Source organism: Manis pentadactyla, chromosome 11, assembly GCF_030020395.1.
Source record: "Manis pentadactyla isolate mManPen7 chromosome 11, mManPen7.hap1, whole genome shotgun sequence".
Lineage (NCBI taxonomy): Eukaryota > Metazoa > Chordata > Mammalia > Pholidota > Manidae > Manis > Manis pentadactyla.
The window spans coordinates 4,400,832-4,687,732 of NC_080029.1; the positions used below are offsets into that span (position 1 = coordinate 4,400,832).

The 286,901-nt window shown below is 46.4% G+C and overlaps 1 protein-coding gene, 4 long non-coding RNA genes, 46 other non-coding genes and 9 pseudogenes across 54 annotated transcripts; 1 reads left to right on the top strand and 59 right to left on the bottom strand.

The window, feature by feature from the left end:
- Window positions 1–43,870: 43,870 nt before the first annotated feature.
- Window positions 43,871–50,040, bottom strand: LOC130679455 (uncharacterized). Its single transcript, XR_008992391.1, has 3 exons — window positions 48,501–50,040; window positions 47,615–48,316; window positions 43,871–45,491 (listed from the first exon to the last, which is right to left on the bottom strand). It is a non-coding gene; the product is annotated as an uncharacterized LOC130679455 (long non-coding RNA).
- A 33,045-nt stretch (window positions 50,041–83,085) lies between these two features.
- Window positions 83,086–102,952, bottom strand: LOC130679640 (uncharacterized). Its single transcript, XR_008992692.1, has 5 exons — window positions 101,828–102,952; window positions 101,573–101,661; window positions 85,212–85,287; window positions 84,393–84,733; window positions 83,086–83,609 (listed from the first exon to the last, which is right to left on the bottom strand). It is a non-coding gene; the product is annotated as an uncharacterized LOC130679640 (long non-coding RNA).
- Window positions 102,953–113,974: 11,022 nt separating this feature from the next.
- On the bottom strand, window positions 113,975–114,048 carry LOC118910978 (small nucleolar RNA SNORD113/SNORD114 family). Its single transcript, XR_005024290.1, has one exon. It is a non-coding gene; the product is annotated as a small nucleolar RNA SNORD113/SNORD114 family (small nucleolar RNA).
- Window positions 114,049–115,852: 1,804 nt separating this feature from the next.
- LOC118910967 (small nucleolar RNA SNORD113/SNORD114 family) lies at window positions 115,853–115,926 on the bottom strand. Its single transcript, XR_005024280.1, has one exon. It is a non-coding gene; the product is annotated as a small nucleolar RNA SNORD113/SNORD114 family (small nucleolar RNA).
- A 917-nt stretch (window positions 115,927–116,843) lies between these two features.
- LOC118910965 (small nucleolar RNA SNORD113/SNORD114 family) lies at window positions 116,844–116,913 on the bottom strand. Its single transcript, XR_005024279.1, has one exon. It is a non-coding gene; the product is annotated as a small nucleolar RNA SNORD113/SNORD114 family (small nucleolar RNA).
- An 897-nt stretch (window positions 116,914–117,810) lies between these two features.
- LOC118910960 (small nucleolar RNA SNORD113/SNORD114 family) lies at window positions 117,811–117,885 on the bottom strand. The gene has a single exon (XR_005024275.2). It is a non-coding gene; the product is annotated as a small nucleolar RNA SNORD113/SNORD114 family (small nucleolar RNA).
- Window positions 117,886–118,732: 847 nt separating this feature from the next.
- On the bottom strand, window positions 118,733–118,808 carry LOC118910980 (small nucleolar RNA SNORD113/SNORD114 family; annotated as a pseudogene).
- Window positions 118,809–119,659: 851 nt separating this feature from the next.
- On the bottom strand, window positions 119,660–119,731 carry LOC118910970 (small nucleolar RNA SNORD113/SNORD114 family). Its single transcript, XR_005024283.1, has one exon. It is a non-coding gene; the product is annotated as a small nucleolar RNA SNORD113/SNORD114 family (small nucleolar RNA).
- An 849-nt stretch (window positions 119,732–120,580) lies between these two features.
- LOC118910972 (small nucleolar RNA SNORD113/SNORD114 family) lies at window positions 120,581–120,655 on the bottom strand. Its single transcript, XR_005024285.1, has one exon. It is a non-coding gene; the product is annotated as a small nucleolar RNA SNORD113/SNORD114 family (small nucleolar RNA).
- Window positions 120,656–121,539: 884 nt separating this feature from the next.
- LOC118910940 (small nucleolar RNA SNORD113/SNORD114 family) lies at window positions 121,540–121,616 on the bottom strand (annotated as a pseudogene).
- A 656-nt stretch (window positions 121,617–122,272) lies between these two features.
- Window positions 122,273–131,348, bottom strand: LOC118910855 (uncharacterized). The gene is made up of 8 exons (XR_005024194.2): window positions 131,313–131,348; window positions 130,023–130,123; window positions 128,069–128,152; window positions 126,558–126,636; window positions 125,609–125,712; window positions 124,329–124,406; window positions 122,777–122,872; window positions 122,273–122,483 (listed from the first exon to the last, which is right to left on the bottom strand). It is a non-coding gene; the product is annotated as an uncharacterized LOC118910855 (long non-coding RNA).
- LOC118910947 (small nucleolar RNA SNORD113/SNORD114 family) lies at window positions 122,387–122,448 on the bottom strand (annotated as a pseudogene).
- On the bottom strand, window positions 123,354–123,427 carry LOC118910995 (small nucleolar RNA SNORD113/SNORD114 family). Its single transcript, XR_005024305.1, has one exon. It is a non-coding gene; the product is annotated as a small nucleolar RNA SNORD113/SNORD114 family (small nucleolar RNA).
- On the bottom strand, window positions 125,212–125,293 carry LOC118910976 (small nucleolar RNA SNORD113/SNORD114 family; annotated as a pseudogene).
- Window positions 126,701–126,774, bottom strand: LOC118910991 (small nucleolar RNA SNORD113/SNORD114 family). Its single transcript, XR_005024301.2, has one exon. It is a non-coding gene; the product is annotated as a small nucleolar RNA SNORD113/SNORD114 family (small nucleolar RNA).
- Window positions 127,669–127,740, bottom strand: LOC118910987 (small nucleolar RNA SNORD113/SNORD114 family). The gene has a single exon (XR_005024297.1). It is a non-coding gene; the product is annotated as a small nucleolar RNA SNORD113/SNORD114 family (small nucleolar RNA).
- Window positions 128,843–128,911, bottom strand: LOC118910992 (small nucleolar RNA SNORD113/SNORD114 family). The gene has a single exon (XR_005024302.1). It is a non-coding gene; the product is annotated as a small nucleolar RNA SNORD113/SNORD114 family (small nucleolar RNA).
- A 106-nt stretch (window positions 131,349–131,454) lies between the features above and the next one.
- LOC118910851 (uncharacterized) lies at window positions 131,455–234,045 on the bottom strand. The gene is made up of 43 exons (XR_008992394.1): window positions 233,922–234,045; window positions 233,710–233,848; window positions 233,195–233,305; window positions 227,979–228,082; window positions 224,132–224,309; window positions 223,726–223,797; window positions 223,483–223,628; window positions 219,901–220,015; window positions 212,556–212,627; window positions 209,583–209,653; window positions 206,737–206,826; window positions 202,777–202,861; window positions 201,481–201,567; window positions 187,309–187,387; window positions 185,266–185,359; window positions 183,853–183,916; window positions 181,862–181,948; window positions 180,518–181,585; window positions 172,122–178,311; window positions 169,654–169,730; window positions 167,773–167,924; window positions 165,905–165,970; window positions 165,182–165,449; window positions 164,906–164,987; window positions 164,093–164,166; window positions 163,112–163,199; window positions 162,168–162,386; window positions 160,394–160,489; window positions 157,784–157,859; window positions 156,791–156,883; window positions 156,042–156,126; window positions 154,887–155,765; window positions 146,559–146,650; window positions 145,610–145,661; window positions 144,590–144,721; window positions 142,720–142,804; window positions 140,786–140,852; window positions 138,731–138,871; window positions 137,841–137,921; window positions 136,921–136,995; window positions 135,967–136,037; window positions 133,962–134,047; window positions 131,455–132,148 (listed from the first exon to the last, which is right to left on the bottom strand). It is a non-coding gene; the product is annotated as an uncharacterized LOC118910851 (long non-coding RNA).
- On the bottom strand, window positions 131,607–131,680 carry LOC118910982 (small nucleolar RNA SNORD113/SNORD114 family). Its single transcript, XR_005024293.2, has one exon. It is a non-coding gene; the product is annotated as a small nucleolar RNA SNORD113/SNORD114 family (small nucleolar RNA).
- Window positions 132,433–132,504, bottom strand: LOC118910955 (small nucleolar RNA SNORD113/SNORD114 family). Its single transcript, XR_005024270.1, has one exon. It is a non-coding gene; the product is annotated as a small nucleolar RNA SNORD113/SNORD114 family (small nucleolar RNA).
- On the bottom strand, window positions 134,498–134,572 carry LOC118910975 (small nucleolar RNA SNORD113/SNORD114 family). The gene has a single exon (XR_005024288.1). It is a non-coding gene; the product is annotated as a small nucleolar RNA SNORD113/SNORD114 family (small nucleolar RNA).
- On the bottom strand, window positions 135,556–135,627 carry LOC118910964 (small nucleolar RNA SNORD113/SNORD114 family). The gene has a single exon (XR_005024278.1). It is a non-coding gene; the product is annotated as a small nucleolar RNA SNORD113/SNORD114 family (small nucleolar RNA).
- LOC118910981 (small nucleolar RNA SNORD113/SNORD114 family) lies at window positions 136,519–136,591 on the bottom strand. The gene has a single exon (XR_005024292.1). It is a non-coding gene; the product is annotated as a small nucleolar RNA SNORD113/SNORD114 family (small nucleolar RNA).
- LOC118910989 (small nucleolar RNA SNORD113/SNORD114 family) lies at window positions 138,326–138,399 on the bottom strand. Its single transcript, XR_005024299.1, has one exon. It is a non-coding gene; the product is annotated as a small nucleolar RNA SNORD113/SNORD114 family (small nucleolar RNA).
- Window positions 139,164–139,235, bottom strand: LOC118910958 (small nucleolar RNA SNORD113/SNORD114 family). Its single transcript, XR_005024273.2, has one exon. It is a non-coding gene; the product is annotated as a small nucleolar RNA SNORD113/SNORD114 family (small nucleolar RNA).
- On the bottom strand, window positions 141,359–141,431 carry LOC118910941 (small nucleolar RNA SNORD113/SNORD114 family). Its single transcript, XR_005024258.1, has one exon. It is a non-coding gene; the product is annotated as a small nucleolar RNA SNORD113/SNORD114 family (small nucleolar RNA).
- LOC118910945 (small nucleolar RNA SNORD113/SNORD114 family) lies at window positions 142,331–142,402 on the bottom strand. Its single transcript, XR_005024262.1, has one exon. It is a non-coding gene; the product is annotated as a small nucleolar RNA SNORD113/SNORD114 family (small nucleolar RNA).
- Window positions 143,273–143,343, bottom strand: LOC118910990 (small nucleolar RNA SNORD113/SNORD114 family). Its single transcript, XR_005024300.2, has one exon. It is a non-coding gene; the product is annotated as a small nucleolar RNA SNORD113/SNORD114 family (small nucleolar RNA).
- LOC118910983 (small nucleolar RNA SNORD113/SNORD114 family) lies at window positions 144,240–144,314 on the bottom strand. The gene has a single exon (XR_005024294.1). It is a non-coding gene; the product is annotated as a small nucleolar RNA SNORD113/SNORD114 family (small nucleolar RNA).
- Window positions 145,147–145,220, bottom strand: LOC118910971 (small nucleolar RNA SNORD113/SNORD114 family). The gene has a single exon (XR_005024284.1). It is a non-coding gene; the product is annotated as a small nucleolar RNA SNORD113/SNORD114 family (small nucleolar RNA).
- On the bottom strand, window positions 146,168–146,239 carry LOC118910954 (small nucleolar RNA SNORD113/SNORD114 family). The gene has a single exon (XR_005024269.1). It is a non-coding gene; the product is annotated as a small nucleolar RNA SNORD113/SNORD114 family (small nucleolar RNA).
- LOC118910957 (small nucleolar RNA SNORD113/SNORD114 family) lies at window positions 147,136–147,207 on the bottom strand. Its single transcript, XR_005024272.1, has one exon. It is a non-coding gene; the product is annotated as a small nucleolar RNA SNORD113/SNORD114 family (small nucleolar RNA).
- LOC118910988 (small nucleolar RNA SNORD113/SNORD114 family) lies at window positions 149,071–149,144 on the bottom strand. The gene has a single exon (XR_005024298.1). It is a non-coding gene; the product is annotated as a small nucleolar RNA SNORD113/SNORD114 family (small nucleolar RNA).
- LOC118910969 (small nucleolar RNA SNORD113/SNORD114 family) lies at window positions 150,013–150,084 on the bottom strand. The gene has a single exon (XR_005024282.2). It is a non-coding gene; the product is annotated as a small nucleolar RNA SNORD113/SNORD114 family (small nucleolar RNA).
- LOC118910977 (small nucleolar RNA SNORD113/SNORD114 family) lies at window positions 152,885–152,959 on the bottom strand. Its single transcript, XR_005024289.1, has one exon. It is a non-coding gene; the product is annotated as a small nucleolar RNA SNORD113/SNORD114 family (small nucleolar RNA).
- On the bottom strand, window positions 153,870–153,941 carry LOC118910956 (small nucleolar RNA SNORD113/SNORD114 family). The gene has a single exon (XR_005024271.1). It is a non-coding gene; the product is annotated as a small nucleolar RNA SNORD113/SNORD114 family (small nucleolar RNA).
- Window positions 155,639–155,713, bottom strand: LOC118910961 (small nucleolar RNA SNORD113/SNORD114 family). Its single transcript, XR_005024276.1, has one exon. It is a non-coding gene; the product is annotated as a small nucleolar RNA SNORD113/SNORD114 family (small nucleolar RNA).
- LOC118910968 (small nucleolar RNA SNORD113/SNORD114 family) lies at window positions 156,588–156,662 on the bottom strand. The gene has a single exon (XR_005024281.1). It is a non-coding gene; the product is annotated as a small nucleolar RNA SNORD113/SNORD114 family (small nucleolar RNA).
- Window positions 157,370–157,448, bottom strand: LOC118910936 (small nucleolar RNA SNORD113/SNORD114 family; annotated as a pseudogene).
- On the bottom strand, window positions 158,313–158,386 carry LOC130679681 (small nucleolar RNA SNORD113/SNORD114 family). Its single transcript, XR_008992704.1, has one exon. It is a non-coding gene; the product is annotated as a small nucleolar RNA SNORD113/SNORD114 family (small nucleolar RNA).
- Window positions 162,726–162,797, bottom strand: LOC118910974 (small nucleolar RNA SNORD113/SNORD114 family). The gene has a single exon (XR_005024287.1). It is a non-coding gene; the product is annotated as a small nucleolar RNA SNORD113/SNORD114 family (small nucleolar RNA).
- On the bottom strand, window positions 163,701–163,805 carry LOC118910938 (small nucleolar RNA SNORD113/SNORD114 family; annotated as a pseudogene).
- On the bottom strand, window positions 165,489–165,563 carry LOC118910979 (small nucleolar RNA SNORD113/SNORD114 family). Its single transcript, XR_005024291.1, has one exon. It is a non-coding gene; the product is annotated as a small nucleolar RNA SNORD113/SNORD114 family (small nucleolar RNA).
- LOC118911001 (small nucleolar RNA SNORD113/SNORD114 family) lies at window positions 166,422–166,500 on the bottom strand (annotated as a pseudogene).
- Window positions 167,355–167,434, bottom strand: LOC118911002 (small nucleolar RNA SNORD113/SNORD114 family; annotated as a pseudogene).
- LOC118910966 (small nucleolar RNA SNORD113/SNORD114 family) lies at window positions 168,340–168,414 on the bottom strand. The gene has a single exon (XR_008992703.1). It is a non-coding gene; the product is annotated as a small nucleolar RNA SNORD113/SNORD114 family (small nucleolar RNA).
- Window positions 169,230–169,304, bottom strand: LOC118910959 (small nucleolar RNA SNORD113/SNORD114 family). The gene has a single exon (XR_005024274.1). It is a non-coding gene; the product is annotated as a small nucleolar RNA SNORD113/SNORD114 family (small nucleolar RNA).
- Window positions 171,728–171,802, bottom strand: LOC118910963 (small nucleolar RNA SNORD113/SNORD114 family). The gene has a single exon (XR_005024277.2). It is a non-coding gene; the product is annotated as a small nucleolar RNA SNORD113/SNORD114 family (small nucleolar RNA).
- LOC118910986 (small nucleolar RNA SNORD113/SNORD114 family) lies at window positions 172,676–172,749 on the bottom strand. The gene has a single exon (XR_005024296.1). It is a non-coding gene; the product is annotated as a small nucleolar RNA SNORD113/SNORD114 family (small nucleolar RNA).
- Window positions 174,565–174,637, bottom strand: LOC118910994 (small nucleolar RNA SNORD113/SNORD114 family). Its single transcript, XR_005024304.1, has one exon. It is a non-coding gene; the product is annotated as a small nucleolar RNA SNORD113/SNORD114 family (small nucleolar RNA).
- On the bottom strand, window positions 176,755–176,827 carry LOC118910998 (small nucleolar RNA SNORD113/SNORD114 family). The gene has a single exon (XR_005024308.1). It is a non-coding gene; the product is annotated as a small nucleolar RNA SNORD113/SNORD114 family (small nucleolar RNA).
- Window positions 181,166–181,240, bottom strand: LOC118910943 (small nucleolar RNA SNORD113/SNORD114 family). The gene has a single exon (XR_005024260.1). It is a non-coding gene; the product is annotated as a small nucleolar RNA SNORD113/SNORD114 family (small nucleolar RNA).
- Window positions 183,203–183,277, bottom strand: LOC118910993 (small nucleolar RNA SNORD113/SNORD114 family). Its single transcript, XR_005024303.1, has one exon. It is a non-coding gene; the product is annotated as a small nucleolar RNA SNORD113/SNORD114 family (small nucleolar RNA).
- LOC118910939 (small nucleolar RNA SNORD113/SNORD114 family) lies at window positions 184,523–184,598 on the bottom strand (annotated as a pseudogene).
- Window positions 186,614–186,688, bottom strand: LOC118910999 (small nucleolar RNA SNORD113/SNORD114 family). Its single transcript, XR_005024309.1, has one exon. It is a non-coding gene; the product is annotated as a small nucleolar RNA SNORD113/SNORD114 family (small nucleolar RNA).
- On the bottom strand, window positions 193,599–193,669 carry LOC118910944 (small nucleolar RNA SNORD113/SNORD114 family). Its single transcript, XR_005024261.1, has one exon. It is a non-coding gene; the product is annotated as a small nucleolar RNA SNORD113/SNORD114 family (small nucleolar RNA).
- Window positions 195,611–195,682, bottom strand: LOC118910946 (small nucleolar RNA SNORD113/SNORD114 family). The gene has a single exon (XR_005024263.1). It is a non-coding gene; the product is annotated as a small nucleolar RNA SNORD113/SNORD114 family (small nucleolar RNA).
- On the bottom strand, window positions 200,716–200,787 carry LOC118910997 (small nucleolar RNA SNORD113/SNORD114 family). Its single transcript, XR_005024307.1, has one exon. It is a non-coding gene; the product is annotated as a small nucleolar RNA SNORD113/SNORD114 family (small nucleolar RNA).
- LOC118910952 (small nucleolar RNA SNORD112) lies at window positions 220,988–221,047 on the bottom strand. Its single transcript, XR_005024267.2, has one exon. It is a non-coding gene; the product is annotated as a small nucleolar RNA SNORD112 (small nucleolar RNA).
- Window positions 227,222–237,786, top strand: RTL1 (retrotransposon Gag like 1). Of its 4 annotated transcripts, XR_008992392.1 has the most exons (3): window positions 227,457–227,497; window positions 228,065–228,243; window positions 228,812–229,020. XR_008992392.1 is itself a non-coding variant. In XM_036882268.2 (2 exons), exons 1-2 carry the CDS (start codon window positions 227,432–227,434, stop codon window positions 236,831–236,833), a joined length of 4,173 nt encoding a protein of 1,390 aa, XP_036738163.2. In that variant the 5' UTR covers window positions 227,222–227,431; the 3' UTR covers window positions 236,834–237,786. The 4 variants fall into 4 exon arrangements, 2 of the variants coding, with proteins under 2 accessions (XP_036738163.2, XP_057344124.1); XR_008992393.1 differs by lacking the exon at window positions 228,065–228,243 and having other exon boundaries at window positions 227,222–227,497; XM_036882268.2 differs by lacking the exons at window positions 228,065–228,243; window positions 228,812–229,020 and adding an exon at window positions 232,727–237,786 and having other exon boundaries at window positions 227,222–227,497.
- Window positions 237,787–286,901: the final 49,115 nt, after the last annotated feature.

The window sequence follows — 286,901 nt, forward strand, 5'->3', positions numbered from 1 at the left end:
AGGAAGAATTAATATCGTCAAAATGGCCATCCTGCCCAAAGCAATGTACAGATTTGATGCAATCCCAATCAAATTACCAACAACATTCTTCAACGAACTAGAACAAATAGTTCAAAAATTCATATGGAAACACCAAAGACCCCGAATAGCCAAAGCAATCCGGAGAAGGAAGAATAAGGTGGGGGGGAATCTCGCTCCCTAACTTCAAGCTCTACTACAAAGCCACAGTAATCAAGACGGTTTGGTATTGCCACAAGAACAGAGCCACAGACCAGTGGAACAGAATAGAGACTTCAGACATTAACCCAAACATATATGGTCAATTAATATTCGATAAAGGAGCCATGGACATACAATGGGGAAATGATAGTCTCTTCAACAGATGGTGCTGGCAAAACTGGACAGCTACATGTAGGAGAATGAAACTGGACCATTGTCTAACCCCATACACAAAAGTAAATTCAAAATGGATCAAAGACCTGAATGTAAGTCATGAAACCATAAAACTCTTAGAAAAAAACATAGGCAAAAATCTCTTGGGTGGGGCGGAAGATGGCGGCGTGAGTAGAGCAGCGGAAATCTCCTCCCAAAACAACATATATCTATGAAAATATAACAAAGACAACCCTTCCTAGAATAAAGACCAGAGGACACAGGACAATATCCAGACCACATCCGGACCTGAGAGAACCCAGCGCCTCGCGAAGGGGGTAAGATACAAGCCCCGGCCCCGCGGGAGCCGAGCGCCCCTCCCCCCAGCTCCCGGCGGGAGAGGAGCAGGCAGAGCGGGAGGGAGACGGAGCCCAGGACTGCCGAACACCCAGCCCCCGCCATCCGGGACAGAGTGCAGGGCCCTCGATACTGGGAAAACAGGGCAGCAAGAACAGTGAGCAGGCACTGGAGGCTGGGCGACAGAGGACATAAGAAAAGCGCGCGACCATTTTTTTTTTTGCTTTTTTGCTGCTTTGTTTTGGCGAGCGCTTTTTGGAAGTCTTAAAGGGACAGGGACCCCAATATTAGGGAAACAGGGCAGAAAGACCGGTGAGCAGAGGCCTGAGGCTGGCACCGGAGAATAAAGAAAAACGAACGACCACCTTTTTTTTTTTAATTAAAAATTTTTTTTTTTTTTTTATTAAAAAAATTTTTTTTTCTTGTTTTTTTTTGTGGTCGTTGTTTTGTTTTGGCGGGTGCTTTTTGGAAGTCTTAAAGGGGCAGGGCGGGCCACTTAATCCAGAGGTAGGGAATCCGGGATCTCTGGGCACCCTAACCCCTGGGCTGCAGGGAGCAGGGAGGCCCCTTACGGAGATAAATAGCCTCCCAGCAGCTCCTGCTCCAACGCGACTCCACCATTTTGGAGTAGCTGCCCGAGCCAGGCCACGCCCACAGCAACAGCGGAGATTAACTCCATAGCAGCCGGGCAGGAAGCAGAAGCCCTGTCTGCGCGTAGCTGCGCAGCACAAGCCACTAGAGGCCGCTGTTCTCCCAGGAGAGGAGGGCCACAAACCAACAAGAAAGGAAGTCCTTCCAGCCGTCACTCGTCCCAGTTCTGCAGACTATTCCTATCACCATGAAAAGGCAAAGCTACAGGCAGACAAAGATCACAGAGACAACACCAGAGAAGGAGACAGACCTAACCAGTCTTCCTGACAAAGAATTCAAAATAAGAATCATAAACATGCTGACAGAGATGCAGAGAAACACGCAAGAAAAATGGGATGAAGTCCGGAAAGAGATCACAGATGCCAGAAAGGAGATCGCAGAAATGAAACAAACTCTGGAAGGGTTTATAAGCAGAATGGATAGAATGCAAGAGGCCATTGATGGAATTGAAATCAGAGAACAGGAACGCATAGAAGCTGACATAGAGAGAGACAAAAGGATCTCCAGGAATGAAACAATATTAAGAGAACTGTGTGACCAATCTAAAAGGAGCAATATCCGTATTATAGGGGTCCCAGAAGAAGAAGAGAGAGGCAAAGAGATGGAAAGTATCTTAGAAGAAATAATTGCTGAAAACTTCCCCACACTGGGGGAGGAAGTAATCAAACAGACCACGGAAATACACAGAACCCCCAACAGAAAGGATCCAAGAAGGGCAACACCAAGACACATAATAATTAAAATGGCAAAGATCAAGGACAAGGAAAGAGTGTTAAAGGCAGCTAGAGAGAAAAAGGTCACCTATAAAGGGAAACCCATCAGGCTAACGTCAGATTTCTCAACAGAAACCCTACAGGCCAGAAGAGAATGGCATGATATATTTAATACAATGAAACAGAAGGGCCTTGAACCAAGGATACTGTATCCAGCACGACTATCATTCAAATATGACGGTGGGATTAAACAATTCCCAGACAAACAAAAGCTGAGGGAATTTGCTTTCCACAAACCACCTCTACAGAACATCTTACAGGGACTGCTCTAGATGGGAGCACTCCTAGAAAGAGCACAGCACAAAACACCCAACATATGAAGAATCGAGGAGGAGGAACAAGAAGGGAGAGAAGAAAAGAATCTCCAGACAGTGTATATAACAGCTCAATAAGCGAGCTAAGTTAGGCAGTAAGATACTAAAGAGGCTAACCTTGAACCTTTGGTAACCACGAATTTAAAGCCTGCAATGGCAATAAGTACATATCTTTCAATAGTCACCCTAAATGTTAATGGGTTGAATGCACCAATCAAAAGACACAGAGTAACAGAATGGATAAAAAAGCAAGACCCATCTATATGCTGCTTACAAGAAACTCACCTCAAACCCAAAGACATGTACAGACTAAAAGTCAAGGGATGGAAAAACATATTTCAAGCAAACAACAGTGAGAAGAAAGCAGGGGTTGCAGTACTAATATCAGACAAAATAGACTTCAAAACAAAGAAAGTAACAAGAGATAAAGAAGGACACTACATAATGATAAAGGGCTCAGTCAAACAAGAGGATATAACCATTCTAAATATATATGCACCCAACACAGGAGCACCAGCATATGTGAAACAAATACTAACAGAACTAAAGGGGGATATAGACTGCAATGCATTCATTCTAGGAGACTTCAACACACCACTCACCCCAAAGGATAGATCCACTGGGCAGAAAATAAGTAAGGACACGGAAGCACTGAACAACACAGTAGAGCAGATGGACCTAATAGACATCTATAGAACTCTACATCCAAAAGCAGCGGGATATACATTCTTCTCAAGTGCACATGGAACATTCTCCAGAATAGACCACATACTAGGCCACAAAAAGAGCCTCAGAAAATTCCAAAAGATTGAAATCCTACCAACCAACTTTTCAGACCACAAAGGCATAAAACTAGAAATAAACTGTACAAAGAAAGCAAAGAGGCTCACGAACACATGGAGGCTTAACAACACGCTCCTAAATAATCAATGGATCAATGACCAAATCAAAATGGAGATCCAGCAATATATGGAAACAAATGACAACAACAACACTAAGCCCCAACTTCTGTGGGACACAGCAAAAGCAGTCTTAAGAGGAAAGTATATAGCAATCCAAGCATATTTAAAAAAGGAAGAGCAATCCCAAATGAATGGTCTAATGTCACAATTATCGAAATTGGAAAAAGAAGAACAGATGAGGCCTAAGGTCAGCAGAAGGAGGGACATAATAAAGATCAGAGAAGAAATAAATAAAATTGAGAAGAATAAAACAATAGCAAAAATCAATGAAACCAAGAGCTGGTTCTTCGAGAAAATAAACAAAATAGATAAGCCTCTAGCCAGACTTATTAAGAAGAAAAGAGAGTCAACACAAATCAACAGTATCAGAAACGAGAAAGGAAAAATCACGACGGACCCCACGGAAATGCAAAGAATTATTGGAGAATACTATGAAAACCTATATGCTAACAAGCTGGGAAACCTAGGAGAAATGGACAACTTCCTAGAAAAATATAACCTTCCAAGATTGACCCAGGAAGAAACAGAAAATCTAAACAGACCAATTACCAGCAACGAAATTGAAGAGGTAATCAAAAAACTACCAAAGAACAAAACCCCCGGGCCAGATGGATTTACCTCGGAATTTTATCAGACATACAGGGAAGACATAATACCCATTCTCCTTAAAGTTTTCCAAAAAATAGAGGAGGAGGGGATACTCCCAAACTCATTCTATGAAGCTAACATCACCCTAATACCAAAACCAGGCAAAGACCCCACCAAAAAAGAAAACTACAGACCAATATCCCTGATGAACGTAGATGCAAAAATACTCAACAAAATATTAGCAAACCGAATTCAAAAATACATCAAAAGGATCATACACCATGACCAAGTGGGATTCATTCCAGGGATGCAAGGATGGTACAACATTCGAAAGTCCATCAACATCATCCACCACATCAACAAAAAGAAAGACAAAAACCACATGATCATCTCCATAGATGCTGAAAAAGCATTTGACAAAGTTCAACATCCATTCATGTTAAAAACTCTCAGCAAAATGGGAATAGAGGGCAAGTACCTCAACATAATAAAGGCCATCTATGATAAACCCACAGCCAACATTATATTGAACAGCGAGAAGCTGAAAGCATTTCCTCTGAGATCGGGAACTAGACAGGGATGCCCACTCTCTCCACTCTTATTTAACATAGTACTGGAGGTCCTAGCCACGGCAATCAGACAAAATAAAGAAATACAAGGAATCCAGATTGGTAAAGAAGAAGTTAAACTGTCACTATTTGCAGATGACATGATACTGTACATAAAAAACCCTAAAGACTCCACCCCAAAACTACTAGAACTGATATCGGAATACAGCAAAGTTGCAGGATACAAAATCAACACACAGAAATCTGTGGCTTTCCTATATACTAACAATGAACCAACAGAGAGAGAAATCAGGAAAACAACTCCATTCACAATTGCATCAAAAAAAATAAAATACCTAGGAATAAACCTAACCAAAGAAGTGAAAGACTTATACTCTGAAAACTACAAGTCACTCTTAAGAGAAATTAAAGGGGACACTAACAGATGGAAACTCATCCCATGCTCGTGGCTAGGAAGAATTAATATCGTTAAAATGGCCATCCTGCCCAAAGCAATATACAGATTTGATGCAATCCCTATGAAACTACCAGCAACATTCTTCAATGAACTGGAACAAATAATTCAAAAATTCATATGGAAACACCAAAGACCCCGAATAGCCAAAGCAATCCTGAGAAAGAAGAATAAAGTAGGGGGGATCTCACTCCCCAATTTCAAGCTCTACTATAAAGCCATAGTAATCAAGACAATTTGGTACTGGCACAAGAACAGAGCCACAGACCAATGGAACAGACTAGAGAATCCAGACATTAACCCAGACATATATGGTCAATTAATATTTGATAAAGGAGCCATGGACATACAATGGCGAAATGACAGTCTCTTCAACAGGTGGTGCTGGCAAAACTGGACAGCTACATGTAGGAGAATGAAACTGGACCATTGTCTAACCCCATATACAAAAGTAAACTCAAAATGGATCAAAGACCTGAATGTAAGCCATGAAACCATTAAACTCTTGGAAGAAAACATAGGCGAAAACCTCTTAGACATAAACATGAGTGACCTCTTCTTGAACATATCTCCCCGGGCAAGGAAAACAACAGCAAAAATGAGTAAGTGGGACTATATTAAGCTGAAAAGCTTCTGTACAGCAAAAGACACCATCAATAGAACAAGAAGGATCCCTACAGTATGGGAGAATATATTTGAAAATGACACATCCGATAAAGGCTTGACGTCCAGAATATATAAGGAGCTCTCACGCCTCAACAAACAAAAAACAAATAACCCAATTAAAAAATGGGCAGAGGAACTGAACAGACAGTTCTCCAAAAAAGAAATACAGATGGCCAACAGACACATGAAAAGATGCTCCACATCGCTAATTATCAGAGAAATGCAAATTAAAACTACAATGAGGTATCACCTCACACCAGTAAGGATGGCTGCCATCCAAAAGACAAACAACAACAAATGTTGGCGAGGCTGTGGAGAAAGGGGAACCCTCCTACACTGCTGGTGGGAATGTAAGTTAGTTCAACCATTGTGGAAAGCAGTATGGAGGTACATCAAAATGCTCAAAACAGACTTACCATTTGACCCAGGAATTCCACTCCTAGGAATTTACCCTAAGAATGCAGCAATCAAGTTTGAGAAAGACAGATGCACCCCTATGTTTATTGCAGCACTATTTACAATAGCCAAGAATTGGAAGCAACCTAAATGTCCATCAATAGATGAATGGATAAAGAAGATGTGGTACATATACACAATGGAATACTACTCAGCTATAAGAAAAGGGCAAATCCAATCATTTGCAGCAACATGGATGGAGCTGGAGGGTATTATGCTCAGTGAAACAAGCCAAGCGGAGAAAGAGAAATACCAAATGATTTCACTTATCTGTGGAATATAAGAACAAAGGAAAAACTGAAGGAACAAAACAGCAGCAGAATCACAGAACTCAAGAATGGACTAACAGGTACCAAAGGGAAAGGGACTGGGGAGGATGGGTGGGTAGGGAGGGATAAGGGGGGGAGAAGTAGGGGGGTATTAAGATTAACATGCATGGGGGGGTAGGAGAAAAGGGAGGGCTGTACAACACAGAGAAGGCAAGTAGTGATTCTACAACATTTAGCTATGCTGATGGACAGTGACTGTAAAGGGGTTTATAGGGGAGACCTGGTATAGGGGAGAGCCTAGTAAACATAATATTCGTCATGTAAGTGTAGATTAGTGATAGCAAAAAAAAAAAAAAAAAAAAAAGGGCAGTTCCTGTGTGGTAACCTCCAACGAGTTCTACACAAGGGTATAAAGGGCATATAAAAGTGTAGGCAAAGGGTCTGTTTGTGTTTATACAGAGGATCAAAGCCTAATTGGGCTACCCCGAAAATGAACTAAGATACGATATGAAAAAGAACTTCCAACATCTGCACCCTCTGGAAGACTCATGCCAGAAGATGATCATCAAAAAACCCCAACAAAGATCCACGCACTGCTACAGCTGTAGATGCATTCATCCCACCAGCTCCTGGACTTGCCATGGGAATGAAGAAGGAGAAATCTAAGCTGGCCTGTGCATACAGTAAAACAACAAAATTGGACTGGATCTATACTGTTGGAACTCAACCAAGAATTTGGAGAAGTGCAAATTGTAGCGCTCCAAAGTCTTACAACTACAAACTATTTATTGTTAAAAGAACATATGGCATGTGAACAGTCCCCAGGAATGGGTTGTTTTAATTTGTCTGATTTCTCTCAGACTGTTCAAGTTCATTTGGACAATATCCACCATATCATAGATAAGTTTTCACAAATGCCTAAGGTGCCTAACTGGTTTTCTTGGTTTCACTGCAGATGGCTGGTAATTACAGATATGCTTTGCTTATGTAACTATACTCCTATTATGTTAATGTGTGTGTGCAATTTAAGTAGTAGCTTAAAACCTATACATGCTGAAGTTACTCTACAAGAAGATATATCAATGAAATAATCAATCTTCCCAAGTTTTCTTCCGCCTGCTACTTCTATAGCTTTTCTTCTTCCTTCCTAATTACAACCCTTAAATAGAATTCGTGCCTCATATCAAATTTACCGAGTATCATAATTCTTCCAAGTGGTAAAGATACCTCAAGACAAATGCTGGGCATAGAAGCCACAGGGCATAAATATGCAAAGAAGTAAAAAGCTAACTTTTTCAAACAATAAGGCTTCTCTCTCACTTACCAATTTCACATTTCCCTGTATGGCCCCAGAAGATGACTGGTTAGCCAGAGACGGGTAAGATTCCTCAAGGGAGGAACAACCTAAGACAGGCACAGTCGCAGGGGGGCCATCAGGTGAGAAATTGGGGATCAACAGAGGTGAGGCTTAGAACCTCACCCCCCCGTTCTGAGAGAAATCTTCTGCATACGTGGATGTTTTATTGCCCTTGTCTAGCTTGGATTAACACATAGTCTACAGGCACACACTTGATCATCTACATGTGCTCTCTTACAACACTAAACTATGTTTTCTACCTTTATCTTGTATCTACCTACCACTTCAGCATTTTATTAAAAATAATAATAATAAAGAGAGAAATGTGGTATCCACATATAAATCAAGTATAAAAACCAAATGAGTATTCATATTTGAACTGACTGTTTAGAGTTCATAATGCATGAGCAAAACCGTAAGTTTCTGTGATGACTGCCCTTGTACTGTTCACTATGTAACTTATTCATTATGTAAGAATTTGTTCTACATGTAAAAACTTGTTTGTTATGCCTCAGAAGATTGGAGACTGACAAAAATTAGGCTTGGGGTGGAATAATGATTGTGCATTGAGCATTGACTCCCCTATACAGAATTTTATTGTCGTTAACAACCATTTGATCAATAAATATGAGAGATGCCCTCACAAAAAAAAAAAAAAAAGGACAGACTTCCAATGGTAAAATAAATTAGTAACCGGGATGTAAGGTATAGCATAAGGAATATAGTCAAGATATTGTAACAGCCTGGTAGGGTGATAGCTGGAACCTAGAATTATGTATATAAATGTTCTACCACTGTGTTGTACACTTGAAACTCATGTAATGTAATACTGTGTGTCAACTACCCTTCAATAAAAAATAATTATTAAAAAAAAAAAAAAAAAATCTCTTGGACATAAACATGAGCGACTTCTTCATGAACATATCTCCCCGGGCAAGGGAAACAAAAGCAAAAATGAACAAGTGCGACTATATCAAGCTGAAAAGCTTCTGTACAGCAAAGGACACCATCAATAGAACAAAAAGGTACCCTACAGTATGGGAGAATATATTCATAAATGACAGATCCGATAAAGGGTTGACATCCAAAACATATGAAGAGTTCATGCACCTCAACAAACAAAAGCAAATAATCCAATTAAAAAATGGGCAGAGGCTCTGAACAGACACTTCTCCAAAGAAGAAATTCAGATGGCCAACAGGCACATGAAAAGATGCTCCATATCGCTAATTATCAGAGAAATGCAAATTAAAACCACAATGAGATATCACCTCACACCAGTAAGGATCGCCACCATCCAAAAGACAAACAACAACAAATGTTGGAGAGGTTGTGGAGAAAGGGGAACCCTCCTACACTGCTGGTGGGAATGTAAATTAGTTCAACCATTGTGGAAAGCAGTATGGAGGTTCCTCAAAAAGCTCAAAATAGAAATACCATTTGACCCAGGAATTCCACTTCTAGGAGTTTGCCCTAAGAATGTAGGAGCCCAGTTTGAAAAAGACATATGCACCCCTATGTTTATCGCAGCACTATTTACAATAGCCAAGAAATGGAAGCAACCTAAGTGTCCACCACTAGATGAATGGATAAAGAAGATGTGGTACATATACACAATGGAATATTATTCAGCCATAAGAAGAAAACAAATCCTACCATTTGCAACAACATGGATGGAGCCAGAGGGTATTATGCTCAGTGAAATAAGCCAGGCGGAGAGAAACAAGTACCAAATGATTTCACTCATCTGTGGAGTATAAGAACAAGGAAAAACTGAAGGAACAAAACAGCAGCAGAATCACAGAACCCAAGAATGGACTAATAGTCACCAAAGGGAAAGGGACTGGGGAGGATGGGTGGGAACGGAGGGAAAAGGGCGGGGAAAAAAAAGGGGGCATTATGATTAGCATGTATAGTGTGGGGGGGGCACAGGGAGGGCTGTGCAACACAGAGAAGACGAGTAGTGATTCTACTGCATCTTACTATGCTGGTGGACAGTGACTGTAATGGGGTTTGTTGGGGGGACTTGGTGAAGGGGGGAGTCTAATAAGCATAATGTTCTTCATGTAATTGTAGATTAATGATAATAAAACAAACAAATAAATAAATAAATGCTAAAAAAAAAAACCCAGAAATGGTCTTCAAAGAAGGATGTCCTGGCCCCAGTCTGAAGCATCCTCACGCCAGGGCCGGGGACCTGCTCCCCAGGGAAACTCGCCCGAGCCCCCTCAGCCCCCCTCCCACTGTCCGCACGGGAAAGCCCCCAGTGGTCTCTGACCCCCACTGGGCAACACTGGTTCAAGAGGTATGTTCTAGAGGAAGAGACTGTTTTGGATTCTCAGGGATACTGAAGAGAAATTTTTGCGTCAGGACCAGTTAAAAATGCCAAGAAAGACTTTACTCAACACTAAGGTAATAGGGGTCAGAGAGCGAATTCTGGAAGCAACACCAGCCACAGGGGAACCAGAGCCCACAGCAGAGCATGAGGGTCAGTGAATGGAGGGCCACCAAGAGGCACTTGGTTGGGCACCGAGGGTGGGGGGTTCTCCCTGCACCAGTGCAACAGGATTCTCTGCAAACCCTGCTCAGCAGGTCCGGGGTGGCTGCTGGCCAAGGGCAGTGCCTGGATGAGAAGAGGGTTCAGAGAAGCCAGGCCAACATTTGGTCAAGAAGGGGTCCTTGTCAGAGGCAGAAAGAGGCCCCTCCCTCAGGTGCAGCCACCGCACCCCACAGAGGGTTCTCAGATCCACTGCCCGTCAGGCTCAGCAGCCCTCCCGGCTCCCCCCGTTTGGTGGACGTGGCCTGCAGACGTCCACAGCTGGTTTAATGGAAGGGGGTGGGAGCAGCGAGCATAGTGAGTGGTCTTGGGCCCCTGGGGGCCACTCTTTCGGAGTCTCCCATCTCTCCCAGGCACCCCTCCACCCCACCAGCCAGGAGACTCTGGCTCTGTTTCCTTGGTCAAGTCTCCTTCTCTGTCTACATTAGTAATCTCTTCCCACATCCAGCCCTCTTGGCTTCCAAGCTGGACAAACACATGTGCTCAAAAAGCCTTGAGCGGGAGTGACATGGGTGACTTCCAGCTGGGGTTTCTGACACAGGGAGGCACCATGCCCCCTGCCATCCTCCCCATCTCCCAGCTGCCCCGGAGGACTCTGACGCCCAGAGGACCGCAGAGCCACAAGATGCCAGGGGCCTAGGTCCCTGGGTCACCCATGGAGGGAGGTTGCCCACTGACTGTGTGTGCCCACATGGAACCATTCAGGAAGCAAAGCATGACAGTAGTACATGAAGCCACTGCCGTTTGGAGGTTCCTTTTGTTACCACCTGTTAGGATCCCCTGATGTGGCATGGAGTGGATAATTAATCTCTATCTGTCCCTCAATGGGTAATTTCTAAACCCAAAGTTGGAGTTATTCCTGCCTCCTGTGAGTCTCTCCAGCACGTGGCTCGCTGCCCAGGACATGCACCTCTCTAGACCCCAGTGCTTGTGCACCGGGGTCCCAGCTACACTGGAGACCCAGGGCCCCACGCAGGCTGACCCATGGTGGCTGTTCTTAAGAGAGGCAACTTATCCCTACCTATGCTTCATTGTCTTCGCTGTGCTTCTCCTGTGTACCCGGGGTGGTGAGCTCCTCCTTGCCCTGGTTTTCCTATTCATACAACTTCCCAGGAAGAAGTTCCACCGACAGCTGTTTGCACAGATTTTCCCAAGACAAGCAGCGCCCTTCTCTCTCTCTCTCATTATCTGGAAGCACTGTGTGTCTTGGCATCACTGGCTTCCCTGTCTTCCATCCTCCAGCTGAACAGCCCAGAGCATTCTGGAGAGGTTTGGCTCTGCAGGCAGAGACAACCCCCTTCAGAAGGTTCTGGAATTCAGAAGGCTGCCTGGTCTTGGGGCTGTGTGGTGTGGAGTGCAGTTGGGAGACATAAGCAGGCTCACAGCTTGTGTCCTGCGCTTCGCCTCTGCACCCTAGTGCTGCCAGCAGGGCAAGACTGAGGAGTGGGGTGGGTCTCAGGTGGGAGGCAAGGCCCTTCAGAGTTGGGCTCTGGGTTTCACCCCCAGCTTGACCACAGATTTGCCAAATCCTCAAACTGGAGATCTCAGAAGCAGGAGGAACAACTATTTGGGGTTTGTACTGCTTTGTGTTGTGGGACCATTCTGTTCGTTTTATAGATGAGAAAACCGAGGCTGAGGGAGGTCACATCTTTGGGAAATAAAGCTTGTGGGGAGGAGCCATCTGGCTCAGGACCCATGCCAGCTGGCACAAAATGGTGCAAGCACCCCAGCTGCTGAATCCTCTGCCTCTTCCCCTGACACATGTGTGCATGGTGGTCTAGGGGAGAGTCCTCGTCTCCACCTCGATGAAGAGTGCATGGCTCCTCCAGACCCCAGGCACACCCACCTCCCTCCAGGCTCCAGGGCCTGTTCTGGGGTGCTCTGTGTGCACTCTGACTTCAGGAACCCTACTCTCCTTCTGATTTGTTCTCCTTTCTTGCTTAAGCTGGTTTGACGTGGCCTCTGTTCCAGGCGATGACCTGAGACCCTGCCTGTCTTAACCCAGGATGGCGTTGCACCCACCTGGAGGAAATCTTTGCCCACCTTGGGGGACTGTACATGCAGAAGAGATCAGCTTGTTTAGGGCCAAGGTCAGAGCAATTTGAAGAAATTTGGAGTGGGCAAGATTGGACACCTCTCCACCATTGCATCTCTCTCTACTATACGTTTTATGGGACACACAAAAACAGAACAGGTATGCCCGTGCAAAGGAGACAAAGGGCATGAGAGCTTCACTCCTTCTCGAAGCTTCTCAGGAAGATGGCATGACACCATGATGCCTTTAGTGGGGCAATGATGCAGAGGAGACCTCACTGCAGGTCTGTGGGGACCCTCCCCCACATTCTCACAGAGACACTCAACTTCATTTCAAAGAACAAAGTTTAAATAGTTTGTAGGCAAGAACTTGCTGAAAATGTGACATTTGATAAGAAACTAATTTTGGTGTGCCTTTTTAATACTTTAAAACACTGAAGTGATAAACAACATCTATAAATGTCAAACTTTTCTATTTTGATTATGTTGCTTTGATTTTTATCAACTTTTTTTTATTAAAAATCCAGTGTAAATGAAATAGAGAGGGGGAGGATCAGTGCAAGAAGATAAAGTTTACAATTTATCGAGATGTAAGCGACAGCATCTCATTTTTTCCAACACTGGGGATTGATAATATTTTTCGTCTCACTGTGGTTATTATGATGTTTTTATCTTTGTCTTCGAGTCTAGGAAACCTGCAGGGCTATGGAAACTGGGACTAAATTGCAGTGGAGGCGGCTGCTGGGAGACAGAGCAGGAAGATGCCGGGGGGTGGGGGCAGGGACGAGGGGTGCTTGGGTGCTCTAGCCCTTTGGGCCGTTGCAGGGACGATATGGTTGTATCTCCTTCAGAAGGGCTCTGATAAGACCGTGCCCCTTCCCTGGCTGGTTCTGAAGCTCCCCTCTGGGCCCCTGGGTCACCCCTCACCCCCACTCATCACGCCATGCCCACTCTCCATTCCGAGATTCCGTGCTGGATCTCAGATGTCCCCCACGTCTTCTGTGTCCTCGTGGGACTGTCCCCCACATCAATCCAGGTGATCCTCCAGGTGGGTGGGTCTGACTCAGCTGGGATCCCTGGGCCCAAGAGGGAGGTAGTATTTGTGGATGATGGAAGGATGGATGGGTGGATGGAAGGATATGTGGATGGACGGAGAAACGGATGGAAGGGTGGGTAGATAGATGGATGGATGGATGGAAGGATGAATAAATGAGGCAATGAAGGTGGGGAGAGATGAATGGATAGACGGATGGAGAAATGGATGGATGGATGGGTGGAAAGAGAGATGGATGAAGGGAGGGAGGGGTGGAGGAAGGGAGGCAGAGAGAAGGAGAGAGAGAATGTCAGAGTTTCAGCCGTGCCCACTGGCTGCCAATTTTAGAACCACAAACTTTCAAGGCTTTAACCTAAGCTTAATAACCTCTCAGGAAACCCCTCGTTCAGAGATTTTTCAGTCTTCCAATGTCTGACCCTGGGCAAGCAATGAGCAAAATGAAAGGGATGGAAAAAATAGCTTCATAGACTTGCAAATGATTTATCTGACAAGGGGTAAAAGCTCATACAACTCAACACCAAGAACACAAATAATCTGATTAAAAAATGGACAGAGGACCTGAGTAAACATTTTTCCAAGGAAGACATTCAGATGGTCACAGGCATATGAAAAGATGCTCCACATCACTAATCATCAGGGCAATGCAGATCAAAACCACAGTGAGATATCACCCCACACCAGTTAGAATGTCCACTACTCAAATGACAAGAAATGACAAGTGTTGGTGAGGAAGTGGAGAGAAGGGAACCTGCCTACGCTGTTGGTGGGAAACTGGTGCAGTCACTGTGGGAAGCAGTATGGAGGTTTCTCAAAACCAAAAATAGAAATACCATACAACCCAGCAATTCTACTTTGGGGCCCTTACCTGAAGAAAACAAAATCACTGATTCAAAAAGCTATGCACCCCTATGTTTATTGCTGTATTTACAATGGCTAAGATAAGATAGGGAAGCAACTTAAGTGTCCATCAGTAGGCGAATGGACAAAGAAGGTGTGGTACATATGCATGATGGAATATTACTCAGCCATAAAAAATGAAATCTTGCCAGTTACAGCAAACATGGATGAACCTGGAGGGTGTATGTTAAGTAAAATAAGCCAGGCAAAGAAAAACAAATATGGTGGTTGTCATGAGTGGGGGTGGGGGGATGAAATAGGTGGAGGTGATAAAGAGGTACAAAATCTCAATCATAATATAAATTAGTCATGGAGATGAAAGAAAAGCATAGAAACTATAGTCAATAATATTGTAATATCTTTGTGTGTTCACAGATGGTAACCACTCTTATTGGGGTGAGCATTTAATAATGTAGATAACTGTTGAATGGCTATATTGTACACCTGATACCAATATGATATTGTATATCAACTATACTTCAATTAAAAAAACAAAAAGAAAAGAAATAGCTTCAAGTGGCCTTCATGACGAGACTCAGTCAGCTCTAAAAAGGAAAGTATAATCACCATTTTCATATTCCTTCCCAACATGCAAAAGACATTCACAGCCTCATTTACAACCAGCAAGTGGTGAGCTCTGTCCCCATTGGACAGACAGGGAATCAGGGAGACAGGCTCAGAGAGGCCGCGGTTTGCCCAGGGTCAGACAGTAAGCTTTGAACCTGGAGGGTGGAGACTGCAGGTGCTTTTCCTCCCAGCAACCTTGTCCTCGCCTTCGGGGGCTGCAGGTCACTGGGGCCTCATGGTGGGAGACGGTGCATTAGCTCTGCTTCAGTGTCTACAGTTTCAAGGGACGAAAGTGGAGCCAGAGGACGCAGAGAGAATCAAAGTCTCTCCTGAGACTGTGAGCTCCAAAGTGCACGGGCCTTGTGCATTCAGCCCCGAGAGTGCAGGGGGCAGTCACTGGGCGCTGGTCATTGCGAGATCGGGGGGGTTCCCCAGGCCAGCCAAGAGCCAGCCGCACCCGTAGTTCGCAAGCCAAGGCATCAGCAGTGCTAATGGGAGGCCCAGACCATCAGTCAGAGCCTGGGCCTCTTGGAAAACACGTTTGAGGCACCTGAGTTCAGGGCGCTCCTGGAGGAAGGGAGAGGGTCACAGCTGCCATGGCGGCAGAGCCAACACAAGTGTGCACGTTGTGCCCCCGCAGTTCACTGTCCCTGTCTCCCTCTTGAGAAAAATCCTTGTGCCTTCAGGGTCCACCTGTGTCGGTGCCTCTGTGCCCTTGAACTTGTAAAGCATTTGTGACCAGAGGAAGCAACTGGAAAATCCCTCTGAGCCCACCGCTACACTGCAATAGACCACACTTCCAGGCGCCCTGGCCCCAGCTGGTCTCACAGGCCGGCCTCCGTGGCAGTGGAAGCAGGGGTGCTGGCCTGCTGGCCTTGAAGGACAGCCGCCCCATCCAGGGCACACCAAACCACCCCAGCCCCCAGCTCTTAGAAGCTCAGCTCCTGCTTCTGCTGATTCAGTGAATTATTTAGTTTGCACCAAGATGCAGGGGGCCTGCAGGCTAAGGCCAGGCTGTGATTTTCCTCAGAAATGTTTTTGGGGGTCTCTAGCCTGGGGGTTCCGTGTCAGCCCCTTGGCCAGCCCTCCCTTGGCCAACTAGAAGTGCCTGCTGCCTGGGCACCGAGGAGACGGGAGGCTGGAGTCTGGGGTCCAGGGAAAGGTGTTCTGAGAGGTGAGTGCCATGCAGCCAGGGGCACGTGCAGGGAGCCAGCACCTGAACCGGCCCGTCAGTGCCCCTGGCCGTGTCTCTCTCCCAGCGCCAACCATCACAGAGCAGGGAAGAAGGGCCATACCACCCCCCAAGTGCCCGGGGACTGCCCAGGACCTGCAGTCCACGGCTACCTGGCCCTCCCCCAGACAGCAGAGCCAGCCCACCAGGCTGAGGCCTCGGCTGCCCCGGCAGACATCTCACCTGCACGAGGAACCCTGGGTCTGGTCACGATCCTTCTGCCCAGCCAGCTCCTGCGGCCCCTGCCTCCCTATTGGCGGCTCTGCCCCGAGCCTCATTTGCAGCCGTGATTGCTCCCCAGGACCTTCCTGGAGGACGCCTTGAATTTCCCTTGGGTCCTACAGTCAGAGGCCAAGAGTCTGGAAGGGAGCAAATGGCCGGGCTCCATGCCTCCCGCAAAGCCTGCTGGCTGGGCTCTGAGCATGGCAGCAAAGCTCCCCCAACTCCGAGGTCCACAGCCCAGCTGAGTGTAGGTACATAGAGCCAAGGGCTCCATGTTGCAGGGCAGGTCTGGCCTCGGGCTTGAATCTGGGGCCGGTGCTCTCTGGGTGGTTGGCGGTTTTGAGCTTGAAAGGGGCCCCAGAAGGCTGCTGGCCCTTCCTGTGGGTAACGGGCGGCATGACAAGGCCTCGGCCCCATGGCACAGAGCCTTGCTGGGGGCTGCCTGGAGCTGCCTGAGGCGCAGTGGCTCTTCCAGACCTTTCCTCTGGGGAAAACGTCCACACTGCCTGGAGGAGGGGGCTGGGGCTGGTAGTGGGAGGCCGCCACCCTGCCACCCTGGTGACTGTGCACCTGTCACACGGGGAGGGGTTCTGAGGGTGACGTGTGCATCTCCTGCAGCTGCAGTAACACATCCTGACACACTTTGTGTCTTAAAACCACACAGACCTGCTATGCTACACGCTGGGGCCCGAGTCCGAGGTGACTCTCACCGGGTCCCGTCAAGGTGTCGGCGGGGCTGGCTCTTTCCAGAGGCTCTGGGGGGTGTCCGCCTCCAGCCTTTTCAGCTTCCAGAGACGCCCCCACTCCTTGGCACAGGCCCCCCTCACCCCAGCCTCCGCTTCCTTTGCCCCTTCTCCCTGCTCGTGCTCTGAGCCCCCTGCCACCCTCCTCCCTGTACGTGAACCCTGATGCCATCAGGCCCACCAGGATAATCCAGGACTGTCTCCTAGTCTCAGCACCCTTCACCTTAATCACTTCTGCAAAGTCCCTTTTCACACGTCAGGGGACACATTCACAGGCTCCAGCGACCAGGACGTGGCCACGGGTGGTGCCAGTGCGTGAGACAGTGACCTGGGAGCTGGGGGCCCTGGGGGCCCCCAGGAGAGGGGCCCCAGGCCCTGGGTTTCTCATCAGCACTACCAATCACCATACTGAGTCTTCCCCTCGGTCCTCCCTCCCTCCCTCTCGAGGCCCACAGGAGGCTGATGCAAGGGCCCCCCAGCCTGCACACGGGGCCGGGACGCCACAGGGCAGGGGCCCAGCACCCATGGCCCGGCTGGAGCACTGTGGGTGGGGCCAGGCCTGCAGGCGGTGCTGCCCCCAGAGGCCACCCGGACACAGCAGCACCGGGACCTTGTGCCAAGCTCCAGAACGGCTCCCGTGGGCCACATGGGCTCCGCATCCTGGAGGGGCGGGGAGCGGGGGCAGCAGGGCTGGAGGGCAGGGCGCAGCCTGGGGAGGGGCCCACCGCAGGGAGAAAGGGGAAGGTGGGGCCAGGAGGGGCTGAGGATGGATTTAAACCAGAGTTAGGGGTTCCAACAGTCCTTTACTGCTCCCGCCCTCCCGGCCTTCTCGGGGTGTCAGCACCGTGTTATTTAGGATGGGCATCTCAAAGATGGCAGCCCTGCCTTCTAGGAGTGCCCAGGCCAGGGGGCACACCACCATGGAGGGCAGTGTGGGGAGGGGCCCACAGGGCGGGGGTGGGTGTGCCAGCTGGGCCTGGGCAGAGAGGGAGCATATGCCTGTGGAGGGGCATTTCAGCCTCGCTTCTGAAAGATAAGCCAGGGCTCCCCAGGCGGAGGAAGAGGGGGGAGGTGTTTCAGGCCCGGGACACAGTGCAGGAAAGGGCACGGGCCACCGCCCACCACACCGGCTGCCACCACCCTCTTTGGCTAAGCCGTCTTTTCCAGAATGTCTCATTGTGGGGTGTTGGGGGGGCGCCTCACCCTGGACAGGGGGTCATGGTGTTCCGAGCCCGGCAGGGAGCTGGGGCCAGATCAGCGTGGACAGGGCATCTATTTTTAAACCCAAATGGGGCCTCTTTCTTCCCGTTTCCAGGAGCAAATGTTCACTCCTTTGTGAGCGGCCTCAGAGGCCCCACGCCCCCGCAGCCCCCTTCGGCCCCTTGACTGCTGCTATTTAAAAGCATCTTGGTCCAGGCCAGCGAAAGGGGTAATTGGGGCCTGGGAGATGAAAGGGACCGGTCCACCCATGTGCCCACCCTTGTTGAGGGGTCAACAAAACCCTCCTTGTGGCCCTGCCAATTATACGCACTGAGGGGGGCCACTGGGCCAGACAGGAGACGTGACTGCCCCCCCTTACCCCTGGGGTGAGCTGGGGTCACTGCTGCCCATCCACAGGGCTCCAGACCATCAGGGTCAGCCCAGGAAGGTGGCCGCCACCACTGGAGAAGGGGCAGAGCTCACCCTGCTTTGCTTGGGGACGTGTCCACTGTGGGTCCTCAGCCTGGCCACAAAGGGACAAGCCCAGTGGGGGGAACTGGCCCCTCCAGGCAGGCCGCTGGGGCTGGTGAGCCCAACTGCCCCTCACGACGGGCAGAGGGAGCTAGCGCCACAAAGGGCCCTTTCTGGGCCGGCCAAGAGCATGTCCCCGGCCACCCAGCAGCTGGCCTGAAGATGGCAGGTGGCACAAAGCGTCGCCGCCTGGTCCCCGCCGGCCCAGCGTGTCCTGCAGCCGTGGCAGCCTGGGCCCCGGGTCCGGAAAATAGGCCCTGGATGTGGTTTCTGGGGTGCCTGCTCTCCCGGCAGTCCCAGGCCCTGACGTGGCTGCCCCCTGGCGTCCCCGGCTCCAGGCTGTCCCCGCTCATGTCCCGCACCCCGAGCTCCAGTTGCGTCCCTGCTAAGCGAGGTTCCCTGCATCTCTCCGTCTCTCTGTTTGCCTCTGTCTCTCTCTCTGTATCTCTGTGTCTCTCTTTGTCCCTGTGGTGTGTCTGTCTGTTTCTGTCTCTGTCTCTGTCTCACTGTGTCTCTGTCTCTTCTGTCAGCGATTCTCACGTGGCCCTCAGCACCAGCACTGTGGGCATCACCTGGAAACCTCTTTTTTCTTTTAGTTTTATTTACTTATTTATTTATTTATTCATTTGTATCATTAATATATAATTACATGAGCAACACTGTGGTGACTAGATTACCCCCACTATCAAGTCCCCACCACATACCCCATTACAGTCACTGCAATAAACATGGGGGTGCATATGTTTCTTTGAAACTGGGATCCTGCATTCTTAGGGTAAACTCCTAGGAGTGGAATCCCACCTGGAAACCTCTTAGCAATGCTGGTTCCCAGGCTGCGTGCACCCCAGCCCCGCTGCGGCAGGAGGGCAAGGTGGCAGAGCTCTGCCATTTCTGGGGATGATCTAGGAAACCTCAGGAGCCTTGGGCACAGATGCCACAGATGATGGGACCGGTGAGTTATAACTTCTCGGGCTCTGCCAGCATCTGAGAAGTGGGTGCTGGGGCCAGAGCCTCCGGCACAGCTCTGTCCCCCAAAGCCACCGCTGGCCCCTCGTCATCCTGCCTACCTCTGGAGGAGGGCCGCGCCTCCATGCCCTCCTTGCCTACCAGGACCCGTCACCCCAGTCCTCTCCAGCACCACTGTCATGGAGGCCCCCAGCGGTGTCCCCCCAGGCCTCCTCCCACTTGTCACCACCACCCTGGAAACACTCGACCACCTCCCTCCTTCCAGTCGCTGCCATTCCTCTTGGCCCAAGCAGGCACCGGCCTCTGTCTGATGCTGTGTCCCTGGTTCTTGGAGAGCTCCAGCACTCCCGCTCTCCGCCGTCCCCACTGGTGGCCAGGAGACCTTCTGAAAACTCCCTGACCCCTCAGGGCTCCACCGTGCTCCTCAGTCCAGCCAGCCCCACCCCCTGCTGGTCCCCCAAAATACGAGGTCATTTCCCATCTCCAAGCCTTTGCTCAGGCTGTTCCCGCACCCGAGGATGCTTCCAGGTGTGAGGTGAGCAGACTGGGGGTGGTGGGCAGCCGAGTTCATCACGGTCTGACGTCTCTCAAGGCCCCCAGCCTCAGCTCCCACCGCAGGGAAACTGCCCGACCCCCAAACACACTGGGGATGCCTGGCTCCCTCTGACACCTGCTGTGTGGCCTGAGCAGTCACCTCCTGTCTGTGGGCTTCAGTTTTCCCGTCTGTAAAATGGGCCCCTCCTAGTTCGCGAGGGCTGAGTGAGATGGGGCAGGAGAGCTGACGTCATGCGCAGGTGCCCGGCACACAGTACTTCCCCTTCCCCCGCTCTGGATCTTCTAGCCCAGGGGACCTCAGCAAGGGAGGGGGAAGGCATCGGGAGGGACGGCTCTTCCAAGGCCTCGTATCCCAACCACAGGAGCCCCCCCCCACACCTGTGAGTCTCTGGTTCCCCAGGATTCTTCTTCTGGAAGAGCAGTGCGCCTCAGCGTTGCTGCCCGCTCCCCCAGCCACCGGGCAAACGCAGTGCTGAGCCCGGCGGGCGGCCGGGCAGCCCCTGAGCACATGGTGCTTCCCTGGGCAAAGCTGCCTGGGCTCCAGGAGAGGAGCTGGGTCGCAGAGGCCTGGGGCCTGGGAGGGGTGGGAGCAGGGCGGGGGCAGCGAGAGGCCACAGGGTGGCCAGCGCAACGATCCCTCTGCTTTCTCAGCAAAAGGGAAGACGCCTGCATAGACACGCGGCCCCAAGCAGGGAATCAGCCGCTGCGCAAGCTCAGGGAGAAGGGAATACTGAAATTCAAACGAAGAGGACAGATGATACCGTGCAGGCCTGGCAACCTGGGCTGTGCGGTGGCAGGGCTGGCCTGGCAGCGAGGCGAGGAGAGGACAGGAGCTGGCTGAGCTGTGTCTGCACACAGCACTCTCGGAAACTGTGAAACCCAGTGTCAGCCCACTTCACAGGTGGGGAAACAGAGGCAGGGAGGGGGATCTGTGAAGAGCAAGGACTCCACCCTAGGGTGCGGCCATCCCACCAGCTTCTGGGCAGGGAGGCAGGGTGTGAAGTCACGGGAGGCTGGACGGACTTTGGGTCCACCAGCAGAGCTGTGCACCGACTGGGCCAGATGGGGGACATGAGGCCAGGCCAGCCTCAGGCAGGGCCTCTCACACCCGCCCCAGCTGTGCCTGAGGCCAGCCCAGCAGACAGAGAGGTGAGGGTGGCTGGGTGTCCTGAGGCCTGAAGGGGCGCTGCCCTAGGCCCGACTGCCTCCAGGCCACAGACTCTGAGCTGGCGGCCGCCTCGGGGACTTGACCCTCACGCCTTGGCGCAGGGTGGCACTCTGGCTGGAGATGGTGAGGGTTTGACCAGAGGGTCACTGGTAGCAGCTCATGCACTGGGGTCCCCCAGATGCAGGCCGCCCACTGTTCCAGGAGACCAGGCTAGTGCCTTCCCCACAACAAGCTAAGCAGCCCGCCCGTGGGGCCACTGATCCCTGGAGTCTCGGGGTACTGTGGCATTTGTGTAGTTAACAGGGCACAGCTCAGGGTGCTAGAGGCAAGGAGGAGTCTGGCCTTTCCACCCCCGGGGGCTCTCAGGACCTCCTGCTCCCCACCTGCCCCGGGGGGACCCCTGCACTGGGTGCTGGCTGCGTCTGCAGGGGAGGCGGCAGTGGCCCAGCTCATCTCAGGATGGGCCCACCCCAGCCCTGGCGAGAGGCTGGCACCCTCGTGGCCTGACTCAGCCGTAGGTCCCTCTCCTGTGAGGTGAGAGGCTGCACAGATTCCAAGGGACTGCCTGTTGCCCCGCTGTGGGGCTGTGACTACCCTGCAGCCCCTCCCACCCTCTGTCCCTCAGAAACCTCCCCCTCGGAGGAGCTCAGTGTCCCAGCACCCTGAGGGCAGTGTCCTGGCCTCCCGGCAGGCCGGCTCTGGGGCACACGGCGAGCTGCCCTGTGCAGGGACGACCCTGTGGTGACCATTTCCACGCAGGCTCCGGGGCCCCCGGGTTAGAGCTCCACACACACCTCGGCCACCAGGTGGGATGCTGAGCTCCAAGGCCCCGCCCCTCGGGCCGCTAGCCTCCACACAGCCCACATTCAGCTCACGGGATGGACAGGGGTCCTGCAGGCCCCGCTGCCCTTTCTACCCACAGGGAGGGGATGAGGCTCCACCCAGGCCAGAGCGCTGGGGCCTGTTCAGGTGCTTCCAGGCAGCCCGTCCCCATGGTGTGTCCCCAAGGTGTGTCCCCACTGGGGCAGGAGACGGTGGCACCGGGGCTCAGTGGCTTGCCAAAGATGGCACAGTGAGGGGAGCCGGGCCACAGACTGGCCACTGGCTCTACTGTCCCTGGGGACATGGAGGGCTGCGGTGACATAGCTTCCAGCTGCTGGGAGTTCTGCTAGGTGTGGGGGTGACAGAGGGCAGACACACCACAGTTCTCAAGCCAAAGTGAGGTGGGAAGGGGTCAGTGATGTCAGCCCAGAACCGGTGGGATGAAAATGATCTCCTTGTGCCCCCCAGCCCCCCACGGGAGCGGGCCGAGTGGGAGAGCCATTCTGCAGGCAAAATTGAGCTGAGCGGGTAGGGAGGAGACCGCAGGACAAAGACCACAGGCGTGGGCCAGCCAGTGAGCCCAGGGCACCCCAGCATGGGGCTCAGAAACAGGGTGGCGTGTGCCAAGCCCTGACAGGAAGGCTGGTCAGTGAAGATGCCAATGTCCCCCACCATGGCTCAGCTTGCCTGGGGGGCACCCAGACCCTCCCCTCTCCCCCACATTCTATAGGCCCCTGTCCAGAGGAAGTGGTGCAAGATGACCCACAGGAGGCCTTCCTGGCAGGAGAGTCACTGGATGGCGGAATGGGATCATCTGGGAGCATCAGGACAGAAGCCCAGGGCACCGTGGGTCGGGGGCGCTGATAGAAGTTCAGTGCTGGTGTGAATAGGCCCAACTGAGGCCATTTATACCACTGGGCCGTGGCCCGTGGCCCCATCACCCACTTTCCAGGGCATCTGGACCACGGGCAGGGACACTGCGCCTACTCGCAACCAGAGGCCCATCTGGGTACCTGCGAGGCACTGGAGCGCATCCCCCGTCTGCGCCTCAGCACTCCTCACACCCAGGCCCCTGACTCCTGCCGCTTCTAGAGGCCCTGCTCGCTCCGCCCCTGCAGCCTCCCTGCTCGCTCCAGGGCGCCCAAACCCCTCATCATGCAGATAAGGGGCTCGGGGCTCAGAGTGAGGGTGAGCAAGATCGGGACCCCAGCTGTGCCTCCTTCCATGCCAGGGCCTTGTCCAGCCTGTGTCCCCGTTTCCCTGTTTCTGAAAAGGACCAAGTCGATTCCAGGGCTGCTGGGAGGGCTGGGGAGGGAATGCAGGCAGCACCCCTGGCAGTCACGGGCCTCACTGGGGTCAGACGCTGAGCTCATGCCCCTCCGCAAAGCCCGTTTCTTTCCACTTGTGCCCAGGGTCCCTGCAGCCGCCTAGGCCAGTGCCCGGATGCCCTTACAACACCCACACTCCCTTGCTGACGTCTCTAAACCATGTGCATTTCATGGGGAGCTGAATCCGTGTGTTCCAGATTCATTTACAGTTAATGTGTGAGCGCTTCTTCTGTGAGGGGCAGTGTGGTCCAAAGAGCCCAAGGCCCCAAACGCTCCAAAGCTCAGTCTCATCTCCTGCAGGGACCCCTCCAGGCCGGCAGGCAGCGCCCCCCGGGGCTCTGGGAGGCAGCATGAAAACCCTAAAGGGTGGGGTTTCTGGTCCACGCTGAGCCTCCTGCCCCAAGCCAGGGACACTGTTCCTCACATCAGCTGCCACTGAAAATAGAGAAGACAGATGACACGTCAGGGGGTGGCCACAGCCTGGGCAAAGGCTGGGAAGTGGGTGTGCCCGCGGGTGTGTGGACGGTAGGGGTGCTGGGGCCCGGCCCATCTCCCCGATCACTTGGCTCTGGCTGCCAAGGCCAAGTGCCACTGCCTGGGTCACTCAAACAGCAGAAGTGAATTGTCTCACAGTTCTGGAGCCCAGAAGCCCAAGATCAAGGTGTCGGCAGGGTGGGCTCCCTCTGAGGGCTGGGAGGCAGAAACTGCCCCGGCCTCTCCCCCAGCTTCTGGAGGAGTGCTGGCGGTCTCAGGTGCTCTTCGGCCTGTAGGTGCATCACCCTGACCTCTGCCCCCTGGTCACATGCTGACCCCCCTGTGGGCACCTATGTGTCCAAATTTCCCCTTCTTTTAAGGCCATCAGTCATACTGGATCAGGGGCCGCGTCATCTTAGCTTGTTTGCCTCTGTAAAGACCCTGTCTCCAAATGCTGTCCTGAGGCACTAAGGGTCAGTCACGTTCTGAGGAGCTAAAGGTTAGGACTTTTGGGTATTTTTTGTGGGGGCACAATTCAGCCCATAATGATCCCCCATGAATGGGGCACCCATGAGCCTGGATGGTGTGGCCCAGGTGGGCGCCCAGGGAAGGCTAGTGACCACAGGAGTGCAGTGGTGGGGGTGGCGGGGGACATGACAGGCTCGTGGAGGCAGCAAGAGCAGGAGGCAGAACCGAGCAAGGCTGTGAGTCAAGGACGCCCCTGAACTGGGGTCCTGGGGGGGAGCCAGGCAGGGCCAGTGAGGAGCTCCCTTCTGTGGATGTGGAGGGGCCTGAGCTGGGCGGAGCAGGTGCTGAGGGGTCATGCAGGGGTGTGGGTCGGAATCACCTTGGGCGGGAGTCCCCGCTCTGCACCTAGAGCCCCTGAGAGCTCAGGAGCCCGCTCCAGCTTCAGGGGAGCCAGGGCAGGTGGGAGCACTCTCCCCATAAAGCCCCAGGACAGCTGAGAGAGGGGACGCCCCGGGCCCGACGGCTGTCAGCCAAGCTCCTCGTGGACCTGGCAGAGCCTGGGCTTGGTGTCCACCCGAAAGGCAACTGCCTGCCGGCCACAGAGGCCGTGAGGTTGCCAGGCCAGGCCAGCTCTGGCTGTAAACACTTCCTCCCGCAGGCGTGGAAGGAGGCTCCCCTGGGTCCCAGTCTGTTTCCAAGGGGCCATTGAGGAATCTGGCTGCAGAGGTGGGAGCTCCCGGCCTGGCAGCACATGCCGTGCGTGAGCCCTGGGCTCCCCGGCACTGTACACAGGTCTTGCTTCCCTGTGGGGTAATGCCGCCACGGGTATTTCCAGTATTTTGCAAGAAACAATGTTTATGTGCTGTTTCACCACTGGCAATTTGCTCGTGGTTTTTGACGGGTGCCAAACAAGTCTCAGAAGGCTGCAGCTCTGAAATCATACACAGGGTGCCAGGGCTGGGCCTCCCACCGTCAGGGCCGGGCCCGCAACAAGGACTTTGTGTCCACAGTGTCTCTGGACATTGCTTGAGGGTCAAAGGCATGTGCGGTGGCACGTGGTGGCTCCCTGCCGTGCCTGGCCAGGCCCTCCATTCTGCTCCCAGCATGGGGTGTCACTAGGGGGCCTCATGGCAAAGAGCTGGGCCAACTCAAAGGAAGGGATCCCCGGCACCACCCTGCTGGACCAGGAGTGGCCCTCTTCCAGCCCGTCCCTCCTCCTGTCCCCCATCTCACCAGAAGCTGCAGAGTACACTTCAGGCCTAAGCCAGGGACGTCAGGCTCCTTCCTGAGGCCCCCGCCCACTTCTCCCTGGTAATTGCCTTTATGTCCTGTGGGTCCATCAGCTTCCCTCTGTCCCCTGAACCGAGTCACCTTCGTCTCCACCTGGGCAGGGTGGGCATCTGGGCTTGGTCTCCCTGCTGCCCCATCGCCCATCTTCGCCCCACCTCCCCACAGCACCCAGGGCGGAGGAAACCAGAGCCTGCACGGCCTCCCACAGCTTCCAGTGCTTCTCTGCTGCTGCATGCTTCTCCAGCCCCACCTGCCAGGAGCAAAACTCCCCTGCCCTGAAGTGCCCAGGGCACTGGACCCAGCCAGCCCAGCTTCTTGTCATAGCCCCTGAGTGGCCAGGTGAATGCCAGCTGCCCTGAAGCCCCCCTCAGCCTCTGCTATGAGTCCACCAGGCCGGGGACTGACCATGCCCATCCCGTGCTGACCCACTGACCCTTGGCCTTCCAGAGCCCAGGACATCCCAGCACGGGAGGCGGGGCTGCTTGAGCCCCTCTGCCTTGGCCAGGGTCTAGTCACTTGCCGGTGAGGCCCTGGGAACTGGAGCACGCACCCCTGCTGCCCTTGTTTGGGACCCAGAGGTCTGAGGGAGGGGAGGTGGTCTGGGAGGGTCACCTGGCAGAAGGACAAGTTGCTTCCCAGTCATCTCTGGCCTCAGTCTCCATGTAATGGGGTTTCTGGAAGAGTCAGGTGGTCTCCTGGGTCTGCAAGGCATCAGTACCAGTCTTTGGGCCCAGCACTGGCCTGCACATGTCTGTGATAACTGGCTCTTGGCTTCCTGTCCAGCCTCACGCACCTCCCTTCCCTGAACCATGAACCCCTGTCCTAGGTGCGTCCCAGTGCGTGTGCAGTGCCTTAGCTCAGCCCCTTCCCCACGTGTTCCTTGGGCCTAGGATGCTGCAGCTCCACCGGGGCATCTGGGGAAGCCTCTATGGCTTGGGCTGCCTCTCCTCCAGCCCTTCCCCAGGGCCGCTCCCGCTCTCGCCCTCCTCTGGCACCCTCACACCATGCCACGATTACCTCCCCCACCTGGATGATGTCTACAGCTTGGTCAGAGCCGGGCACAGAGGGGCAGCAGCAGGGGCACAGGAAGCCTTTGCTGGGCGAGCAGGGAAAGGAGAGGATTCATCAAGTGGATGCTGATAGTAGGACCCTTCCCCAGTCATGAGCAAGAGCCCCACTGGAGGGGGCCAGGCGGAGCTTGGGTTGGGAGGTTAAGAACATGGACTCAGATGGTCAGCCAGGTCTAGGGCTCGGTCCAGCCTCTGCCAGTCTCCAGCTGTGCCACCTTGGGCCTGACCGGGGCCTTGTCCGCAGTTCCTGCCCCGTGGGGCCCAGGTAAGGATTGGAAGGGCTTGAAGACAGCACCTGGCACAAGCTCTGTAACCGTCAGCTGCCATCCGCACCCCTGACGCTGCGTTACTTCGCCTGTGGGCTGGAATCCAAAGATTGTGCTTCCAATCTTCTAATCCTGGGGCCCCTCAGTGGGGTGCCTTTTGCTCAGGACAAAGGAGGCTGAGTGTGACCCCCAGCCCGTGGGTTTGAGCCCCGGTCTACTGCTTCCTATTGCCTTTGCAACAAATTGCCACAAACTTAGCATCGTTGAAAAACACATATTTATCACCTAACAGCTCAGAGGCCAGAGGCTCCAAATCGCTCTCACTGGGTTGAAGTCAAGGTATTGGCAGGGCTGCTTCCTGGAGGCTCTAGGGGGGAACTTGCTGGCCTTCCCACTTTCAAGAGGCTGCCTGGTTCCTGGGCTCACGGCCCCCCTCCGCCTTCAGAGCAGCGTGGCTGCTGCCCACCTCCCTCTCTCACCCCTACCTTCCTTGTTGCATCTCTGCCCCCCTTTTCTGTCTCCAGCCCTCCAGCCTTGCTCTTAGAAGGACACTTGTGATGACGCTGAGCCCATGCAGAGGATCCTGGACTGTGTCCTCGTCTCAAGGTCCTTCAATCAAGCACAGCCTATGCCACATAAAGTAGCATGTTCACAGGTGCTGGGAATTAGGACGTGGACATCTTCCGAGGGCATTGTTTAGCCTCCTGTGCCTGGACTCTCAGATCCTAACCTGTGCTCTGACCACAGCCTCCAGCCCTCCACCCCCAGGAACCCTGGGGCTAGACTGAGCCAGGACCTCGGTGCCCGTTACTCAGCCACAGTCCTCTCATTCCCTCGGTGGGCCAGAGAGCTGCATTGCCAGGGGTGAGCGTAGGCTGAAGCCTGGGGACCTGAGCTCAGTCCCCAGTTGCTGCTTAGCAGGTCTGTGATCTGGGCAAGTCACACAAACTCTCTGGCCTTAGCTTGCTCATTAGTAAGACGGTTTTAATGACACCCATCTATGGGCGCCATATTCACGGGGCCATATTCATGAAATACTTGGACTCTTAAAAGGAGGTCACTCAGGCTCATCCATGTTGTTGCAAAGAGCACGAGCTCCTTCCTTTCTATGGCTCAGGAATATTGTATCATTTCCATACCTTAACTATTGTGAATAATGCTATAGTGAACAGGGGGGTGCAGATATCTCTCTGAGGTAGCAATTGCATTTCCTTTGGATAAATACCCAGACACAGAGTTCCTGCAGCACAAGGTAGTTCTTTTTTCAAGTTTTTGAGGAGCCTCCATACTGCCCTCCACAGCGGCCACACCAGTTTACATCCCCACCAACAGTGCATGAGGGTCCCCTTTTCCTTTTCTCCACATCCTTGCCAGCACTTACTATCTCTTGTCTTTTTGATAATGGCCATCCTAACAGGTAGGAGGTGATAGCTCACTGTGGTTTTGATTTGCATTTCCCTGGCCATTGGGAATGTCGAGCACCTTTGCATGTACCTCCTGGCCATCTGTATGTCTTCTTTGGGAAAACGTCTGCTTGGGTCCTTTGCCCCCTTTTCATTCGGGTCATTTTATTTAGCTATTGAGTTATATGAGTTCCCTATGCATTTTGAGTATTAGGCCCTCACTGGACATAAGGTTTGCCAATATGTTCTCCCATTCTCTAGGCTGCCTTACATTTTATTGATGGTTTCCTTTTCTGTGGAAAAGTTTTTAGTTTGATGTCGTCCCACTTGTTTATTTTTGCTTTTATTGCCTGTGATTTTGGTGTCACATCCAAGAAATCACTGACAAGGCCAATGTCAAGGAGGTTTTTCCATGTTTCCTCCTAGGAGTTTTATGGTTTCCAGTCTCACTTTTAAGTCTTTGATCCATGTCACACTAACTTTTGGGAGTGATGTAAGTTAAGGGTCCAATTTCATTCTCGTGCATGTGGATATCCAGTTTTCCCAATACCATTTATTGGAGTGACTATCTTTTCCCCATTGTGTGCTATTGGTGTCCTTGTCAAAAATTAGTTGACCATATATGTGTGGGTTCATTTCTGGGCTTCTATTCCGTTCCACTGGCCCAATACCACACTGCTTTGATTACCATAGGCTTGTGATACAGTTTGAAATCAGGAAGCTTGATGCTTTCAGCTTTGTCCTTCTTTCTCAAGATTGTTAGAGCTATTCCTGGTCATTTGTAGTTCCATGTAAATATTCAGACATTTTTTTTCTATTTTTGTGAAAAAGCACTTTTAGAATATTGATGAGGTCTGCACTGAATCTGTAGATGGCATTTAGCAATATTAATTCTTCCAATCCAACATCGTGGGAAATCTTTCCATTTATTTGTGTCTTCTTCAATTTCTTTCAATCAATGTCTTATAATTTTCAGTGTACAGACCTTTAGCTCCTTTGTTAAGTTTATTTCTAAGTATTTTGTTGCTTTTGATTGCATTATAAATGGGACTGATTTCTTACTTTTCCTTTCAGACAGTTTATGTTGTGTATAGAAACAGAACTGATTTCTGTATGTTGATTTTGTATTCTTTTACTTTATTGAGTTTGTTTAGTAGTTCTACCAGTTTTTTGTGGATTCTTTAGAGTGTTCTATGTATAAGGTTACATCATCTGCAGAGACAATTTTACTTCTTTCTGGATCTCTTTTATTTTGTTTTCTTGCCTAATTGCTCTGGTTAGTATTTCTAGTACTATGTTGAATAGAAGTGGTGAGATTAGACATAATTGTCTTGTTCCTGATCTTGAAGGAAAAGATTTTAGCTTTTCCCCATTAAGTATGGTGTTAGTTGTGGCCTTATCATGTATGCCTTTATTTGGTTGAGGTACATTCCTTCTATATGTAATTAGTTGAAAAATTTTATTATGAAAGGATGTTGAATTTTATCATATGCCTTTTTCTGCATCTTTTGAGATAATCACATAATTATTATCCTTTATTTCTTAAACGTGGTATGTCATATTTATCGAATTGCGTACGTTGAATCATCCTCACAACTTAAGGACAAATCCCACTTCATCATGGTGTATGATCTTTTCAATGTGCTGTTGAATTCAGTTTGCTAGTATTTTGTTGAGGAATTTTCATCTATATTCATCAAGGATATAGGCCTGCAAGTTTCTTTCCTTGTAGTATCTTTATCTGGCTTTGGTATCAGGGTAATTAGTGCTGGACTCATAAAAAGAGTTTGGGAGTATTCCCTCCTCTTCAATGTTTTGGAAGAGTTTGAGAAAGATTGATATTCATTCTTTTTCAAATGTTTTGTAGAAATCACCAGGGATATCATCTGGTTCTGGGATTTTCTTTATGGGATGTTTTTTGATTACAGATTCAGTCTCCCTACTAGCTATAGGTCTGTTTAGATTTTCTATTTCATCATGATTCAGACTTGGTAGGTTGTATGTTTCCAGAAATTGATCCATTTTCTTTTTCTTCTAGGTTGTACAATTGCTGGTTGTATGGTTGTTCATAACAGTCTCTCCCTCTCTCTTTTAACCAGAGAACACCTTATACTTGTACAAGCTTTTACTAATTTTTGACTCTTCAGGTACCCCTAAAAAAGAATACGTAAGATTTTTTTCATTCATTCATTCATTTATTCAGTTAGTCCACAGCCTATTTTGGGTACCTTTGCCAGGTGTTGTGCTATGTGTTAGGAATAAAGATAGAGAAAACATGTTATTTGCTATTGAGGAACTGAGTCTAAACAATAGATGTACAATTGCTCATCAATAAGGTAAGATTTATAATGGAAGAATGTATGGGTGGTTTGCTTATTTTCCTGCTTTTCCTCTCTAACCATTCCTTTTCTGTCTATTCCTCCTACTCCTTAAAAATAATGATTAAACATGTGGAACTTTTTTTTTTCATGTGCCTGTTGCTCATCTGCATGTCTTCTTTGGAAAAATGTTTAATCAGATCTTCTGCCCATTTTTAAATAGAATTGTTTGGTATTTTTTGCTATTGAATTGTATGAGTCTTTATATATTTTGGATATTAATCCCTTATCAGGTATATGATTTGCAAATAGTTTCTCATATTCAGTAGGTTGCTTTTTCATTTTGTTGATGGTTTCCTTTGCTGTGTAGAAGCTTTTTAGTTTGATGTAGTCCCACTTGTTTATTTTTGCTTTTGTTGTTTTTGATTTTGGTGTCAGATTTAAAACGTCATTAGAAAGACCTTTGTCAAGGAGATTAGTGCTTATGTTTTTCTTCTAGGAGTTTTATGGTTTCAGGTGTTATGTTGAAGTCTTTAATCCATTTTGAGTAAATTTTTGTGTATGGTGTAAGAAAATGGTCCAATTTCATACTTTGCATGTAGCTGTCCAGTTTTCCCAACACCATTTATTGAAGAGACTCTCCATTCCCCATTGTATATTCATACCTCTTTTGTCATAAATTAATTGACCATATATGTGTGGGTGTATTTCTGGACTCTTTATTCTGTTCCATTTATCTATGTGTCTACTTTTATGTTTAAATTACCATAGGTTTGTAATATAATTTGAAATCAGGGAGCATGATGTCTCCATCTTTGTTTTACTTTCTCAAGATTTCTTTGCCTATTTATGGTCTCTTGTGTTCATAAAAATTTTAGGATTGTTCTATTTCCATGAAAGATGCCATTTGAATATTGGTAAGGGTTACATTGAATCTGTAGATCATTTTGAGTGGTATGAACATTTTAACAATATTAATTCTTCCAACCTATAAGCATGGAATATCTTTTTTTTGTATCTTTAATTCTTTCAGTAATATCTTGTAGTTTTCAGCATACAGGTTTTCACCTCTTTGCTTAATTTTATTCCTCAGTATATTCTTTTTGAGCAGTTGTTAATGGGATTGCTTTCTAAATTTCTCTTTCTGATAGTTCATTATTAATGCGTAGAAACATAACAGATTTTTGAATATTGCTTTTGTATCATGCAACGTTACTGGATTTGTTTATTAGTTCTAACATTTTTTGATGGAGTCTTTAGCATTTTCCATAGATAATATGTCATCTGCAAATAGTGACAGTTTCACTTCTTCCATTCTGTATAGACGTTACAGGAGTCTCCTTTGTGTTTGTCAGGTCTATTTTTCCTGATGACTCCATGTATTTTCTGTAGTATCAACTGTAACATCTCTGCTTTCACTTCTGATTATAATTATTTGACTCTTCTTTTTTTCTTAGCTAGTCTAGCTAAAGGTTTGTCACATTTGTTTTTCTTTTCCAAGAAAACCCAGCTCTTGGTTTTGGTGATCTTTTCTGTTGTTTTCTAGTCTCTATTTCACTTATTTCTGCTCTGATCTTTATATTGCCTTTCAGCAGCTAACTTTGGGCTTAGTTTGTTCTTTTTTTTCCCCCTTAGTTACTTGAGGTGTAAAGTTAGGTTGAGATCCATCTTTCTTCTTAATGTAGGTTCATCTCTATAATTTCCCTCTTAGAACTGCTTTTGTTGTTGCTCATAAGTTTTGGTATATTGTGTTACCATTTTTGTTTGTCTCAAGATATTTTTCAGTTTTCCTCTTGGTTTCTTCTAATGCCCACTGATTGTTCAAGAATGTGTTAAATTTCCACACCTTTAAGAATTTTCTAATTTTCCTCCTGTTATTGATTTCCAGTTTCACATCACTGTCAGAAAATTAATCCATTTTGGTATACCAAATATGGTATAATTTTAGCCATCTTAAATTTGTTAAACTTGTTTTCTGGTCTAAAATGTGATCTATCTTGGAGAAGTTCCATGTATGTTTTGAGAAGAATCTCTATTATACTGCTGTTGGATGGAATGTTCTGTATATGACTATTAGATCCATTTGCTATAAAGTGTAGTTAGTCCAATATTTCCTTATTGATTTTCTGTCTGGACTATATATCCATTTTTGAAAGTGGAATATTGAAGTCCCCAGTATATTTGCATTGCTATCTATTTTTACCTTCAGGTCTATTAGAATCTGTTTTATATATTTAGAAGCTATAGTATTAGGTGCATATATGGTTACAGTTGTCATATCATCTTTATGAATTGACCTCTTTATCACTATGAAATCACATTCTTTGACTCATTGCAGTTTTTGACTTAAGGTCTATTTTGTCTGATGTAAGTAGAGCTACCCCTGCTCTCTTTTGCTTTCCATTTGCCTGGAATATCATTTTCCATCCCGCATATATTTGATTTTTTAACCCATTCAGCCGCTCTGTATATTGATTATAAAATTTAATCCTTTACATTTAAAGTAATTATGGGTAAGCAACAACTATTACTATCTTGTTAATTGTTATTTGTTTTGTAGTTCCTTATCTCTTTCTTCCTCTTTTTCTCACTTCCTCTGTGATTTGATGACATTCCACAGTGGTATGTTTTGATTACTTTCTCTTTATCTTATGTGGATCTACCACAGGTTTTTCCTTTCTGATTACTAATTAGGTTTACATAAACATCCTACAGTTATAGCAGTATATTTAAAAATAATAACAACTTAACTCTGCATACAAAACCCTAACCTTTTACTCATCCCTGGCATTTTATGTTTTTTGTCACAGTTTACATCTTTTTATACTGTGTATCCATTAACAAATTATTGAAGCTATAGTTATTTTTAATGCTTCTGTCTTTTAACCCTTAGACTAGAGCTAAGTGATTTACACACCACCATTGCAGTATTAGTATATTCCTGAATTTGACAGCATACTTACCTTTACCAGTGAGTTTTATACCTTCAAATATTTTCATGTTACTAATTAGCATCTTTTCATTTCAGCTTAAAGAACTCCCTTTAGCACTTCTTATAAAGCAAGTCTAGTAGTGATCAACCTCCTCAGCTTTTGTTCAACTGGGAAAGTTGTTATCTCTTCATTTCTGAAGGACAGTTTTGCTGGGTAAAGTATTCTTGGGTAGCAGTTTTTTTCTTTCAGCACTTTGGATATATGATCCCACTCCTTCCTGGGCTGCAAGGTTTCTGTTGAGAAATCTCCTGAGAGTTTTATAGAGGTTCCTTTGTATGAGATGAGTTTCTTTCTCTTGTTCTTTAAAAGTTCTTTGAAACAGAAGATGTAAATATATGGAAAGATTTCCCACAGTGTTGGATTGGAAAAAATTAATATTGTTAAATGATCTCTACAGATTCAGTACAGTTCTCTTCAATATTCTAAAAGTGTTTTTTCACAAAAACAGAAAAACTATCTGAATATTTACCTGGAGCTACAAAAGACCATGAATAGCCCAAACAATCTTGAGAAAGAAGGACAAAGCTGAAAGCATCAAGCTTCCTGATTTCAAACTGTATCACAAGCCTATGGTAATCAAAGCAGTGTGGTATTGGGCCAGTGGAACAGAATAGAAGCCCAGAAATGAACCCACACATATATGGTCAACTAATTTTTGACAAGGACACTAATAGCACACAATGGGGAAAAGATAGTCACTCCAATAAATGGTATTGGGAAAACTGGATATCCACATGCACAAGAATGAAATTAGACCCTTAACTTACATCACTCCCAAAAGTTAGTGTGGCATGGATCAAAGACTTAAAAGTGAGACTGGAAACCATAAAACTCCTAGGAGGAAACATGGAAAAACCTCCTTGACATTGGCCTTGGCAGTGATTTCTTGGATGTGACACCAAAATCACAGGCAATAAAAGCAAAAATAAACAAGTGGGACAACATCAAACTAAAAACTTTTCCACAGAAAAGGAAACCATCAATAAAATGTAAGGCAGCCTAGAGAATGGGAGAACATATTGGCAAACCTTATGTCCAGTGAGGGCCTAATACTCAAAATGCATAGGGAACTCATATAACTCAATAGCTAAATAAAATGACCCGAATGAAAAGGGGGCAAAGGACCCAAGCAGACGTTTTCCCAAAGAAGACATACAGATGGCCAGGAGGTAAATGCAAAGGTGCTCGACATTCCCAATGGCCAGGGAAATGCAAATCAAAACCACAGTGAGCTATCACCTCCTACCTGTTAGGATGGCCATTATCAAAAAGACAAGAGATAATAAGTTCTGGCAAGGATGTGGAGAAAAGGAAAATGGGACCCTCATGCACTGTTGGTGGGGATGTAAACTGGTGCGGCCACTGTGGAGGGCAGTATGGAGGCTCCTCAAAAACTTGAAAATAGAACTACCCCATGCTGCAGGAACTCCGTGCCTGGGTATTTATCCAAAGGAAATGAAATTGCTACCTCAGAGAGATATCTGCACCCCCCTGTTCACTACAGCATTATTCACAATAGCTAAGGTATGGAGAAAATCCAACTATCCATCAATGGATGAATGGATAAAGAAAATGCAGCTTACATATGTAATGGAATATTACTGTCATAAAAAAGACAGGAATCCTGCAATTTGTGACAACATGTTTGAACCTGGAAAACATTAAGCTAAGTGAAATAAGCTGGACAAGGAGAGACAACTACTGTACAGTATTAGTTATATGCAGAATCTGAAAAAAAGATAAAAGAACTGAGAGTAGATTGGTGGTTACTTGGGGCTGGGGGTTGGAGGAAATAGGGAGATGGTTAAATGGTACAAATCTCCCGTTATAAGATGAACAGTTTCCATGGATTTGATGTATAGCATGGTGACTATAGTTAACAATACTGTATTATGTGTATGCAAGTTGTTAAGACAGTAGATATGAAGTGTTGTCACCAGACACATAAAAAAGGGAACCCTGAGGTGATGGGCATGTCTGTTAACTCAAGTGCAGTAATCATTTCATAATGTACAGGTGTAGCAAATCATTGTGTTGTACAATTTATATACAATTTTATTTGTCCATTATACTTTAATAGTGCTGGGGGAAAAGAGAAATCCTAACATAAAAACTCTGTTGGAACCATGCCTGGCATGTAGATGCACTCAACAGTTATCACTACCTGGTTGAGCATGGCCACCCTCTTTACTAGTGAAAAAGAGAAAACGGAGAAGCCCTTGCCCTCCGGGAGCTGGCCCCACCTCCCCGCTGGTTGGTGTTATCCTCCTGTGGACAGAAGCCACCTCACAGACACGAAGCTCAGACAAGGCCCCTCTGAGACATGACAGAATGAGACCAAGCAAGGCCACTCACAACGTTGTCTAAGCACAGACACGAACAAGGCCACCCTGCCACCCATGGAACACCCTCTCTTGGCTAAAGTGAGTGACAGCTGCTCCTTACCAGTTGCAGCTTCACTTTTGCTTCGGCTGCAGATGGGGTTCACGGAGATGCCTTCCAACAGCATCCTCTCTAGAGTGAGCCCCTCTCCCAAGCCCCCCCAGCCCCCTGGGACCAAGCCCGGGTCAGATCACACCCTTGCTGCCTGACACTCTCTGATGGAGACGCCCCGAGGCTCCCTGTGGTGTGGCTCTTCCCTTGATGCCCGTGTGATGAGCCCGACTTGTTCAGCTCCTGGTGGAGTCTTGGCAGCCTTTGGCTGCGGGCGGTGTGGCTCTGGGCACATGGCTCCCCCCTCTGGACTTACTGGAGTTAGAGGACACAAGGGTGAGTGTTAAGTGACTGAGGCTCCTGCCTGGCAGGCAGAAGCTGTCCTGTCTGTCTCTCTGACTTTACTACCAACAGGGACGCCCTTGGCTGTCCCTGGCTGGCCCTCCCAGGCTGCCTTCTGGTGTTCTCACCTGCTCTCAGGAACAGATGGGTGAGTGCCCGGGCAGTGGGCCGCCCACGAAGAAGCCCAAACACAAGCACCTGCCCACCCTGGGCCTTGAATCCTCATTTTGCATATTTGGAAACTGAGGCTCACTCCTTTCCAGGGACCCCCAGAATTCAGTGGTGCTGGGTGGGAGAGGAGGGCACCCCTCAGGGATATTTGGGACCTGAAGACTTGGTGGCTATTGGGGACAGCTGTCCAGCACGAGGTGCCCAATGCCAAGCTGCCGATGTCATTGCACAGTACCTGTTGCAGAAGTTTCAGTCTCAGACCCGTAGACCAGGGCTTTGCAATCACTCTTTCTCCTAGTCTTGGTCGGCTTACAGCTCCCCACGCCTCCCGCAGGCGTCCTGGTGGGGGCTGTGGGAGGGCCTTCGGAGGGAGGGGAGTGTTCGGAGGGGTGACATGGGCATGGAGGGGGGCTGGCAAGGGGGAGGGAGAGGAGCCCCCATAGACACCCTCATGAGTCTCGGTGGGGATGTCCCCTCATCGGCTTGGCCGTGTGGTCTAGAAAGTGTGACAGGAATGCAGCAACTCGGCTGGGTCCGACCCAGGCCCCGTGGAGCAGAATGCATCTGCTGGGCCGGCGGGAGGCCTGTCAGGAATTCCCGCTGCTGGCAGAGCCTCCCCGGTATTCCCGAGGTTCTCAGCTTCCATTGCTCCGCTGGACAGTGAAGCCCGGAGAGCCGGGGGCCCCACCGGAGTCCCGCAGCAGATTCTCACAGGAGGTGGGAGTACGACCTCCGCCCTGCGTCCAGGGGGCTTTCTACGGGGCTGGGAGCTCTGGGCCCCCCCACCCCAGGACTGGAGCCGGCCCCTGCCGAACCGCTAGGCAGTTTCCCACCCTTTAGCCGTACCAGGGGGCCCCAGGGTGAGTTTCGTCTTTCCCGCAGCTGCGCAGGGGTCGCGCTGCCGCAGCCCCGCCCCGGCGCCGCTCCCAGCTGCGGGGGGCTGCCGTCTGGCAGAGGTGCAGCAACTGCACACCCCCAGCACTGCCACTGGGCAGCCCTGCCTCCACACCTCGGGCGGGCGGCTGGGCAGGAGATGCCAAGATTCAGGAGGACTGGTGCTCCCGCCCCCCGCCCGCCGTCCAGCAGTCCTGCTCTGCTCGCTGCCCACGTTTCCAGAAGTCCCCACTCCTGGGTCAGGCCCTTAATTATGAGTGACCATGAGCGATAATGGCACATGGTCTTCCAGCTGCTGCCCCTGCCCGGGGCAAGGTGGAGTCTCCTTCAACCATGGCTCAACCTGAACCCCTACCTCCCAGCCCCTGGCCTTCTCTCGTCCCTCGTCCTGCCCCGTTGTCCCCTATGATGGACATCTCCCCCGCCTCTGAACGTCGCCGCGCCGACAGGCCGAGCTCCGCAGCGCCTGCCCCTCCCACGCACTGGGAAGGGTTGTACTCTGCAGCCCCCACCCCCACAGAGCACGCTGTCCCCCTCAGGTCCCTGCCCTGCCATCCCCCGCTGCCTTCTAGGACACCAGGAGCCAGTGGTGCGTCAGCGACTGTGCGCATGCACTTCATTTATTCAATAGCTCCGGGCCTGAAAAACACCGGCTAAATTGCATCCCATTTTCCCCGAGCCCATTAGCCACCAGACACCTCATTCCCGTGATTCTGCCGAACCACCAGGGCAAGCAGGGAGGGGGCTTTGTGCAGCTGCAGCCCCCACTCGCCCCTAGAAAAGCACCAACTTTTCTCTCTGAAGCCCAGAGAACAATGACCTGTCTTAGTCACCCATCAGGCGGTGGCCCCGGGGGCCCAGACACCTCCCTCTGCCTGTTCTGGCCTTTTCTCTGCCTTAAGTGGCCCTGTCTCTTCACACACTCCCACAGCCCCGCAAAGCCCACCTCCCTGGGTCTGCAAGTCGGGTTTCTCCCCAGGCTCCCCAGCCTGGCAGCCCTGAGCACCCACTGGCCACCCTGGAGACAAGGACGCCCTTTCCAGTGCCAGTCAGTTATAACCAGAGCCAGCACTTCCCTTCCTGAGGTGTGCCCTGCGCCCACCCCCAGGGGATCCTCGACTTGACACAACAGCCGCTCCCCCCGCCAACTTGCTTGCTACAGGATTTCAGGCAGACGGCTTTCAGCCTGAGCTGACTTTTCAGTTGAAAATGGGAAAGGGGATATTAAAAGCTGCCAGGCGGGAGGCAGGGGCTATTCCGTGAGATAAAGGCTAAAAAGGCGCATTGTAATCAGAGTTCCCTCTGGGCTCAGGTGATAACTCAAGGGTTTTCTCTTGGCTCTGAGGGTGGGCACCCAGGTGCCATTAATTGACCCAGGCCCCTCACTCCTGGCCTTGCCTTGGCCAGAGAGAGAGTGGGCAAAGGTGCAGAACACGGTGCTCAGAAACCACGAGTTCATGGAAGCTGAATGCATGAAATGTTAATACACACTAACGATTATTGTCTTGTAGGTTACAAAGTGCCAGGGAGCCGGGAAAGGCCACGGAGCCCTACGCCCTGCCCTCCTTCTGGCAGAGGGAGATGCTGGAGGAAATGGGGTAGTGGCCCTGTTTTTCGTGGGAGAGCTGCCTCAGGACCACTCTGTGCCATGCACACGCGAGTCAGGAAAGCTGGAAACCTATGGCTGTTGGGGCTTTCAGGGGACTGACGAAGTGGCCCCCCATTGGAGAGGGGGTCCGCACCGTCTCTGCCTTAAGCCCAGAGAAGATGCAGCCTCAGTAAAGCCCAGGCACACACACCAGCCCTGCCACCATCGCGTGTACAGTGCAGCCGCCAGCTTCCCTTCTCCTGGACGGGCCTTGGGAAAATGTCAGCGCTGTGAAGGAGACGCCAAATGGAAGATGACAGCAGACAGGAGACAGACAACAGCCCCGCCCACACCAGCCAGGACTCGGCAGGGAAAGGGCCCGTGGCCCCACTTCCAGGGGGCTTAGAGGGCCCCTGCACCCCATGAGTGCCACAGCCCCTCCTGGGGTTCTGCTCACAGCCTCCTCTGGGGGGAGAGGCTGGTATGCAGGAGCCACGCCCCAAGCTCAGGTGGTCTGTTCCACGCCCCAGGCATCCCCTGCAGGTCTGATCCAGGCCGCGGCTGGAGTAGAGCACAGAAGGCTGGCAGAGAGCTTGAAATGTCAGAGCACTAGCTCCCTGCTCCACGCTGTGCCAGGCACGGTATCAGGTCTCTCTCCTGAGAAGCCAGTCACACAGAGGAAATGGAAGCTCAGAGGGTTTGAATGACTTCCCCAAAGTCACACAGCAAGGCCCTGGTAGAGCTGGGTTGGTTGCTCAGGGGTGTTCTAGGCCTGTGGGTCTTACACCAATGATACCTTGGTCGCCAGCCCTATTGTCAAAGTTAGCACTCAGATGAAGCACCAACAGCTTCTATCCATCGGCCACTCAAAACCCCCTTCCTGAGGGTGGAAACGTAATTGCCTTCCAGAAAACAATCTTTCTGTGCAAGAAACTCGATTTCATTCTTGAGCAGTGTGTGACCCCAGCCCCACTCCGTCGATGTGCTGTCTTCCTGGCCACCCACAAAGGGGAGGTGTGGCTGGTTGAACAGTCCTGAGGGCAGGGACACTGCTCCCTGCACCCCAGGAAGCAAATGAGCATTGCCAGTAGGGGGCCTGGGTGTGAGTGGGGAACTGCCCACCTGCCAGAAGAGAGGCCTCATCACCAAGAGGCCAGAGTGGGGTCAGCTTCATTAGTGACAGGAGAGGACGAGAGGCCTGTGGCCTAGGGGCATCCAGTGACTCAGGGACAGCTGCGAGGGGTGTGAGCTGGCTCTCATCTCAAGAAGAACCAGTGAGAAGAGAAGCGGTGCTTCAGGGTGAGTTGGGTCCCGCCTCTGACCCCCAAACCTCTTGTCTAGCCCAGCTCCGGGTACAGCACTCATACCTGCCACTGGCGTCCCAGGCTCCCTGCCATCTCTGCCAGCAGACACTTCTGCTGTCTGACTCTCTAACCACTTTACACCCCATTTGGGGCCCCTGAAAACCTCAACTTGGGTACACAGAATGCCCCCACTTCCCCAGGTACACAACTGCATGTGTGTGCACATCGTGGGGTATGTCATAGTGTGTGCAATTGTTTACACACACACATGTTCCTCCGCCCTCTGGACAGGGGTGTGGGCTGGCAGGACAGAGCCATGAACAGGGGCCAAGTCGGGGGAAAGAATGGAGCTGCTGGGGGATGGATATCATGTCACAAGGCCCCTGGCCAAGCTCTGTGCCTCGGACTCAGAGATGGCCACCCTGCTGGAGCCCCGGTGCACCCAGAGCCAGCCTGAGGCTCGGCACCGGCCACTGGACAGCATTGCCCCACGCTGTCCTGCCGTCTGGCCTTGTGCTCAGAGCCCAGCACCCCTCCATCTGTCACCGATTCTCCACCTCCTCCCAGACGCCAGGCTCCGTGCTGAGCTCTGGTGTTGTCCGCCAGCTATGAACACCCAACTCAATGACCTTGACTTGAATACCTACCTCCTGACCCTCCCAGCCAAGCATTTGGCCGCCCTGCCCCACCTGCAGCCCCCGCAGTCCAGAAACCCGGGCAGGAGGGTCCTCAGGAAGACTCGGGGCCAGGAGCAGCTGAGAAGCTGGCGGCTCCAAGAACCAAAGGTGTCAAAGATCGTGGCAAGGGGGCAAACAGCAGGCTGTAGCACTGTCCTGACCATGAAATAAAGGGGTCCTGAGATGCGTAGTGGGTAATCCCACATCTAATATTCAGCCTCTTGCACAGATTTGCTCATGTGATCCTCACTGCTGCTGCATGTGACTGATGGGCAGCCTGGGGCCCAGAGAGAGAGTCCCACTGGGTGAGAGCTCAGGCAGTTGGGGTACAGAGCTCACTCCCCAGAGTATGCGCTGTACTACCTTTGGGTTGGGACAGGAGGCCATGGCTGCTCTTCAAAGCTCTGTGCTTTGGGTGACCAGCAGAGCACCTCTGAGGCCTCTGCAGCCCAGACTGGACAGGAATCCGGTGTTCAGAGACGAGAGCTGCAGTCAGGGAAGGCCAAGGTTGTCTGCAGCAGGGATGAGGGGAAGCTGGGCCCCGGGCCGCAGGAGCTGGACCCAGGCCACACTCCAGTTCCCCACCCTGCGGCAGGAGAGAGAAGCTTCATGAGCAATTAGGGCTCATGCTCAGATTCCCTTTGTTTCCTCTCGGCAACTACAACCCCCCTGGGTAACTTCTAGAAACTTCTGTGGACAGTGTTGGCTTGATAGTGCATCAAGCCAAGAAGGGCAAGGGGCAGAAGGCAGAGGGTGTGGGTGAGAGCCCCAGAGACAGAGGGGATGCGAGCCCTGCCCCGTCCCACTTCCCGGAGATGCTGGAAGAACTGACGATGGTTAGGGGGTTCCCCTGGTGACAGAAAAGAGCTGAGAATGTGGCAGTGGTGGGGAGGCAGGTCCAGGAGCCTGGAGTGCTGGGTCAGGGGTGGTGGCACAGGAAGGGACTCTTGCATAATCTAAATGAATCATACCCATCTTACAGATGACAAGACTGAGTCCTGGGGCAGGCAAGTGATTTCTCAGGTTCCCTTGGAGCCAGATCCTGACAAGATCTGTGTGCTGTTCACCAGGACTCTGTCCTGTTGGTGTGAACATGGCAGCCAACTTCTGCCAGGCTCATGGTGCACAGCTGGAGAGGGTCATTGTGGTGTTATCACTGGAATGATGGGCCAGCTCCAGAGGACTGTGACGGGAAGGAAGGAGAGGCTGGAGCCCTGGTGGGAAAAGGACCTGCCCCAAGATTCTCTGCAGGAGGCCAGCCCCTCAGCAAGACTGTCTGGGCGCTATGCAGGACCCCTGGGAATGGGAATGCCTGGTGGGCTTACAGGGTGAGTCCAGACAGCTGGCTTGTGGACAGGGAGGGTGGGGGGACCTTGGGCGCTGACCACACTTCTACAACTGCCCAAGAGCTGACCTGCACTAGCCACAGACCCCACCCCCAAGCCCGACAGAGCTGCTCACACCCTGAGGTCCTTGTCTGGAGCCCACACCCACCAGACCCCATTCTTTCAGGCTTTAAATTTTTAAAAAGGCACCCCCCTTCTCCCAGCATCCCCACTAGGTATAGACACCCAGCTTGGGGTGGAATGGCAACCGTATGCCTCTTGCCCAAACTCAAAGTCACTTTTAAGAGCAGCAGTGTTTTCCCGAAGACAGAGTATGCCCGCACCAAGGGACTCGAGAAGAGGTGGCAGATGCCAGGGGAGCCGCGGAAGGTCTGAGGGTCGGCCCGGAGCTGGGCGCACCCCAGGGTCCACACTGGCTGGGGGGCGGCCGGCACCAGCCAGGAGTGCCTTCCAGCCATGGACAGAGGGGGCCAAGGAACCACGCTTCCCTGTGCCTCGGTTTTGCTCCTGGTAGCTCGGGAGAGTCCATGTGGAGGGCTGCTGGGGGCTGCAGAGGAAGGCTGGAGAAGGTGCCCCCCACCAAAGCCCTGGGTCAGCTGGGGGCTGCCTGCCCTTCGTTTGCTGCAGAGCTGGGGAGGGAGGCAAGCTGGTGCCCCCTCCCCCTGCCCAGGCAGCCCAGACCAAGGCGGCAGCAAACGCGGGTGGGCGCAAGGCTCAGGGGAAAACAGTGTGAGTCACCCGCCGGCCGGCAGCAGGTTGCCCAGGTAATTATGTAATTTACGAGGATCCGCTCAGGCCTGAGTCTGAGTCAGCCTGGCTGTGTCGTGACCAGGCAGAGGCTGGCAGAGCTGAGGCGTGGGCACAGGGTCTGCCCCTGGGCCCTGGCCTCTGCTCCTCAGGGGGGGCACGGGCAGCAGGGGCCCGGGAAGCCATCTCAGACCTCAGAGAGGAAAGGAACGCGTGTCTTTTTGTGGCCCTGGCTCCCACCTGGAAATGTGGGCTCACACGCAGGGGGTGCCCCCCCAGGGAAGGTGTTCCCTGTGAAGTGCCCACTGGGCAAAGGCCACTGACTCTTTGAAAATCCCTCCTGAAAGCAGATGGTCTTTGTTTTAAAACCTTCCACTTAATGAACATCATCTCTGAACATACAGACACACATTTAGATTTCATAATGTGTATTTATTACTCAAATGGCTAACAACATTCAAAGTATTTCAACAGGAAGAGCAGGAGTTTCTGGGTCCTTGTAACCAGGCTAAGCCCCGGGCGTCCCAGCGGGAGCGGGACGGCTCATCTGCTCCTGCATTTGAGCTTGTGTGCCCTCATGGCTGCCCCCCCGCCCACGCGGTCCAACTCGGTCCCGCCAAGGGATCCGCCTGGTGCTCCGGGCCCTTCAGACAGGTGGGAGAGGTGCTGAGCTGGCAAGGCGCGGGGCGTCGCCTGCGGGGGCCTGGGCGTCCGCGGCCTTCGCCCAGAGCGGGGACCACTCGGGAGTCCCGGGAGCAGAAGAGGGGACCAGCAGAGCAAAGGAGTGTCAGAGAGTGCGGGGCCCTCGGAACAGCAGGCGGCCACTGGGAGGGAGGTGAGACAGGAGGGTGGGGGGAGCGGGGCCCCAGAGCCCGTTCATGCCAAGTGCTTTCCTGGGGTCCTCGACAGCACCCCACAATTTCAAATCACAGCCAGCTGGCACAGGGGTCTGCGCCCCACCCTCAGAGTGACATGGCGTGCCCCCTCCTTCCCTCTGCCTCAGTTTCCCCGCCATACCCAACAGGAAGGGCACAGAGGCCAGGCGGCGGGCTGTCCGGCCGGTCCTTGCTCTCTGCCTCTTTCCTTTCCACCATTTCCTCACCCAACCAGCCCCCTCCCCACTCAAGCCCCCCTCCTATTTTTCCTGGCTTAAACCTGCCACAGACACCACCACACCCGGAAAGAGATAAATAAATAAAAGAAAAACAACCTCAACTGTGAAAAGCAGTCCAAATCTGAATTTTTTCCGGCCTGAGTTAATTACACTTTAAATTGGCATGTTTACTGATCGGGGATTTCAAGTTAGCAGAGATGCCCCTCCTCCCCGACTGTTTGCACAGTGAGACTCAGCAGGCTGGCGGGCTCCCCCAGGCCTTGGCAGGCCCAGCCGCTCCCCTGCCAAGGAAAGAGCATAACAGAAACATCTATTTTTGAGTGTTAGAGAAAACGAAGATATCACAGATGGAGGGAAGCAGCCTTCTGGACGGTTTCCGCATCCAGGCTCTGAGCACCGTCTCAGCAGCGTCTTGCCCCGGGAAGACCAAGGCCCGCCGTCAAGAGCCCCGCCTGCTCAAGCCTCCTGCCCCTGTGGGGCCGTCTCCCTTCTCCACAGGTGGATGGAGTGGGGCTGGCCTCCCCTTGGAGTGAGACTGTGGTGGTGGAGGGAGTTCTGGGCAGCAGCCAGGGGGCCCTGTCCATTCATTCGCTCAGTGAACACTGTGTGAGCCGCACTGAGTGAGGCGGCATGGATTCTGGCCTGAGACCGACCCTGACAAGGAGCTTGGGTCTCCCCGAGGCCCCATGTGCCCTGGGTAAATCCTACCTCTACTCCAGGCCCGACCACGAAGCTACAAGTAGAACTTCCAGTGGGCACGTGCCAGACCCGAGGGCCTCCAGGGGCAGGGTAGTCACAGCCGGCATCCGTCCAGGCAGCAGGCCGATGTGGCAGCTTGTGGCCAGCCCTGGGCTCATGGTTGGGATCAAACAAGGCTCTGCCAATGGGATCCGTGTACTGGGCACCTGCTGAGTGCCCAGTCCAGGGTGTCTGCAAAGGGAAGAAAAGGCCAGCAAGCATCACAGGGCACCTGTGCTGGGCTATGTCCTGTACCAGGCACAGGGGCTGGATGTGACCCAGTCACAAGAGCCCCTGGCCCCTTGGAGCTTGCAGACTGGGCATCAAAGATCAGAGAACTGATGTCTGACTGCAGACTGAGGCTGTGTGTGGGCGAGGGATTGGGGGTGGGGGGTGGGGGGAGAGAGATCAGGGAAGACTTCCTGTAGGAGGTGGCATTGAAGCAGGTCCTTGATAAGGATAAGGAGCGGCAGGCTTTCTAGGTAGGGGTGTAGCTTGAGACAGGTGTGGCACTGGGACTTGCAGGTATGAAAACAGCATCAAGCACCAAGGACATGAGTTGGGCTTTGAGATGCCTAATCATGCTCCCATTTGGGTCCTGCAGCCATAATGACACCAAAGTCTTACCCAGTGACGGTCATGAGACCTCGAGTGTCTCCTGTTTTCTCTGCTGCCCACGCCAGGAGTTCAGGACTCACCGGGAGCTGCCTGCTCACCCAGCAGGCCAGGCTGGCCCTTCCCGGGTCCCTCTCTCTCCCATCAGGTCCCCACCATTCCCATTGTGAGGCCCCACAATGCCCTTGCTTCCTGGCCCCCAGGCCTGTCCCCCCATGACGGATGGCCCTTCTGCCTTTGCAGGGTCTTTTCAGTGGCCTTGACAGCAGAGCCTTGGCAGTGCTTGGTGGAGATTTATGTCCATCTTCCCCAGATTCTTCATTTCTCGGCTTCTTTATTCCCGCAAAGAGCATGCTTTTATTTCTTCATTCCACAAACATCCTCCCTAGTGCCTCCCGTGGGCTTCTTGGTGGAGACAGAGAACTGATTTCCATATATTCTCCTGTGTTGATTCCCTGCTTTAACTCAGGCATTAGCTGAGCCCCTACGACGGGCCAACACTGCAGAGTCAAGGCCCAGCTTCTAGAAGCTCTGTGGCAGAGTAGCCGTATCACCCTGCCTTGGGTACTGAGGTGCTGGACCCCACTTGGTGTTTCTGCAGCCCTGGGGCACTGCATCACCCCCATTTTTATGAAGGAGACTGCCTATCTGCCAGAGCCGAGTCTTGACAGCCAAGTTTGAGACAATCCTCAGAAAAATAGCCAAGGCAAAGTCTTCCACCCTTGTGAGCCTCAGTTTCCTTACCTGCGTGAGAGTGTGAGCAGGGGAGTGGGACAAGAGGGGAATAAACTCAGGGTCCCACTCAGTCCTGACACTGGGGCTCTTTGCATCCTTGAGGACCCATCAGGACTGTGACCCCCGTGGGGGTCTCAGCGGCACCAGCCACTGACTCTGTCCCGGGTGGTGCCTAAATAAGGCTGTGGGGAGAGCTTGAGGGACAGCAGACATCAGCTGGCTGCTCGGAGCCCTCCACCCCTGCTCACCAGCTGCCAGGACTAGACCTGCACACAGCCCAGGCTCCTGAAATAGCCCTCAGATGCACCTAACTGTGGCTGCAAAAGATGCGGGTCCACCCAGGTCTTTGGCACCTACTGTGGATGCCCTGGGTCTCCTGATGGAGCAAGCAGCCCCCTCCCCATGCCAGACATGAGCCAGGGGCAGTGAGAACTGCACCCTGCTGACAGCACCTGCTTTTGTGGGTGATGGCACCAAACTGGAGATGCCCCATGGGTGCAGAACTCCCTGAGAGGTATGGCGAGCTAAGCATTGGGAAAAGTGAGCCTGACTGGTCACGCAAAGAGAATTCAGATATTCTCAGGGCCTGACTCCTAGAAAAGAAGGGGCTATTCCCAAAGCCCTGCCGCTCAGCTCACAGCAGGCAGAGTAACAGCTGCCTCCCTGCCAGTGATCTTGGATGAGTATCTTGACCTCTTCTCTCATCTGCAACACAGAGCCTGCCCCCCCAACTGGGGCTAATGGGGAGCAGTGAATGAGGCTTACCCAAGGGCAAAAAGCCCATTCCAGGCAGCTATTATTTTTCTTCTTACCACCCTTAAAAACAGTAAGGAAATAGGTAGAAAGGTCCAGTGCTAAAAGTGACTCTTGTGGAGCGTGGGGAAGAGATCCTCACCCACGCAGGCATGGGAAATGGTGTGCACCTCGTGAACTCAGACCTGGATGGTTGGGCCCAAGTCACTGACCCTCCAGATCAAGGGCGCACAGTGACTGCGGCCATCCTGGCTGCTGCAGGGACAGGCACTTCTGTTCGGCTTGTCAGATGAGAAAGACCCTTTGTTTATTTTCTCTTCTCTTCAAACAATAGATCAGTAATTTGGCTTTTAATGAAATTCTGCACTGAGCAATTTGGGGTCACCGCTTTGGATCTAAAATGAGTTGAGAACATGCATGCTGCGGCATCCCTGGTGCCCCAGGTGCGCATTTTGTCTCATGCATAATTCTCAGATGTTGGCTGATGGACCCAACGTTTCTCCCCAGCAGCAGCCTGGAGGCTGGGGGGGCCCACGTTCGTTAATTCTGTGGCCTGGGGATGGTTACACTGGAGCTATTAAGTAAGGCTAATGTCACCTCCCACCCTGCCATACACACATGTTTAATATATTCCAAAGATGTGTGGATGCATTCACAGCAATTTTCATCTTCAAATGTCCCTATTCAGTCAGTTTCATGCATAATATATTAACCTTGATACCAGGCTTCAGCCTGTGCAGTCGCAGTTCCCCAGAGCACCTGGCTCTCAGCACTGTAGAATGGCCCCTTTTGTAGAACTGGTGTCTACGGGGTTATATTGGGACTTACGGCTCCTTTCAGGGCCCCAGGGGCCCACTGGAAAGGGGAGAGAGGGATCCCAAACCTCAGGAAACCTCAGACACTTAAATGACATCCTGTAAGGGGCAGGAAAAAAACAGAAAACCAAACAGCTTTTAACAAATGTGAAGAATTTCTAAAAACCGATTACCATATTCATGTGCTCCAGCACCACAGCTTGAGCACCTGACACTTTCCAGGGATTAACTTGATAAGGTCCCTGCCCTTAAGGAGTCTATTAGTCAATCAACAAACACTCACCTTTCCTCTACTACGGGCCTGGCCTGGGTCCCAGGGCTGGGGACACAGCAGGAAACAGGACAGAAAAAAATTCCTGGGAAATCTTACAGTCTAGCAGGGAGAGAGAAAGTAGACATGAACACCAGGTCATTTTGGATAGCAATGAGCTAGGAAGAAAACTGCAGCAGAGTGACTGAGAGCAGGTGACTGGAAAGAGGTGGGGGTGCTAGGCCGGGAAAAGAGGGACAGACTTGCAGAACAAGGGGCATTTCATCCCCCTAGAATCCTGAACACCTGTTCTTGAAAGGGGGCAGCCCCTTGCAGAGGGGGCAGTGAGCAGGGACGTTGCTGAGTGTTCTAGAAGGGCCGTGCAGGGTGTGGGGTGATGAGGAGGGGTCTGCAGTCCTGGACAGGAGAGGTGAGGTCAGGCTCCACAGAGGCCACCACCCAGGACTCAGCACCCATCAGGAGGGTGGGTGGCCATAAACAGGGATACACTGTAAGGAAGGGAGCACGAAGGGGTGAGGTTGGCCGGTTCCAGGGCCTTGGGACACCAGTGACCCTTTTGGAGCAGAGCATGAGGGAAGGGGCTGCCTGGAGGGGCTCTGAGCAGGGCAGGGAGAGCTGGGCTCTACTCTGAAATGTTCTCCATACAGGAGGTTGGGGGGAATGAAGGGAGACCCAAGTGGAGGCCCGCAAGGTGGTCCAGGACAGAGAGGGTGGCCCTCCCTCCTCCCTCCGCAGGGCTGTGGCAGAGGGGCTGGCGCGGAGGGGCGGGGCCGGCCAGCAGGAGGTGGCGCATCTGCATAACTTAGGGCCAGAGGGAAGGGGTGGTGGCCTGGAGGGAGGGAACTCACAGGGCAGGGTCGCTGCTGGTCCCCCTGGTGCTGGGGCAGCCCCACCCACACACTGGTCCTAAGGAGACCACAGGCCCGAGGAGGAAGCCTGCAGGGGAAAGGCGTGCACAGAGCTGAGCCCTCCAAAGTGGGGATGTTGTCTCATCTGAGCCCGTGAGGATGAGGCCAGCCCAGCTCAGGGGGGGGCTTCCTGCAGTCCGGAAGGCATGTAACAGACACCACACACCGCAGGTCATCCTGGAGAAGCGCCCTCAGAGTTCACCTTTCAGAGGGTCCTGGACCCTTCCCACTGTCCGGGTGATCCTGCCATGGCTGGGCAGGGCCGGGTGCCAATGCCTTAGCCCAGCGCCTGTGGTCACCACCGGGAAGCTTGGAGGCATGGAGGCCACAACGTGGTGCTTTCAGAAGCCTCCAGAATGGACACAGCTGGACAATTTGCAGGCCAGTTGGCACAAGCCCCAGACCAAGTCCACGGGTCACCCAGCGCAGAGGCTTCTGCCGCGTGGAGTCGGCGCCCGAAGCGGAGGTCGTCCGGGGCGGGATTCGATACCGGAAAGAGGTTGACTGTATAATATTCATCGTATAGAAAGTGAACACCTCACAGGCAACCTATTTCAGGTACCACTGAGCAGGGCTGACTCCAGACGGAGGCTCTTCCTCCAGGAGGGCGCCGCCCCAGGTGGCAGCAGCCTCGGTCGGCACGTGCCCGGGCTCGGCCACCCCTCCCCCTCCCCCTCCCCGACCCGCAGGCTGCAGGCGCATGCGCGGCGGGATCGATCTGCTACTGAGGCGAGGCTGACCGCCTACTGTGCGTCATGATAGGAGCGGACGCGTCACGGGCAACCCCCCCTCGGGTACCACGCGGAGCAGCACGCGCAGCGAGCAGGACCCTGGGCGTGTCCCCTGGTTGGTGCCCAGGGCTGGAGGCCTTGGGATGACCGGGAAGCAGCTGGGACACACCTGCAGGTGCCGGCCATGCACCTGTCAGCCTGCGGGGCGGCGCCCTGGGGAGGCGGAGGGCCTGGCGGGGAGCCCTCTGACTCCAAGCGTGGGGCGCGGAAAGCAGACCGCAGCCGTGTCATTCGTCACACACAAAGCGAATGCCTCCCCACTGTGAACCCCGCCCCTTCCCCAAAGTCGGTGTGTTCTCCAAGAAGCTCTCCTAGGGCGGATGAGACGCTGACGGTCAGCAGAGAGGGGGACAAATGCCACACGCGGAGGGCATGCACTCACGTACCCTGGAGGGGGCCAGCCTGGGCCCTGACCCTGCACACGAGTCGTAGGTGGTACCGAAAACAGGCCATCTGTGTTATATTCGTCATTAATAAAGCGAACTCATCACAGACAACCTCTCCTCAAGTACCCAAAGCGACGCTGACCCAAGGGCTATGGACCCTGCAGCCACGGTGGTCGCTGCCCAGACGCCGTCCTGAGGGTGGATCAGACACCGAAGGTGAGCACAGCCTGACCGCCCGCCCAGCCCCAGGGCCAGCCCGCCTCCCAGCAGCCCTGCCCCGGTCCCACCCCGACAAGGGCTTCCTCTCCAACAGGTCCTCCAAGGTGAGATTTGATACTGAGAAAAGATCAACCATGTATTATTCGAAGCCAATAAAGCGAATATAACACGGTCGATCTCCCTTCAAGTACCAGGAGAGGCGCTGAGCCGAGAAGCACGTGACTTTGCCCAGGCCCATGGCCGGCAGGCTGCCGTGGATACGGACGGCTAGTGGACCAGGTGAAGTACATTAGAAACAATTACTTTCCAACTGGTCGACCATCCATCCTGTACCCCAGGGTGGTGCTGACACGATGTTCTTCCCCGAGGTGCCACGGCCTCTGAGACCGCCTCTCTGGTGGAATTTGATACCGAAAAGGGGTTCACCGAGCAACATTCGTCGTCCAGATGCAAAGTTGCTCGGGTAACCTCTCCCCGAGTACCACGGAGAGGCTCAGATGCTCACACTAAGGCAGATGCTTCAAGGTGGCTGTGCTGGCAGAAGGCCCTTCCAAGGGCAGCTTGAACGATGGGCATTCTAGGACTGGAAGGCCACACTCTACAAGGACCCCAACAGCCAAGGCCAACTATGGCGTCACCTCCCCTGAATGGGCCCGATCTAGTCACCCTTCCCAGAAGTGAAGCTAGACCCAAGTGGGACCTCATACTGAGAAGTGGGTGCCCATACGTGCGTCCACTGCCCTGCTAAGCCCTGGCCAGAATTCACAGACATCTGAAGGGCCCTTTTGCCCAACTATCCAATCTCCACACTATCTGAAGATGGGCCAGAGCCTGACGTAGTCCAAGAAGATGAAACCCTACTTGTGCTCTGCATTCTCAGACCCCGGGGAGGTGGTCACAGGGCCCCCGCATAGGCACACAGCCCCCATCGGGAAGATGGTGCCCTGGAGGAAGCTCAGTGGGTCCTGCGCACGTGTGCAATGTGAACTCCCAGAGCAGTCCCTCCCAGGGCACACCGATGCGGCCTTCAGCCCTGTGTAGGCACCGCCACCCAGAGGGCAAGCTAGCACAAAAAACTCATTGACCATTTCATTAGCCTCATAAAGCAGGCAAAACACGGAAAATAAAAGGGGAAAAAAGAGGAGGAAAAAAAGCAAATGAACCACAGATGACTTGCCTTCAAGGAAAAGGCAACGCAGCCCCCATATGAGAACGCCAACCTTCCGCACAGTTGACATCACATCCAGAATATGCCCAACTAGTGAACTGGCCAGTGAGGGTCTGGGAGCCGATGACATATACCACAAGCAGAGTCTGGATTCTGTGCCCACCACCCATTTTGCGAAGTTTGGAGTGGGACCGACAGCAGAATCCTTTCCCTGACGTTGGCATGAGTTTGGAAAGCCCTCTGGTCTTGCTATGATTGGAGCAAGAGGCCAGCCACGCAAGCTCTGTCCTAAAGAAAGAAAACCAATGACGGACAGCTTCCCTTCAGGAGCCACAGACACTCACCCACAGTTCAGAGACTCTCCCCCAGAGCTGGCGCTGCCTCCCAGTGCTCATGAGGGCAGGCCGGACAGCGACGGCTGACGGACCAGGTGACGCACATCATCAGCATGGCCTGGAGAGCGCCCGGCTGCTGGCCACATCCTGAACGTGGTGTGGCTTCTAGAAATCCTCCAGGGTAGGAGTCGACCTGGAAAGGTATTCGCCATGCAGTGTTGGTCATAAATACTGTGCGCCAGCAAAAGACAACCTTTTTTCCCATCCCAGGCAATGGTTTTGATCCCAGAAGCACCAATTCTGGGACCACCTCCCACACCAGGTTCAGCCTCTGTGACCAAATGACTCTCAGCACGAACAAGAAGCACATCCATGGGGCCAGCATGTGGCCCAGAGGTGCCAACACTGGGATCCCAGGAAAGAGGCCCCTGGGAATGCCCGTGTGTTTAGCAACAGCGCTGGAGACCCCTGCCCTGAGTGGCTGGACCCCACTGACCAAGGGACCTCTGCCTCACTCCTGGAGTCAGCACGCCACCCGGAGCCCCCCAAGGGGGCTGAGGGATCACGAGATGGGGCAGGCCAGGTGGTGTGTGTCCCTGAGATGGCACGTGCCCTGGTGACACGCACCCACTTTACCAGTGTGTCTCCCCTGAAGCCAGCACAGCTGTCCAGGAAGCCCTCTGGGAAGACTCAGGACTGAAAGAAAAGGTCAGTCGCATAACTGGCCCTGTACCTTGATTCCATGTTCCTACTGACCCCACTGAGCTTCACGCCAAGCACATGGGAATTTACCCATTTTAATGAGAATTGGACTAACATTGATTTTCATAAAGACGTGTTTTTCAAAGTGAATTCCATTAAACTAATCCAATTCCCGGTTTAGCTCTCCTGACCAAGTTGTTGAGCTGTTTTCATTTCTTTTATTTCCCTTGTTATTTTCCCAAAATTATTTTCATTAGAATCAATTCTTTTCCATTTAAAAATTTGAATGAAGATTTGATTCCTCGGTGCACTTTTATGTACATCAAATATCACTGTTTAGAGCAGCTGCCACCATCCATTTCCTCCTGTGGTCACCACGTCCTCAGCCTTCTATTTCCCCAGGTCAAATGTGGCAGCCAAAATGCTGTCGAGAAAATTGGATTCTTCTGCCAATTTGTAGTCCACTGAACATGCCTTCCACTGTGCCATCTCAGTTGTTTTGTTCTATTTTGTGTTGATTATTTTTATCACTATTATTTAATACAAATACTGATAGCTTCTATTCATTCCATAACCTCTGAAAAAACTGAGAACATTGTTAGGCAGGGGAATGGAAAGACAGAGAGAGACAGGAGAGGCCTAGGGAAAAAATCAGAGAGACAGAGAGAGCACAAGAGGCGTTTTGAGTGAGACAGAGAGGGAGAGACAAAGAGAATACGGAGCTGCAGGCTGTACAGCTGTCGGCTGCGAACACTTAACCTACCCACAGGGTGGAAATGACTTCAGAGAAAAAGTGGAGATGGGCTCCCTCTGGGATCAGTGGTCAGAAGGGTGAAGTAGAGGGTCCAGGCAAGAGCCAGAGTGGACTCAGCCCCAACCCCATCCGTCAGTGCCCAGGTGGCCCGCACTACTAACCAAGCTTGTGTTCTCTCATCAACATCCATTCTTGTCCACTAGAGACGTGTAGACACCCACATCTACACCATCTGTCCTTTTTCCCAGGAGAGGTGTAGACCCCAAGCTTGCCTCTGGGTCCCGGAAGCCATCCCAGGCAGGATTTGATACTCAAACAAAAGTTGCCTTTGTGTGATTCAACATAAATAAAGCGAATTCACCAAGGGCAACCTCTGCTCAAGGATCAAACGTCAGCACGGGTCAGCACACCAACAAGCCGCCTCTTCACCGAAGGCGGCATTGTCTCCAGGGTCTGGCTGCTCACTTCCCCCAGGTTGGTCCTGACACCGATTCCTCTCTCTCTCTGGAGAGGCTAGCGCCACATCCAAGGAGCTCCCCATGTGTGACTGGAACATGGTTTGTCATAAGGGGGGTATTGTGAACCAGCTTGCACAGCACCAGGGATGGTCCCCCGAACTGGCTGTGGCCAGGTGTGTGTGTGTGTGTGTGTGTGTGTGTGTGTGTGTGTGTGTGTGGTGGGGGGAGGCCATGAGTCAGGCCCATGCCTGGGGCAGCAGCTGGTCACTTACCCTTGAGGGACACAGGCACCAAGGGCCTATCCCAGCGCTGGCATCTCCTCTGGGAAGTCTTTGAGCTGGGATTTAACACAGAGAACGGAGCAGCCATTCTCCGTGAGTGGTGTGGCCACAGCAGGGTCCATCCAGCCTTAGGCCTTCGGGGTCCCCAGCCCGGAGACCAGTGGCTCCTCCTCGAGGGTGGGCGGGCAGCGGGGGCGAGCCGACCGCATCATCAGGGAGCCACAGGCTCGCTCCGGTCCTTCCTTCCCTCTTCCTTCCAGGAGGCCTCAAAGAGGCATTTAATAAAGAGGCATTTAATAGGTCAACCTGCCATTTACTCATTCATTCAACATCACATGTACTGGGTACAACCACGGGGCACAGCAGTAGGCCAAACAGACAAAGATTGTGCCCTCAGAAAGCTTATGTTCCGGGAGGAGAGGACCGTAAAGGAAGACCTAGGATATAATAACAACATAATCGCAATGAGGATTCAGCTGCACCGTGTGCCAGAGGCTGTCTGAACACTGTGCATAGGGGGTTTTTATACCTTCCCCATGACTAGGCATTAACCCCATTTCACAGATAATGAACTAAACCATGAAAAGGTGGCAGATAAAGTAATTGCCCAACGTCACACAGCTAGCAAACACAGAGTAATAATAAGACTACTGATGAATCTCATATTGCACCAGGAAGAAACAAATCATGCCATGGAAACCTGTCTTCAAATACCATCGATTCTCCCTGCCATGGAAATCGCCATCCCAACCCCCACCACTGCCCCAGAGTTAGTTTGCTTCCCAGAGGTCACCCTGAGGGTCCAGATACTTAAGGGGAGAGCAAGACACTGCATGAATAAAGCTGCGCCTTCCTCTCAGCCAGGCTGTTGGGATGACTCAGAAATCCATTTCCCTAAAACGTACTTCATATCCAAGACGATTCACCCATAAAAAGAGGTGTACCAAATAAGCTTTATGTGCTAGTGGGTCTTCAAGGAAGGGAACGTAGCCATGGCTAGAAAACCACAATCTCACCAAAAACGTTAACATCATTCCTGGGAATTCTGGGCCAGGTGGCATGCGTCACACCTAAGCAGTTGGCATGGAGTGAATGATCCTTCCTTACCCTGCACGGCACCGGCCGAAGCCTCCCCTTGTGACGTTTTCCCAAGAAGAATTTAGTACCAAAAGGAGATTGGCCATGTAATACTCATCATAAATAAAATGAACACACCATGGACAACCTCCATTCGAGTACCTGGCTAGGGTGCTGGCTTCTGGCACGTCCCACACAGCAGGCCTAAAGGCAGATGGGAGACCAAGAGTGACGATGCTGGCAACACACACCGCTGACGACGCACAGCCCCAGGGTCCCTTACTTGAAATTAGCGCCCCATCTAGGAAGCCATTCAGGGAAGGACACACTGCAACTGGGAGGTACGCAGAGCACCCCGGCTGTACGTGAAGGGAGACTGGCATGCATGGCTCCTGGCAAACATGCAGTGAATCAACAACAAAATTACTGTGTCTTCAGGGAGATGGCACAGGGGACAAGCAGTAGCCCTAGAGGCAGCAACACACTACGGTGAGTGGACACAAGCAACACATAAATGGGGAGATGTGCCCACCCACAGCTTGACCTTCCATTCGGGAGTGTAGATACCAACTCTAGTCCTTGAAGGTGGCATCGCCCCAGAGTGCTTAAAGACCAGAGTGGATACTTTTAAAAAGGTCAGCCATGTATGATTCATCAAAAAATATAGAGAATGCATCATGGAAAACTTCAAGTACTGCCAAGTAGCTCTGGTAAGAAAAGCTCCCCTGCTTCCCCCACGTTGGCACCACCTCCAGGAATCTTCCCACAGGTGGGTCATATGGAGGGTTAGGACCAGGGCACACAGCATCCGGGATGCATGTGCTCTGCCATCAGTTGTGGTCAACAGTCCCTCTGCTTATGCAGGAGAGGAGCTGACATCTAAGGTCTCGCCCTTAGGAGCGCCTTCCCAGGTGGAATTTGGTACTGAAAAATAGGTGAGCCGTTTATGATATGCCACAGACAAAGCGAAGGCAACATGGATAACCTATCTTCAAGTACTGCAGATTAACACCAACCAGGTGCCAATTCTTCTTCTCCAAAGCTGGCCTCCTCCAGGAAGTTCCCCTAAGGACAGAGTGTACACTGAGGGTTAGTGCACTGACAGACAGGATCATGAATGCAGCACGCCCTCTATGTTCAACAGTCCCATCCTAGATGTCAAACCTTTGCCATGCATGGCAGAGTATCTAACAAGTACTTCCAACAGGGGTTGAATGTTGAGAGGTCAAGTGCATGAATTTATTATTTTGGTCACCGCAGGGAAAAATTCCTCATTTCCCATCAGCACCAAAGCTGACAGCAGTGATCATTTCCTCACATAGGCCTGGTGTCCAGGAAGCCCTCCAAAGCTACAGTTCCTTCCAAAAATTTGACTTTGCAATACTATAAAAAAAAATGACAGCATGGAGCACGAACTTTATTATACCATGGTGTGGCACTGACCTCAGAATTGTGGCCTCATCTCCAAAGGTGGACATAACTTCCAAGAAATCTCCCTAAGAATAAATTGTACACTTAGGGTTAATAATCCAGTAGATGTGTAGCTAAAAATATCTTCCATCGTTAAAAGTCAATTCACATACCTTACAAACAGTACTGACTCCATGTCTATCCCAGAAGTTGGCACTGCAAGGAGGCATCCTGCTAAGGTGGGAGATGGTACTGGGAAGGGGACACATAGGCATGATTCACCTTACTAGAAAAATGCAGAGTGCAAATGACAATAGAGGCTTCCAAATAAAGATGGCAGCATGGGGCCAGATCACATTTTCATTCTCCTCCAATGTACAATGAATAATAAGTGATCATTTATCCCCAGAAAAGACCAACACATAAAATAGAAAAATACTCACAGAAATAATAGAACCCAGCCTTACAACAAAGGAATGACTAACTTTACTCAAGAAGGCAAATATAATTCAGAAGAATTGATAAAGTAGTGAGAGTCCCTGAGAAAGACGTAACAGAGAACCCTGTCTTCCACAATTGCAGAGAAAAGATGGATAACTTGTGAACACAGCAAAAAACCAGTAGAAGAAATGCAGAGCTGGAAGAAATGAAAGGAAGGGAAGCCCTCGGCTGCCAACAATGAGAGAATTTAATTCAGAGCAACAAAATTTGCAACCCACAATCAAGAGCCCTGAGGGACTTTGCCCTGGAGTCTCAGAGAGTCTATACACATAATGTCAAAGCAGGAATGGAAGATGTGACCTTGGGCCCAAGAGATGTGCGGACCTAGAACAGGAAAGGGAACCAGAAAATTCTATACTGCTCCAGAGAAATGACAAGAGCTTGTTTCTGTCTAAGCTGTGGGTAGAATAAGTTCCCCTGTAAGAAACAAAGCTCCAAAGCAAAGATGTGAGGATTTATACTAGCCATAAGGTATGGGAACCCTTAAGCCAACAAATGAGTAGGGAAAACTGGTCCCAACTGCTGAAAGCCTTAGATGTCAGACAGATTCAAATGCAGAACCATAATGTTGCAACTCTTTGCATAGAGAACAAAGCAAAACAGAAACACTTTAATCCCCATTGATGATAATTTCACAGTGAAAAGCTATGAAGACCCATTAAGAAAAGCACTAACATGAGTCAGTAGACTGAACAAAGAGGAGTTGTACCCTTAGAGCTGAGAGAAATTAATAATTAGGATATTTAAAGGGATTTAAAAAAACTAGAGATCATAGGGCCATATAGAACAGTATGAAAAAAAAATAGTAGGTGAGTAAAGGTGTGAAAGTAATAGCCAGGCATTCTGAGAGATGAAAGACTTCCCAGAATATAATGCCCCCAAGTCTTTCCAACAAAGTATATGACAGTCCAGCTAAAGTAAGAGCTATATGGAGAAGCTATAAGAGCTAGTGAAATACTAAACACAGACAACAGTGGAGTGGTATCTACAAAGATCTAGGGAAAAAAAGTAGGCTGAGAATTTTATACACAACTAAACTGTCCCTTGTATATAAAAGTGAGAGACAGATATTCTCAAATGTGCCAGGAGATAGTGTCAATGAGCCAGTCTTGAAGAAACAATGATGAAATCCATTCCATTAAGAGATGAATTAAAATTTAAAACTCAGGAACGGAGAAGGCTTACTTTAAGGAAAAACAACACAAAATTGGGGGTGAGTAATGAACCCATTTAAATATAGAACTATGATTAAACACCTGTAAGAATTATAGAATAAAATGCAAATATTTGAAATGGAAAAATTAAATTGTATAACTGAAAAAAAAAAGCAGGAGATGAGTCAAAGTGTAAAAGCACTGATTTCCTTACATTTCAGAACTGGGAGTGAAATTGAAAATTAATTTAAAAAATGATCCCAACCACTTAATGTTTCACACAAGAATTTTTCTTAATATTATAGGGATCTTTTCAGAATTAATACTCCTTGTGGTAGAGCAAAAAACATTTATCAGCTCTTCCAACCTTCTTCAGCTTATTCTTTATGTTGAGTTCAAGTAAAATTGTAGTTAACATTTTATATAAAATATTAGGTACAGTATGATCTCATATTTGTAAAATACATGTCTATCTACCTTTCCTTTTGCATTTATGCTCAGACAGGTACTTAAAATTTCTAAAAGCCTGAGGGTTATTTCTGGGTGCAGAGAGAATTAGGTAATTTTCTCCCTTTCATTTATATTTTTCCCTATTGCCTGAATTTTTATTATAAGCATGTGTCATTTTTATAAATATGGTAGTGAGGTAAAATAATTATTCTTTTTGAAAAGAAAAACAAGAACTTGAAAATAGAACTACCTTCTGTCCTCGAGTTTGGTAGGGCCTCCAGGTCAGCAGATGTGGTGAAGCACCCATTCACTCAGCCCAGAAAATATGCTGATACTGACACCCCCTCCCTGACTTTGCCAACATGTCTAAGAAGTCCTCCCTCCAAGACAAGACTTAGTACTCAAAGAGAAGGGCACTATCTGCCTACTGCTTTTCTTTTACAAAAATGACCCAGAAGCATCACAGACACTCCTGTCTCCCCAGTCACATACGGTCTTAAGCCCAGACCATAGGCTTCTTCCCCAAAACTGGCAATACCCTCCATGAATAAACTGAATGAGGACAGGAATGCTAGTGTCACCTACACATTAGTTCCAAGCCCAACCACCCATTCAAACACACTGGTGTGGAACCAGCATAACTATGGCTTCCCCGGAATCAGCATCCACTCCAAGACGTCTGGTGAGATGTGATACCGAAAAGAGATCGACCGTGTATTGGGCATCATTACGTAATGCGAACTCACCACGGACAACCTCCCTCCAAGTACCGTGAGGTGGCACTGCTTGCAGCATCCCTGCTCGTACACTCTGAGCAGCTGGGGGGTGGCCTCTGAGGGTGGATGGGATGCTGAGGGGGAGGGGACCAACTGGCTCAATCCCCAAACCAAACCCTTGCTCTCTGGCCGACCCCTGCTTCACCAGCCTGGGATTTGTGTGGACGGAAATTCCACTTGCGTACCTGACTGCTCATGCAGGCAACACACTGGATGCAAAGAAGTCCACTGCCTGTGAGTCATTACAAATGAAGCACAGAACTCTTGAAACACTACACGTTTGCAAACACAGGTTAACCACTGCCTCCTTGGAACACCTGGGATCCCCCTGGAGTTCCCTGGAGTATGTGGGGCTGCTGCAGGTTAGTAAACCAGGGGTCACTCGGATCCTGACTCCTGTACCCTCCTTTATCCCAAGCTGACGTAATAAAAGATGCTTCTAGATGCCCCTCCAAGGCTGCATTTGATAGTAAAAAGAAGCGGTGTTTATTTCAATGTTAATTTTTTTTTAAGTTAGGGCATCCCAACAGCCTCTCGTGCTCATGCTAAAGCTGGTGTTGCCCCAGAAAGTCACCCTCGGGTCAGCTGGGACACTGGCGTTAGTGCGTCGATAACAAGCATCCTCAGGAGAGCACCTGTGGCGGGCACTGCCGGCCAGGCACCTACCTTGGAAGCAGCACTGGCTCAGGACGCCCTCTGAGGCAGAATTTGACACTAAAAGAGAGGAGAGCCGTGTATGACTCGCTTTGATGAATCGAATTCATCACGGCCAGCCTCTCTTCAAGTACCATAAGCAAACACCGGTGAGAAATCACAGTCTCTCCTGCAAAGGCGGTTGCCCCTCGCAGGAGCCCTGGAAGAAATGTGCGGAACAATATTGGGTAGTGGGCCGAGTGACATACTATTACATTGATCGCATGCTCACCCGAGACGCACTTACCCTCGGGTGGGGCGGCTCCAGGAGTCCTCCTGGGCGACAGGGGGCACCATTCACCGGCCGTCGTGCAGCACGCCCAGCGTGGCAGCTCCTCCGCCACCAAGAACGAGCAGCCCTAACCGGAGCCAGGCCGCGCCTGTGGAGAGGTGGGATGTGGGGCTCAGAGGTGGGGCCCCCCGTCCTCAGTGTCGCTCACGCTGCCAACAGCCGCACGCCCCCCACGCTGGAGCCGGCCACTCGCTCAGGTCCCTCTTGGGGGGGCTGCGTCACACCCCAGGAACGCTTCAAGGACGCTGTGACAGTGACAGCGAAGCAGGGGCCACCGAGCGCAGCGCATCCCATTTTACGGGGACACACCCTCCCGCACCAAGGTCGCCCCCGTCCTCCGAGCAGCCGCCACCACATGTCCGTTGCCACGTGCCCCAAGCTGGCAGGCCTCCACGAAGTCTTCCGGAAGGGTGCAGTGGGTGCTGAGGGTTGGTGACTAGGTGGCCCACAGGGTGAACAGAGCACTTGCCCCTCTGGGCAACCAGTCACATACCCTGGACGGTGCTGACACCAGCATCTCTTGTGGAAGCCTTGGGCCCAGGAAGCCTCTCTTCACAGCCTTGTGAGGGGACACTGGTGGCGGGACCACAGCCATTTCCCCAGAGCCGGCACGGCCCCGGGGGAGGCGTCCTGCGGCCAGGTGCTTGGGCGGCAGACCGGAGGACTTACAGCTAGGTCGCGCACGGAGTCCCGGGCCAACCATCCATCCCTGTCTTCTCCGTGTGACTGACAACATGAAGTCACCTTCCCTGAGGCTGTGCTGTGTCCGGGGAGTCCTCAGAGGCAGCAGTTGGTACTGAAAAAAGTGTTGTCCGTGAATGATTCGTCATAAGTAAAGCGAATCCACCACGAACAACTTCTCTTCAAGTACCACAGAAAAGCAGAGACAAGACAGACAAGGGGTCCCGATCCACTTCTCCACGGGGGTGTGGCCTCCGACCGTCGCCCTGCAGGCAGAAAGGACAGCGAGTGCTCGTGAGACGGTCGACGCATCCCCCAATGACACAGCAGAGTCGGGGGGGCTGTCCACTCACCTCTTCTGCGGTGGTGCTGGCACAGCCCCTCGCCTGCCCTTGCACCTGCCTCCTGAGTCCCCAGGGCAGAGGTGAGACATGAGAAGCGGGAGGCCGCCTGTGCTTCACAATGTGAGCTTGCCCCAGGTTGGGAGCTCTCCACGCGGGTGGGGACCCAAGGGTTTCTGAACAGGGGCCTTGGACTTCTCCGTCCAAGCACAGAGGCGCTGGCCAAGCTCCTTCGAGACTTGCAGGGTCCACTGAACTCCTCAGTGTGGTGCTCCAGAAGGTACCAGGGCTACGTCGGGGTTCTCCTGGAGCATCTGGCCAGCCCAGGGCCCCAAGGCACCCACAGGAGGCTCTGAGGGAGGCTTCCCAAGCTCTTCACCATCCCAAGAGACCCCCCGCTTGCCCCCTTCCCACTCCAGCCCACAACTAACCCCGAGGGGCGGCCCAAGAAAGCAGTTCCAGGAAGGATGCCACCAAGCCATTCGCTGTCCTCCCCCCGGTCAGCCTTGGACCAGGAAGACCCAGTTCCACTACCTGAGTTCACCACTGGAGAACCCAATTCTCACGCCCACAGGCTCAACGCAAGAACCTGTCTCTTCCGCGGCCCGTCTGGAACCACGGCCCGTCGCCAGCGAAGTCCCCCATGTCCTGTCTCTCCAGCATGCTTCGCTCCCACCCCAGGGGCTTGCAGTAAGGAGGTGACGTCGTTGCTGCACATCTCTACCTCCACACCATTTTTCCTCCCTTTTTCTTTCAAAATTTGAGTTCATTCACAGCACATTGATTAGACCTCTCTGTCCACCCGCCAGATAATGGCCACGCGGGGCCTCCTGGATAGCTTCTGGGTTGCCACCTTCCTCCCTTGAACACCCCCTGACTTCCTTCATGCTGAGGCTGTCCCCAACTCCCCAGCACTAGCCTAGAGACCTCCTCACTCCCAGTCACCTTTGCTTGCATCTCACCTGACCCTCCAGCTCCAGGGTCACTGCCTCAGCTTGGCTTTTTAGGCTACTTGTAATGACACCCTCCCCAAAAGTGCTCTGGCTGCCCACTGACCGCTCGGCTTGCTCTGGAACGCTGATGGACAGACATGGCACCGTTAGAACCTCTGGTCCATCCCCTTCCCTGCCCTCTCACGCCTGACCCCGGCTGGGCTCACTGGATCCATCCATAGACCTGCTGGCCCACCTTTAGGATAATGCACGTTCTCCTTGCCTCCCACCCAAGCGGGGACTCCCATCCTGGTCTGAGCTTCCATCTTCGCACCCCTTGAGCTATACAACAGCCCCCTCTCTCTACTGCCATGCTTGCAGTCAGAGTGATCTCCCCAACACAGACCCTGCACCCTCCCAGCTCAGAACCCCCCCACAGCCCCATCTCCCTCGGGAGAGAAGCCTCTGAGGCAGCTGCTCTGCTGCAGCTCCAGAGACTCAGACGCTCAGCCCAGTCCCACTGGGCTGCTCACTATTTCTGGAAGATGCCGGAGGCCTTTCTTTCCATGTCCCATGCCCTCCTTATAAAATACCCCTGACCTGGATATCCATCTGACCCACTCCCTGCTTTGTGCCCATTCTTGACCCCCAGAGACTTTTCCAGATCCCTTTGGTTAATATAAACATCCACCCCACTTTTTCCTCTTTCTGGCACCCTACCCTGCTTTCCTTTTCTCTATAAAATGTGTCAATGGGCAAAATTATGTTTCATAGTCTGTACTGATTGTCCATCTCTCCCACCAGATTAAAAAGTCCACATGAGCAAGGACTTGACCTTGTTCACTGCTCTCTCTCCAGTTTAGAGGAAACAGTTCCATTCCAGAATCACCTAGAACACAGTGTGCACTCAGTCACTATTTGTGGATGGACTGAATCATTCCTTGCTGGTTCATCCATTCATGGACCCTGTGGTTATGCTTATGAGAAGAGGATCTAATAATGAAAGAGAGAGTCCTGTTGAAAAAGCATCATGCCCAAAGCAGATACCCTCTCCCAAGAGGAAAAACAAAACTCTAAAAAATTAGGAAAATGAGCTGGTTCTTACAGGAGAGCAAACCAACTGAGACCCATAAGAATCAAAGAGTAGACTGTTCAACTGACTTCCTGTGTACACCTGAAAAATGCAACACCCTCTGTCTGCCCTGGGGTTGGCACTGCTTCCAGAAAGCCTTTCTGGGCAAGATTTGGCACTCTGGAAGTCTGGCCTGGAGCAAGTGCAGTAAGGACAACCAACTAGGTATCAGACAATGCCACCACCACACCCTCACAGTGGCACGTCTCCAGAGATTCATCTTACGAAAGGACTGGGGTCACTCGGAACAGGTGGCAGATGTTCTGTGTGAATGGGATTCTCACATTCACTCCCCGATGGCTGGTGCAGACACCAACACTCTTCCAGCAGATCACAGGCAGCCCTCCTAGGCAGCCGCCTTCTGCATAGAGTAGATTCTGGTCACGGGTGCAGACAAGCAACACGCTTCACAAAGGAAGCACGCACAGTCTCTCTCCACTGTCCACATACGTACCTGGGGGTTCAGAAGCCAAGACCTCCTCTCTGAAGGCAGAACGCTGTCCAGGAAGCCCTCCAAAGCAGTATTTGATACTGAAAAACTGGATGTCCCTGTATGATTCGTCATAAATACAGCGAACACAGCAGGGATAACCACTCTTCCAGTACCGAAGGCTAAGCTGATGAACCATGTCTTCACCAGAGTCGGCCTTGCCTCCAGCTAGTCCTCCTACAGAGGAATCGGGGACTGAGGGTTAGGATAATCGGGTGTTAACACGTTGCAAATTAAGCCCATGCTCTCTGGCCAACCATGCATTTCTGCTCCCTGGGAAGGGGCTGAGGACAACAGTTCTTCCCAGGAAGCTTTCCAGGCAAGATCAGTACTTAAACATAAACCTTCCCTCGTATGACTCAGCATAAATAGAGCCAACCCAGCAAAGAGAAGGTCTTTTCAAGGGCCAGGTACTAGCACAGACAAGGAAACCACCACCTCTTCTCCTGAAGTGTGTCCCGAGAAGTCACTGGATAGGTAGGGACTGTGGATCAGTTGACATACATCATTGATAAAATGTATGTTCTCTGATCAACCATCCATTCCCCTATCATGGACAACACCCTGCCCTCAGGTTGGAGTCCTGTCGGGGCACATCTCCAGGTGGAAGTTTGTCCTGGAAAACAGCAACGCCAATGTGATTAGCCACAGACATGAGCTAAGGTCCATCCCAGGTCAATGCCACAGCTTGGGCGACTACATGGCCCAATCCAATCTGAGGCACGGGCCCTGCAAGGGACCTTTCTTTCAAGCATACAGGGAAGTAAAGCCTCGCTGAAGCTGGAATTACACCCAGGAAGGATGTTCAGAATAGAGAAAGCACTGGAGAGTGACCCCACCATGGACCGCACCTATAAGGTGTGGCAGAGGCGCCCCCTTCCTTCTCCTGTAAGTGGGCTGGATGCCAAAGGCCAAAAGTCCCATCAGCCCTCCCTAGACCCTGAATTGGCACTCACATCAATAACCTTCCCCTGGTTGTCCTGGGCAGGAGGGGTAATAAGAACGCAAGGACCATTTCCTGTATGCTCTAAATACAGCCCTCCCCAGACCAAAGTTCTCTCCAAAGGAGATGGGATGGAGCTAAACACTGAAATGGCCTGGTCCCCGGAAGCTGCCTAAAGGCAGGCTGTGGACGGAGGGCTGTGTCCCCTGCCCCATGTCGGCCCTGCCCACCCAGTGTCACAGCCCATGGTGGGGCAGATGCAGACGCCCTCCCTGAAAGTGGGACGCCTCTAAGCATCTGTCCTTGGTACCAGAGTGGAGGGCAACTGTGTGATGTCTGCAAAGAGCGCCCCGACAGTCCCTCGTGAGGCCTCTGGTGTTGATGCCAACAAGAACACTGGCGTCCCAGCTCCAAAGCATGTCGCCCCTGGGGCTCCTCCCGGGGGTGGGGGCGCCGTCTCTGGGTCAGTGGACCGGGGAGTACATTCATCAGTTAAGCGCATGCCCAGGGTCAGCTGTGGGTTCGCATGCCTTAGGTGGAGGCTCTCGGTGTTCTTACTGTGGAGTTGACGCTCCCACAGGTGTCCATCATAAAATGATCCATCAAAGGACTCGGCCACCACGCTGGTCATTGCAAATCGAGTAAAGATGTCAAGACAGGGAACAGCAGCTCCAGGATGTCACCCTCACTACAGATGAGGTTATGAAGGTGGTGGGACACAGGGGACACCCTCACCAAACCCTGGGGGTGAACCTGGCCCCCCGGGCCAACCGCACCGCGCCATAACCAGGGGAGATTCTGATGCCAGCACTCCCCTCACACACCGAGTGCCACGCACAGGAAGCCCTCGGAGGCAGTGCTGGGGAGCCGAGGGGCACCAGCCGGTCTTCACCACGAACGCAGCTCAGGGCCAGTCTCTCTGAGGACCAAGCCCCAGGAGAAGAAGCCTCTCACCTCTGCTCACCATGCCTCGTGGAAATCCACGTGGACAGCAAGTGGACACTGTGGACTGGGCCTTGGGAGGATGGGGGGTGTGGAGCAGAAGTTGTCCTGCCTTTCACATACCTGGTGGCCCTGCATCCAGGGACCTGTCCTGGGTGGGACTTGACCCCTGCAAGCACGTTGCCCTCAGAGGAGAGTGCGTGAAGGAAGTGACCTCTCCTTGAGTGTCCCCATGGAGTGGAAAGCACAGCCTCTCCACTGGGGCCAGCGGAGCCTCCGGGAAGCTTCCCCACCAAGGCCTAGGTCTGACGGACTGGTGCTGGGGAGTCCTGTGGCCCTGGGCGAGGCTGGGGGTGGGCTCAGCATTCAGGCACCCCGTGACTGGCCCTGCAGTAATGTGGGTGCACAGGCCCATGTCTGGGGCTGACCCTGCATCACACCCTCACTCTGAAGCAAGTCAGCACTGAAAGCAGGAGCGACTTTGTACAACGGTAAAGGCACCTCAAGTTCACCGCAAACACACTGCAAAGCCAGGCCGGCCCCTCCCTCCACCGCCTCCCTTCCAGGAAGCACGCCTGCGGAGCTCGGGACAGCCGGGCTCATGGCTCACACGAGGCACACGCGCTCACGTCTCTTGTGCGGGTGGCCCTCCGAGGCAGAGTTTGATATTCAAAAAGAGGTTAACCATGTATTATTCATGATGAATGAAGCGAACATAACACGGATAACCTCTCCTCAAATATCCCTGAATAGTTCTGAAACGAAAACCATGGCCTCTTCCCCACCGTCGTCCATGCTGCCGGAAGATTCTTCGTAGGATGAGCTGAACCCCAGGGTCAGGGAAGCCAGGTGTTCACATCCTGTAAAGAAAGCACATGTTGTCAGCACTCCCAGATCCCTGTCCCAGGGCCTAGACTTGGCGCTGACACCAGAGTTCAAACCCCATGTTGGACCCATGCTCCAAAAACCTTCCCAAGCAGGTTCAAGCCTTAAAATAAAACAGCCCCCTCCAGGGATTCCTGAGAGATGGGATTTGATGACAAGAAGAACCCAGCAGATGAATGCATGTCATACTGAAGCAAAATCATGGATAACACCTCTGCTGATTAAACAGAGCACCACGCAGCCCCAAGACGGTCTCCACCGCCAGATGGCTTCGGGTCCAGGAAGTTCTCCTTTGGGCTGCCTGGAAATGGAGGATTACAGAATTAGACGGTCCAAGTCATCAGTAGGTTAGCTTGGCACCCGGCAAGGCTCGCACTGCCCTGACGGGTGCAGCTTCTCCCCCGAAGCAGGGCTTGTACCTGAGAAACCCTCTGAGGCAAGATTCGATTCTAAGGAGGAGTTTTCTGGTGACATTTATGCACAGTGAGCTCAACATGGACAACCACTGTTCCCACACCAGAGAGTGGCACGCTGATTCCAGGAAGCTCTCTCACGATGCATGGCACATGGAAGGTGGGAGATCAAGGCACACACATTACAAAGGGGATCCCCACCCTGAACTGTTCCAAAGTGTTGTCCACCGACCAGCAGCGTTAGCATCACTTGGAAACTTGCTAAAAATGCAGAATCTTGGTCCCTGAATCAGAATCTGCCTTTTAACAAGATCCCTAGGTGATGAAAATCTTAGAAGCATTTTAAAATTTGAGCAACACTGCTCTAGCCAACAATTCTCACACACACACACACACACACACACACACACACACACACACAGAGGTGCCACCACCCACAACATCTTATTCCTAAAGTTTGTGTTCCATGTGGGAATCTCTAAGATGAGGTGGGTCCAGAAGAGGGCGTGTTACCATGTCCATCGGGAATAAACAGAACATTCAATAAACAGCCACTCAGAAGCACCAAACAGCAGGAGAGGCTGGAATTGTACCATTTTCCCTTAATGCTTGCATCTCCTCTAGGAAGTCTTCCACGCTCAATTCTGCCAAAGATCAGGGGATGTGGATCCCAGATGCTCTGGTTCACATCTAGCTGCCTAGAAAGATGCTTGACAACAGCATCTCTTCAAGGAATTCCTCATGGCTAAAATTATTTAACAAGGAATAAATATCAACATCTTCCAAATGGCCCTGAATGCCCCAATTCTATCTCCACCCCAAAGCTGGTATTAGTTCAAGAAGATCAGACTGAAGGCTGGTATCCTGGGATCACTGCACTAGTTATTATAGGTCTTCAGTAAAGTCATGCTCTGTGTGGGCTGGGGACTGACGAACTCTTGCTGACATAAGTGCTGTGCTTGAGAAAACTTCTGAAGTAAATTTGGATACTAAAACAATGGTTGTCCGATATTAATCACCATGAATATAGAGACCATACTACGGACAGCCATTCTTTAAGCACCAAAGACTTATATCATCCAGAAGAGCTTGACATCTTCTCCAAAGCTGGTGTTCCTTCCAGAAAGGTCTTCTCAGGTGCTTCGGACAATGAGGGTTAGCAGGTCAGCTTCACACACTGAAGGACAGGCACATGCTTGGGGTCAGTCACATCCTCAGGCAGCGGGAAGAGACCTGCCCTTAAAGCCGGCTTCACATCTAAGCAGCACATCCAAGAAGCAGAGGCCGTGAATGCTGTGTCCCTGTAACACATACCTGCGGCCGACGCAGATCTGCAGGCCGAGGAGCACACCGGCCGCTGGCCGAGCTTGGCCCTGCTTCCAGGGTCCTGAAGGTTGGCGCACAGGTGCCCCCACCACAAGTCAAGTGCACACTCTCTCATCCCCAACCCTGGCCCGAGTCCTGGGGAGGGGCTGGCGCAAGCATCTCATTACAGAACTTATGGAGTTCAGGAAGTCCGCCGAGGCAGGATTTGATACTCAAAAAGAAATTGTCCTTGTATGATTCATCACAAATAAAGCGGACACACCAAGGATAATTTCTCCTCAAGTATGAAACAGCAGCAGAAACAGAATACCGGCACCTCCAGGTCTGGGCTCAAGGCTGGATAGTAAGTGGAACTCTGCAAACCCAGGCACACACATCCTCGTGCACACCCCCCCACACGCGCACACAAGGCATGCACCGTGGACAACCTCTCTTTAAGCACCAGGGAGGCAAGCTGCCATAGAACCTGCTCTTGACTCTGCTTGGCATCCATGCCCAAGAGTCGTTCAAAGGCGGGTGGTGGCTGTGGCTGAGCTAAGATTCCAAGAACCATCCCTATTACACAGAGCAAATGTTCTTGGTGGCCCTTCTGTCTTGGGCCTGCTGACCCACTGCGTCTGGCCTTGTTTCCCAAATGCCATTAAAGAGAGGGGCTCAGCTGTTCCATGTCAAGAGCCTTGGTTGTCCCATGAGTACTGTATGAACTCTGGACTCAATAGTCCATTCACGTACCTGAGGGTGGGTTTGACGTCCATGTCTTGACTTTGCTCTAAACTCCAAGGAGAGATTTTAATCACCACCACCACCATCACCATCAGTTACACAGCACATAAGCATCACGACCACTACTAAAAAGTGCCAGCACCGGGCTCTGTTCTAAGCCATGTACAAGTCTTAACTCATCGCCCTCTGCAGCTCTATGATTCCCATTGGACAAGTGAGCCAGCAGGCGCAGCATGATGAGATCCTTGCCCAAGGCCACACGGTTAGTAAGTGTCAGAGGCGGGATCCAGACACAGGACATCGAACTCTACAGTCTGCGCTCTTGATACTGAAAAAGTGGATGACCCTGTACGATTCGACATGAGTAAAACGAACAGGACAGGGATAACCACTCTCCAAGTACCAAAGGTTAGCAGGGAAAAGAAAGTCACTGCCTTGGGAGGACGTGGTATGTCTTCAAGGCGCAGTCCTGGGGATGAATTAGATGCTGAGGGTTAGTGGACCAGGTCACACACACAAGCATGGACATGCAGGCTCGAGTACCATGGACCAGCAATGAGGACGCGACCACCACCCCACCAGCGCTGACCTGTGTCAGGACCTGGAACACACACAGACTGCGCATGCCTTCTGACCCACCCATGCATAACAGGGAGAGGTGACGTTCTCAAGGCTGCGTCCCTCCCTGAAGTCAGCCGTGTGCCCGTGAAGTCATCTCTGCAAGTGGTGACCCATGAGTGATCTGCCACACACCCAATGGACACACAGTCATGCACACACATACCGCATCCCTTGCTGAGTGTGCACTGTGCCCAAGAAGACTCCCAGACAAGGTTTGATACTCACAGAGAGCTTGCCCTTGTATATTCTATGTCAAAAAACCGAATATACAAAGGGCAACCTCGCTTTAAGTACCAAACAATAGCATTGGGCAGGTCCACAGCTATGTTCACAGGGCTGGCCTTGTCTCCCGAGATTCATCCTAGGGAGGAGGTGGGAGGTGCAGGATCAGCAGACCAAGGGGCAGACACCTCTGCCCAGTGTGTGCCCACTGGCGAGCTCTCCATCACACAGAGCCCAGGGAGGGGCAGATGGCAGCTCCCCTTCAATGAAATCGCCATCATTCCAGGAATCCCTCCAAACCAGGACTTGTTCCTGAAAAGGGACTCAGCCCCGTAGCCTTTGAGTACACCCACAGAGCTCAGGTTCTCACCTTCTGCAGAATGACACTGGAGGCGGAACCAGCTGGGACACCTCCTCCAGGAAGTTCTCCTGATGACGCAGTGGGCACTGAGGGCAAGGGGGCTGGGCCCACTGACATCACAGATAAAGCAAAGGCCTGCGTCACTGTCCCATCATACCTCCCACAGAAACATGGACGTCAGTGTCCCTCCCCAGCACCAGGGCCTTCCCACGCCCTCCTAGAGGTTGGCATCGAGCCTAAAAAGCCATGCTAGGAAAGAGTTGGTATCAAAAAGGAGTTAGGCCCCAGCCCACCACAGAGCCGGGGAGAAAGCAGAGGCAGGACCAGTTCCCCAGGGTGGCCTCGCCCACGAGAGGGCCCCAGGGGAGGAGTAGCCACTGAGGGCTGCAGGTGAGCAGGGGCCCAGACCCACCTGCGGCGAGGTGCTCACCTCTCAGATGAGGTCTGCTCCCCTCCCTGGGGGCTGCCGCGGTGTCCCCCCTCCCCCCGATGCCGGCCTCAGGGGCAGATGACCCCGGGGCAGTCAGGGAGTGCACAGCCCACAGCCGCACGGCCCAGGAGATGTCTCCACAGATAGAACCGCACCCTGTTCTCCGCGGGCCATCATCCTGGAGGAGAATGAAATGCTGGAGGTCAGAGGACCAGAGGACAAACTTCCAGACGGAAGCACTTCCCCTCCCCTTCCCCCACGCACATACCTGGCCCATGCGGACAGTCCCCACGGCTCTTCCCAGAGCCACGCAGGGGAGGACACTGTCTCCGGGCGGGACTTGAACCACAAATCACAAATAGCAATCTCTCTCACAGATGCTTCCCGGGACCACAGGCAGGAGAATGGTGAGCTGAACACCGGAGAGCAGCCCCGATGAGCAAATCTTGGCCTTTTCCCCAAGCTGATGCCACCTCCAGGAAGCGCTCCAGGACGGACTAGTGAGATTGTCAATCAGTCTGGAAACCATCCTAAATAAAGCCAGTGCTCTGTGGTCTACTATGATTCATGTGTCACCTTTAAAAGGATTTGACATCAAAGTCACTCTCCTGAGCTTGACATTGTAGCAGGAAACCTCTGGGTATGACTTGGTACTGACAAGGGGCAGCTCACACACAATTCATCTTTAAAAAAGCAAACCCCCATTAAATTCCATGCAGAGAAGAGCTTCATCAGAAGGCCCAGCCCTGCCCCTGCCAGCCTGGCACAGCCTCTGGGGGATCCCCCACAGGAGGACCCTGGGGTCAGCACCGCAGCCGAAGCCCACAGTGGGGCCTGGGAAGCAGGTACCTACCTGAGAGGGGCCGGCATCAGCATCTCTGTCCTGAAGGTGGAGCTGGGTCCCAGCGCCTTCTTGGTCAGTTTGATACGCAAATAAGAGTCTCCCCCTGTATATTCGCCATTAATAAAGTGAACATACAAGGGGTATCCTCTCTTCAAGTACCAAAGAGCAGCTCCAGTGAGGACCACTCCGCGCCTTCCCCAGATGGGGTCTCCTCCTGTGGGGCCTGAGACCAAGGGGGAGGGACCGGTGACAGCCCTGCATGCGTGACCCAGCCCAGAAATGGGCTGCACTTCCCAGCATCTCTCCAAGGCAGGACTGTCTCCCCAGAGACAGGTTCATCCTACATGGCGTGACACAAAGCAGATCAAATGGCTGACATTCCTTCAGGGCCTGCGAAACCCCCCTGGGGAAAGAACTGCTGCCTCTTTCCAAGGCCACTGCCTCCAGAAAGGCCACCTGATGACACACAGGCTGCCGGGGGTTAGAAGGCACAATAGCATGCATCATTAAAGAAAAAGAGCAAAACAGGAAACCAGTGAGCGCCAGGGCGGACCGCCTGTTCACTGAGTGTGTGCCAGTGCTGAGAGAAGTACCCCCTCTCCTGAACTTGGCCTTGTCTCCAAAAGCCACTCGAGCTGCTACTCAAAAGCACTCACCTAGTGCAAGATTCGCCAAAGGCAAATGCAATCCTCCAGGGCCCACCCCACCCAAACAGATGGTGACATCAGCAACCTCAGGTCTTTGCCCTGCAACTAGCCGTTAGGCCAAGAGGGTGCCTGTGGATGGAGACGGCACTGGGGCTTTCCGGCCTGTAAGAACGCTGGCACTCTGGGGCCACCCACCCCTGTCCCCCACTCTGGGCTGGCACCTTGCCTCCGGTGGACACTGAGGCCCAGAAGTCAGCCCAGGGATGGGCTGGGTCTGGGGGGTAGGTGGGCCAAATAACTCAAGTTTAAATTAGGTGCTGACTGTGCTGTTCATTCTGTCACTTCTGTGGGAGATGAACTGACTGTGAGGCCTCTTCCCAGCCCTTGGCTTCATGGAGAAGGCCTGCCCGGGCAGCCGCATGGGTGCCCCCTCATTCCATGAAGCAGCCGCACCAAGGAAGGCACCACTCTGCAAACAGAAGAGCAGCAGCTCTGAGAGGAGAGCCACTGCACCAGCTCCAATGCCGTCATCTCCTTTAGGAAGCTCTTGGGAGGCAGCCGTGGCTGAGGAGGGCGAGAGGACCAGGCTGCCAATGGCAAGAAAGAGGCACATGCCCGGTGTCAGCCACCCGGGGCCGCCCTGGCCCTCTGCTCGGGCCCCAAAGCCACTTTGCTTCCAAGAAGCCTTCCCAGGCAGGATTCCCTCCTTGGAGAAAGCTCGCCCTTGTACACTCATCACAGACAACATGAATGCAGGAGGACAACCCCTCCTGAAGTAGCAAACAATGCCACCGGCTGGAAGGCCATGCTATTGCGGCAGCGCTGGCCCAGCCCCAGGGGGGAGCCCAAGATGAACAGGCTGGTGGGGCCAGGCCAGCAGGCAGCACACAGTGTGTGGAGAAGGCGCCTGTGGGGGAAGCACGCGGCCACTCCCTGAAAGCCCCAGGAGCAGAGCCTGGAACTGACATCCCGCCTGGGTATCCCCTAAGGTGTGGGAGACGCCGATTCCACCAGACGCAGCACAGATACAACAAACACACAGAGAACAAAATTCATTCCGGGTGGGTGAAGGAATACTGGGGGCATAGCCTTATACAACATGTGTCACACCAAGGACACGTCTACGAGGCACAACACTGCAGGGTGGTGACTTCTGTACCCACAAGGGGTACCGATAACCACCTCTTCTTTGATGACGCCGCCACGTCCTCGGAGGTTTCCAAGCAGCATTTGATACTGAAAACGTGGATTTTCCTCTATGATTAATCATAAATAATGTACTCATAGAAGGAGAATCTACCTTTTAAATACCAAAGAAGGATTCTGTCCAGGAGAACGTGAACCTGTGCTTGAATTATCAAAGATGAAAGTTGCATAGGGCAGACAAGCTTCTGTGGACACAACTGGGACAGAAGACCCACCAGAGAGTCTCCACCAAGTTGGCCCATTGGCAAGGAAGGTCTCCCAAAGCTGGATGACCCCCAGGCATGCATCCTTGATTCAGATGTGACGTGCCGGCCACCACCTTTTTGCTGACCCAGGCCGAGGGGCCCAGGAGTGAGGCCAGCCCTACAGGCTCTTGCAGAAGCATTTCCAAGGCAGCATTTGATACTGAAAACATGGATTTTCCTCTATGATTATCTATGAATCACGTAAACATAGAAGGAATATCCACCTTTTAAATACCAAAGAAAGACTGAGTTCTGGAAGGCACAAATCTGTGCACAGTTTATCAAAAAGGGAAGCAAGATGGCAAGTCGTGTTTAGTCCTGTGGCACAGCTGTGACAGCACACCACGGCCTCCTTGCCCACGTGGCTCCCGGGCGAAAGGGGGTTTCTAAAGGTGATGGTCGGCAGACATATGGCACGGATGAAGCACATGTTCTGCGGTCCACCATCTTTTCACTCACCCTGGGGGGCTGAGCCCCACCTGGCTCCCCTGACCGTGGTTCCAGTCCAGCCATGGTCCCAAGCAGCATTTGATACTGAAAATGTGGATTTTCCTCTATGATTAACCATCCAACCCGTAATCATAGAAGGAAAATCTACCTTTTAAATACCAAAGAAGATTAATCGTGGAAAGAGGAGCCTGTGCACGATCCATCAAAAATGGAAGCCGCGTCCCACCGAAAGAAGTGTCTAGCTGCCACGGAGTGATGGTGACAGCAGACGCAGCCTCTGCCGAGGTCCCCCCTGCTGGACACGCGGGGTGCCCTCAGGACGTGTGGGTGCTCCACAGACATCTGGCATGGAGGCGGCCCGTGGGCTGCGGCCCAGCGCCTTTCACTTACCCTGGAGGAGCTGGGCCCCACCTGGCTTCCCTGACGGTGGCTTCCGTCCAAGAATGTTTCCAAGCAGCATTTGATACTGAAAACGTGGAATTTCCTCTATGTTTAACCATAAATAACATAAACATAGAAGGAATATCCACCTTTTAAATACCAAAGAAGGATTTAGTCCTGGAAAGCATGAACCTGAGCCCAGTCTGGCAGCATGGGCCTCGGGGCTGGCGGCAGCGGCGGTGAGGGCTGGGGCGGCACCTGGCCCATCACTACACGAAACACAGACCTGGGTCTGCCCTCGGGGGTGGGGTTGGCAGGCGCACCTTCCTCTCTTCCCCGAGCGGGACTTAGTGTTCAGAAATGCTTTCAAAGCAACTTCAGATACTGAAAATGCAGATTGCCCTCTACGATTAACTATTAAGTCCTGTAAACACGGAAGGAATCTCCACCTTTTGAATACCGAACACTGAATAGCCCTGGGAAGCACACAGCTGACCACAGTTCTTCAGGAATAACAGCATTATGGGGCAGCTGAGCACCTTTCATGTCCCAGGGAGGGACTGGTTGGGGGTATGCCCCGCAGGCATGCACCCTGGGAGAATCACCCTATGGCTCTTCCCCAATAAGGGTTTCATGGCCAGGGGTATTTCTAAAGCAAGGCTAGGAAAGGTGTGGAGGTACTTCAAAAAGTCACCATAAACAAAGCATAAAGGGTGGGATGGCCATCCTTTAGGTTCCAAAAATATCACAGACCAAAAGAGAAAAACCCTACAAAATTCCCAAAGTCCACATCAACTCCATGAAGCCCTCCTTAAAGCCCCCGACGACAAGGGTCATATGAATGTGTGTGGGACGGTTGAGCATCCCTTCACCTACCTTACAGGGATGAGGACGCCAAACAGCTTTCCAGAAAGTGAGACTTGTCCAGAGGTCCCAATAGGCTGGAATCAGTGACAGGCTGTCCGGGGCATATTAGAGAATCAGATCACAAACAATATCTCTTCAAATACAACCAAGTGGCAGCAAAGCCTGGTATCCACCAGCTTCCCCCAACATCCCCTGAAAAGAACTATGCAGCTTCCAGAAAAATCATTTTCAGGTTGACTGGATGCAGAGACTTACCAAGGTGGGTGCTGTCCGTCCTTGGGGAAGTGTGCCTCCAAAAGCAAAATGTAAAGCACCAATAATCCCAGACTCAGTCCCTGTTCTGCAAGGTTGCCATCACCTCCAGAAAGTCCTCCTAAAAACAAATTCACTACCAAAGAAATTCAAGGCTTCACAAAGAAAGCACACATTCTGTAGCCGATCCCCTGTTTGTATTCAACAAAGGGACAACACCACCAATATTGCTTTTCTGAAGTTGAAATCAATTCTAAAAAGTCCTGAACTCGAAAACCACTGCCTGTCACAAAGGTGGAATTAGGCATTTCTCTTAAGGATGGATGGGTACCAAGGGTAAGTGGCCCAGGCAACACCCACCACCTACAAAGAGCCAGAGTCCTTCCCCTTACTTGCAGCCTGTTCAGGAAGCAGAGTTCCCTGAGCACACTTTGACATCAATAAAGCAAACACACACGGCCAAGTGTTCTTCACACACCATCGGGAGCAATGCCAAGCTCCCAGGTGGGTGCAGCCTCCATGAGGCTGAGTCAAGAATAAATGACACATGGCTGGTTAGGATATCTGATGTGCTAAGTCATAAATAACATGTCCTCTGTGGCCAACATCATTCAGGCACCCAGGAGTGGTTTTTGCAATGTGGCCATGGTGAACAGGGTACGCCGTGGAAGAGCAACTTCTCGTCAGGCTACTTTGTTGTTTTTTTTTAATCGAAACACAGGCCATCAGGCAAGATCCAGATAGATGTAGCAACTAGCCAAGGAGTTGCTCTTCAGGTATCCTGGAAGCGACGGCAACCCACTCATGCTCTCTCCCAGGACGTGAGCGTCACCCTGCGAGTGTCCTGCTACGGCGAAAATGCCACCTAGGGTACCAGAGGTCGGCAAGCTGATGATGGTGTCTGCTCAGGGCATGGCTCCCTCTGCTAGCTGGGTCCTCTGGGGAGCACATCTTGAATAAACCACTTGCCCACAAACGCTGAGAGGCTCCCTACAAACTTAAGAAAAAAAGTGTGTTAGTAACAGCAGTGTGGCCTCCAGGAAGGCTACAGAAAGAGGAGTCAGAGGTCATGTCCTGAGTTGCAGGGGTACCTCCAGTGACTGCAGAGATGGGGTGGATGGGAATATTTGAAAAGTATGTAAAGACTTCATAGTCTTTCTGTGAGGCATCTGAAAAATCATAGCTTTCCCAGCAAACTGGCATTTTTGTCTTTTTTTAAAAAAAGCATTATTAAAATACTAAAATAAGTTATGTACTAGAACATCAGTATACCTGCCATGTATTCGTAACCATCCCCATGATCATCTCATGCTCGTCATTTTATTTTTCCAGTGTACGTCTGTGGCTTACCAATTCTTTTAGAGCTAAGGCTTTGGAAACCAAGGGAACAGACAGTATGTATTTTAGGATTTTTCTAACAATCTAGAAAGCATGTTAAATATGTTTTTGTTCACATTTCTTTGACAATCTTTAAGAAGAAATTGTTGTTGTAGAAGCAAATTTCTCCTATCTACAGAGTTACCTTAGGAAACAGGATTGTATGGTGATTCATCCCATAAATTCTCAATCCTCCAAGTAAAAAATAAGTAAAGGAAAACACATGCCATCCGTCAACTGTCTGTTCACACACCCTCAGAGAGGGGGTAACACTCACATCCCGTTGCTGAATCTGATTCCATGTGCAGCAAGTTCTTCAAGAAGGCATTTGATGAGGAAAAGAGATCAACCGTGCAATATCTGCCGTAAACAAAGCAAATACATCACGGACAACCTCCTTTCGAACATCTCAGACCGGCTTCCAGGACCCTGCCCCACCTGCAGCTGCCCGGGCATCCTCCTGCAAAGGACATCGACAGCAGGGTTAATGCACAGAGAGCACGCACCATCAGAGATGCCGTGCTCCTGGGGGCCCTGCTTGGACCTACCTGAGCCAGTGTGGGTACCAGTGGAACCTCCCTAACATGAGCAGAGGATTCAGAAGCCCTCCAGATGGACGACGAGGCTCAAATCCGAGAGAGACGGTACCTCTCGTGTTTCCTCCGGCATAAAGCCAAGGCAGCAGGGCGCACGTGATCCTCGCTGCACAGGGACTCAGCACCAGAATCCCTCCAGGGTGTCCTCTGGGCTGAAGTGATGCTGAGGGTCCGTGGGCCGGGTGGCATGCGTCAGTCACAGGATGCACAGCCCCTCTCTGACCCTGGGAAGGGGCTCCTGCGGCTGTGCCTCCCTGAAGCTGCTCATCTAGCAGTGGGGCCTTGGCCAGGTCACCACGTTAACTATGCGTGCCACGTCTGTGACAGCCCTTCCTGATGGGCTGCAGACAAGCCTAGGTTAAGGAAAGCTGCCACTCCTCCCAAGGTGCTCTCACCTCCAGGAAGCTCTTGGAGGGCCAGCAGGTCCCAGAGATGGGGGAGTGGGTCAACCACCATGCGGGCATCTGCTGAGGCCAGCGTGGCCCAAATGCCACAGACAGGGCTGCCGTCAACATCTCTCCCCAGAAGTTGGTGCTGGGCTTCATTTCGAGATGGAATATGATACTCAAATAGAAGTGCACCCGTATTTTTCGTCATAAATAAAGCGAAGAAACACGGATAACCTCTTTTCTAGTACCAAAATGCAGTGCCAAGGGTAACCCCATGGCCTCCGGTCTTCACTGGCAGCAGTCCAGGACCTCCTCCTAGGAAAAACGGATTCGAGGGTTAGTGGGCCAGGCGCCCACGACTGCTCCACACACACGCTCCGGACGATGGCCCTCACTTACCCCAGAGAACTGCTGGTGCCCAGTTCTGGCTCACACTGCCTTTCCTCCCTGATGGACTGGACACTAAAAAGAAGCTGGCCAACACAATGAATTCACCTGGAAAAACCTCTCTTCAAAACAGAAGCATCCACAGAGCCCCAGGCACCTTCTCCAGGAAGGCTGCCCCAGGATAGCTAGTGAGCTGGACAGCAGTGCCTCTCAGAGGCACACACACGTTCTGTGGTCACACCCACTCACTGGCCCTGATTCGGGGCCCACAGCAATGTCTCTTCTCTGTTGATGGCCTTCGAGGAGCGCACCCCTCCGACGGGAACCTGGGAAGAGGCAGGCTGGGGAGGGTTAGGCCCGGAGAAATGTCTGTCCCGGGAAATCCCCGCCCCCTACGACCACAGGGACCACTGCCTTCCCCCACAGCGGGTGGCCCCGGTCAATCCTACCACGGACGTGTGGGTGGAAGCCCACCAGGTGGCATGTCATAGTTGAAGTGCCTGCACCAGGGAGCCGCACACACGCGCCCCGGGGGGCCTTGGTGGTCACTCTGCACTGGTTCGCGTCCCTGTTGTTCAGTCGCACTGTTTTTTTGGCTGCCCTCATCTGAGCACCTTTCAAACATTGGGGGAACTTTTTACTATAGCACCGGGAGCCCCTTGCGGCTGGCCTCGCCCGCTGTGCCTGTTCTTCGAGGCGGGCATCGCCTGTGGCTGGACTGAGGATGGCTGGCCACCGGGTGTCCCAACACACAGTAGATGAGGGGCGACTCCTTCACGTACATGCCAAAAGAGGTAGTGACACCGAGGTCCCCTCCCCAAGGTTCCACTGGGGTCAGGGAGCTCTTCAAGGTGAGATTTGATACCGAAAAAGAAGTGCACCATGTTTGTTTCGTCACATATCAAGCGAAAATAACACGGGCAACTTCTTTTCAGGTACCAGAGATTAGTACTGCTGGGCGCGCATCCGCACTTGCTCACCTGCAGCGGTCCACCTGGGTGCCAAGGGGTCCTGGGGCTTGGGTGGGCGCGGGCCGGGGCAAACACCATCCACTGACCGCGGGTTCGAAAGCAAAGGGCATCTGCTCACGCTGGAGGCAGAGACTGCCTCTCCTTGCCTGCAGAGCAGCCCAGCCAGGCCATCCTCTCAGGCGAGGAGGACGCTGAGCAGAGGCAGACTCTGCAGCCCTCGCCACGGACACAGCAAACCAGCGCCAGACTCTCTTCTTCAGGACCCCAGGGTCTTCTTGGGAAGAAACCAATTATCAGGGCAGACAGGTTCTGGAATATTTACTACCAACTCCACAAATTCTTGTGGGGAGCATCACGTCAAAGAAAAAGGAAAGAGTCCTGGACCCTGAAACTGAATCTCCTCCATGAGACAGTAGTTCCAGGAAGGCCTCCTCTGGAGGGAGCCAAACCTACAGAACCAGGTGAGGCCAGCCCCCAGCGGAGCACCAGCTGCCACAGACCTGTCCGTTCCTGTGCCTTGCATGGTTCTGACTCCTAAGTCCCTTCTTTAAAGGCACTCCTGGTTTCTTTGAGGCATGGTTTGGTTCTAAAACTCAAGTTCAGTAGGACTTGTGACAAATATAGCAAACCCATCACAGACGGCCAAACAGTGGCAGGGACAAGGAATGATAACATCTTCCCCAAAGTCAGGGTCACTTCCAGGAAGCCCTCCAGGGGGGAGGGACCCTGAGGGTGAATGGGTCAGGGGAGATGCTCTGGAGTCCACCACCCTTCAGGTCTCCTACAGTAGTCATGCATTATTTGTCATTCATAAATGAAACCACTAAACCAACACTTTTTAAGTACAAACACAGCAGGAAGTCCATAAGAAGTTACTTTTCACTGAGAACCTGCCTTAGATGGGATATTGAAGATAACTGAGCCTAGAGACACACATCACTGAAAAAAAAAATGTTGGTTTTCCAGTCACCAAATATAAATCTGTTTATATCCCAAGTAAGATAAAACCCAATTCAAACTGGCTTGAACAATAGAGGGATTTATAGGCTTTATACGACTGGCAGGCTTGTATAACTGGGAAGTGGAGAAGCAAAGAAGCTTCAGGCAGGGCTTGATCCAGGGTCTCAGACAACATCACCCAGGTCCTGATTCTTCTCTAACTCCCCAGTTTGCCTTTTATTATGCATGCTCCCCGTCTGGCACTGCACAGTCCCCCAGGCAAAGTCCCAGGCCCCCTCCCCTTGGTCTCTAAATGGCTATGAGAACTTCAAGGCTCACATTATCTTGTCAAATGGCTGAAAGGAACGTACGGGTCTACTCTAGCAGCTCTCACAAAAGAGGGAGAAATATTTCCCTTCCCAGGAGCCTCAGCAAGCATCTTGCATCCCAGTGGCTCAGTGGAGGTAGAGGCCCATCATTGAATCAATCACATCAAAGGCAGAGCAATAAAGTGACTCACTGAACCCCAGGCTGGTGTATGTGAGGGGTGAGGTGTGGGGGTGCTGTTCAGTCCACCCCCAGCCACAAGGCCGAAGCAGGGGACTTTCATAAGAGAAATCAGGGGAAACTGGGGAAGGGAGAAAGGACGCGGGGTGGCAAAGATCTTGACCAAAGTCCACTACAGTTGCCAACACGCGTTTCCTGAAGCTGGACCTGAACCAAGCAAGAAGCCCTCGAAGCAGAATTGATACTGAAAAAGAAGTGCACCGCGAATGTTTCGTCACAAATAAAGCGAAAAAAACACGGGCAACTTCTCATTAAGTACCGCATGTCAGAACTGCTGAGCAACACTGCTTCTCTGCAGTGGGCATCGCTCCGGCGGACTCCCCAAGCACACAGGCCCTGTTGGTGCACCAGGCACGTGCCTTCGCGCGGTGGTGACCAGAAGGGATGTTTAATGTTTGGCAAAACCACAGCAACTATCCCATGGACGGCTGCCTCAAATGCAAGGGAGTGACCCCGGGCTCCAACAGCGCCACCATACTGACTAGACTCAGCTTGAGTAAATGCCACATAGCAGGCAGGAAACGGGAGGCTAATGAGTTCTGAATGAGCAATGACAAAGCGCAGGTTCTCAGTGGCCCACATGGACGACTGACCCCCTGGCTCTACATCCACACCCTTGCCACCACCTCTGCATGGGTGGAGTGTACCTCCCACCCCTCGTCTTTGGCCGTGGCCACGTGACTTGCTTTGGCCAATGATATAGGGCAGAAACATGCCAGTTCCAAGTCTTAAGCAGCCTCAGGGTTCCCACTTACCTTCTCAAGGCCCTGCCATTACCGTGGGAACAGCACGCCAGCTGGCCCCAGAGGAGGGTGGGAGACTGCGAGCTCCAGCTCGCCCACCAGAGTAGGCCTCGTCTGCAGAAGCGGTCCTAGGCATGCAAGGGACACAGGATTGGAGGACCGGGACACACACATGCTAAACGAAACATGTGAGCTGGGGCAGAACCACCACACCCACACCCTCAGCCATATGATGGCAACGTCCCTTCCCTGGAGCTGGTGTCACACGCACGTTGGGCAGGATCTGACACTGAGAGAGAGAGAGATTGCTCACTAACAGCTGCTTGTATTTCTCTTTAACGGTGGGAGGGAGAGTCCCCAAAAGGGCAACCCCTCCTGAAATACTGCAGATTCACGCTGGCCCCAAGACATCATCCCACAGATGGACCAGGTGCTGATGGATAGTCAGACAGGTGGCCTACATCTCAAATGAAGTGCACGTCACCCGTCTGCCATCCCCTCAGCTCCCCTGGAGAGCGGTGGTGCTAGAGGCCCTTCACGCTGCTGCTGGTGTGTCCAGAAAGCCACTTGGACAAGACCCCACACACTGAAGGGCCACCACCCACCACGAGGCACCACACGGAGAAAGCCCCAGCGGACAGCCTCCCCCTCCCACAGGAACACCGGCCCCTCTGCAAACACGGCTTCCCTTCCAAGGAGCTGTCCCCGGCAGGGCTGGGTACCGAGGGCCACACCCGCCTGCCCCAGCCCCGGGCCATGTCACACAGCCCCCCTTCCGTGCACCTCCTCAGAGTGCAGCCGGCAATGTCCCTTCCCTGAAGGCCGCATCAGGGACGGGAAGTGCCTCCAGGGTGGGAATTGATACTAAAGAAGAAGTTTCCCGTGTATGTTTCATCATAAATAGAGAGAAGACAACACGGACAACCTTTCCTTCGAGTATTGAATATTAGCACTGATCAAAAGAACCAAAAACAAAAAACAGAACAGAAAACAAAACTGAAATCTTCCCTGACATTGGTGTCACCTCCGGGGAGTTTTCCAGAGGCTACACTGCCCGGGGTAGACCGGATGTCTGTGTCATGTGGACGTCTGTGTCATTTGATTCAAGGGTCCTCAAGGGGTCTCTGGAGGTTGGTCAAGAAACCCTTAAAGACTTGCTACTTGAAAGAGGTCACCTGTGAAATAATTTCCACCAATACAGAGAACGTAGTGTCCAGCCTGTCTGCAGGTGCTGGGCTCTCCTGACCAAGGGGCCATGGCCTCCTTCTGGAATTGTATTAAGCTTCAGGAATTGTCTCCAGCACTGGTTTGCACCCTGAGGTCAGTGCATCTGAAGAGAGTTCATGAAGAAATACCGCATTTTGTGGTCAGGAGGCAGGTGATGTGTCTGCAGCAAGCTGATACCCAGGCTCCTGCGAGGAACTGGCTGTGGGTCCGAGGAGTCTTTCAGGCGACGTGTGATCCTGAAAGAAGAGGTACAGGACTGGGTTAGTCACAAGTACAGTTCGTGCTTACTGCTGAGGCAGGCAGAGAGCAGAGGCAGCCAGGGCCCCATCCTCCAGATGAAACATGACTTGGTGGCCCCCTCCGCCCTCCACTTTGTTCTGCAGAATTAAGGAACCAAAAAACAAATTTCATTTCCTGAAGTCAGTGCACCAAGTGTTTGCACCAGCTCTGGATGTTTTGTTTTGTTTTTTTCTGTTTGGCTACACAACTCCTTCCACCACAATCTTTTCATCGTAGGGGCCATATTGATATCCCTGGACAACCTTCCATCTCAGCAGGGCAGCAGGCCGACATGGATAGGGCTGGAGAGATAGGAGTCAGAAGTGAAGGGAAAGCAGAATTCCTCTCACAAAGTCGTGCAGCTGTGCCCTGCCCTCTCTCCTAAGCCGAGCAGAGGACCGAGAGCTGCTGGGCCACCTGCCTGCCTGCTCCCTCACGGTCTGCCTTTGGACCCCTCCTGAAGCAGCAGAGGGTCTGCTCCGCATGACTGCAGATATGTCAGAAGCCATGGCACCTCACTACTGCTACGTTTCCCTGCCTGTCTTTCCAGCAGAAGGAATGATGTTTGAGCATCAGCTAATAGTAAAGGAGGAAAGGTGCATTGTGCCGTCACCAATGCCACCATGTGTGTTCTGGCTCCCAGAATGACCTGGCCCTTCTCAAGAACCCAGTGCCCCTTCCCCAGATGCTGCAAAGAGTCACAGCCTCCTGCAACCAAAACAAATGCTCCACCAACCCACCTTCATGCCTCAGCCTTGGAGCTGCCAAGAACCACTTCCCTCCTCAAAGGCTGGCATTGCCTCGGCAAAGTCTTCCTGGGAAAGGCTGGCAAGGACGTGAGTGTCAGAAGTGACGTGCAGAGAAAGGGACGCATGCGCTGGGCTCACTCATGCTGGAATGGGGTTGACAGCTTCTGTCTTGTCCAGGAAGTCTTCCAAATTGGTATTTGATATTGAAGAGCAGTCAGCAGGAATGACGTGTGATAGAAGAAACAAATACAGCAAAAGAAACTTCTCTTCCAGTACCACTGAGAGAAGCCATCGAAAGAAAGCAGCCTCTTCCCCAGCATCAGCATCGCCTCCTAAGGATGGATTGGATACAAAGGTCAGTGGACCAGGTGTGTCCCTGGTAAAGCCCCATGGCCTGGATGCAGCTATCTGCGCATTTCCCCTGGATCAGGGTTGATGACAAAGGCCTTCCCCTGAAACTGGTATAACATCAAGCATTCTTCCAGCTTTAAAATAAATCAACTTCAGAATTCTTCCTAGAAATAAACAGATCCCACCCAGACCAATTCCACAGACCTCTAAGGTCTCATGTTCATCTCAGAACTGGCTTTTCTTCCCAAATAGGCCATCATGTCCAGAACATCCTTTAAGAATAAACCGGAGGGCTAGGAGTAGTGGTCCAGGCCACCTACAATGTCTCTGTGCAGCATGCACCCCCCTACCCTGGGGTAGGCTAACTCCACGCCACCCCTCCAGGTCAGTCCGGGTACTGACCGAGGCTGGGTGCATGTGACTGTCTGAGGCAAGAAAATGCAACCACAGATAACCCACCTGCCTATTCCCGGCCATGGAGCCACCGTGGGGACCACTGTCTTCCTGTCAACAGGCACCACCTTGGAAAGTCCTCCTAAGAATGGGTAAAATATTGGGGTTAGTGCATTAGGTGATAAAGGTCAGAAACACAGGGTAAGCTTTTTGGCCAACCACTTGTTCATGCCTGCAGTGCCCCTTCCCTGAAGCTGAGCGCTGGAGCAGAAGGCCTCCAAGGCGGGAGTGATACTGGAAAAGAGGTCAGCCAGGTGTGTTTCATCCTCATTAAAGAAACAGAAACCTAGAAAACCTCTCTTCAGGTACCACTGATTAACACTGGTAAGAACACCACTGATCCTTCCCCAGACTTGACATTCCACCCCGAGAGACCTGTTGATATGGATGGGACACTGAAGGTTGGTAGAACAGGTGACACTGGTCATGACTATAAGGCACAGGCTTTGTGGTCAAACACTTATTTGTGTCCCCTGGATGGGAACTGACAGAAACACCCTTCCCTGATGCTGAGGTCTGGGCAGAAGGCCTCCAAGATGGGGTTTGATACCGGAAAAGAGGTTAACCAGGTGTGTTTCATCCTCATTAAAGAAACAGAACCCCAGAAAACCTCTCTTCAGGTACCACTGATTTACACTGACAAGAACACCACCGGTCCTTCCCCAGACTTGACATTCCGCCCTGAGAGTCCTGCTAAGATGGAGTTGGACGCTGTGCATTAGTCCACAGGCTGGTGTAAGCCGTTAGCTGCACGCATGCTGTTTGCCCACCATCCTCCAAGTACTCCAGTGGAGTAGACCCCAGTGGCATCCTGAACTTCCCGAAGTGGGCGTCATGGCTAGAGGGTGGTGGCACCATAGAGAGGCTGGTCGTAAGAACTGTCACATTTATGGTTAACCCCTCAGGGCAAGCTTTTCCCAGTTATCACAGAAGACGCAGATGCCCAGAGGCAAGCTGCACCCCCAGAGGTCCTCCCAAGGACCCCCTGGCTACTGAGGTGTGGTGGGCCAAGTGACCTGTCTTTAGTATAGATAAAGTGCACACGCTCAGGGCAGCTGATCCCTCGAGTTCTCTGGGGTGGGACGGACAGCATGCTCCTTCCCCTGCATTCGGATGGCCTCCCATCTAGGAAGCCCTCCGAGGAAAGGGATCCTACTGAAAACAAGCCCAAGTTTGCCGTGTTGGGCACAGATACGGCGAATGCTTTGCCAACGCTCCCTCTGCCAAGTCTAGCGGGGCCCGGCTGGCCCTGGTTTACTGTCCCTTTCCCCAAAGTGGCACTTCTTCGAAGACTTCTCCAAGGGGGGATTAGATACTGAGGGTTAGTGGACCAGGTCACAAACGGCACAAATAAAGCGTGTGCTCTCTGGTCGACCATCTCATGTACCCAGGCACGTGCTGATGCCACGCTCCTTGTCCGCCAGTTACCCCTGCCCGTGAAGCTGCCAAGCCAGAGCGGTGTGCTGAGGAGAAGGCTGCCACACGTGAGTCACCATCACACACGGGACAAACGCATCGCAAACCCTGCCGAGCTGCGCTGAGCGCAGACCTGGCGTCCCCGCCCGACAATTTTGATGTTAGCTCCAGGAAAGCTTGCAAGGCGGGATTAGATACTGCAAAGAGGTCGACCGTGTAATGTGCGCCATAAATAAAGCGAACGCGCCACGGACCACCTCTCTCCAAGTACCAGGCAGCTGCAGTACTGACACCAGGGCAGTGGCTCTTCCTCAAAGCTGATATCACCTCCTAGAAGTCTTCCAAGGCGAGATGTGATATTGAGAAGAAGTAGACCATGTGTCCTACGTCACAAATAAAGCGTACACACCATGGTCAACCGCATCTTCAAATACCATGAAGTGACATTGACCCAACCTCTCTTCCCTTAATTTGGTATCACCTCTGGGAAGCCCTTGCAGTGAGTGTCATGAATTATCAGCCATCTATATATGTGGCCATGACCACAAACCCACGCCCAATGCCACGACCACCTCCCGGATGCCCTGTAAGGCTGGAACCGGGTGGAAGTATTGGCTGGGGACCAAATGGCCAATGTCATGAATAAAGCATGTGGTCTGCAGCCAATCACCTGGTGATCTGTGCTGGGTGGCGCCCACCACATAGGCCTGCTCTCACATTGCCACGAGTCCCTGAAGGCTGACTAACACTGAGAATCAGCAGACCATGCTACATATGTCAGAAACAACACGTGTGCTTATGGTCTACCGTGTCTCCACACACTGTGGAATGGTGCTGAAGCCAGACCAATGCATCTCCCACGAAGTTAGCTTTGCCTCTGGGAAGCCCTCCGTGACTGCATTTGATAATGAGAAGACGTGGACCATATTACATACGACACAGAGACAGCGCATGTTCTATGGTCAACCGTCTTTTCAGGTACCGTGGAAAGGGCTGACGTCAGAACCGGCGTCTCTTTCCTCTGGGTAGCATCACCTTCAGGAAGCCCTCTGAGGCTAGATGCAGTACTGAGAAGAGGCCACCATGCAATGCCTGCTATAGATGCAGGGGACGCAGCACAGAGAAACCCGTCAATGGCTCAGAGTGGAGACGACACCAGAATGAGCGCCACGCCTGATACCTAGTATCACCTGCAAGAAGCCCCCCAGGGTGCATCTGCTGTTATGAAGAGGTGGACCAAGTGACATGCGTTGTAAGTAAAACATATGAAGCATGGTCAACTTCTACTAAGTACCCCAAACAGTACTGGTGCCAGAACTGGTACCGCAACCCCAGAGGCTGGTACAACCTCCCTGGAGACCATCAAGGCTGACTTTGACACTGAAAAGAAGTAGACCATGTTACATACGCTGTTAATAAGATACAAAACACATGCAGTGCGGTCGAACCCTTTCCAGGTACCGTGAGGTCAGTGCCAACGCCAGAATCAGTGCTCCGACTCGACTTTTGAGGCTGGCAGCATCTTCAGCAAGTTCTCCAAGGCCAGATTGGAAGTAGGGAAGAAGCAGGCCAGAGAACGTGCATCGTCCATAAGCACACACAGAAGGACCGATCACATCTTTGGGGAGAATCAGTGCTGAGTGCAGAGCTAGGGCATCTTCCCCGAGATGACTAGACTTGATATGGAAAAAACACAGACTGTACACGCATCGTCTATGAACAAAACGAGTCAGTGTCTCTTCAAGTACCTGGAGCGGCATCATCTCATGCACAGCACATCTGCCTCTGCATGTGCACTTGGTCCTGAAGCCATCTGAGCACAGCTTTGAGGATGATGAGGGGCAGAACGTGTACCATCTCCTTCATGAACATCCAAAGCACTGACCACTGTGTCTTCAAGTACTGTGGGGGGATGTGCCAACGTGGAAGCAGGACACCTGCCTGAGGTTATGGTCGCTGTCCTAGGGAAGCCCTTGGAGACGTCATGTGACACTGAGGAGAAGACTGCCGTAAGCATTAACAGATTAAGTATACATCTAACAGTCTACCGTCCCGCCAAGTACCGTGGAGCAGAGAGGGTGCGGAGACCAGTGGCACTTCTCTAACTTGAGGCTCTCTCCGAGGTGGTTTGGATGGCTGGGCTAGATACCAAGAAGCGGTTTACCGTCCCACATACATACTTAAAATGTATGTGGGACGGTAAACCATTTCTTCAAGTACCGCACAATGGCAGTGATGACTGGAAGAAAGCACGCATCCACAAAGCCGTCTCTGGGCACCTCTTCAAGGCTGCATTTGACGCTGAGAAGAAGCAGGTCATGATGCGTCCTAAACAAGAGTTGCGTAGCCAACCATGTCACTGAATAGAGCAGCACTGATCCCAGAAAGAATCAAGATCTCCTCCCCAGAGATGGTGAGATTTCCCGAGGCAGAACTTGATACAGGAAGAGCGAGAGTATGTCATTTCGCATCATGCAGAAAAGAACATGCCATACAGAAAACCATCTCTTCGCGTGTCACGGAGGGGCCTGACGTTGAGTCCAGTGGTGCCTCCCTGAAGACGGCGTCGTTTCCAGGAGCCTCGAGGATGGATTTGATACTGAGGGTTAGTGGACCGTGTTACATACGTCACAGATAAAGCGTACGCTATACGGTCTACTATCTCTCCAAGTACCACAAAGGGACGCCGAGGACAGAGGCTGAGGACACGTCCAGAGAGCCTTCCAGAGCTGAAGGGAATCAGAGGGCAGGTCGAGCACAACACATGCACCATGCGACAAGCACACACAGGCTAGGAGTCTTGTCTCCTCTGTCAGGAGTTGATGCTGATGCTGGAACTGATGGCTCATCTCCAAAGCTGGCAACTCCTCCAGGAAGCCCTCCAAGGCTGCAAGTTCCACTGAGCAGAAGTGGATGAGGTTATGGATTTCATCACTCCAGAAATATTGGTTAAGTGCCTACTATGTGCCAGGCACCATTCTGGAATCTGAGGGAATGGGTAGGTGGGCATAGGGGGAAAGTGGGCATGGCATGTGGCTAATACAACTGTCGGGGGGGGATGGTGAGCAAAACAGAAGTATAACATGGTCTGTGTGCAATAAAAAAGAGCACCTGTCTGGTTATACTGAGCAGGCCAAGCGAGCAGTCTCAGGGCACATGAAGCCCAGGTCGTGAGCCCTAGTACAGGGCATAAACTAATTATGCCACAAGAAAGACTGATGGCCGTCGCTGCCTCAAAGTCAGGGGCATTTGCAGGAGGTCCTCTTAGCCCAGGTTGGATCTGAGCAGTAATCACCATGCCATCTTCGTAAAAACAAAGCAATGTTGTTTTGGTCAATTGGCCCCCAAAGGTCAGAACCTCCATCTCATCCTCAGTCTCAGCACTGCCTCCAGGAAACCCTCTGAGACTGAATTTAGTATCGATCTAAGGCAGACACCAATACAAACACGGCAACTTCAACATAGGGAAGGATCTCTTCAATACCACAGGGTGTGACGGAGGCTGGCCTGGTGGTCCCCCTGGAAGGCAGTTATCGGTTCCATAAAGCCCTCCAAAGCTGGCTGGGCTACTGGGAAGTGGTGGACCATGCCACACAAATCTTGCCTCGTGCATAAGGCCGCACGGCAACCATCTCTTCAAGCAGCACGGCTGAGGTTGCAGCTGGCGTCTCTGCCCCCAGGTCACACCACCTCCACAGAGCCCCATTAAGTGAGGGTGCATTTAACAGGCCTCGTTGCATGATTCAGACATCAAACACGGGCGACAGGAACCGGCGCGGACTGTGCTGGAGCTAACCCCGTGATCTCTTCCCTCACGCTGGCAGCACCTCCGGGTGCCCGCCGAGGATGGACTGGATACTGAGAGTTAGTGGACCATGTTACATAGGTCAAAAATCACAAAGCCTACGTTCCATAGTCTACCATCTCTTCAGGAACCATGGAGTGCTGCTGACCCCAGAGCCAGGGCTCGCCCCCGGAGTTGGTGTCACTGCCAGGAGGTTTTCTGAGGCCTGATTTGGCCCTGGGAAGCAGACACGTGATGAACATAAGCATCCCCCTCATCAAGTGTTTGGGGAGCGATGCTGACGGGGAAGAGGCCCCTCTACTCTGAAGCGGCATCTCCCCAGCAAAGGCCATACCGACTCAGAAGGACTGAGAAGAGGCAAACCACGCCAAGGCCGGCCATGCCGTGGCCACTGCGTGGGCAGCTACCTCTTAATCAAAGTGAAGAGCCGTAGTTTGCTCCACAGGGCAGAATGGGAAGCTCTACGGGCAGAACTCGTACGTGAAGGGAGCCTGTCACCTTCTGGGTGACAGCCTGCCCCCGGGCCCCCGGCTACGACCGCCCCGGCCACATGGCACCCCACCCTGGTATACTCAAGCCACAGAGCTGCGTGGGCAGTGGGCTCTTCCAGCTCTTGCTCAACATCTGTGCCTCCTTCCAGAAGCCTTCCCGGGGTCTCTCCATCCCCTTTTACAGCCCAGTCATCCACTATGAATGGAACGCATTCTGTGAGATGGGTCAGGCTCCCATGAAGGGGCAAGGGCAGGCCCCCGGGCAGCGTGTGGGAGGGCGTGGCTCTGTCCCCCATTCGTGAGGCCTAGTGCAGTGTCTGCCACCCCCAGCTCACAATCCAGTTGCTGAAGACCACACTCCTTAGGGTAGCATTCAAGGACTCAGCCTTCCTCCCCACCCTCCCCCCACTCCCGGAGCTCAGGCCTTTGCACCCCCTGGCCCTCCTCAGCACCCCACCTGTGCCCCTCCTCCAGCCCAATCACATTCCCCATGTTGTCAGTCATAGAAACGAGCTCCCGTTCACTGAACACCGGTGGGGTGCCGGAGCTAGAGCTGAGGGCAAAACACAGCCCGGCCCTCCCCTAGCTTCTAGCTGAGCAAGGGACGCCCATGCTGGAATCATCACTACAGAGAATGCAATTTTTAAATTAAAAGAGGCCAAAGCGTTGGGAAGGAGCAAGGCTCATTTAATCAGACCAATCTGGGGGAGCTTCTCAGAAGTTTAGAGTAAAGGATGAAGAGTGGGGAGACTAAGCCAAGAGAGGGGTCAGGAGTGAACAATGCAAACAGAAGCAGAGGACTGGACGGCGCACGGACTGATGGAGCGAGGAACAGAGGGAGCGCGGGCTGGATGGAGTGTGAAACGAATGGAGCACCGACCAGACAGGGCGCGGGATGGAGGGAGCGCGGGATGGAGGGAGCGCGGCCCAGACGGACGGCTCACGGGCCAGAGAAGTGGAGCATGGCGACCAAAAGATCATCCCCATGAACAGAGCACGGGGAGCCGGAAACGTGCCAGGCCTGCGGCCGAGGAGCTGCGTGGGACAGATCATTCCGAGCCTCGTAACAAAGGCGAAAGATGATGTGTTTTATCCTCCAGCCAAGGGAAGCCCTTCTTAGCTGATAAAGGACATGAGCTTCATGTCTGAATAAGACCTACTTTGCTGACGTGAGAATAGAGCACTGCTGGGGCAGGAGTGGGGGCAGGGAGGAGGAGGGTAGGGGTCCAAAAGGGAGCGAGAGGACCCCTGGACAGGGTGGGAGTCCCGGACATGGAGAGAACTGGGCCTGTTTGAGGAGAGTTGGGAAGAAGAGCATGAGAGACTTGGTAAAGGCACAGATGTGGGTGGGCTGGTGAGTGCCAAGAAGTGCCCAGAATCCTTGCAGGTGCCTGGCACGGGAGCCAGGACAGGGCGGCACGACTCTCTGAGCCAAGGAACCAGATGGGAGCCAGTGAGGCTGGCGAGCAGCGGGGTAGTTTTGAGAGGCCCAAGTTGGAAGTGCCAGCAAGAAATACCATGGAAAGCCTGAGCTGGCAACTAGCTGGAGGCCACCGGTGATCCTAACGAAGCTCTTTCAGGGGAGCCGTGGGGCCAGAAGGCAAATACAAGGGAGATGCAGGGAAACCACCCAGGAGAGGCAGCCAGAGGGAGGAGGTGGATTCCTGCACATTTTCCAGATTAAAGGGACCGCAACACGCAAGAGCCGACAGGAAGGCTCCTGGAGAAGGAGAGAGGCTGACAATGGAGGCCTGAGAGCCCCGAGAAGCGGGAGGGGGGCACCTGGGCCCAGGCAGCGCCTTCCTCCCCTGGTCAGCAGGGAGAGCAGCCACGTGGCAAGGCTCGTGGCAGGGAGCTGGGGCCTGCTCTGATGGCGCCTGTCCCCTCCACGTGACTGCAGTGAAGTCACTGTCGTCTCCCCCTGGTATGGGGCCTCCTCTGGGCAGGAATGGGTCACACTGGCCTCAGTTTTGAATTCCCAGTGACCAGAATGAGGCAGTCTACAGAATAAGGAGGCTTGAAAGAATGGACAACTCCAAACAGCAAAGATGGAGCCTGAAAACATCCTTGTCCTCCTGGACTTCTAGAGGGGCCAGCAAGCCCACCTTCTTCACTCAACCTCCCCACCCACAGACCCCCAGGCTGGGCTCAGCATCCCAGCCTCAGACGGCTGGTAGCTTGGTGCCCTTCTCAGTGCCCGAGGCCCCAGTCGTTGCCCCACTCCCCATGCGTCCGTCGGCTCGACCGTTCTCAGTGACATCTAATCCCCTGCTCACCCACGTACCCCTCTCCCCCCAGGTTCACTCTACAAACTGCCTTACTCCTCGGCTATTCATCCCTGCATCGACCTGCCTGTGGACATTCTCAGATGCTCAGGTGCGAGCACACACGCTGGCATTCACCCTGTGCAGAGGCCACGGCTGCTCAGTCAGTGTCCCTTTCTCCCTGGGGCTCACCGTCTACATGGGAGAAAGAGGAACACTCAACCCGCCTGCAGACGGGAGATCATGGAAGTATACACAGTGGTAGGATTCAGGCTGACACAATCTACAGTCCAGAAACAGTCAGCAGTAAGGAGTTCCAGCTACTGCAGAGGAGGCCAGGCTAGAGAAAGCAGAGAGGCAATCTTCTCCTCGCAAAGACAGGTAAGTAGAGGAGATGGCAGTAAAACCCACTCACACCTTCACGTTCAGACAAGTATAAACAGGAGGAATGGGAAGAAACAGGTACACACCAAACATAGTAATTACACATAGGGCAAAGTCAGGAGAGTACAATTTCATTTTTTTTACTGAAGAGAAATGTAGCTATAAGCATGGTTTTTAGAAAAACCTGAAATATAAACACTAACAGACTTAGAAACTGGTTGTGTACTTCCTGTATCACTGGGGAAAATTTTAAGAGAAAAATGTAGCCTATATAATAAAAAAAAAAAAGAATGGAAAAAATAATAAAACAAGCAATTTTTAAAGTCCGAACAAGACAATTAAGAAATTAAAACATAAATGGGCTATATACCCTAAAAGGGGGGAATTTTCACTTGAGGCAAGAGCCGCAAATCCAAACTACATTTGTCTATTGGAGACATACTTCAAATAAATTAACTCAAAAAAATTCAAGTCTAAGGAATGGGCACAGAAAATAAATTGGAAGGCCTCAACTTTCATGCATTTGACATTCAGGCAACCCACACTATCACGCATGGCATCTCAGAAAGCCACGGAACTTACACTGCAGCCGACCGCCAGCAATCAGTTCCCTATCAACGGCATCCCCAGTTTTTCATATGCAGCAATTTGTTCAATTTGTGCAACTGCATAAGTATCTCACTGCATATTCTGAGGGGCACTTGGGGTCCCCGTGTCACTGTCAGGATGATGCCCACAGCCCCAAGTCACCACCCAGCTACAAATAGGGCAGCTTTGATTTTATCTATTTTACTTACTAGGTTTCTGGGTAATATTTAGTCTGAAAAAAAGGGTTGGGCTGCATCTGAAAACCAGCGTTTAATTACATTTTGCTCTTGTTGTTTTATAAAAATAAGTGGAAAATGGAAAAATTAAATTGCTGATATCTGTGGTAAGAACATATATCTCATATATACTTAAGAAATTAAGACAAAGATGGATATCATTAAGTAGACCCAACGTGGCTAATCCTTAGCCTCAATAATTGAATTTAAGGCAGTCAACTATGTGTTTGAGAAGAATGAAATTAAAGAACATCCGCAGAATGCTAGAAATTCCCTGGAAATGTGCAGAATATTGAACTCTCCAGGAGCAGAGTTCTTTGGACCATGGAAGTCTCCAGTTAAACTTTCCAATGACATTTTGCCTTGAACACAGGCTTCCAGAAACAAGTATGTGCGTAAGTACAGTTACCTAACTCAGGAGCACACATGAAAGCAAAGCAGAGGTGCTTCTATAATTTCAAGTACCCCAAAGCAAAATCATTAAGCAGGTCACTGAAAACCACTTCTCAGAGACAGAAGGCAGGATCCACAACAATGGTATTCACAGACATTTACATTAGGAATAAAACAGCATCCAAAAATGGGGGAGACAGAAGGAAACAGTTTCCAGAGCCCTCTTAGTCATAAAGACATCAAATTAGCAAAAAATAAGTGATAAACATACCTCAAATCTAGAGATAAGCAACATACTTATCAGAAAATGAGAAATAAAGATTCTTATTTCTCCAAAATTAGGCTATACTGTCCAAAAAACTCTAACCAGTATAATAAAACAAAATAGATAAATGCTATAAACTATCAGAATGAGATTAAAATTAAAGACTCAACTGAAAAGCTACTAAAACTAAATGTTTTTACATCAAAATCTGTACCCTATAAACAAGATGTACACCTTATTTTAAAGGCCTATGAGACATTTACAAAATTGATTATAAAAGGCACAAAGAAGATATCCACTCCCCAAAGTAGAATTTGAATGTCCACATTCTATAGCCACAATGAAATACAACTACAATTGAATTTTAAGAGTATAAACAACAACATACATCCCAAGTTAGAAATTAATTTAAAAATAGCTCTGCTTTTGCACATTTAATTCAGATATTCATTTCTTGAAAGAACAAGAAGAAAAGCATTACAAATACTTAAAAATATTTTAAAGACTATATATTAAAACTTAAAACATGCAGTCAAAATTGCAACCAGAGGCATATTCATACCATGAAATGTTTTCATTATTAAAGAAGAGTAGATACAATGGATACATGGACAGATCCACAAAACAAGCTTAAGAAGAGCAGAAGGAAACAATCAATAAAGATAAAGGCAGACATTGTTGAATTTGAGCACACACACACACAAACAGTTGAACAGATAAATTATTCCAAGAATTGGTTCTTTGAAAACCTCTAAAATAAACACTCCTCTAGCTCATCTAATGAAAAAGAGAAAAAGTACACATACACAAATTAAAAATGACAAAGGTGATAAAATCATAGAAATAGACAAAAATTTTATTATCAAAATAGTATTTATAACTGTATGCTAAGAAATTTCTAAATGTCAGAAAAGTAGATTTCTTAGGATTAATAATAGGTTTAAAATACTCATTGGGCACTCACTATGTGCCAGACACAGTGCAAGGTACTTGATCTCTTTTATCCTCACAGCGGCACTCCTAGCTATAGTCTCTAATGTCAACCATTTAACAAATAAGGAAACTTAAGAATCAGGGAGGAGACAAAGCTTTCCCAAGGTCACATAGGAAATGACAGAGCAAGAATCTGAACCTAAGTTGTGTGATTCCAGAAACTGCACATTGAAACACTGAACTGTATTAGAAAAGGAAACGAAAATTCTCAAGATGTAGAAAATATAAAGAATCCAACAAATACAGAAGAAATAGGAAAAGCTGTCAAGAAATTTTCCCAATAGAGTTGTATGGGTGAATTCTTTCAAGCTTTCATGGAATAGATGATTCAAATGATGTATACATGGTACAGAATATAGAAAAAGATGGAATGTTCCCTAATTCATTTTACAAAGCCAGCATAACTTTGACACCAAAATGAACAAAAAGTAGATTTGAAAAGGTCCTAAATGAAATACCAGTAAAGCAAATCATAATATATTAAAAGAACAATACACCATAACCAGGTAGAATTTGATCCAAAAATTTCCCAGAGATATGAAACATTATTGTAACTCATTGCATCAACAGGTCAACAGAGAAAAACAACACAATTATTTCTACAGGTACCAAAAAAGCATTTCATAAAATTCTAAATCCATTCCTGATTTTAAAGCCATATATGAACTAGAAATAAATATTTGATTAGCATTATAAGAAACATATAGCCTTAAAAATTCTTTACCATACTTAACAATGAACCAGAATGAGACAAAGATTTCTGTTATCAATAATTTAATGTTTTGGAAGATCTAGCCAATGGTATATGACAAGAAAGAGAAATGGAAGAGAAAAAATATTGAAAAAAAAAGACAAAAATATATACATATTTGAATGACCCTTTACCTAGAAATTCCAAAACATTCAACTAAAAACTTTAAGAAAAAAATGAGAGAATTCAGTGAGATAGCTAATAACAGTACATAACCTTTTCCCTATATACCCATTATAACCAGTTAGAAAATATAAGAAAAGGGAACAAATTCACAATAGAAGCAATACTTAATTCCTTGAAATAAATGGAATGATATATTGTGAATTTGTCAGACTTTATACATTGTGAATATATATATATCCGTCCATATATATATATATATATATACACACACATATATATAAAAGCCACACAAAGCCCATGTATCAAAAAATATCAATTCTCTTTAATTTACAATGTTACAAAATTCCACATAAAATCTATAAAGAATGTTTTTAATTTCACAATATCACTAAATTTCATCTGAAAGAATATACAAATGAGACTAATCAAGAAAACCTTGAAAAATAAGAATGAAAGACGACTACTACTACCAAATAACAACATGTTAGAACAATACATTACATTAAAACAAAACAATACTAGCGTAAGAATAGACAGATTAATGGCATAACAGAAAGCCACCACAAGAAACAAAAACTATAGAACTATCTAGCATGTGGTAAATGTGGAAATGGGACATATATTGTTATTTCTCACAATAATCAAATTAAAGGACTAAAGATTCAAATATAAAAGATGAAATCATGAAAGAATTAGAAAAAAAACTGAGTGACTAAATGAGCTCCAGGTGGGAAAGGCCTTTTTAGGCAAGAAGAAATCATAAGGAAAAATGAGTTATAGATTTTTAGAACACAAAAATGTTTTAAATAAAAAAATTCAAAGCTCCATGAGCAAAATGGAGTGGCAAAAGAAAAACAACACTGGTATTACATATTTACAATTCTTATTGAAGAGGTTTTATAAATTAAGAACAAAAGATGAACACATCAATTAAGGAAAATGGGTACATGACCTCCAGCTCAATATAGTGAATTAAACACAGATGTCCACCTGCCCTTTCCCTTAAAACTGTGCTGAACAAGAGTAAAGGGCATAAGTACACAGGGATGAAGGTAAGAAGAAAGGAGTGGTAACTAATTCAGAGCTGAGAAAACTGAATCTTAAACTGGCAATGAGAAAACCTGAAATAAGACCCAGTATATCCCATGAAACCCACAAAATTCTCAAGAACTGACAGTACCAGGTGTCTCAATATGGCAGGAAAATCTGGGCCTAAATAAGATGACTTGGCTGAGTTTAAGAAGGCAGATCCCCAAATCCTCACCCACTCTGCAGATCCTTCTCTAACCCTGAAAGAAGACTGAACATGTATCACATGGAGAAAGTAAAGCAGAGGTAACTGGAGGGAAACCGCAGGTACAGTTGAAGACAAGAGTTCTAAAATAAAAAGAAGGCAAAATTTTACAAGCTGGATGTTGAGACACCCCGATATTCCTCCTCAAACCTCTTAGACTACTGGCAGCCAGAAATACTCTAGGCAGAAACTGAAAAACCTTTGGAGCACCTAAGCAGTTCAAAAGGAAAAGACTTAAAACTGCTAAAATATGGGGTTACCCAGCAGAAAGACTAATTAGCTCACTCTACACTAAAGCCCATGGCTCACAGGCCAATCAGTGTATCATTTTGAATGCTGAGAGCTTCCAAACAGCTCATTAATGTATTCATATGTGTGAGTGTATCGTATCTACATCATGTATCTGTATCCCAAAGAGTTGAGGAAAGCATCTAATGTGGAAGTAGGGGCACACACACTTGAAACAAAACAAAAAAAAGTTTGGAGACTCTGTAGGGAGAAGAAAACTTCAGAAAATTTATCATTAATGTTATTAAGGACATCAAAGTCAAAGAAGCAATTACACCCATGAAACAAAATGCTATAAAATAATAGAGTATAATAAAGAACAGTCTTGAAAATTAGAGATTGCAGAAATGAAAACAGGTTAAAAGATAAAGATGGAGAAATCTCTCAGGAACAGAACAAAGAAATTAAGGGTTGAAAATCAGAGGAAGAATATGGAAATATTAGAAAACCAGTCAAAGAAATCCAACATATAAACAATTTAAATTCTAGAAAGAGAACACAGACGAGAGGAAATTATTCAAGGAATTGTTCAAGAAAAATTTCTATAACTGAGGTACACAAGATGTCAGAGCAAAAGGGCCTGGCAAAATGGATGAACACAGATCCACATCAAGACACATGCACAGGAAATTTAAAACACCAGAAGACAATGAGAAAATCCTACAAGTTCCAGAAAGGGAGAGAAAAGAAAAATCACATACATGGGATGAGGAATCACAGAGTTTTCAGACTTTTCACCGGCAACACTAGAAGTTAGAATAAAATTATTTATGCTCTGAGAATCTGAGGGGAAAAGGGATTCCTAACTAGAATTCTATACCCGGCCAAACTATCGATGTCAGTGTGAACCATTTGCCTTTTCATATGTGAAAGGTCTCCAAAAATGTACCTCCTGTGAACCCTTTTTCTGAAAACTGCTATAGGATGCACTCTAGCAAAACAGGAAAGTAAGCCGAAGAAGAGGATTAACGCAAGATTTAAAAAATCCAGGATCCAACTGAGGAAAGAGGATCAAGAGAAACCTGAGGAGGAGAAGACCCCAAAACAAGGGTAGGAAGTCTAAAGAGCAGCCAGAGCAGAAGAGGCAAGAAGTCTCCTGGAAGAAATCTCTTCAAAAAGATAAAGCACATTAAAAAAAACTACACACACACTAATTGTTTGAATATGTTTGAATGTATTGAGAGGCTTAGTATAAATCTGTGATAAATTCATTAAAAATTAACCAACCAAAGAAAGAAGGTAAAAAAGGAAAGTAACAAACAAGATCAGTAACTATTAACTCCAGAGAACACAAAAAGTCCTGAAGGAGAGGTAAATAATCATAGTGGGGCTGTCCAGCTGTGAAGAATGTTTACACTGTTACGACAATGTAAACACTGACTGTCAGTCAAAAGGAAACCAAGAATCAAATGGGGGCACAGGGCACAGAGGTAGGCTTGTGTGCCGTAAAGCCAAGGGCATGTGTGAAAGAGTTAAATCCTCAGATCTTCTAGGGTTGAAAAATCAAGATAATGCCTCAGCTAAAAAAAAAAAAAAACAAGAGAAGTAGAAAAATAATAATGTTACTTAGAAAAATGGAAGTAAATGTCAAGAGAATCAGTTAAAAGAATTAAAAGCTCCTGTTTCTGTGGAGGGGGATGTGAATGGAGTGGGAAGAGCTAGAGGTCTGATGATTCTACAACAATCTTGTAGAATTATCTGACTCTTAAAATGATGCATATGCATGACTTCGACAAAAATAAAACTAAATGAAAAATGCAGGGAACCTGAACTGGCAATTCAGATACAAAGAATCAGTAACGATGTGGGGGAAATGCTCTTACCACAGGTAATAACTGCAAATGGAAAGAATGAAATACCATGTTTTGACAAAGTGGCAAATGTTAAAAACCCTGATATTTCCCAGAGAAACAGGCACTTAAACCAATTTTGAGAATGTAAGTTAGTACAGAGTTTAAGGAAGGCAATTTGGCCATAAAATGCTTGCACCTTTTAACATGGCCATTCCACTTTGAGAATGAACGGCAGGAAATGAATCAGTGATATAAGTGAAGATGAGTAACAAAGATGTCCACCCCAATTTACGCAATCCAACTTTTAAAATTGGCTATCTGGTCGGAGTTGAAGGATTAAACCAATTTTGGTGTAGTCATTTGCTAGGATACCATGTAACCACTGAAAAAATCACAAGATTGGAAATTACTCAGTGCATGGGAAAATGTTCAGGATATATAGGCAGGTGAAAAATTTACAGTGACAATCTTGAGTCCAGTTAAAATGATATATACACATATCGTGTGTATACACACACACACACATTTATGCAATTCATAGGCAAAAACAAAAGACCAGAGACTGGTCAGCCAAATGTTGCCAGTTTTCACCTGAGTGGTGGGACTAGGGTGAAGCCTGTTCTAACTTCTGTTCTTGTTAGCATTTTACAAGCTTTTACAGTAAATAAGTATTTCTTTTTTAATGAGAAAAAAATTTTTTAGAATTATGATGTGCACTAAATTTTAGTTATTAGCTTAGTGTCTTTTACAGGAAAGCTCACATGGCCCCTGCCTACTGCATTCTTCATTACAGTAATGAGTCATCAACATACAATCTTCAGCATGATTTTTAAGACTCACTTTGGGCAGGAGTATGAAGGTGTAACCCCAAGTCCCAACTCAAGCTGCCCAAAAGGACTCTCGTGTCGGGTCAGCTACCAAGTGAACGTGGCCCCCACCACTTTGGCGAAACCAGGAACAAGGGATAGCTTTCGGGGGTCAAGCCCCTGCTGACCTCACCTCATCCAGCACCCCCTCCCCAGGGGTGCTTTGGGCAACTTCCAAGCACCTTCCCTGGCTAGCCGTGCCCTCCACTCAGAGAAGCAGCTGGCAGGAATGGCCCAGCCTCGGCCTGCCAAGGCTCCAGGTGGGCAGTGAGGCCTCTGGACCCCCTTCAAGGCCTTCACACACGCCCCCTGCCATCCTTGGTCCCCAGCAGCCTTTATAGTATCTGGCCCACGTTTGGCCCTACTCGCAGTCATGTGTGCTTTTAGAGTGTGACCAGCAAAGGCAGGACTCACCCTGACGAGTGTCCACCCTGCGAGGCATCCTCGGGGGGGAAGACTCCTGCTCGAGCAGCCACACCTCCACGGGCTCCACGCAGACCGACCTTCCAAGACAAGAGAGCTGGGTCACAGGTCAGACCCAGCCACGGGACCCACAGGGCGTGGGTAACCAAAACATTCCCCGAGGGGTCCGCTGGGAACAGGGAAGCCCCCTCCCCGCACCCGACGTGGAGCTGGGTCGGAGCTGGCTGCTGCCCTCCAGGCACTCACAGTTCCGGGTGAAATGACACTACAGAACTCAGCCCAGAGCTGCATGTGAGGCAGATCTTGAGCGGCGCCAGGGTGGGGGTGGGAGGCCGGGGGAACCTTCCCAGAGCAGCAGAGCCGACAGGGGGTGTGGACGGGGATCACAACGAACTCAGGCTGGAGGTTGGCGGGGGTGACCTCGGTTTTAGGTCTAGTGGAGACATTAGTCAAGAGTGCTGGCCTAGAGGATCAGCACGCTCCGATTCCAGCCCATCGGGTTATTGCTGTTGTTGGGTTTACTAGTGCTGTCTGCGACCAGCTGTTCCTAGAATCGGACTGATCATGTCTCTATTCCATGACACCCGTCGTCATCGGTCCATGAGCGGCTCCTTAGGTTATCTTCCTTCAGCGTTTAAGGATTTAACGCCCATCCACAAACCCACCAGAGCTCCAGCCCAGAGCCCGAACACTAAAAGTAACTTGCACCGCCCTGTGCTGGGTGGATGTTCCCACCACCGCGGTCTCGGGATCCCCGCCAGCCCTGACCCGGAGGCTGAGACCCGCCACTGGCTCTGCCCTCAGCCGGGATCAGGGGCTGCACGTGAGCCATTCGCTCTCTTCTCCGCATCAGCACAGCTGTAGCCACACCACTCCCAGTGGGAAGCCGAGCTCATCCACCTATCCCACTGTGAAAGACATGGGGCTGCTCTCCATGATGATGAATGCCCTCCCAACTGAGGCTCTTCCTGTCACAGAAGCAGGACTCTGGGAGTAAGTGGGCACCAAGTGGGCTCTGGGGCATAGGGCAAGCAGAGGCAGCCCGAGGCGGCCTCGCACCCAGTCCCCTGAAGAGCTGGGCCAGGAGCAGCACTGAGGTCTGCAGCCCGTGTGTTCTGTGCATTTTGAGACGTGCTGTTTGGGGTGACTGTCAGGAGCACGAACTTCTCCAGATGCTTCCCTGCAGGGCTTTTATGAAAGGTCACCAAATTGGTAGCCTTGGCCAGGGATGTGTGCCAAGTCCTTCGGTCCTGATGAACAAACCATAAACATGAGCTGCAATGCTCTCGAGTCAGACCTCGCCTGACGTCAGCCCCAGGCTCACAGAGAGAACAGCAGACACCCAGCTCCATGCACGGGGCAGCCCCTGCTTCACGCTCTGCACCGCCGCCTCCCGCGGGGGAGTCCTCAGGCGCTGGGGGCCGTCCCCAGGCACAGCCACACTCCCTGCACTCATCTGAGCCTCACTTTCCTTCTCCATAAGCGGCGTCAGCAGTGCGACCCCACAGCCCCAGGGGCTCCAGAGAGGCTGCAGGAGCAGCTGGGGGTGGGGGGCAGAGGTCAGCCGGGGGTCTCCCCCACTCGCTTCTCCAGCATCTGCCCTCACTCTTGAGCTCACAAAACCCCTCTCTTTTAGGCCCCAATGCTCCAGAGAACAGCCCCCAAGCGGGGAGGCCTCTCTCCCACCCCACTCTCTGCCTCCTCTTCCTCCCAGGACACGTGCAAACCAGGCCTACGGCCAAGGGACAGAGGGGAGGGAGCCCTGTGGGGAGAAGCTGGGAGCCCCACAGAGGGAAGGTCTTGTGCCAGAGGGTCCCGGACAGCCGTCTTTCTCACCGTCTTCCTGAGACTCAAAGGGAATACTACCACCTCTGGTGGTCCCTACATCCAACCATGGTGACCCCAAGACCAACAGGCACCCCACCTGCTGGATAAACAGCCAAACCAAACACTGTGGGCCCATGGCGCCCCAGGATACTAAGCATTTAGATATGTGGCCTGCACAGCAGTGGGCTCTGGGGCGGTGGCAGGTGAGGGGACCATGCAAAGGATGGGCATGGAGGGGGGGTGGGGCAGGGGCCCAGAATTGCAGGGAAGCAGCAGGGGAACCCCAGGGGCAGAGAGATAGGGACAAATGACCCTGTATGAAGTCTGAACTCTGGCCTGGGGTTCCCCAGAGAACCCACAGGAGGGTCCATCAGTAAATGAGGCCAGGTGCCCAGAGGTGCCCAGGGCAGCAGAGGTGAGAGGACAGCTGGGGAAAGGGGTCTGTGGCACAGACATGTGCCTAGGCCTGCCTTTGTCCCCTCTGGGCAGCCGCTAGCAGACTCGGCTGGCAGCTGGCAAGAGTCACCAGCGCCTGCTGGTGCCAGGAGCATCTGCCCGGGACAGGGTCCAGCCCCCACCAAGCTGGCAGGACTGCCTTTTATCTCATTGAAAAAATACGTGCTGGTAGGACAAGTCTCAGATTCCAGGGAAAAGAAAATATAACACACTTGACCCAAAACTATGAGCAAGGGTCAAGGTCCTGGAAGGACAGAGCAGAGGCAGGTCAGGACCAGAGTCAAGTGGAGAGAAACCTTTCCTCTCTCCACAGCAGGCAAAATGGTGATGGCGAGATTCCTATCATCATCCTTTTTCTATTTTTACAAATGGGGAAACAGAGGCTGAGCCTGGGACTCAGATGGAGGTAAGGAGGAGACATCACCCTTTGCCAAGTTTCCCCGGCTGGACACCGCAGTCCCCCGGGACCCAGGGAGGCCAGTGGAGGGAAGATGTGGGGACGAGGCCAGCGGAGGGGCTTCTTGCCTAAGTGGGAGGTGCAGCAGCTGTAAGGTGCAGGAAAGGCAGGGACCGAAGACAAACACGTGCCTTAAGAATCAAGCTCAACTCGACAGGGTGCAAACTCCTGACTCCTCCCCCCAGCCCAGCGTAGGCTTGGCAGACCACACACACACCATGGGGCAGAGCTGCACCCTCATCCTCAGTGTGAGGCTCAGAGCCCACACCCAGATTTTTGCAGAATGAATGAATGAAATGTACTTCCCTTTTACAGACGAGGGGTGTGAAATTTGGAGTGTTCCAGTGACTTCTCCACGGGCACAAACTGCTCTTCCCTGGCAGAGAAAAACAAAAATCAAAAGAGAACAAGAGTCAGTGGCATCTCCCTGTCCTAGGGGCCAGTCCAGGGCCAGTGTCCTCTCCCTGAGGACAGCAGGGACAGTGGAACAGCCAATTATAAGGCCTCAGACACTGAGAACTGGGCTCCAGGGCTGTCTAGCCCTGTGTCACCCCCTCCTGCCACCTTCTCTGTGATCCTGGAGTGCCAGCCTCAGCCACTATTCCACTTGGCAGGTGCCCATTGAGCAGGAGTGCCAAAGAGCACGGGACCTGGAGTCAGTGTCGCCTGGGCTGGATGGTGGCCCTGATGGCCGCAGGGTGCAGCACTGCCCTCCCCAGGCCTGTGTCCTTATCTCCACAGTGAGGAATGTAAGTCACCTGTCTCAGGATGCAGTGAGGAAACTTCTGGCTGTGCCTGGTGACAACAGGCATAATATATGTTATTATTCTGTTTCCTCAAAGCCAGGACCTACCAGGCTCCAGTCCTCAGCCCCACTGGGTGCCTGCTCTCCAAGAGAAGGGTGAGCCCCTGGCCGCTGCGGTCCCAGGCCAGGCTGGACGGTCCCCTGGGTCTGCCCCTGAGCAGCCCCCTCCCCTCAGTCTGTCCGAAGCACCCAAGCCATTTGGTGCTCTCACACTGTCCCACCCACTTCAGGACCAGCTCGAACACCCTCTGGCTTTGTGAGAGTCTGAGGCCTCCACTGAAAGCTTGAAAGAAGAGCTTAATGAGGGTGACCGAGCTCACTGCAGTTTCATCAGAGAAGCAAAACCAAACCGCAGAACTCCATCTTGCAAGCCCTCAGCCTACCCGGTGATGGCTGACGGTTTGTTTCCTATCTCTGCTTCCCTTTTGTGGGTGAAGTCCCCAGCGACCCCCAGAAACCAGACTCAGCTTTGGCCAGTGGCCACGGTCTCAAATTTTGAAATGGGCCTTTTGCAAAATGTTCAGTTTCAAGCCCCAGTCCGATTGCCCACATCCTGTCCAAACTTCTTGGGAGAGTGAGATTTATTTAAGGAAGGAATAAAATCCCCATGTTCATTCCCTTGAGTGAAAATATGCTCCATCCCAGGCAAATTTCAAGGATTAAGGTTACATCTCTTAATGAGTCACAGGCAGAAGGCATAGTGGAGCTGATGCAGAGGGAGGCCAGGCCTCGGCGATGAGGAGGAGCTGTTCCTCAGCGCCAAGGACCCCAGTCCTCTGCCAGGGATGGAATCTGGCCCCCAGCACAGCCTTACAATCATACCTCTGTGCACTCATTCATCCCTTCCTCCAACCAGCGTCCTCACTCGGTGATCAGCTACCCTGCACAGGTTCAGTACTGGGCAGGGGGTCCAGGGCACCCAAGCCCAAGCTCCCAGGGTCAGGGAGCTCGAGGGCTGGGTGGGAAGGCAGACACCTAAACAGATCATAACCATGCAAAAGGAGAGGTTTCTGAATGAGGTCAAGTTCATGGCTGTGTAACAGGTCCAAGGGTGGGGTGCCTCGTCCGACCGGGGGAAGGCAGGACAAGCCCTCCAGCTACTGAGCAGCATGAGGACAGGGCTAGTCGGTGAACTAATGTGCGGCAGAGAAAGACACACGCAAACTCGCAGAGGGTGTTCTGCGCAAGCGATGCCAAGGAGCATGTGGAGGGAGGTGTGGCTAGAGGCCAAGCCGTGAAGATCTTTGAGCATGAAGCCAAGCAGCTTGGACTTTACCCGGGGGCTCCTAGCACTCACAGGAGGGCTCTGCAGAGCATGGGGCGCTTCCTCGTGCCTTCTAGAAAGAGAGTACTGACAGTTTCGGGATCAAATCGGAGGAAGGAGCAAGAAGACAATTCGCGGGCTAATGCCAGACCCCAGTGGGCGAAGCTCGGACTGAGCTGGTGGTGGTGGAGATGAGCAGGGCGGGCTCAGGAGTTCACGGGAGGGATGCTGAGGGCTAAGGCTGACGTTGGAGGCAGAGGGAGGCAGTGACGGAAATAATGCATTTCTCACCAGTTTTTTTGCTATAGGATCTCACAGTAATGTCAGCGACAGAATGGTCTCTTGGGCAGCCATTCTAAGAAGCTCAGAATGAAATGTGGTAAAGAGGAGATAAAGTCAACACACATTCCATTCTTCTCTTAGTTCATCATTTGGCAACACCTGTAAAAGAGATACTTAAAAGTTGACGGGGCAGATCAAACCCAGACACTCAACAGAGCCTTTCTTAACAAGCACGGTGCTTGAGTGAAACTCAGTGTGTGGCTGGTCACAAGTGCCCACAAGCAGCTGCAAAAGGTGAGCAGATTCCACTCACCTCCCTTTCCTCCAAGTACGTCCAAGGCCCCACTGACCCAACCCCAGGCAGCCAGGGCCGTCGGCCAGCTCTGACCATGGCTCTAGCCTGGCCCTTTTATTCAGGTCACCCAAAACATGGGAGAGAAGCAGAGGGAGGCTTATCTTGAGGGTCAAGAGCAGCCCAGTTGGCAGGTTAACAAAGCCCCCGGCACCTTGGCTTCCTAGCACTCATCAGTGTTATTAAGTAATTTTTCTATTAATATCTGTTTAAAATCTATCTCCTGTCCTAAGCTTGGAGCTCCATAAGGGCCTTATTTCTTGCTGTTTATCATCCAGCCTCTGGTACCATAGGACACCCCAATATTTTTTGATAAATGAGAGTGAATGATTAATTTATTAAACATTTCCTGGGCCTAGATCTTCTGGTAACTATAATGACACAAAAAGAAGACCTTGTCCTCAAGAAGTTCATAGTCCTTTGGGAGAAATTGGGAGCCCCTAATGAAAACATAATATGGGCTCTGTGAGGGATACAGATGAGGGATGAATGAGAAAGAAAGAGCTACATAAGGAACTGTGGGTGGGAGAGGCAGGGGACAACTGTGCTAGTTTAGCACAAAGCTGAGGGATCCGTGCAAAGTACCAGACAGAAAGTAATTGGAAGCTGTCGAATGCTGCAAGGTTAGTATACTTCATTTACCCAGGAATTCTGGGGAATGGGAGGACACCCAACTCCTCCCTCCTGCATTATCTGCACACGCTTGCAATTCAATCTTAGATTCCAGCCAAAAGCCATCAGCGCTGATCCTATAACCACCCTCAGCAGCCAGAGGGTCCACCTTCTCCCAACATGGTCCGAACTCTTCTCAGGAGGGGCTGGGGCCCGCCCAGCTGGGAGACTGCCAACCTGGAAGACTCACAATTAGGGTCCCAGATGTCCATGATTAAGAAGGGCGTATCTACATGGTTCAGTCTGAAGAAGAAAGGCCAGCGGTTTGCGTTTAAGTCACATCCTCATGGAGAGGCCCCTATACTGAGCCAGATAACCGAGGACCACCACCGAGTCCAGAGGAGGGGTGCAAGACCAGGAGGGGGAGATGCAGTCCAGGCCATGAGGCCAGCCAAGACCAGGGAGGGAGAGGAGCTGTGCATCTGAGGCATAAAGTATGTGCTGAACGTATTAACTGTGGGAGGGAGGGAGGGACGGAGGGACTTGGGCAAATGCCCCACATCGAGCAAAGGCGTTGCCAACTCACTTTCCTGTTGTCTGTCCCTGGGAGAAGGACATGTTATGCTACCTTACAGGTGCCTGGTCTGGGCTGGCCAGTCCTACCCATTCTTCCAGAACTTAGTTGAATTCTGCATTCTTCTAGAACAGGGGAACTTCAGTATCACATCCATTTGGGAGCCAATAAAATGTCTTAAATAAAAACAGTCGAAACTATCGATTACAGCTGCTACTTGGGTCACTCCTGAGGCATCTACTCCCTCTCAGGTACCACATTATGTACGTGATATGTACACGTGCTGTGTCATCTAAGGCCCTTACAATAAGCTCTCATTAGACACGTTTGGTTCTCAGAACAGTCCAGCCAGGTAGGGATCCTTATCCTCATCTAACAGACGAAGCAGAGGCTGGAGGTCCAGAGGCGCTTCACATTTAACCAAAGTCCTGCAACTAGAACCAGTAGAAACGCGGTTTGCTTGGAAAGGCCAGGAGCAGGCCCATTCCCAGAGGCATAAAAACAAGACTGGGTTATTTTCGATCTCCTGTCTTGGCAGCGGCAAGGGCAGCTTTCGGGAAGACCCGGGGCTTCCATTCCACCATGCCAAGCCAATGTTACCCAAGCATGGGCCAACGTCCAGGGCAGTCAGAACTGCCAGTATCCTGTCTCACGGTCTGGCACTGCACACAGGAAGCTGGACTCCGTGGAGAATCCAGACTTGTGCAGGAAGACGCCACAGACCATCTGATACACAACACACTTTCCTACAGAACAGCGTCCAGAACATTCTGAGAAGAGCCATCCTGGTTCCACAAAAGCAGATGTATTTTTAGTTATTTGTTAATTCATTCAGCAATAATTCACTGGGCACCTCCTAGGCTCAGGACTGGGCGGGCACTGGGGAAACAGAATTTGATCCAGTTCCTGGGGCTCAGGGCACATCAGTTTAGTGATGACATGTTAACAAACGTCTGTGACAGAGGAGGATGGGTGCTCTGGCTGAGGCATTTATAATGTGCTGAGGCTGGGGTGCAGCCAACTCTCTTCGGAGTGGCCAGGGAAGGAGTCCCAGTGTGAGTTCCTCAACTCACTGGCTCACACGTGGATCACTGACTCATTCATTCAGAGAGCGGTTACCTTAGTCTGGGATTACATACTCACCCACTGACTCATTTACTCATTCAGTAATTCACGCTTGACTCATTTGCCCTGACACATTCATCCCTCCATTCACCTACCTATTCGTTCCCTCATTAATTTGGCTCAATCACTGACTTATTCATTTACTCATTAGTTAAATTATTCAGTGTTTTCCTCTTTCCTTGATGTGCTCATTTATTCACTCACTTATTTTTTCAGCTTGTTAATCAAATTAATCCACTTGGTTACCCATGGGCTCTTGGATGGATTGATACATTGACTCACTGGTTCATTCATTCCCTCATTCCTAATTAACTTTCCTATATCCATTAATGCATTAACTCATGCAGGGATTCATGTATTTGTTGTCTCATCCACGTGTGCTCTCAGCTTTCACCCACTGACTCCCTGGCCTGCTCGGCTGTCGCCCATTCACTCAAAGGCTTATTCATTCACTCACGCATTCACGTTTTGACATTCTTATTTATACATAGACTCATCCACTCAGTAACTTATAGAGTAGCTTTTGACTCACTGATGTAGTTACTCGACTCATTACCTACTTGCTCACTTGTTTGTGTACCCCTTTCACATGGCCATTCAGCTTTTTTTCATTCCTTTACTGACTCAAAGATTCATTCATTCACTACCTCATTGCTTCTTTCATTCTTTCTTTCTTTCACTCATCATGTATTCAAGTGTAGAACTTGTTTCAAAACACGTGTTTATCATTGGCCAGTGAGCTGGCCTTTCATATTTTCTATAGATTGATTTACTGAACAACAATAATAGTAACATCTATGAACCTACCAAAACACAAGAACAAAAACAATATTTTAACATCTGTGTCTGTCCTCTTTATACACAGAAGTTAATAGATTTAATCTTTTCAGCTAAATAGATCTCACAGAAGGAAAACTGGGTTAATCATAATTATTACATTATAAAATTGAATCATTAAATAAACCCAGTCTTTTTCATTTCCTTTAGATAAGGACTTTTTCTTCATTTATAAATTCAGTCAGATGCTCATTTTCAAAAATAAAGTCAACAGCAAAGATTTTACTTCCAAACAAAAGGAAAGATGTTGACCATTGCATCTTTCTATGATTTTATGATTGCATGAAAGCATTTACTCTTTTAAATAATATCATCATCACCTACAAACAAAACGACCAGAACAAGAATAAAAACTTAATCTGTTACTTACCCTGATCTGTACTGTCCTTGGCCACATAGGTAACAGTCAAGATCTTCATCATTTGGTAACGACTGATGGCCGGGGTGCAACCATTCAGAGGCACAAAGCAGATGTAAAAAGGAATAAAATACACCCATCGTTGGTTCACACTTTGCACTCGTTCATTTAGTTAATCATTTGTTTAATTTTGTTTCTTCTTTCATGAGTCAAATACATAGGAACCCACTGCAAACTAAGAGCAGAACACTGATTTTAAATACCTCTATCAGGCTGCTTCTTACACAAAGTGTTAACAATTTTAATCTATGTATTTTTTTTTTCTTAGTGGACGAAGGCATTTCAGGAGAGAATTAATAGTATTACCTGCTTTATAACAATCCTCAAAACAGGTCCATGTCTTGACCTCATTTTCTATACCTTGGGTATATTTGTTTATTGATCCTTTCACTTATTCACTAATAATATAAAATCAATATACATGAACCCTCTCAACTAGATTCTAGAACTGTGCAGAGAACATTCCCCAAAAGGCACACACTAGTTCTCTTTTCACTATAGACCTCAGCGGTTCAAAAAATAATTGATCGTAATTTTCCTTCAGATGCATTCCGTTCACATCATTGATCCAGGTGTGGTCCCTGTGCATTTAATTGGAACAATTTTTAGGAGTTAAGATGAACAACCATGAACCTGCCACCATCCTACTAAACAACTAGAACCCTGACTCCCTAAATGAGTAACAGCCTAGGTCTCTTACCAAGAAGGGGGGTTGTTTAAATAATCAATGGGACAAACATAAAACTGGACATTTGTTCTGAAATGAATGGGAAGAGCTATGTCTTTTCCCTGTACTTCATTTGTGCTACTTTGGATTAACCATAAACTTTCGTTCATAACACATTCTCATCATATAGGTCTATGCATGGCATGCTAAAATTTAATTTCTTATTCTTTTTTAATGATACAATGGAAACCCATGAGTTAACCACTCAAACCAAGAGCATTACCACTTCCATAGCATGTATACTCCTTCCCCAGAGGCGCAAGGCAAAGGTCCTCAGGACTGTGGGGCAATATAATTAACTATGGCGCATCTACCCTGTGGGATGCAAAGAGGATGTTCACAAATGCAAAGGCCTATATTTGGGTGTCAGTCTAGTGAACAGGAGGTAACTGTAACAGAAATTAATCATAAGCAATGATGGATGCCACATTCTTATCTCTGGCCCATGAATAGATCTCCATTTTATTAATTAACATGTTCAGTTATCCATTCAATAATATAATGAACACCCTTAGATGAACCACCTAAAATAAGAATAACTGTGAGCATTGCAGACAACTGACTGGGTCCCTGGTCCACAGAGCTAAGAGGTTAGAGTTTCTTTTTCAAAAGGATGTCTGTTGGGCTGAATCCAATTCAACACGAACTTTGGTTTATGGCAAATCTCATCACTGGTGCTTTTGTGGCCTTGTCTGATTACATTCCATACTTATTCATCACACACTGAATACCCTAAAGAGACTACAAAGACAAGAACGGGGACTATTACTCACAGTGAACCATAAAGGTCTTGATCACTGCAGAATGATTATCAGCTTGACTGCACTCATTCAGTGGAGTAGAAAGCAGATGGAGAAAAATAAAAAGAAAATGCCCATGCATTCTTTTATAACTTTTTTTAAAGTTTAAATTAAAAAAGTGAGAGTATCTCTTGCAGAAATGGAGAAAATATACAAAATTCTTTCTATTGACCCAGGTTTTCCTTCCTTGATTGCCTTGCTATTTAGATATTGACTTATTGATGAAATTATTTGTTCCTCCAAATAGACAAACTGGAACTCGCTAACAACCCAGGGCAGAACACTGACTACGACTATCCTCTGTGTAAATGACCTTCACCCAACATGGTAGCATCCCTGATTTGTGTATGTATTAATGAACCTCAGTGTTCTGAGATATCATAAATAATACATTCAACAGTGATACTAACTAGACACATCCTAATCATTGGTGTGTACCACACTCTCATACCTGATCTTTTTAAGTTTATAGGTGTAGCCAGTTACCCATTTTTTATAATATGATGAACATCCATGAGTGAACCACCCACCCAAGGACAAGAACTTTGTGTACCATTTATATAGTACTGTACTATTTATAAACTATTTATATAGTCTATAGGCTTCTTACCCAGAGACTTATCAGCCAAGACCTTCATCAATAAGGACCCATTCTGGGGCTTAAAAAGCAAATGTTAGAAAGAATGAAACATCCTAGATTTCAGCTTTGCTCTAATACTCTAATGGATGCAAGGTAAGCAGGTTTAAATTAATCTTAAACTTTGGGCCATGTTACCTGCTATGACTGGCCAAAAAATAACTCCTCTTTTTACCAAATTGATTCAATGATTAATTTTACATTAAAAAATAGATATCTTTAGACCCACCACCTGAATCAAGAGTAAGAGCTGTCTATATGACACAACAGTCTCAACGCCTTCCCCATCCACATGACCACCTAAATCTTTAGACCACATTTGTGCAGACTTAGATTCATCTAAATGCTTGTCTCAAAACAATTTAATATCAATAAACAATGTTTGATTCTACTTGATTCATTCATTCATAAATTATTTTGGACAACTATTCATTCTTTTTAAAGAAATAGAATAATGTTAAAACGCTCAGAAACCCAGAACAGAAATGGTATTATGTGTATCTATGTTCTCCTTCCCCAAACTTGCAAGAGCCAGAATTTTTGTCTTCAGAGGGATTTCATCTGAACAGAACTTGTTTTTATGATATATGCTCATTAGTGGCTCATGCTTTTCCCCTTTGAGCTACTGACTATTATTCGCTTATTCATGATAATGATAAAATCAGTACCTTCACACACACTCAGTAAAACAGCACTCAAGAACACGCAGTTAGGTGCCCGCTACCAAAGTGATAACTCATCACTGAAGTGGGAACCGAGTATGTGGCTTCATAATGGAATTTAGTGAGCACAATAGCTCTTATTATATAACAAAATTTATCATTGGCCCTCTTTAAATAGTACTTTAATCTTTAATAAAGTTATCCTATTTAGTAATAAAAAAAAGGACTGGTAGACCAAAGACATCCCAGAATATGAACATTAACTATTCAAAGACCTGTCTATATGTACTGCATTCTGAGAGATAAAAAAATACATGAAACCCAACTTCTCCAAAATAGATTGGTACTAATACTTGTTTCAATACATATGCGATAGTTGGTCCAGGCATGGCCATGTTTTTTATTTACTTACTACTATTTGTTAAACCCTTCATGCATTAATTCAATTACAATAATATAAACATTTGTGAACCATGGAAGTGAAAAAATAGGATAATTAAATATTCCTAACAACTGTACAGGATCATTTCTAACAGGGCAATAGACTAGATTTTTGTGCTGGACCTCAGACATCCAGACACATATTATTCACCATCCTTGACTCATCACCACCAGTCATCATCAAGGGTCTATGAATCTTTTCCTTCATTTATACTTTGTTCATTGATTTTTTCATTAAATTACTACTTACCAATAAGCAAATAATCACAAATCATAAAAGCAAGAGTAAGAGCCTTAGATATCCCAAATATCTACCTACAAATCATCTCCGACATACGCTAGATCTGTTTCTCGAATCGACCCCACTGGCTCCCACATGGATGCCTCCACATGACGGTGCTTATCAATCCCATGGGCATCACTGGACTGTGTTCAGCCTCCTTTGATTCTATTTCCAACTTCTTAAAATGCACTGACCACTCTTAAACTGCCCAAACTAAGACAAGAACTTCAACAATTACTCATATTGTTCTCCGTGCTCCTAAGATGACCACCGAGTTCAAGGTCATGCAGAATGTTAAAATCAGCAAAGTGCCCATCCTGAGGAGTACAAGAAAGAGCCGAAAATAAAATTTGCAACAGTCTATCCATTAGTCCTTTGTATTCCACTTTGCATTTACTCTATCTTATCTATGGTAATATTTACCTATTTTTCTCTTAATAAAAAAAGAAGAACCTACAGTTGCCCCAATATGTTGATTATTACTTATCAAAGGCTATGCGCTCCTCAACCAAAGGGGTAACAACCCCCTTCCTCCAATTATTATAATTTCAAAGTATATTAATAGTATTTCTTTCCTTGCCACATATTTTAATACTTTGAAATTTACCTCACTCTGTTCATCTTTAATCAAGCCATAAAATTAGAAGCTCAAGATTTTTAAACATCTCTAACATCTATAAAATTTTTTCCAACAGAAGCATAGGCGATTTCTATCACATTGGACCTCAGAGCTCAGACACGTAAGAGTCATTTTTCCATGACTCAATGCCCCAGCGGTCACTGTTGATCCAGACTTGGCCCTCCTTTTCTTAATTCATGTCTACATGGATTTTATTAATTCATCAAGTCACTAATCATAATGAAATAAATACCTCAAGTCACAAAACTTGAGTAAGTTCCTTTAAATGTCCTTAACCTCTGTCTAGAGAATTATCACTCATGGCAATACGTCCTGTTCATTATATGACTTCAATATTCAATAGGGATGATTCAAAACAATGCTTCATATTTAACCTGCATTTATGGTTGGGCCATGGTTCAATAATTATATTTCAAACCTTTTAAAGAATACAAGTGAATACCTTAAAAAAAAACCCACAAAACCAAGACAAAAACTTTGACTATTACTCACGTCAGTCCGCATGCTCATAATGCTTAGATGTAACTATAGAGACCACGATCGTGGAAGATGCTTAAATGAGCCCAAATGTGTCCACTCTAAGGAGTACAGAACAGAGGAGGTGACAAAAATATTTCTGACATTATCTTCACTGGTCTCTGCTTTCCACCTTTCATTTAGTCAGTCACTGCAGGGTAGTTAGCTATTTGATATAACATTTCATCTTCTCTTAGGTAAACAAACAATTTTGATCTTGCCACTGACAACAGAACATGAACACTGGCTATTATTTAACACTGTCTATATCATCCCTAGCCAAAGACTTACACCCTTAGACTATTTATTTCCTACTGAGTATCAGCATTTTCCATATATATCAATTGTATTTCCTACCTAACCACATAGTTTATAAATGGACAATGCTTTTTATTAATCATCATTATCTATACATTTTTAATGTTCTTTCATTGATCCAAATTATAATAGTTTGAAAATGCATGAACACAAAGACCAAAAACAAAATTCTTGTATGCTCCTGACATCTCTCTGTAAGATCACTTAAAATAGAGAGAATGGACTTGATTTCTTTGGTTTAGACCTCAGAGTTCCAGACACATGGTATCACTGTATATGACTCATTCGCCACCAGCTGTCATCATTGATCCAAGACTAGCCCATTTTCTCTGGGTTCATTTCTACGATATTCACTGATTGATTCACTAATAATAACTTTTAAACACTATAACTCACAAAAGCCCAAAAAGGGCCTTGATATCCCTAACTTGTATATAAATAGAATCATTCATATCAATATATCTCTTTCATTAATATCCTCACTTTTTCATATGTGTACTCATCAATATAATGCTTCTTATCCATCCTATATTTATCACTAGGCTACAGCTGGCCTTGTTTGATTTCAAGCTTGTTGTTAATGCAGTGAATACCCTTAAACAAAGAACCTAACCCAAGACAGTAACTTTGATTTCAACTCACATTGGTCCTCACACTCATAACAAAAAGATGCAGCCATACACTCAAGACCGTGGAGGATGCTTCAATCAGCTCAGTGCATCCACTCTGAGGACAGAGCAGAAGGGATGATAAAAAAATTATGCCTTCTCTCTGCTGATCCTTGCCCTTCACCTTTAGACAGTCATCCATGCAATCACTAATTTCAAGCACACTTATTTCATTTCCTCTTAAGAAAACAGTTCCAAACATGCCACTGACCCAAAGATAAACACTGTCTATGCCATCTTTAACCTAAGATGTAACAGTCATCTGCCATTTATTTCTCACTGGACTTCAGTGTTTTCAATATGTAGTATATAGTAATAGCATTTCTTGCCTAATCACATATTTTTATAGTTGAATAATGCTTCAATCCATTCATTTTTATTTATGTATTCATAGATTCTTTCATTTATCCATTACAATAAAATGAAAATGCATAAACACAAAGACCAAAAAAACCCACAAATATCTTTCTGTATTCCTGTTATTTGTCTGTATTACCCTATATTCCAGTTATCTGTCTGTATTATCCCTTTAAACAAAGGCTATGGACTAGATGTCTCATGTTGGACCTCAGAGCTTCACATGTATTCATTGTTCATGACTCATATGCCACCAGTCATCATCATTGATCCAGTATGGTGCCTCTTTTTCTTCACTCATTTCTATTTGGTTACTGATCAAATCATTTATTCCCTAATAATAATAATAATAATATTTAATCACTATGATTCACAAAACTCAAGAAGAGTTTTTATGCCCCTTATCCATGCATAAATTCTCACATCAATCTTTCATTAATTATCCACAGGTTCACAACTATGCAATAATCAATATAATGCACATCAATCTCCTATTTATCACTAGTATATAGATGGCCTTCTTTGTTTATACTTTTAAATAATACTTTGAATATTCTTAAAACAAACCACCCAAACCAAGATAAGAACCATGACTATTACTCACATTGGTTTCTGTGCTCCTAACACATGATACAACCATCAAGTTCCTGACCATGGAAGCTGGTAAGTCCGTTCAAATATGTCCATTCTGAAGAGTACAAAGTAGAGCCGGTGGTTTTTTAAAAAATCAGACCTCATCTCCATTGATCCTTGATTTCTACATTTTAATTACTCAGGGAGGAATTTATTAATTTCCCATAACTATATATACTTTTTCTCTTAACAAAAGGAATAGCCTCAAACTTGAAAATGATTCAGAACAACATAACTAACCCTTACTAAGTAGTTACTGTATGATCTCAAATCAAAGGGTAACACTCTTGATCCATTTATTCCTTCATGTGTATCAGTGTTTTCAATTTTTATTCATATTTTTTCCCCTCACTATATATATTCATAGCTAAAAAATGCTTCACCCTTTTCTTCTTTATTTATTCATATTTGTTTAATGATTCTATCATTGGTTCATAATAATGGTTAAGTCTAAATCTATGAATCTAAAAGAGGAACCCATTTGTTTATAGTTGGCATCTATTTCATTTCAAGCAGAAGGAACAGACCAGGTATTGTAATGGACCTCAGAGTTCTGGATACGTAGTAGTCATCATCCATGACTCATACGCCACCAGGCATCATTACTGGTCCATGTGAGACCTTCATTCTCTTCATTGCTTTACATTTGTATCAATCATATCATTAATTCACAGATATTAATTTAAAAAACACATTATTCAAGAAAACACAAGAACAAGATCCTTAAATATACCTAAGATCTGTCTATAGAATCATTTCCCATATATAGTACATTTTTTTTTGTTAAGGGACTTTAATTTTGCACATTATTGATTAATCAAAAGAATGTTTCTTACTGTAACTATTAATGGACCAGGGGTGACTTTATTATATTAAATACTTTTAAACAATGCCAGGAATATTCTTTAACAAATGACTGAAACCAAGATAAGAGCTTTGACTATTATTCACCTTCTTCTCTTCCTAACCCAGAGGCAGCATAATCTTGATCATGGCAGAAGCTAAAATTTTCTTGGTGCATCCACTCTGAAGAATACCGAGCAGACTGATAGTCATCTGGCATTTACTAATTTATGGTAATCATTAATGATGGCTTATTAATTTATGACAATATTTATTTTTCTTTGTATACAATAAACATCAAACTTGCAACTGACTCAGGTAACTGACTACCAACTACCACCAACTACATCATCTGTAGTCAAAGGCATGATACACTTGGCCCATTTATCACCATTCTAAATCTATTAATACTCATTTTCCTGACTATGTACTTTACTAGTGAACAATGCTTCACCCTCTTCATCTTTATTCATTTATACATTTGCTAGTTTATTCTGCCATTGATTCTTTTATAATCATATTTTTAAAATTCATGGACACAAAGTACAAGAAAAAAAAATCACTATACAATCCTGAAATCTACACTTAAAATAAGGAGAACAGACTAATCCTTTGTGTTGGACTTCAGAGTTCCAGACCCATAGCATTCATCGCATATGGCTCATACACCACCCACTGTCATCACCGAGTCTTTATTTTCATCTATATTTGATTACTGATTAATAAGAAAATGCATGTATATCACCAAAAAAAAACAAGAATAAGATCCTTGAAAACCCCATAACATCCCTCTATAGAATCATTTTCAGTGACTAAATCTGTTTCGTTTAACTGAACTCAGTGTTTCACTTATGAATTCATTAATGTAATGTAATTTGATACTAAGCATCAGTACGGTTGGTCACATTTGATCATATTCAAAACATTTTAATAATACAGTGAATAACTTAAAAAAAAAAACCACTCAAGCCAAATCAAGAACTTTGACTATTGCTCACTTACTCTCTGTAGTCCTAACACAAAGATGCAACCTTACAGCCTGCGGAAGAACCTTGATTCAGGTTGGCTGTGTCCATTCTGAGAGCACAGAGCATCACAGCAAATGATAACAAAATTAAAGAATTCCCTCCACTGATCCTTGCTTTTCACTTTTCATCTGGTTAGTCATTTTGCAATCATTATTTGAGTATATTCGTCTCCTTTTCTTTGAAGAAAATGACCAACTTTGAACTTGCAGCTGACCTAGAACATAAACATTTTCTGTAACTTATATTATCTGTATCATCATTAGTCAAAGAGGAAACAATAATGTACAATTCATTTCTCTTTGAATTTCAGTATTTTCAATTTAAAGTGTTTTTGCCTTACCACATATTTTTATAATTGGACAATGCAGAACCCTATTCATCTTTATTGATTGATTCTTGCATTGATCTAATCGTAATTATGGGATGAAAACACATACACACAAATTAATTCTGTATTTCTGAAATCTTTCTATAAGAGGATTTCAAACAAAGCAAACAGGCTAGATTTCTTCTGTGTTGGACCTCAGAGTTCCAGACACATAGTATTCATTGAATATGACTCATATGCCACCCGTCATCATTTGTCCAGATTGACCCTGTTTTTCCTCATTTATTTCTTATCGATTAATTCATTAATAGCCATTTTAAATACTATGATTCACAAAAACCCAAGAGGAGGTTTGATATCCCTTATCTGTATGTAGAATCATCCAAGCATCAATATATCTGTTTCATTACTCATTCTCAGATTTTCATATATCCATTATAAATAATACTTCATATCAATCCCATTTTTACCACAGTTGGCCATCTTTGATTATATTTTATCATTTTAATAATATACTGAATACTCTTAAACAAACCACACATAAACAAACCACCCAAACCAAGGTAAGAGCTATGACTACTAGCTGCATGGTCTCCATCCCCCTAAGAAGCACTCCTGACCGTGGGAGACCCTTACACTGCCCCCTGACTGTGTCCATTCTAAGGAGCACAAAACAGAGCAAATGATTTTTTGAAAAAATTGAGACTATGTCCTCTATGTTTCTTGTTTTCCACATTTCATTTACTTAGTCTTTTTGGTGTTCATTAATTTTTATAATGTATGTATTTTTTCTTAAGAAAAGGACAACCTCAACTAGGAACTAAACTGGTACAGTAAAACTGACTTTTACTTATCTATGCAGGAGTCTAAACCAAAGAGGTAGAGCTCTTGATCAATTTATATCTTAACGGGTGCTGGTGTTTTCAATTTTTATTAATAATACTTTTTGCCTCACTACATATATTTATAGTTGCACAATGCTTAATCATTTTCTTTTCGATCTACTTATTCTTATTTGTTTAAATCTAAAATGACATGATATTTTTACATTTCTGATATTGTCTATAGGGTCATTTCCAATCAAGGAAATAGATTAATTATGTTTTGTGTTGGACCTCAGACTCCTAGACAACTATTATACATCGTCCATGACACATATGCTACCAGTCATCATCATTGGTCCATGTGAAGCCCTTTTTTTAATTCATTTCTAAATGTGTATCAATTTAATCATTACTTCACTGATAATACAATATACATGATTCACAAAAGTGCAAGAGCAAGATCCTTGAATATCGCAAACATCTACCAATAGAAATCTTCCCCAATACACTTTACCTTTTTCATTAAGTGACTTCAACATTGCACATTATTAATCAATGTTTCATGTAATATTTCATATCAGATTAATCAATGGGTCATAGATAAATTAAATGATACTTACTACTTTTCTAATAATACTGTAAATACCTTAGACAATGACTGAAACCCAGATAAGAACTTTCCTATTCACCTTGGTGCCTCTCTAAATACAGAGAAAACAATTTAGATCACAGAAGGCTTAAGTCAGCCTGGTGGATTGTTTCTGAAGAGTATCAAGCATAAAAGATGATGAAAAGATTGAGACGTTCTTCTCCATTGATGTATAATTTCCATACTTCACATATATCATTATTTGAGTGTTCCATTAATTTAGGGTCACATTTATTTATTTTTCTCTTTATAAAATAAACTTCAAACTTGCAACTGATTCAGGGCAGTAAGTGACTATTACCTATCACTGACTCTATCATCCTTACACAAAATACACTTGGTCCATTTATTATCACTGCAATATATAGTAATATTCATTTTCCTGAATACATATATTACTAATAAACAATGTTTCACCCTCTTCACCTTTATGCATTTACATGTTTGCTAATTTATTCTGCCACTGATTCTTTCAGAATAATATTTTTTAAATTCATGGACACAAAGACTGAGAAAAAGATCACTGGCATAACTCTGAAATCTGTCTCTAATATGACTTAAAATATGGGGGGGTCTGAACTAGATTCCTTTTGTGTCGGCCTCAGAGTTCCACACTCTTACTGTACTTCACCATCCATGACCCGTGATTTACCAGTCACCATCACTGATCCAGGATTGGCTGTCTTTCTGTCCATTCTCATTCACATTTCTTCTTTGATCAATTCATTAATGAAGAAATTCAGATGAATCACAGAAAAGACAAGATTCTTCAAAATATCTAATATTCATCAATAATATCATTTAGTCTGGAGACTAAACCCTTTAAATTAACTGAATTCATTGTTTGTTTCCCCACAGATTAACCAATGTAATGCTTCCTATCAATCTAACATTAAACATTGGCATGGTTGGTTTTCTTTACCACCCAAACCAAACTAAGAACTTGACTATTGTTCACATTGGTCTCCATGCTCCTGACATGTAAATATAAGCAAAAAGAACATGACTATGGAAAAATCTCTAAATAAAGTCGAATGGGTCCATTCTGAGGAGTAAAGGTCAGAGCAGATGATTAAAAAAAAAAATAGAGACCTTCTATCCATTGGTTCATAGATTACACTATTCATTTATGTAACTATTCAGGTATTGATTATGTTAATATTTGTTTCTTAATAAATCAAATATCAAACTTGAAAATGATTCACAGAAATAACTGTTACCTATAATGAACTTAATGATGTAAATTCATTAGTTATTAATGATAATAGAACTTAATAATGTTCTATTGCCATCCTTTGTCAAAGTCAAAACACGCTTGACAAAATAGACCTGGTACATTTTTTTGTCCATTCCAAATTATAATATCAATTCTCTTTGTACATTCCTGACATCAGTTTACAGGGTGAATTCAAAGAGAGGTTGTGACCTAGAACTCTTTCATCTTGGACCTCAGAGTCATGCGTCATGTCCGATTCACATGCCGCCAGCGGTCATCACTGAGCCAGCAGTTCCCTCTTGGTCTTCATTCATGTCTACGGGCTTTTTGATTAAATAATTATTTAACTTCTAACAACTTTTAAATACAACAACTCGCAAACACCTAAGAAGAGTTTTTATGTCCCTAATCTATGAATCTATAGAATTATTCTCACCATTATCTCTCAATAATTATCCTCAATTTTTCTCATGTACATTAACCAGTATGATAACTATATCCCATATTTATCACTGTGACACACGTGACTTCTTTAAATGTGTTTTGCATTTTTAACAATTAACCTATAAAAACAAGCAGCACTAAAACCAAGAGAATAACTACAGATGTCACTCACATTAATCTCTGTCCTCCTATTATATAGTCACAACCACAGGGCTCGTGACCATGGGAGATGCGTCCACCAACTCGAGTGCATCCATTCTGACAAGGACTGAGCACCATACATGATAAAAAATTGAGACCTCATCACCATTGATCCTTGATTTTCAATTCTCATAACTCAGTATTTAGGTGTTTATTACTTTTTCTTAATACATATTTTTTTATCTTAACAAAAGGAAAAATTCAATCTTGAGATTGACCCAGAAAAATAAAATCCACTGTTCCTTATCATAGTCAATATGAACCTTAACCAATAACTGCTCTCTGGATCCACTAATTTTTTAATAAGCATCAATGTTTTAAATTTTACTAATAAAGTATTTTGCCACATCACATTTGTTCATAATTAGACAATGCTTCACCCTATTCTTAATATGTTTATTTATATTTGCTTGATACTTCTATCATTTTTCTACTAATAATAACAAATCTATGTCTATGAAATCAATACAAGAATATGATCTTGTATGTTCACTACATTTCTTTATAGAAAAATTTCAACAGAGGGGATATGCTAATTATGTCCTGCACTGGACCTCAGAGCTCCAGACACATATTTTCACTGCCTGTGACTCCTGTGACACCAGTCACCATCACTGGTCCATGATTCAGTTTATTTTTCCTTGCTCATTTCTACATTTGTATTGATTAAATCATGAATTCATTGATAATAATAAAAACAATGCATGGTTCAAAAAATTCGAGCACAGATTATGGAACATACTAACATCAGAGTACAGAATTATTTTCCACATTAACTATTCTCTCTTTCAATAATAGCCCTCAATCTGACACAGTATGGATTTATCAACACAATGTTTCATGTCAATAATTGAGCCATGGCAAACTTTCTAATTAATTGTTTTGATATTACCGTAAATACCCTTAAACAAATGCCCCAACCCAAGACAACTTTAACCATTGTGCACCTTGCTTTCTTTCCATACCCAGATGCTACATGACAGTCTTAAGGACAGCAGCTGAAATCAGCTCCAGGGTCTGCTTGGAGAGCAACAAGCAGAGATGATGATATAAATGTTGAGACTTTCTATTAATTCGCAGTTTCCAACACTTCTTTGCATAGTCATTTAGACATTTATTACCTTATGTGAATAATTATTTTTTTCTTAATAAATCAAATGTCAAAGTTTAACTGATGCAACCAATAATTATTATCACTATCATTGTTGACATTAACAAACAACTGAATGAACAAATAGGTCTACTATTCTCACTCAAAGGCATATACACCTGATCATTTTATTTTCCAGTCCAATTTATATTATCGTATTTCCTTATTATGTGTTCTCTAAAGTGTTTCACCCTTTTCATATTTTTTAATTTATATATTTGTTTACTTATCCTGTCATTGATTTTTTAATGATAATACTTTTAAATGATCAGGTATACAATGATTATTGATCATGTTTCATTTTGTTTAATAATGCAGTGAAAATCTTCTTTTTAAAACCCACAAAACCAAGAAATAACTGAGTATTACTCACATGGCTCTCCATGTTCATAATGCATAGATGTAACCACAGAGCTCCTGGTCATGCTTGAATTAACCAAATGCCATGATTCTGAGGAGTACAAGACATAGCAGATGACAAAAAGATCAAGACATTCTGTTCATTTATTCTTGAATTCCACTTTTCATTCAGTCAATCATGGAGGTAGGTTGTGAATTGAGATGACCTGTATTTTATTTTCTCAAGCAAATGAATATTGATCTTGCCACTGACAAAGAACATGAATATTGGCTATTACTTATCAATAACTCTATCATCCTTAGTCAAAGAATAACTTCCTAATACATATATTTTCTAAAAGATATTTGTCTTCAGTATATAGAAAGAGTATTTCTTGCCTAACCACATATTTTTATAATTGAACAAAGTTCTTACCACCTTCCTCTTTATATGTACAGTTGACATTTGAACAACATGGGATATAACAACATGGGTCCAGTGAGGGTCTATGTGCAGAATTTTTAAAATAAATATACTAGAAAATGTTTTGGAGATTTGCAACAATTGAAAATTTTTATTCCTTTCCCTCACTTAATTTATTGTAAGAATACAGTATATAATACATATATAAAATGTATATGAATCAACTATTTATGCTATAGGTAAGGCTTCCAGTCAATAGAGGATTATTAGTAGTTTTAGCTTTTGGGGGAGTCAAAAGCTACATGCAGAGGGTTGATGTCCCTAATCCCCACATTATTCAAAGTTCAACTGTATTTATTGATCATTTCATTGAACTTTATGATAATAACAATAATAATAGAAATGCATGAACATGAAGGCCAAAACAAGACCCTTGATATTAACATGTGCATAAGATGCCTGAACCAAGGGCAGTGGACCACATCCATCTGTGTTGGACCTCATATACGACTGAAGTTCCAGACACGTATTCATCGTATATGACTTATACACCACCAGTAGTCATCACTGATCCAATATGGTGCCTATTTTCTTCATTCATTTCTACAATCTATTGACTAATTCAATAATTCACTAATAATAATCTTTAAAGCCAATTATTCACAAAAAGCCAAGAACAGCCCTGAAATCCCTATTCTGTATATAGAATTATTTTCACATCAATATATCTATTTCTTTAAATATCCTATGTGTTTAGGTTTCCTATAAATTCTATATTTATCATTGGGCTACAGTTGACTCTCTTTATTATATATGGTGCTTTTTAATAAATCAGTGAAAATCCTGAAAATAATCACTGAAACCCGACAAGAACTTTGCCTGTTACTCACATTGGCCTCTGCTCCCGACACAGAGATACAATCCCAGAGCTCACCCCCATGGAACAATGCTCAGTCAGCTTGAGCACGTCCGTCCTGAGAACTATGGAGCACAGCTGATGATAAAAAACATTAGTTCTTATCCCCACTGAGCCTTGTCTTCCGCATTCATTTACTCATTTAGATATTTCTAAATCATTCATACTATAGATATTTGTATCTTAACAAAATGAACAACAAGAAACTTGAGACAAACCCACACAATACAATTGACTATTAATTATCCGTACTTACACGATCCTAAGTCAAAGAGGTAACACTCTTAATCCATTTAATGTTTAATGAGTTTCACTGTTTTCAATTTTATTAACAGTATTTCTTGTCTTACCGTGTATGTTCAAAGTTGAACAATGCTTTACCCTTTTTTCTTAACCTATTATTTACATTTCTTTAATAGTTTAATGTAGTTAATCCACTCACAATTATAAATCTAAATCTATGAACCCAATACCTATATTGGGCATATTCCTCACACCTGTCTATTGGATCAAATGAACAGAGAATACGCTAGATGTTCCATTGGGCCCCAGTATCTGGGCATGCATTACTCATCACCCATGATTTATCCACAGTCATCACCACTGACCTATGATTGGTCATCTTTCTTTCCATTCTCACAAACATTTGTTTATTAATTCACTAATAAATACACAAAAATAAAAATAAATGAGTGTAAAATGCTTCAATATCCTTAATATGAATCTCTACAGTCTTTTCCACAGAGACCATTTCAAAAACTGACCTCAAGGTTGTATTTATGGATTAATCAATGTAATTTCTCATATCAATCTGATATTTAACGTTGGCATAATTTGCCTTCTTTTATTATACTTAATATTTTGAGTAATACAGCAAATACCCTTGAACAATCCACCCAAGCAAAAACATTGGGATTACTCACATTGCTCTTTACCCTCTCAAGGCAGATGCAACTAGGCCGTGACCATGGAAAATACTTGGTCAGCTCAGGAGCTTCTATTCTGAGGAGGACAGAGCAGAGAGAGATACTCTTTGAATGAATAGAAAGACCGCATTTCTTCTGTGTTGGACGTCAGAGTCCCAGACACGAATCATTCACTGTCCAAGCCTCATATGCCACAGTCACCATCATTGATCCAGAAAGACCACTTTTTCTTCATTTCTACATTGCTTACTGATTAATTTGCTAATTCACTAATTACAATTTTAGGGCTTCCTCAAACAGCCCCAACAAGGCCTAGTATGTAACTAGAATCATTCTCCCAACAGAATATATCTCTCATTAATCACCTTCAGTTTTTCATATATGTATTTATCAAAATAATATTTTGTGTGAGTACTATGATACAGTTCAACCACTTTGATTATATTTCACACTTTTTATTAATACAACAAATGCCCTTAAACCAAGGGTATTCAGAATGAGAACTAAGGCAAGAGCTTTGATTGTGACTCACGTTGGTCTCCTGGCTCCTTAAACACAGATGCAAGCCGCGGGCTTTTGATCAAGGGAGAATCTAAAAGCAGGTGCGGTGTGACCTTTCTGAGGAGAACAGGGCTTTGCAAATGATGGAAAAGTAAGAATGCTCTCCATTGATCCTTGCTTTTCACCTTTCATTTAATAAGGTAAAGTTTAGGCAATCACTAATCGGATATACATACTTCTTTGTCCTAAGAAAATAAAACAGCTTTGATTTTGCCACTGCCCCAGAATCTAATGTTGTCTATGCCTTATCCTATCCATGTCATCCTTAGTCATCCAGTAATAGCCATGGACCATTTACTTCTAAGTGAACTTCAGGGTTTCCTGAATATATTAAGAGTATTTCTTGCACAATCCCTATTTTCATAATTGGACAATGCTTCATACCATTCATATCTATATATTTATTCATAGATTCTCGTGTTGATCCAATTATAGTAATACATGAAAATACATGAACACTAAGACCAAAAACAAGTCCCTCATTTATTCCTGATATGTGTCCATAGAAGTCCTTCAAACAATGGGAACAGACTAGATTTCTCTTCTGTTGGACCTAAGAGTTCCAGACACATATTCATCGTAAATGGCCCAGACGCAAACAGGAGTCGTCATCAATCCAATACTGTCCCTCTTTCTTCTCATTCATTTGTTTGTTCAATGATTAAATCATTGATTCACTAATAGTGATTTCTAAATAATGCTTTCTAAATGCACCAAAACCCAAGAAGTTTGTATGTCCCTAATCTGTACACAGATTATCCTCACATCAGTGTATCTGTTTCATTAATTATGCTGTTTCCTATACATGGATTAATCAATATAGTGTTTCATATATCCCATCTTTTCACTGAGCTACACTGCCTTCCTCAACTACATTTTGTACTTTTAATACAATTACTTTTAAAAAACAACACTTAACCAAAAGAATAACTTGAAGTGTTACTCACATTAATCTGTCCTCCTATTATACAGAGGCAACCATGGAGCTCGTGACCATGGAAGATGCCAAATCAGCTCAAGGGAGTCTTGTTCTGAGGAGTACAGAGCAGAACAAGGGATCAAAAAACTGAGAATAATCCCCATTGGCCCTTGCTGTCCAGCATTTAGACATTTATTCTTCTATCTTACTATGTATTTATGTATCCCAACAGAATGGAAATCTCAAATCTTGAGGCTGACCCAGAACAACACAGCTGATTCTTAGTAATCAATGACTACATGCTTCTTAACCCAAGAGCTGATACCTGACACATTTGTTGCTTAATAAGCATCAGTGTTCTCAATTTTATTAATACTTATCATTTTCCTTACCATGCATGTTCTCAGTTAGGCAATGTTTCACCCTATGCTTCTTTAATTTTAATTTATTTAATTCTTCTATCATTATTCCATTAATAATAACACATCTACATCTATGAATCTATACAAAAATATGATCTTTGTATTGTTTGGTATTGATCCTGACATCTCACTATAGAAAAAATTTGGCTATAAAATCAGTGGCATTTCCTGTCTACCCTGATATTTTCTAAGTTGCACAGAATTTCACCCCCTTATCTACTTATTTGTATATTTGTTTACTGATTACTTAACTGATTCAGTCAGAAGGACGGGAAAAAAATGCATGAACACAAAAGCTAAAACCAAGGCCCTTTGTATGTTCCTTACATCTGTTTATAAGATCACTTCAAACAGGGAAAATGGACCAGATTCTTTATCTGCTGGACATAGTTGCAGACATGTATTCATCATATATGATTCATACACCACCAGTAGTCACCCCTGATCCAATATTGTCCCTCTTCTTCACTTATTTCTACATTGTTTATTGACCAATTCATTAATTTACTAATTTTAATTTTAAAACTCACAATACCCTAAAAAGGCAATGATAGCTCTAATTTGTACCTGAATCATGCTCATATCAATATATGTTTCATTATTAACCCCAAATTTCACGTTTGCATTAATTGGTATAATGCTTCAAATTAATTCGGTATTTCTCAATGGGCTACAAATGGCCTTCTTCAATTCCCTGTGGGGCTTTTTAAAATTTTTTCTAGAAAATTGGCCTTCTTTTTATTTTTAATTTTTGTAACTAGTATATTATATTGGAGCATAATTGATACACAGTAGGTCCAGTGTACGACACAGTGCCTAGTGCTTTCAGTCAACTACATTATTAACGCTCAACTCAACCAGTGTAGTTACTATCTGGCAACACAGAAGGATGTTGCAGAACTATTGGGTATATTCTCTCTGCTACACTTTCATCCTGTGACTAATTTATACTATGAGACTTTTATATATGGCACTTTTTAAAACTACACCAAATCCCCTGTGGGGGGGAAGAAACAGAACGCTGAAATCCAGGCAAGAACTTTGACTTCACTGCCAGGGGTCTCTGGGAGTTCACAGAAATATGCTTTTATGTTCTCCTAACAGGGAGATGGTACCCGAGAGCAAGTCACCACTGACTAATGCTTCTTCAGCTCGGAAAAGCGTCCATGCTGAGAAACCCAGAGCACGACTCAAGACAGAAATGTAAGGTTTTATATGGACCGGACCTTCATTTCCGCAGTTCATTACTGAGCCACCTCACTTAGGTACTTGAGGTTTTTTTGTAATGTACGTAGTATTTTCTAGCTAGATAACATCCTTGATCAGTTTATCTCTTAATGAACTTCAGGTTTTCAATTTTTATTAAAGCACCACATATGTTCATAGTTACTCCATGTTCACCTTTTTTACCTATTATTCAATTTCCTTTATGTTCCTATAAGCCTATTAATAATAAGCATAAATATATGAACCCAATATAAGAATATGACTTTGATATGCCCAACATCTGTCTATAGTACCAAATATAGCAGGAAGAATGTTCTAGGCATTTTATCTGACCTTTAGGTTCCAGACACATCTTATGCCCCCAGTCATCATCATTGGTCCATTAGAAGCCCACATTTTCTTTGTTCATTTCTACACATATTAACTCATGAAGTCTGTAATAATAACAAAATTAATTCATGATTCACAAAAACTAAAGAATAAAATTCTTCATATATTACTTCTACCTATAGAACCACTGCCAACATAGCTTATGTCTTTTGTTAATCAATATTACCTATTATCAATTAATTAACATAATGTTTTATATCGTATTTATCACTGGACAATAATGAACATTTTTAGCATATGTATTATTTTTTAATAATACCATGAATACCCTCAAACAAACAATCCAAACCAAGACAAGACCTTTGATTACTACTCACTTTGGTCTCTTTCCTAACATGAAGTCAATATTTTCAATAACAAAAACATGGCAATAGAGAAATCAACTTCATTATCTGTTCTGAGAGTACCAAGCAAAGAAGCTGATAAACACACTTGGGAATTTCTCTCCATTGATTCATTGTTTCCACCATCTACTTGCAGAGCCTTTTAGGCATTTATTAATTTATGATAATATTTTTTTCTTAATAAGATAAACTTCAAACCTACAACCAATTCAGGCAATAATTGACTATTATATTTCATTGTCTACATCAACCTTAGTCAAAGATGTAATACATTTGGTCCATTTATTACCCATTCTAATGTTTACTGTTTTACTTTACTACATATTTAGCAAAGAGCAGTGGTTCACCCTCTTCATCGTTATTCACTTAAATATTTCTTATTTTTTTCCACCATTGATAATAAATATTCTTAAATTCATGAACACAAAGACCAAGAAAAAAGCATGTGTATTCCTGACACCTGTCTATAGGATCCCTTGACACATGGGGAACAGACTAGATGATTTTTGTAACTGTAGTGTGCACTGTATACGGCTGATACACCATCAGCAATTGTTGATCCACGACTGGCCCTCTGTAATTTTGTTCTCATAAACATTTGTTTATAAATTAATTCATTATAAAAAACAAACATTAATTTAAAAAAAACAAAGATGAGACCATTCAATATCTCTATCACCCATCTGTAGAATAATTTCCAGAGACTAATCTTTTTCATTAGCTGATTTCAGTGTCATATTTATGGATCAGTCAACATAATTTTTCATATCATTTCAATGTTTAGCATTGGCATATTTCAACTTCTTTGATCATATTTAATACTTTTGAACAATATAGTGAATAACCTTAAACAAACAACTCAAACTAAGGCAAGAGCTCTGACAATTACTCACAGTGTTCCTACCACAGCTGGTGATCTTGGAAGAAGAACGCAGTCAGCACAAGTGCATCCAGTCTGGAGAGCAGGTGATAAAAAAAAGAGACATCTTCATTTATACTTGCTTTACTTCAGTGTTTTCAAATTCTATTAATTGAATTTCTTGCCTTACCACTTATTTTTTAAATTGGACAAGACTTCTACAATTCGTCTTTCGTTAATATGCATTTCTTCATTGATATTTCACTGATTCAATTATAATAACAAGTGAAAATGCATGAAGAGAAAGACCACATTTCTTCTGTGTTGGACGTCAGAGTTCCAGACACACATTATTCGTCATCATGACCCATATGCTGGCAGTCGTCATCATCGATCCAGAAAAGACTGCTTTCGCTTCATTCATTTCTACATTGTTCATTGATTAATGCATTCATTCACTAATTATAATTTTAAAACCCTATTAGTCACAAAGCTCTACAATACTTTGATACTCTAATATGTATGTACAATCATTCCCCCATCAACGCATCTCTGTCATTACCTCCAGTTTTCACATATGCTTTAATCAATACGATGCTTCCTGTTAATTCAGGATTTATCAGTGGGACACAGTTGGCCCTCTTTGACTGTATTTCATATTTTTTATTAATACAATGAATACTCTTATACTACCCAAGACAAGAGCTTTGATTATACTCACATTGGTCTCCAGGCTCCTAAAACACAGATGCACCCAAGGGCTCTTGACCAAGGAAGAATCCTTAAGTGAGGTCCGGGGTGTCCATTCTGAGGAGTGCAGGGCAGAGCAGAAGACAGAAATAGTTGAGACATTCTCTCCATTGATCCTTATTCAAAAGGGAACAATCACGTACCATTTATTTCTGACCAAACTTCACGTTCTCATAACATAGTAATGGTATTTCTTGCCTCATCACATACTTTTAGGGCTTGACAGTGCTTCACTCCATCTTTATTTATATATTTATAGATTCTCACAATACATAACCTATCAAATTATAACAGAATGAAAATGCATGAATGGAAAAAAAATAATAAACCCCTAGTTTATTCCTGACATGCATCCATAGGATGGCTTCAAACAATGAGAATGGACTAAATTTCTCTTTTGTCGGACCTCAGAGTTCTAGACACGTATTCATCGTAAATGACTCATACGCCACCAGTACTCATCATCGATCCAGTATTGTTCCTCTTTCATCCATTTCTGTTTATTACTTTTATCATTAATAATTTTTAAATGCTATGTAAACAGAAGTCCTTGAACAGCGTTTATATCTCTAATTCAACATAGATTATTCTCACATCATTGTATCTTTTATTAATTGTCCTCAGTTTTCTACACATGGATTAACTGATACATTTCACATATCCCATGTTTATCACTGAGATACAGTTGTCTTCTTTAATTTTATTTCATACTTTCTAGTACTATAGTTAATTACCTCAAAAATAAACTTGGAGCAAAAATGAACAAGTGGGACTATATCAAGCTGAAAAGCTTCTGTACAGCAAAGGACACCATCAATAGAACAAAAAGGCATCCTACAGTATGGGAGAATATATTCATAAATGACAGATCCGATAAGGGTTGACATCCAAAATATATAAAGAGCTCACACACCTCAACAAACAAAAAGCAAATAATCCAATTAAAAAATGGGCAGAGGAGCTGAACAGACAGTTCTCCAAAGAAGAAATTCAGATGGCCAACAGACACATGAAAAGATGCTCCACATCGCTAGTCATCAGAGAAATGCAAATTAAACCACAATGAGCTATCACCTCACACCAGTAAGGATGGCTACCATCCAAAAGACAAACAACAACAAATGTTGGCGAGGATGTGGAGAAAGGGGAACCCTCCTACACTGCTGGTGGGAATGTAAAGTATTTCAACCATTGTGGAAAGCAGTATAGATTCCTCAAAAAACTCAAAATAGAAATACCATTTGACCCAGGAATTCCACTCCTAGGAATTTACCCTAAGAATGCAGCAGCCCAGTTTGAAAAAGACAGATGCACCCCTATGTTTATTGCACCACTATTTACAATAGCCAAGAAATGGAAGCAACCTAAGTGTCCATCAGTAGATGAATGGATAAAGAAGAGGTGGTACATATACACAATGGAATATTATTCAGCCATAAGAAGAAAACAAGTCCTACCATTTGCAACAACATGGGTGGAGCTGGAGGGTATTATGCTCGGTGAAATAAGCCAGGCAGAGAAAGACAAGTACCAAATGATTTCACTCATATATGGAGTATAAGAACAAAGAAAAACTGAAGGAACAAAACAGCAGCAGAATCACGGAACCCAAGAATGGACTAACAGTTCCCAAAGGGAAAGGGACTGGGGAGGGTGGGTGGGGAGGGAGGGACAAGGGGAAGAAGAGGCATTACGATTAGCAGACATAATGTAGGAGGGTCATGGGGAAGGCAGTATATACAAAGACAAGTAGTGATTCTATAGCATCTTACGACGCTGATGGACAGTGACTGTAATGGGGTTTGTGGGGGGAGTTTGCTGAAGGGGGGAGCCACCAAACATAATGTTCTTCATGTAATTGCAGATTAATGATAACAAAATAAAAAATAAAATAAACTTGGAAAGCAAGGAAAGTATTTTAACTATTACCTTAACCTCCATCTGCTTCTTCTATAAAGGGCCCCATCCAGCTCATGACTGTGGAAGATACTTTAATCAACTCAAATGCATCCATTCTGAGGAGTACAGAGCAGAGCAAGTGATTTAAAAAAATTGAGACCTAATTGCCACTGATCCTTGCTTTCCACATTTCATATATTTTTATCTTAAAAAGGAGAAACTCAATCTGTACTACCAAAAAGAATAAAATTGACTCTTCCTTATCAAAATACTTATGACCTCAGTCAAAGAGGGGAGACTTTTATCCATTTATTTCTTAGTGGGCATCATTGTTTTCAGTGATTATTACTGTCTTTTGCCTCACAATATATTTTAATATTTGGGCAATGTTCTACCCTCTTACTCTTTACATATTTATTTGTCTTTGTTTAATGGGTCCATCACTATTCCATTAATAACAACAAATCTAGATCTGTGAAATCAATACAAGAATACCATCTTTGTACATTGCTGACATCTCTATAGAAACAATTCCAACAGAGGAAATAGATGAATTATTCTCCACGTTGGACCTCAGAGTTTCAGACCAATAGTATTCATCATCCAGGACTCATACATGACCAATAATCATCATCAGTTCAGGTCTGGTACTCCTTATGTTCCCAAATGTGTACAACTTTTCATTGATTAATTCATCAGTTAGCTTATAACAATACAATAAATGTCAAGAGATCAGAAAAACTTGAAACAAGGTCCTTAAATATCTCCAAAATTTGTCTATAGAATCCTTTCTCCTGATATGTATCTCTCATTAATTAACCTCAATGTTTCCTGTGCAGATTAATACAATGCTCCATATCACCCCCTAAATTTATTACTTAGCTGTGGTTGTGATCATTCATTTTACATCAAATTTTTATTCATTCAGTGAAAACCTTTTAAAAAACCACAAAACAAGAAAAGAACTTTGACTATTATTCACATTGCTCTCCAGATAAGAGCTCATGACCGTGGTGGAACCCTTAAATGAACTGAGTCTGACCATTCTAAGGAGTACAAGACAGAACAGGATAAAACAGGTTGAGGTATAATGTTTATTTTCCCTTGCATTCTACCTTTCACTTAGTCATTCATAGAAGCAATGAATTGAGATCATGTATAATTTTTATTTTATGAGATCATGTATATTTTATTTTTCTTAAGGAAACAAGCCATATCAATATTGTAACTATTAAGACAATATGAACTGTTATTTATCAATATCTATATCACCCTCATTCATTGGATATCTTTATAGCATATATTTCCTAACAGATATTTGCTTTCAAATGTGTTAATAGTATTTCTTGCCTAACCACGTATTTTTACAATTGGACAATATTTCACAGCCTTCATATTTACTTATTATTTCATTGATCCAATTATAAAAATACAAAGAGAATATATATGAACATAAAGACCAAAACAAGATTACATAGATGTATTTATAGATCCCCTCATTTTTCCAAATATAATAATAGAATAAAAATGTATGAACACAACTAAAAACAAGATCCTCAAATATTCCCAGCATATGTATATAGGGTCCCACCAAACAATGGGAATTGACTACATTTCTTTTATGCTGGACCTCAGAGTTCCAGACACGTATTCGTCATACATGACTCACATGACACCAGCAGTCATCACTGATCCAATATTGGCCGTCTTTTACTTCATTCATTTCTATGTTGCTTATTGACCAGGTCACTAATAATACTTTAAAATCCTGCTATTTGCAAAAACCCAAGAGTCATGATATCCCTAATCTCTACAGAGAATCACTGTTGTTACATCAGTATATCTGTTTCATTACTTATCTTACATTTCATGCATGTAGTAATCAATACAATGTTTCATATTAATTAATTCAATAATTATCACTGGCTACAGTGGTGACCTTTGACCCTATATGACACTTTTAAAAAATACACTGACTCTTTTATAAAAAAAAAAATTCACTAAAACCAAGATGAGACATTTGACTATTACTCACATTGGTCTTTGTGCCCCTAGTACACAGATGCAGTCATGGACATCGACACCAGGGACAAGGCTTGGTCCACTCTAAGAACAAGCAGTCATTGATGAAAAAAGTTAAGACCTTCCCTCCACTAGTCTTTGCTTTCCACATTTCATTTACTCACTCATTTCAGTACTTATACATTTTTCATGATGTAAATATATTTTTCTTTTAATCAAAGGAATGACCTGAAACTTGAAAATGAGCCAGAAAAAATACAGTGATTCTTAGTTACCTAGTCCTATGACCCTTAGCCAAGGAGGTAACACCTTTGTTTCATTTATTTATTAATGTACATTAGCACTTTCAATTTTATTAGTATTTCTTGCTTCACAATATATGTTCATAGTTGAATTATGCTTCACCCTTTTTTATCTATTGTTTGTATTTCTTTAATGGTTCTATTATTGATCTATTAAGAATAACAAATCTAAATCTATAAACTCAAAATAAAAATGTGACCTTTGTATCCTAACATCTGTCTATAGGATCAGATACAACAGAAGGAATGGATTATTTACTATAATGGACCTCAGATATCCAGACAAGTATTATTCATCGTCCATGACATCCATTACAAGTTGTCATCATTGGTCCATTAGAGGCCCGTTTTTCTTCATTTGTTTCTACACTTGCGTGGATTAAACCATTAATTCATTGAAAATAGTAAAATAAGTATGTGATTTACAAAAACTTAAGAGCAAGATACTTGAATATCCCTAGTTTCTACTATAGAATCATTTAAAACATAGGTTGTATTTCTTTCATTAATTAATCTGTTACATGTTAACTTAATCAATGTGTTTAACATCTTATTTATCATTGAGCCATAGTTAAGTTTTTCAATTATATTTATTGTTTTCTTACTAATACCACAGATACACTTAAACAAATGACCCAAAGACAAAATTTTTCATAATTACTCACCTTGGTCTCTTTTCTAACACAAAGGGAACATGACGATCTTGATCAGAATAGATGAGATCAGCTGAAACATCTGTTCTGAAGAATAGCAGACAGAGAAAGTGATAAAAAGGTTGAATCTTTCTCTGCACTGAGTCATATAATCCAAATACAATCATTTAGGCATGTATTAACTTAGGGAAATATTTATTTTCATCTTAAAAATAAACTTCAAACTTGCAACTGATTCAGACAGTAATGGACAAGCACATGTCATTGTCTGTATCCACCTTAGCCACAGATGTTATACACTTGGTCCTTTTACATCCATTCTCATTTATTGATACTTTTACCTTACTACAAATTTACCAAAGAACAGTATTTCAACCTCTTCACCTTTATTCATTTATACATTTATTCTACCATTAATACATTTATAAATTATTAAAATTCATGAACACAAAGACCAAGAACAAAATCCTTACTTATTACTGGCATCTGTACTTAGCGTCTCTATACACATGAGAAATGGACTAATTATTTTTGTGTCAGACCCAAGTTCCAGACATGTATTATTAAATTGTATATAACTACATACCACCACTCATCATTGTTGGTCTGTGACTGGCCCCCATTTATTTCATTCTCATAAACACTTACTTACTTGATTAATTCATTATTGGAGAAATACACATGTAAATTAATAAGAATATGATCCCTCAACATTCCTAACATTTCTCTTTACAATATGACAGAGACTAATCCCTCTCATCAACAGACATCAGTGGTGCATCTATGGATCAGTCAACATAATCTCCTATCAATCTGATTTTCAACATTGTCATATTTTGCTTCTTTGATTATATTTAATGATTTTGAATAATATAGTGAATGGCCTTACACAAGCCACTCAAACTAACATAAGAAGTGTGACTATTACTCACATTGGTCTCTGCTCCTACAACAGAAATGCAACCAGAGTGGGTGACCTTGAGAGACTGTGTGATCAGCGTGAGTGTGTCCACCTGCAGAGGACAAGCAGAGCAAATGACAATAAAATAAGACATCCCTCCATTAATCTTTGCTTTGCATCTTTCATTAAGCAGGCACTTAGGCACCCATGATTGGAGCACATTGTCTTTTATGAAAATGAACCACTTCACACTTGTGCCCACCCAGAACATAAACATCATACAAAACTTACCCCGACTGTATCACATTCTTAGCCAAAGAGGCTACAGTCATGTACCATTTATTTCTCTTTGGACTTTAGTATGTCAAATTATATTAATATATTTCTTGCCTCCCCACATAGTTTTTAAATTAGACAATACTTCTACAATTCAGCCTTATTTTTTATGTATTTCCTCACCGATCTAATTATAGAAAGAATCAAAATGTGTGAAGAGAAAGACCCATTTCCTCTGGGCTGGCCCTCAGAGTCCCAGACACATATTATTCACCGTCCAAGCCTCATATGCCACAGTCACCATCATCGATCCAGAAAGACCACTTTCTCTTCACTCATTTCTACATTGTTTATTGATTAATTCATTAACTAGTTTTAAAACTGTATGATTCACAAAAAGAACGACCTCCAAGAAGGAATTGTTATCCCTAATATGTATCTAGAATCGTTCACATCAATACATCTGACATTAATTATCCCACTTTCCATAAGTGCTTTAAGCAACACAATGCTTCCTATCAATCCCTTATTTGTCACTGGGACACAGTTGGCCTTTTCTGATTATATTTCATACTTTTTATTCATGCAGTCAATACTCTAACACAAACCACCCAAACTAAGACAAGAGCTTTGATCATGACTCACACTGGTCTCCTGGCTCCTAAAACTCAGATGCACCCGAGGGCTCTTGACCAAGGAAGGAACCGTGAGGTCCGGGGTGCCCATTCTGAGGACTACAGGGCAGAGCAGGTGATAGAAATAGTGGAGACATTCTCCCCCTTGATCCTAATCCAAAAGGGAACAATCATGTGCCATTGATTTCTAACTGAACCTCACATTCTCATAACATATTAATAGTATTTCTTGCCTCATCACATACTTTTATAATTCGACGATGCTTCACTCCATCTATCTTTATTCTTTTATATACTGAATTTTAGATTCTCTCATCAATTCAATTATAATAATAGAATGAAAATGCATGAACATTAAGGCCAATAACAAAATCCTCATCTAATCCTGACATATGTACACAGGATGCCTACAAACAATGGGAACAGACTAGATTTCTCCTCTGTCGGACCTCAGAGTTCCAGACACGCTTTCATCGTAAATGACTCATATGCCACCAGTAGTCATCATCGATCCAATATTGTCCCTCTTTTTCTTCATTCACTTCTAGTTTTTTATTGATGAAATCATTAATTCACTAATAAGAATTTTTAAACATGATGACAGACAAAAAGGCACGAAAAGCCTTTACAGCCTTAATCTGTACATAGGTTCTTACATCAACATGTGGATTTCATTAGTTAACCTTTTCCAAATACACATTGATCAACGTACTGTTTCATGTACCCAATTTCTATCACTGAGATACGATTGCTTTCTTTAAATGTATTTCTTTCTAGTAATACAGTTAATTACCTTATAAAAATAAGAAACCATAGGACATAAACATGAGCAACTTCTTCATGAACTTATCTCCCTGGGCAAGGGAAACAAAAGCAAAAATGGACAAGTGGGACTATATCAAGCTGAAAAGCTTCTGTACAACAAAGGACACCATCAATAGAACAAAAAGGCATCCCACAGTATGGGAGAATATATTCATAAATGACAGATCTGAAAAGGGTTGACATCTAAAATATATAAAGAGTTCACGCACCTCAACAAACACAAAGCAAATAATCCAATTAAAAAATGGTCAGAGGAGCTAAACAGACACTTCTCCAAAGAAGAAATTCAGATGGCCAACAGACACATGAAAAGATGTTCCACATCGCTAGTCATCAGAGAAATGCAAATTAAAACCACAATGAGGTATCACCTCACACCAGTAAGGATGGCTACCATCCAAAAGACAAACAACAACAAATGTTGGCGAGGATGTGGAGAAAGGGGAACCCTCCTACACTGCTGGTGGGAATGTAAAGTAGTTCAACCATTGTGGAAAGCAGTATGGAGGTTCCTCAAAAAAGCTCAAAATAGAAATACCACTTGACCCAGGAATCCCACTTTCAGGAATTTACCCTAAGAATGCAGCAGCCCAATTTGAAAAAGACAGATGCACCCCTATGTTTATTACAACACTATTTACAATAGCCAAGAAATGGAAGCAACCTAAGTGTCCATCAGTAGATGAATGGATAAAGAAGAGGGGGTACATACACACAATGGAATATTATTCAGCCATAAGAGGAAAACAAGTCCTACCATTTGCAACAACATGGATGGAGCCAGAGGGTATTATGCTCAGTGAAATAAGCCAGGCAGAGAAAGACAAGTACCAAATGATGTCACTCATCTGTGGAGTATAAGAACAAAGAAAAACTGAAGGAGCCAAACAGCAGCAGAATCACAGAACCCAAGAATGGACTAACAGTTACCAAAGGAAAAGGGACTGGGGAGGATGGGTGGGAAGGGAGGGAGAAGGGGGAAAAAAAGGGCATTACTATTAACAGACATAAGGTGAGGGGGGTCACAGGAAGGGCTGTACAACACAGAGAAGACAAGTGGTGATTCTATAGCATCTTACTACGCTGATGGACAGTGACTGTAATGGGGTGTGTGGTGGGACTTGATAATGGGGGGAGTATAGTAACCATAATGTTGCTCATGTAATTGTAGATTAATGAAACCAAAATTTAAAAAAAAAGAAAGAAAGAAACCATGGAAGTAATTTCAATTACTACTCACATTAATTCATCCTCCTGGTATACAGAGGCAACCACAGAGTTTGGAACCATGAGGACACTGGTCAGCCCTAGCGTGTCCATTCCGAGGAGTTGAGAGCAGACAGAGCACATGATAAAACCTGTTGAAACCTAACCTCTATGATCCCTGCTCTCCACATTGCATGTATTCAGTATTTAGTTATTTTAACTTTTCTTAACATTTATTTTTTTTATCATAACAGTAAGAAAAACTCAGTCTTGAGATTGACCCAGAAGAATAAAATTGACTCTTCCTTACAAATGTCTGTATGTCAGTAGCCCAAGTGTGAAGACCTTTATCCCCTCATTTCTTAAAGGGTCTGAGCATTTCAAATGTTTATCAATGTCTTTAGCCTACCTACATACGTTTGGAGTTGGACAAGGCTTCACCCTGTTCTTTTGGGATTTGTGTATGTTTAACGGTTCTATCATTGATCTATAAATAACAACAAATTTATGTCTATGAAACCAATGTAAAAATATATGATATTTGCATATTGCTGATATATCTCCACAAAAAAAATTACAACAGAGAGAACAGGCTAATCATGTGCATACGAGACTCAGAGTTTCAAACACATGTTTTCATCAGTCATGACTTTCCACCACCAGTCATCATCCCTGGCCCATGACTGACTGGGTCTCTGTCTTTGTCATTTCCCTGTTGGTATTTTTATTTTAGTTTATTTTAATGTTGGTGTCATTTCCCTGTTAAATCATTATTCTTAGAAAATTATAAAAGTGTATGTGATTCACAAAAACCCACAAATAACAATCTTTCAAATATCTATAACATTAGTTTACAGAATATTTCCAATACAGACTGGATCTTTTCCAATAATCAACCTGAATCCTGCACTTCATCAGTTAACAAAACGTTTCATATGTGTTTATCATTGAGCCATGGTTACCTTTCTGATTAATTTAGTACTCTTTAACAATACAGTAAATACCCTTAAATAACCCAATCCAAGATAACTTTAATTACTCATCTTGGTCTCTTTCCTAACACAGAGGGAACATGACAATTTGATGACAAATGAAGTTGAAATACCTGAGAGCATCTGCTCTCGTGAGTAACAAGCAGACAACATGATAAAAATATCGACCTACTTTCTCCGCTCATCCATGTATACCACCATTCATTTGCAGTCATTTAGGTGTTTATAATTTATACTAATATTTCTTTTTCTCTTAATGAACCAAATGTCAAAGTTGTAACTAAATAACTATTACTTATCATTGGCTCTATCATTCTTACTCAAAGACATGTGCACTTCAATCTTTCATTTTCCATTCCAATATATGTTAACTTTATTTTTATTTACTGTGTATTTTAACACTGAACAATGCTTCCCCCTGTTTGTTATTATTCATTTATACATCTGTCTCTTTATCTTACCATTGATTACCTTCAATAATACTTTCAAATATTCCTGTGCACAAACCAAGAACATGATACTGATGTATTTCTGGCATCTCACTATAGAACCACATCAAATCAGGAGAAACAACTGGATTTCTTTTGTTGGACCTTGGAGTTCTAGACCTTTAGTGTTATTCACCCCAGACTAATATGTCACCAGTCATCACTGGTCCTCCTTATGACCACTCATGTCCACACATTTTTACTAATTCATCAATTCACTATTAATAATAAAATACCTAGAAATCACAAAAACTCAAAACAATATCCTTGAAAAATCTCCAATATTTGTCTTCTTCCCACCGACAATACATCTTTCATCAACTGACCTCAGAATTTCCCATACAGAGTTACTGACATAATGCTTCATATTAAACACATTCTTTTATTTGGCATGCCTGGCAAGCACTGATCATACTTCACATTTTTTAATAATGCACTGAAAATCTTTTTAAAAAACACAAAACCCAGAAAAGAACTTTAGTACTCACACAGCTCTCCATGCTCACAACGCACAGATGCAACCACAGAGCTCCTGCCCATGGGGATGCTTAAATCAGCTCAAATGCGATGACTCTGAGGAGTACAAGACACAGCAGACGATAAAAAGATTGAGACGTGTTCGTTCATTCTTGAATTACACCTTTCGTTTAGTCGATCAATTATGTAATGTGTATTTTTATTTTCTACGTAAATGAAAAATATTGGTCTAGTCACTGATAGAGAACAGAAACATAGACTATGACTTACCAGTAACTATTTATCATCCTTAGACAAAGAAAAACACTTTGTACCATTTATTTCTTAACGGATATCTGTTTTCAATATATCTAAGTAATATTTCTTGAGAAACCGCATATTTTTATAATTGGACAATACACACCCCCTTCACTTTTATGTTTTTATATTTGTTTATTATTTCACTGCTGTTATAAAAACAGAAAGAAAATGAATGGACATAAAGGCCAAGAACACCTTTATATAATTCCAGAAATCTGTCTATAGGATCACTTCAAATAGGGCCATGGACCAGATCCTTTTGTGCTGGACCTCAGAGTTCCAGACACATATTCATCTTGTATCACTCATATGCCACCAATAGTCTCCTTCATCCAATAATGTTCTTTTTCTTTATTCAATTATAATTGCTTATTTACTAATCCATGAATTCACTAGTAATAGTTTTTTAACCGTACTATTCACAAAAACCCGTGATCACTGTGAAATCCCTAACCTGTATATGGAATCACTCTCACAGAAATGTATTTTTCATTAATTGTCCTACATATCACATATATTAATCCATACAATGTTCTATATCAATTCAATATTATCACTGGGCTCCAGCTGATCAACATTATTATATATGGTATTTTTTAAAATAATATACTGAGTATTTCAAAGAAGAATCAGTGAAACCCAGACAAGATTTTGACTATTACTCACACTGGCCTCTGTGCTCCTGACGCACAGACGCAATCACAGAGCCCACCCCCCAGGGAGCAACGCCTACGTCAGTTACAGTGTGTCCTTGCTGAGAAGTGCAAAGCACTGTCATTGAATAAAACAAGTTCAGACCTCTCTCCATTGATCCTTTACTCCATTTAATTTACTCAATCGTTTGGGTATTTATAAATTATTCACAGTGTGGATATTTTTTCTCTTGACAAAAGGAATGCTCAATCTACAGACCACTCTGAAATACAAAATAGACTCTTACTTACCCATATCTCTGTGATTCTTTGACAAAAATGTAATAGCACTGGTCCATTTATTTTTTAATGGACCTCAGCATTTTAACTCATATTAGTAGTTCTTGCCTCGCTAGGTATGTTCATATAGGACAGTGCTTCACCCTTTTTTCTTTATCTGCTCTATATTTCATTCATGGTTTCATGATTGATCATTAATAATAATAAATCTAAACCTATGAAACCAGGTAAGAACATAATCTTTGTATATTCCTGTCATTTGGCTATAGATCAGCTATGGAGAATACACGAGGCATTACTTGAAGCTCAGAGTTCCAAACATGCAATAGTCATCATCCATAGCTCATACACCACCAGTCATCACCACTGGGTCACTAAAGGCCCACTTTCTTCACTCTGTTCTACATTTGCATCAATTAATTCATTAATTCAGTGATAATAAAATATGTGATTCACAAAAAACAAAGGACAAGATCTTGAGTAACCCTAACTTCTAGGTATAGAATCATTGCTAATATAGATTATGAGTCCTTCTCTAATCAATCTCAGTGTAACATTATCAATTAACCAGCATAATGATTCATATTTGTCATTGGTCCATAATTAATTCTTGATTACATTTATTAATTTTTAATAAGACTGTGAATACCCTTAAGTAAATGGCCCAACCAAGAGGAGAACTTTGGCTACTGTTCACACTGGTGTCTGCTCTTACAGCGGAGACGCCACCAGGCAGGGGGTGACTTTGAAAGACAGTGTGATCAGCTCGAGTGTGTCCATTCTGTGGAGGGCAAGCAGGGCAGATAATAAAATGAGACGTTCCTCCATTAATCCTTGCCTTACATCTTTCATTTAGGCAGGTGCTTATTAGGCAACCATGATTGAAGCACACTTATTTCATCGTCCTTTATGAAAATGAACTACTTCATACCTGCCCCCACCCAGAACATAACATCATCTATAACTTATCCCGACTGTATCATCCTTGGCCAAAGAAGTTACCGTCCTGTGCCATTTATTTCTCTTTGGACTTCAGTGTTTTCAAATTATATTCATAGTTTGTCTTGCCTTCCCACATAGTTTTTAAATGGTATGATGCTTCTACAATTCAGCCTTATTTTTTATATATTCCCTCATTGATATTTCACTGATGTGATTATAAAAAGAATCAAAATGCATGAAGAGAAAGACCACATTTCCTCTGTGTTGGACCTCAGAGTCCCAGACACGTATTATTCACCATCCATGCCTCATACGCCACAGTCACCATCATTGATCCAGAAAGACCACTTTCTCTTCACTCATTTCTACATGTTTATTGAATTCATTAATTCACTAACCATAGTTTTAAAACTGTACAATTCACAAAACCCCAAGAAGGAACTGTTATCCCTAATATGTATCTAGAATCATGTGCACATCAGTATATCTGTCATTAATTATCCCACTTCATAAATGCTCTAATCAACATAATGCTTCCTATTAATCCTGTATTTATCACTAGGAAACAGTTGGCCCTCTTTGATTATACTTTATACTTTTTATATAAAAAGTATATAGTATACTTACACAAGTATCCTAAGTATCCTTAACAAAACACCAAAACCAGGACAACTTTGATTACTACTCACGTTGGTCTCCTAGTTCCTAAAACAGAAATACAACCAACCCTCGGGCTCTTGATCAGGAAGGATCCATGCAGCAGGTGGAATTTGTCCATTCTGAGAAGTACAAAGCAAAGCAGATTATAAAAATATTTAAAGCACTCTCTCCATTGATCTTTGCTTTTAACTTTTAACCTTTCATTTAATCAGTCTTGGCAATCATTAATTTGGTATGAATATATTTCAGTTAAGAAAACAAAGAACTTTGATTTTACTACTGACCCAGAATCTGAAGTCATTGTCTATGACGTATAATACTATCTGTGTCATCCTCAGCCATTGAGCTAACAGTCATGTACCATTTACTTGTAATTGAACATCAGGGTTTTCATAATACATGAGAAGTATTTCTTGTCTAACCGCATATTTTTATAATTGGACAATGCTTCACTCTGTCTTTATTTATATATACATAGTTATAGATTCTCACATTTATCAAACTGTAATAATAGAATGAAAATACATGAATGCATAGACCAAAAAAAAAAAATCCCCTTGCTTATTCCTGACATGCATTCATAGAACACCTTCAAACAATGAAAACAGACTAGATTTCTCCTCTGTTGGACCTCAGAGTTCCAGACACGTATTCATCGTAAATGACTCATACGCCACCAGCAGTCATCATTGATCCAATATTGTCTCCCTTTTCCTTCATTTATTTATAATTGCCTATTGATTAAATCATTAATTCACTAATAATTTTAAGTGTCATAATTCACCAAAACTCAAGAGCTTTTATGTCCCAAATCTCTACATAAATTATTCTCACATTACTGCATCTCTTTCATTATCCTCAGTTTTCCACACGTGGATTAGTCAATGTTTCACATGCCCATATTTATCACGGAGATACAGTGCCCCCTTTTATTATGTACAGTACATTTTAATAAAACAATGAATTACTTTATAAAAAACACTTAAATCAAGGAAACAACTTCAACTGCTACTCACATGAATCTCTATCCTCCTGATACACATATAGAGGGGCAACCACAGAGCTTGTGACCATGGGAAATATTTAAATCTGCTCAAGTGCATCCATTCTGAGGAGTACAGGGCAGAACAAGTGATAAAAAAGATTGAGACATTATGCTAACTGATCCTTACATTCCACCTTTCATATAGTCGGTCAATTATTAAATAGTAAATTGGAGTAATGTATGTTTTTCATAACTAAGTGAAAAATATCAATCTAGCCACTGATAGAGAATATGACCACTGAATTTTATCAATAATTATAACACGTTTTTACCATATATTCCACTATAGGAATGATCACATATTCCCTTACAGATGTCAACATCTTAAATACACATTAATATTATTCCTTGCATAATCATATATTTTTGTAATTAAACAATATTTCACCACCTTCATCATCATTTGTTTATTGATTATTTCATTGATCCAATTACAAAAATAGAAAGAAAATGCATGAGCATAAAGCCCCAAAACAAGATCCTGTGTAGTCCTGACATCTGTCTAGACAATCACCTCAAACAGGACCATGGACCAGATTCCATTTTTGTTGGACCTCAGAGTTCCAGACACGCAGTCATCGCAAATGACTCATACGCCACCAGTAGTCATCATCGATCCAATATTGTCCATCTTTTCTTTTACTAATTTCTATTTTATTTATTAATTCATTAACTCACTAATAGTAATTTAAAAACTCTATTATTCACAAAACCCCAAGAAGAGCCATGATATCCCTCACCTATATATATATATATACATAGATAGATAGATAGATAGATAGATAGATAGATAGATAGATAGATAGATAGATAGATATAAAATCATTCTCACAGCAATATGTGTATTTGGGAAATTATGGTGTTCTTCATTTATGCATTAATCAACACAATGTTTCATAAAATGCACTGTCACTGAGCTACACTTGGCCTTCTGTGATTATATATGCAAATTTTGAATAACACACTGAATACACTGAAAAATGTAATCACCGAAGACAAGACAAGAAACTGACTATTACTCACGTGGGTCTCTGCTTCCGGCACACAGACGCCATCACAGAGCTTGGCCCATGGAACAATGCTTCATCAGCTCGAGCGTGTTCGTTTTGAGAAGTACAAAGCACAGTTGATGATGCAAAAAAATTGGTAAATAAATACCAGTTTTATCCCCACTGAGTCTTGCTTTCCACATTTTATTTATTCATTTAGAAATTTATAAAATTTTCACAATGTATGTTTTCCTCTTCACAAAAAATCTCAAACTTGAGATTAACCCAGAATAAAATATACTCTTAATTATTCATGTCTATATGACCCTTGGCCAAAGAAGTGACACCCTGATCTGTTTATTTCCTAGTGGGCATCAGGGTTTGCAATTTTTATTAGTATTTCTTCCCTCTTACCATCTGTGTCCATAGTTGAACAATGTTTCACCCTTTTATCTTTATCTGGTTCTCATATACCTTTAATGGTTCTATCATTGAACCATTTACAATAATAAATCTAAATCCATGAACCCAAAGTAAAAACAACATCTTTGTACATTCCTAACATCCATCCATAGGCTCAAGTAAACAGAGAAAATGGAATGTGTAACATGTTGGACCTCAGGGTTCGGGAGACATATCATTCCTTACCCATGACTCCCCCACCACCAGTCACTTGCACTGGTCCATTAGAGACCCACTTCATTCATTTCTACATTTGTAGCAGTTAAATCATTACTTCATTGATAATAATAAAACAAATACATGACTAACAAAAACTGAGAAACAACTTGAATATCCCTAACTTCTACTTATAGAATGACTGCCAACACAGATTATATCTCCCATTAATCAATGTCACACAGCATCAATTAATCAATTAATAATGTTTCATATAATGTTTATCAATGGGCTAAAATTTACTTTTTGAGTATATTTATCTTAAACAACTGACCCAAACCAAGACAAGATCTCTGATTATTACTCACCTTGGTCTCTCTCCTAACACAGAGGAGCATCACAGTCTTGACCAGGGCACAGCCAAAATTAGCCAGAGCATCTGTTCTGAAGAATACCAAGAGGAGAAGGTGAAAAAACTGAGACATTTTCCCCACCGATCCTTGGTTTACAGCTGTCATGTAGTCAAGCACTTAGGCGATCGCTCCTGGAGGACGTTCGTTTCATTTTATTTAATGAAAACGAACTACTTAGTTCTCTCCCCCACCCAGAACATAAACATCGTCTGCACCATATCCTATCTGTATCATCCTTCGCCGAAGATGCTACAGTCATGTGCATTTACTTCTCTTTGGACTTCAGTGTTTTCTATATTAATATTATCTCTTGCCCACCCACCCCCACACACACATATTTTTTAAACTGGACAATGCTTCTACAATTCAGCCTTATTTTTTGTGTATTTCCTCATGGATGTTTCATTGATCCAATTATAAAAAGGATCAAAATGCATGAAGAGAAAAGACCGCATTTCCTGTGTTGGACCTCAGAGTTCCAGACACATATTATTTGCTGTCCATGCCTCATATGCCACAGTCACCATCATCGATCCAGAAAGACCACTTTCTCTTCACTCATTTCTACATTGCTTATTGATTAATCCATTCACTAATCATAGTTTTAAAATTCTATGATTTGCAAAAAGTCAAAAGGGCCTTGATATCCCTAATTTCTCTACAACCATTATTCTACCATTATATCCCTGTCATATTTATTAAGTTTATCATATACGTATGAATCAATATAATGCTTCTTATTAATCCCATGTTTGTCAGAAGGACATAGTTGGCCTTCTTTGAGTACATTTCAATATTTTTATGAATACAATGAATACTCTTAGACAAATCACCCAAACAAAGACAGTAACTTTGATTAGGACTCACACTGGGCTCCAGGTTCCTAAAACACAGAGGCACCCCGGGGACTTGTGATGGAGGGAGGATCCTTGCGCAGGTGTAGGGCGCCTGTCCTGAGGCTGTGCAGAGCGGATGAGCGAACAGGGTGACACATTTCTCCACTGATCCTTGCTTCTCACCAAATCATTGCTTTGGTATTTATTTTTTTCCCTAAAGAAAATGAATGTCAATTTTACAACTGACCCAGAGTATGAGCATTTTCTATCAGTTACCCTGCCGACGTTGTCCTTAGCCTTAAGGGAACAGTCACGTGCCACTTGTTTCTAACTGAACTTCAAGTTTTCATAATATATTAATAGTATTTTTGTCTCATCACATATGTTTATAATTGGACAATGCTTCACTCTACCCTTTTTATTTTTATGTTTTTAGATTTTTCACTTATCCAGTTATAATAATACAGGAAAATGCATGAACACTAGGATCAAAAACAAGATCTTTGTGTATTTCTGACATGTGTACTGGGTGCCTTCAAACAACAGGAACGGAGTAGATTTTTCTTCTGTTTGACCTCAGAGTTCCAGACACGTATGCATCATAAGTGACTCATATGCCACCAGTAGTCATCATCAATCCAATATTGTGTATCTTTTCCTCATTATATTCTATTTGTGTTGATTAAATCATTAATTTACTAATAATCTTAAAACCTTATTATTCACAAAACTTGAGATGAGTCTTATGTCCTTCAACTGAATATAGCTTAGTTCTCCCACCAGGTCTCTTTTATTAGCTATCCTGTTTTCCATGTATGCATTAATCAATATACTTTTTCATAGATCTGATATTTAATGCTGAGATACTGTTTCCTCCTTTACTTATATTTCATACTTTCCAACAATGTAATAAATAATGTTGAACGCACAACACTGAAACCAAGAAAAGAACTTTGACTGTTACTCAGATTAGTCTCTGAGCTCCTATTAATAAGTGGCAGACATAGAGTTTGTGACCGTGGAAGGCATTTAAGTCACCTCAGTGGTTTTGTTCTGAAGAGTATGGAGAAGAGCAGGTGGTAAAAAAGAATTAAGGTAAAATCTCCACTGATCCTTGCTTTCTGCATTTTTATTTACTCAGTACTTACATATTTGCTATTTTTTCTTAATATATAATTTTTATCTTAACAAAAGAAAAATCCAATCTTGAGATTGACCCTGATTAATCAAACTAACCCTTGTTTACATGATTATATGAAACTTGGTCAAAGAGTTGATTTCTTGACTTATTTATTTATTAATGAGCATCAGTGTTTTCAATTTTTATTACTAATATCTTTTGCCTCACTACATACATTTACAGATGGACAATGCTTTACTCTCAGCTTTATATACACTTATTTATATTTGTATAATGGTTCTACCATTATTCTATAAATAACAAATCTGTATCTGTGAAATCAATACAAGAATATGATCTTGCTTATATTCCTAACATCTCTCTAAAGAAACAATTCCAATAGAAGAAACAGACCGGCTACGTCCTGCCACGCCTGAGCCATGACCTCAGTCGCAGATGTGTGTTTTCACTGTCCATCAGTCATCATCATAGTCTATATATGAGTCTCCTTGTCTTCATTCATTTCTACAGTTGTATCAATCAAATAATTTACTTATTGATAATAATAAAAATAATACATGATTCACAAAAACCCCAAAACAGAAGACAAGCCAAAAATATGTGAAAAGATGCTCAGCCTCCCTAAGCATCAGGGAAATGCGAATCCGAACAACAGTGAGAGATCCCCTCACACCTGCTGGAACGTCTACGACCAAACAGACAAGAAATCACAAGTACTGGCGAGACTGTGAAGAAAAGGGAACCCTTATGTACTGTTGGTAGGGATGTAAACTGGTGAAACCACTATGGAAAACAGTATGGAAGTGCCTCAAAAATTACAAATAAAACTACCATGATACAGCAAGCAATTCCACTACTGGGTATTTACCTGAAGAAAACGAAAACACTAACATGAAGAGGTATATGAACCCCCACATTCACTGCAGCATTATTTACAATCACCAAGACACAGAAACAACCAAAGTGTTCACTGATGGGTGAATGGATAAAGAAAATGTGTATTTATACAATGGAGTATTACTCAGCCATGAAAAAGAAAAACCACTTCCCATTTGCAGCAACAAGGATGGATCTTAAGGGCATTATGTTAAGTCAGTCAGGCAGAGAAAGACAAATACCATATGATCTGAAGAATATGTGAAATCTCAAAAAAGAAAAAACAAGAAAAAAAGAGCTTGTACATACAGAACAGATTGGTAGATGCCGCAGTTGGGGGTTGGAATATTGGTGAAATGGGTGAAGGGGATCAAAAGTACAAACTTCCAGTTATAAAATAAATAAATCAAGACAATGTAATATACAGTGTGACACTATAGTTAATACTGTATTGCACATTTGAAAGAAGTTGGGAAGGAAGGAAGTCTTAAAAAGTTCTCATCACAAAAAAAAAGAATTTTTTGTAACTATGTATGGTGACAGCTGGTCTGCCTATGTGGTAATCATTAGGCAATGTATACATATCAAATCAGTATGTTGTACAAGCGAAACCAATATAACAGTATATGTCAATTACATCTCTAAATAAATAAATAAAATTAAAACAAAAACAAGATTCCTGACTACCCCAAACATCAGTTTACAGAATCACTTCCCAATGAGACTGTATCTCCTGCATTAGCAGTTCTCAATCCTGCATATCATCAGTTAATCAGTATAATATTCCTTATCATTTTTATCACTGGGCCATGGTTAACATTTCTATTATTTAATATTTAAAATAATAATAATAAATATCCTTGAACAAAGGACCCATTCCAAGACAACCACTTTGACAATTACTTACCCAGTCTCTTTCCAAAAACAGAGGCAACATGATAATCTTGACATGGCGGAAGCTGCAATCAACTCAAGAGCACATTCTCGCCAGCACCGAACAGAGAGACGATGTATTAAGATATTCTCTCCGCTGATTCACATAGTAAGCCACTCATTTTCAGAGTCATTCAGGCACTCATTAATTTATGGTAATATTTACTTCTTTCTCTCAATAAATCAAACATCAGAGTTATAACTGAGCCAGTAACTATTCTTATTGTCTATCATTCTTACTCAAAGACATATACATTGAGCCTTTTAGTTCCAAATCCATTTTCTTTTTTGTTTTTTACTATATATTTTCACAACGAACAATGCTTCATTCACCCTCTTCAGTTTTTTTCAATAAATTAATCCTGCCACTGATTGTTTATAATGTTTTTTAATGACCAGGTACACAAAGACCCAGAACATAATCTTCAGATACACTTGACATCTCTCCAAGGATCACTTCAGATAGGGGGAAGTACTAGATTTCTTTTGGGATGAACCTCAGAATTCCATAACTTTCGTATTCACCACCCAAGACTCATACATCACCAATTGCCATCACTGATCCACATGTGGCCTTCATTATGTTCATTCATGCCCACATGTTTTTATTGGCTAATCCATCGATGCACTAGTAATAATAAAATAAATGCCTAGAAACCACAAAAACTCAAAACAAGATCCTTGAGTATCTCCAACATTTGTGTATAGAATTACTTCCCATCAACAATACGTATCTTTCACTAACTGACCTCAATATTTCCCACATAGAGTCATTGACATAATTTTTTATATTAAACACATTTTGACTATTCAGTCATGGTTGGTAATCACTGATTATATTTCACACAGTTTAAGTAATGAAAACCTTTTAAAAAACCAAGAAAAGAACTTTATTACTCACACAGCTCTCCATGCTCATAATGCACAGATGCAACCACAGAACTCCTGCCCATGGGGATGCTTAAATCAGCTCAAATGCAATGAAGTACAAGACACAGCAGAGGATAAAAAGACTGAGATGTGTTCATTCATTCTTGAATTACACCTTTCATTTAGTCACTCAATTATGTAATCAGTGTGCTGCGGTTATATATATTTTATTTTTCTCTAAGCAAATGAAAAACATTGGTCTAGCCACTGATAGAGCACATAAATATAGACTATTACTTGCTAATAGCTACATATCATCCTTAGACAAAGAAAAATACCCTGAACCATTTATTTCTTAATGGATATCTGTTTTCAATATATCTAAGTAATAGTCATTGACAAACCATATATTTGGATAATCGGACAATATTTCACCACCTTCATCATTATTTATTTATGTTAGTTTACAGATTATTTCATCGATCCAATTACAAAAATAGAAAGAAAATACATGAACATAAAGCCCAAAAAACAAGATCCTGTGTAGTCCTGACATCTGTCTAGACAATCACCTCAAACAGGACCATGGACCAGATTCCATTTTTGTTGGACCTCAGAGTTCCAGACACGCAGTCATCGCAAATGACTCATACGCCACCAGTAGTCATCATCGATCCAATATTGCCCATCTTTTCCTTCGCTAATTTCTATGTTATTTATTAATTCATTAACTCATTAATAGTAATTTTAAAGCCCTGTTATTCAGACAGTTCTCCAAAGAAGAAATTCAGATGGCCAACGGACACATGAAAAGATGCTCCCCATCGCTAGTCATCAGAGAAATGCAAATTAAAACCACAATGAGATATCACCTCACACCAGTAAGGATGGCCACCATCCAAAAGACAAACAACAACAAATGTTGGAGAGGTTGTGGAGAAACAGGAACCCTCCTACACTGCTGGTGGGAATGTAAATTAGTTCAATTACATGGTGGAGAAAGGATTTCACTCATCTGTGGAATATAAGAACAAAGAAAAAACTGAAGGAACAAAACAGCAGCAGAATCACAAAACCCAAGAATGGACTAACAGTCACCAAAGGGAAAGGGACTGGGGAGGATGGGTGGGAAGGGAGGGATGGGGGGGGTAAAGAAAGGAGGTATTACGATTAGCATGTATAATGTTGGGGGGGAGCACAGGGAGGGCTGTACAACACAGAGAAGACAAGTAGTGATTCTGTAGCATCTTACTACACTGATGGACAGTGACTATAATGGGGTTTGTGGGGGGGAATTGGTGAAGGGGGGAGCCTAGTAAACATAATGTTCCTCATGTAATTGTAGATTAATGATACCAAAAAAAAAAAAACCCTGTTATTCACAAAACCTCAAGGAGAGCCATGATATCCCTCACCTATATATACAGAATCATTCTCATAGTAATGTGTCTTTGGGAAATTGGCATTTTTCATTATGCGTTAATCAACACAATGTTTCATAAAATGCACTGTCACTGTGCTACACTTGGCCTTCTGTGATTATATATGCAAATTTCAAATAACACTGAATACACTAAAAAACGTAATCATCGAAGCCAAGACAAGAAACTGACTATTACTCACGTGGGTCTCTGCTTCCGGCACACAGACGCCATCACAGAGCTCGACCCGTGGAACAATGCTTCATCAGCTCGAGCGTGTTCATTTTGAGAAGTACAAAGCACAGTTGATGATGCAAAAAAGTTAGTAAATAAATACCAGTTTTATCCCCACTGAGTCTTGCTTTCCACATTTTATTTATTCAGTCATTTAGAAATTTATAAAATTTTCATGATGTAAAATATTTTGCTCTTCACAAAAAGCCTCAAACTTGAGATTAACCCAGAATAAAACTTACTGTTAGTTATTTATGTCTATATGATCCTTGGCCAAAGAAGTGACACCCTGATCTGTTTATTTCTCAGTGGGCATCAGGGTTTGCAATTTTTATTAATATTTCTTCCCTTTCACCACATATGTCTAAAGTTGGACAATGCTTCACTCTTTTATCTGTTACTCATATACCTTTAATAGTTCTATCATTGAGCCATTTATAATAATAAATCTAAACCCATGAACCCAAAGTAAAAGCATCCTTGTATCATTTACTTTCATTCATTGCAATATATAGTAATAGTATTTAACTCACCACCTTTTCTTATAATTAGACAATGCTTTACCTTATATTTTTTTCTAATATATTCATTGATCTATTAACTGATTTGATTATATTTGTAGAATAAAAATGAACGGAAACAAAGAACAAAACAAGACCCTTGCATACACTGGTATCTGCACAGGATCACTGCAACCACAGGGGGCAGATCTGTCTTACGTTGGACCTCAGAGTTCCAGGCACGTAGTATTCGTTGTATTTGACTCATATGCCATCAGTCATCATCACTGGTCCAGGACTGGCTCTTTTTCTCTACTGTCATCTATATTTGTTTGCTGATTAATTCACTAATATCAAAATAAACATAAATTACAAGAGAATCACAGTTAAGATCCTTGAATATCCCCAACACCCATAGATATATATCATCATTTCCGCTGAGACTATACTCTTTCATTAACTGAACTCAGTGTTTCATCTATAAATTAACCATCATGTTGTTTCATACCCATAATATTTGACGTGGGCCTGGATGGGCCTCTTGAATTATCTTTAATACTTTTAATATTACAGTATTTTTTTAAAAACACTCAATCCAAGACAAGAACATTGATACTACTCACACTGGTATCCAAGTTCCTAACACACAGATGCAACCATAGAGCTCGTGCCCACGGAATACGTTTAAGCAGCTCAAGTGTGTCCATTCTGAGGAGTATAGAAGACAGCAGAGGATAAAAAACTGAAACCTAATCCCCACTGACCCTTGCTTCTGCATTTCATTGTTCAGTGAGTAGGCAGTTATTAATTAGGATATATTTATTTCATTTTCTCTTAAGGAAATGAACAACTTAGAACTTGTCCCTGACCCAGAACACTGGTATTATCTAGTATTGTCTACATCATCCTTAGCCAAAGATTTAACAGTCATGTACCATTTATTTCTCTTTGGACTTAACTGTAATCAAATATATTCATACTATTTCTTACCTCACCACATATTTTAATAATTGGAGAGTATTTCATCCCATTCATATTTATTTATTTATTATTTCATTGCACCAATTAAACAAAATGTATGAATGAACACAAAGCAAAAACAAGACCCTTGTATACTCCTGACTGTAGGATCCTTTCAAATAAAGAGAAGGCACTAAGATTTCTTTGTGTGGGACCTCAGAGTTTCAGACACATAGAATTTATCATCCATGAGTCAAACGCCACCAGTCATCATCATCGGTCCAGGACTGGCACTCTTTCTCTTCGTTCATTTATAAATTGTTTATTAATTCATTAATTCACCCTAATCACATGGTAAATACTCTCAAGCAAACCACCCAAAACCAACACAAGACCTCTGAGTATCACTCACATTAGTCTTCCTGCTCCTAATGCACAGACGTAACCATAAAGCTCGTGATCGTGGAAGATGCTTTAATCACCTCAAGTGCATCCATTCTCAAGACTAGAAGTAGAGAAATTAATTTTTAAAAATTAAGATTTTATCTACATTGATCCCTCTTTCCATATTACATTTACTCAGCTTTTAGGCATTTATTAATTTTTCAATATGTATGTATTGTTTTCCTATTAACAAAGGGAACAACCTCAAACTTGGAACTGATTCAGAATAATGAAACTGATGCTTAATTACCCGTGTCTGCATGATCTTTAGCCAAGGAAGTAACACTGTTCATCTATGTATTTATTAATGGGAATCAACATTTTCAATTTTTATTGACAATGTGTCTTGCCTCACCATGTATGGTCACAGCTGGACAATGTTTCACTTTCTCCTTCTTTATTTATTTATTTTTCTTTAATGGTTGATCCATTAGTAATAATAAATCTAAATCTATGAGACCAAAATAAGAACACCATCTTTGTATATTGTTGACATCTGTCTATAAGATCATTTCGAAAAGAGAGATTGGGCCGATTATATTTTGTGTTGGACTCAGAATTTCAGACACTTGTTTTGATGAATAATTTCCATGACTCATACACCAGCGGTCACCATCACTGATCCATATTTGGGTTTATTTTTCTTCATTTGTGTCTATATTTGTTGCCAATTAATTCATTAATTCTTTGATAATAATAAGTAGATGAGTCAAAAAAAGAAAACCGAGAGCAAGATCTTTGAATATCCTTTCCATCTGTCTATACAATCATTTCCTACAGAGTATATCTCTGCTGTTAATCAATCTCTATGTTACACATTATCAATCAAATTGACACATTTTATATCATTTTTGTTATAGGACAATAGGCAACTTTTTAATTAATTTAACCATTTTACAATACTGGTCATACCCTTAAAAACATGACCCAAACCAAGACAAGATCTTTGACCATTACTTACAACCGTCTCCTTCCTGGCAGAGGCGACACGACAACCTCGATCGTGACAGAAGCTGAAATCAGCTCCAGCATCTATTCTGAAGAGCGACAAGCAGAGGCGATAAAGGCCGAGACATCCCCCCACTGATCCATACTTCCCTTCATCCATATGCACAGTCATTCAGGCATTGATTGATTTAGAGTAATATTTACTTACTTTTCTTTTAATAAATCAAACAGCAAACTTGTAACTCACTCATTACTACTACTAAAACTGCATATTTACTCAAAAATGTACTCTTGGTGCATTTATTATTCATTCCGATTTATATTGTTACTTTTATTTATTACATATTTTAACAATAAACAATGCTTCACCCTCCTCATCTTTATCCATTTAAACATTCGTTCCTTTATTCTGCCATTGACTGTTTTATAATAATATTTTTGAAAATCGATGGCCACATGTCCAAGAAAAAGAACCATATATATTCCTGACATGTCTACAGGAATACTTCAAACAAGATAAAGGCACTAGACTCCTTTCTGTGTGGGACCTCAGAGTTCCAGACACATCATCTTCATCGTGTATGACTCATATGCACCTGTCATCAACTTTGGTCCAGATTTTGCCCTCTTATTCTTCTTTGTAATTATGAATCAATTCATAATTCACATATAATAACAAAATACATTCACAGGGATCACAAAAACCCAAGAAGTTTCTAGAAAACACCTAATATCTATCTACAGAATTATTACCTATAGAGACTGCATCTCTATCTCTATTTGACCTCAGTGTTTAGTAGGTCAGTTAATCAACACCACGCTTCTAATCAGCACCAGCCTCATTATCAGGCTCTGGTCGGCCTTCTGCAATTTCACCTCCTGAGCCTTTATACAGTGAATCCACTCAAGAGAGCCACCAAAACCTCAATGAGAAACCTGACTGCTGCTGACACTGGTCCCGCCATTGAGCCTCTGATCACAGGGGTCACGGCAGAACCTTGCACAGCAGCAAGCAGCGCCCTGAGGAGTCCAAAGCAGAGCTGAGACGTTTTCTCCACTGGTCCTTGCTTTCCACCTTTCATTTTCTTGAGTCATTTAAATATTTATTGATTGAGGTTAATAATTATTTGTCTCATCTCTTAAAACAAAAAAAAAGAACAGCATGGAACTCACCACTGACCCAGAGCAGTAACACTGCCTATGACTTGCCTCTGTCTAGATGATGGTTACCCAAAGAGGTGCACCCTTATCTATGTATTTCTTAATGGACATTAGTGTCTCCAAGTTATATCAGTGGCATTTGTCTCATCTCATATTTTTATGATTGGACAATGCTTCATGCCCCTCATCTCTATGCATTTGCGTAATTGTATAGATTTAAGTATTGACTTTTTTCACAATAATGCCCTGACTTCTTGAACCACAAAAGCCCGAGAACAAGATCTCTGTTGTGTATTCCTAATCTGTCTGGAGGATCATTTCCAACAGGGCCAGTAGACTAGATCTCTTTCTGTGTAGTGCCTCAGAGCCCAGCTGCATCATTCATCACTCTTGACTCACACACTACCAGGTGTCCATCACTGGTCCAGGATTTTCCCTCTTTTTCCTCATTTACTTCTACATATGTTGACCTATTAATTTTTCAATTGATTAATAATAATACAATTAATTTACATGAAAAAAAACACAACAAGATTCTTAAATGTCCCTAACATCTATCTATATAATTTCCCTCATCTACTGTATCTTTCATTAATCCATCTCAGTGTTGCATAGAACCATTAAGGAACAGGGGTTCCATATGAATCCCATACCAAGCCATGGTTACCTTCTTTGATTATACCTAATACATTTTTTTAGCCATGCAGTGAGTATTCTTAAACAAGCTATCCAAACAAGAGCTCTGACCATTATTCATGTAGCTCTCTGGTTCTTGGCCATTGTAGAAGGGTTAAATCAGCTTGGTGCATTCATTCTGAGTATAAGCAATGCAAATAATAAAATAATGAGATAATCTTCCCATTAATATCTGCATTTCTCATTTCATTTTCATAGTCACTTAGGTACTTACTATTTTACAGTATGATTTATTTCCTTTTCTCTTAGAAAACAACCCACTTAAACTCACCACTGACTCAAAGCAAGAACACAGCCTATTACATTTACTGTCCTTCCCCAAAAATGTAACCCCCTTGATCCACTTAGTACTTAGTGAACTTCACTAGCTCCAAGTTATATTAATAATAATTCTTGCCTCACCACATATTCTCATAGTTGGATATACTTGGCTTTTTCATCTTTATACACTGACATACCTGCTTATTCTTTTCATTTATCCACTTATGATAATAAAATCAAAATCCTTGAAGCACCAGAGGCTGGGAACATTATCCCTGAATTTTACTTTAATATATTCATAGGCTCATTCCCAGAGATATAACATTTAAGTCTCTTTTTGTGATGGACCTCAGTAGGTCACAGATGTTTTGATCATAAAATACACCTCAGAATGCATTCCATTTACATCATCAGTCCATGATTAGCCTTTTCTCATATAATTTGTATATTCTTTCTATATATAACATGAGCCCATCATCGGAACTAAACAGTGACTAGTACTTACATCTCCCACTTTCCTCTTAATGAAATGAGGAAATTCTCTTTCCTCATAATGAAGAACACTTACATCTTCATCAGTTAAGAAACATTTGAGGAAAACCTAAAATAGAAATGTAAAATCCTCAACCTTTTGTAAAACTGATCCCGAAATTAATTATTTCATAAACCTTGCTACGTAACAGAGCTTCATCATAGATCCATACATGGTATTTGATTTTGTTTATATATGTTGTTGTTCATTAATTAATTAATTAATTAATTAACTTGATAAATTCATGAAATATTTTAATATGTAATTCATGAAATATTTTGACACAGTATTCATTTTTTAAACAAAATGAAAAGTATTTAATGTTCCAGAAACCCAGAAGAAAAATGCTAATATGCATGTCAGTCTTAATTCCCCTTCCTCAAACTGGTGACAGCCAAGATTTTTTTCTTAAGAGGGATGAAACATGAAGAGGGTTGACAGATCATGTTTCACCACATACTCATCACTAACCAGGTGCTCTATCTCTTTTCATCTTATCAAGTTATTAACTTACTTATTAATTTGTAATGATAAAATCAACATCTCAGGACAACTACACTGATTAAGAGTAATTGTGTCCAGTTGCTCACTATTTTAAGTGTCAAGAGACTATATTGTTTTCAGCAACTTCATGGAGGAATAATTAACAAATATAGGTGTATATATTTAAAGTGTACGACATGATGATTTGGTTTACATAGGCACTGGGGAATGATTATCAGTGGGAACACAGGGAAGCCAATTAGACTGATCATAACTTGTCACATGACGCATTTTCATCACTGGCTCATGCTGAACCCTCTTTAATGTAGTCGGTTGATTAACTTACATGAACTTTTGTTCCTGTTTCTTAATTTAAAAAAAATAAAAAACAAAAGCAACTGCAATCCAAAGACCACACAGAACATGAACATTGACAATTACGTACATCTCACCCTCTGTCTCTTACACTAAAATATAAAACCCTCTATACATCCCTCTATCCATTTCCAATGGGCTTTTAGTTCTTAGAAATGGATTGTTATTGATGTTTCATGACACATTATAGTTATTACATTTGGCTCAATTTTTCCTTTTTTATTCATACTTTAGTTATTATTACATTGATTCTTAATAAGCAACCAATATCTATGGAATTCAACAGCCCAAAAATAAAATCCTTGGAGATCCCTAACAACTGTTCATAGGATCACTTGTATTAGAAGCAATAGACTAGAATTCTTTCTGCATTGGACATCGTTTCTACGTAAGCATTATTCATCCTTGATTCATAGGCCACCTGTCCTCCCAGACTTCACCCTCTTTTTCTTCACTCAACTATAATTTTGTTTAGAGATTAATTCATTAATTCACTAATAATACATACCCATGAATTTTTTTAAGTAGCTTTAAAATCCCTCATCTGTATATAGAATCATTTTCTACAGAGGCAATCACCCTAGATCTCCTTTGCTAATGGACCTCAGTATTGAATGCATGGACTAGTCAAACTACTTGCTTCATTTGAACCTCTTACTTTGGCATGGACTAACTTCTAACATCTGTCTATGGAATTACGTCCCTCAATAAACTCCCTCGTTCATTAACTGACCTCAATGTATGGATTTATAAACAATATGCATCATAGTAATTGAATTTTGGGGTCATGGTTGGAATCCACTGATTCTGTTTCAGACTTTTTAATAATACAGTGAATACCCTTAAAGAAACACCCAAACCAAGACAAAGAACACTGACTATTACTCACATTGATCTCCATGCTCTCACACATGTATAATTGGTCTCCATCCTCTAACACAAATATGCAACCGTAGAGTTTGTGATCACGGAGAAATCAGCTCAAGGAAGTCCATTACGACAGGGCAAAAGAGGTTGAGGACTTATCTCCATTGGTTCTTTCATTCCATTTCATTTCATGGGTCATTTAAGGAATTAGCAATTTGGGAAAATATTTATTTAACTTCTCCTAAGTAAACAAACAATAACGATATTGCCACTGACACAGAAAACGAACATTGCCTATTACTATATAACACTGCCTATAAAATCCTTAGTCAAAAAGGTAACATCCTTGTGCCATTTATTTTCTAATGGACAGGAGTGTTTTCAATAGATTCTAATAGTATTTCTGGTCCTCCTATGTATTTTTATAATTGGACAATGCTTCATAATCGTCATCTTTATTTATGTATTTATTATTTCATTGATCCAATTATACAAATAGAGAATGCATAAACATAAACTAAAATCAAGATTTTTTTGTATATTCGTGAGATCTGTCTATAAGATCACTTCACACTGGACAGTGGACCTCAGAGTTCCAGACACATATTGATTAACCGTGACTCAGACGGCACCAACAGTCATCATTGATCCAATATTATCCCTCCTTTTCTCCATTTGTTGCTATATTATCTATTGAATAATTTGTTAATTCACTAATAATAATTTTTAGACCCTATTACTCACAAAAACCCAAAAAGAGCCTTGATATCCATAATCCGTATACAAGATCATTCTCACATCAAGTATCTCTCTTCATTAATTATTATGCTTTTCCTATATGCATTCATCATTATCATCAATCCTGTATTTGTCACTGGACTACAGCTGGCCTTATTTGACTATGTATCACACTTTTTACGGTGCGGTTTGGGTCATACAGTGAGTAGAACGCTGATGCTCACTCACGCTGGTCTCTGTGCTCCTGACACGTGGATTGGCAATCACAGACCTGGTGACCCCGGGACATGTTTAAATCAGCTCAAGTGCGTCCATTCTGAGGAAGACAGAGCACAGCACATGATAAAGAGAACTGAGGCTTTGTCCCAGTGATTCTCACTTTCTATGTTTCATTTACTCAGTCATTTAGATGTTTACAAATTTTTCATAATGTAGATTTTTCTCTCTTAACAAAGAAAATGACCTCAACCTTAAATCTGATGCCAGCCCAGTCAATAAAACTGACTCTTATTTATTAGGGTCTATATGTTCCTTAGCTAAAGAGATAACACCCTTGAGTCATTTATTTCTGAGGAGGCATCAGTACCTTCTTCAATATTTATTAGAAATATTTACCTCACCACTTATGTTCATAGTTGGACAGTGCTTGACATTCTTTATTTTTGTTTTTATTTTTATTTGTTCAATGATTCTACCATGATCCACTAGTAAAAATAAATTCTATAAACCCAAAATAAGAACATGATTTTTGGTATATTTCTGACATCTGTCTATAGTGTCATTTCCAACAGAAAGATTCAACTAATTATGTCTTGTGTTGGATCTCAGAGTTTTAGAAATGTAGTATTCATCATTCATAACTCTTTTGCCACCAGTTGTAGTGTTTGTACTATGTCTGAGTCTCTTTTTCTTCATTTCTGCATTTATACTAAATGAATCATTAATTTATTGATAATAATATAATGCATACATGATTCACAACATCCGAGAACAAGATTGCAGCATCCTCAACATAGTCTATAGAATCATTTCCCATGTAGACTTTATCTCTTTGATTAATCAACTTTAATGCCTATTAATCAACATATTTCATATCATATTTATATTTAGACAGTTACTTCTTGGTTATATCTATTAATTTTTCATAATACTCTGAATACCTTAAACAGATGACCTAAACCAGAAACTAGAACTTTGATCACCACTCACCTTGGTCTCTTTCCTGATTCGGAGGCAACGGGACAACCTCGGTCACGGCAGGAGCTGAAGCCTGCTTGGAGCATCTGTTTTCAATAGAACCCACAGAGAAGAATGTAAAAAGATTGAGACTTCTCTCCATTAATTCATTGTTTCCACCATTCATATACATAGTCATTCAGGCATTTATTAATGGTAATATTTATTTATTTTCCTCTTAAAAAATTAAACACCAACGTTGTAACTGACTCAGAGCAGAAAGTATTACTATTCATACTCTTCATCTTTACTTGTACACTGATTCTTTGAGCTATGACAGTAGAATCAAATTTCATGAAAACAAATCAAGAAAATGGTCCCTTTTTTCCCCTAACATCTATCAAGCGAATCACTTCAAAGAGAGGCACACACTGTATTTCTTTTCTGTGGGACCTCAGAGTTTCAGATGTGATACCCATTGCCCGGGACTCACGCTCCCCCAACCACCGTCATTGGGCCGCATCTGGGCCTCTTTTTCTCATTCTCACGTGCGTTACTTTATTAATTAATCCCTTAACTCACTAGTGATAATTTTTAAGACCCTATGAATCACAGAGACCTGAGAATAAGTGCAATGAGTATTTCACGTGTCTATAGGTCCGTTGGCCACATTGTTAAAGCTCTCACTAATTATGTTCAATAATCCACGTATGTATTTAGTCAATGTCATATGCTGCATTTACCATGTTTTGCTGTTTAGGATTATATCCCACACTTTTAATAATAGAATGAGTATCCCTTTTAAAAACGCTTTAAATAAATACAAGAACCGTAACATTTACTCACATTTGTCTCTACGCTCTTCACACACAGGGACCATAAGCTCCCGACCGTGGAAAATGGCTTCATCAGCTTGAGTGTGTCGATTCTGAGGAGGGGAAGGCAGAGCAGACAACTAAAAATTGGTTACCTTTTCTCCAACAGTCCTTATTTTAATCATTTCATATTTCCAGTTATTTGGGTATTTATTAATTTTTCAGAACACATAAAATTTTGTATATTAAAAAATTAACATCCTCGACTTGAATGTAACCCAGGCTTATAAAACTGAGTATGACTTACCCGTTTCAGTGTCTAGATGATCCTTAGAAAAAGAGGTAACACCCCTGGTCCATTTATTTCTTAATATACATGAGTTTCTTCAGTTTACATTAATAGTACTTCTTGCCTCACCACCTGTATTCAGAGCTGATTCTTCCCTCATTTATTTATGTATTTGTTTATTGGTTCTGTCATTGATCCACTTATATTAATAACATAGAGATCCATGAATCCAGAATTATAAGAACAACATCCTTGTATATTCCTGATAACACCGATCCACAGGATCCTTTGCAAGGGGAGAAATGGACAAGATTTTGTGTTGCTCTCAGACCTCAGACTTCCAGACACACGGCATTCATCAAATGGGGCTCATTCTCCATCAGTCATCATCACTGGTCCAGGTCTGGGCCTCTTTTTCTTCATTCTCAGCTACATTTGTTCATGCATTAATTCATCAATCTACTAATAATTAAATAAATCTATGAATCACAAAAATGCAGGAACAAAAGTCTTCAGTTATCCCTACCATCTTTCTTTAGAATCATTGCCTAATTGAATATACCTTTCATCACTCATCCTCATTATTGTAAAGATGGATTAATCAATATGTTTCATACATTTCCAATTTAATCATTAAACCATGGCTGGTCTTTTTTCTTATATTGAATACTTTTTAAATAATCGTAGTAATACTCTAAACAACCCAGCCTAACCACGGCGAGCATGGTGATCATGAGTCACCTGCACTCAACGCTCCTACGGAGGCAGCCGGGAGCTCCCGAGCACGGCAGATGCTTCAGACGCTTTCTGAGAAATACAAGCAAAGCAGATGGTAACAAGATTGGAACATTTATCTCCATTGCTCTTATGTTTAATCAATCATTTAGTAATATATTAATTGGGGATAATGCCTATTAATTTTCTCTCTAAAAAATAAATAATCAGATTTGTTATTGACCCAGAATAAGAACGTCTCTATTGTGGTTCACGAGAGAGGTAAGGCACTTGAACCATTCACTTTTCTTAATGGAATTCAGTATTTTCAATATATTTTAGTAGCTTTTATTCCCTATCTAATGAGCACATATGCTTCACACTCTCCATCTTTTTTATATTTGTATATTGATTCTTAAATAGATCATTTAATAATACAAGAACAAAATCCATGAAAACAATCCAAGAAAACGGCCTCTTTATATCCCTAAAATTGGCCTATAGGGTAACTTCAAACAGAAGCAACAGACTACTTATTTTTGTGCTGGACCTCAGAGTTCCAGACACACACGATTTACCACCCAACCCAGACTCCTGTGCCACCAGTTGTCACCAACGGCTCAGGTTTGGGTCTCCTGTTCTTTGTTCATTTCTACAATTGTATCAAATAAATCATTAATTCATTAACAATAAAACGATTACCCCTACATCTGTCTATAAGATCACTTCCCGCATGGACTGATTCTCTTTCACTAATCAACCTCTATGTTGCACATTATTGATTGATCCACATAACATTTCATATATTTATCATTGGAGCATAGTGAACTTTTTTATTATGTTTAGCACCTTTTCATAATTCAGTTAATACCTTTAAACAAATGACACAATCTAAGATGACAACTTCGATCACTAATCACCTTGGTCTCTTTCCAGCACAAAAGCAAACATCTAGATCACGGTAGGAGCTGAAATCAGCCCGGACATCCTTTCTGAATAGTGCCAAGTAGATGAAGTGATATAAAGATTGAGGCATGCTCCCTGTTGGTCTATACTTTCCACCATTCATATATGGAGTCATTTAATATGGAGTCATTATTTGTTAATTCATTTTTCTATATTTTCCTTAGTAAAACAAACATCAAACTTCTTGAAAGTAATGCAGCTCAATAATTGACTATTATTTACCACTGTCTATACTCTTAGCCAAAAATGTAAAATACACTTGATCCAGTTATTTTATTATCTATTCTAACTTGTAGTATTTCTCCTTGCTATATATTTTAGCAATGAACAATACTTGTCCTTCTTCATCTTTATTCATTTATACATTTGTTTATTCTTATTCTGCCACTGATACTCTTACACATTTTAAAAAATTCATGAACACATAGAATAAGAACAAAATCCCTACATATTCCTGACATCTGCTTATAGAAACACTGCCAGCAGAGGGAATGGACTGGATCTCTCTGTGGTGGGCCTCAGAGTTTCAGGCACGTACGTGGCATTACTTTGCATGTGACTCACACGCCATCATTCATCATCATTGGTCCAGACTCAAGACTTCTACTTCATTCACATCTACATTTGTTTACTGATCAATTTATTAAGTCACTAATAATAATGAAGTAAGCATCTGTGAATCAAAAAACTCAAGGACAAGATCTGTAAATATCCTTAACATCTGGCTTTAGAATCTTTTGCTTCACTGAATATATTTATTTCATTAATCATCCTCATTGTGGCAATATTCACCAAATGACACAATGCTTCATGTCAATAGCATACTTTACCATTGAGCCAGGTTTGGCCTTCTTCAGTATATTTAATAATTTTTAATATTACAGTGACTGGCCTATACAAACCACCTGAACCAAGAATCTATTACTCACACTGGTCTCCAAGCTCTTACACAGGGGTATCCACGGAGCTTCTGATCACAGCCAGTGCTTAAATAAGTCCAGGTGTGTCCATTCTGAGGCTATACAGAGCAGAGCGGGTGATAACAAGCCTGAGATGCTCCCTGCGGATCCGTGCTTTCCACCTTCATTCCGCCAGCCATTGAGGAATACAGTAAAATGGGGTCACATTTATTATTTTTCTTTTAAAAAACGAACAATATCAAACCTAACAATAACACAGAATAAGAACGTTGACTGTTATTATCTGTATTACTCTTAGCCAAACAGGTAAGACATTTGAACCATTTATATTTCTTAATGAACTTCAGTATTTTTGAAAAGTGTTCATAATTGTTATTGCCTCACCACATCTATTAAGACTGGACATTCTTCACCCTATCAATCTTAAGTTATTTATACTTGTACATTGATTGTTTCAAGCCATTGTTTTTACAATAAAATCAAAATTCACAAACACAAAATAAAATTATTATTTTATTTTCCTAACATTTGTCTATAAGACCAGGTCAAACAGAGGCAATCAATCATATTTCTTCATTGGACCTCAGAGTTTCAGACACATGACATTCATCAGCCATGACTCATACGCCACCAGTCATCATCATCGGTCCTTATCTGGGCCTCTTTCTTCATTCTCATCTGCATAAGTTCATTAATTCATTAATTCACTAATACTAATTTTTAAAACCATATGATTCACAAAAATCCAAGAATAAGATTAATGAATATTCTACATCTGCCTATAGGGTCATTTCCCACATAGATAGATCTCTTTAATTATCACCAATGTATCATATATAGATGAATAAATGTAATCTTCAGACCAACCACACTGATCACTAATAATGGTTGGCATTTGGGATTATATTTCAGTTTCAACAATACAGTGAATACTTGGGGGGAAAAAAAACCTCTCAAACAAAGACATGAACTTTATTAGTCACATTGGCCTCCAAGCTCAGGAGACAGAGGCAACCGAGAAGCACGTGGCCGTGGGAGATGCTTAAATCCACTCAACCGCATCCATTCTGAGGAGTACAGAGCAGAGCAGGTGGCTTTTAAAGATAAGACCTTCTCTAAATTGGTCTCTTTTTCCCTCACTTCATTATTTCTTATAATTTATACACATATGTAAGAATAAGTATAAATATCATGACACAATTCTTAGAAAAAGAGGTAACCCCCCTGGTCCATGTATTTCTTAACATGATCAGTTTCTTCAGTTGACATTAATGGTACTGATCACATATATTCAGAGCTGATAGGGCTTCCTTCTCTTATTTATTTATCAGTTCTACCATTGATCCATTTATATTAATAATACAGAAATCCATGAATACAAAATTATAAGAACAGTATCATTGTATTTCCTAACATTGATCCACAGGATCCTTTGCAAGAGGGAAAACAGATGAGATTTTGATGTCGTGGACCTCAGACTTCCAGACACACAGCATTCACCGTAAGTGACTCATATGCCATCAGTTGTCATCACTGGTCCAGGGTTAGGCCTCTTTCTCTTCATTTTCATCTACATTTACCTAATGATTAACTCGTCGATTCACTGTAGGAATTAAATAAATACCTATGAATCACAAAAGCTTAAGGACAAGAGCCTTCATGATCCCTATCATCTTTAGAATCATTGCCTAGTTGAATACACCTCTTTCATTAATCATCCTCATGACTGTAAAGGTAGATTAATCAACATAATGTTTCATTCACTTCCAATTTAATCATTAGACCATGATTGGTCTTTTTTCCTCCTACTGAATAGTTTTTGAAAAATATCACAGAGAATACCCTAAACAAACCACCCAAAGAAAGACAAGAACACTGACTATTACTCACATTGGTTTCCGAACCCGGATGGGCACAGAGATCTCTGACCAAGGCATGATGCTTGAATCAACCTGGATGTATCCACCCTAAAAAGAAACAAGCAGAACAGATGATAACATGGATGGCATATTTCTATACTGAACCTTGCATCTCATTTTATTATTCAGTGATTAAGTTATATATTAATTTGGATTAATATACTTTTTTTTCTTAAGAAAAGGAAACACATTGAAATTTCCACTAACCCAGAACTAGAATATTGGCCACTATTTATGTTATCTATAGCGTCCCCACCTAGAAGTAACACCCTTGAATCAATTATTATTTTTTTATTAAATCAAGGTATCATTGATATACAATCATATGAAGGTTTCACATGAGCAACACTGGTTTCAACATTCACCCATATTATCAAGTCCCCACACACCCCATTGCAGTCACTGCCCATCAGCATAGTAGATGCTATAGGGTCATTAGTTCTCTTCTCCATGCTGTACTGCCTTCCCCATGACCCCCCTACATTATGTGTGCCAATCATAATGCCCCTCAGTCCCCTTCTCCCTCCCTCCCCACCCACCCTCCCATACCCCTCCTGTCCCCTTTGGTAACCACTAGTACCTTCTTCGAGTCTGTGAGTCTGCTGGTATTTTATTCCTTCAGTTTTGCTTTGTTGTTATACTCCACAAATGAGGGAAATCATTTGGTATTTGTCTTTCTCCATCTGGCTTATTTCACTGAGCATAATACCCTCTAGCTCCGTCCATGTTGTTGCAAATGGTATGATTTGTTTTCTTCTTATGGCTGAATAATGTTCCATTGTGTATATGTACCACCTCTTCTTTATCCATTCATTTACTGATGGACACTTAGAACCAATTATTCCTTAACTGACTTAGTGTTTCAGTGTTTATTAATATCATGTCCTGCCTTACTACATTTTGTCATAATTGGATGCTTCTTCACCTTTTTCATTTTTTATTTATATTTGTACATTGATTCTTTTATTGATTCATTTATTATATAATAGAATCAAACTCTATGAACACAGAGGGATATGTTCATCAGGATTTTTTTGTGGTGTCCTTGCCTGGGTTTGGTATTAGAGTGATGTTGGGCTCATAGAATGAGTTTGGGAGTATTCCCTCCTCTTCTACTTTTTGGAATACTTTAAGGAGGGTGAGTATTAGGTCTTCACTAAATGTTTGATAAAATTCAGCAGTGACACCATCTGGTCCAGGTGTTTTGTTCTTAGGTAGATTTTTGATTACCAATTCAATTTATTTGCTGGTAATTGGTCTATTCAGATTTTCTGTTCCTTCCTGGGTCAGCCTTGAAAGGTTGTATTTTTCTAGAAAATTGTCCATTTCTCCTATGTTATCCAGTTTGTTACCATATAATTTTTCTCTCATAAATCTTTGTATTTCTGTGATGTCCGTAGTGATTTTTCCTTTCTCATTTCTGATTCTGTTTATGTGTGTACACTCTCTTTTTTTCTTGATAAGTCTGGCTAGGGGTTTATCTATTTATTTTCTCGAAGAACCATCTCCTGCTTACATTGATTCTCTCTATTGTTTTATTCTTCTCGATTTTATTTATTTATGCTCTAATCCTTATTATGTCCCTCCTTCTATTGACTTTGCGCCTCATTTGCTCTGCCTTTTCTAGTTTCATTATCATTTGGTTATTTATTAATTCTTCATATTTATATATTTTTTCTTAACAAAATGAACCACCTGACCCATGAGACTGAACTGTAGCAATAAAGGTGACTGACACTAATCAGAGTCTATATAAGCTTTGCATAAAGAGGACACTTGGTCCATTTATTTCTTAATGAACTTCATGATTTCAATTAATATTAATAATATTTCTTGCCTCACCATATATATTTAGAGTTGAACAAGGCTTGACCCCCTTCACATTTACTGACTTATGTATTCATTTAGAGTTCTATCACAGATCCATTCACAAACATGACATTGAAACCATGTATACCCAGTGAAAGAACAAAATCCCCATAAATCCCAAACAGCTGCCCGAAGGGTGGTTTCCAACAGAGGGAACAGACTAGATTTCTTATCTGTTGGACCTCAGAGTTCCAGATACATATTAATCATCATCCATGACTCATGCACCACCAGGCATCACCAATGGTCCAGAACTGGCCTTCTTCCATTAATTTCTACATTTATTTATTAGTAATTCATCAGTTCACTAATAATTAAATAGATAATTATGAATCACAAAAACATAAGAAGGAGATCTTTACGTATCCTTCATACGATCTGTAGGGACATGTGCCATGGTGATCGAGGCTGCTTCATCGATCATGCTTAATTTTGCAAATATTTATCCACCAACATGATGGTCATGACGATGTCCTATTTATCAATGGTCAGGCTTCGTGGGTTCCTTTAACAGCACAGTCATGACCTTTTAAAACTACTCAAACCAAGACAAACACTGGCTGTACTCACCTGGTCTCTATGCTCCAGGCACACAGAGGCAACCACAGAGCTCGCGACCACAAGCTGCTCAGCGGGCTGGGAGCACACATTGAGGGTACAAAGCAGAACAGGTGATAAAAAGATGGACACATCTTCTCCAGGTATCCTTGCATTTCTACTTGCATTTTATTAGTCATTTAAGGATTACTATAGTAAAAGACCTCAATGCTGAACAAGGCCCTGACCAAATAAGAACATGATCTGCTCTTTATACTGTACATACCATCCTTGGCCCAAGATGTAATACCTCTAAGATATTTATTTCTTAATGGGGTTCACTGTTTTTATATATTAATATTAACTAATATATTTATATCGAATCTGGCCTCGCCAGGCATTGTCCATTGGACAATGCTGCATCCTCTTTATTTATTTATATGTTTGTTATTTGATTCTTTCATTGATCCATTTATAATAATAGAATCTAATCCCATGGACACAAAAACTAAAAACAAAATCCATAATTCCTAGTATCTGTCCATACAATCATTCCAACAAAATGTATAGACTGTATTTCTTATGTGCTGGACCTCAGAGTTCCAAACACATGGTATCATCATTCGTGACTGATACTCCACTAGGCATCATCATTGGTCTGGGATTGGCCCTCATTATCGATCATGTCTACATGTTATTATTGATTAATTCATCAATTTGCTAATAAAATAAATGCCAAGAGATCATAAAAACTTCAAACAAGATCCTTGACTATCTCTAACATTTCTCTACGAATTACTTCCCACTGATTATATATATAGATATTCATTAATTGGCCACAATGATGTTCCCTATATAGATTAATGCAATACGTCATATTAACCCCATTTTACTATTTGAATGTGACTAAACTATGTCTTTATAAATAGAGGGAGGTTTAAATCAATTGTGACTCAAAACTAAAATTGAATAGTACATTTTACATTAATTAATCAAATAATTAACTGAAAATGAATAAAATGGTCTTCCTTTTTCTCCTTAATTGAACACAGATGTAGTGAATTGGCCACACACAACCTCATTCATTTTATTTGTATACATAGCCATTTATTCCCTTTCAATAACAGAGTCAACACCAACACCCGTGACAAGCCACCAAACCAGAAGCAATTACTTTGACCATTACTTACGTAAGTTGCTACAATCCTTAACTGAATCACTGTGCATCTGTTCTGTTGAGTACAAAGGAAATATAAAAACAGATAGACCGTTTTAAATTAGATAGATAGAGCAGCCTAGATTCAGATGGCTCTAATTGAGTTCAGTCAAAATGGATTGATTAGGAGTAAACCTTGTATATTAAAACTCTGAATGGCATACTTATTGATTCAAATATTAAATTTAACTGATGAAGTGAACACCTCTGAAACTAACACCAGACAAAAGAATAAGGCCTATCACTATGACACATATCCATTTATACCCAGCCAGATAAGAGCTTTATCTTCTTTCTGAATGAATTTTGCTTAGAAAGAACTTGGTTACTTAGAATTCTAGATTCAAGCACATTCACAGCAACTGTCCAAGCTTGATCCTCCTGTACATATATGTGTGTATATGTAATCACACATGGACTCACTTGTCTTCCACTTTTGAAAGAAATTGCAACAATAAGCCAGGAAGAAAAGTCCTATCTAAATGTATTCACTATTCCAGAAATGTGAGATTTTGGAAAATTTAAGACATTCCAAAAATGAACAATGGTCTATAACACTGGATTAATCATTCTCCTTTGTCTCCTAACACATGCTCCTCTTTGGCCCATGCTTTGTCTTCTTTCAAACAACTCATTAGAATACTAACATTGTTTTACACATTTATAATAATATCATTAACATTTACGACTAACAGAAACAGGACAATATCATGCCTGTCCACATGCTCCAGAGGCTCAGAAAAAAGCAGGTGAGTCTTTTTTTTTTCATTAAAAAAAGAGTGACAATCATTGGATTAATTATAGCTGGTCATGTGACACATTCTCAATATTAAATCTCTGTGTAAGCCCTCTCTCAATTATGTAGTTATTTAATAAATAATTAATTAAGGTAAATGTTTTGCCCTTCTCTGAATAAAACAAAAAACAACAACCCAACACACTGAAAAACAACATGGGCTCTTACACCTATTTACCTAAATGCTTTTTACCCAAAAGGATCAGCTTTAATCAGTTTATTTTACTGGGACTCAGTGCTTCAAAAATATATTAATAATGATTTTTATATTACATTATATACTCTCATATTCGGACTAGGAACAGCCTATGTTGTCTTTATTCATTTAGACATTTCTTGATTTATTCACACATTGATTTACTGAAAATACAATACTCAGAAGCCCAGGAACAAACTCCTGAATATTTTCAACTTCTGGAATGGGCTCATTTCCCATAGAGATAACAAAGAGGAATTTTCTTGTAGTGGACCTCAGAGTCACAGGGTTTAATCAAAATCCTTGATTTCAGACACCCCAGGGTACTCATCATTGATCCAGGCTAAGCAATCTTTTTCTTCATTTATACCTTTGTTTATTGATCCAATCATTGATCCACTATGGGTAATAAACTCAATAGCCATGAATTTTAAAAAGATCCCTGAATATGACCAAGATCTGTTTACAGACTCTTTTGCCACTAACTGGATCTTTTCTCAGTAGACTAGATCTCTTCCGCCGTGGCCCTCAGGGAGGTCTGTATGGATCAGTCAACACCCTTGCTTCTTATGCATCCTACTGCAACTGTCTTCCATCTTTCCATGTACACCCCTCGTCGGGGAGCTGTCCACAGACCTCCGCATGAAGAGGTGAATGGGCTATCACTGCACTTGCCAACAGGTCACCATTAGCCACATGTAGCTACTACGGACCTGAAATGTGGCTAGGGCACTTGAGAAACTGAACTTAAAATTCACTTCACTTTAATTATTTTGAATTTAAATAAATATGTGCAGTTAGGGGAAGCCACCCTGAATAATGTGCAGCACTAAATTTTATTACTAGATAAATGTATACATCTTCAGTGCAAAAATAATATGGATTATTTGTCAGCTCTGAAAATAAAAAAATGTCTTCTGTCTTATTTTTAACCACAACTCTGTTGAACTGGATTAGCCATAATCTTCAATTCACAACACATTCATGTCATCGGTCTCCATATGGTTTAACTTCAATAACTCAGTGAACACTAATGAAAAATTTACCCCAATTGACAAGATCTGTTGACTATGATTTACTTTCATCAGGTAGGTTCCGTACCCACAGAGGTACAGGCCAAGACTTCCATCAGCAGTCTGGCTAAAGCAGCCCTGGTCTTCATTCTATAAAGTTAAATGCCAATATTCAAAAGAATGAACAGTCCAGATTTAGAGTGATAAAAAGGACATTAGTTGCGTGGTACTAGGTTAATCATGAAGTTGATTCAAATCTCATTTTCATCATTGACCCAAAATCATTACTCCTTATTTCTTGATTTAACTATTGATTTTAAATAATACAATGAACACTGTTGAATTCATCACTCAAAAATATGAACTCTGACTATATGACTATTGTACATAATCTGTCTATAGACCCTTACCCACATAGGCAGGAGCCTAGACAATACTTTTTTAAATGGACTCAGTATGTGTAGAATTGGATGAATTCAAATTTGTGATTCATGGCATATTCTCATCAAGATCTATGCTTGACCTTACTCATATATTAATTAAATTGCTCATTGTTTTATTCATTTATGGATTGAATCAGGGAATATTAGATCATATATTCAAATATACTAAGACACACACACACAATGGCAAAGCCAACATCCTAAAGTAGAAAGACTCTTCGTGTGCAAATGGCTCTCTGCCCACATTCAAGCTAGGAAGAAAGGATCAATAGTATAAACAAAGACTAATCATTATTCTTGCTGCTTAATGGACCATGTTTTGCCTCCTTTTAAACTATGAACTGTGATTTTGACTTAATCTATTCATATGTAACAATTCATCAGGATCTGGGAATTAGCTAAGATCAGACAGGAAACTTGAATAATATTGTGTTGTTACCCAGAGATTTAAAAACTAGATGCTTTTCTTTGTTTTTAATAAAATTCAGTGAACAGAGGTCGATTAAAAATAACTCCTTTCATAAAGTACCTTCTCAAGATGAACTATGTTCATTCTTTTTCCAATTAAACAGCTATTTAACAAATTAGTCACTTATGTAATTTTCCCTTCTCTAAATAAAAACAACCAGCCAGCAGCCAACCATCTACCTCGAATAATACTACTGAATCTTACATGCATCTCTCTACATACTCCTTCTAAAACGGGGCAACAGCCTTTATGAGTATTATGAATTCATTACAGGAATTATGAACTAGAATTCAGCATGACAGAATGTGCAATTACAAACCCTGTTTCCTTACATACTCTAATAGTTGGTCTGTGCCCAGCTTTCTTTGTATTAGCCCATTTTTACATTTCTTCATTCATTCATGCATTTTTTACTTATAAAAATTCCATCTATAGCCACGAAATGTGTATGGCCATGATCAAGACACCTGGAAGTTCTGAACTTCTGCATTAAGTTCATTTCCATAGAGGAAAAAAGGAGCCACTTTTTAATAATGGACCTCAGAGTACAGATGGCTTTAATCAAAATTTTTGATTCAGACACCCTCCAATCTCATCATTGGTCCGGGCTTGGCACTCGTTTCCTTCATTCATTTCTACCTTCATTTCCCCGTTTAGTATGAACTCCAAATCCTTGATGTAGTTATGACCTGCCTCAAGACTGATTTCTCACAGATCTTTCAGACTAGATTTCAGTATAAACAATGGTCCATGATTGGGCCTTGTTTATTTACTTGGTCCAGTTTTAAACATGAGGTAATGAGAAACCAAAAACCACAGTAGTATCCCACATCCAGAGCACAGACAAGACGTTTCACCTTCTAAAAGCTTCCTCTGAACAGCTAATAGCCCGAAGCTATACAGATATGGAAATGCTTAAATTAACTCTGCTGCAAGAATGATATGGAATAGCAAACAGCTCTGAAAATTAGTTCAGTGCCTTCCATCTTTTTGATTCTACTCCTTGGCCCATAACACATTCCCACTACTGGCCCATACTTAGCGTTCTTGGATTTTATTTTTGTGTATATAGTCTTTTATTCTATTGAACTACTTCAATGACCACACATGAACTAGTATATAAACCGGGAACAGAAACTTTGAGTATTACACTGCTTTTTACCCACAGAAATAACAGTCAAGATCTTCATCACTGGACAATGCATGCAATGTGGACTGCTCATTCAGGAAGAAGGGGTAGAATTTCAAAAGAATGAAAAGTATAAATTTAGATTTTTAAGCAGAAGTCAGTATTACATTACTAGATTAATCAGAAACAAGTTTGTTACATTTTCACCATTCATCCAATAGTGATATCCTTTTCATCTACCCACTTACTTAATTTTCAGTGTGAAATAATAAAGACCTTTTATAATTTACCACCCAACACAGGAACTATAACTATTATTAATATGTCTATTTACCCATACCAAATAACAAAAATGTCAGATAATTTATAATAAGGAAAACTTTAGCAAAATGGGATGAATTTAAATTCTTGTTTTGCAGAACAATCTGACCAATGAGCCGTGTTGTACTTTAATTCATGTATTTCTCAATTTATTTATTTTCTTATTTAACAACTCTAAGGGTAACTTAATTATCTACCTTTTTTTTCCACAGAAAACACAAAACGGTAGAGCCATCTGCTACCCAAAACTAAATACTATCCATGCAACCTTGTATCTCGGCGTCATCGGCACTGACGGAACTTCCTGCAGTGACGGAAAAGCTCTCTGTTAGCTCTGCCCAATATGGTAGCCACTGGCCACATGCAGCTTGAAATGTGGCCAGTGTTACTGAGGAACTGAATTTTTGTTTTTAATTACTCAATGTAAGTATTAATAGCAAGATGTGTTTCCAGAGTGAGGTTTATCTGATCCTTTCCCAAAGAGGAAGGCACCTTTTATTTAAGTGACTTCAAGAGGGTAGGACAGGACTATTTACGCTCCATGTATTATGTGTGCTCCTCAGTGGCCCAAGGTTTACACTCTCTTAAATAATGGGTTGAGATATGACATTATTCTTTTACTCACCTATAAAAATAGCACCTTTATACCAAAGGGAAAGGGACTGGGGAGGATGGGTGGGTAGGGAGGGATAAGGGGGGAGAAGTAGGGGGGTATTAAGATTAGCATCCATAGCGGGGTGGGAGAAAGGGGAGGGCTGTACAACACAGAGAAGACAAGTAGTGATTCTACAACAGGTTGCTACGCTGATGGACAGTGACTGTAAAGGAGTATATAGGGGGGACCTGGTATAGGGGAGAGCCTAGTAAACAAAGTATTCGTCATGTAAGTGTAGATTAATGATTAAAAAAAAAAATGCAGTTCCTATGTGGTGACCTCTAATGAGTTCTACACAATGATATAAAGGACATATAAAAGTGTAGGCAAAGGGTCTGTTTGTGTTTATACAGAGGATCAAAGCCTAATTTGGCTACCCCGAAAATGAACTAAGAAACGATATGAAAGAGAACTTCCAACATCAGCACTCTCGGGAAGACTCATGCCAGAAGATGATCATCAAAAAACCCCAACAAAGATCCACGCACTGCTACAGCTGTAGATGCACTCATCCCACTAGCTCCTGGACTTGCCATGGGAATGAAGGAGATATCTAAGCTGGCCTGTGCATACAGTAAAACAACAAATTTGACTGGATCTATACTGTTGGAACTCAACCAAGAATTAGGAGAAGTGCAAATTGTAGCGCTCCAAAATCTTACAACTACAGACTATTTACTGTTAAAAGAACATATGGGATGTGAACAGTGCCCAGGAATGGGTTGTTTTAATTTGTCTGATTTTTCTCAAACTACTCAAATTCAGTTAGATAATAACCATCATATCATTGATAAGTTTTCACAAATGCCTAGGGTGCCTAACTGGTTTTCTTGGTTTCACTGGAGATGGCTGGTAATTACAGGTATGCTTTGGTTATGTAACTATACTCCTATTATGTTAATGTGTGTGCACAATTTAAGTAGTAGCTTAAAATCTATACATGCTGAAGTTACTCTACAAGAAGATATGTCAAAGAAATAATCAATCTTCCCATGTTTTCTCCCGCCTGCTACTTCTATAGCTTTTCTTCTTTCTTCCTAATTACAACGAATTCTTAAATAGAATTCGTGCCTCATATCAAATTTACCGAGTATCATAACTCCTCCAAGTGGTAAAGATACCTCAAGACAAATGCTGGGCATAGAAGCCACAGGGCATAAATATGCAAAGAAATAAAAAGCTAACCATTTCAAACAATAAGGCTTCTCTCTCACTTACCAACTTAACATTTCCCTGTATGGCCCCGGAAGATGACTGGTTAGCCAGAGACGGGTAAGATTCCTCAAGGGAGGAACAACCTAAGACAGGCACAGTCGCAGGGGGGTCATCAGGTGAGAAATTGGGGATCAACAGAGGTGAGGCTTAGAACCTCACCCCCCCTGTTCTGAGAGAAATCTTCTGCATATGTGGATGTTTTATTGCCCTTGTCTAGCTTGGATTAACACATAGTCTACAGGCACACACCTGATCATCTACATTTGCTCTCTTACAACACTAAACTATGTTTTCTACCTTTATGTTGTATCTACCTACCACTTCAGCATCTTATTAAAAATAATAAAGAGAGAAATGTAGTATCCACATATAAATCAAGTATAAAAATCAAATGTGTATTCATATTTGAACTGACTGTTTATAGTTCATAATGCATGAGCAAAACCAAAAGTTTCTGTGATGACTGCCCTTGTACTGTTCACCATGTAACTTATTCACTATGTAAGAATTTGTTCTCCATGTAAGAACTTGTTCGTTATGCTTCAGAAGATTGGAGACTGACGAAAATTAGGCTTGGGGTGGATTAATGATTGTGCATTGAGCATTGACTCCCCTATACAGAATTTTATTGTTGTTAACAACCATTTGATCAATAAATATGAGAGATGCCCTAACAACAACAACCAAGAAAAAGTACACACTTCCAATTGTAAAATAAATAAGCAACCGGGATGTAATGTATAGCATAAGGAATATAGTCAAAATATTGTAACAACTTGGTATGGTGATAGCTGGTACTTAGAATTATCATGTATATAAATGTTGAATCACTGTGTTGTACACCTGAAACTAATGTAATGTAATACTGTGTGTCAACTACCCTTCAATAAAAAATAATTATCTAAAAAAAAAAAATAAATAAAAAAAAAATAAAAAAATAAAACATGATAAAAAAAAAAAAAAAAAAAAATAGCACCTTTATTGGTGAACCCTAAGGACATTGAGTAACACTAAATCTACAATCTATCCTTTTGCTTATTATTCACAGATATCAACAAAATACAATTCACATTTTTCTCTTTAAATAAAAATCGGTGAACACAAGGATGTGCAATTACTATATTTATGATTTTGATGTTCATGCTTATTCTCCATGCTTCCATAAAGATCTAATCATGTCTTCTTTTTGTTTCATTATATTATTGTTTATTAAAGTAATTTTATACTAATATGTTTATCATTTCTTGTATTATTAATTTAACTAATAATTATTATTATGCAATTACGTAACATTTTTGTCCCTTTTTAAAAATAAGACATGCCATCAACTCACTACCAACCCAGAACAACAACACTGCCATTCACGTTCCCTATCTAGGTGCTCTCATAGGGGGAGCAGTCTTAGTCCATTTTACTTGAACTCAAAATTTCAGAAACATATTAACAGTAATCCCTGGTACATTAGCTCCTTTTATTACTGGATAAGGTATAGCACTCCTCTTTATTTATACTTTACTTATGATTTACTTGTAACAGTACAGTCCATATTCATGAGCAAGAAAACAAAAGCTTGAGGTCACAATCCTTGGATACGGGTAATGTGAGCACATTTCCCAGAGATACAGTGGAAATCAGAGTTACCAACTGGGTTTAATCAAGTATTTTATTCAGATGCCCCACACTGCTCATCATTGGTTCAGACTTGGTATTCTGTGCCTTTATTTAATATATTGTTCTTGACTTACTCATTGATTCATTAATAATAATACAATCAATGTCCACGAACTAGGAAAATAAAACCAGGATCCTTGAAGATATGAGTACGTCCAAGAGAATTCACTTCCCACAGAGCTAGAGAACTAGCTCTCTGTGCAATGCACCTTAAAACTGCAAATATGAATTAGTCCATTTCCTTGCATCATATCCATTTCATAAGCCAACGGTCCATGTTTGGGCCTCTTCCATTTAACATACTACATTCAATCACACACTAGGAAAAAGCCAAATTCTCCATTTCTTATGTTCTCCCCTCAGTAGTTCCAGTCTGTAAGAGTATCACCAGAGAAGTGTTTAAATCCACGGTGGTACAGAAATAAAATGTTCTGAAAATGTCAAAAATGCCTTTCATCTTTTTGTCTAATGAGTTCAGTCATGCTGAAATGAATTAATCATAATTCTGAATTCATAACACATTTAAGTTGTTTGTCAGTGCATGACCACCTTTGAACTGTTTATGTAGCTATTTATTCCTTCAAAACATCTCCATGAATACCCATGACCACACCCCCTAGCAAGAATATGAACTTTGATTATTACTTACACTGGCATCTTCTGTCTTTACCCAAAGAGGTAAAAGGCAAGATCATCACCATGAGATAATAGTCAAATATGACAGAGTATTTTCATTCTGAGGGGTAAAAAGCAAATTTTAAAAGGAATCAGCCTACATTTAGCTATTTTAAATGATCAATAATCAAGTAACCATAAATGTTGATTTGCATCCCATTTTCAACATTTGAAAAGACAGAGCTCTACTTTATATTTATCAACTTGTGTATTTTTCGTTTTAAATAATATAATTAACACCATTGAATCCAGCAGTGAAAAGAAAAATAGCTATAATTATCAGCAATATCTGTCTGTACTTGCTGCCCACGGAGGGAAGATCATCTTTTCTGTTGAACTTCATGGCTGCGGAATTGGATATATGGGAGATTCGATTCATGTCACAATCTCACCAATGGTCCCAGCTTGACCCTACTTAATATACTTTTTAATTCACTCACTAATTGCTTTAATTACTCATGGTATAATAAGACCTGCTCTTCATTTTTTTAAAAGAATTCCAAGAAGTCTAAACAACTATCAAAACAGAACTGTAAAACTATTATTTATAAATGTCTATATGGGCCATTGGAAAGGCCTGGAGTTCTTTGTCTTCCTATGGATAACAGTTGTGTAAAATAGGATGTATCATGGTCTTTACATCCAATTGTATACTTTCCTTTGATGGATTGCTAGCTGCTAGCTTTTCAAAAAAATTGAAATATAAATGTACTCATTTGTTCACTTGCAATTATACTTCAATACATGTCAGCCCACCCACACTGGATAAGTACCTTGAATAATATTTACATCTGCCCTTATGTCATTACCCAAAAGAATGGCAAACTGGTTCCTTTAAAGCTTGTCTGGTTACATAAAATTGCATTAAAAGATTGCACTAATCATAAATGTGATTATATAAAAGTCTCATCATTGCTCCATGCTCTCAATTATACAGTTTCCTCAATCAACTATTTATGTCAATGTATTTCCCACTCCTTAATAAAATGATCCATTGGCAATCTGGCTCAACACAGAACAAATACATTGACTGTTATGTGCAGATGACCATATGCTCCTTACCAAAGTGATAAGAGCCTTGACTATTAATTTATTGGGACTAAGAATCTCAAAATTGTTGTAATAATTAACTGCTTCATTACATGCCTTAAAAAGTTTACATATCTCCTAGTCTTCATTCATTGATATGTTTCTTTATTAACAGGCTAATTTTATTACAGTAATGCAATATTCATACCCCAGAACACAGAAGTCCAAGAACAAAGTGTTGTAGGCTCATTTCCCCACAAAGAGAATCATGAGATATTTCTTTGTAACGGACCTCAGAGTTGCAGATGGGTTTAATCAAAATTCTTGTTTCAGAAACCCCATGACATTCATCATTGGTCCATGCTAAGAATACTTTCTTCGTTTATTGATTAATTTTCTGACTCACAAATAATAATGCAATCAAAAATTCCTTGAATTTCAGGCACTTGTTCCATAGAGGTAATAAATCATGTTCTTTTGTGATGGTACTCAAAGCTACACGTGTGGATGAGTCAACAGCCCTGCTTTCTTTCAAACTCACATTCAGCATTGCTTCCTGTGTAGCCCTTATTTAATTCATCCATGTGTGAAAGATGTTCCAATGAAAAATAACGAAACCACCATCTTCCATCACCTCTGGGCTGCTCCCAAGAGTTATCGGCCGGCTACGTCCACACGGGAATGCGTAAGTTCACCACGGTGGAATACAAAGAATAATATTAAACTGCTCTAAGGATAAATTAAATAACTTCTTGTTTTACAAGAGGTTCTGATTTAGACTATACATAATGTTTGGTTTATCACACATTCTGATCACTGGTCTACACTTGGAGATTTTTATTTCATTTTTGTTGCACATGATTATTGCTTTGAAATTGTTCAGGTAATACCCATAAACAAACTACTCAAACAGAGCATGTGAACAAAGGGACTTACTTATATGAGTGTTCCTTGCTCATGGTAACAATTCTTTATTAAATGATTGAATCCTATGGTCACTCTGGGAAGGAAAAAACAGATTTAGACTAGATTTAGATTTTTCTAATGGTCCTTAGTCAGGCAGAACTAGGTAGCATTTGCCTCAAAAACACAATTTTTTTATCAATCTAGTATTGAATTCTTAGTTATAAATAATAAACTCTATTAATAAAGTCCACCACCTAGCCCAAGATTAAGATCTGTAATCTATATAAGGATAAACATAAACATCTACATAAACATCTATAAAGTAGATGGTTATTTAATGGATTATTGACTGATGCAAACACTTTCTCTTTTCTTAATTTAAAAAAAAAACAAGCAAAAATTCAAAATACTGCCTCAACTACAGATACTCGTGTTCCATGTGAAATAGGATTACAGACTAAATGTATTCATATTACTTTAGAACATTAATACATATTTTATTGCACTCTACTAAATTGTTACATCAGTAGGCCTCTTAATCTTTTGTGTATACATGTATTTATTTATTCAGGCATTGATTCACTTGAAATAACACAATCCATATTCATGAACCACAAAAGCCCAGGAACAAGTTTATTGAATTCTCCTAACTTCTTCTTGCTAATTTCTACAGAGAATATTGACTGATTCTCTTTCCACAATGGACCTGAGTTACACAGAGGGCTTAATCAAAGGTATTGATTCAGATACCTTCACCAATATTCATCATTGATCCAGGCATGGCTTTCTACTTCTTTATTCATATATGCCTCCTTGAAGTGATTTATTCATTTATAGAGTTACAAATAATAATTACATAATCAATAACTTTTAATGCTACAAACTGAGAACAAAAGCCTTAAATACAACCAAGATATATTCTTGCCCCTGTCCACTCACTGACTCTTCACAATGAACATCTGCTTTATACATAGGGATTAATCAGTACCATGGCTTCATATCAGTCAATACCTTACTTATGACTGGACCCCTTTCCCCTGATTTGACCACATATACAAGCTGGTATAATCAACAACCATAGAACAATCTCAGTCCACAACTGACAACTGACAGGTGCCTCAAGGAGGTACTCCAACCTCAAGGAGTTCACAACTGAGATCTTTACCAGTGAAGGAAGTATAAACAAATGGGACAAGAATATTGAATGGGAAGCTAAACTGCTCTGAAAATATGTGAAATGTCCTCCATCACTTTCGTAACAGTCTTTAGTTGGGCTGAGTGGAATCATATACTTGAGTTCATGACACATTCCAGTCAGGGGCTCATGCGTGGCTCTCTTCAACTGCATGTGTTACTGGACTATTTATTTATTGAAATACTTTAGCGGGCTCCCATGAGTAACCCCCACTGAAGCCTACAACACCAGTGCTGATGTTTACTTACATCAGGCTTTATGCTCCTTAGTCTCAGAAGTCTTCACAATAAGAGAATGATTCATCAGCTGTATGGTGCTCATTTTGCAAAGGATAAAGAAAGCCTATTTTTAAAAACAATGAAGATACAGGTAGCTTTCTTAACAGTGAAATTTGTCAGGAGGGTAAGATAATCATAAACCCTACTGCATAATACAATCTCATTATTTTTGCAAGAATGACCCTCTTTTATTCATTTACTTAAATTTGATTATTAAATAATATGAATACCATTGAATTCATTCCTCAACACAAAATAAAAACTGTAACAATTTGAGACATCTGACTTTACTTGCTACCCATGTAGAGAGAGCCAAGATCATCTTCGTATTGGACTTATTTGTGCAGAACTGGTCACATTAAATTTGTTTCCTGGTATCATCTCACCAATCCACCACTATATGGATTTATGGATTTATGAATTCACTCGTTCACTTATTTTTTTATTATTCAAGGAATAATAACTTTTTTTTTCTAAAGAAAACTCAAAATGGTTAAACACCAAGTCAGAGCCAAATTAGTACAACTTGGAAAAGTCCAGGTATATCTTTCAAAAAATGGGAGCACCTAGAATTTTTTCTAGAATATCTGTCATTGGAAAACAAAACAAAATAAATCATCATCCTCATATTAGAATGTACTCTTTACTGGTCTGTGGTTTGCTGGCTTTTTAAAAATAGATTGAGATGTAAAATTACACAAAGGACAGTGTAATTTTCTCTTACACAAAGACAGTGTCTGTGATCTCATCTACACCGAACAAGAACACTGAACAAAATGTATGTCTGTCCAGTCACTCTCACCCAGAAGAACAGACTTGCTTCTTTATAATTGTCTCAAAAAAATCAGTAAAAAAGAAAGATAGTATTAATTATGAGTGTTGTCACATAAAACATTCTAATCATTGGTCGCTGCGTGGCTCTCAATTATGTGGTTATTTAACCAACTATTTATAGAGTAAATGTATATCCATTTCCTTAATAAAACAATCAGTCAGGAATCCAGCACCAAAACAGACATAAAAACTCTGTTATGTACAAATGACAATATATTCCTTTCCAGAGCAGTAAGAGCCTTCATTATTCTTTTATGGGGAGTCAGAGTATCAGTCAGATTTTAATAATTATCCTCATTTCATTACATCCTTAATAGAAAAGAAAATGAGGGACATGACTTGTCCTTTTTTCCATTCACTGATACACTGTATTTGTTTGTGGGTCAGTTTTATCACAAAAATACAATCCATCTTCACAAACCACAGAAGCCCAAGCACAAGATATCATGGGCTCACAGAGGGAATAATTACGTGTCTCTTTGTAACAGACCTCAGAGTCACATATGGGTTTAATCAAAACTCCTGTTTCAGATACCCCATGGTACTCATCATTGGTCCAGGCATGCTTTTCTTCCTTTTTATCTTCACTTATTTGCTTATTTATTGATCCATGAAAAACAATATCATAAAACTTCAGGACAAGATCTTCCCATTAGTGGCTCTGTCCCCATAACCAAAGAGACTAGATCTCCTTTTACAATGGACCTCAGAGAACATGTGTCAGCAGTTAACACCCATGCTTCATACCAAATCCACACTCACCAATGGTCCTTCTGTGGCTTTCTTTTATTTAATTGTCTTATTTTTAAAGATGGTTCAGTGAAAAGTGATGAAACCACCACCTCAATCACTTCTCAAACATGTCTTCCGTTTGCCCGCAGGCTGCCACAGACAACAGTTACTACCCAGCACTATCCAATATGGAAATGCTTAAGTCATTTGTGGAGGAAACATAATATTAAATAGTTCTAAAAAATGAATAAAATGACTACTTTTTAAAAAATCACTTCAGTTGTGTGAAATTAGGTTAAATGTAATTTTGATTCATAACATATTCCCATCACTGGTCCATACTTGAGGATTTTTATTTCTTTTACTGACATTGATTCTTTTAAAATACCACAAACACTCTTGAGCAAAGCATTCCAACCAAAGATGGGAACTTCGAGTCTTACTTACATTTGCCCTTATGTCCTTTACACACAGAGCTAACCACCAAGATTTTGTTTGTTAGAAAATGAATAGTCCTATGGTCATTCTGTGAAGGAAAAGTAGAATTAACCTAGATTTTTAGTATTTGTTAATTATGAGGAACTACATAGCAATAAGCTTTGTTATTTTTTAATTTTTACTTTTACTTTTCAATAATGGAATACCACTGTTGAATCCACCATGTAAGGAAAGAACAATATCAAAAATATCTTTATATTTTAACAGTTTTAACAGAATAAAAGATAATTTTAATGGATATTATTTTTGCAGGACTGGGTATATTTAAATCCTTATTTCATATTCTCAGTGACGGCTGATGCTAGATTCTATTTCATATGTTCATTTGTTCACTCACTTATTCATTTATTTAATTACTCTTGGAACAATTTAACCATATGCTCAATAAGTCAAAATGGCAAACCAGTCAGGAATTCAGAACAGAAATACTATTAAATGCAATGATCTACATGTCCCTTATCAAAAATGGGAGCTGGTTACTAATTTTCTCTTTCTATAAACATCAGTAGTAAAAACCCAAAATAATAATTGTTTCATAAAACACTGTCCTCAATGATCTGTGCTTTCTCTCTTATTTTTAAATAATTAAGCTAAGATTTTATTCATTCATTCAATTATACCAATACATCAATATCTGAGTGCAAAGACACTAGAAATAAATTCTGAATGATGTTAACATCTGTCTCTCTACATGCAGAAAAATGTGATTAGATCATTTTTGGATTGTTAATAAAATTTAGCAAATACAGTCTATCAGTCCTAATACTTTACATATGACTTGTCAACATGTGTCCACAATGTTGCTCATTAAATGAGATATATACTCAATCAATTATCTACTTATGATAATGTTTCCTGTTTTCTAAAAACAAACAAACAAACAAACAAAAAAAGCAGCAAAAGCAGTGCTTAGAGGAAAAATCTATACCATTGCATGCATTAGAAAAGAAGATCTAAGTGTCTGGATGGATGAGTGAATAAAGAAAGTGTGATATACATCTATTTATACAGTGGAATATTATTCAACTTTAAAATAGGAGATCCTGTCACTTGCAACAAGATGGATGAACCTAGAGGACATTATGTTAAGTGAAATAAGTCAGACACAGACAGAAAATGCTACGTGGTCACTTACATGTGGAATCTAAAAAATGTTGAAGTCATAGAAGCAGAGAGTAGAATAGTGGTTACTAGGAATGATGAGATGAAGGAAACAGGGAGAGTTGGTCAAAGGTTCAAAGTTACTGTTATGTCAGATTAATAAGTTATAGAGATCTAATGTATAGACCAATGACTATAGTTAATAATATTGTATCACACAGGGAAAATTTGCTAATAGAGTAAATATCAGGCCTTCCTATCACAAAAACAAAAAAGAAAAAAAATGTTAACTATGTGAGAAGATGGGTATGTCATAATTATTTCACTATTATGTATATATTAAAACATCATGTTGTCCACATTAAATATACACAATTTTATTTAAAATCTGTGATCTAAGTTTTTTCTTTAGAAAGCTAAAGAAAGAACAAATTATAACCAAAGTAAACATTAGAAAAGAAAAAATAAAAATTAAGGCAGAAATCAATGAAGTTGAAAGCAGGAAATCAATCGACAGAATTAATGAAACCAAAAGCTGGTTCTTTGAAAAGATCAGTAAAATCAATAAGCCTCAAGCCAGGCTAACTAAGAAAAAAAGCAAGAAGACACAAATTAACAACATCAAAAATGAAAGAGGAGAAATCACTACAGAACCCACGGACATTCAAGACAGTCCAGGTGCTACAAGCAACCCTGTGACCACAGATCTGATGACCTAGATGAAAGGCATCAATCTCTGAAAAGACAGTTTGCCAAAATTCAATACAAGAAGAAATAGACAATATGAATACACCTATTATCTATTAAGGAAATTGAATCAATAATTAATAACCTTCCAAAACGGAAAACACAAAGCTCAGGAGGGGCCACTGGTGAATTCTACCAAATATACAAGGAAGAAACTACATCAGTTCTCTACAATCTCCTTCAGAAAACAGAAGCAGGGGAAATACTTCCAAATGCATTCCGTGAAGCCAGCATTACCCTAATACCAAAAACAGATGGCAACTTTATAAGAACACTACAGTACCTCTCATGAACACAGATGCAAAAATTCCCAACAAAACATAAGCAAATTGAATACAACAATGTATAAAAAGAAATACACCATGACCAACTGGAATTTATCACAAGTATTAAGGCTGGTTTGACTTTCAAAAATCAAATAATGTAATCCATTATATCAACAGGTTAAGAAGGAAAAATCACATGATAATTTGTGTTCAGAAGCCACGGCTAGTATATTGAATTAAGAATATATAGACTATGACCTGCTGAATGAGGGAGCACAAGCCACCCACCTGGGGTCAGCTCCTTCAGGATCTGAAAGCTCCCACTTGGAAGGTGCCATGTCAGTACATCCACACAAAGGAATCAGAGTCACAAGATTATTACTTGAAGCAAGGGGCATAACTGAACAGGGGGAAGAGCAGTCCTCTGTCCCAGGTCATGAGTGAGCAGGAGACAGAGAACAGGGCAGCGTGCACCTAGTGCTCATAAGGTGGTTGGGGTAGAAGTCATTGACTTTTCATGGGCTTAACTCTAAGTGGTTATGTTAAAAAGTATCTGGGCAAAGTAAAGTAGGAACTTACAGCAGGCTTCCTAAACTCAAGTCATTATCTAAATGCCCAGACTCTTGGTTAAGAGCTAGGTTATTATACTATAAAATGTCTAGGCAGCAAATCAGAGAAACAAAGTTGGTTTTCTCTAAAGTTGTTTTTCTTATCACATCATAGCAATAGATGCTGAAAACTAATTTGACAAAATACAACACCCATTCATGATTAAAAAAAGAACTCTCAGTAAACTCGGAATAGAGAAGAATTTCCTCAACTTGATAAAATATGTACAAATTTCCTACAGCTAGCATCATACTTAATGATGAGAAACCAGAAGTGTTCCATTAAGTTCAGGAACAATGCAATGATGTCCCCTCTCAACACTCCTTTTCAACAATGTGCTGAAAGTTATAGCTAATGCAATAAGGCAAGAAAAGGAAATAAAAGGTACACTATTAATGAAGGAAGAAATAAAACTATTTTTGCTAATAGTTACATGATCATCTACATAGAAAATATATATAAAAGTCAACTGCTTTCCTATATACCAGCAATACATAAGCGGAATTAGAAATTTAAAACACAATACAATTTACATTAGCACTCAGAAAATGAAATACTTAGGCATAAATCTAACGAATATGTACAAGATCTAGATGAGGAAAACTACAAAACTCTGATGAAAGTAATCAAAGAACTAAATAAATGGAAATATATCCCACGTTCCTGGGTAGGAAGATTCCATATTGTCAAGATGTCAGTTTTTCCAATATAATCTATAGATAGATTCAAGGTTATATCAATCAAAACCCCAGCAAGTTATTTTGTGGATGTACACAAAATGTTTCTACAGTTTATATGAATAAACAAAAGACCCAGAACAGCCAACACAATATTGAAGAACAACAAAGTTGGAAGACTGGCATTACCTGACTTCAAGACTTACTATAAAGCTAAGTAATCAAGACAGTGTGGTATTGGCAAAAGAATAGACAAACAGATTCGTGGAACAGAATAGAGAGCCCAGCAAAAGGGCTGCATAAAGACAGTCAAAGGACCTTTGACAAAGCAGCAAAGACAGCACAATGAAGCAAGACAACCTTTACAACAAATGGTGTTGGGACAACTGGACATCCACATGCAGGAAAAGGAACCTAAACACAGACCTTACACCCTTCACGAAAACTAACTCAAAACAGATCAGAGACTGAAATGGAAAATGTAAAACAAAATTCCTACGAATTAACCTAGAAGAAAATCTAGATGACCTTGGGTGTGGTGATGACTTTTTAAATAGTACACTGAAGACAAAATGCACGAAAGAAATCATTGACAAGCTGGACTTCATTAAAATTTTAAGTTTCTACCCTGCAAAGAAACTGTCAACAAAACAAAATACAAGCCACAGACTGGGAGATGGTACTTGCAACAGACGCATCTGATAAATGACTGTTACCTAACACTTACAAAGAATGCTTAAAAATCAACATGAAGACAATGAGCCAAAGACCCAAACAGACACCTCTCCAAAGGAGAGATACAGATGACAAATAAGCATAAGAAGAGATGCTCCACATTGTATGTCACCACGGAAACACAAAATAAAATAACTGTGGGATATCACTAACCCATTAGGTGTCTGACAGTTTCTTACAAAACTAAACACATTCTTACCCTATGACCCAGCAATTGTGCTCCTTGGTATTTACCCAAAGGAGTTGAAAACTTATGTTCACACAAAAACCCAGATGTTTGTAGCAGCTTCATCATAACTGCCAATTATGGATAAATAAATGGTGGTACATCCAGACAATGGATGTTAAATGCATATTACTAAGTGAAAGAAGACAGTATGGAAAGACCGTAGGTATGATGCCAAACGTATGCCGTCCTAGAAAAGGCAAAACGATAGTGGCAGTAAAAGGATCAGAGGTTAGGCTGGAGAAAGAGATGAACAGACAAAGCAGAGGACTTTTAGGGCATCAAAATATTCTGTGTTTTTAGGGCAATGGAATATTGGTGGCTATATGTCATTCTACATTTTTCCAAAGCCATTGAATTTATAACCAAGAGTGAACCCTAATGTAAACAATGGACTTTGAGTGGTAATGCTGTGTCAATATAGGTTCATCAACTATAATAAATGTGCTACTCTGGTGGGGGATGCTGATAATGCAAAAGGCTATACATGTGTAGCAGGGTGATAATGTGAAATCTCTGTACGTTCCACTGAAACTGCTCTAAAACAAAGTTTTTTAAAAAGGAGGCAACATCAAAAATAAAACAAAACCCAAAAAATCTGCTACCCATCAACCACAACATTGCTCTTACATAGAGTTGTCTTTTTGTGTTCCTTACCCAGAAGTGTAACAAACAGCCCTGATCTATTGTACTTCAGGGCGGCACTTCCAAATCGTACGAGTCCTGTTCCACATCTCCTTACAGACCCTCAGAATTGGTCTGATGAAAGCCCTTCTTGTCTTCATTCATTTACATATTTTATTTATGCATTGATTTACTTATAAAAATATGTATACTCAAGAATCTTAACAGACCAAGAATAAGACCTGCCACTTCCTAACTTCTGCTATATGTTCATTTCCCAGAGATAATGGGGTGAATTTCTTTTTCTGATGGATCTCATCGAAATTCTCGATTGAGAAACCCCAGGATATGTATCATTGGTCTAGTTGTGGCACTTTTTCTTCAGTTTTTTGTACCTTTCTCTATTGACTCATTCACTAGTTCACTAATAACAAAAAATCAACACACAAAAATTCTAAAATGCTAACAATAAGAACCTTGAAATTGCTAAGATCAGCAGATGAATCTCAATGTCCCACACATGGACACATGGGTTAACTTCCTTGCTTTTCAGAAATCTGTACTCTTTGCTATCCATGCTTGCCAATTATCATTTAATTTGTCCGTATTTTAAGTGACATGAACCCACCATCTTCCCAACAGCAAGAATACTGACAATAACCATTTTCTTACAAGCTCCCCTTAAAGAGCCAATAGCCTAGCTCAGCTGATGAAATTTAAACTAGCTGTGGTTCAAAAATAAAAAGGAATAGTAATCAATTCTGAAAGTGACGGAGATGTCCTCTATCTTATTTTAACAGTTTTACTTGTGTTGAAATGAATTACCTAATTTTGTATATCCGTGAAGGCACAAACTGGCTTAGAAATTTGAATGGTATTAACGGCTGTTCATGACTCCCAGACATAACCAATTAGCTCATCTTAGTTGCTATTCAGTAAGCAACTAGCACCTCCCAGTAAGAACAGCAGCTGACTTCTAGGCACTTATTTCTATATTGCTCCTTACCAAAATAGTTATCAGATTTAATCAGTTTATATTGGACTGAGCACTGCAGAAAGGTATTAATAAATATATTACACAGTCTCAAATCAAGTCACATATAGCTCTCCTTGTCTTCACTTACGCTTTTATTTATTCATTTGTTAGTTCACTTATAGTAATACAACCCAGACCTACTAACCTTAATAGCCCAAGAACGAAATCCTGAATATTACTAACTTCTGCTTATTTACCATATAGGCATTAACTAGATCGCTGACCTCAGGTCATAGGGTTTAATCAAAATCATTGATTCAGAAACCCCAGGATATTCATCATCGGTCCAAACTTGTTCTTCTTCATTCATTCATATTTGTTTCTGATTCCCTCATTAAGTCACTAATAATAATAAAGTCAATATACGTGAATCAAAAATCCTAAAAACAAGATCCTAGAATATTACTAGGTTGTATCAATAGGCTTGTTTTCCATAAAACTAAGAGAACGTCTTTTTTTGCAGTGGCTCTCATTAAATACATAGATTATCAACTTCCTTGTTTCACATTAACCCTATATTTATACTTTACCCATTCTTGCCCTTTTTAAATTTAATGATTCCATGCTTTAAAGATGGCTCCCAACAATCCCTGGCCCTCAGAGCCTCTTGCTGTCTCCTCCCACATGAACATCATGCCCGGCTTCTACAACGAATAGACACTGTGAAAGTGACGGTATAGGACTTCTGAGTCTAGGTTATAAATGCACTGGGGCTTCCACCTTCCTGTCTCTTGGACTGACTGCACTAGGGGAAGTCAGATGCCATTACGTAAGGATGCTTGGGCAGTCCTGAGGACAGGTCCATGTGGGAAGGAACTGCGGCCTCCTACCAACAACCAGCACCAACTTTCCAGCCGTGGGAGGGATACATGGAAGCAGATCCTCCAACCCCGGGCAAGCTTTTAGATGCCTGCAAGTCTGTGTAACGTCTTGACTGCAACCTTCCAAGAGACTCTAAGCCAGAACTGCCCACCGAGCCTCTCCTAGATTCCTGCCCCATAGAAACTGTGACAGATAACAAATGTTTGCTGTTATTTTAAACCACTTAAGTGGTAGGGTAATTTCTTAACCAACCAACCACTGTTCTATTCTCACAAAGACAACACAGACTATATTGCCTCCTCCCATCTGCTCCCCACTCAAGGAGTTAACGGCCTAGATCTCTATCACCAAAAAAATATTTAACTTAACGATGGTCAAACCACCCAAACCAAGGACATGAATTTTGACTATTATCTACCACAGTTTCTAGACTTCTTACCCACAGAGGTGAAAACTAAAACCTTCGTACTAGTCGGTAACTAAATCAGCTTCATTCTGAAGTCAAATGCACAGTTTAAAAAGAATATAAATGTAATATTACTAATGGTCTTGGGTCATGGGGTTCTAGATTAATTGTAAAATTGGTTCCTATCACATCCTCATTATTGACTCAAAAATGACTCTTTTTATGCATTGAATTATTTACTGCTTAAAAGGGTAAAACCCTCCAGTAATCCAAAACTGAAATACCATTTAATGCATTTGTTAATATGCACATTGTCCAAAGTGGGGTAAATCTAGGTTTCTTATTTCTGATCTAAAATGGTTTAATATTTATCTTTGTTTCATGACACCTGCTCTGCCTTCTGTTAAATAATCAGCTATAATATGAATTCATTCATTCTTTCCCTCTTAACAATATATTCAGAATGAATGCCACAAAAACCCTGGACAACAACACTGAATACTACTAGTATCTGTCCATATGCTCACTGTCCACCGATACAATATGCTAGGTCCTTTTTTGTTTTTTAGATAATAGTGAGCAGAATTGGTTTGCTCACACCTACTCTCATATTCTCATGCTTAGCCTACTTATCAACAATTTGAAACAATTGTTTTTAATATAAATTATTTGTTCTCTTTCTAAATAAAACCTATGACCATACCAACCACCAATCCAAACATCACTATGGACTCTCTGAGAAAACAATGGGAAATGATGAGAGAAATGTGATCTACTTAGGTTATGAAACTCAGTGCCTTGGGAAATAATTATCTTTGTTTCACTGCAAATTCACATAAATGGTCATTGTTATTTACATATCTTGATTAATTCTTGTATTGCTTCCCTTAAAAAACATTTCACAGACCTTAAGGAATGCTCAGGAACCAGACCTTTGACCACTCCTAACTTTTGCTGTAAGCCCCTCTCCAACAGAGGAAATACCTAGATTTGTTTTTGCTAATAGGCCTCAAAGTTGCAGAGTTGAATCAAAATCCTGGATTCATACATCTCAGAATATTTATCACTGGTCTATATAACGGGTATCCTTTTCTTCTCATTTTTGCATTGTTTATTCCTTACCCATTGACTTGCTAATACAATCAATTCTCATGAATCAAAAAGCCCAAGAACAATATCCTTAAATATCACTCTCTATATGCCTAATTCCCACAGCGCTAACAGACAAGGATACTTTTTGCAACATACGCACTTTCTGAGTATATAAATGAATCTATATCCTTGCCCACGTGGGGCCCTTTTTCATTTAAAGATGATGTAATGAATAACCAAGGGAATTGGAATCCTACTGCACAACCAGAACACCAACAATGTTATCCATCTTCCTGTGCCCTACTCCCTTCAGGAATTAATAGCCTAAATCTTTGTTGGTGAGGTACCTAAATGAATTGCAATGCAAAAGTAAAACCCAATGTGAAGCAGCCCTGAAAATAAATGACACAGCCTACCTCTTTTTTTATGGTCTTAATAGCACTGAATCAGATTAACCAAAAATCCCAATTCAGGTCCATGCTGGTTTATTTGGGTTTGCTTATTAATATAGCCATTTTTTACTTTGAAAAATTCAAGCAACATCCATAAACCAACCTCCCAACCCAGGAACATAAACTCTGTTGCTTACATCCATCTCTTCTCTCCTGACCCAGTTTTTAAAAGCCAAGTTCTGTAACATTAAAGAATGATTACATCATCTGTGGCATGTCCCCTTGGTGAAAAGGCAGACTTTCAAAAGACAGAAAAGAGCATATAGTCAAATTTTTTTAATGGAAGTTAGTCTTGCAGTGTTAGATTAATCATAAACTTGGGTCAGTTCATAAAGTCATCACTGCCCACGAACGGCACTCCTCATTTATTGACTTATTTAATTTTCATTTTAAATAATAAAATGAACACCAACATGAGAATGAGAACCATTACTTATCATAAATATCTGTCTACATACTCCCCATCCACAAATTTAACAGCTTGTTGATTGTTTTTAATGGACCTCACTTGTGTGAAATTGGATAAATGTAAATCTGTTTTATGGCATATTGTCATCAATGATGCACAGATTTTTCTGATTTATACACCTAGTAATTCATTTATTTTTATTCATGTATATAATTAGGCATGAAATTAATTAATTTTCTGCTCATTTTTCTAAAGAATTTCTCTGTGCAAATTTCTATGTGTACTTTACCAAAAGCAGGAAGAACCTAGAGTTCTGTTTCTTTATCTGGAAAAGATTTGAATATAACAGGAGTAATCATCATCTTTAGCCTGTCGCACATGTTCCTCATTAGCCCTTGCTCAGACTTCTTTTGAATAATTAATCTATATATAAACACATTACTTCATTCCCTTAATAACAACATATGAACAACAAGGCACTGGAGAAGAATATAGAATATTTACTCAATTCTTTAATTTTATTTTTAAACAATAAAATGGATACCACTGAATCTACCATTCAACCCCCAGGTAAGAACCATGACTATATTATAAACATGTCTAGTACTTAACATAGGACAAATCTAGCTTGTCCTTTTCAATGGATCATTCTTAGGCTGATTGGATGAAATTTAAATCCTTGTTTCAGGCCATATTCTTAACAGTGATTCACACTTAATGTCTTCATTCATTCATTCACTTACTCATGGAATAGTTTCACCTGTTGCTCATTATATAAAGGGAGGGCAAAATGCTAAAATAGGCAACCCAGAATTGAAATACTATTATGTGCATCTGTCTATGTGCACATTATGAAAAATGGAAAAAGCCTAGTTTTTTTTTAAAGTATCACTGATACAATCTTATGAAGGTTTCACATGAACATCATAGTTTCAACATTCACCCATATTATCAAGTCCTCACCTCCCCCACACCCATTGCAGTCACTGATTATCAGCGTAGTAAAATGCTATAGAGTCATTACTTGTCTTCTCTGTGGAAAAGCCTAGATTTTTTAAAGTATGGCTATCAGTTGTGTAAAACAGGATAATCATTATCCTTATTCCATAATAGGCCACCTCAATGGTATATGATTATTTATATCTTAAGTAAAATATTTATCTTTTAAATATATAAATCTTTTCAGTCACTTATAAACATAAATAATGATGTCATTGTTATAATTACAACACACTAGACAAAAATGTTGAATATTTACATGTGATCATAATGCTCACAAAAAGCCATCTTAAATTAATCATAACTCTTGTCATAGGACTTATTTCTTATCCTTGCTCAATTATTGTTTCAATTGGACATTTATTTTTATGCAAACATTTTCCCATGTTCCTAAGAAAATAAACAATCAGCAACTCACCATCAATCCAGATAACAACATTCAATCTTGAGCACACCTGGCTATTTGTTCCCTGCTGGCAAGGGTGAATCCTTGACCTATTTATTTTCTGAGACCTCAGATTTTCAGAAATGTTTCCAAAACTGCTCTCAGATTGAACAATGTGTGGCTTTCCTTGTGTTCATTCATTCCTCAGTTTCTTTCCTTAATCACGCACTATTTCATTTGTCATAAAAATAAACCCACACCCAAGAAACCCAAAGCCCAGGAACAGAATCTTGAATATTCCTGTCTCCTGCCACAAGCACCTTTACCACAGAGGGAGTAACTAGATCTCCTCTTCTAAAGCCCTCCGAGCTCTCGAGCTTAATCAAAATCCTCGATTCAGACACTCCACAATGCTCATCATTGACCCCTACTTGGCATCTTTTGTCTTCTTCATTCAAATCTCCCTTCCTGGATCATTTCTACATGCATAAATTATGATACAATCAATATCCATGAATCACAAATGCCAGGAACAAGATGAATGATTGTTAAGATAAATCTATCTGCACTTGTCCTCTGAGCTAATACCCTTAGTGTCCTCATTCAATGTACCTCTGAGTTACACATGTGAACTGATAAACAGTTGTGCTTCCTACCAATGCCATATTGATAACAGGCTTTGCTTGTCTCTTTACTTAATGTGTCCATATTGTAAAGATGGTAGAATGAACGACTATGAATCCCCATCTTCCCTGACAACTGGAGTGACGTCATTTCCTCCCATCTTCCTGGGTTCACCAGCCTTGGCAAGCACACAACCTCGATCTTTATTAAGAAAAGGACTAAATATACTATGGGGCTAAAATAGAGGAGCCTGAAAACATGGCCCTGAAAATGATTAATCACGAACCGTGGCTCAGAACATGTCCCCATCCTCGGACAATGCCGGGTGCTTTTTTTATTTATATATAAAACCAGCTTTTAAAAATAATTTCTTGGAAATACATGAACAAACTCCCCAAACCAAGAACATGAACTTTGTCAGCTATTTATATTGGTCTCTGTGCTTTTCATCCACAGGGGAAACAACTAAGAGCTTCACCATTAGACAGTTATTGAGTTGGCTGTGGTATGTTCATGCTGTAAAGGAAAAAGCCAATTCTAAATAGCCTCTATTAGATATTTTAAATGGATGCATGTTTTACACTGTCAGCTTAATAATAAAGCTGGATCATATCATATTCTCATCGATGCAAAAACTGCACTTTTTATTTACCAGCTTATTTTATTTTTAATTTTAACCAATGTAGTAAACATCACTGAATGCAAGACCCAACTCAAGAATAAAGTTTACATAAATACTGGCAACAGACTGTTGGTTACCATAGGGAGGGGTGTCTGGGGATGCGTGAAATAGGGGAAGGGGATAAAGAGGTACAAACTGCACATTGTAAAATAAGTTAGTCGTAGGAATGGAAGTACAACGGAGAGAGTATAACCAATAATACTGTAACATCCTGGTATGGTAACAGGAGTTAATTACACTTACTGTGGCCAACAAAGAAGAACAGAGCTTATAACTCTGATAGGTGCACGGCTATATACTCTCTACTCTTAGTTAATAGTCTGATAATCATTTCCATGAACTTTATTTGTGCAGAATTAGATTTCAACCTGATATCATGACACATTCTCACCAATAATTTTAGCTTTATCACTTATTTGTTAAATTACCAAATGGAATAAATGATCATATATTTGTTTTTCTAAAATATGTATATTATATATAATAAATATATAAGATCTATTCATATAAATAATATGCAGTAAGAATGTGGCATAAATATAAAATTATATTTATCATAGTTATATTTATAATGTTGCATGTATATAAAAGAGCAAACTCTCCCAACTGAAACTCAGAACTGAAATCCTGTGATTGCCTGTACCTATCTCCATGCATTTAACCCAAGTAAGAAGAAACTAGATCCCATTTTTTTCGTATGGTCATCAGCAGGGTACCACAGATCAGTCACTAACCTTATTTCAGGTTACATGCTCCACCCTGTCCATAGTTCGCCCTCTTTTATGTAATTATTTGAGATACGATCATATTCATTCAAAAACGTGTAATGCACTTGTAACAACATGTAATTATCTGAGACTCTACAAACCCCACACCTGAACACCTAAAAACTGCCCACGTCATTACCCAAAGAAATAACTGGTTATAGCCTTTTTCATTTCATTTTTTCTTCAATACAATTCAGTGAACACAGTTAGATTAACCATAACTGGTGTCATATAACATTCTCAACATCAGTCCCTGCTTGCTTCTTTCCCATTAGTTACATAATCATTTGTTTCTGTAAACACTTTTTTCCTTCTTAATAAAGCCAACCACCAGCAACCTCCCACCAACCCAGAATGCCGGTATGGACACTCAAGTGCACCTGCCTATGTGCCCCTATCTGTCTAGACTGCCTATATGCTCCAAAGGGGTAACAGCTTTTACCTACGTATTATATTGAAACTCAGGGTTGCACAAATAAATCACTAATAATACTTGTTTCATAACACATTCTCATAAAAATCCACATGACCCTCTTTTACCTTCATTCGCTTACACATTTATTTATTTATGCATTCACTGATTCACTTATATCAGTACAATCCGTACCCAGGAACCACTTAGACCCAGAAACCCAGTGGGCTTCAACTTCTATTCTGAACTCTATTCCTTTACAGGAAATAACTAGGTCTCTTTTTAATGGACCTCAGAGTTTAGGGTTTAATCAGAAGTCTTGATTCATATACCCCAGAACTACTCATCATTGATCCAAGTTCAACATTCCTTTTCTTCGATTATTTATTTATACATTGTTCATTGATTATTGATTACTTCATTCAAGGCTTCACTGATGTAAAAAAATTAATCCTCATGAATCACAAACCCCAGGAACTAGACCTTTGAATAATGCAAAGAGCTCTTTACAGACACATTTCCCACAGAGCTAGCAAATGAGATCTCTTTTTAATTGGACCTCACTGTTGCACATATGGATTAATCAATAGTCTTGCTTCATACCCATCCGTGTGTTTCACTGCTCTCTGCTTGCTCACCTTTAATTTCTTCATATTTTAAAAATAGTACAATGAACCCCCTCTGACCCCAGAACTAGAACACTGACAGTACTTTCTATTTTCCTGTACTTATCTATCTTCAGAGGTGCTCCCCCTTCAATGATTTAGCAACCTAGTTATCAATAGAGTAACTTTCTCTATTAAATGTGGTGCAAAAATAAAATAGAATCTTAAGCAACTGTAAAAAAGAGTGCAAAAGCCTCCACCTTTTTTTTCAAGAACCTCAGTTGTACTAAAATGCATTGATCTCAATCTGAGGTTCACCACGCATTCCATGCATGTGGCATTCTCTGACTTCACTTGTTTGTAGTAGCCACTCACTCCTTTGAAACAATTCCATGGACCACATGCAGGAATTACCTCCAAACCAAGAACACAAACTGCTACTTACATGAGTCCCTTTGTTCCTTATCCACGGAAATGACAACCAAGATCTTCATCACCAGATAATGCATACACTGGATTGAGTGTATTGAATCTGCAGAGCAAAAATCAGACTTTAGAAAATTGAAACTGTATAGATTTTATTTTTAAGGAGATCTTAATCCTGCTATGCCAGATTTATCATAAGCCATTTTCACCACATCCCCATTATTAGCCAGAAAAGGGCCCTCTTTACTGATTTCTTTAACGGGTTTTGATGCTTCATAAAAATATTTAAAATAATCCTGTTTCAATATCCATTTTAATTTAGTGTGGTTTTTTTCCTATTTTTCTCATTCATTTGTTTTTCACTGATTGATCCATTAACTGACTAATAATAAAATGATCAATACCATGGGTCAGAAAAACAAAGGAAAAGATCCTTGAATATTACTACCGTTGGTCATAACAATGCTCAACAAAACGATAATGCATGCCACCTACATACTTCTAAGTTTCCCAGTATTTATATTTTTAAGAAGTAAAAAGAAACAGGTAAATTCAATTATGTTTTCTTAACCCAATATATCTAGAATACTATCATTTCCAACACGTAACTAATGTAAGTAAATTCTTAATGAAATATTTCACATTTTTTTATACTGGCTCTTTTAAAATCAGTGTGCATTTTCCCACATGAATCACATCTCCCTTCAGACTAGCCCTATTCCAGATACCCAGCAGCCGCCTGTGGCAAGAAGCCACCCTTATTGGGCAGCACATGTCCATGGACTAATTTCCCTAAGAAATAACACACTAGACGCCTCTCTGTAATGATCGGCAACAGGTGAGTCAATCGCCCCTTGATGCATAGCCATCCCACACTCATTACTGGCCTGTTCGCAGCCCTCTTTCCTTTAACGTGTCTGTATTTCAGAGATGACACAATAAACTATTATGGGCACCATCTTCTTCCACAACAGAACACTCACAGTGCCTGCCCATCTTACACTGTGCCACCCTTTCAATCAGCTGACAAGAGAGATCTTTACCAGTGGGGAAATACGTAAATCCATAGTGGTATAAAATCAATATGGGATATTAAAATGCCAGTGACATAAATAAATGGCCTTAGTGTATTTTTAATGGAATTAAGTTGTGTTGAATTGGATTTATCATGATCCTTGATTCATATCACACTGTCATTCCTGGTTCATGCATGGCTGCCTATGATATTATCAATGTATGAAGCTATTTGTTTCTTTAAGGTAAGACAGTCAACATTGACACACAAACCATCCAAACCAAGAACTCTGCCACTTACATGAGCCTCCAGCTCCTTACCCACAGAGGTTACCTGCGAGAGGTCATCTTTCCGCATCGGTAACCAGCTCCAGGGAATCGATTCCCTGGAATAGAAACCAGGTGTGAAGAAGAGTGAAAGACGTTAGATTTAAATATTTTTAATGAACGTTAGTTGTGGAATACTGGATTAACCATGATCCTCGGCTTGTGCCGCATCTTCAACATTGGTCCGTGCTTGGCTCTCCTCGCCATTGACCAAAAAACATTCGATTTTTTATTGACTTAATTAATGAATAACTCTCGATTATTATTTCTGTGGACACCATTAAATTGATCACTTAAAATAAGAGTAAGAATGATTACCAACATCTGTATTCTCACCTAATACAGGTGACAGCCACAGGGATGGAGACTGCACATCCCTTGCCCAACCAGAGGTGCAGTGGATAGACTGCTCTGTGTCTCCTAGTCTCTCCCTTTGCTGCTGAGAGTGGTTCCAACACTCGATTTACCATGTAGGGAGATAACCTGTCCCTAGTTTGCAAGTCTGTGCATATAAGAGTCGCATACAATCCGTAAGTGAATGGTGATGCTCTGGAGTTTGAACTGAAACACTGGTTTTATGATTTCTGGGTTGTTTTGAAGAGAGAAGGACTATTTCATGTGTGGACATGAAGTAAATATTTCTTACCAATTCTAAGTTATGTCATTTTCCAACAAGTATTCTCATTCCCTCCCTATCCTCCCTGGTAAGAGTGTCCTTCCCTACACCATCCATGTCACGTTAGGCCATACGACTGGCACTGCCCAATCCGTGTGAGTCAGTGTAACTTAAACCATGCCCAGTCAGAGCCTTTAAATGCCTTGGGTGGCCCTATACTAGTTGGGGTGAAGACTTAATTATGTATATGACTGTTCAATCACTATGTTGTATACTTGAAACCAATATAATATGGTGTATCAACTATACTTTAAAATAAATGAATGAATGAATGAATGAATAAATGTGTTTGGGTGGTTTTGCCTGGTCTCTAGAGGTTCAGGATTTCACTATAAGAATAGCATGTCCCAGACATGACAACTCCTCTGTCTGGGGACCTTGAGTAAGAAGGCAAATGGGACAGAGTAAGAAGGCAAATGGGACAGAGCACAGACTGGGGCACAATGGCTGCAAGAGACCCACAGATTGGTATGTGAGAGATAAAATCTCTGTTTTTTTATAAGCCATTGAAACTGTGAGTTACTTGTTATGCAGCATTGTCACAGCAATGACTAACTCATATAATTCCTTCCTTTTATCTTTAGAAATGTATTCATTTATTGATTTTTAAGAATATAATCGATGACATCATTATGAATGCACCATCAAACCCAAGACAAACTGTGTTAATTATAATATATAAAATTATATTTAAAAGTTACAATGTAATAATGGATATAAATTATTAGATAATCTTTATAATTCTTATCCATAAGTGGGAAAATAAAGACATTTATAGAACATACTTCAGTTGTGCAGAAATGTATGAATTGTGTAGAAGTGTCTGGTTCATGATACGCTTCCATCACTGGTCCATGCTCTGTCCTCTTCATGTATTTTGACAATTGGTTACATCTGCCTACATGTTCCTCACCAACATATGTAAAAGAGACCTTTTACTTATGGACCACAGTTGTGGTGACTTGTATTAATCACAAACTTTGGTCCATGTCACATTTCAATCCTTGCACTATACATGGACTCTCTATTATTTATTATCCATTTTTTGAAGTAAATAATATAATAATATAATGAATAGCCACAAAACTAGTATTCAATCCACCAACTACAACTTGGACAATAAATTTTTGATTCTATCTCCACCAAAATACACAAATCTTCAACGTCAGAGAAAAGTTCACATATAAACTATGGAGAACACACTCAATGTAATACTGAAGAGTTGGCAAAATAAATGAATAAACTTACGTCTTTTTTTCATGAACCAAAGACCCTTTGTCAGTCAATCTGTTATGCGGAACTGGATTAAAATCACAATCTTGATTTCATGGGACATTTTCATCTCTGGCCCATAATTAGCCCTCCTTTATTAATTTCTGTATTTATTTATTCATATCTAATACTGAAGGAGCTCCCACTAACCAACAACTCAATGCAGCTAACAGAGTGACCAGTAGCCACAAATAACTGTTTAAATTTAAATTAATAAAAATTAAATAAAATTCAAATTCATTCCTCATGTACACTAGCCATGCTCAAATGCTCAAAAGTCACATGTAGCTAGTGGCTACCATCCTGACAAATTATACAGCATGTCCACCATCACAGCAAGTTCTACTGGACAGTGCCAGTATATGCCCTTCACCCTTAGGTAATAGTCTAGAATTTTTTCTAATTAAGCTAAACATAGTAATCGTAATTCTCGATCATTTGTCTGATCCTCTTGTCTGAGCTGAGCATTTCTAAAGAAGTTATAATGAGCAACCATACATGCGACTCCTTATTCCACAGGTGGAGCGAACACCTTTCATCTCCTTTTGTGTTCCTTGCTCAAGGAGTTAATAGCCTAGATCTTTATCAATGGGGGAATGTTTAAATAAACCATGTGTATGTAAATATATGTACAGCAGAATACAAAACAGCTGGCAGAAGGAATGAAAAAAACCTAGATATTGTTATGGACATCAAGAGCACAAAACTAAACAAACTGTAATCTTTGGGCCATTTTTGTCACCATTCTATGTTTGACCTTTCTTGTTATCTTATATATTTATATATTTTTAGTCCCAAAATCAATATCCAACACACCACCATGCAAAAACCAAGAATATTGGCTATATACTCCTTAACCAACAGATTTTTTAAGTGGACCTTGGAACCATCAGACTCCCTTAGAATTAGAATACTCTTAATTCTAGGATAATGAGATATTATCATTGGCCTAGTTTGCCCTCTCTTATTTTATTCCTTCATTTGTTCATTCATTCATTTATGAGCACCCTTGAAGAACTTTCTAAATGAAGATTTATGGACATCAATTATTACCTACATTTTCTTTACACATCTTATCCATCCCATTCATCCAAATATGAGTCAAAATTCTCATAAATAGTACAGGATTAAGTCAACTATGCTGCGTCCTTTGTGAGCAACAGAAAGCAACTGTTTAAAACATGAACACCCTGGATTGTTTTTAATAAGTCTCACTTGTGTAGAATTGAACTGATCAGCCATTGTTTATGAAATATTAACCTCACTCGTCTGCACTTGGCTGTCTTTAATTTCCTTTATCCCTTTAAAACATCATAAAAGAATCTTACCAACAAATAGAAAATCACCAAGACCTCATGTCTCTATACGTACCTTTCTCACTGGATTAACAGTCTAAACTTCATCAATAGCAAAGTGTTTATATAAACCACAGTGTATAAATTAATAGTAAAATGCTATTAAAATGAATAAAATAGCATAGATACTTTTGTTTCATATATATGTCTGCCAAATAGTCAGAACTGTGTAATCATAAATCTGAGGTCACCATACGGTGTCTTCAGCAGTCCATGCTCGAGCTTCTTTGATTTTATTTATGTATGTGTCCATTTGCTTTTAATAAATCAATAAATATGCACAAACCCAACACTCAAGCAAAGAATAAGTAAAAATTATATTTCTAAACATATATGTTATATATATATGTATAATTATGCCTATATATGTATATACAATTATAGAATTATACATACCTAAATATAATTGTTCTTTTTATTTGCTCATTTCACAGAGAACAGTCCACTTATGTTTAATTTGGTTTCAGTTATGCCAAATGAGATTCATCAGCCTTGGTTCATGACGCAGTCTCACCATTGGTCTGTGCTTGACCAACTTTGATTTTATTTGTGCCATTCATGTTTAAGAACGCATACACACCCATCATCCAAACACCCAACTTTAAAACAGTCAGTGCGAACCATCACTCACATTGGTTGGTTCGTGGCTCATTCCCCACACAGGTCACAGCTAAGATCTTCATTAACAGAGTCTCAGTAGACCCCCTATGGGGCCTCCATTCTGTGGAACACAAGGCAGATATTTAAAAGGATGAAACCACCTAGGTATTTTTAATGGCTGCTGGGTGAGCAGCACAGGATAATCACAATTTGATTCATGACACATTTGGTTCATGACCACTGGTCCACATACAGCTCTCATTGTACATATTTTGTCATCTAATAATTTTGTTATTACAGCAAGCATGCACCAATTCACCACCCTGACCAAAACAAAAGCAGTAACTGTTACAAGCGGCTGTCTCTATGCTTCTTTCCCACAAAAGGAGCAGCCCAGATCTTCTTCCTCAGGGACTCAGATATGCAGAGCTGAAGTCATAACCATCTTTGATTCTAGGTATAATCTCACCACCAAGATAAAATTTTATCCCACTGTTTTCACTTATTTAAAAATACAATAAACACACTTGAGCTTAGCACTAACCCAGAGCAAAAAATAAATCAGTACTTATTTTAGTACTTACAGACCAACGTTTCTTATCCACAGAGGTAAGAGCTTTGTTTGTTTACAGTTGCACCTAAGTGGCTTAATCTTAATTCATGATGCATAAAACATCATCTTTGGTGGTCCATTGTTGGCCCTCTATCATTTTGTCACTTATGTTACTTATTCATGTAATTCATTTTTAACTATACAGCAAATACACTTGAGTCCACCTTTTAGCCAAGACCAATGACTGTTCTATATGCCTGTTAATAGGCTGCCCGCCTACAGTTCCAACAGCCTAGAGCTCCTTAGGTTTGGTTTGGTTTGGTTTTTAATAACTACAGTTGGGTAGAACTAGATTGCTCATAAGCCCTCTTTAAACACACATTCTCACCACTGCTGTATGCTTAGCCCTCTCTAGTTTTATTTGCGCATTCATTCACTTTGAACTGTTCAGGGAATGCCCACCCACTAAACCCTGCCTATACCCATCTACAGTTTCCCTCCGCACAGCCAAGATCTCTAGCAGAGAAGGTCCAGTGTGCCTGTTTCATGGAACACAAAGTCCAATTAAAGGGAAGAAAATAGCCAGGGCCTTTTTTTGTTGGTTAATGTCAGGTTAGCAGACCCAGATTAATCATAATCTTTTGTCCAGCACACATTTCCACAATTGCTTTATTCAAAGCCTTTATTACATTATTTCTTTATTCTTTTATAGCTTCTAATAATAAAATTAACAACCACAAACTACTCTGATCTCTTTTTTATGTCCCTCAGTCGTACAGAATTAATCACAACCCTCGGTTCATGACCCACTCTCATCACTATCCCCAGTGTGCAGCGCTCTCTTATTTTACTGATTGTGAAAGACAGTACAATAACCACACACGACCCCCACCTCCACTTCTTATCCCCCTGCTGCCCTCTACTCTAAATAACCACTCCAAAATCTCCTAGGTACCCTCTCCTTTCCGTTTTAGATATATACGATTTTATCTCATATATATATTCTTTAAAAATATTTTCCATGGGCCAGTGGCTTGCTGCAGGGCCTCTGTCAAAGCAGAGAATTAAATACATATGATTGACTCAAGCTCACATCCACCAGGGCTCAGACCCAGGTCCTCGGACTTGCCACTGACACTTGCGCTCACAGGCAGAAGGCACTGTTTGCCAATGGTTAGAGCACAGCTCACACCGCACCGCCTGCTTCCACACCCAGACTCACTCCCTGCTATTCTGGGGAACAGGGGAAAGTCAACTAACTTCTCTGTGCCTGTTCCTCTACATGAAAGACAGTCGCAGCACTAATCCCCAAGCAGAATTAGCTATTATTTTCATGCCAAGGCAGCCAGGTAAACCCCTCCGCATCCGTTCTCTGAGCCCCTCACACAATCTTTGTTCCCTCTGCAGCAGCGCCCAAGCTGTGGTGCTAGACAGACAGACAGACCAGGTTCCACCCCAGCAGGCACTCACGAGCGGTGTAACTGCAGAGACGTGACCTGGCCTCTCTATCTTGTGCCCCGGCTTGTGCGCTTTGTAGACTGAGGACAACAACACCCTCGTGGTCCAACGGGAGGGTGACCTGGACTACGGACAGGTCCTCAAGCAGCCCCCGGCCCTTCCCCACCCCCGCCGCCCACCTGCAGCCCCCACAGCACCCAAGCGGATTAGAGAAATGAATTATCTCGACGCTCAAGCCAAGCAGAGGGTTTCGGGAAGGATGGATCTCAGGCAGGAAATTGTTGGGATGTGCTCCTTTTTGGACACGGCCTCAAAGCTTAAACAAGGTGCCCTGGAAAACAGAAACCCAGCTAAGGGAGGTGCTTTGCAAAACTGAAGCTCATTTCATGAAATGGGGCTGCCCTCGGGGGGGCCCATGCAGTAAAATTCCTGATGGTGTTCACGTCGTTCCCCAGAAACCAGAAAGGCCTCTGCTCTGACCCTTATGGACAATGCACAGCCAGTTTCCTTCCTACCCTTCCAGACCAGGATAATTATGAGACATAAAAATAAAAAATAAATTAAATTTTAAAACGTACATATTTTATGTGTATGTGTGTATAATGTAATAATATACATAGGTACATCCACTTGGGGACTTGCATAGGGGACTCATGGAAAGACCGTGACTGGGAATCAAGACCCAGGCTCCTGCCTCATTATACTGTGGGGTCCTAGGCAAGGCCCTGCCCCTTCCCCACCCTTCTCTGGGCCTCAGGTGGCAGTAATCCGCCAGTATTCCCTCCCTCCCAGGCAGTATGAAAATGAAAAGCATAAAGTTTAAGTACAAGTTCCCCCTCAGCAGCAATGGATCGTTAATGTTGTACCTCCTGTGCCTGGCACGTAGTGTTCACACATGCCACAGCATACATTATCTTGTTTGATCCTCACAACAGACCTGCGAATTGGAAATAATAATCATAATTAGCCAATATTTATTGAATGCATACTCGGCACCAGGCACCATGCTGACTGCTTGCATGTACTGACAGTCCTCTGGGATGGGTACAATTTAACAGCGTATCTTCTTTTTTTCCAAAAAAGTTTTAAGCACACAGGCACTGGTCTAGGTGCCAGGGATACAGCAATGAACAAAAGGGACAAAATCTGAGCGCTAACATCCCTGTGGGTAGAGACAGGAACGGGTAATATTCACAATAAGTAAGTACTGTATATGGGATATGGCGTGCTGAAAAGAACTATGGGGAAAAATGAAGCAGAAAAGGGGATGTTAGGAAACAAAAAGGAGAATGCCTCAGTAGGAAAGTAACATCAAAAATATTAGTCCCATTTTACACAGGAGGAAACTGAGCCTCAGAGCAGCTGAGTGACTTACAAGTGGTCCTACAGCTCAGAGATGCTGAGCTAGGAGGTAACTGTGGGAAGTCTGGCTCGAGTCTGTCTTAACCACTTGGTCCCACTGCCTGATTTCTGTAGCAGTTCTTGCTGACACCCCACTATCACCCACGAAGTGAGTGCATGAACGCATGTGCGGGCACGTAAGAGGACTTGTCTGACCTCCCACACAGGCAGCCCCCGGGGAGCACAGGGCACCCCCAGGCTGCACCAATAGTCTGGGTAAGTAAACAAATCGTCTTTCTAGAGGAGATGCAGAGGCAGCAGTTACCATACACCTTGCACAGATTCTGGGGTCAGGTCATGCTGAGCTCATAGCTTCTGCCCCAGATTAGCCCATCAAGTCAGTACAAATGCTAAACTTGGCTGTCAGGGCACCCAAACGGATTCACATCCCTGCACACCCACCCCCACAGGCAGCCACAAACCACCCAGGCTTCAGCTGCACATGCTCGGCCCAGGAACGAGAGGAGGTCACCCAGTCCTCATGCCCCATGTGGCATGGAACTCGGCTGGAACAACCTTTTTATTCCAACTGGCCACCCTCAAAAGAGCAAACAAACATTTTAAAGTGGCTATTTTCTACACACACACACACACACACACACACACACACACACACACACAACAAAAACACACAAGGAAAGAAGTTTGGTGGAAGCATATGAGAATTTGGGGACCTTGCCCACTGCTTCTAGAAGCCAGGAATTTGACCCAAGACAGTGTAAGTGTACATCTTGCCTTCATCTGTTCAGCTTCTCTGTGACTCTCAATGCCCCAAGAGAAATCCTCCAGGGAGTGTCATCCACTCCAGAGCTTAATCTTTCATTACAATGATCATGTCCATTTGGTGCGTATGACTCTTTTTTCCATAACTAGAACTAAAATCTTCTAGTCTTGAGCTTTTGTGTTTCTATTTCACTGATTCCTCTCCCAAAGCAAATTCATACACCTCGATGAGCCCCTCTCAGCTAACTGCAAAATGTGGATAACTCTTCTTTCCAGAGATATTAAATACCATCCCAATGAGAATAGTTGTAACAATTATAATTTTAATTTTTAAAATACTTATTAATGAAATTTTAAAATATTTATTGAGTGCTAACCATATGAGAGACATTGTTTTAAGCACTTAAAATGTTCAACTCATTTAGTCTTTAAGTACCCATTAGTAAGGCACTATTGGTATCCTTATATTACAACAGAGGAAACTGAGGCACAGAGGTTAAATATTTTGTCCTAACTCATGAAAGTAGCAAATGGCAGAGCTGGGATTGAAGCCTGAGCATCCGAGATGTGTAACAGTGTATAATCCATAAGCAAGTTATTGAAACATATCTGCTGAATGTAAGCAAGGTCTTCCAGGAGTCTTGCTCATTTGCCCTTCACCTTTCTTCTGATTCCTTTTCTCCTTGCCTTGCACCCCTTCAGCCCCTAAAGTCACTTTTACACATGCTTCCCTTAGCATTCAGTCATAATATGAGCTACCAGAAATTTAATGTGACTTGGCTAGTTGTACTGCAGGATGTCAGCGATGTGTTTGACCCTTGTATGTGTGATAGTTAAAAATAGGATAAACTAGAGAAGGGGTCACTTGAGAAATCAACTGCGAGTCTGGGGTACAAGAAGTCTAGCTCCCTGACAGACCAGGAGGGTGAGTCTGACATGGGTGAACCCCCAGAGTGCAGATTCTTTGGGGCACAGTCATGGGAAGAAAGAAACAGTGAAAGGGTTTGAGTTTGGAAGAAAAGCAGACTAGGGTTCAAATCCTGATTCTGTATTCACTTCCAAAAAAAAAAGCTTTGGGTAAGTCATTCACCATTCCTAAACCTCAATTTCCTTTTGTCTTCATTGAGGATGGTGATTGCTCTCATGAAGGGTGGTTGTGATGACTTAGAGCACATAAAATTATGCCAGGTGACCAGAGAAGGACTGAGCATGTGAATGGGTTCAGGGCTTAGTCATCCGGCAGAGCCAGTGGGAAGGAGGTTGCCTGCTGGTTCTCAGGGCAGCGTGAAAGCAGCTGGGACAGCAGGCTGCTGAGCAGCTCCAGGACCACAGCTGGGGCTTCGGTGCCTGTGAGCTGGCAGCCCACCTGTTGTCCCGGAGCCACCTGAGCCTGTCAGTACACTCAGAGGCAGAACAGAAGACAGGAGCTTCACCAAAAGGCTCCACTCAGAGGAAACTTCTTTTCACAGATCAAGTAAGCCTTTGATCTTGGTGAGAAACTATTCTCTCTCATCCATCCATCCATCCATCCATCCATCCATCCATCCATCCATCCACTCTCTGCATGTTCCCTCACCCATCTCACCAGCATTCATTAGCCACCCCACCATCTACCTACCTACCAACGCATCTTGATGCGTGCAGCCAGCCAGCCAGCCAGCAGACCTAACATCCATCCTTCCTACCTCTCCATTACACAGAGGAATCAGACAAACCTGGGTTGGAATCCTGGATCCTGCTTCCCGGCTGATTTGGACAAATCACTTAACCTCTCAAAGTCCTCTCATCTATAAAATAAAGGGAAATCAGACATAGCTAGGGTGAGGTTTTAAAGAGAGTGGACATACCAGTGCCTGGCTGAGCAAACTATCATTAAGTGTTCATTTCCTCTGCTTCTGCCATTGGGCTGATCTACGTGGGGAGAAAACTGCTGCATCTTGCATGATAGCTGAGAAACGTCTTTTAGAAATTATCAGCAGAGTTTTAGTGGTATGCATCCCCCTGCAGCACCCCAGGTTGGATGGTGGCCAGAGCAGTTTGGGGTAGTGGTACCTCAGCAGAGAGTGCCACCTAGTGGACTGGCAACCAGTGGGGTCCCCAGTTGGTCCCTGGTTGCTATCTGCTACTGGGCAGCTGAGTTTTGAGCCAATGGGGAGGTCCCAGCCCATGGACTGTAGGCTCCCCTTGTTTGGGATGTGGTGCACGTACTGTGTTCATCACTCAGGGGGCCTCAACTGCCAGGAACCTTTTGTAGGCAGCTCTGTCTTGCCTACCCAGGCCCAAATGCCCGTTAGATCCTTCCAGGAAGAAGACTAATTGTAGCAGCACATGTTTGCTGGGTGTCCATTATGTACTAGACAGAGGGCTGGGGACTCATGTGCATCATCTTTCATCTTTAATGACCCCAGGAAAGACCCAGGATTTGGCCCATTTTCAGTGAGAAAACTGGGGTTTGCTGAGATTGGGTTACTCACTTAAGGCAAGGGTGAATTTACAAACCCCTGTATTTGTAGCGGCCCCTACCTTCCATAATCCCAGTGCCCCTTCAAAGTGCAGGGAAGAATTTGGATGAGCCAACTGTAAAAGAAACTTATGAATCAACTGCCCATATTTGAACACTGAATAGAATTTGGATGACATTAAGGAATTGCTATTAATTTTTTAATTGTGAAAGTGCATTGTGGTTATGTTTTTAAAACAGAAAAGATTCCTCTTTTTAGAGGTACATACTGAAAAAGGCTCAGAAGAAATGATATGCTGTCTGGGACTTGCTTCAAAATATTCTGGGGGGTGGAAGGACAATTCGAGGTTAAGATAGAACAGGAGGAGCTGAGAGTTGCTGGTGACCATATCTGGGTAACTGCCATCTGAAAACTGTATAAATCATGATGGAAAAAGTGTCCTATTTTCTCTGCTTTTGTGTTCTTTGGAATTTCTCATAATTAAAGGTTTCTAAAAGCAACAAGTAAAAACGAAGTGCAGGAGATAAGGGGGGTGAGAGGAGCACCTTTGAAAGAGCAATGGGCCTAAGCCCCACCTTGGGGGTATCAGGAAGTGGGTTCTTAGGGAACAAGTGCCTCACATGAGAGGGGACTAGGAAGGGCCGGGGCCGTGGGAGCAAGCCACGCGGGTCGGGTGGACTGCGGAGGAAGGGCAGAGGTCCAGGGCCCTGCGGAGCAGGACCACCAGCAGCCGCCCCAGGGCCCCCCTGCCCCTTCACCAGGCCCTCCTACAGCCCCCAGGCTCTCCTGCCTCCTAAACCCTCCAGTCTGCTCCCTGGCCCTTCCACCCCCCTCCCCCACCCAGGCCCCCTGTCCCCCCAGGCCCCCTGGACCACCGCACGGCGCCCTTCCACCCTCCCTGCCCGGCCCTTGGGCCGCTGCCACACTGCGCGGTCGGCTTCCTGGGGCCGCCCGGACTCTCCCGCAGCCTCCATCTCCCACCCCGGGAAGCTGCCCGCGGGACAGCTCCCCGGGCCCTCCCGGCAGCCTGCGGCGGCCCAGCCCCGCGAGGGAGGGGTGTCGTCTGCCGCCTGCCCCCCCCCCCGCCGCCCAGGCCCCCCTCCTGCATCTGCCACGCTGCTGCTGAGAAAGCTGAAGCCAAAGCACCGGCCGCGGCCAACTGTCTCCCCCTCCTCACTTTTCGGGCTTAAAAATGTGGCCCAGGCGGCCCCCTTGTGGCACTTGGGGGCGCCACAGACTCTTGGCTGGTGTCTGAAGGAGTCAGACTGTCTGATTCCGCTGCACCGTGAGTTGGCACAAATCTCAAGTGGCCCAACTCCTGCCCGATGCGGACTGCAGCTCGGCGGCCTCTCTGGGCCGGGCCCCTCCCCTCCTCCACCCCTCCCCTCCCCTCCCCTCCCCCTCGGGGCCCCTCCTCCTCCCCCTGCGCGTCTCTCCCTCCTCGCTTCCTCCCTCCCCGCGCTGCAGCTCTCCTGTTGAGTCCTGCTCTGACAAGCAGACAGGTGCCTGGTGACAGTGGTAGGGGGCCGGCGGGAAGGTGTGGGGACAGGCTTTTCTTGCGATGACGTTTGTTTCAAATCTTGCAGATGGGGAAACTGAGAGGCAGGGAGGCTCAGGGCCCCTGCCTGTGTCAGAGAAGGGGCTGGACGCCTCCCTCCAGGAGTGGGTGCCAGCTGGGAGCATTTCCCTGTGGTGAGGGGCTGCCCCTCTCAGCCGTCAAGCCCTCACCCCCTCCAAAGGCAGCCCTGCCCCCGAGGAAGCCCCAGCGGGCCCCCGGATGTGCCCCCTCCTCTCCAGCTCACTGTCCACACCAACAAGCCCCAGCCCCCTCCGTCTCTATCAGCCATCTGCTCGGAGGTGGGCAGGGCCCTCCCCACATCAGGTTAATAATGCCATTTTCATAAGCCTCTGCCCATAGGTGCTAGCACCTAATTTTGAATCTGCCCTTCAAACGGATTGGGCCACAGAGGAGCCGGGATCTCAAGCGCCGCTGGGAGGTGCTCAGAACTAATCAATCCATCCCCTGCCCCCCACGCCCCCCCAGCGCGCAGCGCTGCCTCGCCGAGCAGTTCAGCAGCAGGGTGTGGGGGGAGCCTCGGCCAGCCTGGGGTTCCACCCCGGCCCAGCCTCACACCAGCTGAGAAAGGGTGAGTATGGGCTTCACCTTTCCCTGCCTCAGTTTCTTCATCGATCAAATGGGGATCATGAGGCTAGTGCCCAGAGTCCTTGCCAGGCTAAGTCCTATGCAGACAGCCCATCTCAGGGCTCAGCCCCAAGACAGGGCTCTGCACATCTCAACTGCTGTCGTCCTCACTTGGTGCCTTGACTTAGAGTGACTTACTCCCTGTCTCTTTTGCCCACCAGACTGAGCTTCGAGGACAGGAAGTCGACCAGCTCCGCTTGGTATCCAGCCTCCCGCTTGGGTCTGAGCCCGGGAAGGTAGGTGCACTGCGGTGGTCCGGAGAATGAGTGCAGGGATGGACGCCTGTGCCCCAGTCTATGGGATGCCTGGACCCCACTGGCCTTCTGCTTCCCTAGGAACCCCCCGTCTCAGCTGGAGCTTCTAAGGAAGCAGCAGGGGAGCATGTTCCTTTATGCCTTACACCCAAGTCCCCTTGCGCTGTCATATACAATGCACCCTGCTCTATTAAATGAAGACGTGGGTTTGCATGGCATTTTTGCCGCCTGCTGCATCTACTGTGAGCTCACAGGCCAGGGGCTGCCTCTGGCTGATGGGAGGCCTTTGATGAGGCCGGCAGAGGGGTCTCTGCGAGGCAAGGTTCCTGATTCCTGCTTGGGTTTGGAATAGGGTCTCAAAAGGCCAGACCATTTTCTCTTGCAATCCTTGTTACCTGTGTGCCTCCCTCCCCGGGTCCCAGCGTCTACAACACAAGCAGTTAGGGAGTGTCTGATGTGTGCTAGGTCACTCTTAGCTCATTTAGTCTCAATTCAAGCCCAATGGGGAGCCTGTCATCTCTGTTCCACGGAGGAAAACCCAAGGCTCTGACAAGTAGAGGAGTCGCTGCGCCTCACAGCTGCAGAGTGGGGAGCCCAGCCCCGCCTGTCTGGCTCGGGGGCCCCCAGCCCCACCACAGCCATCTGCTGCCGCCCGTCCCTGGAGCTGCTGCAGGCTGACCAGGGCCGCCTGGCCACCAGCGGCTCCTGTGGAAAGGCAGGGGAGTTGCGTAGAGAGCGTTCTCCCTGGCAACTGGCAGAGGGGCCATAAAAAACCGAGAGGGCTCTGAAACCGCTTAACAGACAGATACAGAGCGGCTGGACTCGGGAGGGGAGACCCGCGCCCTCCCCTGGGCTCCCTGCAGAACAGCAGGGCAAAGGGCTCCATCCCACATCCGAACGTGCAGGGACGTGCAGGGGCAGAGGCAGAGGCATCCGCGGGACAGGCGCAGATGCCCACCGCGATCGCGACGGTGGCAGTGCCCCCAAACCTGATCCCACGGTTGACGAGGGAGCTTGCTGCTCAGCACAGAAAACAGAGGGCTGAGAGTGAGCTTGCTGCCTGCAAAGAGCTGAGGGCAGAGGGGGCGAGGGGCTGCAGCAGAGCCGCGGAGGCAGACGCGGAAAGCAGAGGGCTCCACAAAGCAGCTTGGTGTGCGAGCCCCGAGCGGGCTGCTTGGGGAGAGAGGGAGCTCCCTGTTACGGGAGGCATCCGAGCAGAGAGAGGCAGGCCGGTCCTTGGCCAGGAGGCTGCAGCAAGGCTCCCTGCCCGGGCTGGCAACCCACACGTCTAGGCCTCTGAGAAGCTCATACAGAGCTGAGCCCTGCGTGGGGCTGGCTGCGGACGAGCAGGCTGGGGTCAGAGCAAGGATACGCAGACTTTCGCGTGTAGCTGGCCCTGAGCTGAATGGCACCGGGAAGGCTGGTGGAGCGTCTGTCACAATGAGGCAGTGAGGGAGAGGAGCAGAGAATGGGGGTGAGTGCTGGGCCGGCGGGGGGAGGTGAGGGGCTGTCCTGCAGCCAACTCCCCATCTCAATGGCCGGGACACCTGGAGAGGCCCCGGCTCACAGGCACAACAACGCTGGCCTGGGTCTCTCTGGGGCGACAGGCTGGTGCAGGGGTGGGGAAAAGTGGAAGGAGGGGGGTCTGGTGAGCTGAGGAACTGGCCTGGTCATGGGAAAACCAGAGCCCTTCTCTGGAGGCTGGGCCACAGCTACAGATCCAGCCGGCTACTGGCCCATGACGTGGATATCTGGGGACACGTGAAGCCCCCTTGGCCGTCAGTGGAGCCGAGGGGCCCACGTATTGGTGAATGTGGCCCACACTGCAGCAGGGTGCTGGCTCTCCAGGCCCATTCATGGGGGCTCAGTTACCAGGAACTCTGGGTGGATGAGGCCTTTATCAGGGGCCCCCCACTAGACAAGGCTCTGTTCTGCTTCTAAAGTTTTCTTGTCTTTGTTCCCAGGGCAGGCACTCAGCATGTGCATGTGTGTGCACGCGGGTGTGTGTGTTTGTGTGTGTGTGTGTGTAACAGACTGACTTAGGGGCCAGCCCCGGTTCCTCATCCAGGAAATGACCAAGGTGGCCTAGCTCACCCTTGGGGCAGGGACGCACTCCACGGGGAGGAAGCCTCAGGGAGGGCAGAGGCGCCCAGGGCCAGGGATAGAGCTCCTCATCACTGGGGCCCACCTGCCCTGCTCCTGACAAGCCCATCTGCCCGCCTCAGGCTCAGGGTCCCGCTGGCTGCTCTGACCCGCCGTGGGGGGGCAGCATCGTGTTGCAGGTGGGGAGTGCAGGCTGGCTCCCCGCAGACAGACAGACTGACCTGGCCCCCTTAGAAGCGGCGAGCAAGCCCTTGGGGAAACTGCTCTCTCAGAGCCTGGGTTTTTGTTGTTTCTTTGCCACTGCTGTTGTTTTAATCTATTAAAGGATTGCTTTGAAACTGCCGATGTGAAAATGTTTGGTAAAGTGGAGTTTACATCTGCATTACTGCCTCTGCACCACCACATGGGGGGAGGTGGCAGTGCGGGGGTGGGGGGGGAGCGGAGGACAGGAAGTCACACAATTTGCAAATAAAGGTTTCTGGTTGGGGGTAGCTGGTGGTACGGAAAAACGTTTTGGCATGGATTTGAAAAATCACCTACCCAAATCCCAACCTGGAAGCAAACCCGTTAGCCCCTGATGGGCAAACTGGCTGGGGAGGAGGCACTAATCCCCCTCCCATTCATCCTTCCCTGACTCGAAACATGAGCCTAGCCAGCTCCCTCGCCCCGTCAGGAGGAAGTTAGGAATGGGGTTTGGGCATGAAACACAAGCTGCCTGGTAGAGGTACAGGCAGCCCCACGAAGCCCGAGAGAAGCACCCAGGTGTGGGGCGTGGGTCTGACCAGGCACATGCTCGAGTAAATAAACAGAAAACCCAGGAAGAGAGGCATCATTGTGCCCAGTGGCCGTGGTAGTTCACTTTTGTGTAAAAGGCAACATGTAAGTCTTAACTTCTCTTAGGTAAGGCTGTCAGCACACAAAAACCTCACTGAGGCTGGGCCCGGCCCAGGGAGTGTTTTCTGTGAAACTCAGGAGAAGTCAGGTTTAGCCACAAGTTTTTCCAGGAATCATTAACCTCTGGAGACTGGGGCCACCGTTCCTTCCGGGCTGCCCTTGCCAAAACCCATAAAATACAATCCTAAAATATCTGCCTGAAGAGCAGTCTGACATTTTATATAGATTTACAACAAATAAAATACACTGTTGTCAAACTTTCCGGGAGAACCCCATTAAAACCCCCTTTGCTGGTTCCCAGGTGGCCCAGACGAGGCCTGCGTTTCCCTGGGGGGGCTCTGTGCAGCTCAGGGGGGGGGGCCTCTGTTGCCCTCACACTCTGGCTCTGCTGTTTTTTCTCTGTGGGTCTGCTCTGAAAAGCAGCTGCCTGTGTCTCAGGGAGGAAGGGCTGGGCGTTTGGGGATGGGATGAGATGGGAAAGGCTACTGATTTTTGCTGGTTCCTGTGCACTGTCATCACCTCGCGCAGCCTCAGTGCTCTGCGTGGCAGGTGATTTCTTTTTCTAACATCAGGAAACTGAGGCAGCAGAATTCTTGGGGATTCACCAAGGACACACGGCTCTGCTGTGTAGCTGGAATGACCGGGCCCTCAGGGTGCCTCCCACCCCTCTCCCCGAGAAGAGCTTCCAGCACCTCTGGTGACTCACCCTCCTGACAAGCCAACGAAGTCCCTGCCTCCCACCACAGCCCCTCTATCCCATGCCTGTGCTCCTTCTAGAACACAACTGCCCTCCCCGCCCCCAGAACTGTCACCACCACCCCAGCCGGTAGCCCTGCTGCCACACATGCTGGACTCCCCTCCACATGCTCCAAGCCCAGGCCCATTTCCCTCTGGAATGGAGCAAACCGTGAAAAGACATAGGCCATAATTATGTCCCACAAACTGACACTCTCAGCTCTGAGATGCTGCCACTCCCAACCTACGGACTCCATGGCCCTGGGTTCTGTGGCCCTGCACACGGCAGACACTGGGGTGACCTGATGTGTGCACCCAAGAGGTCGGGGCAGAGCAGCCTGGGGCAGTGAGGGATGCTGTCCTGGGCCCCCAGGTGTGTGTGCAGTTTGACAGCATTCTGAGGACTCACCCAGTGTGCAGAGCTGACAGCTAAGTCCTCTGACACTGCCCCTCGGCCCAGGGAAGAGTGTGAGGTGGTTTTCAGTTACAGAAAGTCAGATCCAGCAACACAGGAGCCATGGGCACTGGAAAGGGACAAAGGAAAGGGGTGATTAACATGTGGCCAGTTTCATGAATTCTAGAAAAATGCAAAACATTCTCCTAGACTAGGAAAATGTGTCAGTGAAACATCACCATCCTGGGGCCTGTGCTTTGCTGGACTTTTGATCAAAGTGTTGTGGGTGGTTGGGGAGGGGGGGTCTCCCTCTAACTTTGGATTCACCAAAAGGGACATCTCAAAGCCTGGTCTGAAGGCTCAAGAGAAGGTGGCTGGAAAGGCGCAGCCAAAACCCCTAAGTGTGAAAAGGCAGGGTACACACAGAGACGAGCAGGTAGCTCCCCAGGGCTACAGGGTGCCCAGCAGGGAAATGTGTGGGAGTTGGGCAGGGGACACGAAGCCGGGAAGCTTCCAGACAGACCCTGAAGGGTTTTACATGCCAGGCAAATGCTCTTGGACCAACCCAAAAGCTCCAGAAAGTCCGCTGGATATTTAATAAGACAGTGACAAGGTCAAAATGGCATTTTAGAAATGATAATAAACTTTGCAAACCATTAACCCAGCTATCCCACTTCTAAGAAGTTGGATGTTTATAGATTGGCTGTTAAGAATGCTTATTGTGGGGCCCTTAGCAATAACAAAAAATTGGAAACAGTTTTTATCTTTTTTAGCAGATGTCAGTTGAACAGAATTGTATCAATGAAAACCTCGGTTCATGACATGCCCTCCTCATTAATTTGTGCAAGGACTACTTTTATTTTATGTATTCATTTTTATTTACTCTCGTCAATAATACAACAAGCTCCCATGGTCCCCTGACCCCCAACCCCGACAATTGGGACTTTGACCACAGCTTCTATCTGCACATTCACCCCCACCCAGCACACTTACAGCTGAGATTTTCAACAATACATGAAGGTCTAACAACAATGATGCCTATATACCCCAGAATATCAAACAGCTCTTAAAAAGAACGAAACAGCGAGACCTATTGTCTTTTAATGGACCTCAGGATTAAACATGATCCTTTATTCATAAACACATTCTCATCATTGGGCCAGGCATTTCCTTCTTTCATGTTGCTAATTTATGCATTCATACACTCGTTGTTTGTAATAATGTTATAAACATTCATGAGCCCACTCCTCGAAACCAGATCTTAACAGTTACTTACACCTGCTTTCACAATGTGTGCCCACGGGGTGAGGACCCAGGGCTTTTGTAACAGAGGCAAGGGGTTAAATAAACTCCAGTGGGTACTGATTACAGGTTGCTAAGGTGTTGATCTTTATTATCATCTCCAAGCAGATTCTTGGGGGGAAGAAACACAAGCTGCACAAAAGGAAATGTACACGATGATACACTTTCTATAAAAAATAAACAAAATCATGTATTTTAGAGGTCTATTTACATACATATGTAAATGCACAGAAATATATCTGGAAGCACACATCTGAAACTGGTATGCTGGGATGGGGGAGCTGGGGAGAGAGGGGCTGAACATGGCTTTAGCTTTTATCTACAGTATTTGATTTTAGCAACATATGTCTTATTTATCAATTCATTTCTTGCATAATTGAAATACACATTTAGGGGGAAGCCTGGGTTTGTTTGTTTGTTTGTTTGTTTGTGGGGTTTTGAGGATTTGGTTTTTCACAAATACAAAACACGCCTGGCTGATGGATCAGGCGAGGGCACATAGCCCCAAAACAAGTTCTGTAGACACAGGTGGTTTATTTTATCCCAAAGATCATTCCTTTTTTATTTTATATGGAGTCCAGGGCCTCCAAATGGCATGTCAGTGACATGAGGCCAGCAGGTGCGTGCCGGCCAGCTGTGATTTCACCACCCGTGGGCCCCAAATCCCTCCAGAGCCGCCTGGCGGGTGTCTGCAATGCACACATGGGGGACGAATTTCCTTTTCAGTCTCTAAAAGGCTCCAAAAGCTAATGCCCTGACCCATGCTCTCAGGGATTAGCTAACTGGAATGAGAATCTGGAAAAACATGACATGAGATGGTGAAGGGGACACACGGGCCTCTGGGGACCAGCATCCCCACAGCTCACACACGTTAACGGTCACACGGCTTGCTGGCAAAGAGCTGGGCGGAGCTGCATCCTCGGGCAGGCTGATTCCCATGCGGAACCCACAACCCACAGCTGCCATGTCTCCTCCCACCTCTTAGCAGAGGGCATGCAGCTGAAAAGCACGGCTACTTCTAACCCATCAGCTCCGCGAGAATAGGGGGCAATCTTGCTGGTCTTCGCCTACCCCCTTGGTGTCCAGGGGGGCACACTGCACCCTATGTCCCGTCAGACCCCCTCTCTCACCCTGAGACACCTCAGTTTCTGCTTGCACACCAAGCCTCAAACTCAACTCCCCAGGCCCCTTCAGCTGTTGAGGGCTGTCAGAATCCCTGAACAGACATGGGGCTGTGTGCAACAAAGATGATCCTACTGTCGTCTACAGATTAAAAACGTCGAGGCTCATAGACCCCAAGTCTGTCTTGCACCCGTGTCTGGTTTTGTCTTGGCCCCCATCCACAGAAGTCAACTAATTGGTTACTTGGTTAGAATCTCTCCTCTCACAGACAGGGACCTTCTAGAACTTTCCTCTCCTCTGCTGGGCAAAGACCTAATTTTCATGCCTTTTTGCAGAAGAAACATGAGTCCAGGCTAACTATCCCTGCCAGCGCAGCCCAGGTCTTCGTCACCTTTCCCGCAGCACTGGTGTTCATTCCACAGCATTTATTTTGGACTGGCTCTGGGCCTGGTAAATTCTTTGAGGTGTCTGTCGTGGTTTTTCAGATGCAAAATATTTTTAAGGTAAATAAAAATAAGATGCAGTACCCAAGTTGCAGTTACCCACCTCCACCTCTGGGCCAGGATGATTCAACACAACTTCCTCCTCGGGAGGCTGCGTGAACCCAAGTGAGGCCAGTAAAGTGATGCAGGTGACCAATGCAAGGGCCCCCTGGACCCAGCACTGACCCTCCCTGTCCCTGGTCACCTGGTCTTCCCTCTGGATTCTACAAAAATGACACAGGCTTTCAAAGCGACAGTAAAGGGACAGATCCACCTCAAGAAAGAACTATTTTTAAGCATGTTGAATACCTACTGGGCCAGGTATGTTATGTTTAATTTCATTTAGAGTATCAAGGCAGTACTTAAAGGAGGCTGTCCCCATCCTACAAGAGAGGGAGGGGGATTTAGAGTCACTGGACCAAGGTCACCCACCTCCTCCGGGGATGCCTCTCCACACCCCCTGCCAGCAGGCTTTCTGAACCCTCCATGTCCCAGTAGTGGGCACCCCTTTGTGTCACGGTTAGACTTTAATACCTCCCAGGAGTATGTATAACAGACAAATAAGAGTTTTAAACAGTGTTATTCTGGGTCTTTAGTGATATTCCTATGTTAAGGTTGTGTAATGCCCCACTCTTTGAGGCCTCCACCTCCCCAAAGAGGTCATCAGTGTAACAGAGCAGGGTGTACGTACCTGGTCTGCCATGAGGTCAGCCTACGTGGGCCCTGCACCTCTCTGGGCAGGTGTGCCATCCATGCAGGCCAGGGCCGGGCCTCGCCTTGGCAAGTGGAGCCCACCAACTCACTGCCCAAGTGGGGGGCAGTGAGCCTCAGCCTGGGCTGCAAGATGAAGGGCTCAAGTTAGTTCCACTCAGGAGTCGGCACACATACAAACCGTCCAAATCTACAACTCAGAAAAAAAGATCAGTTTTCAGACCTTTTTTATTCGATCCTGGGCCAGGCATCTGCTCCCACCCAGGAGAAAGCCACTGTCTCGCCTGCACACCACCTGGGACGAGAGAAGAGAAATCGATCATGGGGTTCCTTGGCCAAGGTGCAGCCTACCTCTCGGAGCTGCTGCCTCAGGCCTTACCTGCTGCCCGCAGCCCTACTATGTGCCAAGGCAAGGGAGGGGAAATACAGGTGTACCAAGTGCAGAATGGCACCAGGGGCAGGACAGAACACCACAGGGGACCCTGTGGACAGGAGCCCCAGTGAGGGAGGGACCACCAGCCTGGGAAAATGCCTCTTATAATTGCCTGTGAAGTCAAAGGTCAGGGAGCCCAGAGATTTACTGGGGGTCAGGTAAGGAGCCTGGACCTGAGCCTCTCAGCAATTCTTACTTGCATTTGCTTGGGAGTCACAGAAAGGTGGAACCTGAGTCCAGTGTGGACCCCAGCTGGGGTGACCTGCTGGCACTGAGGCCGCCGGGGAGGTGCAATCTTAGTCAGTCCTGCTTAGAGAAGAGAGGTCAGGCCCCATAGTGGTTTGAGGTCTGTCTCGGTGCTTCTCAGCCCTCCTCTGAAAAATGGAGATAGTAAAAGTAACACTTTCATAGACTGTCATAAAGAGTAAAGAACTGAAATAGTGCCCGGCACATAGTAAGTGCTCAGGAAATCTGGTGGAGGTAGCCAAGTGCAACAGGGAGGGAAAGCAGCTCATAGCCACAGTCTCTTGAGGAAGCTGGCGGGGAAGGCTACAAGTGGGCTGTGGCCACTGCCGTGGGAAGTGCATGCCTGTCCCAAGGCTGGGCTCTCGTCATTAAGCAGTACATTTATCCAATGACTTTCTAGAAAGAAGCCAAGCTCCAGTCAACGGCGCATCGGCCAATCCACTGAGTGCTTGCATCAAAGGTAAGATGTGGGGTGGGGTCCCGTGCCCACCACCCCCAGGGGGCCTGGTGGGTGGGAGCAAGGGCCAGGCTCAGGAACAGAGGTTAAAGGGTGACTGTCTACAAGAAACCATGATATGGGGGCCTCAACACCTCTGCTGAGCTCCTTGAGTGGCTATAATTAGCAGGTCCTGGGCCAGCTGTCCTGTGCCTCTGCTGACGACCAAATCAGCCAAAATGAGGGGCAGGTGACCATGTGAGCTTCCCAGGGAGGCAGGAGCAGGCGCCCCCACCAGGCCAGAGGGCTGACCACATGGACACCATGGAATGAAAGGGCCCCTTGGGGTCCCCAAGTGGCCACTTCCCACCATACTCGGGGCATGTGCCCTCCCCACCTTCCAGGGGAGGAGGAGAGCTGGGCATGGAGTGCTGCCTCTGCCTCCGCCTTCCCAAACAAGGTCCCCTAAACCTCAACTCAACCTGAGAAACAGGGAGTCCCCCCTCACTGGTAAGGAGCCAAGTCAGTATCAGGGGCCGAGCGGCTCCATCCAGCCAGACACAGAGCAGACACACGGGGAACACCGTCCAGACGACGGGCCCGTTGTGCACCTGCCCACCCATAACCTTGCTGCCTTGGGCTGCAGTCTTATTGCTGGGGGTGCGTGAGGGCCCGGGTCCAGGTGTCATTGCCGATGCTAATTACAGCCCCTGGGCAAGTCACTTCACCTCTCTGGACCCAGGTCACTCACTTCCAAGGCAGGGCATAATCATCTCATGGGATTAATGGGAAATTGAAGTTGACACTGTGTGTGAAAATGCTGTCTGAGCCCTGACCGCTACATGAGCCAGCGGCTTTGAAAGTAATGATCCTAACAGCCCTTAGTAACAGGCCCCCACCTGCCGTGGCATTTCCAGGTTACAAGGGACTTGACACGCCCCTCTCCTAGGAAGGAGGTGATCCTCCACTTTGTAAAGAGGGATACTGAGGCCAGCCTCTGCCTCCCACTCTGACCCTAGTTTCCCCCCTGCCCAAGGCCAGGCCCTCCTCTTTCACCTTTAAATCCCCGGCCTCTTCCCCCAAGAAACCCCCATGCTCCAAGCCTACAGCTCTGGGCTCGTCCACGTCATCACAACACAAGAGGGGCCCCACCAGGGACATGAAGACATCCCACTCAGACCCCCCCCAGGCCAGCTGTCAAGTGACAGGAACCCTAGAAGAAACCACCCTGCCAGTGCTCCCCGCCTAGGCTTATGCGTGGGGACCTCTGTTTAAACGAAACTGCCTGAGGACCCCCAATTTCTAAGAGCAGCTGGTGTTGGAGTCCCTGAGCTCCACCTGCTCAGCCAACCCCTCCACGTCACCATGGCTCCCCAGGATCATGCTATGGTCACTGGCCAGGGCTCCAGAACCACAGGAGCCAAGTGAGAACGCTGCCCAAGACCTCCTGGCAGATCTGGGGAAACTGAGGCCCCAGGAGGAGAAGAGCACAGAGAGTCAGCAAGGGCCCCGCTGGCCGGGGAGCGGCATCTGCCCCCTGCCGACCTGCCTTGAAAGGCAAGAGCAGCCTCAGGGGCAGCGGATTGGCCCCGCAATTCCAGACACTCCCCCGCGAGCCCCCTCCGGCCCCTCCCTCGGGCCCCGCCCACCGTCCTTCTGGGCAGAGCGGCCCAGCCGCCCCTGGAGCTGCCAGGCTGAGGCAGGGAAGGGACTCGGCAGCAGGAACATTAGGGGGTTGGGGGCACTGCCCTCCTCCTGTGATGGCTTGGGGAGGTGAAGGGCTGGAGGGACTCTCTCCAGGAGGCCCCCCACCCGGCACGTTTAGGGGTTGGAGGGGGAACCCTGAGCAGAGCCCCAGCGTCCTGAACTGCGGTGACCCCCTTCCAGAGCTCAGTTTCCCCAGTGATGTCCGAGACCCAGTGGGGCCTGACACTCGGGGACCTCTGTACAGGTGCCGGGGCAGAGAGGGGGGCAGCTCAGACTGGCTGCTCTGGGTCAAGATGCAAAGGGTCTTCCAGCTGGGAGGCCACAAGGCGGGGGTCCGCTGGGACCCGGGACTCAACCCAGTATCCTCATGGGGCCTTCAGGGGGTCCCCTCCCAAGTCCACCACCCTCCTCACCCACTTCTGCGCAGGCTGAGTGAGCAGAGAGACCACTGGCCCCAGTGAGAGAAAGAAACCCGAGGAGCCCCAGCCTCAGCCTGCCAAGAGCGACACCGACCTTAGCATTCCTTTAACAAGGTAACTAGCCACCACCTGAGGCCGTCCCGGTACCCGAGTGCCCACCCTGTCTCCATCTCAACTCCCATCCGGCCACTGGCAGGTCCAGGTGATGGGAGTAAACGGGACGTTCATTTCTGGTCATCTAGCCCCTAAGAGCTGGTGTCTGTGTCCCTCAAACCCAATGGCCTAGAGGCAGGCCAGGACAGACAGACAGCTCTACTCACGTTAGCCCTGATGCCCATCCGGGCAGCTGGGGTCTGAGAGCCAGAAAGGGGGACCCTGGAAGAGAGAACCCCCATTTCCCTCCTCTTTCCACCCTCATGCCTCCTTTTTCTCAGTCCCCACCTTCCTCCTCTGCAATTTGGGCCTGCCCCCTCCCGTCCTCACCTCTCCCCTAATTCTCCACCCCCTGCCCCAGGCTCAACTCTGCTCCTAAATATCCTCCCATCTCCTCTTCCAAGCTCTATTTTTAAAATCAGATTTCCTTTACTGTACAAGTGAGCTGACAGGGAGAGGTATTCGCCGAGGGATTGGCCCCCCCGATTCCCCCAACACCAACCCTTCATAGACACACGTAGGCAGCCCTGACCCAATGGGCCACTTGCTCAGAGGCAAGCAAGGAGCTGACCTGCCCGAGAAGCTCCAGGCACCGAAGGTGGTGAGGCTGGGTGTCTGTCTGTAAGTGTTGGGAGGGAAGAGGGTCCAACTCAAGACCTCCAGGGACGTTCTGACCCCAAACTAGATGCACTAAATCCTGATTTTTACTTTTTTTATTTTTGGTAAGGTGGGAATTTCCTAATCAGTAGATATTTCTTAAAGAAATTGTTGTGAGACTTAACATCTCAATGTTTACCAAGCTGCATTTGCAAAACTGAGAATATTCCAGTGAGCTCAGAGAAGCTGCAGGGCAGCCCTTGGGCTGGGCAGTGGGCACACAGGGCCGGAGTCAGAGGAAGCCTGCGGCCCCCCTGTGAAGCCATGCATGGCAGGCCAGGGGCACCCATGCGGTGAAATCATGGCCCCAGCCATGCCCAAAGTCCTTGCAAAGGGGCAGGTGGCAGAGCCCAGTGGAGCCTCGAAGGAGATGCTCACCAGTAGAGGGAGACCCCCTGGCCTGGCCCCCAAGACCTTGCGCTCACCTCCAGCAGGGCATCTAACACAAGGGCGTGGTCCTCATCTTGCTGGTGGTGGTGTGCAAGGGAAGGCCACCTCCATTCCTTCACAGGGGGGATTCAGACAGCGCCTGGCCCGGAAAAAAGAAGCAGGACGTGTTGCTGGATGGATTAATGAGTTCTAAGCAGGGGGACTGGCTGAAAAACTAAGATCCAGGACAATCAAATCGACATGTGTTTGTGTACAGAAGTCAAATGTGAGAACAAGCACCTGAAGCTAGAGTTGGAAAAGGTGAAAAATTGGGGTTTCATGCCAAGCAAGTTAGGCTTTCTTTCCCACCAAAGAGCAATGTGAAGATTTTTCACTATAACAAATACTTGGTCCAATATACATTTCATGCTCAGGCATTTAGATTTTATGTTGTGGACATGAAATGTGAAAGGCTTTTAAACTGAGAATACCATACCATGATTAAATCTGGGTGTCATGCTAAGACACTGAGCCACTTTGTTAGTGATGAAAATACATGAAAAGATTTTAAGCAGAGATTTCATGAAGAGGTTTGGGGTTTGGGGGAGAAGATCTGGACTTTATTTTGAGTGACAGGATCAAGCTTTTCTGTCATGCTGAGGAGTTTGGATTCTTGCCAAAGGCTTTATAAGAAATGCAATGGTGAGATTTTTGCTTATGAGAGATCAGTCTGCAGAGAAACATGATAAAATGTATTTTAAGGTTAGCAGCTTTGGACTTTCTATTACAGGCAACGAGCAAACACTGGAAGATTGTAAATAGAAATAGGAAAGTAACAGCCTCAAATTTAAATATCGTGCTAAAACATTTGGACTGTATACATTGACAGGGCACCAAAGTCAGACTCTGAGAGCATACCAAGGACCAAGGGGATCTGATTGACGTTAACACCGAAGCTGAAAGACTTTAATCAAAGGAGTTGCATGACCAACATTGGAAATATGGGAAAAAATTTGGGATTTATTTTGAAGTTCTGACATGATTAGATTTGTGCACATGCCTATGAATTTGATTTAAGCCAATAAAAAGTTTGTAAGACAGTAAGCCAGTGACATATTTTTGTATTTGATCAACAGTATGCATATCATAAATGTCTATAGTAATTAGTAAAATCACAAAATAAATTAAGAATTTGGACTTTTATTCCATAATTCCACAAGTAAGAGACACTGATAAGATTTTTAAGGTGGTGTTATAAGATCAAATTTTATATGCCATGCTAGGAAATGTGAATTTTATTTTAAGGGATGACAAGATAGAATTTTTATTATCATGCCAATATGTTTGGATTGAAGCCAATGAAGTATTTAAAAGAATGACAGGGTGAGATGTGGGGTTTTTCACAGACCAGTCTGAAGATAAATTACATGGTAAAATGTTGCATTTTATGTAAAGTAGTTGGGACTTCATTATTACAGGCAATGAAGAAACCTTGAAAAGCTTTAAACTGGGGAGTTACATCATCAAACTTACACATTTTGGCAGTGCTACAAGAGTGGATTTTATGGTAAAGATAATATGATTGGATTTTTATAACACCAAGGAGATGTGATTTTATGTGAGAGGTGAAGATATTCGAGCAGTTCATTTTGGGGAGGGACATGATCTCATTTCTGAACCCTCCCTCATGCAGAGGCATTCGGATTGCAGCCAGTAATAGGTTTTAAGTGACTGATCAGTTTTGCATGCAGGGCAATTAGCTGGTAAACATATTTTATGCTAAGGAGTCTGTATTTGATGAACCAGATAATGAGCAAGCACGGACCGCTCAGAGGAGGCACCCCTCGGCACAGGGCACCTGTCTATGCTTTATGCTGAGGAACTGGATCACTTACAGCAAGTAATACAGAGGAGGGGCAGGTTGTATGATTGAAATCACAGAGAATGCTAACAAGTCTGGAAACTATTTTGAGGAATTGAGGAATAACAGGATCACATTTTTGTGCCATGCTTAGGAAGCTGGATTTCAGCCATTAAGAGATTTTAAGAGAGTGACACGACAGAGTTTGTGTGTGTGTGATAAGAGCAGCCTGCAGAGAAATTATGTAGTAAAATATGTATTTATGCTAAGGAGTTTACATCTTATTGCATAGGTAATTAAGTGATGTTACAAGGCTTAAAGTAAAGGTTAGAAGACCAAATTCATGTATCATGTATTATTTTGAGGAATGATGTCAAATTTTTATATCATGCTTATATTGGTTATTAAGCCAATGGAGTATTTAAGGATTGGCCTGGCTTATATCAGTTTGCAGATGGTAACAATTTTCATTTGATGCTAAGTGATTAAAACTTCGTATTATAGTTAATGAAAAGAAACTTAAGTTTTAAACAGAGAAATTATAGGATAAGTTCTACGTATATAAATAAAAGTTTGAAATTTGATGTTAAGGAGTATCAAGATCAAGTTTTTATAGCACTCCAAGAATATTAGATTTTAGGTTGAAGACAGGAAAAGTTGAAGGGCTTAATCAGTTACAATCATTAGATTTGTAACTATGGTAAGAATATAGACTCCTATTAAGAAAGGGTATAATATAATCATTAAATAATCTTGCTAAAGAGTTTAAATTTTAGTCAATAAAGAGTTTTAAGGGTTCTCAGAGACATACTGAGATTTTAAATTTAAATTTTAGCCAATTAAAAATCTTATATTTTTAAGTTTTAACCAATAAAAGGTTTTAAGCATTTTCAGAGACATACTGAGATTTAACATTTTTAATTTTAGCCTACTTAAATTCTTAAATTTTAAAGTTTTAGCCAATAAGGGGTTTTAAGGACTTTCTGAGACATACTGAGATTTGAAATTTCACATTTTAGCTAGTGTCAATGCTTTAATTTTAAATTTTAGCCAATTTAAATCCTAACTTTAAATTATAGCCAAAAAAGAGACATACAGATTTTTGTTTCTAACAGATGACTCTGCAGATTAATAACTTAAGTCAAATTTTGTTTCAATTCACACTTTAGAGAGCTAGAATTTCCCAGTAATAATACATCCCTTACAGGACTTTTATGGAGAGGAAAGGAATTAATTTACGCAATGTGCTGTGCACTGTTGTTATTATGATGGTGGTGATTTTACCTGATTGGCCCATCCTGTCATGGTAATCTCTTCCTTGAGGAATCACATGATATCAGAATTTTCTATTACTCTAAGGCCTTTAAATTTAAGCCATAAAGTGATTTTGGTGAGGTATGTGTCAGGAATTTTTATGCCAAAAGGTTTGGGTTTAACATTGTAGACAGTAATAAAACAGTTAGTGATTTTAATGAGAGAGCCTGCAGGATCACATTTAACTGTCATGCTAACAAGAATGTACTTAATTTTCAGAAAGAGCAAATCAGAATTTTGTTTTTTATTGGGAAGTTTGGATTTTAGCCAATGAGGAGTTTTACGTAAGGGAATTCACAGGCTGTTTTTGTTTTGTTTTGTTTAAATAGATTGGCCCAGTGGCTCAGAAGAAAACTGAGAACTAACAAAAGATGTTAGATGTGTAAAGAGCAGTAATCCTAGAGCTAATCTACTAAATAACCAGAACCCACATTTGCTCTGTCCGAGCAAAGAAGAAAGGTGCAGATAACTCCAACCAGAACCACTTTACATTCAGTCTCAGCCCACTAAAACCACCCATGACTAGATTTTCAAAAATCCATTCCAAAACAATCAGAGATCAAAGTAGCCTCATGCCCTCCCACACCCCTACCTCTTAGCTCAATATCCCAACTCTACCAGACATACCCCTATGTTGGGGGAGCACCGCCCAGCAACCAAGGAGAGGATGTCTTTGTGAATACAAAGGACCAGCCCCCCATAAGATCAGAGGGTGTGTGGAAATACGTTTGCACATGTGGAATTAGGGCCAAATATTTGAAGTTGCTGAACCCCAAACACAAAGAGGGCAATCTTGGGAAGGTAGAGATTTTAGGAGAGGTGTGCACATCCCCTCAACAGCTTGGCACCAGGGAGACCCAGCATTGAAAGCTGATGAAAGAGAGGAAGAGATATCAGCAAAAATTCTGAGTTAGAATCAGTTGGTATATGTACAAGGCTCTGGCACCTAGTAGGTGTTTTATAAGCATTTATGGAAAACACAAAAGCCAGCGCTCTTTATCTGCCCTCCTCTCCAATTTCTGCTTTGAATCTGGGGGAGGAAATAAGAGCTATTTGGGGCTCCTGAGCCAGCTTGCGGGAGAGTGCCACGCACCCATTTCCTCCTCGTCCCCAAGCTTGTTAAGCAGTAAACATCTCTGTAGGGATCCCCACCCAACAACTGAGGCGGCCAAGCTCCCTGCAGGCCACCCAGCCTGCCAGGCATGGCTTTGGACAGCACTGAGACGTGACCCGTGACTTCCGGGTGAGCAAAGAGGGAAGGAGGGCTGACCAGGCCTGTGTGCCAGGGCGAAATGAAGCAGCCAGGGCATCCTGCCAGGTGCCTGCCTTCCTGCCACGGCAGCCGCTCAGGGCTCATTGCTCCACAGAATTTATGGGCTGTGAATTTCCCACAGCCACAGGGGAAGCAGGCAAGCCAGGAAGGCAGAGCAAGTCTGGGAAAGTAGGCAAGAAGGTCAGGGAATGACATAATTTCTTTCCCTGGGGGTCCCAACGTGGACACAGAGAGGTTTAACCCAGTTTCTCCCTGTTCAAATGAGTTGGGTGTCTGATTTTTCCTCGAGAACCTGACCCTGACCTCGTGAGACCCTGAACTACTGCCTTTACTCCTCACCCCTTCCCCACCTCTAGGTTCTGATCTCCGTCCAGTCACTGACCGGACGCGTCACACCCTTACCAGTCTTCAGAGAACACTCCTTTCCATCCGACGAAATGATAGAACCCTCTGAAGACTCATTTGAGACGATGATGGAGCATAAGAATCCATCATCAAAACAAATGGAGTCCTCCGAGGGCTCATCCAGCACCACCACGGAGACGTCAGGCCGCGGAGCGCAGGAGGCGGCGGGGCCGGCCAGGGGCCCTGCCCGGGAAATGGAAGAGCTGCCCACTGACCTCCTCCAAGACATGGAGGAGCCATCCAGTGGCCCACATAGGGAAATAAAGGATCCACCCAATGACCTACTCCAAGACCTGGAGGAGTCACACGATGGCTCACGTCAGGAAGTGGGGGATCCATTTGGCGAGGCGCCTGACAGAATGGAGGAAGCATCAGTCAACCCGCGTGGAGCCCAGGAAGAGCAACCCCAGGGCACTGACCTGGCTGAGCTGGCAGAGCAGGGGCGTCCTGAAGAGCCGTCCGAGGCCTCGACTGCAGAAATCATGGCCATGGTGAGGTCCATCATCTCGCTGTACTTCCGAATGCAAGACCTCAGAGAGCAACAGAGAGTAGCGGAAGAGATCCTGATGAGAGCGATCCATGCTGGCCGGCTGCCGCTGCCGGCCCACTTCTCCGGCGATCGCAGGCAGTACCACGAGTTCATCGTGCTCTGCCAACTGACGCTACAAAGCTACCCAAGGATGTTCTACAACGACCGCCTGCGAGTGGGGTACATCATCTGCCACCTCTCGGGAATGGCCTTAGAATGGGCCAAAGCTCTGGTGCAGGAAGAGAGCCCCCTGATTGGAGACTTTCCGGCCTTCCTGGAGGCCATGTCGGATGTGTTCGAGTACCGGCAGGCACTGCGTGTGGCGGAAGAGGCCATGTTCAACATCAGGCAGGGGGACCGCACTGCCATCGACTACATCACTGAATTCCAGGGCCTGGTACCCACCTTGGGCTGGCCAGACGAAGTCTTGCAGGCCCACCTGTGCCAGGGGCTCAACGAGGAGATCGGGCACTATCTGTTCCGGGTCCCTCAGCCGGATTCGCTGGACAGTCTGATCGTGCTCATCCTTCAAATAGAAGAAAAGCTGGCAGAGAGAAGGGCGATGTTCAGGCTGCCCCCCGAGGCCCGCCCACGGAACCTGACCTGGACCGGCTCACCTGCTCCGGAGAGGTGGATGGTCAGCAGCTGGCTGCCCTGTAAAGTCCACCCCACCATTGACCGCGACCATCTCTTCCTGCTGCTCCTGGTGAGAGTGAACCCCTACCAAAGCGTGGCGGTTCAGGCCCTGGTCGACCCAGGCACAGGCGCCAACTTCATGGATGAGAGGTTTGCCCAAGAGCACTACGTTGAGCTCTACGAGAAGCCCTACCCACAGCCAGTCCAAACCACGGATGGCTCGCTGATTGGCAACGAACCTGTCTGGCTCTACACTGAACCCCTGGTGTGCATTCACCAGAACCACCAGGAGTCCATCGAATTTGACATAGTTCCTTCACCCAACTTCTCTGTGATATTAGGCGTCAACTGGCTCCGAGTCCACAGCCCCGAGGTCGACTGGATCCAAGGCCGCTGCACCTTCCACTCTCCCTACTGCCTGAAGAACTGCTTCCACCCGCCCCCACCATGCATCGCGCTGGAAAGACATGCCATAAGCCTGCTGCCCGGACTGCCGCCCCTGTATTCCGACCTGGCCGACGTGTTTAACCCGAAGGAAGCTGATGATGAGACTTCCGACCAGCCAAGCTCAGACGGATCCGATGATCTTTCTGAATCAGAGCCCTCTGAGCTTCAGCAGGCTGGAGACAGTGATCACAGCGAGACCTTTTACGAATGTCCCTCCACCGCGCCGTGGGAACCTGTGGGTGCCAGGATGCAAGGGCAAGCCAGGCTGCGGGATGCATACTGGGACCTGCAGGACATGCTGACCAACAGACAGGACTACATACAGATGATTCCAGAACTGTTTGACCAGTTACACGGAGCTACATGGTTCACAAACCTGGAGCTGCGTGGGACCGTTGTGGAGAAAAGCATGAACATACACCAAGCAGAAGACGTATGGAGGGCAGCGTTTGGTCTGGAGCTTCAAGAGATGGAGAGCTACCAGCCCTTCCTGAGATCCTCAGACCCTGTCATCCCTCAGAGCGTGATTCACTTCATCCTAAAGGACATGCTGGGCTACTTCGTGCTCTCCTACGGGCAGGATGTCCTGGTCTACTCAATGAGCCAGGAGGAACACCTGCAGCATGTCCGCCAAGTCCTCGTCCGCTTCCGGCATCACAATGTCTACTGCTCACTGGACAGAAGCCAGTTCCACCGACACACTGCCGAGTTCCTAGGATTCGTCGTGACCCCCAGAGGGGTGAAGCTGCATAGGAGCATCGTGACCACTGTCACGGGCTGCCCCACCCCTGGCTCTAAGAAGTCCCTGCGACACCTCCTGGAGTTCATCTTCCCCTACCGGCACTTCGTGGAGCGCTTCACCATCATCACAGAGCCCCTGGTGAGGCAGGTGCTGACCAGCCGACCGTTCTTCTGGGGAGACGAGGAGCAGGAGGCCTTCGAATGCCTAAAGCGGGCTTTCCGCAAGGCGCCCCTTCTCCACCACCCCAAGCCCCAGAACCCATTCTACCTGGAAACAGGCGTCACCAAGACGGCTCTGCACGCCTCCCTGATCCAAACAGATGACCAAACTGGCAGGAAAGTGTCCTGCGCTTTCTACTCGCGAAACATCTCCCCTATTGAAGTCAACTACTCTCAGCTGGAGATGAAGATTCTTCCTGTAAGGGCTGCCTTCACGGTGTGGTGCCGCTACCTGGAGAACACCGAGGAGCCCATCATGATCCTTCTCAACACAGAGGATCTAGCCTCTCTGAATAATGACAGGCTCACCGTACTTCTCCCTGGGCATTGGGTCTTCTTCTTCTCCCACTTCAACTTTGACGTCATGGAGCAGCCAGAAACACACGGTGGCCACCCCCTGCCACCAGTGAGGAACCTGGCCCGAAGAGCTTTCCGGCAAAGCCCCGCGGTCCGGCCACTGATACTTCTTGCCACGGGAGGGGCCCCCAGGGACCAGCTCCTGCTGGAATCCGGGGAAGAAGAGGAGAATGAAGATGCACGTCGCCAGGACGAGCCAAACGGGCAGAATCTCCAGCAGGAGTTTCTGGCTCTGATTCCGGCCGACCAAATACTCAACAGCTTCCTGGCCCATTTCAGCATAGCCCAGATCAGGGCAGTCATTCTGCATTTCTTCCGAGGCCTCCTGTTCTGGAAGAACACCCTGGCGGTGGCGGCACTCCTGGTGCTGCTGAAGCCGAGGCAGTGCCTGGCGCTGCTGCCCACGCCCACCCCGGGGGTGGCTGAGCCCCCATCACGGCACTTGCTCCGCCTCATCCTGGACTCGTCCCTCATCACGGGCAGCGATGTCACCACCACCATTGCCCAGATGCTCACCCAGATGTCCCCTCTCAGGGGCGCCCACGCCGTCCCAGCCCAGGAGCTGGCCGAGCTCTTCCTGGGCCCTGGCCGCTGGCACGGCACCCTGCTCCCCACCGCCCACCACGGCCAGCACTTCACGTCCAGGTTCTGGGCCGTGCTGGGTGAGTTCTTTGGCATCAGAGCTGCCCTGCAAGAAGGTACCCTCCCGCCCCTCCCACGTGGGACCCGCTACCTGGAGCTGCACGTCGTTGGTGAACGTGTCGTCTTGCGAGAAGCCCTGCAAGACGACCTGCAACGTTACCGTCAGTGTGGCCTGCATGACGGCCTGCAAGACACCTCGCAGGACGCGCAGCAGCACGACGCGCAGCAGGCCCCGGGCACCGGCCCCGCCCCGGCACTGCGGCCCCGCCGACGCCCCACCACGGACACCGAGGTCCTCACCTTCCTGAGCAACCGCCTGCTCTACATCCGCGGCGCCGACGGGCAGCGCAGCCTCATCAGCCGGGAGCTGGCGGCCAGGGCCCTGACCCGCCTTCTGACCATGATCTACGAGCACGTTGCCCCTGCCGAGGAGGGAGCAACGGTGGAAGAACTGCCGAGCAGCGACGAGGACGTGGGCCTTGACTGAAGCCACCTGCTCCCCAGCGACGGCCCCTCCTCCCTCGGCCCGACGCCCCACCACTTCTCCCTCCAGCCTCCCCGGGCCTCAGCCAGCTTCACGCACACCGTGCCCACTTCCTGCCACTACTGACCCAAGGGAAACCCACTTGTGAAGGGCAAAAAATTTCTTCAACTCATCAACCAGCAACATCATCTGTGCCAGCGGGACTAGCCAGCCGTCAGAGACCCAGAGTTAGCTCAGGGCCACACAGTCACAATCCTGTCTCAATTCTCCAGGTCCCAGGCCTGCAGCCGGGAGGGAGATCGATGAGGAGAGCGCCCTGATGAGAGAAATGAGCCCATGACCCAAGGCCAGGTGAAGAGTCAGGCACAGCAGATGCAGCCAAGCAAGCAGATGCCAGGGGCCCACCCCCCGGAGCGACGAGCGGCCCCCTGTGCCATCCTGGGACACTGACCTCGGCTGCTCCACTGCCTTCTTCTACCTCCACTCCGGTGCTCCTGCTCCCCTGGCCCCCGCCCTCCCACCCCACCCCACCCCACCACCTTGTGCTGTGCTGTGATGCCTCCCGGACCCCCAACGCAAAGCCAGCCCACCCGCACCCCCCAGTCTCGCCCGGCACCCTCCACACTGAATCTGCCTGACCCTGAGCTGACTCTTACCTGGACCGTGCCACTCCACAGAACATCCCGACGTACCAGAACTTACCGGACTTGCATCCAGGGAGGCCTCAGGGCTCCCAGGACACAGATGACGTCACCCAGCAGGGGTCCCTTCCCCCTGCTCAGCACTGACAGCACAGGGGCCCAGAGGCCCGCCACAAGGGGAAGGGCCCCCAGCAGACTGCTGGGCAGCGGAGAGAGCTCCTACCAGACCACCTCTTTCTGCCACAGGAAGGAGACCACCCACCTTCCACCCCTTTCATTTTTTTGTACTCCCAAAATAAACCAGAATAAAGATTATCTGACTCTGTGGTTTATTCTCAAGGTGGATGGTGGGGGGCAGGCAGGGCAGGGTGGAGGGGGCAAGTGAGTGGGGGATGGGAGGTAAAGGTGGGGGGAGACTGGGGGCTTCCATACAACAGACCCCCCAGGGTGCCCAGTACAGAAGCATGGGTGTAGGGGGGGCGCACACTCAGGGATGCCTCTTCCTGAGGGGCGGGAGCAGGGACCCCAGAAATCCGAGCCCCACCTCTGGCCTGGGCCTTCTCCCCACACAGGAACTGAGGAGTGGGCAGGCCACTTTCTGCCCCTGACTGGAGGTGCTGTGAGCCGAAGGTCCCGGCTTGGAGCGACCCTACCACCTCCCACAGCAGGGAAGGCCAGGGCCACGCTGCCCTGAATGAGGCAGAATGGCCATTCTGAGGGTGCACAGGCCCAGGCTCCCGAGGGAGAGGGCCAGGGAGGGCGGTGTCCCTCGGTCAATGCCCACACGGCCCACGCGCCAGCACACTCGGACCGGACCCTTGCCCTGGCTGCGGGGCCCACCATCAGGCGGCCTCTCACCCCACCCATCCCCACTGGGGACCTGGGGCATGGTGGGAAGTCACAGACCCCTCCCGGTGTGACCTGAACCTCATCTGGGAGGGGGTTCCAACACGGAGTTCCTGCGCACAGGCCCTCATGCATCACGCCATGGACCCAGGTCAGCACCAGAATCTGCCCCTGACGACAGAACCATGAGATCACTGGGCAGATCTCAGGTTCACAGGTCAGTGGCTCTGCAGGGGCCTAACCCCTATTCTCCTCACAGGGCCCCCACCCCGTCCTAAGGAAAGCCATGTCCCTCAGCTTTTGCACCCTCCCACGCTGGGCTCATGCCCTGCACCTTCACTAGTCCCCGGGGTGACTGACTGTCATTCACCCAGCCACTTGTCCACCATCCACCCGTCTGAGGCATCTGCCCTCACCAGCAGCACCAAGAGCTCATGGGCAGGATCTCCAGATTCAAAGCCAGGGACTCGGCTGCACCTCTGGGCTTCCCCCGACGCCCCCAGCCTGCTGCTGACTGGCTGCACACCCCTTCCCAGGCTCACTTTCCTCATCCATCACCTGGACCCACCAGGGCTGCTATGAGGATTCAAGGGATGACAAAGAAAACACTCAGCACAGCCAGCGTGCGGAGCTCCTGGCCCCACCACCGCCTCTTCACGGACTACCCAGGCCTCTTATTCATGGTAACCTCAGGGAAACCAAGGCCCAAAAACGTTGGGTGACCTGCTGGCGGCCGCAGAGGCAGGAGCAGAGCCAGGACGGGGCCTCCCCGGTGGCCTCTGCCCTCCCACCCAGGGCCACTCCACCCCTGCCTCACCTGCCCTGCACCCCCAGAGTCACAGGACCCAGGCCAAGCCCCCCGACAGTGGCCCCACGAGCCCGGGGCACCACATCTGTCTGCTGTCCACCCAGCATCTGCCCCTGACAGCAACCCTAAAGACACCACAGTGATTCCCACAGGTCAGGAGCTCGGGTGGAAGGGCCCTTAGTGGGCCCACCCGCGACTTGCTGGGTGACCTGGCTGGTAGTTGTCCGCCTCAGACCTGTTCCCACCATCAATGGGGGACACGGTGAGAGGAGAGGTGAACTTCAGGGGGAATGAGACACAATCCTCAAGGCCCTCGGTTTCCTAAAATCCCCTCTGTTGCCAGATGACACTCTGCTGGGGGCTTCTACACCCGCTTGGTGTGAACCCCCTTGGGGCAGTGCCCGGGGTCAAAGTGGGGCAGCCACTCCCCGCACTGGCCCCTCGCTCAGACCACCCCTGGGAGGCCCAGAGGCTGGAGCCCCCAGAGCAAACCTGTGCACCTGCTTGGTAGGGGCTGCCCAGGGTGACTGGGGGATGGATGGGCGACCCCTTATGTCGTGCAGCCCAGGACCTGCCACGAGCCCTACGCACTCCCGCCAGGCCAGTGCAGATGGAGGGGCAAACAGGATGACCTCTCCACTGAGGCTAAATGGAGAATCTGTCACCATACCATCAGCACTGCCCTTCCGCAGGGTGTCCAAACATCCCGAGCTGTGCACGCTCATCCGTGTGGACACGCACACGCAGACGAGGGAGGCTGCCAGGGCCATGGGGGCCACTGCCTGCTACACCAGCAGACAGCCATGTTCTGGCTTCCCTGTGTCCCCCACCCCAATACAACCCAAAGGGACCTTACCCCCATTGATAGAGAAGAGAGGCAGACCCCAGGCCAAGGAGACCTACTGCTAAGACAAAACCATCGAGTGAAGATATTCCCACCTTCTATAAAATGTTACAAGAACACAATACAAACCTTTGTCCCCCTGAAAGAAAAAAAAGAAAGTTGGTATTAAATGACATACTTTGACATCACTGCAGACACAAAAATGTCAAGACAAACTCCTGGCTGCTCTGGACGAGGGGCCCCAGCACAGAGGACCACGCCCAGCCACACCCATGGAACCATGGCCCACTACCCATGACCACAGGCACCCAGGGAGCTCCGACAGAGTTCAGGGACCAGGGACAGCCCCAAGCTCCACCCAAGAGGCTGTCAACCTCTCCTGCCACCTCCTTTCCCCTCCCTGGGGTCCAGCGTGCTCCAGCCCCCCAGCCTGCTTCTGTAACATTCAATGCACACTCCCCAGCAGCTGACGGCTACTCACCTCTGGCCCAGCTGTGCTGTCCCTCCTGCAGGAGGCCACAGGTCAGGCTGGAAACCTGGAGCCTAGGGCCTGGAGAGGCACTGTCCACCGTGTGCCACACACTGCCCCCTCCTCAGAGCATCCCTAAATGGGATCAAGGCCTCTCCTTTGCCAACACCAAGGCCTACATTGACGGGACCTCAATCTTCCTCGTGTCAAGTCTTGCTCCAACACGCGCAGACCAACACAGACACGCACAGCACACTCCCACCACTCCTGAAGTTGCCCTGCCTTTGTTCAAGGGATCCCATCTGCAGGAGGCCTTCCTGAGCTCCCAGGGACCTCCGAGGCCCTGAGGGACATAAGGTTAAAGGCGGGCAGAGGGAGGGGAGGCGATGGGGAGGCAGGATGGGGGAGTGTGGTGGTGGGGGGGGCAGTGTTGGAAGAGAAGCAAGGTGGAGAGGTGGGCAAGAGGGGAGGGAGCCACGGCTCCGCCCACCCAGTTCACTGGCTTCCGCTGCCGGCAGGGCCCGCCCCGCCACTGCTGCCCTGTGCATGCCTGGATGCCTGGGCGGGCTGCCGCGGCTGGTTAATGGCTGAATGGTAACAGCAACACAGGGCCTGGAGCAGGTCAATCTCCTCTCGCCATGCATGAGACCTGAGTTAGTTTGGGGTGCAAAAGGCCAGAGCCGTGGCCCAGGGGACACAAGACCAAGGGAACAAGAGGGTGCCTACGGCAGTGTCCAGCTGAGGGAGGTGGAACCCCGAGGTAGGCATTCCTGGAAAGCTGGGGACGTCTCCAATGGGGGTCAGGAGAGAGCAAGCAGCCGCCTGTGAGGGGCCTCAGCCTCCTGGTCATGAAGGAGTCCTGGGCAGAGGCTCAGGCCCCTCAAGGAGGCCCTCCTCCCACGGCAGCGGGAAGGGCCAGCCCTGCTGTCGAAGCGCCGCCCCCATCCTAGGAACAAAGGGCAGGTCTCTCCCAAGTCAGCCTGTCTGTCCTGGAAGCGGGGTCCCCTCAGAGGGCCCCCACAGGAGCGCAGCCACCCCTAATCAGGGAGATGCCCCAGGACCGGCCCTACTCCACCTCCGGGCTGTCTGCTCTGGGCGAGTCAGGGGGTGGCTCTGGGCACAGCCCGGGGCTGTCCCACGGGAGGCCTAGCCTTCCCTTCCAAGGAGGGGGCCTCAGAGATGGCCCAGCTCCACCCCTCACCCCCTCCAGGAACTTGGGAGCAGATGAGAGAGAGAAAGCAGAGCATGCCAGGGAGGGACCGGCAGGGCCGCCACAAGCTTGAGCACACGCCCCGTGCAGCGGGTTGCAGAGGAGGGTCCGGGGGCTGCGCGTGGTTGAAGGGGATGAGGAAAGGCACCATATAGGAGCTGGATAACTGTGCATCAACTCCTGTATGAAGCCGTTCTCACCCCCCACCTACTGACTAGGCCGCGACCCTCCTCCCGGAAGCGCAGTGCAAGCGCCCCCGGAGGGCGGGTGGGACGCCTGCTGCTAGTGGTTAGATGGGACAGCAAAAGACAGCCAGCCCAGGCAGCCCCCCACACCGTGGACCTGCCGCCTTGGGCCCGGCCCGGGGCTCCCTTAGCTGGCGCAGCCCACAGAGGCTGGGAACCCCAGGGACATGCCTGATGCTGGTGCAGGAGCCCTGAGGACATGGCGGTCGGACCCACCCCTCTGCGGCCGTCTGCTCCGGTCACTGGCCTGCTGGCTCCTGTGTCTGTGCAGTAGGAGCGGTGGGTGTATCTGGGGACCTCCTGAGGAGTCACTGAGCAGGGCAGAGGCGGCTCAGGGTCGGGGGCGAGGGGAAGGAGGATGGGGTGACAGCTACAGGCTCTGGGGCTTCCCTCTGGGAGCATGGGAACATCCCAGAGGTGAATGTGCCGGCGGCCACACACGTCTGTGAGTGTGCTGGAGACCGGGGCAGTGCAGGCCGGAGGCGGACTGTGGGGCGCAGCCGTCCCAGTGAGGCTGCTTGAAAAAAGAGCTTCCCGTGTCCCTGCACACGCTCCCGAGCACCAGCCCAGCGCGAGGTGGGCGGCCACAGAGCACCACTGTTGAACGAACAACTGAGCCACCAAACTGCCTGACGTGGGGGACAAGCTCCAGGCCGCGGGGCTGAGGCCCTGGCGAGGCGGGACTGGAGGGGCAAGGGCGGGCGGCGGCACGTGAGCGGGGAAGGATCTAGCAGGGCCCCCGAGAAGGGGGCCGCGGCGAGCGTGGTGGGGCACGTGGGCGGGGCGGGCCAGGCTGCAGCTGGCAAGGGACTTAGCGTGGCTCCAGGGGTGGGGGGGGCTCTCTGTGACACACGAGTGGAGGTGATTCAATGACACAGCGGCAGGACAGGGTGAGACACGTGACGGGGGAGGGCTCTGTACATGCGGGGCTCAGTGTCAAATGGGAAGGAGGGTCGCAGTCACATGGGCGACACGGCTGCTCCATGTGACACAGGAGTGTAAGAGGGACTCTGCGGCACGTGGTAGGAGGGGGCTCCATGATACAACTGTGGGGGAGGCATCATGTGACAAGGAGTGGGGGGCTCAGAGCCACACATGAGCGGGAAGGGTCCAGTGGGACAGGAGATTGTAATAAGGTGAGTGTGACATACAGATGCAGGAGACGCTCAGTGTGACACATGAGTGGGGAGGGGCTTCAACTGACACGAGGGGAGGGGCTCCTGTGACACATGGGGGGGGTGGCTTTACGTGACAGATGGGTGAGGAGGGGCTGGATGAGACATAAGTTGCGAGGGCTCAAGGAACAAGAGTGGGGAGGGTCTCAAGTGACGCATGAGTGGGTAGGGGTACAACGTGACACATCGGGGAGGGGACCGATGTGACCCATGATTCTGGGAAGGGCCCGATGTGACACGAGTAGGAGAGGCTCAGGTTACCTGTTTGGGGAGGGCTACACGTAACATGTGATCATGGGGACCTCAGTGTGACACATGAGCAAGGAAGGGCTCCGCTGACACACGAACACAGGAGGGGTCCTCACCCCAAAGCACAGCCCGCAAGACGAAGCCCTCCTCTGGAGCCTGACGGGCATCCCGGGTGTAGGGGGAGCCGCAGGGCGCCCCCGCAGGCCATCTGCACCAAGCACACTGATTCTGCGTCAGCATCAAACCAACATGGCCACTGCGCTGAACAACCCTCAGCGGAGGTCACCCACCCAAGGCAGGCAGTCAAACCAGCCAACCTGAAACGCCTCCTCAAGACCACAAATCCCCCACAGCTAAGTTCCCTCCAATCCTGGAAGGGGTCCTCTAAGACATCTGAGCCACCATCACACCCACTACCACCACCCCCAGAACATCCAGTCTTCATGGACACTAAGGAGTCCAGGACTCAGGCTCTCCAAAACCTCAGAACTTCCAAAAGGTGCATCTGACAGGCACCGCTCGACCAAGCAAAGACAGGCAAGTCAATAAACATAAGCATTCCCACCCTTGACCAACCACCTTAGCGAACACGCTGTACGTAGCAAGGGCAGGGCTTCTGTTTCACAATGGATACAGTTTGCCTTACGCCTTGTTCACCACTTTCTGATTCTGCCCCAGACGCAGGAACCCTCCACTCCCCATTGGGCCCAACCCCCTCTGCCCACCAGGTGGACCCGCCATGTGGTCTAACTCGGCCTTGAACCACTCCAGGGCTGGGCAAGCAGCAGTGGCCGTCCTCCCACCTACACCCAGCTTCCCCCGTCTCAGGTCATTCATGGGAAGAGCACAAAATTTGGCCCATCGCCCACCCATCTGAGTTCTGACATATGACACTCAGGACACCCACCTGAGCATCAAATTCACCATCTGTAAAGGGAGTGATGTGACCAGAGGCTCCGGGTGGGGCCAGATGCTCTCCTCCCAAGGGGCAGCAAGGAGGTCGACCCAGAGATTGGGGTGCATGGCACAAGGAGCCAAGGCTCCCTGGGGAGCAGCAACAGCGCCGGGTGCCCAGGAGAAAGGGCCCCATGGGCAGGCCGGGAAGGCCTGGGCTCCTGCCTCCACTTCTGAGATGTCAGCCGCCAGCAGCAAAGAAGGAGCAGGAGCTCTCCGCCCAGACCCCACTCAGCAGTACCCTGCTGAGCCCCCCACCCCCCACCCCATGCGGTCAGAGCGGCCCGTCTCCGCACCACACCCCCAAGACACCCTTGCCCAGGCTCTCTGCCATCCGCTGGCTCCTGTGCGTCTCCCCGAGGCGTGCACTCCCAAGGGCAAAGTCCATTTACTTGATGCCTGGCACAGGGCCTGGCACACAGTAGACCTTCACCAAATGTGCAAACGAATGAATGAAAGCCTACCATGTACAAGGCCCTGGAGGCCAGAGTGAGCCCCGAGGCGAAGGATGGTGGTGGTGAGGCAGATGACGGATGGGTGACGGCCAGGTCCACACTGACAGAGGTGAGATGCTGTGCCCAGGATGACAGAGGCCAGGTGAGGTGATGGGAGCCCAAGATGACCAGCCCATGGGCAAGGATGGGCCAGGCCCTGGGGCCCGAGAGCTGCAGATGAGAGTAAAGCAGTGCTAGGTGATGGGAGGCACAGTGACAGCCCACGGTGTCAGACAGGTGTGAGATGGAGCCCAGAAGACCCGACGAGGAGGAAGCCAGACCCACGAGCTGTGCCTGGGACCCTCTGAGGGTCAAGGTGGCCGTGAATCAAGAACCTTTGCAGCTGCAGCTCAGCCCATCGTCCAGCACCAAGCCCAGGCCCTACCGGCTTGGTTTAATAGGGTATCATCACGTGGGAAGCTTGGAGAACCGCCACCAAGCCCGAGAACCTTGCCAGTGAGGAACAGTGGATGTCCTAGAATGAGGGTCAGCAAATGTTTTTGCTTACATACCCCATAAAGGGCTTCAGAAAAACCACCTATTCCCCCTTCCCTAAGCCCATTTTTTTAAATTGGCAACAAAGTTTTCTTGATTAAACATTTGTAACAATGTAACCTCCTGCGTGCCTCAATATCTATGTGACATGCATGCATACATTTGTTAAAAGCTCAGAGCTGCGAATGAAACTCATTCCATTTGTCCACTCTCAACTGCGCTAGCAAACCCCTCGGACAGAACTTCCATCAGAGAAGGTCTGATGTCATGTTCGGGCATTTCTCAATCAAGTCAATGTGCTCTTCTGCGTTGCAAAGGCAAACACTGTCCCTCCGGACTCTGCATCGCAGGTGTCATGTCACCTGGATGTGTGGGGGAACTGACCTGGCTCATGCAGCGTCTGGGCCAAGCACCATGAGGTCACAGGCATCCTCCAGGTCCAAGTCTCTGTCTAGAACATGGCACAGTGACTGATGTCTGAGAGAGCACATCTGGTCCTGAGATCCCTGGCCAGTGCCATTGGGTGGCAAGGGCCCCTGGACAGTGGCCAGGGAGGCCAGGCACACAGGATCCAGCCATGCCTTGCTGAACCCACTCTTGTCCCTCCATCCATGAGGTGGCTGAACATCTACTGTTGGCTGCCCCAGAAGCAGGGGTTAGGGGCTAGCATGGGGGTTGGCCAGAGCCCCAGGTAAGAGGGCAGGAGTGGGGGGCTGTGGGAGAAGGCCCCACTCAGGGCACAGGTGCTGTGTACACCGGAGGGAGTGGGTGGGGGTGGTGACTGCCCAGGGGGCAAGCTTCCCCCACCTGTGGTAACACAGCCAAGGAGGCCGTGGAGAGCAGGGGGAGGGCAGAGGACAGAGGGCAGAGGCTGTGGCAGAGCCACACAGACAGGCTGCAGACAAAGCGCAGGGGCATTTGGCAGGGGTGGCTGTGGTGACTGGGGCTGGGGGAGGAGGGAATGTGGAATCGCACTCGGCGACGGGGTCGGGGGACACCCACTTTCTCGCATTTCCAGCCACTCTCCACTGTCTGTCTCACGCACACCCATGCACAGACAGCACACACCATGCACGTGCACACACACGCATGCTCACACAGGCAGGGTAGGCACGCACCCACCCCCAGCCCAGGCCAAGGACCACACCGGAGCCTAACCTGGGGCCAGCTCCAACACCAGTTGGGCTTCTGCCTCTGGGGTGAGAAGGGTACAGACTAATCCCTGGACCAGGGGTCCTGGGGAACTGAAACCCCCCAGGAAGCAGCACACTCACAGCTGGCGGGTGCGTGTGCTGCACGGGGCCAGCTAAGCCTGGCCCTTCTGTGTCAGTCATTTCTAAGTGAAGGAATACAAATTCTGGCCTGGGTATTAATCCCAGGCCAGGTCTGAGGTGCACCGGGTGGGGGGGTTCCTCCTAGCAGGATGGCTCTGACCCTGGGCACTGAGGCCCCCTGCCATGGCATGGCAGAAAAAGAAGCCCATCATGACCACAGGAGAGGGAGTTCCAGTCCCCCTGTGGACATGAGAGTATCCCCAGGGCAGCCTCTGCTCCTCCATGAGCCCGGGGTCTCCACCTTGACACGGCAAGCCCCGTGGGACACCCAGCCCACAGACAGCACACTGCCATTCACTCCACCACCAGCCAACACAAGCAAGCCGATAAAGTGCTTTGTAAAGTGCAGGTATATAGGTAACGTTCCACACACCCCGCCACCCACCCACCCCATCCCAAGGCAATCCAGGGCCCGGAGGCAGGTGGGGGGCTCGGCCCACAGAGGCCCCTCAGCTGCAGGAAGGCAGCTACAGGCTGTCTGGGAAATCTACAGTTATTAAATTAGCCTACATGCCTCCTGGGGTGGAGGGCTCCCTCTCCTTTGCTGACTATGCAGGTAACACCTGGCCTGAATTTGGCCTGACCCTCTGGGCTAGCTGGCTGCCATCCTGACCCCCACTGCGCTGCCCATTGGTCCTCCCCATCCACCTCCACCCACCCATGGGTGAGCCTGGCCTCCCAGAGGGCTTCTGCCGCCATGGGATTGGCTCCCCAGGAGGCCCTACAGGATTGCCAGGGACAGGGGCAGGGGCAGGGTCCGAACTGCCTCTGGAGAAGGCATGTGAGACAGGACCGTGAAAGCTCTCCATGGGTCCACCTGCCCACGCCACCCTCCGGCCACCAGCTCTGAAATGGTGCCTACTGGTGAGGATAAGAGGGGAAAATTATTGTCACCCGGGAGAAAATTGCAGCCTGAGGCATCTCCATTCCCTGCTTCCTCTAAGAGCTGAGCTGGAAGCAGCGATGAAATTGGGGGCCCTGCTCAGCACCTCCTGGGAAGGAAGAGGGCCGTGACTTTCCCCTCCCTCAGCAACTGCCTGCCCCCTGCCACTGATCCATTCTGCCAGGTGGCTGCTACTCAAAGCGTGAGTGGTGACTCCCACCTGAGAACAGCCTCCAGCAAGCAGGAGGAAGACAAAGTAAGGAATGGGGGAACTGAGGCCCTGAGGGGCCAGTTGGAGACAGCTGCTGGGCCTGCGGCTAGACCTGACCCATCACCCCATCCCCCTCAGACCTCCTGCTCCCTCTGGTCTGGTCCCCAGCATGGCACTGGAGCTGGGCTCCCAGAGAGTCACAGCCAGTCTGCCCAGGTGGCAGGAACTCTGGCTCCAAACCTTCCTACTTGTGCCTTCTTGATGGATGACTGCAGACTATCTTCCTGAATCTCAGGGAACTCGGAGGCAGTCTGGACTAGGAAATGTTGGCCTCCAGGGAAGGTCTGGTCTATGCACCTCAAGTAACCAAACTTTCCCAGCTCTGTGTCCTCACCTGTTCAGTGGGGGTGCTAACTGAGAGGCCACTATGGACCACATAGCCCTGACCAAAGGGAAGCCCTCCACACTGAGACCACAGCAGCAGCCGGCATTTGCCCTTCACACTTGGAGGGCAGGAGCCAAACTAAATTTCCCCCAGTCTCCACATAATGCCTAGCACATTCCAGAACAACTCAGAGATTGACAACCTTCATGAGAGGGGCTGTATAATAACCCCTGATCTATCTTCAGTCAGGGGGCTGCGCCTGATGATCTAGAAGCTCCATCCATCCTTATTTCCACCACCGTGCTTCTACTTTGAGCCTAGCTCCCTAAAGCTGACAAATTTATGGAGCAGATTTCACATTTTTTTTCCACAAACATTATAAGCCCGCCGGCTCAGCTGGTTTGCATCTGGCTCCAGAATTTGTTGTGGGACTTCTAGGAAATCAGCAGTGAGTGGTTCTAATAATTGCTTGTTCTTGGAAATCTCCTAAAATAACTTGGCCAAATGAGGGCGGGGGTGGGGCGGGGCAGTCCTCTACGATGACATTTCTCCTCCATTCCGTCCCAGGTCTCCAGTTCCACTTACTCGTAAAACAAGTTTTGTGTGCATAGTTCCAAATTCTGATATATTTCCAGGAAACATCACCAAAATGTTGTTGGCATCATTCGACTGTGTTTTTCAAGAACTCTTACTAGCTGCTCCCTTTTCCTGCAGACTCCAACTGCATAAAATAAGTCAGTTTCTGGGATATATTATTGTAGCTGTGGCTGGATGGCATAACCGATGGCATCAGAGTCTCAGAATGTCCTAGTTTGGAGACCTCAGAGTCAACACATCCAGAATAATCTCAGCATTCTCCCCTCCCAAAGTCGACACTTCTCATCGCTACAACATTTTCTACCCATGACATGCTTATGGTTGCTGAGCAAGTCAACTAATTTTGGCCTTATTTAATTGTCATCTCTCTGCAGCTTAGTGGACAGGCTGATGTCAATCAAGTTCCCAAGGACCACGGCTACCGTCAAGGTTCTCAGGTCAGGGTTCCTGCCCAGAGTGCAGCTTGCACTTGGGAAGCTGCCTCCGTGTCCCCACATATCCAGGAGCCTTGGTGGCTGCCGCCCTGCCATCTCCACACCCACTGCGATGGCCTGGCCCTGCCTCGGTCCCAACCTAGATGAACTTCCGTTGCTAGAAAGAAGCAACCAGATCTGACCAGCCTGAGGTCGCAGCTTCCTGCCGGCCTGGCGAGTGGGCGTTTAGCACCTTCCCCTGGGAGGGGAGCTAAGCCGCAGAAATGGGCTTGGGTTACATTCCAGGGTCCAGCCAAGTTGGCAGCCCCGTGGGCCAAGGCTGGTGTGCAGCCAGCCGTGAGTCCAGCACAACTAAACGGCATAAAGCAGTGCTTTGCTGTGGAGACACACACGCGGGGGAGGCTGCAGAAGCTGCGCCCCACCCACACTCCACATTCCCGCTGCCATGCACTTACGCACTTTCTCCTCCTGCCAGGAGTGCCCGGCCCCACATCTCTCCTCATGCACCTGGAGCCCACCTTCTGGCGGGGTCCGAACGCTGCCTCCCGTGTCGCCAGGGAGGAGTGCTCCAGGCTGTGGGTGGGCAGCAGGGGCTCCCCTGCCATCTCCAGACCCACATACCCAGTCCCAAAGGGGTGAGCCCTCAGCTCTGGGGCTTCATCAGAGGCTGGGGCTGGGGGCTCAGGTGTGGAGCATCAGGGGGATCCCTCCTCGCGGACATCCGAGCTCACCAGAAGCTGGGGCTGGGGCCTTCACGCTGCAACATCAAGGGCACCGTCACTCTTGGTGCCTGAGCTTCACCAGAGGCTGGCGGGAGCTCTGCCCTCCACGTGCAGGACTGTAGTGGACTTTGACCCCCTGGTGGCCGGGCGTGGACTCATCTGCGCCAGGCACGCTCTAGAGGTGGTCTTCCCTTTACCTCTGCCACCTGGGCCCTCCCAGCCCCACCCGTCTCCGTCAGGGCCGGGGGTCGAGTGTGCCTGGTGAGACGTGGCCATGGTCCTCGAGGTGATTCTCTCTCAGCCCCAAGCACTCACGGTGGGGTTCACCTGGAGTCCCTGAGGCACCTCTGTGCTGGTGGTGGAGGGGAGAAGGAGGGAGGAGGAGGAGGGGGGCAGGCAGGGAGGAGGTGCAGGTGGCTGTGGCTTTGGCAGTGACGGTGGCAGCAGTGGCAGTTAGCCCCCCTTTCCCACTGGGTGGGCATGGTGTCCAGCTCATCTGCGCCAGCACAGCCAGGACTCCTTGGGCACTTGGGTCCAAAGCTCCCTCGCCCTTGCTCTGCTCTGTCCCGATTTGGCCCCAGCCACATGCCCGTGGCTGACAGCCTGGCCTTCCTGAGCTGCATGTCCAGGTGCAGGGCTTGATGCCCCAGCCCCTGGGCAGGGCTGCATCTGAGGCCCTAGCTCTCTGGCCCCTCCGGACCCTGCTCAGTAACCATCTTGCGGAATGAGCAGTGGCCCTGGGTCACAGACAGGCTGGTCCCTCAACCATCTGCTTGCCGGCAGTTCAGGCATGGTGCCCACTCTGCCAGGACCCTCCACGGTGCTGGGAATGTGTGGGAGGGGTGGGAAGAGTCGCAGCCCTGGGGGCCGCCCCTCCGGGGCCCCAGGACCGGGCCCACGAGCTCAGCTCAGACTCCCCCACCTCCTTGCTACACTCCCCTTGGTAAAGAACCCTGGCGTCTTACAACCACAGGAGGAGGAGGACCAGCCCAGGTAACTGGTTCAAACGTTCATCTTCATCTGTCTCAGGACCTGCCGGCCTCCCATCACCAGGGCAGCCTCGAGGCCCTGAACCTGACCCCACCCCACCGCCCCAGGCGAGGCAGGCCCCAATGGTCACCCCTCCTCACATTTAGTAGCACATTCATCACCGATTTTGTTAAGGCAAGAAATACATTTATTGAGGGCACAGCAGAGTATGCCCAGCCCCAGCTGGGGGCTTCCAACCTGCGTCACGTGCTCCCCAAAACAACCCTGTGGGGTAGCTGTCCAAACCCATTCCACAGATGTGGACACTGAGGCTCAGTGGCTCCCTTGAATCTTGGGGTTCACGATGGGTGGGTAGGACCACGCCCGTGTGTCCAACCCTCAGGTCAGTGCAGTCCACCAGTCAGAGGGCGGGCAGTTACTCAAGAGGAGGCCGGGGCAGGCAAGCTCCTCCTCGCAGGGGTCGGCCCGGGTCCAGTCTTTGGGTCCAGCCTGTCCCGTGGGAACATGTGCAGGGCATCCCTGTGGCTGTGGAGGCTGAGAGACCCGGCTGGAGATGAAGGCCGCCTGCTCCTGGTCTCACTGCTGACAAGGCTCTCAGGCTGACGGCTGGGGGTGCAGGGGAGGCCCGGGCCCCTTCATGCAGGGTGAAGGGAGCACCCAGCCACCAGCTGCTGCCCATCTCCCTAGCACCCCTCAACCTGGTGACCCCCACATCTCCCCCATACCTCCAGGCCTGACACCTCCTGCTCCAGAAACCTGACGGGTCCACCTCCAGCGTCTGGGACTCTTGGCCTTTCTTCACCCCACCTATGCCATCCAACCTGTTATCAATTAAACTTGGGTGCTTTCTAAGTTAAATAGCAGCCTCTTCGTCCTCTGGGGGTTAATTCTCCCTGACAACCCCGCCCCCCAGTCAGCCTCACTGCCCTGCCCTCCCCTCTGAGCCTGTCAACTCTCTGCACTGAAGAGCAGACCCTTCCCTTCCTGTCTCCCCAGGGCTGGCCAGGTGTTTTCCCCCCGACACCTCCATTCAGCCGCCACCATTCCACAGAGCACATGCTCCTCTAGCCAGTGCCCATAGGCCACAGGGCACCACGCATCAGGGCCACCAGGAGGGTGCAGCGTGGGGACACGTGTGTGCCACGTAATAAAGCATTTCCTTTAACATAAACAATTTCACTGAATCCCACAACCACCATGGCAGGTAGATGTGACTATTTCCGGGTGACGGGTGAGCAAACGCTCCCAGGCCGCACATGCGTGAAGACACAGGTGGCCTCAGACCTGGACCCTGACCCTCGGAGCCAGCATGGGGGGCAGCAGAGTAGGCAGCCACGGCTCCGCTTGCCACCATCCCTTGAATGGACCCTGCCATTTAGTGCCCGTGCCACGGGTGGGAAAACCGAGACTCAGGGTGGTTCAAGTAACCTGCCCCCAGGGACGCAGGCAAACGGGGACCCCAGAATCCAGACTCAAATGGGCAAGACCTCCGGAGCCCCAGCCTCCACTTGTTCCCACGCACCCGTCTGTAGAAGACGCCACTGGATGAAAGGAATCCAAGTCTGGGGTCCAATAACCCGTCATCCGCTGGGCGCCCACAGCTGCACCCCAGACTCGGCACACGCAGGTCAGCCTTCAGGTCAATGCAGATCGTCACTAACGGCCGGGACAAAGGTTTTCCAGGTGAAGGCCTCCCCTCCCCCACGGCCAGCCTCAGAAAGGGCGTGTGTGCGGCCAGAGCATCCCAGACGGCGGGATTGCCATGCCACTTCATCAAAACCACTTGGGCCACCAACACCAACGAGGACTTTTTAGCCCAAATGAAGTTTATTCTAGATACAAATATTCCAAAAATGTGCAGAAGACAGATGTTTCCAACAGCAGGGCCCTCCCACGGCAGGCCTCTGGGGCTCGGGTGAGCCCCCATCACAGACAGGCACCCACGGGATTTGCCCCGAAGAGTCTGCCAAGAAAGCACAGCCTTTCGTCTTAAAGAACCGCAGGTATAGCAGCCAACAGTCAGTTCAGCGCTTCACACCCATTAGAAATCCCGCCTCATCAGTCAGTGAGCATGTTAGGCGCCTACTAGGGCAGGAAGCAGGGCGGTAAAGGGTCAGAAAAGCACAAGTCTCAGGAGGCAGGCTGGGGCGCAGAATGGATGCCCAACTCATCTGCAACCTGGACGGCGCTTGAGGATGTTAGAGCCGAATGCTGCCCCCCCACAGACCTGAGACAAGGGCCAGGAAAGGAACTCAGCAGTGTCATGAAGAGACCCCCAATCCAAAATGCCCCTGCAGGGGTGTCTACCAAGAATTCCGCCAGAGCAGGGGCAATATCTTACGTAATGCGGCCAAGTTCCCTGTCCAGCTTGGCCCCTGCTGCTGCACTGCCAGGGCCTCGGTGGGGACAGGGCCACACTCACCCCCACCTGGTGGGCAGAGGCCAGCCATGGTAACGGGAGGGCTCATGGGGTGGCGTCGGAAGAGCACCAGCTCCTCACGCAGGACTATGCAGTCCTGGCTCTGAGCACCAGCTGTGCCTGACGCTCGGTTTGCTCATCTGTAAGATGGGTGGACTCCCAGCAAGCAGGGAGCTTAGGGGCGCAGTGTTTAACAGCCCCAAGCTTGGGGCCAGACCCACGGCCAGGGAAAGACTAAGAGGGGCATGAGGAAATCAGGAGTTGTAGGTCTTTCCCCTCCAGGGCAGCAGTTTTAGTCCCCAAAGATGTTACCCAGAAGCCCCTCTTCACACTTTCTCTAAACCGGCTCTGGCCCTTCCTCCCTAACAAGCTGAAGCTGGGGCACACACAGGTATCCTCAGAAATGCCTCTAAGCAGACACACCAGGGCCAGGTATGGCAAACCCCAAAAGGGGTCCCCAGGCAGCCGCCACTGCATGTGAAGCAGCAGCCCTGGACGGAAACGGAGGGGATGCAGGGGAGGGAAGGGAAAAAGCGATCAGTCACAAATCGAACCCAAATCACCCTGGGCCCAGAGCGCTGAACACTTGCGGCCTCTCAGCCTGTGTCTTATACATTCCATGGACCTTCAGAAATACAGTCTTAGCATAAGGCCGGTGCTGACATTTCACTCACCAGTGGAGGCCTCACTGGTCCTTTCAAGACAACCCCCAGCACACAGCCACTCTCTGTGGAGCCAGAATGTGATTAGCACTGTTGCATTTCACCCAGCCCTTGGCCCTCGAAGAGGTAAGCTTTCTGGTGCTCCGCAGCTCAGAGAAAAGGAGACTGAGGGTCAGAGAGGAGTGGCCACTGCAACACAGTGCACAAGTTAAACTGCCCTGGGGTCTGCCAGATTTCTAACATGAAATATTGACCCTCTGACTGGACAGAAAATGTTCCACCACATGACTCCGAAACAAGAATCCTGGTTTTCAAACAACACACATCATACAAAAGTCTGTAAAACAGGATTGTCAACAGGCGCAAAATATAGTCTCTTAGTAAAGTTACAAACTTCCACTGCTTGCATTCGGTTACCATTTCATTATCTGATCATCTGCCCATCCCTACATTCAACAAAATGGAAGGCCACCCCTACCACTGGCCTGGTACTGTGTTAGTCACCCAGGCTGATGGCATTTGAGCCCAAATGTTAGTTGGGAGTGGAGCCTGGGGGAGGGGAGGGGCAGCGTCTTGGACGGCTGGTGCTAACCCCTTGTGGGGAGGACACTGCTAGGAGGCACAAGGGATCTCTGGGGGAGGGTCGTGCAGAAGTGCACCCTCAGGCCAGACACAGCAGTGGGCAGGACACAGCCAGGCACTTCCAGCTGCTTACAGATGAGGGTGCACACGTGCCCCAGGGGGTCCCCATCCCTCATCACCAAGCGGCCTGCCAACGTCACTCTTGTCAGACCAAACAATGTCATAGGAACTTAGCCTTCTATACCACCAGTTGTCCAGCATGTTTGGCAAAATCATGGCCAACTAAACTGCCCAGTCATTCATCCTGCCCCCTAGAATAGCCCCGGGGGCACACAGACCACCCTTTCACAACTACAGTTCAAATTTGTGGTTACATCAATCCTCAAACAGCCCTGAGAGGTGGTGCCATGGTCCCCCTGGAACACAGGGTCAAGCCATCGCTGTAACTTTAAATCACACACATTTGTCCAGCTCCAGGGTCCTGGCTTTGCCCAATATACCCATTTTCCTATGCAATGAATAAAACTCAGAATTCTAAGCAGAGCCCCCAGGCCTGTGTCTTGTCCCATGCAGGCAGCAGTGAGCTAAAGTGAGGGGCTCCTGCCCATTCTGGGGCCCACACGGATGCTCGGGGCTGTGTCCAGGGTTTGCGAGGTGCCCCGTACCTCAGATGCCCAGATCTGCCAAGGCACAGTTCTCCACAGACCTTGCTGTCCACCCAAGCAATCATCTCCCCCAATTTTCTCCAAATAGAGTCCAGCATTACCTAACCTCAAACGGGCGGGAACGGCTCTTAGATCACCTCCAGGCATGACCGGGGTATTCTAATGACTCGAAAGCCTGCTTGCAGCCAGAATCAGCCGTTTATCTCAGACCCCCCAGCTCTCTCTCTGGCCTCTTGAGGACATGGCTGTGATTTTTGAGCACCCAGGGAACAGCGTTTGCTGATTACTAATCAACCGAGTTGTGTAAGGAACCGTTGGAGAGGGCAATCAAACTTTCAACAGAACTCGCATCGGGAAGCTGGAGCCGCATCAAGGTCTCCCCCCCTTGTCACTGCCATACAGACACAGACTTGGCAAACATGGTCACCTCTTCTTTCAGGAGGAGATGAGAGGAGTCCTCACAAGCCAGCTCCGAGATGGCACTAGCTGATTTTTAAACTGTTTGTTGAAAGGATGATGGGATGAAGGGATGAGTTACAACCACTGCCGTCCAGCGGAGGAAGCTGAAGGCTGGCGGCAAAGCTCATGGCAGGGACCGCGCACCAGGTAGGGTGGCCTGGGGAGGACATCTCCGCTCGCGGGTTGGGGGGCCACTCTCAGACCTTGAACCTAGACCCACCGCGGGGCGGGATGCTTGGGAAAGCACCATGGGGAAGGAAGCTGTGTGGTGACGGTGGCAGATGAGATCCAGCCAGGACGGGCTCGGAGCAGTGACCCCGGAGGAGAACGCTGCAATCAGGGCGCACATGTCACGACTGCAGCCCATGGCGCCCCACGGCCTGCCCCAAAATGGAAAGCTTTGCTTTCAGGAAAGGGAGAGGCCAAAAGCACCAGGTCAAGAAATGTAGGCCAAATGCACGGACGGAGGGATGGGTTCGATTAATGCTGGAAATTATCGCTGGCCTACCAAGCTTTGATGCTGGGATAAACATAGGGTGGGTAATTCTGACGCAGGTAAACAGCGCTCAGCGCTACAGTAGAGGAGCTGGGAGAAGCAGCAGCCCTTCGCTCAGAGCAGAGGTGTTGGGAAAACAGGGGTGGGCCCTTGCAGGGTGGAGCTAAGGCCTCCTTGGATAATGTGTGCTTCCCAAATGGCCACGATCACATTTGAACCCTGGCAACTTAGGGGTGGGGCATGAGGGGAAACCCAAGAGGAGCCTGAGGTCCATTCTGCCCCTCGGGTGTTTAATTACCAGTTAGAGAGAAACTGAAGGTTTCTGAAGGCTGACCCCATCAGTGTGCAACCAACATGTTCCAGGAACTGATGAAACCCCAAAGACCAGCACCAAGGCCTAAGGGACACCTGCTCCCACATCACAGGACGCGGGGCACACAGAGGGCAGCAAAGAGCCCCACCCTCCCACCCACCCCCCGTTTACCCTAAGCGATGGAAGTGGTGAGCCAGGAGCCTGGCTTCTTCAAGGTGAAACAGGGGTGGGTCCCAGGGCTGGCGGGAGGCCCATTAGCTGACCCTACAAGAAGCTGGACATGGCTATCTGGACCTCGGAGGATCAAGGAGATACTCCTGTCCCACAAGTGTTACAAAGGGTATAGAGTTTATAAATCCCAAGTCCACGAACCTGCCCAGGAGATGCAACCTTAAATGTCACCAGGCTGCCACATGGAAGATGCTGTCCCCATCACCCATTTCCTGGCGGGGGGAAGCAAAGTCAAAACAGACCTAAAGGACCACAGAGCCAGCCCCACACCCCTATTTCAATCTCCTTAAGACTACTCCCGCTGTATCTGCCTGGCCTGCCCCTTGAATGTCTCCAGTGACAGAGGGCTCCCTACACCACCCAGGATGCCCACTCCATCCTTGACTAGTCCCATCAGAAAGCCATGACCCAGTGGACTTGGACAAACAGTTCACAGAAGATAAAATACAATCAGTCAAAAAAAAAAAATACAATCAGTCAACAACATGTGAAAATGTTCAACCTTCATTAGTATCAAAGCAATCCAAGTTAAAATGACAGGAAAACACTCTTCTAACAGAGATAAATTAGCAATATCTTAAAGACTAATGCATGGCTGGATATTGTAAAACACTGTAAGCCTTCTGAAAGAGTCAATATCCATACAAAATCCCTGGCCTTTCATTCAAGAAGCTCAACACTCATTCATTCATTCACCAATCCATCTACTCATCCATCCTTCCATCCCCTCACCCATCAGCCAACCATGGACCCACTCACTCACATCTTCACCCACCCTTTCATCCACTCCTCCAATCAGCATCTTTTGACATCTACAATGTGCTGGGCATTGTATCAATTCAGTAAGATAAACATCAATTCAAATAACTCCTTACCCTTAAGGGGCTCACAGTAGCGGGAGAAACAGACATGCAATGAAGGAATAACCATTTCTGGGTGTAGGAAAGTAACTCGTAAGAATGGAAAAAAGGTGGGTATGCTAAGCCATTAGCTGTGGCATAATTATATAACATTTAAAAATAAAAAAGATGATTTATACTTTACAAGAGCAGACTGGTGTTGTGAATGATGGCATAGCCACTCAATGGGACACAGAGCACCAGCAAGGTCATGAAGATGGTGGAGGAAAGGAAAGTGCTGATAACAGAACATTAAAAAGGCAGGATGTAAATGCAAGCATATGTGGTGAATTACGCTCAGAGTTAAAGATGTATGCTCGTTAAAAAAAAAATTGGATATCCATTAACAAAAGAAGTGTGCCCACAGGTGAGAGTTTGGCAAGAGAAAGAAAGATGGGTGGTGTGTCAGGCTGGTGGTGACCTCCTGCTCTAGGTCCGTGCCACCCACACCCTTCACATTAGGAACACAAGGGGGCCCTTGGCCCATCTGCCCAAGGCCAAGCTCCCCGAGGAGGGAGTTGGGAGTCACAGGAGAATCCGGGGAGCTGTAGCTCCTGGTGTTACCAGAGGACTTGTGCACAGGGTGCACGCAAACGTCAAGGTCAAGAGACAAAGCGTGTCCTTGTTTTACAGTTAAAAGAAAGAAACACACACTTAAGATAGGCCCTGATCAGAGGGGAGCACTGAGACCCCGACGTGGACCTCGCGGGTGGGTCACAGACAGAACCAGATGGGGGCCCACGCCCCATCCCATGGAGTGCTGGATCCGAAACAGAGCCAAAGACTCTCAGAGCCCTGACCCATGACCCTCACGCCCTCCCAATTCCCAAGACAGAGAATTCATCCGATTCCACCCACTGGGGTACTTCTCCCACCTGTCCACTTCCACCCATTGTGACATTGTCACCTAGAGGTTAGCTCCCGTCCCTCCATGTCTCCTCTGGGCCCACGGCTGAGACTCCTCCTGTTCCCGGTTATACCCCCAGGGCATTAAGTTTTCCTGAGCCTCAGCTGACTTTTAAAACAAGCTTCTTCAAAGCACAGACTTCTCTGGAAAGACTGTTCCGGTCTCCCGCTGCCCCGGGCCCCTCCCACCCCATCTTGGTCCACATGGGCTGGTGGCAGAGGCTCCTCAGAGACTCTGTCATAGCGGGTGTCCCCAAGAGGTAGCATGTGCAGCCCGAGGCCTCAGGCCAGCGGAGGCAAAGCCCAGAGCCCCAGACTGGGCACCATGGGGTGCTGAAGGCATGGGAGGGTGGCTCCTGAAACATGAATTCGGTGTCCCCCATCTCCTCAATGCCATTTCATCCACTCGGGGCCCAAGCTAGACGCCCTCGACCCCCTCACTTCCTCCACGCTTGCACCCTGTCTGCAGCCCTACAGCTGAACCCCAGCCCCACGTCACCCTGTGATCACAGCCTCAGCATCACCGGCCTGAACCAAGCAGCAGCCCCACATGGAGCCTGCGCCAGCCACTCCCTGTCCCCACCCAGGGTCCAGAGTTACACCAGGCGCAATCCCGCTGCCATGAATGGTCCCACACTGTCCCCTACTCACCAGAGCAAGTGCTACCATGCCCTGACCCCAACGCCCCTGGGCTCCACGTGCCCCCAACCACGGGTCCCAGGCAGACAAGCTGGCCCCTCGTGCTCAGGGTACTTGTTAGGGATCCAAACTGTTCAAACGTCCCAAATGGAGGTGAAATGGTGTGAGGGAATTTGGTCCTAGCATTTCATTCAAACAGGCCCACAACACACGCACAAATCCTGTCCACTACAGAGAGGAGGCCACAGAGTCAGAGGGGGGAACACCAGTACAGAGCCCACCAAACCTGCCCCCAACCCCAGGCCGCCCAGGAGGGCACAGGACAAGCTGCACACAGGGGCGGACACACTTTCCGCTAAAACATGAGCACTTCAGAAAACAGTCGAGAGAACATGAGGCCTTGAAACTGGCTCTGGGGATGCCATGTCAATGGGGCCGGGACCCCAGGACCACTTCTGCAAACCCCGGGCTAACATGCACCTGCCTGGGACCCACAAGCAGGAAAGGCCAGGCAGCCCACCCCATAGACCACCAGGCTGGAGGGCGGCCAGGCACGTTTCACAAAGTTGTAGGAACAAGGTTTCTAGTGATTTGCCTCTGGGTGCCCAGGTCCCAGGGCTCCTAGTCCCCTTTCTCAGGTACTCGGGGCCACTCTCTGGTCGGCGCCTTTCCCCTGCACAGCCCTGGACAGGAGTGGTGCCACACCCAGGACAGCGCAGCCCAAGGGCCCACAGGCAGGGGGGGTCCCCCTGCTCCCTGGCCCTCTGCTGCCCCCTGGCAGGAGAAGCCTCCTTCGCAGGTGACCCCCACCCAGGGAGGGGCCGAGACACCCATGTGGCCTTCCACCCCTTGTTCAGGCAGACCTTCTGCAGGGCCCAGGCCTGAGCTCATTCACCTGTCTAGGGCTATAGGCAGGACACCGCCAGCAGGGAAGAGGGCATTTGCCCCATGACCAATCCAAGCGGGAGAGCTGATGCCCTTCCAAGTTTACGGATGGGGAAATGAGGATGACCAGCATGAAGTGAAACTGCACACACAGCCAGGATACGTCACGGCGCTCCAAGACAGGGGCACCCTGAGCCAGCTCCTCCCTGCCAGCCAAGGCGCATGTAGCAAGCCCACAACAGGCCAAGAGCCATCCCTCCCCAACCGCACTCCGCTCAGCTGGCTTGGACACAGAGGCCACAAGACGCCCTCTCTTTCCAGTCATTCATTCATCAGGCCTTCAGATTCGCTTCCTTCGTGTCCAGTAGGACAGCTCGGAGCTCGTCAGAGGGCTTCTGAGGACCTCCCTGTTTACTCCTTCACGTGTCATTCTTATCCCCAGTCCAGGCAGCCCCACTTCTCACCCGGTCCTTCCTTTCTGTCCTATTTTGAATATTCCCTTTACTTCTTCATCTCCTGTGACATAATCAAACAGGTCAAACCCCACATGCCAACTGCACATGCTTGGCTTTGTATTTATTTGCATTAGCAATCTGTCCTCCATACATGTCACCTTTTACGTTAGGCATTCATTCTTTTGTTGATGGACCTCAACTGCATACATTTTATTACAGTGGTGGAAGATGCAGCCTTGTCTCTAGGCTGGGTATTTCCTCTATTTTTCATTTATTCTTTGGAAGGCATAATGTATTTATCTATTTAAGGAGTCTGTATGTAAACTTATAATCCCTGTTCAGACCACCTCTCTTAACTATCTAGTTATCACTTCAGTTGTTTCTTGTCTTTCCTTTTACACCTTTTCGGCTCCTTTTACCCTCTCCATCTTCCCTTGCCCTAGAAACACAGGGTGGGTGGTCTCATCAGTCTTCCCATCAACCACTGAGCCCAGCAGACCCTCCCTTTCAGACACACCCACACACTGGTTCCCTTTTTACTGGGGTTTCTCTCCTTTCTCTTTCACTTAGTTTCATTTTCTCTCTCCTCATCTCTGGCTCTTGCGTGCTTTTCTCCTTGTGTCTTTTATGGGCCTCGGGTGCCTGGGTGGGATAAGCGCCAATCCCACGGGCAGCACCCTCCTGCCTGTTCCATGCATTTCCATTTCAAATTCAGTCATTCCCGTATCCATTCATTCCTTCTGTCACTGTTCTATTTCAATATTTACGCTTTTATTTATGGACCTCGGGTGCACAGAATTGGATTAACCGTCATCTGTGGTTCCTGGGTCTGCTCCACACCACTCCATGCGGATCTCCCTCTGGCTCATTAATCCCGTGTTCTGGTGATTTGGTTTAGGATTTATTGACCCATCTCAGGCACCCCATTTTCATAATTCTTAGCTCATGTTGCTTTGGAGCCCCATTTTGAATCGATCATAATTCTTAGCTCATGACGCTTTCTCCGGTTTTGCTCTGGCATGGCCCTCTCGCGCCTGTGCTTTACACGTCTTTATTCATTTGATATGTTTTTATTGCTATATCCATCTTGTCCTAATTTTCTATGTCCCCTCCTTGCTTTCTGTTTTTTGCATTCTTTTATTCTCATGAGCTTTGGGTGCAGAAGTGAATTAATTACAATCACATTTCTCATTCATTCATTCACATAGCCTTTCATTGACACTCCAGGTGTATGTTTTTATGGGTGATCCTTAACTTTTACTATTTAATATATTGAATGAACACTATTCATTCTATTCAACTCCTTATCCAGGAAGGGCCTTTTCTCCCACGTCTTTTTTAATTTCCTTTCCTACATCTTTCCTCCTTGTCTTCCTTTCAATTTTTCAAACTCCTTTCCTGCTTCTAGTGGAACACATGCATTTATCCTTTCAGCCTTTAATTTGTGGCATTCTGAATATTATTTAACTTCAGGGCCACAGATCTGAATTGGTGTGGATGATATGTACATAAGCTCATAGACTTAATTGTTTGATCTATTTACTATCTTTTCAATTCCTCTTTGAATTTTGATTCCCACCCCACCCCACTTTTGTTTGGTTTGTTTTAATTCTTCCAGTCTTTCGATCTTCCTTCCTTCCTTCCTTTCATTCTTCTGGGGACCAGGCACCAGGGATGGGATGAACTCTAATGTCCATTGCCAACACCCTCGTCATGCTCAGTGAAAATCTTTTCTCTCATGCAGTTCTTCTCCCATGCGTTCATGCATCCGCCCGGCACGCCTGCCTATGGATACCATTATCTCTACACTTGGCATATCACAAGTGCACCCACAGGGCGCATGATCATCCAGTCAGTGCGCCCTCCACTCCCTGCCCACAGAGGTCTTCCCTGACACACTGCAGCTCTGACTTCATTCCTGGGGGGCAGGTGGGTGCCCGCCTCAGAAGCATAGATGGGAACGCACCTGTGGGCTTGGCTGGTGGCTGCACCACAGCGCTGTTCTGTCTGCAGCAGCTCCTGCCAACCTGTTTGGTTCACTCTCTCTTTCTTGCATTCTTTGGAGCTCAGCTGCCATGGGCCGATGCAGCATAGTGCCACCATGTCACCCACCCTGGCCTTGTGGCTCCTGCCTGCCTGCCATCACACCGTTCCTCCTCCCTGTTTTCTTTCTTCTTATTAGGTATGACTCCTCTGTTAACGGACCTGAGGGCTCAGGTTTGGACCCATCATCACCCAGTTTGTCATGGTCCCTTATCTCGAGTCTGAGCCTGACCCCCCTCCTGTGCACCCACCCATTGGTCCAGGGAGCCACTCACTTTCCTCCCTGCTGGCGCAATTTCCCATCTTCTCCTCCTCACATTCTCACCTTCTCTCATTGTGGTGGAGCATCAGGGCCCGAAGGGAGTAAGGGCAGCCTTCCCAGGCATTCGTCTGCAGCGCCTCCCGCCTCCTTCCATCCTGCCTTTGTTTCTTTAGATACTCACTTGTTTACACGGACATGTACTATTTCATGGGTAGCACTGTGGCTTTTAGACCAGACTACACGCCCTCAATTCATGATGGTCCTTTGCCACTGTTCCTAGCACTGTCTTCTTCATTTTATTTTTATTTCTTTTTATTCACCTGTGGATGTGTTTCCCTACTTAACGCTTGTTACTTTTTCTTCCATAGCTCTCAATTTTAATTTAGATATTTTATTTTACTATTTTACTCTTTCATGTAACAGACCTCAGCTCCCAGGACTGGATGACTCAAAAGCACTCCTGCCACGCTCCCCAGAAATTACCCATCAGCAGAGGCACCTGCGTCTGGGCACCGCCTCTGCCCTCCCACCCGTTCTCGCCTCCTGGCCTCCTTCCACCACAGTGTTTATGTAGTCATGTGTGCCCAGAGCTAGAAAACTTGTGGTTAGAGTGGGTCTCCTGAGTCCTCTTTCCTTTCTAACGATTCTTTGGACTCTTTCTCTGTTCTTTATTTGGATGAATCCCAATGCTTGGCTTTAATAACCTGACGCTGTCCTCCTGCTAGATTTTCTCATCCCCTAATTTTCAAGTTATCTTTCTTCCTTGAATTTATTATTTTGCTTCTGGTCATTTTCCTTCTCCCTTCCGTCTCTGGGCCTGTCTCTCCTGCATTTTTTTCATCCGGATGATCCTCATTAATCTCACCCTCACCACTGGTTTGGGTTTTTTTTTCCCAGTTACCCTCTCTTTTTTTAATTTTAATTTTTCAACACATAAAAAGCCATACGTAATAATGCGAACAACTTGGTGAGTTTGGAGGTAAGTACACACTGTGAAGCCATCACCACAGACCATATAGCCCAAACCCATCCATTACCTCCCAAAGTGCCCTCCCTGCCTCCTTGTTTATTATTGTTTGATTATCATGGCTATCATTTATGACAAGAGCATTTATAAAATCTACCCTCTAGCAAAATGTTAGGTATGCGACACAGAACTGTCACCACAGGCTTACGTATTTCCACTTCCTGTTCCCTCCTTCCTTTCCTTTAGGTTTTATTCTTTTTCTTGACAAGCTTTAGGCCCTGGATACTGGAATTACACATACTCCGTGGTCCCTGATGACCCGACACTGGTTCTGCGTGGCCCTATGTAAATACTGGTTCACTGGTTATTGGCTTACACACTAATTTCCTGTGAATCAGGCTGGCCCTCCTGCAGTGTCCACGCTCTTCCTGGCTTGCTCACTCCACCTGTTCGTTTATTCGTTGCTCTGGGTTTTCATTCATTCATCCACCCATTCACTTATTTGGCCCATGTACTAGTTACCAGTGAAATGACCTCCAACAAGAAGAGAACATTCCCAATGTCTTAGGCCTTCCCGCCTCTTCCCGCCCAGTGAACCGCCATGGTGCACACATCCCGTCACACACACACAGGGAGATGCAGACACAGGCATTATGAGCATGAGTGCAGCCAGGCCCTCCCGGGCTCCCATCCTAGACAAACCCGGGGTAGATCTGCAGTTAGGCCAGATTCCCCAGACCCCCTGGAAGGGCAGGCACTTGCCCCCAGACCCCTGTGAATGGCCATCCCATGAGAAACCTGTTTCAAGTCCCGAGAGTACAGAGACACACACGTCGTACACGGTCTCCCAGTGGGAAACGACGGACATGGAGTTCATGTTTAAATAGACGGCTTTGTCTGTATCAATATGAAAATATTTTGGCCTTTCAAGGAAAATACAAAAGAAATTACCCATTACCATTGCTGAGTGTCTCAGTTCCAAACAATAAAGAACTTGAAGAGGTTTAGCCGGAAACTTTGAAGACAGAAAATCTGCCCGTTCTGTTTTCCAGACATTTCAAGGGGGTGAGCAAAGGTCACTGGAGCTTGAAGCCCATCTGAGAGGCTGGTCTCTTGGCCCGCGTTCTTGCCTTGGCCCTTTGAAGGGCCCCCCAGCTCACAAGGGCACTTCCCTCCTAGCCTGCCCTGCAGCACAAGAGCCAAAGGACGCTCAGTAATGAAAGGGCCATTCACTTAGGAGAGTGAAAGCGAAGACTTTCTTCTGGGGTCCGCACTCGAGGCTGCCTATAGAATTCTTCTGCCACAGAGACAACACACGGAGGCCAGGGTCCTGCCTTAAACGCAAGCCCCCCAGGTCCACACCCAGCTTGGGTTGTGGGCACCCATCTCCTCATGAGCAGACCACTTGCCAGTCTGCACCAGGCCCCCCAACAAGGTTCACCTGGCAATGTGCTCGGGTGGCGCCCCCCCAACCCTGTGACGAGGCCACAGATGTGCTCCCCACACTCCAGTCACTTACGATTTTGAAGCTGGAGGGGGCCAGGGTCCCACGTGTCTGAGGTCCCTTCCCACAGAAGGCTCCAGATGGCAGCCTCAGCTGGAAGGGGAAAGCACTGGGTCACTCCAATAGAACCTCACCCAGCCGAAGCAGGGATGCCCCAACTTCTAGCAAGTATGGAATTGGTACAACCAAACATTTCTCTTCTCAGTATATTGGCTCACACACACTCATTCACCCACCAAGCTCCCCACCCTGACCCAAGAGCCCTTGGGTTGGTGGCACCTGTGGAGCTGAGGGCTGCTTTGTGGGGCTCCAAGGGTTTAAGGCCACTGCCCAAGTGGGAGCTAAGCTAGACCCTAAAAGGGTGGGGGGAGGCTCCCTGGAAGGACAGTCCACCAAACAGGAAGGGCCCTATGGAGGCACAGTCATACCAGCATCATTAGCATGTGCTCAGTGGGACACCAGCCATGCATGATGGTACGAATGTGGGCCAACTGTGCAGTGTCCTAAAACCACAATGCACAAATTATGGGATGGAAGATGACAGTGCCTAGACAGACATCTCACTTTAATAATTATATACAAATTTTAATTGGTATCATGAAAAGCCGTGACCAGGCACATCAAGCCTTCAACTTCAAGCATGCACCTTCAATTTTTTTAAAAGCTGAGTGACAGACACGTCATTACATATCCATCAAAACCCATAGACTTACAACACAAAAAGTGAGCCCTAATGATGTCAACAGTGGACTTCAATAATGTACCAACATTAGCACATCAACTGTAGCAAACGAGCCACGCTAAGGCAGGATGCTAATGATGGGAAACGGGCAGAGGGGAGGCATTCTGTACTTGCCATGCACTTTTTTTTTTGCCCAAGTAAGACTGCTCACAGAATAGAAAAAAAGTCTATTCATTAAAAAAATAATAGTAAGTGAGCTGATTTTGAATGTACATTCAGTAGAGTCTAGTGAAAGGAAGTAGGTGTGGCCCAACGGTGGTCTGCAAGGACTGAGGTTTGAACAGCGCTGTATGGTGGTGACGGGGGCCAGGGTTGGTGGTGGGAATGAGATGATGCATGCTGCCCGCTGGCCCTTCAGGGAACCCCGGGGAGGGAGGCAGCCCTCTCCAACTCCTTCACCCTGATTTGGGCCATTTGGGACCCCACCCCTGCCCTGTAGCTGCCTTTGCCTCTATCCCCAGCCATGTCAGCCACTGGGGCACCCAAGACCTGGCCAGGGCACAGGTGGGGGCACACCTCTTGTTTCCAAATGCTTCTAAAAATTCCTTCCCTGGCTTTTTCTCTAATTGGTTGATTTTACAACAAAGAAAGAAAGTCTTTTTTAAAAAAAACAAAATGGGTTAATTTGGCAGTGATCACCTCTGGGTGACCAAGGACAAACTCTGATTATCTGAAGGCTCTGAGACCCCCTGTTTTGTGCTGGGTCCCATCCAAGAGAGTTTCTGGCCCTCCCCAGGAGCCCGTGAGGCCCTGGGTGGCTGCTTTCATCATGTCCACGGCCCTAAGATTACAAGGAGACCACAGACCCCAAACACACACAAGACCACAGGCACCGCCACCTCCTGTGGGAACAAGAGCCCGGAAGGTACTTGGTGTGCTGCTCTGGTTTGGTTCTCAGGATTTTTAATGGGACCAGGGAAATGAGAAGCAGCTCAGGGCATCTGCTTCAGCCACAGATGCCCCATGAACCCTCAGCGTTCCCAACTGCCCTCGATGAACTTTCACGCATACCCCAGGCCACTCTGGGAAGACACAGCCCTGGCCAAGTCGTGCCTTGGTTTCAGAGCTGTGCGGACCAGCCCTGGGTGAGCCGTGATGTATTAATAACTCAGTGCCGAGTTGGAATCATAACAGATGTCAGAGAAGCTGCAGAGATGAGTCACTGTCTGGAACACCTGCCACGAGCATCTATCACAGAGCTCATACGTACGTGCGCTCAGCCCATGACCAAGCGGGCAGCACGGGTGGGCACACTAAAAAACACCCCCCACAGCCCAGCAGGACAAGAGAATTCTAGCTCGGTGGATTTCACGAGTGACTCTTTTCTGGAGGCAAACAGGACCTAATTGAACTGGCATGTCTGGAGTACAGATAACTTAGGGATGTTAGTGCAGGAAAGACGTAAAAGGACTATTTTTAATAAAACGGTGATTTCCAGAAATAGAGCCTGCAGTTTATACAAATCACCATCATCCTCACCTCAGACGTCCTACCTGTTGAAGAAAGCCCACCCTCTCACAACTTCCCCCTACAAACGCAAGCTCATTTCCTGTACCTTTGTGAAGGCCGGGGCCCCGGGACATTACGGGCCCATTTATGAAAATAGGAGAGGTAATTGGGACATCTTTTGAAATCACGTCCCCTCTCTCTTGCCGGCCCCCATCAGCCCTCTAATTTCAGTTGGCCAGGCTATGAAGGATGTTTACATATGCCTCTTCCTGGAATTTCACTCTTTGCTTCAGGAGTGGGCAATTAGAGAGAATTAGGGCCTATTTGGCGTGTGTTTACCGTTAATGGATAGAGTGGCGGAGGCAGTCTTGGGAAAGGGAGTCTGCTGGTCTAATTGAAGCTGGCAATTTTTCGATTCCTCATTTCAGCTCACAGGTATTGTAGCAACCGAGGTCACAAAACAAAGGCTGCCGTCTGCCACGGTGGTAACCAGGTGCAGGCAGGACTGAGGGGTTCATGAGCTCTCTGCTAGCACAGACTGAAGCACAAAGAGCTAGCCGGGGACGTCGTCACAGCTGGCTATAAGATGGGCAATCCGCAGAGGCCGGACTCCTGATCCCCTCTCTCCAGAGGTTGCCACCCTGATAGCTTTTTTCAGGGGGTTCTCAGCTGAGTGGGCCAGGGTGCCAACAGAGGTGTTGGCGAGGGCACCTTGTGACCAAAAGGCACAGGCTGAGCCATGGGGATGGTGCGCCAGCCACATGTCCCGGGACTGCAGCCACGGGGCCAGTCTCGGTACACGGTGACCGCTCCACAGCCCAGAAAGGCTTCCCAGGCTTAGCTGGCAGCCCGCCTGCTTGAAAGAATGCCCCATAAAACCCGGCCCTGCACGGGGCACAGCCCTTTGGAGCCAGCTGGGGGTGCGAGCGCTATTAGGATCTGTGTTCACAAAAAGCTGACCGCGAGGACCAGCTAATGACTGCCACCCCCTTGCTTGTCTCAGTCAAGTCGGGGCTGGCCACCAGCAGGGGGCTTCACATCCAGGGACTGCCGCCGTGGCCTGGGCACCAGCCCTCACAGGCCTCTGGTTTCCTAAAATAGAGAGGGTTGCAAGGCCGTGGACCAGTGATCTCCACCCAGCCTCTGACTCCAAAGACCCAGCAAACAAACAACCACAGATGACCGCTGAGGCGGCCAGAAGGAGCTGGCAGCTCTAAAGGCCCTCAGATGCCCCACTTCACAGATGGGAAAACCAAGGCCCATGGGGTTGGACAGCGCCAGGGTCACACCCATAGCTACCCCCTCTTCTTACTAAATACATGGAACTGAGAGGCCACTTCCTCCACCTACAGATGGGGAAACTGAGGCCCAGGAGCCAGCAGTCAGGGACATTGAGACCCAGGACTCTTTCCTGTGGCACGGACTCTGCCCCTGCTTCCTTCAGAAGGGCCAAGCCCCCAGGGCAGTGGTCATGCAAGCTGTGTTCCCGCCAGCCAACGCGGAGACCCTCTGCTCAGCACAGCCCGCACCCTGGGGCCTGCTGATCCCTGCCTCATCCCCCTCAACCGCAACCACCTGGATCTCTGAGCGCCCCCACCGCCGATTCCCTAACCAGGTAGGAACGACTCTGTCTCCACCCCCAGGATGGCCCAGAGAAGGGCCAGGAAGGCAGAAGGGCAGCACAGCTGTGGTCCTGGGTGGCCCAGACATGCAGTCAGTCCCTGGCCCCTGACTGTGCTCCTTCCCCAGCTTCCTGGTCTGCAGTTCTGTCTCCTTGGCCATCTCTCCGGCATCAGGCCCGGTCCGATCAAATTCTTGTTTACAGGCACAGCCTGATTCATCCTCCTGAGAAACTTACAAGAAGAAAGCCCTAGAACCGCAGGGCACGAGCATGTCCTGGGCCACGCTCACGGGGCGACCAGCTCAGCGCGCCATTGTGCAGCCTCTTGTCTGCGCCTGCAGCCCCCGACCCACACAAGGGCAGGGGCCGCGGCAGTCCCGGACAGAACACACACACACTCGGCTTCAGGGGAAGGTAATTGAGGTTTTCTTCTTTTCATCTGAAGAAAAGGCACCTTCTATTGAAAGAATGTATTCACAGAACCTGGGAAAACTCCTCTGCACTCAGCCCTCCCAATTATCCCCAGGTGGCTGTTGTCCACGGGGGGCTCCCCCACATTCCTTTCTGGCTGAGCCTTTGTTTCCATCTGAAATGGCCCTGGGAGCCCCCAGGCTGAGTCCCCTCCTTAAGCCCCTGCCAAAGACCCTATTCACGGGCAAAGAGAAGCCAGGCGGAAGGTGGTGGGTAGCCCTCCTCTCCCCCGACCCCCAGGGTGGGGGACTTAAGAACTCTCCATCTGGATTTTTTTGTAAGCCCAAAGAAATTGGAGAGCAATTAAGAGAGTCATGACCATGCCCTCCACCAGTCTCCTCTCCCTAATTAATTCCTCGCTCACACACATGCCCCAAGGAGGGGCCTGCCTACCCGGCCTTGCCGCCCAGCACCTGCTCAGCCCACCACTCCCTCGTGACCACCAAGGACTCCAGTGTGAAGTGGGCTGAGAAGACAAACAGAAATACATCCTAAAACCACAGCTAGACTGATCAATTTTCCACAGTAAAGATTGGGATATGGGCATCAGGTATCTAAAATCCAGAAAGCACTAGTAATTCCAGTGTGTATGGGCACTGGGCAGCTTGCCCTCATACAGAAAAGGGGTCCCTCCACCTCTGCCGAATCCAGCTGGACTCAGGACCCCCTCCGCGGCATCATGCTGGCCTGCTGCAGTGCCTGAAGGGCACCTGGGAGGGGACCCTGCTTGGGGCAGTTCTCTGACCAGTCACACCTTTCCTGGCGCAGTCACTGACTCCGTCCACGCCATGGACCTGCCTGCCTCTGCAGGTCCCTCCCTGCAGAGGACCCCAGTCTTGGACTGCCTGTTGGGACCAGGCACCTGGTGCAAACCTACCCTCCTTCCCTACCCAGGCCTGTATCTGCCTTTCAAAGAGGGAACCTCATACTTAGAAGGCTTCTTTTGGAAAGATACAACTCTTTTCCAGAATTGCCCATCTGCTCAAACCAGGGATGGAAGACCAAGCTGTTCTCCTTATTCCTCCTTTAGGAGAGGGGCAGGGCTCTAAGCAGCCGAGGGATGTGGAAACCAGCTCTTGGGACTTAGCTACACCTTGTTCAACTCCAGTCCTCTGCAGAGAAGTGCTCCCAGCGCCCCATACCTTTCCCAGTCTAGCTGACAGCGCCAGTTTCTACACTATCCACTGCCCTTTAACCCTGTGGGACCTTAATTTGGATCCTTCCACACTCCCTTCTGCATAAAGCTGCCTTCCATTTTTCAAGGAAAAAGTCATTAGCAAGCTCATTAAAGATGGGTGGATGGGTTTTTTCTCTCTTTCTGCAAGTCAGATTGCTCATAAAAGACACATTTGAGTTACTTCATGTAAATGAAGGAATAAGAAACACATGCATCCTCTTGCCCTTAAGTCTCGCCAGGTTTTGATGTTATTTGGAGAATGTACTTGTAAATACATTTAGGGTTTGAGTCCCACGTCAGGAGGCACGAGGTCAGGGTCCTGAAAGCCGCCATCAGCCCACAAGCCCCCGCAGGTGGGAAACACGGGCTGAGAAAGGGGGTGCTTTCCCCTCCATGAGCACACACACTGAGCGATGCCCTCGGCTCATCTGCCCGTCCACCCAGGGGGAGGCAGGTGGGACAGGAGGGCCCCCTGTCAGACCCTGACACCTGAGCCCACCTGGAAGTGTCCAGCTAGAAGCCCTGGGCAACAGCCAAGCACTGACAAATGGCCAGAACCCCGTCCCATCAAGGTGACAGGTCAGGGTCTCATTCCCACCCTTTCCTGCTCAGGGATGGGCCAATCCATCAAAAAAAGATTTTTCTGAAGATGATTATTTCTTTCAACATTTAATAATGGCCTTTCTGCAATTCCTGGAGTGACCGGCTGCAAAGCTGATTTATGCTCCATTTCTACATCTTTAATTGAGAACTTGATCTTTTTTTATCTATTTTCTGCTTAATGACACACAAAACCCAAAATTTATGTCTGCCTGAGACTAAATATTCCCAAGTGTACCTGAAATACAAGGTGCAAAAATTGGCTATCCCGAAACTGCTGGGGTCGGGGGTGGCAGCTGAGGGAGGGTCTGGGACTGGCTAAGGACTGGCCCCCCCCCGACTTGCCTCTCAGCCCAGCCCTTCTCGAGAGAGTCCTGGGATATCCCCAAGAAAGCGTCTAGAGGCTGCGGGCATTTGGCTCAGACTGGTGACGCGTCTTTCCGGTGAAGCTCTGGACACGGCAGCCCCTCCGAGGCCTGCATCCTGCCCCGTAACACTCCCCTCCCGGGCCTGTCCTCCACGTCACTGTGTTTGCAGGTGGCTCAGCAAATGCCAGCTGTGGAGTAAATATCAGAGGGCAGAGCCTCCCTGGTGCCCCCTCCTTGGATTTAGCCCTGGGCACACAGTGCGCACCTCTCTCCGCCGGGCTCTCCAGGGAGCAAAAACAAGCAGACGAAGGTGGCAGCCCCTGGGTTTGGGCTCCTTTGCCCCGCTCGGCCTACACTGATCACTTCTGTTTAAAGACAATCTCCCTGCCCCTTCCCACTGCGGGGGAGAAGGGCAGGGCTGCGGAAGAGCTGTCCCCGAAACCTCGGTTTGATGAAAGTGTCACGGAGGCTTCAACGGAAGCCCAATACCCCTAGGTGGGCACAGGGGTCTGCCCACTCTGCCCACTGGGCAGCAGGCCGCACACCGGCCAGTGTGCCTAGAGGAGGGGCCCAGCTCTGGCATGGGGCTCGATCCACCACCTTCCCTTCACAGAGAGCCTGTGAGTGTCAAGGGGGCATGCGAGCATCTGGACCAAGGACAGGGCTGGGACCCACCAAGGCCCCACATGTCTGGGGTGTCGAGGCAGCTTCACCCCATCATGCAGCCCTCCCTGGCATCTGACTGCACACTGTCACCCACCCCAGGAGCAACCCGGGGGCATCAGATACAAGGCATGCCACATATAGAGCCAGCCACACATGAGCACAGTCCCACTGGGCTGCTTGACTCTGAGAAACACCCCCTTGCCTGGCCATGAGACTCGGGCTGGGCCCTGCCTCGGGCTCCGCCGCTGGGACCCACAAAGGGAAGTGCCCTCATTGAGTCTCCTCACTTCTGTCTACCTTGCTTACTGCCACATGGGCCATGTCACTGCCTGTGACCTCCCAGGGCAGCCACAACGAGACCCTCTGGTCCTTAAGGCAAAGCTGATCTTAGGCACCCCAGAAGGGCCCCAACCCCAAGTCCTCATGACTCCATTAACATTTCTGGAACAAGTGGAGCACAGATAAAAAATGACTGGTCCTGCAGTGAATCCTCTGCTTTCTTCTTCTCTACCATTACTGATTTTATTTAAACAAACAAAAACATTCCCATCTCACTGCAATTTCAGGGGTGAGGAAAAGAGGCCAAGAACTCACTCAAAAACCACTATTTGATTAAAGGACATTATCAAAGCCTCATGTGTGAGAAACCAGCATTCTCACAGGGGCGGATGCCTCCATGGCTTGTGCAGATAAATGTTTTTCTAGCTAGAGGGCAGCCAGGCATCCCCATTTCCACGTCCCCACACCAGCCCTCCGACCAGGCTTCGCAGCGCTTGGGGCGGGGGTGGGGGGCAAGTGCACCATTATTCATTTCATTAACATGCTCACCAAGCTTTATTGAGATCCTATAGTGACATGTCTGGCCCAAGCTAGTTCTCAGGGGCACAGACTAGAATTGGTCACTCACTTACCATGCCTGGCCCAGGGTGGGCCCCACACAGGCTGGCTTGGTGTGGCAAGGGGTTCAGTGGGCAGAGGGTCTTGGCTCCAGGCAGTTTCCAGACCCCCATGTGCCAGAGTTGGAGTAGAAGAAGATTCACCCTCGGCAGCGGCCCCCTCCCCAAATTAAATGTGTGCCTTCTTGAACAGAGACATGAGCTGAGCCTAATGAAATCATGGTGTCATAAGAAAGCAAGAGACTCACCCCAAACCAGGAAGGAGTGGAGAGGCAAGTGGCTGGGAGTGAGATACCAGGTGGCCATCCAGAAGGGGGGCTTGGTCCAGGGGAGTGGTCCTCAGGGGCTCTTCTGCATCTTCCGTCCTGTTCTCCAGCCCACCCAGACAGGTGGAGGTCAGTGTGCCCAGCACGGACTGGCCCTGGGGAGGGGGCATGCATAACGTTACTATCACAGCCAAGCATTCCAACAAGAGCCACGCACACTAAGTAAGGGCCCAGAGCCCAGTCTCACCCGCAGTTTAGTTTTAGGTGGAGAGAGGTGGCACATGGGGAGGAGCAGCAACAGGAGGAGGTGCAGTAAGACAAGCAACAGGCCAAGGTGGCAGCCCCCGAGCCAAAGGACCTAGGGTGGGGCAGAGCCCAGACCTCACGTGGGCAGGCCATGGGCAGCTCCCAAGGGACACAGTGACCGGGGGAGGGGGGGTTTCCTGGGAAGGTGATGGAAGGCCGACTGGAGCCCACAGCCTCTTGGACCCTAGAAGCCACGCCCACAGGAGGCAACATTTAGGATGGTCAGGGGAGGTCATGCCATCAGGGGCTTGTCCTGAGAACTGGGAAAACTTAGCAGCACTGAGAAGCAAGGGCTCCTCGGGCTCAGGGAGGGGAATTTGGACCCCATGGCAGGGCGAAGGGCAAGCAGATGGGAGCTGGGCCAGGCAGCAGGCAGGGGCAGGCACCACAGGTGTGGACTCAGCAAGGAAAAAACAACCAGTTTCCTGGGCAGCTGGGCCCAAGTGACCTGGGCACAGAGAAGTGGAAATGTGTCAGGCTGGGCAACAGACTGTGACAAGCAGAGTGTCAGGTGGGCAATCACCCTGGCAAGTTGAGAGCCAGTGGGGGGGTGGGGCAGGGAGAGCTGCCAGGTGGAGCAGATCAGGTGGGCAAGTAGGCAGAGGCGGAGCCTGCAGAGCTCCCTGGATGTCCCGGGCATCTGTCCGGTGCATCACACAAGCCCAGCCAGTGGCTGGGGGGCAAAGGAGCTGGATTTAGCCCCAGGGGAAGGAAGGCAACATGGAGGAAGGGATGCAGCTCACAGACCTTACTCAGGAGGGAGACCCATGTGGTCAGAGCCCAGGACACACACCACAGCTGCCCCTGTGCCCAGCACTCCCACCCCAGTCCTGAGCTGCAAGGCCAGGAGCTCAGAACAGCCTCAGCTGCAGGACGCGGGAGGGAGGCACGGAGGGCAGGAGCGTCTGGCTCTGGCCGGCAGCAGAGCCCTGAGATGGGCTCCTCCAGGTCACGGGGCCGACAGGCCAAAGGAGGAAGACCAGGCCTGCCACCTTGACTCTCCTGACTTGTCTAGAGGCAGAGCCCGCAGCCCAGCCCCGGGGACAGCCATGAGACCGCCCTCCTGGCGAGGGGAAGCCAGAGGCTTATCAAGGGGTACACTAGTGCGGCAGGTGCCAAGCCCAGGCTGGGCAATGGGCTTACTCAGTAAGGATCAACTGTTGGATGTCAGGACAGACGCATGAGTGAATGAAGGGATGAGACCACAAGCCCGCGCTCCTCTTGGGAAATCAAATCCACCCTTGGTCCTAAAGCTCCTCGCACTGCCGCCAACTCCCATCCAGCAGCCCAGGGATGGCGGCCGAGGTCCTTCACTGACTCGGCTGTCCAACCACCGACCCACATACTCTTACCAAGCCCCACTTTGTGCCAGGCTGGTGCTGGACACCCAGAGGAGGTGTGGGCTGGCCTAGGGCACCCCAGAGGGCTGCATTAGGAAATGGTGAAGAGTGGGCGAGGAGAGGCACAGGGGAGGAGGGCAGAGACGGGGACCCGGGAGAACTGGGCAGGGGAGACATGTTCCGGCCGCAGTCACCCTGGAGTTTTCATTCTGGTTAAGCCACATTTTCCCACATCTCCTGAGCCTCTAGAGTTGACTTAAGGACAGGCTCTGGGGCCAGGGGGTGAACAGAGGAAGCCAGCTAGCTAGACCCTGGGCTGGAAATTGGGGTGCAGGGTTCCCACAAGAACAAGGAAATGAGCTCTATCAGGCCAGCCCCATATTTCAGGGAGCAGTTAGTTTGGACCCCTCTGCCGGTGGCCTCAGGAAAGTTTAAGACAACTGCCTGGTTTCCTGCAACTCAAGCAAGAGTGTGCTGAGTGTGTTTAGCCACGTGCCAGACACTTCAAGGGTTTCTGGAAGGAGTGTAAAACCCCAAACAAGCCAACTAATGCCTTCCACCCCCACCTCCAGGTTCTCAAATGCTGGAATACTGACTTTTGACCTTGTATTAATTATTGGTATGCGTTTAAAGGTGAGAAGAGATTATGGATTATACTTTTCCTAACAAGTCTTGATCATTTAGGAACATCAGGAACTGTTCTTTTACTCACCAGTTCCTGCAAGGAGAAAGGGGTAGGTTTGGGTGGGGTCCCTATTTTCAGAGCAGGTCACCTGGACACCCTCTGACATTTGTATTGGGGTGCTAGACAAAGAGTCGGTTTTGCTAACTAGAGTGTCTAATTCTGATCCATGATGCCAGAGAACTCTTAACCAACAGGTAAGTTAAGGCAGGAGGCCTAAGGGTTTCTAATGAAGTTCTCCTCCCCCAACCACCTTGTTTCTCCCTTAGTTTTCTTCCTTTTGGCTGAAGGTCTGGCTACAGACTAAAGCTTATCTTGAGTGATCCAATCTTGATTGATCTGCCTGGGGTGAGAAATGTCCAGAACTCAGGACACAGAAGGTCAAGTCCCAGACTCAGGGCATACCTGCTTAAAGGACACGATGGACCCTGGAAGTTCTAGCATCAGAACAGGTGGTGGCCTTTGGGCGGAGCAAGGCACATAAGGGTGGTGGGGGTCTTGGGGTGTTAAAGGAGTGGCTGTAGGTCTGGATGCCAGATCTGAGTGGCAGTGTCCCCTCTGCGCTTGGCTCAAGAGTGATCCTGGCAAACAGCTGGCCCTCAGAACCTCTCAGCAGTAGGTGGGAGCCGAATGTGAACGAATTACAAACCATTCCCTTCCAGGGGCCAATAACCATCTGTACCTTCACCTGGACAGGGCTCCTTTGTGATAATTCCCCAGGTTCTATGCCTGTGACATGGGCCTTTTCTACTATTCAGTATTCTTAAGTTTTTAATGTTTGGAGGGGCCTGCAACAAGCCAGGTGTGTGCTTGAGTTGGAAATGTGCACCCCATTCTTCAGCTCTTGACAGACATGCACCCAAGAGGCAGGAGTCGCCCTGGCCCACTGCGTCACTGTACACGCCCTGGCCCATGTACAATGGAACAAAGAAATCCTGCACACAGACCTACCTGCGGCCTGCCTCCCAAACCTGCCTTCAGCCCGCTCAGTGAGCCCCACGCTGGGGTAGAGGCGAAGACTTAAATGAGAAGCAAATGAAACCTCTGCTCTGGCACCAAAATTAGAAGTGTGGCCTGAGGACCCCCGAGGCCCCTGCCCTGCAGACGCCAGTTCAGCTCATTATGATAATCAGTGTGTTTTTCCTTCACAGACAAAGAAGGCTCCTTATGAGATGAATATTGGAATCCAGCAGCCACCTCATTAGCGTGTGCAGCCTCTTCCCTGACAAGGCCTGAGATTAGCCCTGTGTTCATTAAGGGACAAGGGCGGAAAGTGGGATAGAACTGAAAACACAGAAAGAGGGGTGGGGGAGGGCCCTTCATTCACTGAAGGATTCCGTGTACCTTCGGTTCTGATCACCAGCAAAGAGGGCTGGGGAGGGTTTCACCAGGATGCAGGAGGTAAAGAGGTTAAACTTGATAGAGGGAGTTAAAAACCCAAAATGGGGCAATTTGATTTGAAAGCTTCCTGGGATTCGTCACTGGGATAATCAATTTAAGACCTTTTTCCTGTTTACTTTCTTTTAGCCCAACATGACCAAGAGAAAACATTTCTTGGGTTGTTTTTGGTAGATTTTAAGACTTTCTAAGTCTCCCTTCCCTACTTTTTATGTCCTTAGTGCCTTTTCTCATTCTTTTCGTGTTTCTCTCCCACCCCACTACCCCACTCCTTTCTTCTCTCTTTGGTCCTCCCCACGGGAACTTAACCTGTAAAAAAATCTAATGACCCGATGGGGATTCCAATCGTATTTTCTCATGACATTTTATGGAGCTTATTTCAAGTCCCTGAAATAGTGTCTGGTTTTTACCTGCAAAATATCCCATCTGACCTGCCAAGTAAAGATTATTAACTCTATTTGGCAGTGAAAAGAAGCTGTCCTATCCCATGCACCAGGTGGTTTAGCCAGCACTCTACCCAGGGTGAGATACGGGGCAGTTTCCAGAAGCTGACACATCTGGATATTCAAGTTCCCAGGAGCCGCTAAGAACGTGGGAAGCCAGGAGCAGGGGAAGGTGAGGTCTACGGGGAGTGTATGTCAGAAGTCAACCAGTGCTGAAAAGCCACGTGAGGGAAAGAAAGGAAATGTGCCCGTGTGTCCACGTGTCCATGAGCAGGAAACGCGCCCAGGGTTAAGCTACAGAAAGATCGTTACCTTCGTGAGAGCCGTTTGATGACGCAGAACAGGAAGTCGGGAAGCGGTAGGTTGGAGAGGAAGATGAAGGTGAGGAAGGAAGCCAGCAAGTGTAGATAGGCCTTTCGAGAAGCCTGGCTGTGAAAGGAAAGAGAGAGACTGTAGTGGCTAGAAAGGGGGACAGGATGCGGCCTGGGAGGTTCCCGACTGTGCAGAGAGCACAGTTAGGAATTCAGAGGGAATGACGGCAGAAGATCCAGGTCTGAGAGAGGACACACCAGCATGGAGGACTTCCCTTCCTTTGCCACCCAGAGGCAATGGGGGCTGTGTGCTGTGGGGCCCCCATCTGAAGGGCCACTTGACAGCCTCTGTTCCCCTAGGAGGCGGCAGGCCAGCCCCAGGTCAAGACAGGGAGTTGTGGGGTTCAAATGAATTAATGGTTGCAAAGGGCCTTTGCAAACTGCAAAGGGAGACATAAATGTTCACTGTAATTACTCCCTGGTAGCAAGACGCTCAATTCTACAGCCCACTCAAACCTCACTGGGGCCTGGATTTTCACTGACCATAAATTATGCGTCCTTACATTAAGGATGTAAAAACCAGTGGTAAAAGCTCCTGCCAACCTCTGGAAGACAAAAGGTTCCCTCCTAATAGCCTGGATTAACTCAAAGCAGATCTCCGCCCACTTCATTTGTCACCTTCCAAGTCACCCTTCCACCTTCATTTGCCACTTAATCCAATCAGCCCCTTTCAGATGCCCGGCAGCTATTGTCTAGACCAAGCTGGGCTTCTCTAAAGCGGCCTGAGTTGTTTTTGTCTTGTCCGGACAAAACTGGTTGTCTAAAAAGGGGACGAAAGAAAGTGCTGGTCAAATGAGGACCCCAATTAGCTTCCAAGAGACTGTTTTCATCATCTTGGGTATCACATGCCAGGCCTGGGGTGTGGGGCATATTGTCGGTGTTCCAGAAAATGTTTGTTGAGTTAATTTTGTTTTTATTTATTCTGGAATCTACTTATTGAGTGCAAACACACAGCACCCACTGGGTACTAGCTGTGCACAATGAGGGGCTACCCCCCAGGTGGCAAGCATCTTGCAATTTCCACAGCAATTTACAAAGCACTTTCATAGTAGTTACTTACTTCACTTGGTCTCAAAAGCGCCCTGTGGGGTAGTTAAATATGGGTGTGTGTTTTTTAATCCCCATTTAGACCATGAAAGGAACTGAGACTGGAAGAAGTTAAGTGACTTGTTTAAGGTCACACCATCATTGAGAAGCAGAGCTAGCACACGGCACCAGCACTGGGGCCACCCAGACCCCCAAGACCACCCTGAGCAGCTGAGATTTCAAACAGACTGTCTCATTGTCAAATGTCTGATGGGAAACCAAGACTCTTCAAGTAACTGTGGACCACACAGGTAAGGGGCAGCTACAATGGCACCCAGGGTCCAAACTTGACTCCTCCCTCCTGCCAGCAATGTGACCAAACACTCACATCCCTCCAGTCTCAGCATCCTCACTGCAAACTGAGTTTGTCCTGTCCCATGGGAGGGGCGCACAGTTCTCCCTGAGTCCTCTTCCCCGTCCACCTTTTTAAAAGTATCCAATCAATGCAGAATTCACTCTCATCTGTAAATGAGGCTGCCTCATTCACATGTACAAATGATGTAGAAATGACATATTCATAGAACAGAGAAAGTGCTCTGGAAATGACCACATGCATAACTCATGTTCTTGCTCAAGTGAGCCCGACGCCCATGTTGGTGGAATCCCTACCTGGCACAAGGAGAGCCCCATGGACCAGGGCTGTCCAGGGTGCTGTTGGAGAATAAATAAGAGGTGTGAGACAAGTTAGAGTCCTGGGAATGGGGTGACCTAGCAAACTTTTTCAACAGACATTTACTGACTGCCTTCTCTATGCCTGGCCCTGCCCAAGTCTGCCATTATCTCATTTAATACTCACAACAACCTGGGAGGTTGCTCTTCCTGTCCCATTCCCCAGAAAGACCAGGGAGATCTCCAAAGAGATGGAGATGCCCTTAGCAGGTCAGTAGCACGGTGCTAGGGCTCACGCTTATTCCAGAAGCCCGCTATGGGCCTTGGGATTGCCAGTGAGATGCTGGTTGAGCCCTTGGCCCAGGTCCCCCTCCTGCAAAGTTCCCAAGGGGAGCCTTCCATTCAGGACATCACACAGGCAATAAAAGTGTCAGCTGAGAAAGACTGACACCCCCTTGGGGAGGGAAATGTTCCAGGTCACTGGCACATTAACACAAGCAGAGACTCACAGGAAAGTATTCACAGCAACAAGGCATAAGCATAGCAAAAGTCAGGGGTTAATGACCAGTGCCCCCTCACTAGGGCATGGGTTTAAGCCATTAGCAAGAGGAACAGCCACCTGGTCAGTTCTGGTCCTCTTCATCCTTCACCACCTGGTCCTGGGGGCTCTCTGCCAGTGGCTGCTTTGTATGCTGGTGGCATCCAGGGATTGGTGCTCCTAGCGTCCTCTGCAATTAATCAAAGATTAGAAGACCCGCTTAAAAGCCCAAGTCTAGGTATTAATTAAAAAGTAAATGAATTAATTACAAGTAAAGCTAATTAGTTAAAATTTACAGTGGTCTCTTAATGGCTAACAGGTCTAGGGGTAGAGTAAGGAGAATGGCAGGGTGGGGAGTCAATCTGCCATGTTGTATATGCATTGCCACAAGGAGGGGCTGAGGTACCATAAGGCGGTGGTGGGCAGCAAGCACCTTGGCAGCAGCCCTGGCATGGAGAGGTGGTCCTTGAAGACAGGGAGGTGAGCAGGGGATGTCATCCCTGAAGAGACACCCCATGGCATGGGAGGGGGCCAGGTGAGAAGCCATCCTGAGGACCTCTAACGGCCAGCTCAGGAACAGCCAAGAGAGGGAGGGAGGGGGGTGGGGGGTGGAGGCCGCAGGGGGGGGGGCGGGAATGCAAGGGGAAGGGGAGGAGAAAGCAGGGAGGAGGAAAAAGGGAGGGGATGGGGAAGGAGGAGAAATGGGAAGAGGTGGAAGGAGAGAAGAAATGTGAGGGGGAGGAGGGAAAGAAGTGGGAGGGGGTAAGGAAGATTTGATTGACAGGGCACAAGTGTTAGCTGTGTGCGCATGCGTATCCTCAAATCCAGATTAGCAGACTGAGCCATTTACAGGCACAGACCACTAGGGGGCGCGCACCCAGCCCCCTCCATTCAGAGCCCGAGCGCACTGCCACCTGCGGCGCGCACGCAGCGAAAGCCTCCCCTCCACGCCAGCATCTGCCAAAGACACAGCTGGCAACGGTGGGCGGGGGGCGCCCAACAGGTCTCAGGCTAGGAGGGGGAGGCACAGCCCACCCCAGCCCATCGCGCCGGGCCACAATGTCCCGTAACGCCACGCCCACCATCACACTCCAGAATCCACCTGTGGACATCGGGCCGCACCCCTCCTGCACACACGTCCAGGGGTCTTCTGTGCCCCCCGCCCCAACGGTGAGGGTCACCCTGCTCCACAGAGACAGTAAGATAACAAGGAGACACTCGCCCTGAGGGTCTTCCAGACCACCATTCCACTTTTACAAAGTAAGGACACCGAAATCTTGGGTCCAACATTCCAGTTAAACAGACATTGATTAAAATATAGAGGACCAGTTCTCAGTACATTTTCATTCATTTTTGTGGTCTCTGAACACGTGACACAAAATACAGTATTGGTAGGAAAAAAATAATATAAAGACAGTCAAACTGCCTGAAGTCATTCAGACTACCACCAAAACCCCTCAATTCTCAACTCTTCCCATATCAAGAATTTCGAGACCCGGCACAACAGCACCGTAATTAACCATTTTACAGCCTCTTCATCCTGCCCAAATGAGCCAGCACCTTCCGAGGACCCCCAAAACCAAAACTAACCGAAATAAACTGATCTGCGAACACGCTCTTCCACGGAACCCCATCACACAACCAGTGCGGATCACAGCATCTCGGCCCAAGGCGAATCCTACAGCTGCTCCCCAGTGAATCCGGGGATCTTCAAACATTTCCCTCTCAGGTAAATGAATTCAGAATTCTCCAGTAAATCCTGCGACCGACCCCCTCCAGCAGGAGAACAAAGGCCACCTCCCCTCCCCACCCCGCCCCCCAAAATTCCGCAGTGCCACTAGCGCCCTCTGGCGGCCAGCGATTAAACCTTCCAGAAACCTGCCACGTAGCAACCCACTCGTCGTGCACCCCGCAAGCCCGCCGGCCCAAAGTGAGGAGGGGGCGGCTTGGGGGGGGCTCGACAGGGACAAAGGAAATGGCAAAAGGTGAGTTTATCAAAAGTCAAAACCCGCAACATGTCAGAATCTTCCAGTGACCATCACACAATGCTGAAAAGATCCCCACCCCCAAGGCCCAGCTTCCAGGGCCTAGACACCCCCAACACGCCCCCTTTTCTGTATTCCTCTCTTCCTTCTTGATTCGCCTTTCCAAGACCCAAGGACAAGGCCTTCTATCAACCCCGACCCACCCCCTGCTTCTATTCTGCCTGCACCCCCAGTTACTTGACCCTCCTCCTAGCCATTTCCCTACAGCACTGATCCTAGGGGGCTTCTGGCAGGTTTGCACTGGGGCGCCATATCTCTCCACTATTAAAGTGGTTGATCAGGGTGAAACCAGATACTATCAGAAATTTTACTCTAAATTTTGACTGGAGTTTGCTCTGCACCAAACGTACATACTTGGATTCGGAATCCCTCGCAGGCAGGAACCTCTACTCACACCTACAGGCGACCACAAACCGGGCCAAAAACCAACAGGGGAAAACTCTTCTTTTCGGGGGCTTTTCCCCTCTAAATCATGGGGCATGCAGAATGCATCCGCCGCCATATCTCCCACCATTCATTATTTCAAAGGTGGCTTCAAACACGGAAAAATCTGGGTTTTGGACCCCAGTGACTGAGGTACACTGGATTCCAACAGGGGGTTGATATGATTCCTCCCACTCACCTTAATTTAAACCCCTACAACCTGCCTACCCTCAAGCGCAAGGGCTGGACAAGAAAGGGACCCTGATTTCCGCCGCCGCCCCCCCCGCCCCCAAAGGAAAATGTGCCTCGAGATCTCCCAGACTGGCAGAGTTTCGTTGCCAACCATCGGGGACCAGACGAGGTGCAAAAGGTCCCCGGTGTCTGTCCTTCAGCATGTCCAGGAGAACACAGCCCACCCAGAAGGGGGTGTAGTCTTCCTTTTGCACATCCTTTCAGGCAAGGATGGCCAACCACTCACCAGGCGGGCAGATTCTCGCGTGGGCGCCCGGGTTCCCCCGAGGAGCTGCAGCCAGGGCCAGCGGGCCAAGGCGCGCTCCATCGCAGCTCTCCGCCGTCTGCGCTAGGGGCTGGCTGGGTGGGGTTTATATGGAGGCGCAGAAGGGGTGGTCTCTGACGTCAGCGCATTCTGCTGCAATGCGCTCATTTCTCCAAAAGTGATTGGCCGGAAAAATGAGCCCCCCAGATTCTATGACAAATTGCTCTAGCCGCACCCAGATTGCAGCAAAGAAGGGAGAAAAAAATTCTGCCGCAGTGCCCCGCGCCGCCATGACCAACACCCTGTGTTCGCTGGTGCTTTTTCCCTACATGAGCCCTGCTTGCCAAGCAGGGCAATTTGTCTGCACCATTTGCGGGGAGAACCGGACAAGGGGTGGTTTTCCTCGGGCGCGCCGAGGGTAAAGCTGGGGTGCTGGGGACAGCAGGTCATGCACCTGGCCAATTCGGAAACTCTACCAGGGGACCCGGCTTAGGGAAAGGCAATGATGCTTTCTGCTTATTGTCCTGGAAAATAAACATGCCCCGGGCAAGATAACAGGTACCCAAATGTAAGTCCTCGGCTGTCACCCCCATTTAGCCCACCCATTTCTGATTGGTTTTCTTTAACATAGAAGATTCAGCATCTCAGAGTCAGAAAAACCGGGTTTTGAGTCTGCAGCTCTGCGGCTTGCAACCTGTGTACCCAGAACCCTGCAATGTGCCTTCCTCGGCCAGAGGGTCCGTTTCCTCACATTAACAAGGGGGTACCCCCTAATCTGCGATGTAATAAAAATTTAGAAATGAGCCGTGTCCCTCTAGGGAAAGTACTTTTCAAGGAGGACGTCCCACATGGAGATGCATGGGGTACCCCCTGAAATTGAGGTGATCTACCCACATGTACACTTTGAAAAGCACCCCCCGTCCCCACGTCGCCCCGGAGAAACAGGCAGCGACACATGTTGAGGCAGAGCATAGCTGCACGGCCTCGTGCTCCGGGACTTGGCACATGAGATTTAATCCTTAACAGGTGGTGCCTTCGGCAGCTCTGCCGGGCACTGAGTGGCAAAGCGGGCAGGGCCGTCAATCAAATGTCCTCTCGCAAAGGTCAAAATCCTGTTGAAAGGGACTAAGGATCTATCTTAGGGTGACAGGTGGGTGGCAGCCGTGAGGGCAAGGATGAAGTGCCTGGTGACAGAAGAGAGGTGAGGATGAGTTACGGGTCCCAGAGGGGAAAGGCAGAGGGGCCCGCGTGGGTACCAGGTTTGAACGGCTCCCCCGCATTTCTTGGGGGTGGGGAGCAGCGGGGCTCGAAGTCGCTTCAGAGCGAGGGCCCCCACCCAGCGATCCTGCAAGGTGGCTGTGATACAGGCGAGGCTGCAAAGAAGGGACAGAGCTATTTGCAATTGCACAGGTAGTGACAGTGAGGTGAAAATGGACCACCAGCGAGCGCAAGACACTGAGCCTTGGGCCGGGGGTCTCGGTTATCGATGAGAAGGCGTGCTGTCGGCGACATGAAGATAAAGTGGGCTTCGCGCGGCAACGCGGAGAACCACCTTAATTAAAGTGTCACGTAATGTGAGGGAGAAAGAGAACACCCCATTTACAGCCTGTGGAGCACGCAAGGAGTCCCAGAGACTAGAGCCCCCCAGCAGGATTCCCAAGACGGAAAGGCCCGCACCAGCCGCGGATGTCAAGAAAGCTTCGAAAAATCATGGCTCCAAGCATCCCTGTCAACAGGAGAACGTTTATTAGCCGCGGTATTAATAGCTAGGAAACAGCCGGAGCCGGCCCGGACCAATCGGTGGCCAGGAGTCCCTGTCGTCAGGCCCCCGCGGCCAATCAGAGGCTGGCGGGCCTGGTTGCTAGCCTCTCGAGGGCAGAGGCAACGGGTGCGCCTTGTCACCGGGGCTCCCGCTAGCCCTCTGAGCGTGGGAGGCTTGCGTGGGAGCGGAAGCGGCCGCCAGAGAGCGTCAGCAGTCACGCGCTCGGGGTCCCTGGATGCTGTCTCGGAGACCGTGCCTCATGGTGTCAGCCCTTCGGCCCCTAAAGGACAGGAGGTGATGCTCTGGGAAGAGCCCCAGCCTGGTTGGTGCCCCTCGGAGGCCCTGGAGGGAGGAACTCCAGACGTCCAAGGCGCATCTCTCTCCTCAAGGCCTGGCCCCCAACAGGAAATTCGGGCCTTCCAGCACAGCCATCCTCTCCGCTTCTTTTCTGGGCTCCCCGGCTCCCAAGCCTGATGCTCAGAGTTTAACAGTAAACTGTGCTCCTCTTCTTGTTCAGGGTCTTACTGGCAGGCCGAGGTAAAGGACGCTGGAAATTATGTTTCCTGCAAAAGTGATGGCGTGGGGGTGGGGGTTGAATCCCAGTTCTACTCTCTACTAGCTGGGAGGCTAAGGTCCAGTTCCTTCTCTCTCTGGGCCCCTATTTCCTCATCTGGAAAAAGGAAAGAGTTGGACAAGAGGGTCCCCAAGGAGCTTTCCAGTCCTGCTTTGCTTGATTTGAATGTATACATCAGGCGAGTCAAATGTCTTCCAGAACATTCTGCATGACCGTAATTAGTATCAGGTGTATCCTGCGGTCCATGTGGTTACTTCATCAGGCTGCTTTTCTTTCCATTGTCTTTTATTTTAAACAGGACTCCATGGCAACATGTTTACCTTCTGGCTTCCTGAAAGAGAGAAAGCAAGGAAGAAAAAGATAGGAGGAAAAAGGCAAAGAGAGAAAGAAAAGACTGCCCTAAACTAATCTACTGAGCATGGCTTAGCCATGATAAAAAAAAAAAAATATATATATATATATATATATATATATCCATATGTTTAAGTGTTTTTGTTGGCTTTTCTGGAGCTCAGAACCGAACTTTTTAAATGCTTATGGTCCAAAGCAATGGAGGAAATAACTTGAGAGGGCCAGACTATGGTGATACTTGGATCCAAGCTGTTTCTCAATCTGAGCAGTGTCGCACATGCTTTCCCTGCTCAGAAAGGACATTTGAGGGCTCAGAGTCATATCTATAGAGCAAAACAGAGAAGGAAGTCCGCGCTTGGGAAATGGCTCACTTGCCTGCTGTACATGCTGGATCCCAGCTCCCCTGAAGAGCCCTGGAGGAGAGCCAGTGTCCCAAACGCATGGCTTAGCCTGCTGCCTTTTTTTTTTTTTTTCATGTAGATCTAATTCAAAGCACACATTTTTCTTCTTTTTTAAATTCATATTTGGGAACCCTCAAAAGCCATGTGAGCAGTCTCCTATCCACATGTACATGCTTGTGGGCAAGTGTACAAACATCCTAAGATTCAGCCAGGAAATGAAAACAAAGTCCTCCTATATCTATTTCCCAGCTCTCCTCTCAAAAACCCTACTGAGGGCTTACAAAACAGCATCCCCTGAGTGCCTGCGCCTCTAACAGGTCACATCAGTCTTCCGGGTACCCCTAAAATGGTGGTGTTCCCCAGTGATCTCTCCAGCCCCTTCTGTACTTCCCACAGGTGACTAGAGTCACAGCTGGTGCTACTGCCTTCCTCCTGTCTGGTTCCAACGCCAGCCTCTGGCAGTTCTGACCCCCCCCCATATCACACCTCCCTCCCATCCGCCTTCTATCCCCCCTTAGACCTCAGCGAAAGTCAGAGAAGCAGCAGAGCATACAGAGGGTCTTCCCATGAGGCTGTTTTGGGATAGGAGCCTGACATGTCAGGTGCAACCTCTATGC

Coding starts and splice junctions, on each gene's coding strand:
- RTL1 (XM_036882268.2), top strand. CDS start 227,432: ATGGGCCACTTGCTCAGAGGCAAGCAAGGAGCTGACCTGCCCGAGAAG. Junction 227,498..232,726: donor AGCTCCAGGCACCGAAGGTG/GTGAGGCTGGGT, acceptor CCCCACCTCTAG/GTTCTGATCTCCGTCCAGTC.